The sequence below is a fragment of the Mercenaria mercenaria genome, chromosome 10, assembly GCF_021730395.1.
Source record: "Mercenaria mercenaria strain notata chromosome 10, MADL_Memer_1, whole genome shotgun sequence".
NCBI lineage: Eukaryota > Metazoa > Mollusca > Bivalvia > Venerida > Veneridae > Mercenaria > Mercenaria mercenaria.
This window is the reverse complement of record NC_069370.1, coordinates 38,891,034-39,179,391: the sequence shown is the minus strand read 5'-3', so window position 1 is coordinate 39,179,391 and position 288,358 is coordinate 38,891,034. Positions and strand designations below refer to the sequence as shown.

Sequence of the window (288,358 nt, the reverse complement as noted above, 5' to 3'; positions counted from 1 at the left end):
TGTATACACATTTATTAAGCCTTCCAAAGATTCTGGTTTCCGCGATACGGCTTAAGACGGTCGTGGCGGCTAGTTTCGAGCTTAAACCAACATATCGCTTATTCTGGTATAGCCACACCAAATCACCTTCACAGTAAGCATTTTGATTTGCTCTATGGTCATATATTCGTTTTTGAGTGTCACTGGATATCTTTACTCTTTTTCTCGCTATTTCATGTATTTCTGTTATGATTTCATCAAGCTTTAAACTGCCAGAGACCACCCGCTTGTATGGAAATGCTGTTTTGCACTTGCCTTTTTTCCGACATCCCTACCTGCCAAAATTCTGACTAACAGTCTAGTACACTAAACCATGCAGCACATGAAAGGGCATCAAGGGTGTCGTCTATTCTTGGTAACGGTTAACTATCTTTAATAGTGCAAGCATTTATTTTATGGAAATCGCAACAAAATGATATGGTACCGTTGGGTTTAGTAACCATAACTACTGGGCTACTCCATTGGATATTTGACGGTTCAATTATGTCTTTGTCAAGCATATCTTGAATTTCCTTTTCTGTGGCCTCTCTTTTCGCGATAGGGACACGATAGGGTGCTTGTTTTATAGGTTTTGCCTGTCCCGTATCTATTGTATGTTCAACTAAATGTGTTCTACCAATGTCATCCGGTGTGGATGGGAACGACTTTTGATGTTTAGAGAGTAACTCCTGCACATTGACTTTCTGTTCAGAAGTAAGATTTACTGTTGCCCGTTCAAACACTTTTCTTAAATGTTCAGGAATTTCGTCAACGGATTTGATTTCGTTGACAGCTGCACAAACTGTCTTTATACATGGTCGTTCAACACTTTCATATGTTGCTACTAAAGTATTTTTGTAAACCTTGATTGGTTCATCTGTCAAGTTCATCACTCTTATCGGTATAGTCCCTGAATTTAGTTCAACAAGAGACTTAGCAACCATAACACCTTCTCTTTGACAAAACATTTCTGACCCTTCTATTATACCCATGGTATCTTTAACAAAGTCTACGGTTTTTCCTGGAAGAATACATTCACTTTCAGGTGGAATTATAACCTCATTAGTCACGGCAACTCGACAACAAGAAGCATTAATTTGACTGCCCTTTAAAACACTTAATTCTTTCACCCTTGATAGTCAGATACTGTTTACTTACTATGAGGTCACATTTATGAGCCTGAAGAAAATCAACTCCAATAATACCATCATTTTAATGTCAGCAATAAGAACTTCGTGTCTTACTGTATGGTTACCTAAGGTTATGTTTGTTGTAAGTTTACCATGAATAGGGGCACTCTTACCAGGAGCAGTGACGAGAGACATTGTTGTTGACTGGACAGCTGTCTTTTCAGACGCTGACCAAGAATCTACCAAGCCCTTTTTTTATAATGGTTACTGTAGATCCTGTGTCGACTAACATTGACACAGGTCTACCGTTTAATTCTGCTACAACAAAACCCCAATTTTCTGTAGTCAAAGTGATTGTTGTTGGTTTATCTATATGAACTCTTGACTTAGCATTTACTGTCTGGTTCCGGTCCTCAAACCCGACCTGTTCCCGTTTCCCTGATGTTTGCTCTTATCATTCGGAGTAGCAGAATCATTTTCACTTGTTGCTTGTCCACCTGCATTATTCCTCGTTTGGTTGCTATTGTTATATGAGCGAGCATTAAGATAATTGTTTCCGTGGTTACCGTAACGCATGTTTCGCCAACCTCTGTTGTAGCCATTTGGTCTATTTTCATATCTTTTACCCGTTGGTGTTCTCGATTCTTGAGATCTTTTCATGTTTTGCATGTCCTGTAGTAATGTGGCTAGTTGACTGGACAATTCGTTAAGCCTTTTCTCTGTTCCAGACTCCTCTGGACCCATACTACGAACAGGTCTGCAAAGACTCCTATCTACATCTAATCTTACGGCAATTCTCTCGGCCTCAGCAAAAGACTTTGGTCCTACTTCTCGTAGTCTCAAACGAACATCAGCATCTGGTAAGGCATCAATAAAATAGTCCATAGCTAACAAGTCTATAACTTCTGTTGTGGCACTAGGATATGTTTTTTCGAGTCAACTTACGAATTGCCTGAGCCAATTCAGGTATTGTTTCTTACCTAAAACTCTGCCTTGAAGTTTCGATCGAAAGATTTCTGCACGGTTTACAGATCCATATCGATTTTGCAAGGCATTCACAATTGACAGATAGTCCTTCCTTTGCCTTTGTTCTAATTAACAGAGAAGAGCGCGTGTCCCCCCCAACCATGCTACTTGCCAAAAACAATGACTTTGTTTCATAGTCCCATCCATTTAATTCTGCAACTAGATTAAACTGAGTCAGATACTTACCTAAATCTTCAATCCCATCATAGGTTTGAGGTTTTATCTGCATCTTCTTATTTGGTGGGGTCATTGGTGTGCTGTTATCAGCAAATCTAACATGATCTAATCTTTGGAATGAGTTTGGTACTCTATCATTACGTGATACATCTAAACGCAGCGCGTGACCGTCTCCGGCCGCGGAATGTATACCACGTTTATCACGGTGCCCCCTTCCAAGACGTTGACGGGGACTGGGGTCGTCGGACCCTTCTGTATTTACATATTTTGAGAAATGTCTCTTTCTTCATTTAATCGTGCCTGTATTCCATGCAACTTTTCATCAAAGTCGGACAAGGTATTTCTTACTTCGTTTCGGACAGCCTCAATACCATTTCTTAATTCTGATCTTAAATCACTCATATATTTCTCAAAGCGATTAGCTAATTGTACCCTGTCTCCTGCATCATCACCCGATACTATGTTTTCAGTAGGGTCACGCGTTTGAAATCCATTAGCACCTGTTTCACTTTCATTATCGCTACTATCATGTTCATCATCGTAAGACCGCGTATAAGCATATTCTTTAATGTTAAATGTTACTGTATCAGAATCTTCCATTTTCGATAATTTTAGCCATCAGTTCCAGACTAAAAGATCCCACTTCCGACTTATTTCTGTCAAATTGTAGCATTAAAGTTGTAAACTCAATAGATCTTTTAGTATCCCACCGCTGCCACAAATGTTGTAACGTGGCGCTTTGCCACCGTCACAATGGATCCGTCTGGGTCTGGCTTTTGACTAAATTGTACTCTTAATGATATGGAAGGGAACTCATAATCATTTAACATTTAACAATTTTATTAATCTGTAAAATTGTAACCAAACATTCTATGTAAGTTTCAGATGTATAACGTCTTATAATAAGAATGTATGTAAAGTCGGTTTATAGCATCAGCTATTTATGTAGATATGCTTGGTAAGTCTATGTTGATAGTTAAATAATGATATTTTATTGAGATAATGTTAGTAAAGTTCTTGTACTGCTACAGTTTCAATTTAAATAATAATTCTGATGTTCAGATGTCATGGTAAAATTATTTGTAAAGTCTTATGAGTCTCTCACATTTTAAAATACCACACAATCTGTCCAGTTCATGAAATTGTCATGAAATTGTCTATTACTATCTATAACACGTTTACGGTTGACTCAGATATTATTGAGTAAAACTTCAATAAAGTCTTCAACGGTAGTTAAAGTTTCAGGTACTCAAGTGTGTTTACACCAATGATGCTTTCTGTTGCTGTAAGTTCGTTTCGCAAGTTATCAGGTTGTTCGGTTGTTTATTGTTGGTAACGTCTTTGGCTCAAATTAAGCTTTATCAGCATCCAATGTGCTGACGAGAGTTCCAGTGGATTATAGACATCAATGAAAAGAGTCTAATATACAGTTTTGCAACACTGACGTCGTTACTGTCACTGTAAATTTAAATGGTACTACGCTTTGAGAAAGTTGGGTAGTCCCTGACGGTAATAACTGACTGTTCAATAGCACTGGAGATACTGAAGTATCGACTGTATGGTAGAAATGGCACAGTTATTTGAAAGTTGGTGTAATGTCACTGGCGGTATTGAAGTACTGGCTATATGGTAATAAACATCAGCCCGTTATGTTATGCTGACGGGTTTGAAGAACTGACAATATGATAAAATAGCACAGCTCTTTGGAAGTTGGTGTAATCACTGACGAAGGTGTAGTAATGATGATACAGTAGAATAACATAAACCCTTTATGTTATACTGATGGTGTTGTAGAACTAACTAAAGGTAAGATGGCACAGCTCCTTGGAAGTTGGTGTAATCACTGACGGTGTTGTAGTAATGATGATACAGTAGAATAACATAAACCCTTTATGTTATACTGACGGTGTTGTAGAACTGACTAAAGGTAAGATGGCACAGCTCCTTGGAAGTTGGTGTAATGACTGACGGTGTTGTAGTAACGATGAAACATTAGAATAACAAAAACCCTTTATGTTATACTGACGGTGTTGTAGAACTGACTAAAGGTAAGATGGCACAGCTCCTTGGAAGTTGGTGTAATCACTTACGGTGTTGTAGTAACGATGATACAGTAGAATAACATAAACCCTTTATGTTATACTGACGGTATTGTAGAACTGACTAAAGGTAAGATGGCACAGCTCCTTGGAAGTTGGTATAACCACTGACGGTGTTGTAGTAACGATGATACAGTAGAACAACATAAACCCTTTATGTTATACTGACGGTGTTGTAGAACTGACTAAAGGTAAGATGGCAGAGCTCCTTGGAAGTTGGTGTAATCACTGACGGTGTTGTAGTAACGATGATACAGTAGAATAACATAAACCCTTTATGTTATACTGACGGTGTTGTAGAACTGACTAAAGGTAAGATGGCACAGCTCCTTGGAAGTTGGTTTAATCACTGACGGTATTGTGGTAACGATGATACAGTAGAATAACATAAACCCTTTATGTTATACTGACGGTGTTGTAGAACTGACTAAAGGTAAGATGACACAGCTCTTTGGAAGTTGGTGTAATCACTGACGGCGTTGTATCGATGATACATTAGAATAACATAAACCCTTTATGTTATACTGACGGTGTTGTAGAACTGACTAAAGGTAAGATGGCACAGCTCCTTGGAAGTTGGTGTAATCACTGACGGTGTTGTAGTAACGATGATACAGTAGAATAACATAAACCCTTTATGTTATACTGACGGGGTTGTAGAACTGACTAAAGGTAAGATGGCACAGCTCTTTGGAAGTTGGTGTAATCACTGACGGTGTTGTAGATTGGCACACCAGATGGTTAATAATAAGCACGGACGGTTTCACGGACTGGCATAACTTCCTAACACTGAAGGTATTTAAAGATAATTATAATTTTATTTACGGATATTAGCACCCACGGTTCCTAGATACACAAGCCATTATTTCTTACATAAACGGTTGTTATGCATACACTGTAGAATGCCACAACTGATTTTAATTCATTGATGGAATATACTTAAAGATTTTTATAGCACTAACGGTTTTGTAGAATGGCACAACTCTTTAACACTGACGGTATTTTAGAATGACACAAATATATACTATAAAGCCTGTCGAACTTGAAGCACTGACGGTCTAGTACAAAAACACAAAGACTATTATGATGGATTGGTACCCTGACGTAGCCTGGGAATCCAGTCTGACAATTTCTAACTTTTTTAATACCTGCAAATTGACAATATCAGAAACTCGATGAATGCCAATTAACACTAATTAGCTCAAATTAAGTGATCTTTAATGCATAGGTATTAGGTATGATTTCTTCTGACAAAGCACAAATATTATCAACGGCTTCCCAGGCTAACCCTGACGGTGCTATAGGATATCACAACTCTTTTTAAATTAGTGTAATCACTTGTAATAAAGCACTGACGGCACTGGTTCTGTAGAATGACACATGCCAGAACTTATGATATTACTGACGGTACTGTAGAAGCATAAATACAGCACACTGGAATATATTATTAACACTGACGGTAAGGTAGCACTGACGGTATTTAACAATGACTGCTAATGAGTAAAACACAAACATTTGTTATTTAACACTGACTGGTTTTGTACACTGACGGTTCCGTAGAATGACAAGTGAGAACTTTTTATACTACTGACGGTACTGTAGAAGCACGAACGCAGCACATTTATTCTGACGGTTTTGTACACTGACGGTAAGGTAGCACTGGTGGTATTTAACAATGACGGCTAATGAGTAAAAAACAAACACTTGTTATTTAACACTGACGGTTTTGTACACTGACAGTTCCGTAGAATGACACATGTAAAAACTTGAAATATTACTGACGATACTGTAGATGCTTGGACACAGCACACTGGAAAATAACACTGACGATAACGAAGCACTGACGGTACTTTAGAATGACACAGCCCTTTGAAAAGTACTGTATGCACTGACGGTATTTAGCACTGACGGCAGAATAGAACAACACTTAGACACTGGTACTGTAGAATATCACACTGGCGGTTTTATTGATGAACGCAACCACCTGTTGACATAACTGACGGTAATTCACTTGACGGTTTTATAGCACTGACGGTTCTTTAGAAATTGCACAACCTTTTCACATTGACGGTAACAGCTTACGGTAGTGTAGGCCCACCGGCAGAAAGGAAACAAACTGTAGGACCTTACGGTTTCGTACCATCCACGGTTACGGTGCTATTGGAATTCATCAGGAGACGGAGGGAGTTGGATGACGGTAGACGGTGGCGGTGGCCTTAAATGACGGTATATCCGAAAGACGGTGATTTTAGACGGAGACGGTTGTTGTTGGTACCTGTATGGAGGTGTCCATCGTCCTGACGGTAGTGAACCACTCGAAAATCCAACTCAAAATGACCTGGGCCTTCTTTCTGTCTTTTATACTAGCTGTCACAGACCGATTACGTCATAACAAGTGCGCTCATAGAATAGAGAGTATTTAGGTTTAGAGATTATCCAAAATGGCGGCCTTAACTTCTTCCGTTATAGTTTTAAATTTGTTTAAGCTTATTTTGAAAATTATATGTTGTGTAAATCCAGTTTTGAGCATCAAATGATTATTTCACAACAGAAATAAGGGTAAGATGATAATGATATACCCGTAAGATAAATTTTATGTCTGAAATTACTGGGAATAAGTCACGCCTTCGCATGAAAAAGGTGGGTGGGGAATGAATCCAATACTCTTTCATCTGTATTTCAGCATGGCGTCAACCGATTTTGAAAAACAAGGTATCGTTGGACTCGTCTCCTTGCGTGCTAAAACCGCATGTATATATTCTGTTCCTGATTTTTATGCCATAGATTTTTAGAAAAAGAAATAGGTTAAATACAACTTAACAGCGGTCAATTTCTGCACACCAAAAAAAATATTGTGAGATATCACGGTTGTGAGACTGGAGGTGGGAGGGGGAGAGAGAAGGAGGAGGTGGAGGGAGAGAGGAGGGAGGCGGAGGAGGGAGAGAGGAGGAGGAGGAGGGAGGTGGAGGGAGAGAGGAGGGTACTACTGTGCTGTTACACGCAAACATCGGACATTAGAATCCATATCGACGATATATATATATAATTGTCATAGTCTTGAGTATAACTTGAAAGTTTGCTTGACATCAAGGTCAAATACTTTTTGAGATGCGTTAGGTCGTGAATTATGCATGTTTTTAATTATGCATGTTTTTGTCTAAGTCAAAAGACATAACTATGGTCTTGCTGAGTGAAATCCTTATAAACCCTAAATATTCACAACTTCACAATTTGATATATGATATTCCAATAAAGTTTTATGACTCTAGGTGCAATATTTTTGAGATATTTGCGATACAAACTTCTAGGCCCTTTAAGCATATTTTGACGTTAAGTCAAGGCACATAACTCTAAACCCAGGTGCACAATTTCACACAATGATCAACAATCCTTTAATGTTCCATGACTCTATATCAAATACTTTTTTGAGATACGTGCGACACACACGTTTAAATCGTTCATAGACATTTTGACTGAGTCAAGGGTCATAACTCTGGTTTTACAGAGGTAAATCCAAAACAAAACCCAAGGTACTTCACATGCTGAATAATAATCCTATGATGTTTTAAGACTCTAGAACAAATGTTTTTATGCAGGATATAACTTCGGATGGACAGACACCCGGACGAAGGGCCTTCTGGACACAGTCGAATACCCCCTTGGTGGGGGTGGGGGCGTGTTGGTTAGACGCGGGGTTGAGTTGGGGATTGGTAGAGAGCTACAAAAACTAAAATCAGCATTGAAATGTGTTCCTATTGTAATAATAAAGATTATTTTCTGGACTTTTTTTTTGCTGAATTTTATGCATGTGATAATGTTCAAAAGTCATAAATAAATAACCAATTCAATTGGCTTATGCGATAGCAAATGAAACAGAATGCATAAAGCACAGAAAGAAACGAAACTAATTCTACAATAATTCACTCAGGTCATCTTATTTATATGTTTATAGAATGTTTATAGAATGTTTAATGTTTTAACCAATATCACTTCTTCAAGGTTGCATTCGTGACTTGGTACTAATTGTGGATGAGTCGACAATTGTCAAAAGGTACGACAGCGCAGTAAACAACTTTCTTCGTGACGTTGTTGCCATTTTGCCTGTTAACAATGCAGAAGTGCATGTGTCTCTCGGCTTTTTTTACAACTGATTCTAGACCGATATTTGACCTTGATGACCTCCATTCCAAGTCTTCGGTACTGCAAGCATTAGGTAGTCAGTCAATACAGGGTGGCAACGGAGACATCGATGAAGGCTTAAAATATGTAGTAAACCACGCCTTGATACTCGCCGCCGGTGATCGCCCATCGGCAAAAAATGTTGTGATTATTATCACTGATGATGGAACAAGAAACAAAGCACTGCTGACGTCTTTAGAGCACGGGGTACATGCGAAGGCTGACGTAATATCCATTGTTATTGGACACGTGCATTTCACTAGTCTAGCATCTGACAGACATTACTCATTCCATATGGCGTCAGCGAGCGGTCTTTCGAGGATTTCAAAACAAGTCTCTGATTTGATTTGTAGCTAAGAAAACGAAACAAACAATAAAGATCGTAAATCCGAAAAAAAAGAAATAGGTGTGTGCTTTGTTTTGATAGCTTACATGCAAAGTTGTTTGTGTTTCCTTGTAAAGTCAAAATAAATCGCTATGTTCGTTAAACGTAAAGCTGATATATACTTAACATCTTTCACATTCGTTTACCGATGTATGAAATGTCTGTTACATGTATTAGAGACGACTGTTCAATAAAGAAAATTTCAAAATTACTCATAGGTCTATGTTGTATTAAATATGTTAAACTATAGACAGAAATTCGTGACAAGGAAAATGCATTACTATGAAAAACGTGACTTTATGAAAATAGTACGTAAGATATACTTCGCTATTTACATGTTCAATGGTAGTCATTTATTTGAGGCCGAATAACACTATATTGTCAAAAATAAGTTAAAAAGTAAAGACGAATCAACTGTATGAATTAAATTTTTACCTACTCGGTGACGGCCAACTCGTCTTGAAATCCATGACACTTTGCTAACAAATCCGCTACCATGTCTCGTCCGAAACCTTTTTCTTGTCGCAATACCTTATTCCTGAATCTATTTTCTATTTCTAGTTACAAGAACCTTGACCGTGATCCAAGTGACCAGAAACATTATATAAGTACTAAGGGCTATAATTCTTATGTTCCCCAAGCAAATTCGCTGAAACTTGCGGGGCCATAATTACCAATAACAGTTCACATTATTACCATATTTAAACAATGTCTGAGACATGACAAGATTTATGTCCTTTTCTTCTTATATATATTTATTACGAACATTGTATTTTAGTATTTTACTCCATTTTCTGCCCGTCCGGCGTCCTAGTGTTTAATGCTTCGAACGGTGTTTACTTGTAGATTTGATTACAAAACATAACAATTTAATTGGCCTTGACAGTTACCCTTATCAAACAAACACATATAAGTTATATACATGTAACTCTAGAAAGTGTTCTCTTTCGTTCTATTCGCGTGAGAACAGATGACACACAAATCTGGCTACCGTTTGAACAAAATTAAGACATCGAACGATTCCATGGCAAACAACAATTTTATTACTTTGTTTCCCCTATGTATCGGCAACATTTTCATTGATTATTTGATCTGAGTGTATATATACACAGATACTACCTTTTTCATATTTTCATTGTTATTTTAATACTTTCGTTGAAATAGATAATGCACTTAATGTTTTTCTGCAAATACTGTTCATTCGAGTATATTCCCGGACATCACATCCCTTCCTTATTATTATTTTTATTATTATATTCCGAAGAACATGCATGATTTCTCACGGTGCTGGAGTCGAATTCATGTTTATTGGTCTAATGACAAACAAAGAAATGTGGCGCTATTGCATAAATGCAAAATATTCCATGAATGAAAACGACGGAACGCAAAGTAAATGTTTGAAAGTTCAGAAATAAGACGACTTCCCATGACCGAGATAGCAATGTCTGCCACACTATATAAAGTGCGAAATAGATAAGCTCACTAATTATTACAAAAGTCTCAAGATATCAAAAGGTTCATGCCTCCAAAATGTCAAATGTTTCGAAACTAAGACAAAACTTTCATTTGTTAATAAGAGTCATGAAAAGAATGCGATTCGATGAGCCAGTATGTTTGTTTATGTTTGTAGAAGTTGGCTCCAACAAACTGCGACTGAAAAAATAAGGTTTTTGATCTTTGTCATCACAAAGATGAACTTTGATATTGTATTATATATCTGGAGAAATCAGAAATGTGTCTCTTTAACCTTCAGTCTTCTGGCGTGATTCTGCCTTTGCGACCAGAGGAGACCAAGATCGTCCATGCAGGCTGATCATGGTCTACACTGTTCGCTTTTCTAATAATAAATGGTACTGCCCAAACTGAATGATGGGACAATCCATTTTAGAAATTTAGCAGGCTAAAGGTTAAGAAATTATCTCTAGTCACGGCTGACCTGAATAGAAACCATTATCAGTTAACCTAAAAATTGGGGACAACTGGCTATCGCAAACAACAGACCGGGCTAATTCATAACAGACTGGAGCCATGTTGTTTGTCCTAAGCATAAGTGAGTATGCATTTTATGAATGTACTTTCATAGCTAAGTAACAATAAACAGTCTATATATGTATCTTTTTGTTTTAATTTAAGTCAAAAATTATGAATGACAGGAAATCGTTTTTTGTTTTTGTTTTGTTTTTTCATTTTGAAAATGACGAATCCCAGCTTTTAACTTTTATAAATAAGGAAATCCCTTATGAAGTGATGATCAATGGTTTGAATTCAGTATCATTCTAACTGAAATGAAATAACTGTTATACACACAGTAGTTAACCATTTATAAAGCCACCAGAAGCAGTTTCTCTTTGGAAAGTAATTTAAGAATAAACTCGTCTTAATAGAGAGGAAATATCTGCGATTATAGGGAGGTTTGTGTAATTCAGATATTTTGCTAGACTTTACTGTACAAGAAGCATGAGGATACTAATAGCATAATTATAACATAAATGTTTCACCCAAATACTTCCCAAATGAACAAAATTCAAAATTTGGAATTTGTTTTTTAGTTGTATTCCTGTCTGTTAGCACGGTGGCAGCGCAGGATTGTCATGACATTGATCCAGCAGCGTGTCAGATGATGGCAAACCAAAGACCGGATCTTTGCTCTGACGAAACAATCGCTAAAACTGCTTGTCCACAATTCTGTAAAAAATGTCGTAAGTTTTCTCGAAGATTCAAAATGATATTTGATACACCTTTTTCTAAATAAGCGTTGTACGGGTTTTACAATTTTGTTTCACTTTTCCGTTTCTTTTTTCTTTTTGGCATTGAGATGTATTTAGAAAAGAAAAAAAAAACAAAACAAAAAAACGCTGCATGAGTTTTTCTCATTTTTCTTCACTTTCTCTCGACGTTTATGCTTTTCAACAAAAGCTTCAACGAAGTAATAAAAGCATTCGATAAATTTCGCTAATAAACAGCTGAAAGCTTTCAGAGCTTTTTGTTCAAACTATGTTCTTAAAATATATTTTTAATAATCTCAGAATGACAAATTTGAAAGAAATCAACCTGTTTTTTTTTCTCCAGCGGTTACTTGCTACCACTGCAATGCGACTGTGAAAGATTATCATCTATGTAACACGACGACGGCCTGCCCAGAAGGACAGGTAGGCCTATATCAACAAAGATCTAGTTTATATAATTCATTCAAGAGCTGACTTAAAGTGGTATCACGTTTTGAATTTCCAGTGAATGACAAAAAGACCCACAAAGTATATTCAGTTCTTTCCAAAAATCGTTATGTTATGATTCAACTTCAGTGAGCTCAACAAAGCAATTTCAAGCACAAATATTGATGTGGAAAGTAAGTTACAAACTACAATGTCCTACCAAGATACTAACTTGCGTTAATGTTATAATAAGGTTAATGAACAGAACTGCAACCAGATCTTTAATGGAACTGGCCTCTCTTTCTCATTCTGAATTTCAGATTTCCTTTTAAGCCTCTAATCATTGTTCTTAGTCCCCGCCATGCTCTTCTAAAACTTTTATCAGTGCGATAAATGCTAAACAAACCCTTTATGAGCACTCATAGATTTCTTAAAACATGAAGTAGGATTATTTTTGTCTGTCAAGTGAAATTTTTGTTTGAAATTTTGAATCAATCTTTAAAAACAGTGTTCTGGCTAAGAACGTAATCTGATTGTTAGGCAGAATATTCGACCAACGTTGTTGTTATCCGAGGTATTTTTTAAAACGTTTTATTCCGAAATTTTAATTTATACCTCAAGTAAAAACATTTCTAAATGAACGAACGTTCCAGACAGCCAACGTCTTAACCTTGCTAAACAACGCATGTTTTTGACGTCAACGTTTTGTTGTCTGAGTGTGTTTCATACAACGTTAAAAAAATGGTTTTACGACATGTCTTGCCAAGAAATTAAATGCTGTTTTTTTGTTTAAAGAAGAATGAAGCTACAACCACTGATATCAAATTTAGTTGAATTTTGACTTCGTGTTTTCTCGGAGTGTCACAATATTTTGAATCATTGTTTTCCAGATGTGCATGAGAAAAGAATTGAAATCTGCAATAGACGGACACCATGAATATGAAATGACGTGTGCAGAAAAACAGGTATTGAACTTAATTACACTAAATATATCTACTGCTTATTATAGTATATAAACAAAACATCGGGCAAGCGAAGGTGTTGTATTCAGTTTTAACGACTATCTAAAAGTGTTACCAAAACTAACAGTCCATACAGCCAGTATGTATGAACCATGACTTATACCTCAAAGAAATACAAAGGATAAAAATGCTCCTTTACAGACTGAAATGAAAATATATTTCATGATTCTGTTATGTTCAGTTTTGCGTTTTATTTAAGGCGTGTGACGATCCCTGGAGTGGTTTAAGTGCTTTTGGAAAACGTGACATGGTATCACGTGATGTGTCAGTAACCTGTTGTTCGGATGACCTCTGTAATTACCCCGAACCTCCAACAACACCTGGAACAACAACAACACGATCAACATTTACAGGTACCGAGCTTTTTCAGATAAAGGCAATATCTCCACAAAACTGCTGACTGCTGCCTTTAAGACTTTCTTGGCAATGAAATTGATTTAGTAAGGTCAAAGAAGTACTAGAAAAAATGGGTCAGATTCACTGGATACAGGTTACGGCATAACAAAATACACAGACGCATTGGGTTGACTCCCATAAACAAAAACGTTTGGCTCAACACGAAATCTTAAGGCATACTTTGCAATCATTTGCAAACAGTCACATCACGTAAACATTAAACAGTTTCACCAAGATCCGCCAATGTTTATGTATATCACACTTGACATTCAGATTGACTCCCTTTTGCATAATCACCGATTGTTTTTCCTTATCAGACAATCAGAACGGAACGTTGCAACTAATTAACTGTTTGCTGAAACCTAATTTAAATAACATGTTCCAAATATTCTGGAAACTATTGCTGTATTTTGAGAGAGCGTGTTAGCATTGAAAATTACGATGGTATTCCAACGTAGTTTGAACGTGGCCATATCCTAAATGACTTCTAAATGATGTTCACCTGTGCCCATGGTATGACTATAGGCTGAAAAAAGCAAGGTATTGCTTGTTGGTCTATTGGAATTAGTGTCTAAGGTATATAATAAGTATATAGCCTTGTGTGACTCCGTTGAGAAAATTTCAACAACTGGTTCTGTTTTACTGTGGCATTTACTATACATTAAGCGTAGAACATCAGTGACAATTCATTATGCAATCCGTATTCTTTAAAAAGGCAAATGAATGTGTAACGATGAATAAAAAATTACTTACAAATCAACAACTAAGAGGTTCTATTCACAGAAAAGGAATATCTTTCTTTTTTAAAAAAATATCTGTTAAATCTATTATCTAACTACTTCTTAAAGGTTGCATCCGTGACTTGGTGTTGATTGTTGATGAGTCGACAAGTGTCAAAAGGTACCACAGCGAAATAAACAGGTTTCTTCATGACGTTGTTGCCCCTTTGCCCGTTAACGATGCAGAAGTACATGTGTCTCTCGGATTGTTTGCAACGGCTTCTAGAACGATATTTGATCTTGATGACCTCCATTCCAAGTCAGCGGTACTGCACGCATTAGGTAGCCAGACACTACATGGAGGCACTGGAGACGTCGACGAAGGTTTAAAGTATGCAGTAAACCACGCCTTGACACCCGCCGCCGGCGATCGCCCATCTGCAAAAAATGTTGTGATTATAATCACTGATGATGGAACAAAAAACAGAGCACTGCTGACGTCCTTAGAGCATGCGGTACATTCGAAGGCTGATGTCATTTCCATTGAAATTGGAAGCGTGCTTTTTGCTCATCTAGCATCGGATACACACAATGCATTTCATCTTTTATTACCGACTAGCCTTTCGCAGATTGCAAAAAAAGTCTCTGATTTGGTATGTAGCTAGGAAAATAAATGGAAACAAGCATGCATCGTCTTTGATAATTTACAGATATTCTTGTCAATGTGTTTGTGTTTCCTAGTAATAGTAAAAAAGTTTGCGTCATTTAAACCTAGGACTGATATATACAGGTGCATTTCATTTGTTATTTACCACTGCATAAATTTCAAAATCCTATGTCATCCTCTGCCCCCGGATACATTTAGGTGAGAATATCAAGCAACCGCTATAGATCTACAACGATAATGTACTTATCTTTGAACAGCTTGCATCTAATGACAGAAGTTTACTCGGGTAGATTCAAAGAAGATGGCCATGCATCCTTTGCTAGTTAATTTTAACCGCAAGTGCAATAGGGATTGTAATGCCATATCTACAACATCTTGTAAGCAGTCAGAGACATATGCCAGTATTGGATGATTTCAAAATGTCTAAAATACAAAATATTTTAATTTTAAATAAACTTATCATGCACCATAAATAAATGTTTTAGTCGAATCCGTCCTCATACTTATAGTACATTATGTGGTTTACAAAACAATGCAAAATATGACGATAAAGGTTGAAGTGTTTTGTCCGTGAAATGCACATAAATGTTTACAAGATTCTAATTGATATTGTCATGGGAGATATGTTGGTTGATCCAATTAAGCTATATTTTAACCTCTAGCCTGATGACAGCAAGTGATTTTGCGACCAGTGCAGACCAAGTCAGTTAGTTTTCAGTGAACACCCCTTCGAATAATAAATGATATTGTCCAAATTGAATGATGGGCCAGTTCAGTTTAGAAATTTAGCAGGTTAACCTAACTTTGTCGCTAAACCTTTACGCTTTACATCACTGAATACTTCCGTATTATTATTATGATTTTATACAATTAGGCAGAATCTGGTATAAAAGCTAGCAAAGTTGTACATCCCATAACCTCTAATTAACAGACTGAATTAAACCGAGTATCTTGTTATTTTACTTGATTGCATTCTATACTTTCAAAGGATCTTCCTCTAGATTTATTTGTTAGCAAAAAAGCCGACACATTTAAATAGTATGCCTAATAGAAATGTTTTAACTGCTCACATTCTGCACTTTATTCCAGTTAAGAAATAATAAGTTCCCAATCGTGGTTTATCGTAGAATAACCTGTGTTTTGAGTTCTTATGCGTAAAAATATATTAAGAAGGCCGTAGGCCTGCGCGATATATTGTTTCGCAGAACGAAAAACTATTCTACGATAAAACACACTTGGGAACTTGTTATTTCGATTTTAACACGACATAATAGTATCAACAGTGTTAGAAAAAATGGTAACTACTTTTTACGACCTTGCTACTCACCTGGATCGGATGACGTTACTGCACTCGCATGGGTTACTAGTATTGCAGAATAACCGAGATATATTTTACTCAGCATGTATGGAGGTTATTTGCTGATCGTGTTAGAATTATTTGTATATTACAGATAAATCGCTATATAAATACTGACTGTACACGGCACTTGCAGACATACAGGTGGAAAATGCAATGGTCTTTTGTAGATATGAAGAAACACATATTATTACCGATTTGAAAAAAAAAATGTAAACCCTTACCCTGCTTTTCTGTAATGAACTTGTCCGTCTTTCGATTTGGACTATTAAAAAAGGGGTGCTTACCAAAAAGATACTGACTATCTGACGAACAGTGCACGGATGTGTAGGCTGATCATGATCTACACTAGTCCCAAAGGCAGAACTCATCGTGTCCAGCATGAAAAAGGTTTAGAATTAAAAGAAGAAGCCTAAAAATACTTAACCGATGCGATTTATGAATTGACTAACGACATAGGAATATCAAAGGGTGTTGCTGAAGATTTAAAAGCGATAGGTCTGCTGAGAGAAAGCATATGTTCAGTTCGATATGTGGTCTGGGGGCATCGTCCCAAAGATTTCCTTTTCGAAAATGGACATTTAATGTTGTAATCTAGCGCATTCTGGAGGGTAATTCTATTAACAGGACAGAAATCGTTATCACCCATCAACAGTTTCTTTTACATATTTTCAGCTTGATGTTAGCTGTTGAATGGCAAAAACTTTTAGCCTGTGTTTGTATGAAATTTCAGAATGTAACTGGCAAACTAATTGGTCGAACTCCATATCAAGATGAACGAGTTTTCAAAGGTAGATCTAATTTTCCTTCGTGCCGAGCTAATGTGATAGGTATTGACGTCTTTGTGTCCACTTTACTTTGTGTTTATTTGCCAAACGAACAACTTACTGCTTCAATGTTATCAAAAGGAAATCTGAGCATTTATGATCATTATTCTGCGGCTTCTGAATTTGAATAAGGTGGTCTTGCAGCAGTTCTGGGTGCATAAGCTTGAAGAAAAGGGACACAAAAGTTGGGGAAGTATAAAAGGGGTGATCCGATAAATTTTAAAATCCTACAGGTAGAATGTTGCATTAAGGCCATTTTAGATATTATTTATTGTGTAAAACTGATTTTTATCAGAGAGTACACCCAATCTGCACAATTTCTTGAATTTGTATTGTCACAAGATAAAATTACATCACGCACAGGAGAGTTGGATCCCGTCAATTAAAAATAAGTTAGTAAAAACAACAATTAACTTAAACATCATTCCAATCAGGATCAAGAAGCATGACGCATGATGGCACACGTGATAGTTATTCATAATTTAGACAGATTTACCCTCCAAGTAAAACGCGGCGCTTAATTCATAAGAAAATAAGGAAGACTACTTGTGATTTGTGAGCACAACAATCTCAGTTTGGGAGATTTTTGAAAATAAACTCACAAGCATGTCAACCACGGGAGTTTTAGTGGGTCTAATAGTTGTCAGAACATCAACCAACTTCAACAATTATCTGTTATATATACTATATTTCAGACCAATTTTTTTCTCTCGACTATTTACTTGAAAAAAAAAACAGAAGAAAATACTTCAGTAACATATTATTCTACAAAGTCAAAGCATTGTAAATAGAGACACTTCGTCTTTTCAAAATAGAAAGGTTTCTTTTGAATTTTCTTTCGAAATCTATTTTAATACGATTGATTGTATGGTTAAATTAGTGCGTGTCGGCGTTAGATTTAAGCCCTCCCCCACCTCTTCCTTCCCTTCTCTCCGTTTCTTTACGAACGTAAGCCGAAATGCTCTTTTTCGACTGAATTGTACCCAAGAATAGTGAGTGGCCTTTTCTCGGATAAAATTGACATATCATTACTGGGGCCCTTAAACATTACACAATACTTGCGAGCCAATTTGGAAGACATATTCCTGCGAACCACAGTAAATCCGGGTTATTTTCAAAATATTCCAGCGAATAACAAGATAATACGACGTGTGCACTAAAGTTAGGATAGTATGTAAAAGCATGCGATGTTATTTTATACGGCCAAATTACGTTTAACATAGAGCGGTTTTTTCATAACAATTGCTGTTTCTATTGATGATGGACTTACCGCCTCGACAGCCTTGTAGTAGAGTGTCCGCTTCGAGTGTGGGAGGTCGTGGGTTTGATCCCCGGCCCCGTCATGCCAAAGATCTGAAAAATGGTACCAGTAGCTCCCTTGCTTGGCGCTCAGCATTGAAAGGGAAACTGGCTTCTTCTCTCATACCCTCGTGACGATGGATTCCATCAGGAATGAGGTGTCGAGTGTGATTAATAAAAGTTATAAAACTTTCTTCAAAATCGACCTAAAATAAAATTATGTATAAACTAATTGCTATTTCTTAAAATCTTTTTTACAGCATTATTCAATTGTTACTCATTCCATTTAGGTGGTATAAACTATTAACTATTTGGAATCTAATATTAGCAATAAAACAGAACAGAAATTCGCCCTAGTTGTAAATGAAGTTCCATCGATAGTTTTTTATGTATGAAGTAATTATCTTGCATATGCGAGCTGAAATTAGATACAATGTCTGGTTTGGGCGACCTAAGTAACCGTGTGGTTAAGGTTACCAACACCTATTACTTGCTCTCATCGCTTTGGATTCGTGTGTTGCAATGGATTTCTTGTATTGAAACCACTCAGTTGGTTTCCCAGAAGGTTGATGGTTCTAATTAGCTGCCGCCCTATAATGCTCGGTCGGTAGATTCGGGAGGGGGTACCTGGTATATCTACTCAATCAAAATCGAGATGGTCGCCATGTAACACTATCGAGTTTGTGTGACTGTAAACCCAACAAAGCATGTATAAATAGAGCATCTGGTTTGCCTACATTAACACGTTTTGTCGCAAAATATATAAGGGAAAATGTTTTTGTACCTCGGGCTTACGACTATGACTTCTTAAATGTCGGATCCACTCAGAATGACTTTATACAGTATCAGCTGATTAGTTTCTCTGGCCTAGAATATATGTATAGCCATTCCTTATTTCGTTTTTTTTTCTGGAAATACTTTTAGAGACATACTTATGTATACTTTTCTGCGTGCTATGCTATTACAATATTACACAGAAAAAAAAGCCGAGGCCGACTTTAAAACGGGGGAACATAATATGTGATGTTTCTTCCCAATTATATGTGTAGGTAGTAAGTTGGAATAAGTAAGTTACTAAAAACATACAATCACGCTGAAGTTTTATTCTAAAACAAACAGAGAAAGAGTTCAAGACTGAGCACTCTAAAATGCTGTATAACAAAATTAATAAACGCAACTTTAATTGCTAATTGCTAACTCTGCATCGTTCATATCTAATACAATATCAACATACTTCTAGCTAGTACAGTAAGTACCAGACCAAAATGCATCTGTTTTTACCGCGATTAGTTTCGTTTAGTTTAACAAAGCATGAAACTTATCATAAGATAATGTACCTATAAAAAGTAAATATTGTTGATAATACATGGTTTAAATAAGAATATCACAGAATTATTATGCTGACTTCCGGGTAATTCAAAGGTAGACCTTCCATTACCTATTGCATATCAATTATTTTCTACCTTCACACCTATTGTGATAAACAGACTTATTATATGTTTTATAATATTATACAAGCAGTTTGAATGGCTCATTCCCTTCGTGCCTGAAAGTTTTGTTCTGAATTCTTCTGTAATTTTTCCCAGAGGACTAAAATGCAGACTGTCCATTTTGTAACGGTTACAAGACCTGGCATAATTTGTCCGTTCTGTGTGTATTCTGACTTCGAAATAGTTTAATCATATTTTATTGCCTTCTTCTCATGGCAATACAAATTTACAAGACATACATATAAAAGGTGAACTAAATTTAAGAATTTCATTAATGTATGGGTATACAGATTATATATAAAAGTAAAAGGGTTTGGCCACAAATTTTTAACAACTTTAGCGGGTTGGCCCTTCCCAGTTGTCATACTGCGAGTAACAAAATGAACATTATTTTCTTTGTATTTTCGTCGCATTTGAATACATGAAAATAAGGAATATTTGATTTAATAACGAAGTTCAAAAATGAATAAGAGGAAAAAATAATAAAAAAGAGAAAATTACTTAAGACGTAGACTTTCTCTGTAGAATATACGACCTGTGCATTTTCTTTTCAATATAAAGTTGATTTTTTTTTTATAAAATCTTTTTAACAAGAATCTTTGGAAGCAACAACCGCAACGAAACAAACTTTCTCGGAAGTTTACGTAAAATTTACGGACAATAACGATCATATCTGTTGAATTATCGATTTTTCTCCAGCGGTCCCGCTTAGTACAGAAAGTTTGATATGATAGCTGATACGGTAGGAATAATGAAAGGCATTGAAATGTTCAACATCCCTTACACCCTCTAGCACCGTCTTAAACGGAGTTCTATTAAAGTAAAATTGAAATGACCTCCATGATCCCGAAAGGACCAGAAAGTATAACAACAACATCTGTAATCCATATCAAAAGCATGGTATGATAAAATAAATTATAAGATCAAAAGAACGAAATATCCGTTCAAGGACGGTGTCATGAACAGCAAGAGTTCATTTTAAATATAGCTGCAATCGCTGTTGTCAAGTGCCTTGAGCATTTATTGGAAGAAAGTGCTTTTCTTTGGATGATAATATCCAAACGTTTGACATATTTTGGCGTTTAAAGTGCATGCATCCAAAATGGCTAATACACTTCTTTCAGGTGTGTATGAGGAAAGAGCTGAAATCTGTAATTGACGGACATCACGAATATGAAATGACATATAGAAAAACAGGTAAACTGAAAACAATTTATGTATTAATTGTTGCTGGAAAGCCATTAATCGAGCATACATACAACTCACCCGTTGAAAGGTCAATTGGGGTGGGGGTCCTGGTAACTTTTAAAAGAATCATTTTATCAGAAAATGTTCTTATCTCTATGTCGTCTTCTGTATCATTTTCAACGATTATCTTAAAGTACAAACAATCCCAATATGTTGTTGAGATCGTAGGTTTACGCCACCTGGTTGGAATAACTTCTACTTACATTGCCTCGTAACTGGGTTAAAGTAATGTTATCCGTTATGATAAATCGGCTATTTCCGCGCAATCACGTATCCTTAGACTGTAACAAAAATAGTTTTCAACATAATTACCATGAAACCTTAACTACAACAACGACACAATCAACGGTTACAGGTATCATGCCACTTGTTAAACTGAAAACATGTTCTCCATGAATATGATTGATCATCTACACAGAACAAATTGGCGAGCGACGTATTCTGAATGCAGCCTAATAAATAATGATACTACGTTTGATAAACATTTGTCTACATTTTCATATAAATTTTAATTATTTTTCTGTTTAATATTTAACTACGATATGTCAGATTTTATGTGTATCTTTTTAACATAAATTGCCTAAAATTATTATGCAGATTAAAAGTCAAAAGGTCAAATAATCATAAAACTCAAATATCGGATAGATAAAAGTATATATTTAGCATATGGTTTCGGGACAATTTTCAGATTTCAGAAGTATGAATACAAAAACAAGTCCCAAAGTTCATTCTCGATGAACAGTACTCGTGAATACTTCTCATTGAACAGTACAGGGAGCAGTACTCATGGTAATGTGAACACTACTCAGTCAGTAGTACTCAGAATACCGTGATTACTACTCAGTCAGCAGTACTCACGGTAATGTGAATACTACTCAGTGAGCAGTACTCACAGTGCCGGGAACACTACTAACGATGCCGTGAAAACTTCTCAGTGAACAGTACTCACGGTACCGTGAGTACTACTCACGGTAATATGAACACTATTCACTGAGCAGTACTCACAGTGCCGTGAACATTATTGAATGAGCAAACTCACAGTGCCGTTAACATTATTCAATGAGCAATACTCACAGTGCCGTGAACACTACTAGATTATCAATGTTCTGTAAAAAGTTCTCAGAGCTGTGATCACTCCACACTGATCATTTGCAATGATCACTGAGAAATTGTAACCCCAGCACACTTAGAGCCCTTCACACTGAATATTTCTCACCACACTAAAAAGGGACACCGTTGTAAAAGAATGTGACCGGGCGACCACATACGCGCATCACAGGATCAATGCCCCTTTCTCTAACGAAAAAGGGGCGACAATTTTGTCAACCTACCATGTCCCTTTTTGGATTAGGTAATCAGTCAACTATTAAACAAGGGGTTTGAAGAAATAGTTTATATATGGCATCTTTTTTACGTTTAAGCAGGGTCATAGTGTCAATTTGTTTTCAGTTTTGACATTTAAAACCGACTATAATTATATAATTTTTTGGTAAATATGACGATGTTGTAAAACTAATTTTTTAGACTTTTAATTATTTCAGTGACATTGTCGAAACGTTTTTGAAACGTTATATAATGTTCTATCAAGGTGCATGTATTTCAAGTTATGCAAAAATATACTTTATTTTTGTATGCAAATCTTTGCTGGAGGCAATATGCGCACAATAATTGACCTGTCTATGGATAATACGACATTATCCGTGTCCGTGATAACAAATATAAATAAATGTATTAATATACAGAATTTAAAACAATTACCGTAAATGAACCAAATATGTAGCTATTCTGATGTTCTGACCTCATAATGGATAAAAATCCATATCCTTTGGGGGAACACAAAACATAGAATAGAACTAGAAACTGACAACAAAATTTGTTTTTCATACCTGCATAACTTGGGGAAGAAAATTAGACACATGTAGCAATATCTATCAAGTTCTTCAAGTGCTTTTCAGTTTACCTGCTTCTAATGTGCATAATTATAAAGTCACATTTGTATGAGTACCTTTTACAACAGTTTTACTGTAAAACATCAATAGTTGTCATTCTTTATATCAGATAATCCTTTTGTGCCATCCTTTGAATTCTTTCGAAAGGATTTATAAGTTCTAATTTTTAAAACTACAAATAAGTGATAATGAATGGGTAAATCTTGTATTTTTAGCAGGAGTTTGACCTTTTGATATATTTTTTTACCTTTAAATGTTTTACAATTCATGAAAGGTGTGTTGCAACAATTCTAGAAACAATGCATGCCAGCAGTTTATTTCATCAAAAGTGAATGAAGAAAACCTTATTTTTTTCCAAAAAGCACCTTTTTCATTTTATGGCGGCCATCTTGAACGCCATCTTGGATTTCTCAGCTCGCCACCATTTATGCCAGCAGTTTCATAATCTACAAACTTGTAGGAACATTTTGGTATAAAACATGCCTTGTTAAAAATTAGGTCCGGGTAACCCGTAGAAATAGTGGACTTTCTTGACCAAAATCATCCCTAGCTTCTCGGTACAAATCTAATAACCTGTAAATAATTGCCTATAAGTTTTCTTGACTCAAGCTTAAATACTTTTTATGCATGTTTTTGTCTAAGCCAAAATCACAACTATGGTCTTGCTGAGTGAAATCCCTATATACCCCTAATATTCACAACTTCACAAGCTGAATGATATTCCGATAAGGTTTCATTATTCTAAGTCATTTTTGTTGAGATATTTGTGACACAAACTTCTAGGCCCTTTAAGCATATTTTGACTAAGTCAAGGCCCATAACTCTTAACCCAGGTGCACAATTTCACATGATGAACAACAGTCCTATAATGTTTAAGATACGTGCCACATAATGTTTAAGATACGTGCCACACAAACGTTTTAATCGTTCATGGACATTTTGACTAAGTCCGGTATTACAGAGATAAATCCAAAACAAAACCCAAGGTTCACAACTTCACATGCTGAATAATAATCCTATTACTAGTATGATGTTTTAAGACTCTAGAACAAATGCTTTTATGCAGGATATATTTTAGGATGGACAGACACCCGGAAGAAGAGTCTTCTGGACACAGTGGAATACCCTCTTGATGGGGTAGGGTGTGGGGATGTAGGGGGGGGGGGGGGGGGGTTAGAAGCGGGGTTGAGGTGGGAATTGGTAGAGAGCTACAAAAACTAAAATCAGCATTGAAATGTGTTCATATTGTAATAATAAGGATTATTTTCTGGTTTGTTTTTGCTGACTTTTATGCATGTGATAATGTTCAAAATCTTTAATTGCTTTATAACCTATTCAATTGGCTTATGCGATAGCAAATGTAACATAATGCATAAAGCACAGAAAGAACAAAAACTAATCCTGTAATAATTCACTAAGGTCATCTTATTTATTCATATGTTTATAGAATGTTTATGAAATGTGTAATATATTAACCAATATTACTTCTTAAAGGTTGCATTCGTGACTTGGTACTGATTGTGGATGAGTCGACAAGTGTCAAAATGTACGACAGCGCAGTAAACAACTTTCTTCATGACGTTGTTGCCCCTTTGCCTGTTAACGATGCAGAAGTGCATGTGTCTCTCGGCTTTTTTACGACTGATTCTAGACCGATATTTGACCTTGATGACCTCCATTCCAAGTCTGCGGTACTGCACGCATTAGGTAGTCAGTCAATACAGGGAGGCAACGGAGACATCGATGAAGGCTTAAAATATGTAGTAAACCACGCCTTGACACCCACCGCCGGCGATCGTACATCGGCAAAAAATGTTGTGATTATTATCACTGATGATGGAACAAGAAACAAAGCACTGCTGACGTCTTTAGAGCACGAGGTACATGCGAAGGCTGACGTATATCCATTGTTATTGGACACGTGCATTTCACTAGTCTAGCATCTGACAGACATTACTCATTCCATATGGCGTCAGCGAGCGGCCTTTCGAGGATTTCAAAACAAGTCTCTGATTTGACTTGTAGCTTAGAAAAAGAAACAAACAATAAAGCTCGTAAATCCGAAAAAAAAAAGAAATAGGTGTGTGCTTTGTTTTGATAGTTTACATGCAAAATTGTTTGTGTTTCCTTGTAAAGTCAAAATAAATTGCTATGTTCGTTAAACGTAGAGCTGATATATACTTAACATTTTTCACATTCGTTTACCGATGTATGAAATGTCTGTTACATGTATTAGAGACGACTGTTCAATAAAGAAAATGTCAAATTACTCATAGGTCTATGTTGTATTAAATATGTTAAACTATAGACAGAAATTCGTGACAAGGAAAATGCATTACTATGAAAAATGTGACTTTATGAAAATAGTACGTAAGATGTACTTCGCTATTTGCATAACCTGTTCAATGGTAGTCACTTATTTGAGGCCGAAAAACACTATATTGTCAAAAATAAGTTAAAAAGTAAAAAGACGAATCAACTCTGTGAATTAAAATCTTATTTACTCGGTGACGGCCAACTCGTCCTGAAATCCATGACACTTTGCTAAAAAATCCGCTACCATGTCTCGTCCGAAACCTTATCGCAATACCTTATTCCTGAATCTATTTTCTATTTCTAGTAACAACAACATTGACCGTGACCCAAGTGACCAGAAACATTATATAAGTACTAAGGGCCATAATTTTTATGTTCCCCAAGCAAATTTGCTGAAACTTACGGGGCCATATTTCCCAATAACAGTTCACATTATTATCATATTTAAACAATGTCTGAGATATGACAAGATTTATGATCTTTTCTACTTATATATATATATTTATAACGAACATTTTATTTTAGTATTTTACTCCATTTTCTGTCCGTCCGGCGTCCTAGTGTTATTGTTTCGAAAGGTGTTTTCTTATAGATTTGATTACAAAATATGACAATTTAATTGGCCTTTACAGTTACCCTTATCAAATAAACACATATAAGTTATATAACTCTAGACAGTTTTCTCTTTCGTTCGCGTGAGAACAGATGTCACACAAATCTGGCTACCGTTTGAACAAAATTAAGACATCGAACGATTCCACGAAAAACAACAATTTTATTACTTTGTTTCCCCTATGTATTGGCAACATTTTCATTGATTATTTAATCTGTGTATATATACACAGATATTACCTTTTTTCATATTTTCATTGTTATTTTAATACTTTCGTTGAAATAGATAATGCACTTAACTTTTTTCTGCAAATACTGTTCATTCGAGTATATTCCCGGACATCACATCCCTTCCTTATTATTATTTTTATTATTATACTCCGAAGAACATACATGACTTCTCACGGTGTTGGAGTCGAAATCATGTTTATTGGTCTAATGACAAACAGAGAAATGTGGCGCTGTCGCATAAATGCAAAATATTCCATGAATGAAAACGACGGAACGCAAAGTAAATATTTGAAAGTTCAGAAATAAGACGACTTCCCATGACCGAGATAGCAATGTCTGCCATTTTTATATAAAGTGCGAAATAGATAAGCTCACTAATTATGACAAAAGTCTCAAGATATCAAAAGGACCATGCCTCCAAAATGTCAAATGTTTCGAAACTAAGACAAAACTTCCATTTGTTAGTAAGTGTCATGAAAAGAATGCGATTCGATGAGCCAGTATGTTTGTTTATGTTTGTAGAAGTACTCGAATAATGCAAATTATTCAAATCTTTCTACTGCGTCAGTCACACACTGTACAGTTGGCTCCAACAAAGTGCGACTGAAAAATTAAGGTTTTTGATTTTTGTCATCACAAAGATGAACTTTGATATTGTATTATATATCTGGAGAAATCAGAAATATGCCTCTTTAATCTTATAAGGCTTCTGGAGGCAAGTGATTCTGCCTTTGCGACCAGAGCAGACCAAGATCGTCCATGCAGGCTGGTCATGGTCTACACTGTTCGCTTTTCGAATGATAAATGGTACTGCCCAAGCTGAATGATGGGACAGTCCATTTTAAAAATTTAGCAGGCTAAACGTTAAGAAATTATCTCTAGTCACGGCTGACCTGAACAGAAACCATTATCAGCTAACCTAAAAATTGGGGACAACAGGCTATCGCAAACAACAGACCGGGCTAATTCATAACAGAGTAGAGCCATGTTGTTTGTCCTAAGCATAAGTGAGAATGCATTTTATGAAAATACTTTCATAGCTAAGTAACAATAAACAGTCTATATATGTATATTAATTCTCTTTTTTAAATTTAAGTAAAAAATTATGAATGACAGGAAATCGTTTTTGTTTCTTTGGGGTCTTTTTTTTTTTTTTTTTTTTTTTTTTTTTTTTTGTTTTGTTTTTTGAAAATGACGAATCCCAGTTTTTAACTTTTATAAATAAGGATATACCTTATGATGTGCTGAGCAATGGTTTGAATTCAGTATGTTCGAGATCTAACTGAAATGAAATAACTGTTATACACACAATAGTAAACCATTTATAAAGCCACCAGAATCAGTTTTCTTTGGAAAGTTAGAGAGAAAAATATTTACGATTATAGCGAGGTTTGTGTAATTCAGATATTTTGCTAGACTTTACTGTACAAGAAATTTGAGGATACTAATATCATAACTATAATACAAATGTTTCACCCAAATACTTCCCAAATGAACAAAATTCAAAATTTGGAATTTGTTTTACAGTTGTATTCCTGTCTGTTAGCTCGGTGGCAGCGCAGGATTGTCATGACATTGATCCAGCAGCGTGTCAGATGATGGCAAAGCAAAGACCAGACCTTTGCTCTGACGAAACAATCGCTAAAACTGCTTGTCCACAATTCTGTAAAAATGTCGTAAGTTTTCTCGAAGATTCAAAATGATATTTGATACGCCTTTTTCTAAATAAGAGTTGTACGGGTTTTACACTTTTGTTTCACTTTTCTGCTTTTTTAGCATTTAAATGATGAACAGGTGGTATAATTCAATTTGGATTACACATCCATTGTTACATCATTGTTCATTCTAAAATGCCCATCAAACTTATACATGCATTGGTTTCGAGTAAAGTAATCTGGCAATTTTAATACTTTTCGTACAGATGGGAAGAACTTCTTTTACCCAGTCCATAAATCCTTGAAGGCATTTACCTTGAGATCAAAAATGGGTAAGTCTGTTTGTGCATTCTTTATGGACACATATAGTAAGGACAATGGAACTACATACATGTTTTCGAGTTTATTTAGGGTTGAAGCCTTTGACATCCGCACATTCACCTATTCCATATGTTGTGTAGAGCAAGACGCATAAAATATTTTATGCTTGTCCTGCAGTTTACTCTCACAAATTTTAAGAAATAACACACATGGAACTTAATTAGGGCAAAGTAATCATAAAGAGCGTACGAACTCTCAATCTGAGAAAGATGCATTAAAGGATTATTTTTTATTTTTCAAGTCGAGTTTAAATACAAGAATATTATGCTACTGTTTATAGATTTTTTCTAATTTGTTTAATGCGTATCATCAGATCTATTTGTCAAAAAGAATCTGAAGATGATAATGCATTTATTGTTAAAACTGTCAGCGTCAAAAGTATGTCTTTCCTTACCTGCCAAAGTTAAATGTTAAAGAAAAAAAGAATAACTGAACTGCAAAATTAGTCACTGAATGTACAAGTGATAGGGCCATCAGTGGATGATGGATTTCCTGGCATCTGGCGGGCCTAGGATAAAAACTTAGCGAACACTTTAGTTCTATACACTAGAAATGCCAGCTTTTTTGTATCCGCCTTTGTCCCTTCTCTTAATGCTTGTACAATGTAGCGCGTACCGGTAAACATAAAAATATATTGGAGTCAGGTGTTGAGTGGTTGCCATGTATTTTTTGGTCAGTTTGTCATTAAACCTTCAGTATTAAAGGATCTTTGTTTTTTATGTATTTCCAAGTTTTTATTTATATGTTTTGACAGTGGTTGTTGATTCTTGTGACATTGTTTTTATTTTTTTTCTTCAAATCGCTCCTCGCCCGCTCCAAAAATAGGTGAAATCCAAAGAAAAATAGTTTTATTTTTATTTCGCTCACCCGCTCATAATTTTTTTTTGGAATTATCCGAAGACCAAGAAATTAATTTGGTGTGCCCTGAGATATATTTAGAAAAAAAAACCGCTGCATGAGTTTTTCTCATTTTCTTGACTTTTATAGTAAACGAACGTTTATGCTTTTCAACAAAAACCTCAACCAAGTAATAAAAGCACTCGCTAATAAACAGCTGAAAGCTTTCAGAGCTTTTTGTTCAAACTATGTTCTTAAAGTGTATTTTTAATAATCTCAGAATAACTATTTTGAAAGAAATCAACCTGTTTTTTCCCCAGCGGTTACTTGCTACCACTGCAATGCGACTGTGAAAGATTATCATCTATGTAACACGACGATGGCATGCCCAGAAGGACAGGTAGGCCTATATCAACAAAGATCTAGTTTATATAATTCATTCAAGAGCTGACTTAAAGTGGTATCACGTTTTGAATTTCCAGTGAATGACAAAAAAAAACCCACAAAGAATATTCAGTTCTTTCCAAAAATCGTTATGTTATGATTCAACTTCAGTGAGCTCAACAAAGCAATTTCAAGCACAAATATTGATGTGGAAAGTAAGTTACAAACTACAATGTCCTACCAAGATACTAACTTGCGTTAATGTTATAATAAGGTTAATGAACAGAACTGCAACCAGATCTTTTATGGAACTGGCCTCTCTTTCTCATTCTGAAATTCAGATTTCATTTTAAGCCTCTAATCATTGTTCTTAGTCCCCGCCATGCTCTTCAAAAACTTTTATCAGTGGGATAAATGCTAAACAAACCCTTTATGAGCACTCATAGATTTCTTAAAACATGAAGTAGGATTTTTGTCTGTCAAGTAAAAATTTTGTTTGAAATTTTGAATCAATCTTTAAAAACATTATTCTGGCTAAGAACGTAATCTGATTGTTAGGCAGAATATTCGACCAACGTTGTTGTTATCCGAGGTATTTTTTAAAACGTTTTATTCCGAAAGTTTAATTTATACCTCAAGTAAAAACATTTCTAAATGAACGAACGTTCCAGACAGCCAACGTCTTAACGTTGCTAAACAACGCATGTTTTTGACGTCAACGTTTTGTTGTCTGAGTGTGTTTCATACAACGTTGAAAAAAATTGGTTTTAAGACATGTCTTGCCAAGAAAACAAATGCTGTTTTTTTTGAAAAGAAGAATGAAGCTACAACCACTGATATCAAATTTAGTTGAATTTTGACTTCGTGTTTTCTCGGAGTGTCACAATATTTTGAATCATTGTTTTCCAGATGTGCATGAGGAAAGAATTGAAATCTGCAATAGACGGACACCACGAATATGAAATGACGTTTGCAGAAAAACAGGTATTAAACTTAATTACTCTAAATATATCTACTGCTTATTATAGTAAAACAACAAAACATCGGGCAAGCGGAGGTGTTGTATTCAGTTTTAACGACTATCTAAAAATGTTACCAAAACTAACAGTCCACACAGTTAGTGTGTATGAACCATGACTTATACCTCAAAGAAATACAAAGGATAAAAATGCTCCTTATATTAAGTATATAGCCTTGTGTGACTCCGTTGAGAAAATTTCAACAACTGGTTCTCGCTTACTATACATTAAGGGTAGAACATCAGTGACAATTCATTATGCAATCCGTATTCTTTAAAAAGACAAATTAATATGTAACGACGAATAAAAAATTACTTACAAATCAACAACTACGAGATTCTATTCACAGAAAAGGAATATCTTTCTCAATATCTTTTTTTTAAACATCTGTTAAATCTGTTATCTAACTACTTCTTAAAGGTTGCATCCGTGACTTGGTACTGATTGTTGATGAGTCGACAAGGGTCAAAAGCTACCAGAGCGACATAAACAAATTTCTTCACGACGTTGTTGCCCCTTTGCCTGTTAACGATGCAGAAGTACATGTGTCTCTCGTATTTTTTGCAACGACTTCTAGAACGATATTTGATCTTGATGACCTCCATTCCAAGTCTGCGGTACTGCACGCATTAGGTAGTCAGACACTACATGGAGGCACTGGAGACGTCGACGAAGGTTTAAAGTATGCAGTAAACCACGCCTTGACACCCGCCGCCGGCGAGCGCCCATCGGCAAAAAATGTGATTATAATCACTGATGATGGAACACAAAACAGACATCTTCTGACGTCTTTAGAGCATAAGGTACATTCGAAGGCTGACGTCATTTCCGTTGAAATTGGACACGTGCATTTCGCTCATCTAGCATCGGACACACAAAATGCATTCCATCTTTTATTACCGACTAGCCTTTCGCAGATTGCAAAGAAAGTCTCTGATTTGATTTGTAGTTAAGAAAAATAAACGACGACAAACATGCATTGTTTTGACATTTTAAAAGTATTCTTTTATTTACAATTATCGAGACACTGTGTGCGTCCTTTAAATTTAGGACTGATATATACAGGTGCATGTCATTTGTTATCTACCACTGCATTAATTTTCAAAATCCTTTGTAATCCTCCGGATACATTTAGGAGAGAATATCTATAAAATGACTGCTCCGGAATAAAAGCAAATGAAGAAAATCTAGCGTATCTATGGGCCTAACAAGACAAAAAAAATTCAAATAAATTTCTGGCATGACAGAATAATTTCTCTCAACTTCTCATCAAAATTTCGTAAGATTATAAATTTATTTAATGTATCAAGCAACTGCTATAGATCTACAACCATAACGAACTTCTCTTTGAACAGCTTGCGGTTAATGCGAGAAGATGACCATGCATGTTTTGCTAGTTAATTTTAACCGCAAGTGCAGTAAGGACTGTACATAATGCCAACTCTACAACATCTTGAAAGTAGTCAGAGACATATGAGCCGTGCCATGAGAAAACCAACATAGTGGCTTTGCGACCAGCATGGATCCAGACCAGCCTGCGCATCCGCGCAGTCTGGTCAGGATCCATGCTGTTCGCTTTCAAAGTCTATTGTAATTAGAGAAACTGTTAGCGAACAGCATGGATCCTGACCAGACTGCGCGGATGCAAACCCACTATGTTGGTTTTCTCATGGCGCGGCTCATATATCAGTATAGGTTTGAAATATAATTATCATGCACCATAAATATATGCTTTTGTCGAACCGGTCCTCATACATATAGTAAATTATGAGGTTTAGAAAATAATGAAAAATAGGACGGTAAAGTTTGAAGTGTTTTGTCCGTGAAATGCACGTAAATGTTTAAAAATTCTAATTGATTTTGTCATGGGAGATACGTTGTTTGATCCAACTAAGCTATATTTTAAAGGGCATATCTGCTGTTTGTTGACAGATGATGAAATAAATTTGTAAATTATTAAAAAAAAATAGTTTGATACAATTGAATAAATAAATCCCAATTCTGACATTTATTAGCCTAAATTTGTCGCTAAACCTTTATGCTCTTCGTCATTGAACACTTTCTTACTTGTACTTTTATTACGATTTTATACAATTATGCAGAAGCTGGTCTACAGGCTGGCAAGGTTGCACATCACATTACCTCTATTAAAAGACTGAATTAAACCGAGCCTGATATTATTTTGTTTGGTTACATTCTATACTTTCAAAGGATCTTTCTCTAGATTTATTTTGTCAGCAAAATAGCCAAAACATTTAATTGTATAAGGAAAAACAAATAGAATGTTTTATACTTTTAGTTGTAGCAGTTAACTGCTGTAACTGCTGCAACTGCTAACTGCCAACTTCCTACCGGTGTTTAGCAGGTTTCTAGTGTTTGATAACATTCCGCTACTTATTCCAAGACAATTATTTGTATACCGATACATCGTTCTATTAGGCCTGTAAACGGCACTTGGAAAATTCAGTCTTTTGTAAATATGACGCAACACATTATCATCGATTTGAAAAAGTTTGTTAAGATTCAAACGAAGAAGCCTGAAAATACGCATCCGGAGCGATTTATGAATTGACTAATGAAATTGGAATGTCAAGGGTGTTGCTGAAGATGTAGGCCTGCTAAGGGGAAAGCATAGGTTCAATTCGGTAGTTGGTCTGGGGGCATCGTCCGCAAGATTTCCTTTTCGAAAGGTACAATCTAGCGCATTCTGGAGAGTAATTCTATTAACAGGACAGAAATCCGGTTACCACTCGCCTACAGTTTCTTTTACGTATTTCAGCTTGATGTTAGCTATTGAATGGCTCAAACATTTAGCATGTGTTTGTACGAAATTTCGGCATTTATTATTGGTCAAACTCCATATCACGATGGTCTAGATCTACTGATCTACTGTTCCTTCGTGCGAAGCTAATGTGACAGGTATTAACATCTATGTATTCAGTTTACTTTTTGTTTATTTGCGAAGCGAACAACTAACTGTTTCAAGGTTATCAAAAAGGAAATTTTAGCATTTATTATCATTATTCTGCAGCCTCTGAATCAGAATAAGGTGGTCCTGCACAACAATATCACCAGTTTGAGAACAAAACCGCAAGCATGACAACTACGGGAGTTTATGTGGGTTTCATTGTTAACAGATTTTTTTTTTAAATATATATCAACCAGCATTAACAATTATCTGTTATATACATCATTTCCGTCACAGTGTTTTTTTTTCTCTCGACTACTTACTTGAAAAAAGAAGAACATACTTCTCTTACATATTATTCTAAAGACGTCAAAGGACTGCGATAAAAACACTTCGTTTTTTTTTTAGAACAATAGATACCTTCTGAATTCTTCATCAAATTCTATTTTTATATGGTCGATTCTATTTTTAAATTATAGCCCGTGTCGGCGGTAAATTTAAGCCCCCATTCCCTGAACAAAAGCCGAAATGCTCTTCTTCGAATAAAAAACACCCAGGAACAGGTTTGTTTTTTGGGTGTTTTTTTTTTCAGATAAAATTGATATAATATCATTATTGCTTAACTTACACATTACACAATACTTGCAAGCAGATTTGGAAGACATGTTTCTTCGAAGGTCTGATGTCATTTTCAAAAGCAGTTTCATATAACGTATGCACTACTTATAGTCTGTGCTTTATTATACGGCCTAAATACGTTTACATAGCGCATTTTGTTTCTTAACAATAGCTGTTTCTTAAAATCTTTTTACAGCATTATTCAATTGTTATTCATTCCATTTAGGTGGTATAGGCTATTAGTATTAACTCCCCTACCCCAACACTCCTTATGATTTTATAGCAATTTAAGCGTTTTTTTAGTTTTGTTTTTTTCATTTTTGCTGGAAAAGTGTAGGATCGGGCCGCAGTGCATACAGGTCTCTACGGCCAAATCTGATTATGGACTTTACGCTGAGAATTTGGATTCTAATATTAGCAATAAAAACATAACACAAATTCACATCAAAAATCGGCATCGATCACATTCGTCTCAAAAACTGTTAAATATGTGCTTGATTTCTGTTACATATGCGATCTCATTTGTAACACCTGTTACAAATGCGATCTGATACGAAACTATATGACTTCTTAAATACCAGATACACTCAGAATGACTTTATATAGTATCAACTGATTAATTTCTCTGACCTAGAATATAGGTATCGCCATTCCTTATTTCGTTTTTCCTGAAAGACTTTCAGGGACATTTATTTATTTATTTGGGTTTTACGGCGCACCAACACAGTATAGGTTATATGGCGCCAAACATGACTACAAATTTTGGTTTCATATCTCATTTACATAGAAATGAAAACATGAGGTATGGAATCAAAATTTGCATACCTGCTGGAATCACAGAGTTACAGCAAAACCAAGTGTTAAGACCCTATTAGTCGCCTCTTACGATCATGCAAGGGTAAGGCAGTGGTTCCAATTCTTTTCATACACAGATCGTCCCAGAACCACATGGGGTGGGGGTGCATGTTTTTGCATACTTTTCTACGTGTTATGTAATAGAACTATCATGTTTTTGAAAACGAGGCTGACTTTTAGATGAGGGAACATAATGTGTAATGTTTCTTCCAAAATATATGTGTATGTAGTAAGCTGGAATAAGTAAGTAACTAAAACCCATTCAATTAGGCTGAAGTTTTATTCTAAAACAAACAGAGAAAGAGTTCAAGCTTGAGCGCTCTAAAATGCTGTATAACAAAATTAATAAACACGCCTTTAATTGCTAACTGCTAACTATGCACCATTCATATTTAATAAACCCAACAAAAACAAAAACAAAGTCATATTCAATACAATATCAACATACTTCCAGCTAGAACAATAGGTAACAGACCAAAATTCACCAGTGCTCATCGTGATTAGATTCGTTTAGTTTCACAAAGCATGTAATATCATAAGTTAGTGTATTATAAAAATTTAATATTGTTGATATATACATAGTATAAATAAGTATATCACAGAATTATGACGCTGACTACTGGACAATACAGAATCAATTATTTAGCGCCTATCTTTTCCACCTATTGTAAAAAAACAGATCACATCATATCATACAATACTGGGTTCTCTTAAAATTTTGACTCTTTGTGTTGTTTCAAAATCAAAATATATATCATTCCCGTTGTGAAAATGAATGAAGAATTTACTGGAATATAAATCGTTTTGATTATGACAAGAAAGACATCTAGCTTTTTATAGCGAGGACTAAATTATTAATAGCAACAACTGACACAATCTAATGGAAGCATTCTACTTATATAGAGCTAAGATAAGATTCAATCAGTCAAATGGCAGAAAGATCATTCAACTTCATTTTGAAACATCATGTTATAAAGATCAAACTTATCTAATGCTACTTTGGGTATAAAGACTATTTCTCTTCCCGTGTAGAATTGAATTTGTTTTTATAAGGTGAACACCAGATGAAATATTTTCATAAAATATGAGTTGCTGGTATAAACGAGTGAAAAATTTTCTTTTTATTTCATTTTTTTTTCAATGTTTAAACCAAATTATGTATATTTGATATTTTCCACCATATAAAAACTAAAGCTTGTATTAATCATTAATGATAAAAAAACATATTTATTTTGATCTAATATATCAATGATTCAAAGAAAATACGTAATAAACGTAAATATTTCTACGATGACACGCTCATAGTATTTGAAAAGCAACGTCTGTGAAATGAGAAAAGAACACAAATCACAAATATATTTAATCCTAGCTGGTATTTTACGAACATTATGTAAAGATCGACTGATCCTGCTATCTAAGATTCACTGCGTGATTAACAAATTTGGATTTTTTTCTTCATGCAGTTGATACTACGTTGGTACTCCCTGATCCGCTTTCGTTTTACTTTCTATCAAACTTACTTTCAAATCTAAGAACTTTCGAAATTTCATAAAAATGACGGATCTGGAGACATGGCCCTTCCAGATTCAAAGGGCACGTTTTGAAAAAAGAGGAATGATATTTTGAAACTGAAGATGATTCAATAACAAAAGATGTTTTCAATAAAAAAGAGAAGCTGGTGTATATGGATTTGTCTTCTCCCTTTTGACAGAGACGTTGATGATAACCAATATTTACCAAATGCATGTGCTCATTCCAAATAAGCAGCTTTTAGTTTAATTATTATGCATTTATATTTTTGTTGCTGCAGTAAGAAGTGATAAACTTTTTTCAATTATATACAAATATCTAAGCGATACTTGAACGTTTAGCGTACGAATTTTATTTTTGTGAAATTACATGAATTACTTATTGCCTTTACCGCCTGCGCCGTATAAAGAATTATGGTCGTCTGAGTTTATATCAATTCTAAATTATGGATGCTCTGTCCGACAGGAGGTAGCGGGCTGTCACGGTCAGAAACAGCTGAATGGGGCCTTGAGTCCTGTCGTCCATTGAGAGAACTTGCGCTCTGATTTCTAGGCCTGTGCATATTCTTCACTACATGCGATATGTTGGAGCTGTTGTATGTAGGTGGTGGATGAACCATCCCACTAGAAGAATACTGGGTTGACTGTCTGGAAACACTGATGGGGTCGGGAGAGTTCATCCTTAGAGAGAAGCCAGACATACTGGACGGTTGACGCTTCTCACTAGCAAAAGTAGTCATGACTGGTGCCTGACCAATGTTGAACTTGAGCGGGGCACCAGAATCTTCCCGGAATAGCTGGTCTTCAACTGGCTTGTCACCATTATACAGGGTACCAGTACGCCAGTCTGAAAGCAGATTTACACATTGATAACTTAAACAGTTTGAAAAATGAAAATAGAATAAACCAATCAGGTTGTTACCATCCGTAATCGCAATCCTTGCTCAATTATTACACGAGTACTGTACACAGTGTTTGCATACCATTTACTGACAATGCTATGCAGTACTAAACCCACAAATACTAAACCCACAAACTGAGCTGCTTTGATATGTTCTCTTCCGTCCTATTTCAGCCCTTCTCTAATGGCTTTATTTTGTGCAAAGTTTGTGAGTATTCGCAAGTATATTTGATTAGGTTGTTTTTTTAGGTACAACTTGTCTTTCGTCACCACAAAGTGTAAAAGTGACCCACCTGCTTACACTCTCATGTAACTCTAGATTAAAGTGGGGAATAGAAGACTTGTTTGGGGCATAATTAACCGGTTTAAACGAAATGGTGTTCTTGCCGCTGACTGTGCCAAGGTGGTATCAAACTATGTTGCTTCTGTTTGTAATGTCCACTTTGTCTATGTATTTATTTTTTTTATTTTTTAACCTATCCATTAACAAAGATTGCTGAAGATGTTTTTTTTTTCAAATGCTTATATTTCTTAAAATCTGGCTATTCCTACGGAATATATTTCTTTTCGAAAATATTTGCATAAATGTTTGTTTCATCAGACACACTACAATAAAGTAGTCACAAAATGACCTAAAATTCGTGAGGTAAGAACTGTCGTCTGATACGAAACACTTGCACACTCCTGTTTAAGTCTGGGTTTTTTAAAAGCATTTCATTACATATAATTTTTTCCCCGATTATCATATGTCTTAGAATATGGCTATTCCTATGGAATATGTTTCTTTTCGAAAATCAATTACGTCACTTTGTTTAACCAGTATGCCATGTGTATATTTGGAGAAAGCAAATATAAGTACTCGGCATAGTCCTCCAGTCTGTTGATGTACTAGTATGTATTTTGTTTTAAAAAAAGATCTTATATTTGGTCTACATAAGAAAAATGTTTTCGGTGTAAAACTAGGGAATAATTCTAAGGGTTTTCTAGCGAAAAATAACCGTTTAATTGTGCGAAAATTGATACAAATGTGGTTTTAGTTACAGTAGTAAAATAATATGACATAGCATCCGTATATTTATAACCTCAATATTTTTATATGTTTTGACATTGTTTGTAATTAATAAGACAACTTCAATGAAGCCTTTAACGTACTTCCACATTATGTCTTTAAAGACACATAATTATATCATTATTTGTTCTTTACACAACATAATTAAACAGATACACTTGACAGAACGGATCAAAAGGAAAACGGAGATATGGGGAAAATTCCTAATACCATATTGATTGCACTATCTCGGGCCTGCTAATGATTATATAATGACAGGGCATGGGATTCTTACATCTATTTTAAAAGCATTGGAATGGACGCTTGACTACTGTGATATTATCTTTTCATTCACCAAAACACCAACAAGCACCATAATTACTTTAGACTACCAAAAAGTTTAAATTAAAAAGATGTGCTTTGTCAAACTGCACGAGCGGCAAGCTTAGTCCTGAAAGATATGGCATATATTACAAATCGGGGTAAAGAAAAAATTTCGATATTGGTATACATATTTTGTAAAGGTATATAGAACAAACACTCGGGAACTTGATTACATCGAAAGATTCTTGGCAACGAGTGAACGATTTCCTCAACAAAAAATAAATACCTAAGCTTTACCTTGTCACTCATACAAACAACGAACTCATCAATAAACAAAATTTGCTAAAACATACGTGTGCATTTATTCAAGAAACAGCTTAATATTTCAAGTTATCTGTTTGCCGAACGTTACCGTTTTATTATACACTGAACGACTTTAGACACGAAACACTTGCACAGCTCTAAGTAACTAAGGCATTTCATTACACATAATTCCTTCTTTACAAAACAATATACGGAGAAATGCCTATTTGCATAACTGTTTGTTATATTGACCCAATATCCGCTCATCTGAGTTATGATTAAGCCATGTGAATGTTTTTCAAGAAAATTACTTTCAGTGTATTCTTCACCTATACCAGTGTTTATAACCAAAAACGTTCAGGAGTAAATCAAAGAGCTCTCCTTAAGAATTTGTCATTATCAGGCTCGAAAGTGAACTTTAAATTTTAAATGATTTGAAATATTTACCAAAAAACATATTTTTTTTTTATGTTTAACTTCAGGAAATTTATTCAAATGAACCATTTAAAACGAGGTACAACTGAATTGTTTTGCAATTTATGTTTATTCCGGCCACAGGCCGGTTTTTATTTCACATTTACTTCCTTTAAATATCTAGGGTGAAGGTCATTTAACAGCTGATTAAAACTGTACATTTTGATTGGTGGATGAAAAGTTCTACATGTTATCAAATTAAATAGATAATGGTGTGCAGGTGCTCTGAGCTGTATTGTTAGACAATATAATCAGTTGCAAGGTTCCTGTAAAAATACAACTAGCTTGCGTCATAAACAGTCCTGAATCCCCTCGGTAGTGAAACAATTCTGCCACCCTGATATGGAGTAATCTCCCGTAAATGATTTACAGTAAACTCGTCCCCATTTTGGTCAATTCGTATCTCTTGACGACTTCAAATTAATCCTTTCGTCCCCTTCCCCCACCTTCCGGCCACTCCTTTTTAGTCTTAATATTAGATTAATATAATTATGGTGTAAAATTTGTGTTCTGTAAAATATGTTCTACATAAAAAAACATGAAACTTTCTCTTTAAAACTACATTTTGTTTTGCTTCATAAATATCCGATCGTAAGTAAAAGTTCATCTTGTGCATGCACGTTTCGTAGCTTAAAGTGTGCATTGACTAATGCGACCGTGTATCCTTTTAAAAATACTTTTTTTTTCTTAACGTTGTTTCAGATATTCGCAATAATTATTGGCTGAGCGTGAAAAAAGTGTTGCATTTTTCAAGTGTGTGTTTTTCCGTTAGTGTTTAGCAAATGATATAACATTATTACAGCATTTCCTGTAATGTTTCTACTCAAAAAGTCTTCTTAAGTTATTAAACAGGGTGGCATTACTTATTCATTTTGTCACTGCAGAAAGTACAAAACGTATCAAATATGCTTAGGGTTTATTCCTGTTTCCTTTATAATGTTATTATATATGTATGTTCATAAAATATAGTTTGAACCAATGGGAAATAGCACTGACCTTTGAAAAACTTACAAGTAATAGAAATAGGGTTATCATTCACTGAAGATTTATTTTTTATAAAACCACACATTGATCATCGATTATTGTGATGTTAAGGGTCAGTATCAGGCCTTGGTCAATGTGAGCTTTACCTGCGACACACTGACCATAAAAGTATTTATTTTTGACCAAAGAACTATGATTCTATGCAGTCTTAACCCTTACCCTGCTAAATTTCTTTCAATTTGGACGTACAGTGCCATTAATTGTTAAAAGGGTGCCTACCAAAAAGATACTGACTGAATGGCGAACAGTACAGATCATGATCAGTCTGCACGAATGTGCAGGCTGATTATGATCTACACTTGTTGCAAAGGCAGAATCAATCGTGTTCAGCATGATAATGGTTAAACATTCTTTAGTAACTGATCGAAAACCATTTTCAAAATTACGAACCAATAGTACTGACCAAAGTCTACCCTATGGACTTTGGTGATTTCATACATTTGTAGGAGTTTGTAATGACTTTTGAGTTTTAAGGTTAATGTTCCTTGACATATGATGTACTTACACTTACATTATAGTTCATCTATTAAACTTGGGCAATCATTTTATGGCTAAAAATCAGTAAGTTACCCATTCATTTCCAAATCGCGTATACATATACTCGTATCGACCTAAATGCTGCCACATCTTTAAATAAGTTAAAAGGTTTAAAGTCACTTTCGTTCAATTCGATTAAGACTAGCATTTGTACTACGTGATTTCTTCTTACTTTTACGGTATTATGTTACGTAATTCGTTGATTGCTGGTTAAATTGCATAGAATCACTAATGTAACGGTTGCTCCGTCAAGCTCTCAAAGCACTATCTTAAAATGGTTTCGTAATCAATCATCGGTCTAATTGTTAACTACTCTTACATGTTAAAGTTTTATTTCATTTTGTGTGGATGGGTGGCGTGTGGGTGGGGCGATACTGCTTGTAGGATTTTACTCCGGATTTAAGTAGTAGAATATTTGTTACCTCTGTTTTGTATTAATGGTTATCTGAAGTTTCTGTATATAAAATATGAAAACATGCTTTAAAATTTTCCTATTACTTTTTTATGTTATTATTTTAAGATCAATTTTAAGACTGATGAAGCGAATATATATAACATGTATTCTTAAACCGAAAACAAAACCTTCTGTTTTAAATTACCTTGGACCATAATGTCAGTCGAGATTTTATTGTTTGTAAAAACACCTGAAATGTGACATTAAAATATACAATATGGACTTACCGCAAGTAAAGAAAAGGTAAAAATGTTTAATTCAAGCTTTATTTGAATGTAATTTCGCATACAGTTATATATTCAAAGTCTGTTTATGTATTGATAAATAGATGACATCAACCTATTTTCGATTTGTAAAAACTTGATTAAATTTTTCTTTGCAAAACCATTCGTGAACCGATATACTTTCCATGTATATCCTACTAAGGACAACACTACAAACAAATGATATGTCTGAAGAAAATAAGATAGTGATAATATCTTTGGTATAGACGAGAACTACTTTGAAAATGATGATATATACTAAGATTTATTTGTGCTATGTTTACAATGATACAAAACATTGACATGAAAAATATTGATACTACTGAATATCATCTCGCCTTCTACATTTATTTTGCTTTTTTAATCACGGACAGACCGGATATATTTCCTATAGGAAGAACAATACCTCTGTATGGGAGGTTATGCAAAAACAATGTTGAACTCTTGTTTAGAAGTTAAAACATCGTAAACAAAGGATTTAACATATAAGTTACCCAGCAGTGTGTTTGTGAAAATTGGAGAAAAAAAGGATATGACGTGAAAGAAAAATGACGTGGGTTCCGAATAATACAACCGGTGCGAATGATGAACATATTTAAGAAGGTTTTTCATTTCTGAGAATCATTCTACATTTAGCACTGGACTGATTCCAACAGGAAAAACAAAAAGAATAAAAATTCTGTAATAATATCTGCAATTTAAAACATTTTTTCTGCATATAATGTACACAATGAATAAAATAAAAGTAATCAGAGCAGAACCTGTGCACACATTTTTCTCTTTAAACTACTCAGTAAAAGTTGATAGTTTCTCAAATAACAGAAATATAACCTCACTTAAATGAGACCAAAGGCAGAGAATGTTAACTGATAATTTAGTGTGCAATCTATAATGTACGCTTCGTTGCATTTAATCGGCACCAACCAAGACATTATAGCAAGGTACCTGGTAATGGATTCATGGTTATAACAGATAGAAAGATTTTCAGGTTTTAGACATAAGTAAATATTTGTTGTTAGACTCTATATTTACACTCATCAATACACAAAAAAGCATTGCAATTTTAACCGCACACACTAGCAATCTGTGAAAGACACATCGGAAGGAAAGATAGTTGTGAAAAAGGTTCGTTTTCTAACCGTTTTAATTCTCTTTGCACGTAAAATAAAATACACTTATTTCATTTCTCAATTTAGAATAATCTTCTGCATTTATTAATATAAATTCCAAGGGTAGTCATTGTACTTATTCTTTTTTGGTTATCTTATTTTGGGGGATTTAGCAAACAAAAAGCTTCATTTCTACTCGTTCATAAAGTACGATTACTTCAACTCTTGTTATGCCTTGTAAATTTATAAACTTTGATTATATGAAGCCTCTCCTACTGGCGGCATGTTGTTTTCTATTTCTGTTACGGGAGTGCATGCTCTGTGCAACATTGGGGACGCTGATCCGGTCGGACTCGACTGCCTTGGTTCCATACGGTCCATAAATCTTGCTACGTGTAGATGATGTCCTGTTGGTCGTGGTGATTGCTCAGCATTTGGTGCCATCCCATTGTTATAGGTCATTAAGAGCTCTGATACACTGATGTTGCTGGTTTGTGATCTGGAGGTCAGTGCGTTGTCAGCGTCAGGTGATCTAGGAGATTGTACACCATAGAAGTATTCGTTCTGCGGTAACTGGGAAATCTTTACTTTTGTAGCTACGGGCGGGGCTTGGAAATCTGCATAGCCACCTTTCATACTTGTGAAAGACTCGTCTCTGAATAAGTAATCTTCCAGTTTTCCATCCGTGAAACCAATATAGTTTGTTCCATGGACTGTAAATGGGAATAAAACTTTTATGAGAAAATGTAAATAAAAACATTCATGTATGGTGTTCTTTATTTAACGATAACCTTTGTCAAGTTTGTCAAGTATTTCAGTAAAACTTTCGTAGCAGATCAATATTGAAAAATAGTAAAACAGGATTACGTTAACAAATAAATTTTAATTACGTGATGAATGTATGAAAATATGAAATAGCAAGGTACTCACCAATGTGAAACTTGTTAGCAAACAAAACATCACGCAACAAATTGGCGGGAAATAAAACACGTGCACGGTATAAAGTGACTAACATGCAACATATATGAGGGTGACTGAACACACAAAAATCCATTCCAAACATTATTATTAATAAAATGACACCTAACTCACAAAGAAACAAACTTCAAAATCAATCCCAGTTTCATATTAAATCTGAAAGGAACTCTTTTTTTTAAATCAATGGATGATCGTTTTAACACATATCTTTATCACCAAATTCATGGATTTGTTTCTTTAACTTCGTTCTCTCGACGGGACCGGCAAAATTTGTTCGAATTTTCTGTAGTTCGAGCCACCGATCAAGGTACATTATAAAAGGTTTATGCCAGGATCTGACAATGAGTTTGAACAAAGGGTGGAATTCTTATTATCAGAGTTCGAGCGAACGAAGTTAAATAAGAACATTTAGGTATATCCGAGACCCTAGATTGTTATAAGTCAGCAAAAATGACGATTTCTAGTAATCAATTATTAGCAGATGTCATATTCAAGGTAAATTGTTAAACTGTGAAATGCACATCAAAACAATGCCACACAATATATAAAATCCTAGTATTTACCTAATGCAGATTTGTTATAACCAAGAGGTTTTACAAATACCGGAACTGTAATAATGAATTTTAACATTTATAACAGAAAAAGCAGCTGCTATTAAACATATATTACATATAGTTTTTATAACACAATACAAAGACTTCAGATAAGCTGATGTGCACGTAAAAGTATATATCAATAAAGTTACCAAACTTTGCCGAAGAAAAAAAATCACCTTGTCCTCATATAATTTCTTTACAAAATAATATCTAAATCGTGCGATCAAGTAAAGATTACTGATAACGTAGCAGGTTAAAGCTTATTGAAATGGATATAAAACTACATACCATGCGTCTGTGTCTTAGGCTTGACTGTACATTTCCAAATAACGACAACAACAACAGCAATTGTAACCAGGAGACACAAAAGAACAATAATTACAATCAGGTAAACAGCTAGGCCTTCGTCTTCATCTTCCTCCGACTGAAAATAAAAAAGAAACACCAAACACTTAAAATTTAAAACTTCACATAATTCTGTCTATGGGTTTTGGAATCTAATTTGATATATACATTTTTTCATCACATAAAACCGCAGAAACACTGGTGTATGTTTAAATATTTAGTATCGGCAAAAAATTTGTGAAATGTAATCACCCTCCCATTTTTTTCAAATTTAATCAAAGCTGGTTTTTTGGTCCAGTTTTAACGTATATTTTTATATTACTAATGTTCTTTGACACATATATACAACCGGGAAATATATTAATATGTTAGTTGAAACCTAATCTTTTCAAGTTTTGTTTTTATTATATTGAAAAGTATGCAGCTCTTACCAGATCACCACAGGTCACTCCATAATATGTCTGGTTATTGATGGTCAAGTAGGGTGACAGTGTAAGACTATAGCCGTTATAGGAATATGATGTCTGGTTGTAGATACTGTCACAGAGACTGTACGCTGTGGAATTCACGTCGGTATATGTTCCAGATATTACAAATGTCACAACAATACTACCTGGAATCAGAACGAGAAATTCGTTCAGTTAGTATGTACTTCACTCGTGTATAAATTTCGTTTAAAACGTATCTTATGACAAATGTACGAAAACATTAAATCTTTACATGAACCTTATACAAAACAATTAACGTTTTCTGGAGCATGAAAATCACTACTTGTCGATGACAAAAATTGATGCCTTTAAAGTTGTTAATATCTAATCTATCAACATTCAACATATGTCAGAAGTTATGTTAGGAATATGTTACTTACAACGTATCAAAAATAAATACAAACGTATCATCTGTAATTTACAGAAAGCAATTTTCATATGGTTTGAATACCGTATATAAAAATAACATTCCGATAAATAGTACCTTCACGGATAGAGCCAACTGTTAGCTGTACATCTGGCCACAAATTAGCGTACTCTGTAAGTACCATTTGCTCAAACTCATTCTGTTTGTCTCCTGTTGGCAGCACTTTGTTGAAATCTACATCAAACTTCACCTGTTTCAATATACCCATAGAATGCTATGTGTTGTAACTTATTCATGACCGAAATTGCTCGCACATAAAACCAAAATACTTTATCATTTAAATTAAAATCTGCAGCTCCAAAGCTAATATCTGTATTTCGTTGGTGTAAATAAAATCATAGAAGTTCTTTTAGAAACGTAATACGGATCCAAGAGAGCGATATTAAAAACATAATGATAGGCACCTGCCAGTCTGTAGAATATACGATGTGTGCAGGGAAACGTTCGAAAAGTCAATCTGTCGATACGTACCTGAACTTCATATTCTTCTTCAATAGTCATGCCAACATGTGATGGATGTTTGATGCCCATTTTTTCGTTCAAGGTAAGCTTGAAGTCTGGAGGATTCGATACTACATTAAATTGTAAGTAGTACATTCCAATGCCTGTCAGAGTAAGGTCTGGGAACATGGCCTGTCCGGTGGCAGTGTCAAAGGAAGAAGTGAGAACGCCGTCGAGAGAAGCATACGGTGAACTTCCAAGCAGGCTTACCTCTGCTGTCCAGGTGTGATCCTGAAAGAATGTGAAGTATGCATCTAATTTCTGCGTTTATCCCATATGCTTATTTCTCTTTAATTGTAAATTGAAGGCATGTGTCTTATATACGATAAAAATGATCGCAGCTTTCTTTGAAATCATTTTATTGTTAAGTTAAACATTGAAAACACTGATTGTTAAACAGATATAATGGTACATACAAAATACATATTGTTTTTAACCATTTTACATTCCAATGCATTTAATTAGTCAATATCTGCAAATCAGTGTGCTAGTTAATTCACAGTCAACTGTTAGCTGTGCATCAACAAAAATGAAGAATTGCGATACTTACTCTCCAGGCAATGTCGCTAATAATCTCTTCTGTGTTTGAATCCTGAAGATCTAGTGTGACTGAAAACCTTGCATCGCGCACAATATCGCCACTTGTTTTATCATATACATGAATCTTCAGTGGCCGCCCGTCAACGTCGAACGGATCTGAAGCCAATGTGAAGTTTTCAGCTTCGGCTGGGTATGAAACATTAAAATCTAGTATATAGCCAGTTCCCATGTGGGATATTTCTAGATCCGTGAAAATAAACCAACCATCTGAACAATTCACTGTCAGAGTTCCATTTAAAATAGCGTTAGGATGTCCAGTTCCGGCTCGTAGGCTTACAGTCAGCTGCCATGGGAATTCTGCTGTTCCTAGGTCAGTCACTACATTACTCTGAAATCAAACAATGTGTTACATTCGCAAGATCATTATTTTTTTTTTCGAGAAAACATTTAAATATCATTGTCATATTATCAAATTTTTGATAAGTAACTTTGAAGATGACGGAATTCTATTTTGGACCACACATGCTTTATGAGATAAGCATAAAACGCAACCAAGAAAACTAATAGAAGACTCGATTTAATTGAGTCTGGTAATGAAATAAGCAACACCTCTCACACTCACTAGAACCTCTAAAATTGACTTCTATTCTAAAGACAGATTGAATTAACTAAACAAGCTAAGAACACTGAGTCAAAGACATGCAAGATACAAAAAAGCTGTTTTTAAATCGACATCACAACCAATCACAAGTTTTCCTATCTAAATGGTGTGTCATATGATGTGTTGTGGTTTCACATAGACTTAGTACCATGGATAGACTATTTAATAAAGCTATGCTAGAATAAAAGATCACTCGGTAGTCTTTAATAAAATTTTAATGTAGCTAAAGGACACATTATTTCCAAAATTTAATATCCTTAGGACTACGGGCACATTTTTATATAATCTCGCCAGGCATACGTATATGTTTTTTTACAACACAGAAAGTGACGTCAAACGACCTTCAGCTCTTTCCGGAAGTAAAGAAAATGAAACTAAATTGGCTAAACTTGAAAACGAAAGTGCATTTGCATTGGTCTATAAGCAGGGGTCACGCGCAGGAGTCACTCCGTCTAAATGTATGCGCGTGGATTTTTTGCTAATTGAGAGTCAATTTTCAGCATTTTCTAACGATCTGAAAATACATGGGCTTTATAGCACGACATGTCAGTCTTTCATCTACAAAAAATATTTGAAATCGGAATAAACACAAATCCGACAGGGGTCCGTAACGGAGAAAGGGTATATGGAATTTTTAAGAATCTTGTCAAATCGTTCAAAAGGTCTTTTTTTGATATTGTCTAAAAGTGTCAGCCTATGCCTTGGATATATTTGAGAGCTGCAGATCTAGACATTTCATTCAAAATGAATTTCGTGTACTAAATGTTGACTCTACGAAAGCGTGAACGTATCATCAGACGCTAATACGTTTTATTACATTACAGGCGCGGAAAGAATATATACTGATTCTTTTTTATTTGTATTTCTTACCGAGATATCAGCAGCACGTATTTTTGGCTGTTTCTTTAATTGTACTCCTTCATACTCTGGTACCGGTTCCTTGGCGAAGTAAAGGTGATCAGGTGTTGGTGTGTTGTAGACAATAGAGGCAACATCTGGATCTGATGACGGTACCTCAACTGTCTCACATCCTCCAGTTACATTTAACGTTTCACTGACATTACCTACTTGACACTCATTAACGATGTTAGCTGCGATCTCAGTTAAAGCAGAATAGTCAATAGAGTCTGGTGCTGTATCGTTGATACCTTTAAGTAAGTTATTATACCCATAAATAACGATTTTGAATATACTAAGCAGTATTAATAGAATAAAACACTATGCTATACTATTTCAAGAAAACTCTGTTTGCATATCAAATACACATGCAATAATAAGAAAATCAGATACACGTTTAGACTTCAGAAACTAGGTAAAACTTAATACTTTAACAGATTTAAAAAGAATTAATACTGATATCAATTCTAATATGCAAATGGAAATGATCACTGAATTCTGTAAAAGCATATATTTTCGCTGGGTCAAAATTTAGCAAATCTGTAATATTGGGTACGTTCGCAAGGTTTTATATTCGCATGTTTTGCTTTTTATTAAGTCTGTTTCGGTAACATATATCGTAAATAGATAATTAATGAAAATAAATCCGTAAATGAAAATCTATTTTGAATAACAAATCATTCTAAAATAAATATTTCAGGTCAGACAGACAAGTGCTTTATCAGTATTATAATCTATTTTGAATAACAAATTATTCTAAAATAAATATTTCAGGTCAGACAGACAAGTGCTTTATCAGTATTATTAGCCCAAAGTTAATTTAATAAAACAGAGTTTCCCATGTTCTTATGTGGTTCGTTATAATCGTATTAACCTTTAGCCTGCTGACGGCAAGTGATTTTGCCTTTGCGACCAATGCAGACCAAGGTATGCACTGTTCGCTATTAAGTCAGTAAATTTTCAGTGAACAACCCTTCGAATAATAGATGGTATTGCCCAAATAGAAAGATGGACCAGTCCATTATACAGATTTAGCGGGCTAAGGGTTAAAGTTATACTATCCTATAGAAGTTACGAAAAACAGAGAACAGATCCCATTTTTGTAAATATGGCCGTCTCCATTAGATATGTCGAGGAAAGATTTATAATGAAGAGATTTTCTCTTGATTTGAATTATAAATACAAATGGGTAATATTTACGCGAGAATTGATATTCACAAGGTGAGGAACATCGCAAATATTGAGAAAATTAAACCCTTGCGAACATTTCTGCTTTTACATTTAAACTTACTTGTCATTGGCTCATCTCCAATTTCAACTTCAACGGTTATTCCATCCCCTGATCTCTTTCGGCGTCCACTGCTGGAGGCACTAACAACATTCACGACACGCACTTTGGTTAATGGAATATTCAGGAAATTAGCCAAATTTTCTACAATACCGTCTCCGAAGAATTGGTCAACAGTAAGAGCTGGGATTCCAAAGGTGACAATGACAGATTCAAGTGTTTTAACATCAATTCTTTGTGATCCTTGGATGATCAGTGTAAGCTCACCGCTGTCCTTGTCAAAGAAGTTAGTGCCTGTGCCATTAGCTATCTGTGGCTCAAACTCATTTCCTAAATTTAATTCGAGTAAAAAGAAATCATCAGTCAGAAGGCTTGCGTTTTTGTTCATGCAATTTAAAAACTACAAATCATTAGTACGAAGGAAAATATTGCCTTAAGGAAATGCTTTTTTATTTTGACTTTCAACGCGTTTTTTGTTACAAGCATTACAATACATTCAGTTACTGGTAGTAATTTTTGCTTACCGTTCGGAGCTGTAGTGATGTATCTGCCATTGCTGTCAATTTTTGCGTTTGTCGCCAACACAAAATCATCATCAACATAAACATCAAGTCTGTTAGATCTCGAATACCAAAGTGTAAGCTTGATTCCCTCATCAGGATTAGCGTTCAGCAATCGGTATCGGATATGTTTTGGCGTGACACTTGATAAATGCACTAGATACTCCTTATCTGAGTGAGACATAAAGGATATTTTTATCATTATGGTGTTATGAAATAGGTATAACCGTATTGTTTTAGATAACCCAATAGTACATAGCTTCTATTCATTGTTCTTATGTGCCCTTTATTGCAATACATTTTCTACATCAATTCAAGTCAACCATATAAATACTAAATCGAAGCATGAAAAGAAGCTGGAATGATAACTGGCTCTGAAAATGTCCAAAACAGTGTAAATCAAACATTAAACATTTTGCTATCAAAAATACGTTAAATAAAATCTCTGCCTATCCTTTATAGAATTTTAGAGATGTTAGCCGAAACAACAATTCATTTTCATGGCACCGTCTTATACTCTGGCTTCAGTAGTTAACATATGGGTATGTGTGTGTGCAGGCCGAAGGAATGCACGTTTACTTTTAAATACAGCGATATATCGCATAACCACACAGTCATTTATGTTAACAGTTCCATTTTCTCCTTTTTACAAATAATGTAAATTGATACAATCTTGCATGCTTTTGAAATAATAGAATTTTGAAACAACAAAACATAAATGGACTACGGCTTTTTGAACAGCACATGTCCCAACGTCACGTCACAACGCATGTTGTGTAACGTCCGTTAAAACACAAGCGATGTATGTAAACTACCGAAGCCAATAATATGATGCTCTATGACGTCATAGCAATGTGATTTCAATGGGAATTGTAAAAACAAAGGTCACGTAGGTTTACCTTTGCGAATGCAAATGTAATATAAATATAACGAGAACGATAAGTATTTGTGCCTATTGAATTTATATGCTAATGTAAGAATGCACGTCTACTCCTACTTCTATATATTATATTGCATATAACACAAGTACCTGTAGCAACAAGGGCAAAGAATGTCGAAACCCTCAATCTGCAGGTATATCCGCTGCACCAGCCTTGATCCTGCGGTCCATTGATCAAATCAATATAACCGTCTCCAAGAAGAGCTACAGGTGACAGACGTCTTGTTTCTGTATCTTCGTCCATGCTCTCAATTATAAGCAATTCATAGTTTAGATCATCGTTACACTCATACGCCTGCCAGCTAGAATGGTACGAGCAGTTCCTATTTCGGATAATACCTAAAGAATTCGAAATTAAAGCATATATGATACAAATATCTGCTTCACATGCAAAAGAAAAAAAAGAAAAACCAATGAATTTGAACGTTATGGTTGTCGTTTGTGTTTCGTAGAGGCCAATATCTAATTAGAAGTTAACAGTCTAGATCATTAGGCTAATGGTGTGAGTTTGAGTAGCATATCGGCAGAACAATATAAATGGTTTAGTCACATTACTTACAACGTACTTTCATTACTTTTTTGTTATGTTTAACCTCGCACTGACACAAGATTTTCATTGCTTTCTTTATTGGTACTTGACGGTGATACTATTGACACTACCTGATTTTAGTACTTTAAGTTTCAACTTTACAATTTGCAATTACAAAAGTTGAGAAATAAAAAAATGAAAATGAAAAGGCATTACCACAATTTTAAAAATATTGTTCGTATTCTTGGGTTGAAATACTTACCAACAAAGTCATCTGGAAACGTACAAGCTTTCAGAGAATAATAGAGAAATAACTCCGGACATTATTACAGGTACTAGCCAGGTACCTTGGTAGAACGGCTGACCTTTTGTAAACTAGACAGTACATTTTCTCACACGCGATCCAAGCGCATCTCAACCCCGTAGTGGCAATAGAGTAGTGATTCGAAGGAAGTCAGAGGCCTTTACGACTACTTACTTTGACTATGTGTTAATAATGTAGTTATATACCTTTATTAGGAGCAATTGAATCAACAGGTATCCTATTGCCATTTGCATCTGTTAGTAACGTTTCGGGTATCCTGTGATCTCCTAATCCTCGTCTGGGATCGCCGTCCCATTCATACTCTGATTGCGGGATAACGGAACCAACGTGTCCTAGGAAAGTGCCGTCCAAGTCTTTGAAAAGCGCCTTCTTAAGTCCGTCACAGTCCATGTCCACACAGTCTGCTGAATTTATTTTTCTGTAAATAATATAGCATATATTGCTAAGTCCATCAGTTGATTTCACTTTTAATAATTTTCGTAATCGTTTACTATAATGTTACAAGTATTTACACTTCTTCTTTGCGTTATTTTGTATAATATACATTAATGAAAAGAAATTGTGATTAAGTTGTCTGTTGATATCAAATCATGTATTCGTAATGACATGGTTGTAAAAGCGGCTCGTTAACGTTATATTTGATGCTAAATTGAACATTCACGGCGTTGGTAGAAAATGTTTTTCGTAAACAGGGTTTCAGATTGAGCAAAATCGTCAAAGACATTTTTGAAGTTCAAAATGTTGGTTTTAACAATATTTAAATTATCACTAAATTGCATATATACCCTTGAAATTACTCAGTGCAAATGTAGAGGTAAATATGATCATCATAAATAGAAGCGGGTTACTGGCTTTCCTTCTTTATTTATTATACCCATGTTTGTCCCATATTCTTTGCACAGGTCCGTTTAATAGTTTGCCAGTAGGGAGTCACCCAAGACCATTTAGGTGAAGAATATTCTATTTTTAGCTCTTGTAGTTGTTGTGTAACCATGTGAAACCGTTCGAACAACTTTGGACGAGGACAACAAAGGAACATCAAGCCAAAGTTTCATCAATTCCAACGAATGATTGCTGAGATGTCGTTACAAGAACATGACGGACAGCATTATGTGTCTTATACTGTGGTGGGCTTATGAGCGTACTTAATTTTTCGACCAATTATAAGATATTCTAAGATTATTATAGTATTGTATGTATTCATTTCATTTCATTTCATTTTCTAGAAACACTTAACACTACTTACCCTACATTTGGTCTGTGATAGACAATCTTGTTGCTCTCATCTACTTCAATTAAAGTTGATCCCTTTGATATAACGGGATGCATCAAGTCATCATTTGCAACATTTGTGGATACAGCAAAATTTGACTTACACGAGGTACTCCTGTATTTTGCAAATGTGATATTGTTCAAGATCATTAATCCTCCTAAGGCTGGATAAGACATAATGCCTTTCCATGGGTGGGAAGGAAGACCGTTATCGGCTGTGTAGAAACCTGGGAATATCAAACCAACCTTTCCACCAGATGGCGGGAAACTGGGCCGAGCGTTGGTCGACAGTTGGTAATTGGGATCTTGATAGTTAGCAACATCATTGCTGCAGTCAAAGCTACTTGTCTCACCAACAAATGTTGTACTACGCACTTGCATAGTTTTATTTGCATACAGATGTGATAGAGAAGGCGGTTTAATAATAATAGGGAAAAGCCCATTTGTGTTCTCAATAAGTAGATTATTCTCTACAAGGAGGTTCAGTTCGTTCTGATAATAAATGCCATAGTCGTGAGTTTTCCAAACTGTGTGTCCTGCCATTTTAGCACAATCAGTTTGTTTTAAAACGTCATGATATGTAATAACAACGCCCCCAAGTACATTAGCATATGCTTTGTTGTTTTTGTATTTATCAGAAGTGTCATCACAGTCTTGTGGTGGGACATGGAAAGCAATTCTTTCTGCTCCTGTAACAAGATTGTCCTGGAGTGTTAGATCTGTTGCAGAGATAGCTTCAATTCCAGATTCCGATTCGTAATCATAAACTTCAAACCTATCCTGGTATGTTACAGTGCTCACCACCAGAGCCAACAGATTGTTTATCAGATGAGTGTCTTCTGAACTGGTTCTTAGGCCTGTAGCAAAAATGTACAATAATTCGTGAATCGTGTATTTCTAACTACTTATAAAAGAGTTATTGCCAAAATGTGAGTTACTAGAAAATATTATTCAAATAAAGTTGTAAAGTTCTCAGGCCAACAGTGGTTTGGTCATAAACTGATAAAAGCAATAAACAACTAGAGCTGCTTTTGAGAAAACGCATGTCTCCCACAACTGCCTAATCATCTAGATTGGCATTTCTTCTCCATTATGTATCTGAGTCAACCATGCACCAAAACCTGAATCACTGGCATCTGTGTTTTCAGTAATTCAATGGCCACAATTCCGAAGTGCCTATGCAAATATGGCTAGTTATCGAACTTGGCCGAGAAATTATTGGCAAACATATTTTGCTCAAGTTTGGTGAAGATTGGATGAGAACTGTTTGACTTAGACCGCGCTGACAGAAACACAGACAGGAGTAAATCAATATGTCTCCCACCACATTGTCATATATACAAGCATATTACCAGTATGTGATTCGCTTTAGTTTTTAATATGCAATATAAACTACTTTTAGCTTTATTCGTGTTTTCTGGATTCCCAAACAAAAGTTTGAAATCCATTAAAAAATGGGACAGATAATAATTTGTATTACGTTACTGTATTGAAATGCTTATATTTATCATATTTACCGTGGCCAATCGCTCCGAATATTACGTTGTCTGTAATGTTAAGACTTGCAATACCAAATGCTCCAATCGCTGTGCTGAAACCATTATGGAAAGAGCATTTGCTCACGAAAGACGGTTTTACATGACTCACACTCCCAGTTGCTAAATAGGCAAGGGAATATCTTGGATCATACTCATCTGTAAACCCTTCTTGACCAGTATGATAGAACTCCACATTTGACAATCTGGCATAACCTGTTATAAAATGTCATGATATCAATCTCTTTCATTTGATTTCATTCATCTCAAATAGAACTGAACTTTATTTATTCTTACACGAACTGTATCAGTTTAAGACGTAAATTACTTCATAATTGATACTTCCATATTATGTTTAATTGCAACCAATATATGAAACCAAAATAGTAAGAACTGACATAGTCACTAATAAATGTGTAATATATGTAGATCAGGATAATCATTTTTACGGATAAGTTGAGGTATTAGACGTATTTATTAATGTGTAAAAAGATTTGAAGGATCATGACATGACAGTCACTAATCTTCTCGATTTATTTCTACTACATTTATTTGCTACTTGTTGTTTGCTAATTGCATATTTGCTGTTGCGTTTTGCGATTTATTGTTCTTAACTTACCGCTTTGATATTTTCTGTGTAAAATCGGCATAGGTTCTCAGCAGGTTTTTGAGAATGGTAGAGCTATAAAGGTAGAAAGGAAAAATAAACCATAATCGTGGACATCACTTGCCTAACAATTAAGGAGATGCTAATAATTGTATACCTGTGTACGCTTGTCCTTCTGATGTGACTAATCCAACAAGAACACGTGCACCAAATGACTCCTTATACAGATCATCATAGTCTTGTCCAACTATCTTGATATTTCGTGACAACATACCAACAGCAGCGCCAACCTTTATTTCTTGTCCATTCGACAATGTCTCACGGTGAGCTAAATATTAGGTAAAAAACGGAAGATTAATAAAAAATATTGCTGAAGGGTTCTACCAATATTTTATCATAAAAAAAAGCAACAAATAAATCTCATCAATATTCATGATATTACTGCAGCAGTAAATCCTCTTTGCCGACAGTTTGTCCACTGAAATCAAAGGGTATATTTTAACAAGAACATATTCGACAATATGCATAAAAAGTATGACCCAAACAATTGCCTGAATACCACGCCGTATTACATTTGTTTGGTAAACCTTCTGTTTTGACTCAATTTGGACAAAAGATAGACTAAAAAATACACAGAATTATTTCAGCAACTTGACGCCTGAAGAGCAACACAATCTCTGCAGATAAAACATTTTAGATTTAAGATATGTTTATTCCAGATGGAACAGTTTGACTATCAGTTGACGTAATTGTGCAAAAGTCTTCCCTGCTATTAAAATTGTATATTTTACTTTATGATTTCGTGTATGATGAACACAGTGCCGTCTGCCTTAAAGTTATTCTGGAGTTAATATATTACCTTAGCCGCTGTGTTATTGTTGAAATTTTGTTTTTAAAGCCTTTAGTATTTAATGCAAAAGAAATGTACTAGATGTAGTAAGTTTAAAACAGAAATTATGAAATACATATTTTTATTTCCTTTACCTGTATGTAAATACTTCAGCGTTGAGTTCAATGTCAATGTGACATTGTCAGATGCTACCGCTTCAATTTTAAAAGATTCAGTTTGCCATGGATCAAACCCAGTAGGACCAACAACAATTTCATCGCCTTGAGACCATTGGACCTGGTCTGTAAGAACAATTTTATTTGATCCTGCCGTGGCCGTTGTTGCAAGCTCGGTCCAAGTTCTTCCAACATCCTTTCCAAACAGGTCCAAACCTCCAAATACCCCTGTTGATTTAACAATACCTGTATTACTGCATAAACAATACTTCCTTTCAAATTTTAGATTTAAATAGTCCTAAAACATTTAAAAGGTAAATATTATAAACAGAACCCACAACTAAACATGAACACTTCGATATATACACAAGCTGTCAAAAATGTGAAATTATCAATATATTCTAGATTTCAATACATTCATTATCTCTTATTCTCCATATTTTCTAATAAGATTGCAAATATATGTGCTTCTCATAAATCAGACCTATAGCTTTGGATCCAAGTATTGGCCCATCTCCTGGATAATAGTATGGAGATGAATGGTTTCCTCTCAAGGTAATTGTTGCCAAACCATCAAATGCATCATCAGGCCATCCGATAATTAGCCGCCCTCCTTTTATAATGATGAAATCAGCTTCTATTTCATACACAGCTCCTGGAGTGTCAAAAAATTCCAAGACTCCTTCAAGGAATAGAGTTCCAAGCTTGCTGAACGGTGTTGTTTTGTTTACGACAACCCATGATCCTGTGAATAGCAGAGTGTCAAGTCAATGTAAAAGGTACTGGTATCAAAGGCTAATGGGGCAGAGGTACAGTTTACATTTTTCATGAACAGTACAACAGTGGAAACCACATAGTTTCAGAACAATAAAGATTGAAATGATTGTAGAGACCACACATGTTCAATACCAATTATGATTGTAGAGGTAACACATGATCTATATCAGTAACGATTGCTGAGACCTCTCATTAACAATAGTACGATTTTAGACACTATGTCATATAGCCGTCGTTTATATGACTGAAAAATTGTTGAAAAAGACGTTAAACCCAAACACACACACACACACACACATGTCATATAGACCTGAAAGATTATAACTTTCGCTCACGCAGGTATCTATGATTATTATGAACGTTTTGCTGAGAGATCCATGACATGAATGTCTATCAACATACTAAGTATATCATATCATATCAACAAGATTTTATATGCCTTCAGCGTGGTATCAACATTAAATCTGAGTGCAGTTTTATTTCGTAGTTGTATGACATTTTCAGTGAAAATGTCTGTTCTGAAACAAAATTATTCAATAAACAAATTTAATTAAGGAGAGAATAATTGATAAGTTTCGAGATATTGAGAAAGCTGAATACATTACCAAAAGCAATTCTGACATCGTCATAATCCTGTGGTAACCCATATGATCCGCCTGTGTTAGAGACAAAGCTGTCATTGTTAGAGTTGTTCCAAAGTGTCGTATCATCCCAAATGTCAAAGTCGAGGGGTCTTTCTGTAGCAGGAGGAACTGTGTCTGGGTCCGGCGGGGGAATGCAGTTTTCATAATAACATTTGTATGCTGTGAAACTCACTGGTCGATCAACAGAGTGTGCCGTCATCCCTGGACTTGAGCGTCTTGAACGTTTATTTCCATGAACTATATATTAAATAAAATGAATCAATTCAGTGTTACCTGTTTATAGTTTTTCTCATTGGAAGATATTTTCCTAACACAACTTCATAAATGATGCTTTAGTAAATTTGGGGTGTGTATATTTCAAAGAATCAGAATAAATTTGAATATTACACCTTAGCGCGTATTTTTTACATCCCGTTGCCTGAATAGAACGTTGCTCTTTCTACCATTTTCAACAGTTTTAGAAAATTAATCTCAAAATTCAATATTAGCGTATTTTTCTCATTTCTGGATGAAAACGATGAAAAATATTATTTGTGTCTGTTATTTTGTAGGTTCTGACCAAATATTAGTTTAGAAACTTTAATTTATACGCAAGTTCACTTTTTTTACTTTGTTTGGAACAAATTTGTAAAACAATGCAAAAAAACAATCTAAGCTTACTATTCTACCAGAAGATATAATGACAAAGATGCATTTTCAACGAGCAATTCTCCATTTAAACTATATAGACATAGATTGTTTCTCTACAAATGCACTTGGTGTACGTTTTTGTCCATTTATTTTGCTGTTGATGTGCTCTAAATCCTGGATATAAAGCTATTTAACTATTACCGATATATTCAAGTAGGGGACATATAGCAAATCATTACATAACATCTTCTCTAATGACGTCACAATCCTTGTTCGCTTGCTGATGAGTCATAGACCTCGTCAAGAAAAAACAAAATAATATAAAAAGTCTCATTTTTATTTTGTAAAATGAAACTAGATTACTATAAGAACCAGACATCGATTAAAGTTACCGGAACAGATCTATAATTGGTGTTGACTATATATTTATTTTGTTCTGTGTCCAGTCTATCATTCCCATCATTTGAACATTGATACTAACCTATAAACTTCACTTTGCTGTTGGTATTGTCCCATTCCCAGTCTCCGTTTTCAGCTGTTGATGGATCTATACCACCGACGGTTGCATTGATATATGTTTCTCCACCATCAAACGAAAATCTATCTGGCAAGGTTTCAACTACCATTTCCATAAATACATATTCACTTGCCTGCAATGATAAATTATTTCCAATTATATACAATTTTCAAATAAAGATAAAGAATTCTTAACGTCAGTGAACTTGGATGCGTTGCAAGACAATATTTGATACATTTTGTCATAAAATCTGACTAATCAAAATGAAGGACATCAAAGCAAAATAACACATACACAATAGTAACATAAACACCCAGACACCTGGATTATCAACGAAATTTAATCAAGAACTCCTGATATGTGTATTCGTTCGACTCTCAATTAAGGTTGTTCTAAATTTCATGCCAGTTTTATTGACTTAACAAAGGTATTTGATGCGCCATTCTGTCATGTAAAGAAATCTGACTCAGTTAAATACAAACAGTGTAATCCTTGATTTTTTATTTTAATATGTACACTTAAATTTTTACGAAATGCTAGCATGACAATTCATCCCGTACAAATATATTTCTCGAGTTCAAACGTATTCATATCATATATGGATAATATACCGCGTATGTTCAACAAAAAAAGACCAATAATAATATGCTTAAGCTGTCTATCATAAGTTAGTTATCTGTTATCAACATCAGAAAAGGAACGTCCAATTTTCCTTTACAAAGTAACAAATGACTGTGAAAAAATGAATAACTGTTAATCATTACACTGGTTTAATAGTATTTCATAATCATGCTTTCTGAAATATATATTGTTGGGGTTTATTTATCATTCGATGTGCTTTGCATCATTCTGGCATAAACTGCTCTATAATAATGATGTCTTTTTTATGTAAAAAGCCGTAACGACTTATATCGTTGTGTTATCCCTACATTTTATTAAAATCATTATATTTATTCACATACCATATTAAATGACTTTTACTTCAAATAGACAAATATTTCTTCTTATTAATCTACACGATGCAAGTAAAACAGATTCAATGCAGCTGAAAGTATAAAATTCAAGCACATAATACAACAAAGTTACCTCAAAATGTTCAAATCGTCCAGAGAAGCTGATATTATTAATCTGCGCGGCACCTTCAAATTCAAATGTATATGTTGACCCATCAAGCAACGCTAACGCCCATCCAAGTCCGTGACTGATTCGTTTCTCAGCAAATGGACAACTACTTGTACCATACTGGTTTGTGATCATGAAATTTCTGCCCTCTAGAGACTGTGGTGAAGCTTTGTTAAAGGAAAATCTGTGCCATTTGTGATACGGCGGTGGACACATGCTGGCGGCTATACCAAGACTGTAGTCTGGAGCAGATTCACAGTCAGTTGGCAGTGTTCCTGTTGTTGGTAAGATAGCCCAGTTGGCGGCTTTACCTGTAGCGCTTCCGTCTTTGTCCACAATTATACCCTCCCATTCCCATGCGTATACAGCTTTATTTGGAGAATTGACAAACTTTAGTCCCTCTGCGTGATACGTATAACCACCACACAGATCTCCGCATGTTCCATCAATCCTAGTAAAACGGAAGGCTGCACATTCTGAGTCCGCAAAATCAACAAATCTGATATTTACCGCTCTAAATCCTGCCCCGTATGGGAAGATGATACCTCCCTTCGTACAACCTTGTTCTGAACCAGGAATAACTGTAGTTGTACCAACAATTAAGCTATCTGCTATCATAGGGGCATCGTCAGTGTATAAAGGTGCATCAATAACCAATTTCCCCTCGTAACCAGCGAGTTTATTCTGAACAAGAACAAAATTTTTAAACTGTAAAGCACCACTGTTTACAGCCTCAGCACCTTTATCATTGTTCCAAGCATACAACCCATCAAACACAGCCGGTTCGACTTCTGTGCCGCCGCATGCATCCTTTTTGGGAAAGTAGTCTGGGAAAATCCATAATCCAAACCAACCAAAACTGTGAGCAGAATTATTCGAGAAGACTCCAAGTGGCATTGCAATAGGACAGACAGTTTCTGTATATGACGGTCCCTCGGGATGATCATGCATTCTGTACCAATAACCAAAGTGAGTTCCGCCAGCTGCTGCATTATGCTGTATGGTGTTATTCGGATTTGTTACCCAATACGAAGCTGGGGTTACATCATCATTCAAAAGACTAGAACTTTCTCGTACGAAAACAGCTAAATTGTATTGTATCGTATTTCCAGTCTCAATACCGTCTTCTAAAAAGAAAGCACCACCCATGATGTTGTAAATGACAGTCTTTTCAACTAACGTGTTATGGGTACCGTGGATATTAACAGCTCTGTTGAAAGTATGGTGAATGCCACATCCTCTCACATAACTAGTAGACATATCTCCATTCAAATGGAAATGTATTGGGTATCTGCCCAGTCTAAATGCTTGTCCAGCAAATGTGACCTCGGTGTAGGAAATACGAGCTTGTGCCTCATGGGTATCATAAACAGGTGCATGGACCAAAATCATAGCTCCAAACTGGCTACTTCCTATTTCATCCCCAAACCTGCCAAGAAAGCATGTCTGAGTCGCAAACTCCCCTGAAAAATACATGGAGCAATAATTGAAATAATGTTAATTAATTTTACATATTACATGTACTTAATTACTCAACATTCTAACAGACATAAAGGAGCGCATTACCGAACTGGATCAAGATGCTAATATTTCAATATGAATAAAATGGTTTGGAGTATTTTCTTAAAGGATTCTATTCTTTGTAACAAAGTTTGCATTTTATTCTAGCTTACTACAGCAAAAACTGTATTTTATAAAGTAAAACAAAACATATATACCAGTATCAAAGCCTGCTTCGCACGCCTCAATCTTGTCCTCCCATTGTGCATCACTGTTACCCCTAACTACAACATTATGTGTAAGCAGTCCAATTTCAGCCCTGAATTCAACATTTGTACCATCAAATGTTTCCTGTGTTCCCCAATGAGTAGCTTCGAGGGCGGAGTCAAGTGTCAGTGTGCGCTTATCAGATGATATACTGGAAATTGTCTTCTTCTCATTTTCACTCTGAGAGTGTTTATGACCAGTACAAGCAATGGTTATCTCATCACCAACATTCCATTCGACAGGGTCCTGCAACTCAAGTGTACTGGATCCAGCTGATGCAGTAGATGACAATCTTGTCCATGTTAAAGGCACCTCGATACCTATTAATGCATATATAAATAAATGTTATACGTTAGCAATGTATGTAACATATTATGGAAACTTAGAATTTACCTACTTTTCTTCTATCCGTTCAAACCAGCGTTTAAAATATCTTACTTAACCTATTACAAAAATCGGACAGCTTAGAATAATAAAACCATATGAACCTAAAGGTCGTTTTACTGGTATTCATGTGTAAGGCCTGAGCTTGATGATTGTTTACAACCAGATTTCTACAAACAGTTCAATAATTTCATGTTTTTAATTAAATGTAACTCACTGAGTTAGTGTATGCAATGGGAAATTAGGAATGTTTGAATGCGAATCAATATGTTATAAAACTTTTTAACCTTTAGCTTGCTGGTGGCAAGTGATTCTGCCTTTGCGACCAGTGCAGACTAAGATCTTGGTCTGCATTGTTCAAGATCTTAGTCTGCACTGTTCGCTAATCAGTCAGTAATTTTGCAGTGAACGCCCCTTCGAATGATAAATCGTACTGCCCAAACTGAATGACAGACCAGTCCATTTTAGAAATTCAGCAGGGTAATGGATAATAAAAGTAACTTGCCATGAAGATCAAGAGTTCCATTTCTGACTGCCAATACTTTCGTGCCATATATTGGCATTTCCTTATCTCTGTGGTGGCCATGCAAGGTGATGATACCCTTGTGTTGGAAGGGTTGTGATTCTGTGCCCACTTGCAGAAGACCCCCGTCAGTTACCATGATTATTTTAGCCTGAAGCTCAACGTCCTTCTCGTCAAATATCAATTTACCTCCTGAAATATATTGTATTAACTCAAAGATCAGATAAAACTTTCCGTCAGTTTAAGAGTATGATGTTGAATTGTTATGAAACAAAAGCAAAATCCATCACGGATACGAAACAAAATATTAGTGTTAACGCTTTTGATAAAAGAGGCCTCCGTGTGTTAAGGTCGCTTACTTCGAATTATTTGCTGCCTACCACTGTTGTTTCTATGTTGAATGCTATCTAGTTGGATTACGGTTCTGTGTAGGTGTCCGCCTGTGGCAACAATAATGGCCGGATGGGCAACTGGGTTATTCCTTCGCCATCAAAAGTTGAAAAATCTTATAAGACCATAATATCGTTGTGATATTAATCCCAACAAAACACAAAAATATCAATACGTTCAATAAAAAGAAATCTCCTATAAGAATAAAAGCAAGATATCCTAAAATAAAAATCAGGTCGAAAAAAGCGAAAACTGTAAATTTGAAATTTCAGTCTAAATGCACGTTGAGTATTACATTTACTTAACTTACCTTGTATAAGAAGAAAACTGAGTATTGCAGTGTCAGTGTCGAGCAACAGTGTCATACCAGATGGGATGATGATGAATTCGCCTTCCTGAGGTAGTGATACACCACCCCATGTGTATAAGGAGGACCAAACATCTATATAGCTGAAATCTGCATCACCAGCAGATACCTAGATGTAAACAAGAAAATCAATATAAAAATTAAGTCATACAAAATAATAAAGTCCTCATAAATTTCATTGAATGTTATCAGGTTTCAATTCCGCTTAGGACAAATGTCAAAATATAAAGTATAGTTAGGCCTAAAAATAACATTACAAGAAACCACCAAAGCAAACGTATGTCAAGTAGCAAATAACTGTACCAGCATAAAGGTCATTCATAGATTTACATCATATTCATATCTAAGACATTTCACACACCTCATTAGCAATACCATTTCCTGAGACTTGTACTTCTACTTTGGTATCCACAGATCCCAAATGTGGTCCCGTCACACACACGACTTCTGTTTCTGTTGCTGTTGATACAACACATTCAACATCGTCTATCATCACATTTACATCGCCGACAACAGACCTGTTTAATATAGAATTATCTCTTACTGTGGTTTGGTATGGACATGTATAATTCGTTTTTTCTAACATATAATTTTATTCGCCCTCGATTATAAAAAAACATTCGATGACTTCAAAGCATTTCTTAATAAATTTTATATCACACTCTCAAGAATCCGAACCCGTGAAATCCGGCTTGACAATATTGTAATCGACTCTTTCACCATCTTTATTTCTACATGTTACATCTGATCAGATCTTTCAACTGACTTGGGGTGTAAAACCCTTCATGTGCGGAAGACTTCCGGCTGGCATAGAGAAGATGGGAGGCTCTATCCAGGTGCTCGCCAGTGATGAAATCATGCCTGATGGGGCACCTGGGGTTTTCCTCCACCATCAAAAGCTGAACAAGTCACCATTAGACATTAACTGTGCCGGTGTGACTCTAAGTTCAACCAAAACAAAGATCAGACCTTGCTACCATTCAGCAACGAGAATGTTGTATATCTGGCATTTCGGCATGAAACTAACTTACTATTAATAAATATGCAAGATCAAAGATCTGTCTTTCATCAAACTGATTTGGATTTATCTCTGTCTATTTTCGACGGCGTAATGTCTGTAACATGTATATTACACGTGTTGCAAAGAGATTTCCCTAGCATACGGCCAAGCAAATCTTCTCTGTTCGTACATTAGAAATGAATATATAATTCAATAAAATTATAATGAACACGATATTGTTTGAGCGCCAGATATGTACATACAAGCGGATGATCATAATGCTCAATTTTTGAGTACTGTATCTATATTTAGTTTTGTTTGGGTAATTAAATCAGACTTACCCAAATCCTGACCCCGTAATTGTAAGTGTTGTGCCACCACCTGTTCCACCTCGTGTTGGAGTAACATCAGAGACTGTTGGAGTGAGTGCAGCATCATACGTGTAGGAACCGGCCAACGTTTTTGTGAGACCATTAAGAGTTATAGCAACATCACATGTCTGGGCTGTGAAAATTAGGATCGTAATTTTAAATATCCATGAAAAATCTGATACCATCATGCAAAATCTTGCTAATATTTAAAAAGAAGAAGATTATATTTAGATAGTCAGATAATGCTTTTTAATGTAAATCGTAATAATAACTAGAAAATGCTTTTGTAAAAAAGCGCATGTCTCCCCCAATGCAAAGTCCTATAGGCAAGAAGTCAATAGGGGTCAGGAGCGAAAGTCAAAGAGACACTGATGGTTGACTGCAATAGGGATCATCTACTTGGCATGTCCAGTCATCCCGCTAAATTTCAACACTCTTGGCCTAGTGGTTCTCAAGTCACTGTTCAAGCTCCTGTGACCTTGACCTTTGATCAAGTGACCTCAAAATAAATAGGGGTCATCTACTCTGCATGTCCAATCATCCTATTAAGTTTCAACATTATATGTCAAGTGGTTCTCAAGTTATTTTCAAAAAATGATTTTACATGAACAGGCTCCTGTGACCTTGACCTTTAATAGACTGACCCCAAAATCAATAGGGGTCATCTACTCTGCGTGTTCAATAATCCTATGAAGTTTCAACATTCTGGGTCAAGTGGTTCTCTAGTTATGGATCAGAACTGGTTATCAATGTTCAGGCCTCTGTGACCTTGACCTTTAACGGAGTGACCCCAAAAACGATAGGGGTCATTTACTCTGCATGAACAATCATCCTATGAAGTTTCAACATTCTGGGTCGAGAGGTTCTCAAGTTATTGATCGGAAATGGTTTTCCATGTTCAGGCCCCTGTGGCCTTGACCTTTAACAGAGTGACCCTAAAATCGTTAGGGATCATCTACTCTGCATGACCAATCATCCTATGAAGTTTCATCATTCTGGGTCAAGTGGTTCTCAAGTTATTGATTGGAAATGGTTTTCAATGTTCAGGCCCCTGTGACCTTGACCTTTCACAGAGTGACCCTAAAATCGTCAGGGGTCATCTACTCTGCATGACCAATCATCCTATTAAGTTTCAACATTCTGGGTCAAGTGGTTCTCAAGTTACTGACCGGAAATGGTTTTCAATGTTCAGGCCCCTGTGACCTTGACCTTAAATGGAGTGACCCTAAAATCGTTAGGGGTCATCTACTCTGCATGACCAATCATCCTATTAAGTTTCAACATTTTGGGTCACGTGGTTCTCTAGTTATTGATCGGAAATGGTTTTCAATGTTCAGGCCCCTGTGACCTTGACCTTTCACAGAGTGACCCTAAAATCGTTAGGGGTCATCATCTCTGCATGACCAATCATTCTATTAAGTTTCAACATTCTGGGTCAAGTGGTTCTCAAGTTACTGACCGGAAATGGTTTTCAATGTTCAGGCCCCTGTGACCTTGACCTTTAATGGAGTGACCCTAAAATCGTTAGGGGTCTTCTACTCTGCATGACCAATCATCCTATTAAGTTTCAACATTTTGGATCACGTGGTTCTCTAGTTATTGATCGGAAATGGTTTTCAATGTTCAGGCCCCTGTGACCTTGACCTTTGACGAAGTGACCCTAAAATCAATAGGGGTCATCTACTCTTCATGGCCAATCATCCTATGAAGTTTCAACATTCTGGGTCAAGTGGTTCTCTAGTTATTGATCGGAAATGGTTTTCAATGTTCAGGCCCCTGTGACCTTGACCTTTGACTGAGTAACCCCAAAAACAATAGGGGTCGTCTACTCCAGCAGCCCTACAACCCTATGAAATTTGAAGGTTCTAGGTCAAATGGTTATCCAGTTATTGCTCGGAAATGAAGTGTGACGTACGGACGGACGGACGGACGGAAGGACGGACGGACGGACAGGGCAAAAACAATATGTCTCCTGGGGGAGACATAATTATATGTTATTAGATCGAGTATTAAAGTTATTGTGAGCAGCCCTTCCAAGTTACAAACTTTTCCGAACAAGTCATCAATTTATATACAGTATTCAGTGTTTAATATGCCTTAACTATTATAAGCTGTGCATTACATGATCAGTTAGTAAGAAATACATTTACAAATCCCTTTTTTTATATTAGCAAATCAAATTTTAGATTATACAACTTCGTAATAAGTCATTGTTTGTGCCTTTACAAATCTGATTGATAAACTTCAGAACACAAAATGAAAAAAAATATGGAAATGAAAAAAATGCAATAGCCGTGAATTTGACAAACAATAGTTTTATATGACATTATGGTAGAAACAAATATAACATATAACTGACCTGTATTTGCAGGAGTTTTGCATGTGTACTCAGATGATGTAGTTTGTACCTGCGCACAGGTGAGACCGCAAACTGTTACGGTAGCTGAATCATCGAACCCTGCTCCTGATAACACAACTGTCTGGCCACCAGCTGTACCTCCTAATTTGATATAAATTTATTTTAATGTCAAAAACGGATTTTATAAATGTAACTGGTTAATTTGCTCATTACCTAAAACATTAAACAGTCAGATTAATGTACTATTTAACACATATATTTTGATTTTTTCATCATGTATCAATGTTTTGTTTATATTTTTAGAGAATTTTAAGAAACAGAGTAACGAAGTTTTCTCACCTACAGTTGGAGAAATACTATTGAGTGACAGCTGGTATTCAAACTGCTGGTCAGTGTTTGAGCGACCTAGTCCTTCAACATAGACGGAGACTGGAACAGACCCTGTAGAGTGACTTCCCAAGGTGCACTGAATTTGTGTGCTAGAACTTGAAGTGACAGTGCAATCAGCATCGTTCAAAGTGACAGATACAGCGCCACCACCAAAGCTTGAACCGGAGATGGTTAAAGTGTCGCCTGAAAATCCTGATGAAGGACTGACTGAGGTGATTGTTGGAGTTGAACCAGTACTGAAACTATACGAGGAAGGAGTGTAAGAGACTCCATTTGATGTTATAGATACAGATACCGAAGCAGCTGCATGTGGTCGAGTCTCACAGATGACCTCTGACAGAGTGGTTGAGATGATATCACACGAAGTACCATCGATTGTTACTGCTGTATCATTCTCTACAAAACCGTTGCCTTGAATTGTAATTACTGTTTCACCATTGACACTTCCTGATGAAGGTGTTACTGTTGTGATGGTTGGAGTTCCGTACATCTTCAAACTGCCAGATGCCTTTCCATAATCTTTTACACGTACGATAACATCATTATCACCAGCTGGTATGTTATCAATACTAGCTGTCAGTGATGTATCAGCAGCGGATGTGACTGTTGCCAATGCCCCACCAATCGTCACCTCTAGCTCTGAATTCGTTGTTCCAAATGATGTTCCAGTAATAGTTACTGTGGTTGTACCTGACATGCTGTCCGGGTCAATTGTTGTAACCGAAGGTGTCCATAATGTAGCATAGGAAAACCTGCATGTCCTAGTTGATGTCTCGCATTCTGCAGTTAACGGGTTTCCGTTTACATATGCATGGACCTCAATATCCCTCTCTCCTTGTGAAGAAGCTGGGCTCTCGCAAATGATCTCAGTGTAAGAGTTGTCAATAATCTCGCATGTGGAGGTACCGATATACACCATGGGAGAATCACCGAAACCAAACCCTGTTATTGTAACACGTGCACCTCCTGCGAGCGAACCAGAAGTTGGCGTTATCGTTTCGATATTTGGTATCAGCCCGAAGCCTTTATCTTCATCTGATGTAATTTCAACGAGTGCATTACCACGATTACCAACTCTTACAGCCACAGGGTACAATACACCGAGATCTGGCTCTTCAGATTTAGCAAAGTTGCAGGTGACCATTGTATCGCTTGAGGATGTAACATCACAGCTATAAGCACCGAAACTGATCTCATTCTGACAGTCAGTATTTGAAAACCCTTCACCAGATAACGTAACTGTCGTTTGAACTGTTCCATTATTGACATCTATAGAGCTGACAGTTGGGGTACTACATGTCCAGAATGCGAAGTTGAATTTACTTGAATCGCCCCCTGTTGGTTGACTATCCGAACACGTGTCGATTCCTGTGGTGACTGACTTACAGCCAGATGAATCGCTTGGATCAGCGGCTCCTGGATTGATATATTTTAAAGAAAAAGCATTTAATATTTTACCAACGACTTGTATTACATGTTAGAAAATCTAAGTAATAAAATTTATAAAAATGATCCATGTATTTTAATTTGTAATCAGTCTTAGAATACTTGTTCAATTCAATTCAATATATTTATTGCATTAAACATGTTACACATATTTATAGCAACACAATACATTAAATACAATAGAAGACATGGATTTCTTAAACAATATACACTTTTTGCAAAAGAGCATAGATGTTTGTGGATATTGGAAAAAGGTTCTTAGTTTATAGGGCAATTTGATTCTTGTTCTTTTATATAATAATCTAAAGCCACGATATTATCAATGGTTACAATTATTATAAACAATTGGAATGTTGGAACAATATCCATTATTCAAAGTTTTCAATAGAATGGCCAAATCATTATTGCAGTATATAATTCTATGGTCTTAAAAACTTTATATATGCTAGCATTTGCAAAATAAGTGCCTAATATGTGTACCTCCAACGTTATGTAAAGCCTCAATGCCACCGACTTTTACACTAATCTCCTCCAGTCTTGATTGTGCAGCGGTTACTTCTACAGTTCCAGAGTAGTGTTTAATGCTCCACGGATCCACGTATCCACTCCACACATAGAATATTCCAGTTTCTGTGAACTGCTTAGTATACTGACCTAAAAAAAGAAAGCGGATTTAGATTAGCTTGGTAAGGAGACTATTCTGAGAGGCGGTGAAGGCTCAGCGACCATTAGACACTATGGCCTCCATCCTCTCACACTGACTTATGTGGGAAACAAGTCAGCACTAAATCATACCGATACGGATTCTATGATAATTGACTGCTGTTAATAAATGAAATTATGTTGACAAATCATAAAAGTTTTTTAGAGATATATTGCATCCTCATGATCAAACTATTTCACTGTTTATTCCGGAAGCTTATTGAAAATGAACAGCGACTATTTCCTGCGACAGTTCCACCCATTTTATCAAACATATACTTCAGCACAGCTCTTCTTAATGTACCATAATATGACACTGCGCAGGAAACAACTGACAATTTCAAAGAAAGGAATAGAACATAAGCATCGCTACAATAAAATGATATTATAAGAAGTATTTTCAATAGAATACTAGTATTATATTAAGACTATGTATCCCTATGTTCTTATCTAATAACATTTTCTTGAACTAGTTTGCATTTGGAATATATCTGGAAACGTATAAAGTTTGTAAAAGTGCTCTTTTCCTTCTCATACATGCCTGTACTGATTTTGCAAAACCAATATACCATTTTTGCTAGGAGTTCCACTACTAAATCCTCCAATTTTAGCTTTGGTTGCGCTTGGACTTTCAACCTCGATGATGGCATGAGTGACATCATTTACAAAGTCTGGGGTCTCCCATGACCACGATATAGAATCTCCTGCATTTATCTTGATGTATGATTCGTCGTATGCGTAGAACACACCAAACTCTGTAACAAGACGAATAACAATCTTTGTCTGTATTTGTTTGTCGTTTTTCAACAGTATTTCAGTTATGTACCGGCGGGCAGTTAGCCTAACCAATGTTCCTGGATTCTGTACTAGTACAACCCTGTTCTCCTGAAGTAACTGCCAACTTCCCCACATGAATCAGAGGTGGAGGACGAATGATTTCAGACACAATGTCTTTCATCATATTGTCATGGAGAACATAGGTCTCACCCGAGGATCGAACTCTAGACCCCGGGATCTGTAGATCTTCGCTCTTCCTATTGAGCTAAGCGGGTCGGCTTTTGTCTGTATAGGTCAAAAGGAAAGTCTTCTATTTTAACACAAAATATTACATTCCTTTTGTAAATGTTTTGTCTTTGATACAACTTTTTACAAACAATTCATTGTCAAAAATGTGTTTATACAAATACAATATGATAACATTTATAAACGTACCAAAAGGTAAATGGTCCAAATTTTAAGCAAACAATGCATGTCCTAGAATCATGACAATGTTCACATGAAAACTGAAAAAATCAAGAAGATATAAAAAGAGGACACTCACCTAAAACAGAAACTGATAACGTACTAGAGATAACTGCATTTCTTTCAAAATATCTCAATAATTCAATAAGATCTTATTTTGATATGAGACAAAATTTATCATTATAATACTACCTTGAGATGTGCCCTTGTTTGTAACTGAATGTGTCGTAGCTGCATTCGTAATATCACACACAATCTGAGTATCAGTTACTGTATCAATTTCGCATTCAACATCTCCAACATTGACATCTACCAGGGTAGCATTAGTGCCAAACCCTGTTCCAGTTACAGTCAGTTTGGTCCCGCCCAATATGGAACCAGTTAGTGGGAAAACATTTGTTATACCGAGATCAACATCAACGCTTGGTATATCACCATTCCTACAAACATTAATTCAAATATTCATAAAACTTAAAACATATTGCATTAAGCATTTAGACAGGCTATATGTATCACATAAATGAACTTTAGTACCAGGTTTTAACATTTCTTTTCAAGGCAAATTGAAGACAAAGTTACAAACAGAAAGATAAGACCGAAGTCATCCAAAGGGACACACAATCTGTTTATGTCACTATAAATTTTCTCTATGTCAACAAAGGTAATTGGACAACTAACCCGTCAGTTGCAAGACCATTGCTTGTCTCCACCTTGAGTTCATGTGTGCCAGCAGGGACACCAGATACATCAACTTCAATTTGGGAATCTGTCCATGAAGCTATAGTCCCTGCCACTGAACCAACATGTACCCTGCCAGAAGTTGAGGTAAAGGACGAACCGGAAATGGTCAATCTACCCCCTGCGTATAAAAGATACAAACGATGGTAAACATTTGCAGAAAATCGCCTTTTAGTTTAAACTCATTTGGATAGTTCGCAGCTAATTTAAATAGGTCTGATTAGAATCAGTTATCACTCTTAAGTCATTTTCTGAAAAACAAAACAGTACTGATGACAAATGAGAAGGTATGCAGTTCACTTTTTTGGGTACACCACTGTGTACACATGTATTTTAATATCCACAACCTTACACGGTTACACTAGATTCTTGTTAGGACGCTGATTTGAATGTATCTGTATCCCTATATTACTTTTAGGACGCTTCCTGGAATACAGCTGTACCTCTATATCTTTCTCTTTGTTCGTAAATATTCAGGCACATGAACCCATTTACCTTAGTGTTGCAATATGTTATTCAAATCTTTGATCTTCTAGATAAGCCAACGACAGAAAGAACACAATCTTTCAGTTATTTCAAGCACAATGAAACAACTGTTTAAAGTGGAAACACATGCGTGAAATAAATGAACATTATATTAGTATTACAGTTTTCTCTAAAGCTGATGAAACGTTCAAGTCAAAGTAGCATGAAAAGGCTTACCAAGCACTCCAAGTGTGGTTGGTGTCACGCTGCTTATAGTTGCTGTCAGTGAGGAATCATATGTATATCCTGAGTAGGTCAACGTGGTCGAACCTTGCTCGATCTCAACGTCATGTGTCCCATCTGATTTCTGGAAAAGAAGTATTAAATCATGTTTCCAGTACAATTCACATTAGATTTTACCTTTCCTTAGTGACATAAGTGATTATTAATGCGCTTAGAAAATGCTCTTCTTGGACATAACATGTCTTTCATCAGTTATAAGCATATTACAAAACGACATCACATAAAATGTTACAAATGTGTTGTAAATGTAAAATGAAATTATTCAACAACAAGAAATGTATAACAACTTAATAATAAGGTTTTTTTAGGAGGCGATGGGTGGAGGAGGAGTTGACGTCACATCGACATAATTATTGGTAATATGGCGACTTTCCAGCTTTTGATGGTGGAAGAAGGCCCAATGTGCTCCTCTGTGCATTATTTCACAATGGGCGGGCACCTGGTTAGAACCACCGACCTTCCGTAAGCCAGCTTCATGACTTCCTCACATGAAGAATGATACACCCAAAGCAAGGTTGGAACCCACATCGGTGAGGAGCAGGTGATTTGAAATTAGCGACATTTACCGCCCTTCCACGAAGGCCTCTTAAATACTATGAAAATAAAATAGAAATAAAGGTAGACATTGGACGAAATATTGCGTAAACTCTCTTAACCCTTATCCCGCTGAATTTCTATTATGAACTGGTCCATCTTCCAATTTGAGCAGTACCATTTATCATTTGAAGGGGTGTTTACTAAAAATTTACTGACTGAATAGCGAACAGTGCAGACCATGATCAGACTGCACGGATGTGCAGGCTGATCTTGGTCTGCACTGGTCGCAAAGGCAGAATCACTTGCCGCCAGCAGACTAAGGGTTAAGGAAACACTTTACAAGTGCATGTGCTAAACATAATACCATACAACTATGTAAATAGATAATTGGAAATCCATACCATGGCAGGAACAACACATTCAATCTGGTCTGGCTGAACACTTCTAACATCACAAGACGCTGAATTGATAGTTACTGACGCCCCATCCTTAAAACCGTAACCAGAGATTGTCAAGGTTACTCCACCTATCAAATTAGAATATAGCAATTCACAAAATTAAATTAGAAGTCAAACAAACGTTTACTCTGTCAAGAATGGCTTGGTTGACTACTACATAATAATAACATCAAAATGTATGACATAACATAAATCATTCAGTGTAAATGCCAGTATAACAAGAGCATTAGTATAAATATTCACCTAATAACAGAATAAAACAGTTGATATATTTGAAATATATCTAGTTTTCAATAGTGTTATAACAGAAATATATGAGCCACAATATAGTGCATTTGCGACCAGCATGGATACAGACCAGCATGCGCATCCGCGCATTCTGGTCAGGATCCATACTGTTCGCTTTCAAACCTTATTGCAATTAGAGAAACCGTTAGTGAACAGTATGGATCCCGACCAGACTGCGCGGATGCGCAGGCTGGTCTGGATCCATGCTGGTCGCAAATGCACTATGTTGGTTTTTCCATGGTACGGCTCATATCATGTATATTAAAACACACGTACCTCCGAGACTACCTGATGTTGGCGAAATACTATCAATATTAGCTGTGTACTCAAACATCACATCTCCGCTAGAGTGTTTGGCAAAACCTTTACCATCTACATTCACCATGACTTTATGTTGACCGACTGGACCATTTCCAACATCACACGTGATGCTAGTAGCTGTAGAAGCTGTAACTGAACAAGCCACATCTCCAATGGAAACTGCATTCTTAGTTATATCTGTACTGAAGCCAGTACCACTGATACTGATGGAAGTGCTGAGAGCAGAGGTTCCTGGAAACATAGGAATAAACATACTGAGAATTTAAAAGTGCGACAAAAATGAAAGTGATATTAACAGTAACTTGATCTGCAATGTTGTTACAAATGTATTTAGCCAGGCCTGGATCCCGGGATTATGATCCTGCCTGGTAAAAGTATTTGACGCTTGGAAAATTCGTGACGCCATCACTACGTCATTTTTGATTATATGTTATGTTCGTATCCGATGGGAGTGGAATACAGGTGTTTAAATTCGTTAGTGAAATACATGCTGTATTTCAGACAGGAAATGCGTATACACTCCTATACTAGTATTGCACTTTGTAAAATGTTAAGCTATAACAAAACTATTATAAACAAAATTGTTTAAAATCCCTTCAAATTCAATCATAAAGCGTTACTGTGACAGTATAAAGTACTTTATGGAAATATTATTCTGATTTTACAAGCTTTTTCATTATTTATGGAAGACTCAATAACGATACTACTAGACAACGAAATTGAACTAACATGGCTCGTCTTTTGAAATCAAATAAAAACGATACGATAGTAATACAAAATATTTGTAATGCACATTTTTTTCGTTAACTTAACACTACGATTCAACTTAATTGCGTAAGTTCAGATATTGCATAAGTTCTATTATTATGATATGTCGATTGTAAAAATGATGTAGGAATGCTTACCTGTAGATGGCGACACGGATGTGACAGTCGGGGTAACAGATGATTTCCACTGGAAGGAACAATCTCCAGAACAAGCCGTTGGTACATCATTGATGTACAGTCGCACCTGCGGCGTGCCGTGTACAGTTGTAGCCATATCACCCGTGAGCGGTGTGTAAAACAATCCACCATCTACAGATGTTGAGATACTGGCTGCAGGATTTATACCATCTAGCTGCGCATTTTTCACCTTAAAGGTTAGAAATTGAAAGTTTATTGCTACATTTAAGAGTAATAGTTGTTGGCTATAGTTTGTAAAGGAATCTACCATCTTTCCTAGAACATATTGCTTTAGCTTCACGTCAGTCATCATATATTGAGGGCTTAGAGCGAAACTGGTCTACCTGTATAGAGAAATAGAAGCAGACAGACCAGTGTCGCTGTATGCCCTCGAAATGACGAATACATTTAGCTTCAGCGCACAGTAAGAAATCAGGATATCCCTATCTATTCTTGAATAGTTGTAAATTCTTCATTTACGTCTAAATTACACTATATTGACAACCAATCTACACGAAACTGTTAGCCTTAACGCACACACGCCTGCATCTTTAAACAACTCTCAATAATTACACATTATATTAAAAATGCTGTAACACACGACTTACTTTCATTTCTCCTTGGTCTCCAGGAAGTGTCAGGAATGTTACCGACAAATCAAAGTTTGCACAGTCCCCTTCTTTTGTCACTGACAACGATCCTATTCCATTTAGTGACGCAAGTTCCTTGCTGAAGTCCTTTTCCTCAAGTGATATATTCAGTCCTAAAAAAAAAGTTTTGTTTATTTACATTTTGGTTTGAAGTCAAATAAACAAGAGTTTCAATGTTAAAATGATCGTTTTATCATATGAAAAAAATGTAAAAGTCAAAATAATACAAGCCATTGTAATTGCTCAACATGTGTTAGCCCATGCGTAAACGTAATTTCTATCATCCGTAAACAAACTTTTGTTCATTAATTAATCTTAAAAGATAAAACTAAAAACAAGAAATAGATCTTTTTGATATATCAGTACTGTTACCATTTTCGTCAATTAAATTAAGAGTGTACAAGATAAAAAAAAAAGACAAGCAAACCATATAAAAGAATTTTTTTGTTGTTGTATTTCTACGGTGCCCCTAAAGTGACATGTTACACACTTTTTTCCACTTAGGTAATGTGAGACTTTTTTTTATTTCGTTTAAACGAAATAAAAAAAGTCTCACATTACCTAAGTGGAAAAAAAAGTGCGTAACATGTCACTTTAGGGGCACCGTATATTCAGTGCCAGATTTATTCATTCAGCAATATTAGAGACAATAATTGAGGTAAACGATAATCTTTAAAAATTGTAACGTGCAAGTAGACTCCCTGGAAGAACTGAGCACAAGCAAAGAGCGACAGTCACATATTGCAAAGTATGCCAATCACAGGCAGAAACTGTAGTAGAAAGTAGCAGATTGGTTGCTTAAAAAACCATCAACAAGTACATGTTTAGGTAATGGACCCCGGCAATGACAATCGGCGATTTCCGTGCCATTATGTTTCTTCCGAGTGCGATTTCGGCATCCTTCGGTCATAACAGAAATTATTTTTCATAACAACCGGAGAATAACGAAATTCGCTTCCGGGGAACACGTAAACGAGCGGAAATTACCGGTTGTTCTTCGGGTCCACTACCTTAAACCATACGTTAACACTCTACATGCACAGAGTAGGATAAATAGCGTACCGGTTTTAGTTTTGCCGTTAAACATTACGTCTAACATTCCAGTAACTGGTGGAGAAGCTTCAGACGTCCTTGTAACGCTTATAGCCCCATTACCGTTGTACAGTGTTGAGGTCACCGACGAACTTGGATACGATAACTTTCCACTTGTCACCTGAGTTCGAACAAAGTTTGATATTTAACAATAAAATAAAGAAGACAACCAAATTTCGAAGAAAAATCATTGAAAACGAAATAAATGGGCATAAATATACATTGTCAAAGCTTTAATTGTTCACAGGAAGAAAGCTATTAACATCTAGTAAATAACGCACATTGTTTATTTATGCTTACATTCATATAATTAATATTTGTAAACAAACGCAGACTGTTTAATCTTAATTACAAACAATGAGAAATATTGTTTCAATTCTAACACTTTAGAAAGGATTAGTTCCGACATCAATCAAGTATTTATTGCCAGTTTTTATGGATTTCTTTTCCAGCGTGCCCCTTTGACGTTTGACGCTATGACGTCATAATCGTGACGTACAAACAAACAGTGAGTTGTTGTAAAATAACAAATATTTTTTCAGTCTTTTCAGAAAAAATTCGGGCCCTGTTAGAATATTTGATATATCAATAGTGTACAATGTACATAAAAAAGCAAGCGTTTGTATCTATAATTATACCAACCCTTCCGTTTGCTAATTCGAACAAAGGAAACTCATTTCCACATTCGAATGGTTTCAGCGTGACTGTGTACTCTGTGCTGGACGCGCTGCTCACAGTGACGTCATTAATAATGGCGTTGTTGGGACGTGCAGGGCGTCGTCGTCGTACGTTTATCTCTATAGTTATAGAAAACATGGGAGATTATCAAAGTCGTTTTATTTTAACGCATGTAATGTACCATAACAGTAATTTGTGCATTTAAAAGACTTTAATATGCAGAAGAACATACTTTTGAAGACAATAATGTTCTTATTTAATGTGCTTTCAACGATGAGCATAATTTCTAATGACCATACATAACAGAAATGCATTTTATGTATAATGTTCACATATGCATGAATTAATTAAATCATCATTATCTTTACATACCAGGATCTTCAGTGGTTATTTTCTGACCAATTACAACAGAGTCAACATAGCCGGACTGGTCCTCATTCAGACTAAAAACCCTAACTTCTTCCAGTCTATGCTCGGTATCAGTTGGCTGTAAGGCTTTTGCCTCGTCGTACACGTTAACACACGTATAATACCATGTCTCTGATCTGGAATATACACAAAATAGTGACATAAATGATGGCAGTCAGCCGTTTACGTAGCTTATATTGGTTTACTTGCATCCTCGTATTTCACGAATTTGCTTAATTATGCTGTCTTGTAACTTCATGAGAAGATGAAAATATTTTTATAGTATTTGTTGCGATATAAGGTCTAGGGCTATCTTAAGAAGTCGTACACGCAACCTAATCGAATGTTTTGATCTTATTACATGTTTTTCAGTGTATTGTCGAAATATTAGAGGGAAATATATCTGGTATTTTCATAGTGAAAAATATCAAATATATTTTTCACTGGTAAGAAACTTTAAAATTGGTAAATTTAGCCGAAACATGTAATTAAAAGGTTTTTTTTTTGTTTTACATATAAGTTCAAAATATCTTGCACTCATGAACACCATATCATGTCCAGAAATGAGACCGTGTTTTGAAGAGTATTGTCCCTTGATTATTAAGCCAGATCGGTTAAATTTGGTTGTTTCCCTTTATACCATCTTAACGCGAGTATCGACTTTTGTTAATCTCTCTTATCTTGATAATCTTGACCTTACACTGGTTTTGTTAATTAGGGGTATTGCGACAACATTGCGAAACTTTTTATACAAGCGGAGTTTATACCTTGCCCGAGGCAATTTGCAGTGTATTCCTCAAATTGGTGATTTTAAATGATAATCGGGTTTTTGTTTCAAAATTGAGAGCCGGGAAGGATATTCCCATTTTAGATATATATTTAAACTTTTGATTATATCTTTTAAGGGCAAAATATATGTGAATCATAAATTAAAAGTTAATTAATTAAAAAATAATTTTTGAAATTTAAATATTTTTATTCAAACATGTAATTTAAAATAACAGTTTTAACGTCACTCGTGAAAATATTGCAGCTGGAATTCACTCGTGAAAGATATTTAAATCTTACATCTAAACAACTAGCTACCCTCTATAAATCAATAACTTGTATGAGTGGAAATGTTGTTTCTACAATATAAAATGTATAACTTACTCCGTGTCTGAATCTGTTTTGAAGTTATGGGTGAACCAGTGCCACCTTTCCTCAGTTTCAAAATTTGTTGATGATTTGTACGAGAATTTCATTCCTATGTAATTCCGCAAGAACCCCTTGTAAGCAAAACACATCTGAAGAAAGAAACATAGACTGGATAACAAGACCCAATAGAATTTAGATTTTTTTTTGTTTAAGGCAAACAGGCTATCGGACAATCGAAGTTTGTACTTTCCAATAATCAACAAGTAGAATTCCTTAAACCTTGGCAATGAAAACAAGTTTGAATAAGCACGAAATTTATAATAACTATACAAAAACTAATAAAAACAAAGATATCAAATTGAGTGAACTTAAAGACATATAAGAAATATTTAGTTTTTAGATGCAAAAAATATGCAAATTTCGTGAACTTAAAAACATACAAAATATATAGTTTTTAGATGCAAAATAATATGCACTTGACATATGAATAAAATATTATAGATTTTATATGCAAAATAAGTTACCACGCCATAAGATGACAACATTATTCCAAAATCTTTTTCTTTCTTCTTGTAAATACGAAATGGGTCTTTTAAAGAATATCTTCCACAGAATGGCTCCGTATCTTTCACAATTGTGCCGGTAAACTCTGAAGAATATTCTTCAAAACTCTGGTAATACTTCGCCGTCCTTGGTGAAAACACATCCGGGCACTTCGCTTCGAACATAACCTCAATAGCAGCCTCAAGCTATAATTGTAACAAAAATGAAAGAAAATTAGGAGAATTACATTAAATAATAGAATTCTAATTCTGTTTAGATGGAGTATTTCCTAGAATATCACATAGGAATAACATTTAGTTTTCAATAAACTGTTAACATCATCGTATAATGATGATTATAAAATATTTTTACTATTACCTCCGTTTTTAGAATCATTTTCATTTTTACCAAGATATTCAACAAAACATATAACCCTATCTCTGCAATTCATTTTAGCCTTCATTAGCATACATATGATATTAGTAGTAGAACTAATAGCAGCAGTGTATTATAATGCCGCCCCTTTTGAAAGCGCCTGTCATTTTAACTTACGCGAAACAGTTGCCTTGTATACATCTACTCCCGATTCCTGCCGACCAGGCAGAAAGGCAATAACATTCTTTAACTAACTGGCGCCTGTACAGATCATTGTGTGGTTTGAACCTTTGACCTCCGGCCCCAAAAGCGGATACATGCAGTAACTACTAGGTGTATGGTACATATACGTTGGATATAGTAGTTGCAGCACAATTAGGCATGCCTAAAATTCCATTATTTGCTATGCATCAATAAAAAACTATTCCCAAACATAGATAGACATACTTTAGAAGCATCCAAGCTCGCCACAGAAAATGGGTCCGACACAACATCTGCCAAAGACAAAGCTACGGTGTCAAGGTCAGGAGTTCCATCAGTGTCGGACGACACTTTAAAAGCCACAGATGAACTGTTTACCACTTTCACAACACTTATATCTGGGAAGTCACCTGAAAATAAAATAGTTCATTTTCACATCTACTTCAAATATATATCAGATGACAACAGATACTATGTGAAATATGCAAAGGACGGGGGTGATAGTAAAATATATATATCAAAAATATCATTTTTCGATAAAGAAACACATTGGATAAAAACATATAGGTTTTTTTCTGTTAAGGACTTTTAGTCTTTGCCTTTAATGACTGAAACCACAGAACTTAAGTAAACTGCTTAGAAACTACTGATTCAAGACAGGTATTCCCAAAATTATTTAGGCATTTCTTGTTAGCATGGAGATGTTCATAAATACCGGTATACCACGACTGTCATATAATAAGATCAAAAATATTACCTAAGATTTTTCTTTTTTTATCTCTCGAATAATTTGTCAGTAACTTTATTCTTAATAACAATTCTTTTTTTCATAAATGGTTCCATTGTAAGTCATGGTTTCTGGTTAATTTCCACACCTCTTTTACAAAATGAGTAACACTTTTCAAAAAACGAACGAAAGTCATACACTCGCAAATCGAAAATTAAACCGTCGCCAATATATAAACCGTCGCCAATCAAAAATTAAACCGTCGCCAATATTATCATTCTACAGTGTAACAGATGATGAACTACCTCGTTTTGAGTCAAAAGAGATCTGGAAAGTTGGAGTTGCAGCAGCTTGCCTGGTGACCGACACTGACTCTTCACTTCCAAATACAGGAAGGCTGTTAATGGCGTCCTTAATTGCTGTATCAGCCATGTTCGTGGTGAGAGGCTCTGTTAAAAAGATAAAACATCCTACATGATACGTCGTGTATATATGTATTCAAAGCTAAACACAATATTGTTCTGGTTAAAACGTTTATGGACACAAAAAAGGTATAAGCGACAGATACTGTGTTTCAAATATTTTATTCCTATATTGCAAAGTTTGAAGATATTTAAAGTAATATTTTTTTCCCGTAGCAAATTTTTAGGATCTTTTTTTTTCAGAGCTATCTGTGGCTGCATAATACACGTTTGTGCATTTGTAACAGTTTAACAACAGAGCTAAATGGACATTGGGAAATTTCAAGTTTAATTTCAGACTTAAAAATTGACGAATATGCGTCCAGTGTTCCTTAATTTGCTGCAGCTTGCCTGGTGACTGACACCGACTCTTCACTTCCAAATACAGGATGGCTGTTAATGACGTCCTTAATTGCTGTATCAGCCATGTTCGTGGTGAGAGGCTCTGTTAAACGCGCTTCAAGCTTAGTAGTGTGAAATCATTGATCGTAGGTACAAAGATCACACAACCAAACCATCAACATGCGTTCTAATAAGTTTTAGACAAATTTGGTTTTGAGTTTTGTCATTTTTAGTGCTAAACTTGGGTATAGCATTGCGTAATTGCAGAACTATGAATAATTTCACCTGTAAACACTCCAAATAAACCAAATCTGAACTCTCCTGGTGTGTCCACTTTTACAGTCTGGACCTCGCCGACGGCTGTCTGACTTGAAAACTTTTTAAATTCTATTTTCTACAACAGAAACATATATTCTAAATGAACGGTGTTACAAATTCTTCAAAATATTTAAAACAAACATAAGGCATATATAGGGTTAGATATGTATCACATTATGAAAACAAAATTGAACATTTTTACATACGGACGATTTTTACATTTACTTCATACATTCTTTCTGATAAGAACGGACAAACACGTATATTCTATGCACTTTCGTGCGTTACGCATGAATAAATGGACAACTTAAAAACAAAAGAAAACAACAACTTACTTGTTTATCATATTTCACTGTTGAAGAAATGGAAATAACTTGCACTTCTTGCTTGGCGTTACCAGTATAAGCACTAGTAAATTCTGTGTTGAAATATTTCGCCTTCAAGTCAACAAAGGAGTCTCCATAATTTTCATAGTGAACAACTTCAAGCAAGTACCTATGATATTATAATAATGTGATCAGAGAATTAATTGGTCGCTTACTTCAAGCGGACAAAATAACTCTGATAAGAATGGTTCACTTTTATCTAATGAATAAACAAGACCCCACATATTTTCAAGTGAGAAACTTTCAATAATTAGTTCCCTTCTGTTAAACATGCAATTAAATCTGTAAGAAATTCCCCCGGAAACCAATCAAGATAGTAGACTAAGCGTACTCGGTTTGATCGAGCCTGTTCAAGAGAGGTAATGGAAAGTGCAACACCCCTCACGCCCCGCTAGCACCGGCTTGAGCGGACTTCTGTTGCACATATATTATGTCCATACAAGCTTCGAAATGAAAAGCATGTTCAGTGAGTTATTTTTAACCAGAAAGTGTCCTTACAATAACTATTTCCTACAAGAAAGTCCAATTAAGCCTCAAAATTTACAAACTAAAGAATATATCATTAACTGGACGGTGACCCTATATCATATATTTCCCTTCTTATGAACAAAGGAGTCCTTGTGCTAGCTTCACGGTGAACAACCTCTAGTAAACTCTAGATAGCCAGCTAACACTAGTTTGTAAATGTCTTCCAATAATGGCAATGAATATGTTTTAGATATATGAAAAGAAGCAATACTATTTTATAACTGTAGCCTAATTCCTGCCAATAAAAACTTTAGGGGGTGTCAAATTGAAATAAATGATAGAGAAAAATGTAAGGTCACAGAACCATAACAAACCACAGTACGGTCAGATTGATATTGTTCGTATACATACCTGTTATTACTGTCTAAGTTTATTCTATCAGATGTCTCCCAATCTCGTTCTGATGTAACAGCTTCTGCCTGCAACCAAATAGTTAGCAAGATCAGTTACGAAATTAAAGTACCAATTCAAAAACCTATTTTAAACTATTTAACAGTGTATGTGAAAATTACCTGGTTGCTATAATTCTTACATATATTTAGCCTAATTTTGTAGCAAACTTACAAGAACTGCTACTTCGACAATTTACAGTTAGTAAATATTTTCGAAAAACATGGCTAAACGCGTGTGTCCGTTACGATAAGATGTTTGTTTCAAAACAACGAAAAAGGCCGAGGCTTTCGAGTACCATGGACTATTTTTTACCTTGCTTTCTGCGCAGTAAGCCATTGGCACGCTGAGAACCAGTTAACTTATCGCATTTAGCCAAATGGGACTCTTTCTAAACGAAAGTTGTTTGCTGTCAATGGTATTACGCTGTATATATTCTATACTGTTTCGACATGGATTACAGTAAAAAGTCAATGGTAGCTGAATCTAAATTTAAATCTTTAAAGAAAAACGAGTGTTGAAGAAACTTATCTAAAGACGTTTGTTGCAAAAAATATCTCATATCAAAGCCAAGATTCCTGCACCAGATGGGTATAATTGCTTTGTTTTCAATAATTTGACCCAGGAGTTTATTTACTTTGTGACTGTTTCCTTGTCTTTGGAGTGAATACGGCTACTGTTTAAAATTAGGTCATGGTCATAGAGCCTTTGATCTCGGTTATGTTAAACAGTAGCATAATAAATTCCGTGTTACTATGTATTCGTTTATGCTATTTCGTCAATTTCCAGCTTAGCTGTTTATGTAGCAAACATGAGCTATCTGAGAATACACTTTCAAACGGACGTCGGGGACTGCCATTGCGGAACCACTTCCTTATAAACAAATAAAGAAAAGTTATGATCAAATGCTCAGAGGTAACTTACACCATCAATGAACAATCTCGCTCCATCGTCAGCAAGCAAATGGAACTCATACTCCCCTGTGTGTGGAGGTGTAAAATATGTCGTCATTTTACTTGCGTAATTATCCATTGTATCACTGACGTCATTGAAATATGTCTCATCCAAGATTTCATGATTATATCCCGAAGACGAGCTGGTCAGTGACAAAATGCTATCTAAGCTGCTCATGTCTTTACTGGTTGAAGTCCAGTACTCATAGTTGACACCTCGGTTGCCAGGGAAACTGGAACCACCAGAGCTAGGGTCAGCAGCAACCTCGCAGCTCACATACTGATCAACTACCACCTCTTTTATCTGACATTCAGTATCTGAAACATCAAAATACAACCTGAAAGATTGTTCATTTAATCATTCAAGTTTCATTAATATTATTTTATTAATCTTTGACATCCACAAGAAAATACCCTGTGCAGTTCATTCCATCTTCTTCACATAACTCAATTGTTGATCCTCTTATTTTGTCTTCTACAGTTTTGCAATTTCTATGTCCACATGTGGGCCCATGTTCAAAAACCGTTACTTCTAAGAAATAGAAATGGTAGAAAAATCACAAGGTACAAGCAGGTGAAAAAATATCCATGCTGGAATTCTCTCCGAAGATGAAATGGTTCCATTTTTCAAAAATAAAATAGTGCCGTTCAATGAGTGACAAAAATCAAAATTGAGATACCAAATATTCAGGAAGAATATTCTTTTATCTTTCAAATCTGAAAATTTGATGAAATTATCTTTACTATTTCAAGAGTTACAATGCGTTTAAGTAAGGCACCGAAGGCAATTCAGTTTAAAATGATTTTACTGAAAAATAACTTAACATTATATCTATACACCTCTATATTTTCATGATGGGTGGGTTCTTTGGAATTTTCGTGTCCATGACAACACGAATAACATTTATTTGTAAATATGGTAGAAGTTGATTTGCCTTAGATAACTGTATTACAATATACTTAGTTTCTGTATAAATGTATTTTAATCTACTTATTTGCAAGAATTATGTCATGTCACTAATACTGGTTTTCTCATGGAACGGCCCAAATTTAATGTATTATAATCAATTAAGAAATGTTTTACTCTCAGAACAGGAGACCTCTGTGCCCGAGTGGTTGCAATCGCTTACTTCGATTGCTTGCCCCTTTTATAGCTTTGGGTTCGAAACCTCGCTAAGTTTGTAGAATTCTTTCAAGTAAGGTAGCAATCCAGCTGGCTTACGGGAAAGGTCGGAGGTACTACCCATTCATGATGTAATAAAGTTCGCAGAGGAAATTCGAGTGTTCTTCCGCCATAAAAAAGGAAAGTCGACGTCGCCATATGACTGGTAAATAAGTCGGTGTGACGGAAATTAAACCCAGCAAACAGAACAATTAAACTACTAGATTACCTCCGATGTATATTCTTGGTTGCGTATAAGGTTCTCTATTGTCAAAGTAATTGCCATAAACTGTCAACACAAGACCTCCTTCCAAACTTCCTTCAGCATGGCTGATACTGCTTATGTCTGAAAAACAGATGCTCAATACATTTCTTGTCCTTCGTGTCTGTATGTTAAATGCGTGTTATTTTACAGGTACTACAATATCAGACTAGTAGATATATAAAGTAGATGATATATCGTAAATGGTATATCCTCGTAAGAGTTTCAAATGTCCTGTTCATTTTGAAGGAACTTGTTGTATCTAATTTCACACCAAGTATATAACGTTCTTTAAGTGTTTTAAAAATGCACGGTGTTCCGTAAGGGCAGTCGTCCTTCGTCCCTTCGCCGTGTAGATTGGTAAGAACGATAGTGCGATCATGGATACGATGCGAAGGCACGACGATACAGTGCGATGGCGCGATAATATCATATGAAAACGCCAAAACATAATACGAAAACACGATATCAATATCGCACTTGCGCATCATGTTTTAGCGTTATCACACCGTATTTCCGCAAAATCACCCCTAGACCTTAGGTCAAAGGTAAGAAAGAGCGATAATACGATTTGGAAACGAAAAAAAAACGATGCGAATGTGCGATATCAACTTCGTGTTGTATATTCGTGTCTTCGCATTGTATTGTCACACTGTCGCCCTTACATGTCTATAAAACTGTCAGATGGGCGAAACGTCGATGGCCCAGACGGAACAACGTAGTAGAAATTTAAATCTTCAAGTTACTCCAACATATCACAATTATCAGAAAAATATTTTCTCTCTTCAGCAAACCTCTACATGCATGAGACTAATATCGGTTACAGTTAATATACGATATCGTTTACCTGTGTAAGTCTGAAACATGTGGATCTTGTCATTGTACGAAACACGGTACAGTTCCGGGTCAGGATTAGACCTGTAAAAAGCGAAATGAATCTTTATTATTATCCAGATATTTTTGCGACAATAAAAGTTTCAATAATTTTGAATATCCGATCTGCTAAATCATTTCTTTCTTACTGTAAGGGTTTATGAATACAGACATTGTTTTGAATTTGAAAGAAAAGAAAGCACCAATAATGACTTAAAACAGTTAGCGCGATGTGATGTGTTTTTCTTTTCTGTCAGACAGTTGTTAATATTTAAATTCTCTCTATGCGTTCCATTTGAATTCAAGACGTTCATTTAAAAGAAGGACGCTAAAGTTACAATAACGCCGCTAAGTGATAACGTGCCGCTGTTTCAACGACGTCAATGTTGTTCTGCCCGGTGTACGGAATGATCGGGAAATAAACTGAAATCTCCAAAAAATTAAATTCATGTCTTAAAATATCTCTATTCTTTCAAATAACGATTCTTCGTCGCCTAAATTTTTTCATAAATAATCTGGCTTAAAGTAATAAAAAGTGACAAAAATTGATTTACTCAATAATTTGAGGGGAAAAAAAATGAAAATATAGAAACAAATAAACTAACCTTCCGTAGGGCGATTCAACAATGAAACTGGCATTAAAGAATCCTTGAAAAAAAGAAAACGTTTGTTAAATGTTTCATTAAAATAGTTCTCATCATACTGCAGCATTAATCAACAAGCTCTAATGTTCTTAAGCATTTAGCTTATATCTCAACGCTTAAGCATTTAGCTTATATCTCAACGCTTAAGCATTTTGCTCATATCTCAACGCTTAAGAGCATTTAGCTTATATCTCAACGCTTAAGCATTTTGCTTATATCTCAACGACTGTCATAATTTAACAGTAGCTATCAGCTAACGGTGGTTCAGAGGCAAAACTGTTGGCCTGTCAAGCCAGAGGACCAGAGTTCGATTCCCAGTCAGGGTACTGCAATTTTCTTAAATGTTGTTCATATTACTTCCCACTTATACAGTACCGGTTTAATGTTTAGGGTCAGGTATTTTCTATCGGTGCTTTTCACCGTTTTCATTAAACAACTCGACTGTATACTCAAGAATAGCTAAGAAACGTTGGCCGAACAAATCTGTATCTAGAATGTCTATTCTCTTTGTACTTGGAGCATTCTGTCGTCACGTCTCTACAGTCATTTCACTCTGTATCTGTGCTGGTATTTGAGTGACTGTTTGTGTGTAAAGCACTTGCTACATATATTTAGTAACTATATAATACATAGAAAACTTACAAAATGTCACATACTTTTACAACAGGCAATATTTGCCCAATTATACTCCTTAATGCTAAGAAAAATTTATATTTTGATTATGTTAAGTTCATTAACTGTAAGAGGTTTTGAATTTGCACGAAGTTCACGAGATCACAGAAACTTACCAACAGATGTCCCCTTTGTTTTACATTTGAGAGTTCCATGATCTGATTCATCGTCATCGAGTGCAAGACCATAGCTGCAAATGAACAATTCTATAGTGTAATTGAGAATCTAATGGAATCCAATTTTGGGTGAGATCTTCACGCACAATTTGAACACTATCTAGCTTTAAATTCGAATGGAAAAAGAGAATTACAAAATATACACAGTAATGTATGTAAAATGTATCTAAACTACTCACAATTCGTCGTTTTCCTTCAGCCCACAGTCTTGAGGCCCAGCATATACTCTGAAATAAGAGATAAAATGCTCCACAGTCAAGATGATATAAACCAAAATTAAGACATTATTGTCTGTTTAACAATATAGCGGAAACATCTCCAGCACTTTAAATTATTTGCTTCCTTTTTTGCAGTGCTAGCTATAAAGTCATGTCAGTTGAGTAATGTCAACTTAAATTTCACAAAGAAAGTATACTACAAATAAGGGTGGGGGGGGGGGGAAATATATTTTTCGATGTAAGTTGCATCGGATATGAAAATGTAATGTATTTCGACGAATATAGGAGACGTAGGTTCTTCTAAAAAATCGTTGCACAAAAAGTGAAATAACACAACACGTCTGAAAATAATGATACATATTGCTGCTGACTTTAATCAGACTTTACTTGTTAAGGTAATGGACCCGTAATGACGATCGGCAATTTCCGTGCAATTACGTATCTTCCGAATGCCAGTTCGGCATCCTTCGGCCATAACAGAAAATTATTTTTCATAAAAAAAACCCGGAAATTCTCGAAATCGCATACGGATAATATGTAAAGGAACGGAAATTGCCGATGGTTATTACGGGTCCACTGCCTTAAGAGGAATTAAATGCACATAAAAACACTTTTGATAAAAAAATATTTAAACAGTACTCGATAAGTTACTTTAAACTCTGTACAAGCTGTCTTCTTCCTTAATAACAGTTTTTAATTCTATTAGTATAAAAATTATAACGTTTGCCATATTTATAGCGTGAATAATACATGATGCTATGCTTCTTCAATTTCATACACAGCCATATGATTCAACTTAAAATTGGGATAGTCTATGAACCTGTAAACCGCTATGATTTTTTTTAAAAAATAGTTTTTGCACGCCTTATCCGAATTATAAGCTAAAGACTGTAAATCAAAGATTCTTCATTATATGTAATAATAGGATTTAATTATCTTTAATACTTACGATAAGTCATTGAATATCTATAGATTTAGCACTTATTTCTCATACAAGGTAATGTACATACACCACTAAAAATGTAATATTGTTAACTTACTGCATTTACTTTGAATAATGCTCTTCTACTGGAGGAAATAAAGATATTATTATTATTATTTTTATTTTACTTTTTACATGGACAGCGTTTGAAGAAAGCAAATAAAGCATGTTTTGTTCTATGCTAGCTAAAACTTCCATCTTTTGATTTTTTCTCTCTCAATATTTTGGTGTTAATTGGAACGTCACATAATTAGTGGGTCTAAGTCCATGTACCTAGTAACGTAGAAAAATGTATATCACAATGGTAGTGTGGTGAGATCCGTCAAAAAGACAATATTTATGTTATCTTCGCTGGTTGAAGGTGTGGATGGAAATATCTGGCTCGAGGGTAACTGTTAAGGCGGTAACGAGGCTCTGCCGAGTTACCGCAAAACAGTTACCCGAGAGCCAGTTATTTCCATCCGCACCTTCAACTAGTGAAAGATTCTTTTTCTTGCATACCATATTCATTAATTAATAGAAGAAATGAAGTAAAACAATGCTTTTCTTTTGAGCACTGTTTTATTATAGTAGCGTATTAATTTACGCATTCATTCATAAATTGCAGCACGTCATCGGGATGTAAGACTAGATTTTCTAGCACCGGCAAAAACACGGGAAAATCCTGTCTGGCATGCAAGAAATTGTATTTCTATATAGCACATGTGAGGTCCTTTCTCGCGTTGACGACTGTGAATAAACTTGGATACATTCGTATCATCTGTGCCAAACCAAGAAAGCACATACCTGTTTAGTAGCCGTTCGTGCGTCACCCGTGGTTTATGACAAGTGACCGTAAAACAAGATTTCGGACATAAGTAGATTTTGGGTTTTAAATCAATTTATAATAACAGTAAGCATAATACTTTAAAAATAACGGTTAATCCTAAAATGGAAAAAAAATTGATCAGATCATTTATTGATAAATACCTTAGCAGTTTTACTGTTTTTCCGTTCTTTGCTGCGGGTAGATTACTGCCATATCTATCAGTAATCAAGTTTCCAAACATAGTTATAAATGATCCTAAAATAAACAATATTGTAAATATATAAATAATAATTTATTAAATATATACATGTATATATATATATATATATGAAACACAGTATCTCGAATTCCAATTCGTTTTACTTCGAGAAAACCACAATTCGATTTAAAATGATATTTTGTGAACGTGTTTTTGGGACAGGACTTGAAAATGTCTTCGAGATATCCGGAGTTTTGAGAAAGCGGGTTCGAGATATCAAGTTTCAACTGTATAAGGACATTGTAAAACAGTTTTTGAAGGCATTACATTACAAAATATTTCATAACTGTAATACTTTTTAAAATATATAGTACGCCATTATGTAGCACAGACGTAGATCGAAATGAACATGTATTAAAATATGATTAAATATGTTGGAGGACCAGAATAACGTCAAATAGTATTTGGTCCATTATTTGCCATGATTTTAAAAACGATACAAAAATGGATAAACATGACTTGTTTTGTTTGAATAAAAACGTCACTGATGCAAAGATCGGCTGGACACAGGTTACACTGAAAAATAACCTTTAACGGTTTTCTTAATATACATATATTATGATATGAAAAAAATGAGAGTACTTTCCTGCCCTTATTTGTATGCACTATAATAATACTCACCAGGTTTTCCAGATTGTGGAGTTAACGCTTCTATTGTTGGCGTGTATCCAGAGTCTGGCTAAAAGAAAAAAACACGGAATTTAGGTATTGCTTTTCACTTATATTTTCATATTTTTATTGTCAGTATTACACAACCTAATGGTCATTTAATGTATCTGTGAGTTATATTTTAGATACCTTGAATGTACATTCGGAGCTAGTAGGATCACCATTACACAGGGAGCCATCTTCAACAACCTCTCCGTCAACTTTCACCTTTACATAGTGGTCTTCTTCTGGCATACCTCTGAAAAAATGTGCAATAAAATAAATAATCGGTACAATGAAATAAAGGCTATAAAATAAAAAGCCATTTTGAGAGGTACGCCTCCATATCTATGACATTATTTTTGAAATTTAGAAAGCGCTCGTTTTTAGGCGACTATACATGAAAAGTGATAGGCCTACTAGCAAAATATTCTTAAGTTTTTTTTTGCAGTATCATTTATCAAAGGATACATGCAAATTATAAAATAGGTAGACATGTTTCTATACTCTGTTAGTAACACAACATTCATTATTAAATATAAAATTGTGTTTTGTATCATATTTGAATATAAATTTGAATTGTTATTTTTGAATATGTTTTAAAGATATTGTTATTGTTTTTAAATCGGACGGTGATGTACTCATGAAAGCAAACTCTTTTGATCTTGTTTAAAGTAAAAACTTATGAACAGTTGATTCGTACCGTGGGGTATAGCACATGACCTGAGATTCAGTACATCCGTCCTTGTGTACAGTACACGAGAACTCCGAGCCGGACTCACCCACCAAATACACTTTGTTACCGACATTTGGATCATCGTTTTGGCTGAACTGATCTGCTGAGAACCCTGGAAGAAAAGAATGTTGTTTCAAGTTTAAGGTAGTTCTGCACGTTTGGATCGAAAAATGTTCTACAATGTAGAATTTGATTAAACTCTAATTTTTCAAAAATTCAGAATATACATAGAAAATTCAGCAAATAAAAAAGACAGGGTCGTGTGCTTGATTTTTTGCTAGACTGATTTGAAAATGTGGACCTCGCGCAATATTTCACAATGGGAGTCTATGGGAAAATCATATCTTTCATAACATTTTATCGGATAGAATTTTTTCTACAATGTAGATTTTGATGAAACTTCTCACAGTTGTATGTAATTACATGGCCTATAATTTGGTGTAATAAAATGTATAGGTCCGTGTGCTTATTTTTGAGATATTTGACCATGATTAAAAAGAACCGGACATTTCACGTTAATTTTAAGACATTATTTTGAATTTTTTTAACATCCCATATGTTTTAATATCATATTTTGACTTTAGAAATATAGAAACAGTGCCCTTGTAATAAATTTACTCACAGGTTTCGATTAATTCATAAAGTGATTTTCATTTCCGTACGCCGAATCCTGGCTTTATTCTACGTTTTCCGGATAAATGACGTTACGCCATCACTTCCGGTTTTTCAAACGTGCAGAACTACCTTAACAATCGTAGACAACAAAATGTTTGCTAAATTTCTACCGTTATCTGACGATGAACATCATGTTTATGTTTTTGCTACATTCAAATGGCTCAATTAAATTTCTACAGATAGTCCAAACTCTACAGTAAAATAAGTATTCAATTTAAAGTCTCTTACAAATGAGAAAAGTGAATAACAGCAGTATACGCGACAAGAATTTTTGAATGACGCAGTAAATAGTAGAGTTCTCATTTATTTTGCCTGTATATGTAGGATAAAGTAAAAAAGCAGTTCTTTACCGCCGCCCTTAATTGTCAGCCTAGTCTCACCAGCCAAACTCCCATATTTTGGTTCTATATCACTCACATGTGCTCCTGAAAATAAAAGTCAAAAGGCTATATTTAGATTGTTATCAGCAAGTTTGGTTATTCTGTTTCATTATAATACAGCTATGCTGTATACATTGATGTATATTGTATGTAAAACCTATTTGTACGAACAAAGGTTTCCAAAGTAACCGCAAGCGTTTACATTCCATGTTGTATACCACATTTATAGATTCCAAAATCATTATTTTTTTGTTCTGACATGGCTCGATTTAATTACCAGCTAGGTTATGTATATTCTGCGATAAGCAATGGTTGACGCGAGGACCGGTTAGCTTTATGACGTCAAAGAATCACATGGCGACTCGGATAAAATCACCAGCATCTTTATGTAATCTCTGTTGAAATTTAGAAATAATTCACCAGTATATATTTATCTATTCTCTTGAACTTCAAAAATAAATTAAGATACACCTTGGATAGTTTATTCGAAACTGTTTGTAATATACACTTCAAAAAAATAATCAAAACATGGCTGTCAAGCGTCTATAATTTGATGTTTTTCTATTTATAAAATATTCCCTCGGCTATGTTTTCCAGCTTACTTCATTCATATCAAAAATAAAGTATAAATGTATAACTGAAAATTTGTTGATATCTAATTATTAGTTTTCAAAAAAAATGTAAATTGTCAGAGAACAGAACTGAACGATTTCCTTAGGAAGACTCTAGACAGTCGAACATCGCTTATTAAATTTCATGATGATCTCGTGTTGATAATTTGTTGTAACATTTTTCATATTAGTTATGGGAATGAGCATAGTTTGTACAGTTGAATCACCATGGAAAACAACATGCCGACACATAAGTGCATTTGCGATCATGTGAGATTGATGGCTTAGCAACCAGGTCTGGATATCCAGTGCTGGTTCTCGCAAATGCACTATTTATATGTTGGATTTCTCATAGTGCGGCTCAATTATTATAAGAATACGGTTTAGAATATTATCTTATAATATCATGTTAGTAACAAATGGTAGACCCTTTCGATGATAATTATCAATGTTTAAAACATCTGCAGATTTTATTTTTGATCTCTTGGGATAGTATCTAACAACTTTTTGATATAAAAATAAACAGTCTTTAATTGGTGCAGGGCACAATCAGAACAAAATAGATTTTTCATTTCATGGTCTTATTTGTGAACATGCAGTTGTACTCTGTTTTGTCAACACAACACTACTTGTCCAGGGACAGATACAATTATTATTTTTATTGATGAAATTCGAATAGAAAGATATAATTGTGACATACATGTATACGAAAACATCTTTCTGGCTAGAGAACCATAGAATATGACTTGGTATTCACATGCATAAGACTTATTTGACTTTGCCTGATATTCACAGGCAGAAAGTCTTATTGCCTGTGAATATTAGGTCATATTCTATGGCTCACTAGTCAATAATTGTATAATATCAAGCTGATCTTTGTTGGAAGTCAATAATTTCAAGTAGTCGAGTAATTCAAATTCATACTTAAACGTTACTATATATGATTGTGAATGGTTTTCGTTATTTATCTACAAGTACCAGGGTTGAAATATACATATTAACAAAATCCCTCAGTGGCGTCAACTCCGTAACATTCAAGTACAATAAATGAATAAAATTTGATAATTACTTTATGTCAACATTAAAATTTAGAAACGTGCTTCTAACATGCTGAAGATAATAAGATAAGTAAACTGTATGAATATTAGTTAAAACAGAAATATATTTTGCTATAAGAATGATAACTGTATTTTGAAGCGGTACCAAATATTGACTGATCTTTATGTGGAGCTCAAAGGAAAATGCTGATTGTATGGATTGGAAAGTCTTATCGCTTTTAACTTAAATATATATATAAACATTTATTTTCCGTGAAACTAAACTTTAAATGCCTTCTGCAAATAGTATGGATTACGGACAAACAATGTATTTTGATTAAATAATACTGGCTGACCTTATGTCAAAATGGAAAGTATCGGGTAAAATGGTTTAAAGCTGTGAGAAACAACCAAATGGCCAGTCGGTTACAATTAACTGATATGCTCTTAAATATAAGTTTAAACATATTACACTGGGTTATTTAAAAGTGCATTAGAGGAAAAAATTTGAACAGTAAAAAGGTTTCAAGTGACTTATAGTATACATGCCACTGCCTAAATACTTGCTAGAGCGTCATATCAAAAAGCTTGCATGGCACTCAGTTTTTAACCCTTACCCTGCTAATTTTCTAAAATAGACTAGTCCATCATTCAATAAGGGCAGAAACACTTTCTATTCAAGTTCACTGAAAAAATACTGACTGAATAGCGAACAGTGCAGACCATGATCAGCCTGCGCATCCGTGCAGGCTGATCTTGGTCTGCACTGGCCGCAAAGGCAGAATCACTTGCCACCAGCAGGCTAAAGGTTGAAGTACCAAAAGGTTGATTAATTAAGCTCAGGTAAGCAAGTACCTGTTACTGGGCACTTGTTTGGTTGCGAAAGAGCTTCTTGTACCTTGTTGTTTTCTTTTTTATCTTATGCTACGTTAGATAAAAAAAAAAGGTTAGAATTGTTGGACACATCAAAAACAACCAGAGCCACACTATGATGGAAAGTAGAAGACAGGTTGCTTCAATTACCAAGTAACAAGTATAATTTTAAACAAATTAGATAAATAAACAAGAGGGCCATGATGGCCCTATATCGCTCACCTGTTATTATTGCACTTGAGGACTAGAAGGTCCTCAGAAAAAATATCTAAGTCCAAAGGACAGGAACAACAAATGGAAGAAATTTAACCAAAAAGAAAAAAAAATCTTACAAGGTATAGATATGTTAAAATACACCTAAAAATTGGAGGTACCATCCATGTTTTACCACAGAAAACTGGTCTCGTGTTTTCCCTACGGCCAATAATAAAAAAGTTACTAAAAATAAGCTATCTATAGTAACGTAAAAGGGAAGTAATTAAAAAAAAATATTGGCAGTGGACAAAAGAAGGATCTGCCAAATAAATCTGTTGACATAAATGAAATTTCAGATCAGTATCTTCATTAGTTATGGAGATATAACAATTTTAATTTGAAATAAAGGGAGGTAATTTGACATAAAATCAGTCCATAGTTATCTACCCTGATTGTCTCAGTCCAACTAATAACAATAATGAAATTTCAAATAAGTCCTGTAAGTACTTACTGATATAAATCCATTTTGATTACAATCAGGGGAGGTAATCAGATATAAAATAACTCTGGAACCTATGATTGGATCTGATTTGTCATGGAATCCAAGATTTCTTGTTGTTGAAGGTATTTTGGAAGTTTGTATCAAATAAAACCATAAATGAAGTCTCTATATGGCTGCAAAAGCCAAAATAGCCAATTTTGGACCTTCAAGGGGCCATAACTCTGGAACCCATGATGGAATCTGGCCAGTTGAAGAAAGGAAGCAAAATCTTGTGGTGATACAAGTTGTGTGCAAGTTTGGTTAAAATCAAATCATAAATGAAGCTACTATTGTGCAGACAAGGTCAAAATAGCTAATTCTGGCCCTTTCAGGGGCCATAACTCTGGAACCCATAAAGGAATCTCGCCAGTTCAAGAAAGGAACCGAGATCTTATGGTGATACAAGTTGTGTGCAAGTTTGGTTAAAATAAAATCATAAATGAAGCTGCTATTGTGCAGACAAGGTCAAAATAGCTAATTTTGGCCCTTTCAGGGGCCATAACTCTGGAACCCATAATGGAATCTCGCCAGTTCAAGAAAGGAACTAAGATCTTATGGTGATACAAGTTGTGTGCCAGTTTGGTAAAAATCAAATCATAAATAAAGCTGCTATTGTGCAGACAAGGTCAAAATAGCTAATTTTGGCCCTTTCAGGGGCCATAACTCTGGAACCCATAATGGGATCTGGCCAGTTCAAGAAAGGAACCGTGATCTTATGGTGATACAAGTTGTGTGCAAGTTTGGTTAAAATAAAATCATAAATGAAACCACTATCGTGCAGACAAGAAATTGTTGACGGACGCACGGACGCACGGACGGACACACGACGGACGACGGACGAAGGGTGATCACAAAAGCTCACCTTGTCACTATGTGACAGGTGAGCTAAAAATGGAGATGGGATAAAAAGGAGATGGGGAAGGAAAAGGATAAGTAAAAGGGAGGGATGGGGCTGTAGGTATTAGGAGAAAAGAATCTCGGAGTCAAAAACTTCAGGATTTATAGCACAATCAAATAGATGAGGTTAAGCATCAAACATGCAATGCACGTGCTTTATGATTTTCTATTGTATCCTCTTTTGTAAATTGATAACAGATTTTACAAATATTTGGTGAAAATAAGCATTATATTTGATTTTCTGTCATTTATACAACTCGGTTAAATAAGACTTCTGTAAGACCAACTTTAAGAAGTGTTCAGCAGTTTATGTTATTTCCTTTAAAAGTTCCGACAATCTGTTGTAAAATTTAGTGAAAACCCGGCACATATAAGATCTCCTGTGACAGGGACAATTTTTTCGCCATTTCCTTCAAAAGCTGACATACACACTTAACATAAGCGAGGATAGCGAACGCTTATTTGCTTGATATACTAATTTTAAAAATTGGACTGAAAAAAAAGAGAAAAATGTGCTGTTAGTGTCATTCTTTTGTTGTTCTTAATAAAATGTTCTTCATTGATATTTTGTATATGTAACAAACTGATAATTCTTTGTTTTTTTGTTTTTTTTTGTAGTTCTTTTAACTCCTGGTTTTCACACATTTCTAAGAAGTAATACCATTTTATATCAAAGATGATATTAGTTAAATGCATATAAATGTACATAAACATATAAATAAAATAAGTTACATAAAGACATATTAGTATGTAAATACAACTTATCAAAGAAAGAAATGAAGAAATTGGGAACAGAAAGGAGAACGGATATTAAAGAAATCTGAAAATTTATGAGGATTCAAAGTCATACAAAAAGGACTTGCTACTGGTATCTACGGTTTCTCGTTAGGGCCATCGCCGCATAATGTGAGTTCGAAACCGCAAAAGTACCATACTCCGATGTTGAAAAGTCGAAATAATGAAACTACGATGGTGAAAAGTTGAAACCACGAAAACAAAAACACGTACAAAAATGTTGAATAGTCGATGCAAGAATACTACGATGGTGAAAGACGAAAATATTTCGTAGTTTTTCATCATTGTCCTTTTGACTTTTCACCATTTTAGTTTCGAATTTTCGCCATCGCAGTTTCGACATCGTACTTTAGACTTTTCACCATGGTATTATCGCCGTCCTGTCGCCCCTACGCACATGTCTGTTTACCGTTATACGGGGTATAATAGAAATAAAACCTTCCGGTACCCTATGATCCTTTGACAACAACATCATAACTTCTCTGTACGTGTTACATTCGTGGAAGTATGTTCTAGAGTATTCGTTGTTTTGAATCATTTTCGCATGCACGAGAGGAACGCGATACTACGATGGTGAAAAATCGATAGTAAGATGGCGAAAATACGAAAAGTCGAAACTACCATGTTGAAAAGTCAAAAGAATGAAATCACGATGCTGAAAAGTCGAAACAACGACATCACGATAGTACGATGATGAAATTTCAAAATAATTTCAACTTTGCACCATCATTGTTTTTTTGGCTTTTCAACATAATAGTTTCGTGTTTTCATCATAGTTGTTACGACTTTTCACCGTCATAGTGTCGTCATTTCGTCTTTTCAACATCGTAGTATCGTTCCATTTAGTTAAAAATATAATGCGATCTCCCTAGCGGTAAATCGTAGGTACCTGCATTTTAACCGACTGATTTTGTACATACTGGACAGATAAAATGGAAGAAACTCTCATATTTACTTGTAAAAAACGTACAATTAATAAGAAAAGTTGCTTTATGATTTTATGAAAAAATCGATGCGTCCTCACGTGTGCGCGGGAATCACGATATAATTTGGTATTCTTGCATAAAAACTACTTTTTTCACTGGATCCGCCCATGTATTAACGGGAAAAAAATCGTGTGCAAACAAGGCAATTCACGTGCTGTTAATACATGATTTTTATTTTTGAAATGCTTTGTCAGGGATTTATATGTATTTCTGCGCAGATTCACATCTGGTATCTGCGTCTTGATTCTTCCATAATATTCTCTTCTTGTAGCATAAAAGATGCAATCTAATCCATAGTATGTTATGCTGTATTAGTTACCAAAACCAAACGCACTAACCCCAAAAATGTACGTACTCGCTCCACCCCTTGTTTACATCCCTTTTATAGGTCGGAGTCGATTCATTTTTTGTTGATATTAACCGTGAATGTATAAGAACTGCGTGTAACTTGCGCAATTGTTTGTTTTTAGGAATCATTTTAATGATTTTTTAAGTATCATTCGGAATGTTTTTATCAAATTTTGCGAAGAATTCGGATGAAACATTTGACAGCTTGTCACTACGTTCGTACTCATCCGTACTCTAAATGTGTTCGTACTCAAAATAATTCGAATGTAAAGTTATTACTTTTGAAATTGTGTTCCTATTTACCAAATTTTTAAGTGATATGTAAAAATATGAATAATTTTATGTTTGTAATAATGACAGATTAAAAAATGGTTAAAAACCTTCATTACATGCTTTTGGAAGTGTTGTTGATATCTGGGCCCTGGTTATGAATATTTAAAACATGTTTACCGTTTCCAAGAACAACAGAATGGTAATTAAAAATGTACCGGAATCGTATAGTCATCACATATGAAAACAATGCATTTAGTCGTCGTGTAATGTTATTTATAATTTATGCAAGAATAGCGACAATACACGTTTGTTTTGTGTATTAACGTCTGCAGAAGCCCTTGGGATATGTTTGTGATCTCGATCTTCGGTCTCGGTCACAAACAATCCCGCGGGCTTCTGCAGATGTTAATACACAAAAAAAACGTGTATTATCCCTACATTAGTAAACTCTGTGTTTTATGTAGCACGCTCAGAAACCTAGGGACAACAGTGGCGGTAATTTTCTAAATGAAATCCAGATTATATGACCAGTTCACTTTACAACATCAAATGCTAGTCTGTAAACTGTTCAAAAACAACTATTATTACCAATTAAATTTATGTTATACTTTCATTTAGTTTTGCATTAATTATTGTACTGCGTGACTTACGCGGAATTTAACTTTCCTACATATGTTATACACATTACGTACCATGATCAACAATTAGGTAAAATTTGTCATCTTATCGGTAAAATTATCCCCCTTGAAATCACCTAGCAGTGCGATATCGATTTTTATCTGGTTGATATTTTCCAATAGAAACAAAGAAGGAAAAAAAGTTTGAACAAATATTGTTTTAATTAGAATGAACACACCATATTTATTATCCTATTGAAGTGTTCGTCATTCTTTTCTCTTTACAAAGATATAAAAATTATTTATCTAAAATGAAGAATTAATGCTTCCCTTGGCGATTAAAAAACATCACTATCAGTCTCTGTTTACGGCATATAGTTACTGAATAAAATAAGCAAAAACCTGTGATACGTATCTTATTCTTTTCCCTGTAGCCACTTTATTCATATTTTGAGAATATTTATTATCCTATTGAAGTATTCTACAGACAATAAACTTTTTATATATGTTTTTATTTTGAAATTATTTTAATGTCTTCTTGCTTCCCTAGACGTTTAAATGTTGGTGATTTTTGTATTATTTCTTTATTTGCCGTGTCCGTGGTATTTCCGGATGCGTGCGGAAACGCACGAACTCGCCCGAAGTTTAGCTGCCGATGATACAGAAAATATGATTGTTACAACATAGTATTAAGTGATAATAACAGTGCGGGAATAATTTCAGTTATATTAAGGCGAACCATAGTTTTTGGGAATTACAAGCTTTCCGCAAAATAAATGTTACAGAGAAAGATGCTGACGTATCATGTTAATAAATAAAAAAAAATAAGACATGATGCACGTTGCAACTATATATATTTCTTTCTAAACCACTGTCTCGTATTTTAAAGATTCGTTTAATTATACTTATACCCCTTAGTTTAAGTTTTAACCATAATTATGTTATAAAGAATTTATATAATGCAACATTTGAGTAAATTGTTTTCGGAGCCTCCGAAACAGCCAACCAATTAACAGTTTTTTTGTACGTTTATTGCTTATCAACACCTTTTTATAAGGGGATTAGGGACGATCAGGTCTTTTTATTACACAGATAATAATCTTTTCGGTGACTGCGTAAGAGCATTTTGAAAATTGTAACATGTTTAATGAACGATACTTAAATACACAATTAATATATTTTTTCATTTTCAAGTACAAATGTTGATAGATACATAAGATAATGGGACAGTGATTGAGTATTTACTTGTATTTGTTCGTCAATACAGGTTAATTGTTCGACATTAAAGTATAGCTATATAGAACACGTGTTAAAGTTCGCCTAAGAGTGAAAATATTATACTATAGAAGTTTTGTGACAACATTGTGAAAAATTGTCGTTTATTGATTTATTAGTTTATTCAAAGAAGTATAAAATACATTTTAAATTTTTTATAGCTCTTTGGTTTATTGTCTCTCCTGAAAATTATTATGTACTTTCTCTGCTCCATATTATATAATGCCTTCACTTGCTGTAGGCATTGTATTTATGCAATAAATCGAAATTGAATTGAACTGAATATAACCACACATAATCTCAAGAAAGTATAGCACGCGCTAAAAGATAGGAAAAATCTGTAATGAATAACCTTTACACTGCATTAGTGTCACTTTATCCTAAATCTTTTCTAAAAGACTTTTTTCTATGGTGTGCTTGTTTTATTCTTAGGTTTTCCACTTTTTATTTTAAAAATCTGACATTTATTAAATCAGTCAGTCAGTCAGTCAGTCAGTCAGTCCCTTTTGAGAAACCTTGAGAAGTCATAATTCGCACATACTTTATTACACAATGACTGGCTCGGGGGCAAATAGATCACACTTCCAATTAACTGGCTCTGGTGTCATAAAAAGATACCTTTTACATTGTCAAGTATGTTTGCTAGTTTGTTTTTCTGTTCATTTTTCATCAGTGTGTGACAATATGTTTTTCAAATGTTCTTTACATAGCAAAATTAATTTTGACAAGTTAAATACGATTAATAACAATAATAATAAAAAACGCATTTCACATCTATTTATAATAACTGAAAAATGAAATTGTCAAGTTTGTAAGCACTTTTAAAAAGTATTTTTTTCCTGCTTTCTATTTTTTAAGATAATACATAGTAGTTTCATGTACATGTATGTTATGCTCGCCTTATATACATGATTTTGTGTATTTATATTTGTTTTTATGTCTCAGTTTCTTTAATGTAAAATATAAAGAAGTGAAAATATAGTGTTTATCATATTTTCATATACTATACCAAATAAGTATAAAATACTTTTTTATTGCTCTTTGACTATGCAAAATAAAAGAATAAATAACGTAGTGTCTGCTTTTTTCCGTTCCGTATTTTACATTATTGAAAAAAACAAACAGAATTAAACCAAGCTGATGACTATATTTGCTGTTGTTGTTTTACCGGTACTGAAAATTGGTGTAAAATATATCATCCTTCCCACTACGTTTTTACAGGAGATCTCTAATCTATAATCCTTGTTATTTTTATGATCGGCACCTTCCGTGAAACGATAAGCGGAGATAGCCGAACCATAACAATCTGCAACACTCGCTAAAAAAAATCTGATAGTGATCGATATTTAACTAGACGGTCGAAGGGAGACAACAAGGTATAGCGTTGATCTCAATAAACAAGGAAAGATAATAGAATCGATTTTTGCCCAATTCTTCAGTATGAAAAAAAAAATAAAATAATGATAATACAAATACTACTGTGTACGCACATGCAAATTGTCTAAGTACTATATATACTGATATCATCGTTTTTATACTTAAAGGTGGTTTAATCAGATTTTGACCACCTAACGGATTCGTTTGAAACTTTACACTTATTTCTGTTCACTTTAGCAGAAAGTTAGTTTTTCATTGACGGTGTTTTTGATTTTCCCACCCTGGTCGCCGCACATTTTACCATAAGTATAAATTTGATAAAATACTGTGCTTAAGGAATGATAAAAATACAAAACCCGTTATTTTGAATTAACAACTACATATTAAACTGAAGTTCATAAGAAATGTCAGTTTGAAAAATATAATTACCACCCTTGCGCAACTATAAGGAATATATTAGATAAGTTTTTGAAATAGCCTTTTGGTTCAGAGCGATGAAATATCCCGGTATCCATCAAATGCATTTGTAAAACCAGAAATTATATTGAAATAAAAAAGATACTTAGCTTTTCAAGTGATTTCATGTTAAATGGGGATGAAATGGGGTCGGGGGACAATTATGAAATTTTATAAAAACTGATAAAACAGATTTTAAGAGGGATCGAAAGCTATGTTATGGGTCTTTTTGTTCGTTAAACAAATGTCTTCACAAAATATTGAAAAGTGAAAAATGTCATAAACTATTCCTTTATTGTGACTGACCACCTTAAAGAGTGCATTTAAATTACGTATCATTAAGCAATGGAATGTTTATATCGATGACATAACCCGTAAGCTTAAGACCACTTTCAATTATAAATATATACAGGTTTGTGTAAGCTTTAAGAAGATTTCAAACTACTAGACAATATATTGCAGCGTGGAAAACATACGAGATATTAATGCGCTTTACAATATTTCATTGTTTCTTTTTTGTTGTTGTTTAGATGTCAAATATTCTACAAAAATTTGAAGATAATTATATCACTATCAAAATTAATATGGAATGTCAATTGCAAAATACAGCGAATTTATATATAAGCAGTTTAATTTTTGTGTTGCGTTCATAGTAACACATGACAATTTTGCAAATTCCTTAAATATTTTTACTTATTTTACATTTTACTTTATTTTACTTATCTTAAGCGGGAATCAGACCTTTTTGAATGTAAAAATTACTGACGGGGGAAAAGAGATACTGGTAAAAATATTTACGAAAAAAAAAGTTCAATCTGTGGAGCAATAGATACGGATGACCTCATATTTCTGATGCTGCAATAAATATTTGTCAGTAAAAGTTTTAATCAAAATTAAGTAAATACAACAACTCGCACTACCGAATAGCTACACACAGTACATTAAGTTGTTCCTTAAAAATAAACAATTACATTTCATAGCATTAAAAACAATTCATGTAAATTAACCAGTTAAACGTCTTACCTTCACTAACAGTATTTGTCAAAGCATAGATCAAGACGAAAAGTTTCGAAAGATCCGTCAATTTTTCTCTTGCCCGTACTTTCATTGCCGTTTAGTCACTCAATGACGCTCTGTCGCACTTCGCCTGATATTTTATATAATTTCAAACAATTGTCCAGTATTCGTTCCAATTCAAAACGTTCCGTAACAGGTGACCGAACTTTTTTTTTAAATTAAAATCAATGTTACCAGAAGTTTATATGGTGCCTTTTTCAAATATTTTCACAGTTTAATAACAGGATTATAATATATGACGCACGCCGTACTTATAATAACAATGTTATAGATTTTTAATGTTAAAGTTTAATGCAAATGCGCTTTATTTTATTAACCGTGATCTAATAAAACATATCATTTAAACAAGAGATAGACAGTTGAAATATCTTAACAACTTAAAACTAATTAAATGAATTAATTAGAATACTGGTGTTGTGTTGAAAGTCAATTATTGAACGGGCGGAGCAAGGGTCCCGGTAAAAAAATACTGCCACAACCAAGCATGTGGCATTTCTTGAAGGTATTTTAGACCCACATCTCGCATTACGTCTGAAAACATGAGCAATTACTACATAAAGATTATGCTAATATAAATATAACATATTTATATGCCTTAACAGTACTATGCATTTGGTTTGAAATAGTACATACTGTATATATGTATAGATCTGTATAGCCACTACAAACAACAATCGACTGTTTCTGTATGACGTTTAACTATGAGTGTAGCTGTACGCACATAATTTTTTATATATGAGCCGCGCCATGGGAAAACCAACATAGTGGCTTTGCGACCAGCATGGATCCAGACCAGCCTGCGCACCCGCGCAGTCTGGTCAGGATCCATGCTGTTCGCTAACAGTTTCTCCAATTCCAATAGGCTTTAAAAGCGAACAGCATGGAGCCTGACCAGACTGCGCGGAAGCGCAGGCTGGTCTGGATCCATGCTGGTCGCAAACCCACTATGTTGGTTTTGTCATGGCACGGCTCATATATATTTAGTAAATACCTAAAGATAAAATATTTAAGTGAACGGTGGCTATTTGATAAAATGTTTTGACGCCTTCAATTTCCAGCAAACTTTAGTTTAGATAGTGTCGAACTTCCCTTGTTACTTTAAGATAGATTTTAACGATGGAGGTATGTACTGAAATGCGATTTAACAAGTGCTAAATCTTCAAGTTCGTAAACTTTGTCTGACTGTATGAACGTATATTCCCTAATAAGTCCTTGGTGGTTCATGGAGATGACTACTTTTGCATGGAAAAATTGCAGCCACTATCTTACCATTGCATAAATGCAAGAGGCGACTAATAGTTGTGTGAACACTTGGTTTTGCTTTATTTCTGTGATTCCATCAGGTACAAACATTTGATTCCATACCTTGTATTTTCATCTGAATGTAAATAAGATATAATTTGTACTATTTTGGCGCGCCGTTAAACCCAAATCATCAAAAAATCAACCGCTCCCTCGTAAGTTGATAAATGTACTGGTAATTCCAACTCAGTGAGTAAGTATACAAATCTTAACTCAATAATGTTCTTGCTTCGCGTAGAAAAAGAGAAAATTCAATATAAACATGCTATTGCCAACTATTTAACATGAAGGGCATGAGCACATTTAAACAGAACAGAACAGAACAGAACAGAACAAAACAAAACAGATATTTTATTTGACTTGTACCATAGGCACAACATCATAAAACATATTTACAAATACAATACATATAATAAAGTCACGATCATAATATAATAATATTCCTCTAGACACTTGAGAGGATGGGCTGTTATATATGTGTAACAGATGTTCTCAAAGACATGGCGTGTTTAACATACTTTGCTAAGTTTGATAAAATTGCTTTCTTGTCAGTTCTTAATAGTTCAGTAAATTTAAACATGCTTTGTCTAATATAGCAATTTAAGAATTTATAGGAAAAAGAGTGTTTTAACACTATTTATGCTCGAAGGGCGGTTATACGTCGGGCGTAATAATTTCACGAGGGCGCAGCACGAAGTATTACCGCCCGAGTGTAGAAATACTAGTAGTGTTAAAACACGATTTTGCTGTAAATTATTTCAATTAATCTAAAACAGTAGATAAAATATAGTAGCGCTATTTCTTGGTCGCAACAAAAACTTTGACGTCATCGCACGTTAACGTAACGTCATTCTAGCGTAAACGTGTTTTAACAGAGACAAGCATATTAATATATAATTTTCTCAAATGCTTTCTCATCCATCAGATGTTCGTCAAAATCCCGAGACGAACCATGGTAGACCTCTGGCATGCGAGAATGTGTAAATGTTGCTTTTACAGTAATTACGAATTTTACTTAGTTTATAGGTATTTCATTTAATCATTGCAGATCTGGCCAACCCCTGTCACGTTATTGACGGAAAAAATAAAAGGGGTCGTAGTTGTATAGAGGACTTAAAAACAAAAAACAAAAAAAAAAAAAAATTTGTTTCGTGTTTTCGCCTTACATATTATACACATATTGGATGTCATGCTGGTCAATAGTCAAAGATATTGCCTGTGGGCAGAAGAAAAGCTAATCCATACAACGTTCACTACATTACATGACATTATTTTTATTCGTAAAGTTTTTACTTTTACCAGCAAGCAAAATTTTAATGTTGAACTAAAGAACAATATCACGAACTATTGACCGTAGACTGATATGAGGGTCGAGTAATTTTACTAAATATACAATGAGTAAAAGATACAGACGTTATCAATGATCTTGCAGTCTAAAACTGAACTTTGACACAAAAAGAATTACAATACAACTGAATGAAAAAAGACACAAAACAACCAGCTATAAAATTAAAATGTACCATTCCTAATGTGTACAAGTTTAGAAGAAATTCTATGAATGTTTTTGCTGGGTTAAGAATCACACAGACACAATTATAGGTCATATTGCGATATTTTCTAGCTTTTGGTCCAAGGCTCCAACCACGGCGTTGTTTCAGACATGAGTGGGAACCTTGGTAGATAAATTAGCCGCGCCATGAGAAAACCAACATAGTGGCTTTGCGACCAGCATGGATCCAGACCAGCCTGCGCATCCACGCAGTCTGGCCAGGATCCATGCTGTTCGCTTTCAAAGCCTAATGCAATTAGAGAAACTGTTAGCGAACATCATGGATCCTGACCAGACTGCGCGGATGCGCAGGCTGGTCTGGATCCATGCTGGTCGCAAAGCCACTATGCTGGTTTTCTCATGGCACGGCTCAAATCAACCTTACGTAAGCCTGAATTATAGCTTCTTCACAATGAAAATTTTACTCCCTAGGCAAGGGTTCGAACCCACATCTGTGAAGGGCTACTGATTCCATGCCATTGACCTTAACCATTCGGTAAAGGAGGCCATTGTATGTTGCACGAGGTATATGGTTCCCAGTTTAATAATCCAGAACAGAAATAACAAAAAACTCAAGTCTTGGAGCTTGAAAAGTACATCTGTACTAGCTGAACCATGTAAACTTTTATGTAATATTTTATTTGGTATACAATGGTTAATCCGGTCATTGAATTTGAATCTTGGAATCACTTAGACGAAATAAGGCTTAAATTGTAAGCCATAAGGATTTGACATATGAGCCGCGCCATGAGAAACCCAACATAGTGGGTTTGCGACCAGCATAGATCCAGACCAGCTTGCGCATATGCGCAGTCTGGTCAGGATCCATGCTGTTCGCTAACAGTTCCTCTAATTCCAATAGGCTTTGAAAGCGAACAGCATGGAGCCTGACCAGACTGCGCGGATGCGCAGGCTGGTCTGGATCCATGCTGGTTGCAAAGCCACTATGTTGGTTTTCTCATGGCACGGCTCATATATTGCATTAAGCTTGTTATTTCAGATATACTAACATTTGTTTTGTATTTTTAGTGCAATGTACTTATAGTTTCACCTAAGGTCATTGCACATATCGCTACAAAATATTATCAGCCTATACAGCTTAGAGGTTATAACACACTAAATAGTTGTTGTTCTTTATTCTATATAAAACTGACCTATTTCCAAAGACCGCAGCACACATCAGGACCCATTTTAAATTTCTGTAACTTACATTTTCTTGAAGAATATTGTCAGTGTTAATTAAAAATCAAAAGAAAAGTGGGGGTCATGTTTGATGCAAGAAAAATAATTTCAGTCAAACACACAAACTGCAAAATCAGCTAAAACATGAGACCCCAAATTATACTGGTGGTGTATGATCTAAGTTTCCATGAAAAAATTTGTCATGTTGTTATTTCATTATGAAAATGCTACCTACATGTCAAGCATAGATCTGTCATGTGATTTTAGCCAAAAAATTGCAAAGAAAATAAGGAAAATAGCTCTACAGAGCAAAAAAACTTAGGACTATTTGTGTCCGCCATTATGCGACTACCATATTTTTTCGCGCCATTTTTCTATTTAGTGTCTGTATGCCTTAGAGTTATGCAAATTTTGTACGATTTACTTCCCCTTAATAATGATTCTACGCATGCGCGCGTCTGTTCTTTTCAAACCCGGGTCCGTATTATAACGTTTGCAAATCGTTCTTTTTTCAATTCTATATTTAGGCAATATGTCATCGTTTTTATCTTTGCAAGCATGTCTTGCTACAAAAGCATTTTAGTAAATGGCACAGTAAGAACATTTTCTGCTTTTTCTTTACTTTGAACCGGCCTCATAGTATTGCTAATGAACTGTACATTCAATAGCCTGCGTTACCTTATGTAAAAATACCTCTGCATTATATATAAACTTCAAAATGATAACTGAATACTGATTATCATGTAACTTTTACCAAATTTATTATATTATAATTTTGAAAATGATATTGTAATTTACATTTAACTTACTTAAATACATATATAATAATTTACATTGATTACAGTTTACATAGTTTCCATCACAGTGTATTTCTGCACATTAAGTCAAAAGAGTATTTCAGATTAATGAAACTTTACTTTCGCTTAATATTTTCAATTTCTGAAGTTCAGATTGTAAACCTCCTTTAATTTTGAACTCTTTTTCTAAAGCCAAATTTTGCTTCAGATATAAATCAATGTTCCTCACATCGATATTTTAACATCACATTTATCTTCTTTTTATGCAAAAGAAATGGTAATTCCTTTGGCTTTTCATTTGGAAACATACCATGCTTTTTTATCATATCGTTTTAATAAACATGTAGAAATGCAAATAAACAATGCCTCTACGTTGTTTGTTGTCTGATTTACCACATTTCCTCTTTAAGATATTTACCCCCTTTAGGCTAACGTCCTCGAGGTTCTATTCCTAAGAATCTGCGAACTGAACCATGGTAATACTCAGACAGTTAACAATGCGGAGGCGTTCATTATTTAACAATTGCTTTAGGAACGATGGGAATATAATAATACCCCAATTATGTCCTATGGTTGCGCTGAAATGATACCAGTTTCTAAAACTACGATTACCTCCCCTTTGTTTATCTTGAGCAACAAAGGTAAAAATCTTCAACAATATTGGTTAAGATTGTCGAAATATACAAACAGTTATCAACAGAAATTTCTAGCGACATCTAAAGAAAAACAAAAGTTTAGAAGAATGCTACATGTTTACCTTCAGGAGAGTTAATTACTAAGATATAATATACGATTATTTAATATTTCTGAAATATGTTATGGAATTATCTCTTAAAACAAATCTCAAACAGAATAGTAAATTGAAGTATAAAATAAAACATTGATATTGAAATATAAAATAAAACATTGATTAAACTCAACTGATCATCTAAAGTGTTATTTCATTTTACCTTTTTTATCTTAATAATTGTTTTCAGTGCTTCGGGACCCAACCAAACATGAATTTTACGTGAAAACGTAAGCATTAGTTTTTAAACACATATCACATGTACGATTAAAAATACGCAATAAACGAGAAATAACATTCTTAAGTAGCATTTAATTTATGTCAACAACCGCAACCGATCTGCAGTGCCAGGTGAAACAGTACATTTAATTTATCAATATATTTGTGACTTTCTATTTATGTTCTACTACATACATAAGTTCTTAAATATACAAATTTTCAAAGTAGAACGACCATTGTTGTTCTTATATTTATTTTACTTGAATGAAAATAACGATACTGTTTTATCAACCCCATTAAAATATTTGATCAAACTGTTTCACTTTTTGCTGGCCTGACTGTGACCTTGTTTTGTCCAACAAACAAAAGAAAGTCGGTGACCATTTGAACATGGATTCAAATTAAAAAACAGTCTGTATTATGGATAACCGCACTTTTAAAGTGCCGGCTAAGGACTGCATAACCTTTCCACTTTCAAATAAAAAAGTAAATTTGTACAAGAATATTAAAAGTGAATTTCTAAAATGGCAAAAGTGACCAATTAAAATCCAAAAGACGGAAGACAGTTGTACAGTCGGACAGAAACAGACTATTTTATTGTTGTGCAAAGCTATCTCATTTTTTCCATTTAATAAATTACTTTACTTAGTAGCCGTTTCGGGTTTGTCTCTTTACGTTGACTCTAAGTCATTATACCACCAGGTTAGCCTAGTGGAAGCACATTCACTTCGAGTGCGGGAGGTCATGGGTTTAAAGCCCCGACCGCGTTATACCGAAGACGTGAAAAATGGTACCAGTGGCTCCCTTGCTTGCCGCTCAGCATTGAAAGGGAAACTGACTAATCTTCTCGGGAATGTGTTCGAGTTAGATTAATATAAGTTGTAGAACTTGCCAAGGCTTTGCAATCGACCTAAAATAAATTAATATAAACTAAACGAAAGTCATTAAGTTTCACGTTTGATAGTCTTCCTACCTATTTCAATTTATATTAACAAAATGACTCTGTTTTGGCGGCATCGTTGACCTTGTTTTGTGATTATACATGTATTGGCGGCGGCTGCCCGGTACCATTTAGTCTTTATTGAATAATTACACTGGGATAAGAGTCTCGTGTAAGTGTGCTTGACACAAGACACACTAAAGAACCAAGGAAGCTTCTGGAATTAGAGAGTCTTATCACCAACTAAAAGAAATACCAAAATGCACAATTTCTAGACGTGATCAATAATGCCGTCAAAAACAGCAGTATTTTCGTTACTATATATAGTATTAAGACTAAATAACGGACAAGTTTGTGCCGGCAAAATTAAATGCGATTAAGTTCATCTATTAATTCGGTTATCAGAAACCAGAGAATGTACAGTGTGATGACGCTATGATTCTTTTGTGCGACTAATACCTTACGTCTACAGAACCTTAGGATTTATTATTAGGATTTATTTAAAGTGGATTGTTACTAATCTTGTAACCCTTGTCATGGTCACTGGCTTTAACTCGGGTAACTTACGTCAGAAAAAAACCCCTGTACTCTTTATCAAATGCTGATGTATATACTTTTAGGCCTACTCCCAACTGAAGTTTGAAAAGTGCACTATGGCGAAAATAGGATGTGGAGTGAAATATTGTTACAGCACAAGACATATCGATAATAAATATGCTGTCCGAGAAACAGCCATTTCACAAGCCGTTTTCTTTTGGTACGAAACTGGACAGGTATGAAAATAACTGTGGACAAATGCAAAGCGCCACGCGACACATTGTATATAGGCCGTAGTTTTAGCTGACAAGAAGAAAATCAAGGACAACAGCCGCATAAAAAGTATACAACATTAATAAAGAAGTAAATACGAACATTAAAAAAATGCGCAAAACCAACGCGCGTACTATTGACACTGCATTGATTTATGTTAACACAAACGGTAAGGCCGCACATAGCTTTGTACTCGCGAGCGCATATGAATGATTTTAATATATTTACATTCACCCTATTCTTTTCCATTGAAAATTGTGATTTTCATTTTGTATAAACAATCCCGTTAGACGAGGTCCGCGTATAGTCAGGGAGAACGTTCCTTAGATGACGTCGCAGTTGTTCTGTCTGGTGAACAGAATGACCGGGTAGCTGATTTTAATATTAAATGCAACAAAATGTGTGCATTTTATAATATAACATTGTTTACAAATGGAAAGGAAATATAATGTAAAAATAAGAAATGACTGGGTTTTTTTTCCGAGTTCATGCGGAATAATCGACAGAATAGGATAGGCAAATCTATGAATTACGCTAAGAACTCCTAAAATATTTAATTTTCTGAAAAGGGCAAAGAAGTTTTACATGAAAGACCATTTCAAAACGCTGAAATGCTTTCCACTTTTGAAAAAAAAAATGTCAGTTTGAAATTTAAGAAAAGGGCTGATCACAGAGGCGTTTATGACGTCATTTACACACAGCTGATTTCTTTATTCAGCAAATTACCTTTGAAATAGATCAACTTTCAATGTTTCTTAAGATGTAAAACATGGTTGGAAAAGGTACAGAAATTATTTTACAGAAATAAGTAAATACAATTCAAACATGTATCAAGAAATTTAATTAATCCGCCATTTTATTTCACGTTGCAATGGAAACAAAATGTCCGCCATTTTGATCAAATACTATACAGTATTGAAATGTTAATAGCTATCTTATTTTTGGCAGGTTTGAAAATCCTTTCAATTCTTAAATAATTTCAGAAATATGAGCAGACGGAATTAATATACGAAGATTGTCTTCCCCTTTAAACGTTTTTAACTTACGACTGATTTGAGAAGTACGTAGTTATTTTTATATTATATGATATAACGGTATGGGTTCGAAACGACATCTTACATTACTTATATTTCTCAATAATACAATTGAAAATGGAAGAACAACTTCAAACTGGTTTTTAATTTATTTGCAACTAGTTTCGGCTTTCAATGCCTTCATCAGGGGTATAATGTTTACAATTATATTTCTCAAGTAATTGTTTGCCAGTGTGTAGTGAGGCTACCGTTATTACAAATTACGTAAATACCTTGGTAAAGTTTCTCATCGTAATTGGAGAGGTCTATCAAGGCCTCTCCATAGTGTTGATTTTCAAACTAGGCGGATTTAGACTAATCTACTAATTACGGCGTTAGATTTCACTTTCTAGCGCAAATTACGGAGGGGCAGTCTAAAATGGCCCAATGCGCTTGCGCACATGTAAGTTTTGAAATCCTCTGAGGCGAAAATAATTGTTCATTTAAAATAAAGAAATATAGTGTAATACTAGTGTTACAAATGTTGGAAACGGTTCAGTTGTTAACAAAACATATATAGATATATATTTACTATTCCTTATTCACAGTATTCAAAGATAAATTATGCATATTAATTGAATCACGTTAAAATGTATTTCGTTCCATAAAATGAAATAGCTTAACTGGTGGGTTCGTTTGCCCCGTTCGGAAGATCTGCCAGAATTAGAAGAGTTCTTCCGAGCTTCTGTGTCTTCCGCCCAATAGTGGCAGCTTTGAGCAGGGCCAACTTTAGTGCACAATTATTGCAGTGTAGCTTTTGAACATTTTAAATGAAATTCAATAACTAGGAAATGCTTTGGCCAACAGGTCTCGGATTGGCGGAGGTTGATCATAACCTGAGGATGACTTATTGATTTTGAGGTCATTAGGTCATGTTCACAGTGACTATGACCCCTAAAAGGTCACAGTAACCTGCAACAGGGAAACTGTTTTTTGTCTTTCACAACTTATTATATAACCAGAGATAACAATTGTTATCTTTGTCTCTGATATAACTTTAAAGGTTGTAACACTGGACCTCTCCAGGTTTCTTCTTTAAAAGACTTAACTTAGATTAATCATCCGAACATTTTAAAGACATCTGAAAACCCAATTTCGGAAGTTTTCGGACTGTTTAAGACTTTTGGAGATTTTGGGCTGCAATTTCAATCTTTTATATCTTAATACTAGTTGATGAGCTGATTTGACATACTTTTTAGAATCTTTATTCGACTGAATGCGCTTTTCTCTCGCTTCTGTCTAGCTCTTGTGGAATTAATTGCGTCGATGACTCTTCTGTAAAGCCTTGAATTAATCCGGACGTTAACCTCTTTCCATTATAAATAACGTTAAAGAAAAGCATGGTTTCCTCATTTTTTTAATAAAATAATCAGAAGGTAACAATTGATACCCTGATTGATTTCAATAATGCAAAAATATATATGTTCACATACTTAATTATTTAGTAGTATTACTTATCTTGTGTATTTTAAGTCATCGAAACAGTCCATCCCATTTGAGTCCGAGTTAATCTGATTTATGAAATGTGCATTTTTACCTATAATCCAAGAATCGACCTTGGGTATTGTGGGGGAAAATTAGTTATTTTAACAACAATGGAAAAGGTACCTTTTCACGGTAACCTCATGGTAACCATTTTACGATGTCTTAGTGAGATTTGTCATGAAGTTTTCTGCCAATGATCAAACAAGTCATTCAAGATCATAGGAAACTGAGTGAAAAATTGTTAATGATGAGAATAGTGAAAAGTTAGACATCATAACCTCTATAGTTCGAAATTATCCGATTATTCTACAGTCAAATCTGGTGTGGAAAACTAGAGTCACTGTTAGCTTAAAGGCAACTATTGCCTCTTCTAAACTTTAATGATCCCTATATCCTTCTGAACGTCGAAATGGTCCTGTTGGATCAATACTAGGTCCTAGCAAATGAAAGGAATTCACTTGTAAATCTAGAAGTCCACTCGTTGAAATCAAGAAATTGGTTATAATGATTTAACTTTGATCTTCTTAAGAGGTCAATTATCAATAAATGACTATCAGTTAAATCAAAAGAAAAACTGTTAAAGACTATAATGGATGAATTTTTCTGGTAAACTATTCAAAATGTGTCAGAAATCCAGGCTGGGATTTGAAAATGGTATTGGTTCTAACTAACAAGGCCAAGACAAAGATCATGATTTGCCTCAAAGTTGCATTTAAATATGAAATTCCATGACAAATTGTCGAATGTTTGCCTCGATAATCAAGAAACTTTTGACTTCATGTTGGGGTGAACTAATATTCACAATCATAGGAAATAACGTAAAAGTCACACCTTTATGTAAAATTTAGAGAGTCAATAAGTCTTTTTTCTCGGATATCTCAGACCAGATTATATCTTTTAAATTTTGGTTAAAAAAAGATCAATGATAATTTACTAGGTAAAAGAAGAACACAAGACTTCATCGCATGAAAGCGTTTTGATAATTATTTAAATTCTAAACTCTTCAATTAATAGGCGAAAACTAGGTCACTAGGGTATAAATGAAAACATATTGCACTTAGGGCCATTATGACCCTATCTTAAGTAAAACTTGGTTAATATAAATATATTGATAATTTGGCTTCAGAATGAAATGTGCATTCATGATCAATAACTAGTCATTCTGTCAAATCAAACTGGTAATCTTGTTACTGTTGAGGCCACTAGATATGAACTTCATGAAATTGGTTGTATCCCCGTAATTGACATGGTTTTGTTTCCTAAGTTTTTCATCCTCAACCTTACATGAAAAGCTTAACACTCTTATGTCAAGGTATAATCTGATGTTCCGAACTTGTCATCAATGGTTACTTGATGACAAAGTATTAACTGGGTAGTGGGTCAAAACTGGTCAGTAAGACAATTAACAAACTAATAAAAAACAAATAAAGGACAAATGGCTGTTATGTAATTACTGTCTGCAATTTAAAATCTGATAAGAAAATTGGATCCTTGCGTAAAGGTTGAACGGGTTTGGACACATCACGTTCCTAAATACTTCAATTGAACTTTATCCTCTTAACAATTTGTCTGCTATTATGAAATGGGTATAAAGAGATTTGTTAGACTCTATCTTGAAATGGCATTGAGGTAAAAATTGGCGTGCGCCACTTCCTCATGCACTATCTTAAGAGAAATTAGCTCGCGTTAGCTGGTAACAAGTAAAACATATGACTATTAATAAACAATGAGTAAACTTTAATTTGAAACAGTACTGAGTAAGAAGGTGTGCGAAAGCTGCAAGAACAATACTTCAAAAATATATAATTTATCTGAGATTTTTATAATTCCTCATTTTTCTCAAAAATTTAATAGATTTGAAGAATACAAAAGCAGAACTTACTTCGAAGCAAAAAACATACCCTGCATTTCAGTCAATAATGGAATTTACAAACTGCAACAAAGATTAAATGTTCACTGTCCATTGGATGAAATGTACAACGTTCAGCACTTTTGAAACATAAACATACTACTAGACTATAAACTACTATTTCTAAATAAGAGTAACAAATATATTAATGTTAAACTCAATAAGTTAAAATAAAACGTAGGATGGAAGTAAATATTTAGAGTTTAAAACAATCCTTATATTTTCTCAAAAAATATGTAATATAATTTGTAAAAATACAAAAGGCAGACATTCACTTCAAAGCAAAAAAAAAAACACTCAGTTTCACCAATATGGTATAATTTACAAAACTGCAACAAAGATTAAAGTTTCAATCTGACAAATGTGCTTTAATTGTACAACGTTCAGCATCCTTTTGAAACATAACCTATACGTGTCTGTCAACATAAACTATTATCAACAATGTGGAATTGGATATATCGGATATATTTTAACTCTGATTTTAAGTCTCATTAAGTTTCTGTGAATAAAAACGATAGGATTGTGTATCAAATACCTTTCAAAGTTTCTTACTTCAACTGAAGCAAGATTATTTGAAAACCGCCAACGTTAAGCAAGTTAGTGCGTGCATTCTTATGGTCAGAAGGTTTAATAGTTGGAGTACAAGAGCATATGATATAATAAATGGCGTATATGTGCATGTTAACGACACATCTTTTTCATTAACATTCTATTACATTAGGTGCAGTTCGTTTTCAAAAATTATTATTATTATTATTATTATTATACCAGATTTATAAAAATACAGTACGAGTCAGTCTATGCGAATATCTGTTCGAGGTAATGGTTTTATCAATTCCGTTTTTAATACACCTATTAGTCAAAAAGATACTAGGTTTTGGTTGTTAATATTCTAATCTTATTATAAGATTATTATAACAGCATATTAAAAGGAACGTATGAAAAACCGAAAGTGATCGTAACGTAGGAAAAACAGGCCAGGATCAAAAATACGCAAACGCAAGTCAAACCACGAATAAATATAACATTTATGTTAACTGATGAAACAGGTTAATAAATATTTTAGCCAAATAGTAAAAAAAGTCAGTTCACAAACGTGGGACATTTCAGCAAATGTGGCAAATCACATTTAACCTTTAACCTGCTAAACTTCTATAATGGTCTGGTCCGTCATTCAATTTGGGCAGTACCATTTATTATTTGAAGGGGTGTTTACTGACGGCTGATCTTAGTCTGCACTGGTCGCAAAGGCAGAATTACTTGCCGCCAGCAGGCTGAAGGTGAAAGAATACTGCGATTTATTCAATTAACATAAACTATTACATGGAGTTAGATAACTACATGTATTAACAAAACATGTTTTATTTCTTATGAAATTTTGTAATTACTCCCGTTTGATATAAAAGCATTAAAAAGTGGACAATTTCTATTGATTAAATATAATTTCGAAGTTTCATTTACATTCGACGGATGATGGGATATTTCAACTGTATGTAGCTTCCGAGTTCATTTACTTCCAAAATATTCTGGCTGCGCAACCACTGAGATAAGTAAATGGTTTACAATGAATTTCGTATTGTCATTGTAAATCTTTGACAAAAGTAATAGTAAATACTGTCACTGCGCAACCACTGAGATAAGTAATATTTCTAATGAATTTCGTATATCATTGTAAATCTTTGACAAATGTCATAGTAAATTTTGTCACTAATACATTAGTTCTTATATTCGTATCATTTATTATCCTGGTTGCGCCACCAAGATAGGTAAAGGCATTTCTATTGAATTCCGTTTACCACAAATGTAATACATTAGTTCTTCTTTCGTATCATTTCTCAAGCAAAGTACGTTTATTAAAGTTATTCACACACTAAACTTTAAAACTCCAGTGAAAATCTACCCCATATCATGTACCCAGTGAAAATGAATATAAATCATTAAATGATCATTTGTTAAACTTTTGAACAAATCCATTGTTTGATCAAATTCGTATTAACCACCTTTAAAAATCTAAATTGGAGAATATTTTCTATACGCGAAAATGTCACCAAAATCGTGATGTTCCCATAGAATCTCATCAGTATGAAAATTTGAGGTTCAGTCTAGCAAATATAAGATTTAATCTGTTTAGTGGAAAAATGATCTAAGTAAATCTTTATTTCGAAAGAACTTCGTGTATTAATCAGACTTTAGATTATAGAAAAAAATCAGAAGTTAACACAAGACATTCACGCCTAAAAGTGATACCGTTTTTTCCTATTTATGCTAAAACATATCTAGTAAATAATGTAAGATATATTGAACTAAACATATCACACAATTGAAAAATGTGCATAAAATTATCTAATCGACAGCTGATCGACACGTCAATCGTTTACAAAACAAAAATCAAGACACAGGTGCGTGTTAGGCGGGTTATAATGATACTAAAACTACACAATTAGCTCATTTTCAAATTCTACATTTTTATATATTTTAGGCTGTAAGCACAATGACAATTAAGAAAAAGTATATTAAAGGTGCAAGTTAATAACTATACTACATATAATGTAAATGTAATTTCTGATCAAACAATTTGAGTTCCATTTTGAGACACAATGCATACTATGATGATGTTCTTCTTCATATAGATTTCTATAAGAATCGGTCTATTGATGGATGTTTCCATTGCATCAAATGAAGTCACTGCTGTGAAGGCTCTGCCCGACAGGTGGTAGTGGACTCTCTCGGTCGGACACTGCACTATGAGACCTTGACTGTGAGCTCGAACTCTTGTTTCTTGGAAACCGATTGCGCTCATCCGGAAGTGAGAAGTAGGAATCGTTGTATGTCGGAGGAGGATTGACTATCCCATACGAAGGATACTGAGTGGACACCCTAGACATGTTGACAGGCTCAGGAGAGTTGACCCTTAGTGAAAAGCCGGACATACGAGACGAAGATCGAGACCCCGTATCATGAGTGCCGGACATGCGAGACGACGAAGATCGGGGACCCATATCAAGAGCAGTGACCAAAGGTGCTTGACTCATACTTGACTCCGAGTCTGCACGGAACAGGAAGTCTTCAACTGATTTTTTTCCGTTATAGAAGTTACCAGAAGGCAAGGCTGAAAACAAAATGGAATCATCAGTCAAGCAATTGTCATAAAACATGACATTTTCTATCGCATAAAGTTTTAATTATAATTTAACATAATCGAGTATATCGTCATGTCTTCATACAAATTGTATTGAAACAACGCAACAAGTGTGCCAGAATGTCACAATATACGCCCGTCACAGCGAATTAGCAAATAGCAGCTGTATTTGCAAATGGAATTTTAATTGTGTGGTTGTGTAGTAATTATTGTAATTCATTTGTTTTTCTTAGTCCACAAAAAGACTCCTTACCAGGTAGAGATACCTTAAAATACACCTAAAATTTGAAAGTAAAATCTATGTTTTACCACAGAAAAGTGGTCTTGGTTATCATAAAAAAAGTTACAATACAAGTTATTTATAGTAAAAACTAAGGGAAGTTAATCTTAAAAAAAAAAATTGGATGTAACATGCATGTTGTACTACAGAAATGTGGGCTCGATTTTTCCTACGACAAGTAATGAAAAAGTTACAATATAAGCTATTTATAGTAACAACAAAGGGAAGTAATTCTAAAGAAGGGACCTGCGCATGACACTCCGTCTTATGGTGGTGTACAATTGTGCCAAATTACATCAAAATCCCTCCATATATAATGAAGAAATGCTCCGAAAAGTCATTCTTATATCTGACCTTTGGCCTCTAAGTGTGACCTTTACCTTAGACCTAGAGACCTGGTTCTTGCGCACGACACTCCATCTCGTGGCGGTGAACATTTGTGCCAAGTTATATCAAAATCCCTCCATGCATGAAGAAGAAATGCTCCGGACAAAGTTTTCATTCTTGTATCCTTTGACCTCTAAGTGTGACCTTGACCTTAGACCTTAGACCTAGTTCTTGCGCTTGACACTCCAGGGGCGTTCCCATAATACGTCCCGTTTTTCAAACAGGCGTATAAAAATAGAAAACAAAACGATCAAGAGCTGTCTAATGGCATCACATTCGGCTATTTGAAGCTCTTCACTAATACTTGCTTACATATAAAAGCTGAAATAAATTTTTTTAGTTGAAAAGGGACACAATATGTAAGCAAGAATTATGAAACTTGCCACGTGAGGTCATCCCACGATGCCAAAGACGTGTGGAGAATCTGAAAAAAATTGGTAAAGTAATGCCGGAAAAAAGTGCATAACCAAGAGGGCCACTGACCCTAAAGCGCTCATCTGTGCACAAGGATTCAAGTGTGTTTGTATAATATAATGGTACAAGTACAGAGTTGGGTTTCTTTTTTTCTAGCTTAAATTATATACATGTCACACACATTTTTGAATCTAGGGCAATAATTTGAACAATTACAGTAGATAGTAAAAACTCTGATATCACATTCCAAATATCAAGGCTCTAGTTATAATGGATTCAGAGAAGAAGATTTTCAAAGCTTCTTATATATAAGCCTATAGTAAGTACATGTCACACACAGGGGCGTGGCCATTTTTGACCGTAGGGCAATAATTAGAATAATTATGGTAGAGAGTCAAACCCTTATATCCATGCCAAATATCAAAGCTCTATATATTGGGACTTCGAAGGAGAAGATTCTTATAGTCTTTTAAAGAAATTGTTGATGAAAAGTGACCACTCCCTCTAACGGCCATGTTTTTTGACTAATCAGAATACATTGTAATTTGAACAATGTTTGTAGACAATTTGTGTGAAATTATTTTAAAATTGGGCGGTTTCATACAAAAAGATTTTTCTAAGTTTCTACTATATAAACACAGGGAAAAGTGACCACGCCCCCTGGCAGCCAATACTCTTGGTAGAGGGTCACATAGAGATCATTTGTGTAAAATTATTTAACAATAGGGCCAGCAGTTTCACACCAGATTTTTAAAATTTCCACTATATACATACAGATCTAGGGAAAAGCGACCACGCCCCCTGGCGGCTATGTTTTTGACGAATCGGTATAATTTGAACAATCTTGGTAGAGGGTGACATAGGACCATTTGTGTGAAATTATTTCAAAATCAGACCAGCATGTCGTTTGAAGATAGTTCTATTTTTAGCTCTAATGGCCAGCGGAACCGTTTGAACAACTTTAGGTTGAGCTAAAAGCTATCACAACATTTCTAAAAAGGGACATAATTTTGACAAAGTTAGAGTCATGTAACTTGCCAGGTAAGATTATCGATTATCTCTTGATTCCAATGACATATATGCGAAGTTTTAAAGTATTAGACCTAGTAAGTAGTTTTTCGGGAAACCTGCTTACATGGAAAACCAACCTGAAATTATCCGTACAAAAGGGACAAAATTTTGACAAAATTAAAGATAGAGTTATGTACCTTGTCCTGTGAGGTCATCTCATTATATCAAATATATATGTGAAGTTTTTTAGCATTAGGTCTATTAGTTGAAACCTGCTTACATGCAAAACTTTTGTGATTCGAACTCCGACGAAATAATACGCTATACATGGTATATGAAAAATTTCAAAAGGTCGAGCTAAAGGAACGGTGAATTCTGTCTAGTCCGTGTTTTAGGGAAATTACAAGTTTCCTCCGCACTGATTTTGATTCCTTTATCAACTCGCTCAAAATGGGACATGTAATAAAAAACGACAACATTTACTTCTACATTCAAACTTTATTACGAATTAGACCAAAAGAAAACAAAACATGAATGAGGTAACTACTATTTTACCCGTTTTTTGTTGCAAAAGTATATTTCTCTTTCACATTTCTTTTAAGATTATTATACAGGTTTTCATGAAACGCAAGTCTACGCCGAAACGTCACAAGACAAACACTTCCTTGTAAAGAACATTCGTCTGGAACCAAATATCAAACAAGCAGTCCTTCGTTGGTTGGTAGGATAGATAAATTCTTTAAAGATGCTGCGTTTTCAACACACATATACTTTTATGACATAAACAATGAATATATACATGATACATATTTAATCGTAAATATATTTCATTACATCAAAATATACATGAAAGAAAAATATTTTGTTTTACATTAACTTAGGTCATGATTTTCGTACTGCATATTTCCTGTAAATTATGTATACCGGTACCCATATTTATATATCTAAATACCTTTAAAAATGTGTACCACAATTTCGTCTCCAGGAACGGCTCACAAATACAAAGACAAAAAAAAACGTTAGTAGTAACATAAACTATCTCAGAAACGATATCAAAGAGTACATAAGTCTATAGTGGCCCTAAGTTGCTCACCTGACCTTGAATATATATGAAACACTCAATCTTGAATGGTAGTATCGGTGTTTAATATAAACAATACTAATAGCTCACTCTGAACAAAGACCAGCTAACAATGTTTATGTGAAGTTACAGTAAGATATAAGCACAGTAACAAAGATATGACAGAAAAACAAAGGTTGCCGAAAAACTTTACCTTAAAAATAACCTATGTATAACACCTTGGTGACCTTGACATTATGTATAATTGACCCAGTCCCTGCACATACTTTGTTTGTATGCTGGACAATGTTTATGTGAAGTTATAATAAGATATAAGCAATAGTAACAAAGATATGACAGAAAAACAAAGGTTGCCGAAAAACTTTAACCTTAAAAATAACCTAAGTATAACACCTTGGTGACCTTGACCTTGGGCATAATGGGCCCAGCCCCTGCACATATTATGTTTGCATGCTGAACAATGTTAATGTGAAGTTACAGTAAGATATAAGCAATAGTAACAAAGAAAAACAAAGGTTGCCGAAAAACTTTAACCAAGAATGGGCACGCCGACGCCGACACCGGGGCGAGTAGAATAGCACCGCTATTCTCCGAACAGTGGAACTAAAATGATGTTACAGACCAAGTTTAATGAGACAAAGTCATTTAAAAGTATCCACTGCCAATCTTTCACAAAATTATTTTATATTAAGATAATTACTTCGAATCTATAAATTCCTCCTTGAAGGTATTTAACTTTATTACATATATTTTAATTGTACATGTAGAGCTACATTATCAAATGTCATGCAGTAACAGTCGATTGTTGAAAATTTCTAATTTCTTTTGTAGTAGAGCAAGTACACATTTATACTGTGTTTAACTATATGTATTAAGATTTGGCGTATACTATTTTAAACCAAATGCATGGTGATGCTTATATACACAACTAGTTAACTCCATGTTTACTTCTTAAACTGGCCAATCTGAATAAAATCTGGAGAAATCTTACACTGATGCTAAAGACTGAATTTGATGAAGATCAACTAAGCAATTCATTTCATAGTATTTCTACTTTTAGCTATAGTGGTCTCTACAAGAAGGCAATCGTTACCATTTTGATCAATTTTGGAAAAGAAATTATCATGATGCTTCAGACCAAGTTTGAGGACAATCCATTCAGAAGTTCATAAGAAGAAGTCGTTTAAATATACATGTATTTCTATTTTTGCTCTAGTGGCCCCTAAAAGTAGCAAAGTGCCCCGAATTACCATATGATGCAACAGACCAAGTTTAACGAAGATCCCTCAGGTAGATCATGAGTAGTCGTTTAAAGTTTTCTTTTTCCTTGGAAATAACCTTACAACGTTGCTACAAAACAAACTGATGAAGAACTTTCAAGCAGTTCATAAGAAGTTCTTTAAAGTTTGCCTTTTCTATTTTAGCTCTAGCTGCCCCCTAAAACGGACAGGTGCCCCAATATGGAAGAATTTGGGAGAGGACCTTATAATGATGCTACAGACCAAGTTTGATGAAATAGATCATGCGAAGGAGTCTTTTATTCTTTTTTTATTTTTTTACTTTATTTTACTCTTGCAGTCCCTTAAAGGGGCCAAGTGCCCGTAATTGTAAATATTTGCAGAGGATCATATAATTATGCTACACACAATGTTTGATGAAGCTAAATCATGCGGTTCATGAGAAGTCGTTTACACGGTTTTAAAGGTCTAAAACTTTAAAAGTCTCTAAAAGGTCCCAAACTGAACCAATTGGGAAAAATTGATAAAAATCTAACCCAGGATGCTACCAACCAAGTTAAGTGTAATTCTGAACAGCAGTTTCAGACGAGACGAGAAGGACAATAGACCATCTCCCTATACTTACAGCTCATCCTGAACAGAGTGCAGGTGAGGTTACAATAAGCATAAAATGGATATAACGTTCCAAATGAAGTAAAACTGACATGCAGAAATTCAGAAATAACAGCTGATTCCAATGTTTAAGAAATATCAACAGGAAGACAAGGCCTGCCGAAAATACATTTATGACTTGAAGATATCAAGTTTCTGCTTAATAAACTTTTAATTGTTACTGTTTCGCGGAAAGAATTTCTAATGCCAACTTAGTTGAATTTGATTAAAATAACGTTTTCTTCAGCAATTCAGCCTCCCCAACCGGCGGCATTTGATTTTCTATTTCAGTAACAGGAGTGCGTGCCCTGTGAAGCATCGGAGAAGCATTGCCAGCTGGGCTTGGCAGTCTGGGTTCGAGTTTGTCCATTCGCTGTACTGTATGAAGGTCATTTCCTGTTGACCACGCCTGCTGAGCAGTATTTCGATTCGAGTTGATTTCTGTACCGAGAAGCTCGGATACATGGATGTTATGGCTTTGTGGTGAAGAAGTCAGCAGTGTGTGTTCTGACGTAGGAGGTCTAGAAAATGGAATGCCAGGGTTGTCGGACAAATGAGAAGCCTTTAGTGACGTTGTAAAGGGTGGAGCATGACGATCTGTGTAGCCTCTGTTCAGACTGGTGAAAGACTCCTCTCTAAATAAATAATCTTCCATCTGTTTATTACTGAAGCCAACGTAGTGATTGCCACCTCGAGCTGTCACTGTAAATTAAAAGAAACGCAATTTGTGTGAAACTGATAATACGTACTATGTAAGTATCTAAGGAATCGTTAAATTATAAATCTACGTCTGTACATTTCAGGAATATTATCATTTAGTTCTCAAGAACTATCAATATGTCTAATTTAAGCAGCTTTTCTCCTAAAAATTTGTTAGATGAAAATTGAAAAAACCCAAGAAATTGTAACAGAGTTACAAGTACCAGCGTCGCCCGCCTAGGGACATTTTTCACAAAACATACTGCATGCCATTACAATATCTTCTAGGTAATAGAGCAACATACTAACAATGTACATATAAATCATAACTATAAATAATATAATTCATGAAGACATTCTTAAGTTTGAAAATTTCTGGTGAATGCTTACACAGGCTAATATCTGTATTTTGATTTTATCTTTAAATTGGTAAGGACAAATAAATAAAAATATAATGAAATATCTTATAATATATTAAAGGGAGGTATTTAATAGACAAATGAAATGCATGACATAGTATTAAAAAAACTTGTTTTTGAATTACACTCAAGAAAAAGTTAATTCTCCTGTTGGTCAATGACTCAATGCAGAGCTGCACTACATATCAACATAATGTGTTGCAGCCATAGTAATGCTACTTTAGCTGTATAAACCATTAAGTTATAACTAAACTTTTGCCCATGTTTGCATTCTACAAGTCTACATTTATTAAAAGCTTTTTATATCTATCAATACCAATCTTCTTACTTAAAATATCATTTCATTTTTAAATTAGTGGGAAAACTGATGTAAAAACAAATATATTGTACTTTATCATATAAAAGGGAGGTAATATCATGTACAAACAAGAGCTGTCACAAATGGTGAAAAATGCCCCCCCGCAGCGCTTTGACCTTTGACCTGGTGACCTTGACCTGGTGACCCTAAAGTCAATAGGGGCCGTGTACTCAATAAGTACTATTAGCATGTGAAGTTTGAAGGTCCTGGGTGCAGTGGTTCGCGAGTAAAGTGCCTTCGTACAAAAAGTTAACGTTGTGACGAACGGACGGACAGTTGAAAACTAATATGCCTCCCTTCGGGGGCATAAAAAAAAAGAAAGTTAACTTGGATGCCTGTGAACTTGACCTATGTACTTGACACAATGTCTTGAAACGGTGAATGTATATGCCAAGTAATTTGAATATAATCCAATGTATATAAAGTTACAGAATCAGATAACTTTTGTCTCCAAAAATCTCCAATGGTTTACACTGACCTCGGAGCTAGGGGTCTGGGTCTTGCACAAGATACATCAACGCATTATGGGGAACATTTCTGCCAAGTAATTTTAAAATCCCTTGATGAATGGCAGTTATAGACTGGACAAACAATGGGCAATGTTGACCTTTGACTTCTAAGTGTGACCTTAACCTTGGAGCTAGGGTCTGGGAAATGCGCATGACATGTCATTTCATTATAGGAAACATTTGTGCCAAGTAATTTTAAAATCCGGTAATGAATGGCAGTTATGGACCGGACATGAATCGTACCCTGTTAATCTTTAACCTCTAAATATGACCCTGGCCTTGGAACTAGGGGTCTGGGTCTTGTGCATGACACATCGTCTCATTATGGGGAACATTTGTGCAAAGTAATTTATAAATCCCTTGATATATGGCAGACTTATGGACTGGACAAGAAATGATGTTGACCTTTGACTTTAAAGTGTGACCTTGACTTTGGAGCTAGGGGTCTGGTTCTTGCGCATGACACGTCGTCTCATTATGGGAAACATTTGTGCTGACTAATTTTAAAATCCGGTGATGAATGACAGAGTTATGGACCTGACACAAAACAGACCTTGTTAACCTTTAACCTCTAAGTGTGACCTTGACCTTGGAGCTAGGGGTCTGGGTCTTGCGCATGAGACATTGTTCTAATATGGGGAACATTCGTGCCGGCTAATTTGAAAATCCCTTGATGAATGACAGAGTTATTGACTGGTCACTAATCAGACCCTGTTAACCTTAAACGTCTAAGTGTGACCTTGACCTTGGACCTCGGGGTCTGTGTCTTGCGCATGACACATCATTATGGGGAACATTTGTTCAAAGTAATTTTAAAATCCTTTGAAGAATGGCAGAGTTATGGACTGGACAAGAAATGGACCATGTTGACCTTTGACTTCTAAGTGCGACCTTGACCTTGGAGCAAGGGATCTAAGTCTTGCGCATGACACATCGTCTCATTATGGGAAACATTTGTGCAAACTAATTTTAAAATTCAGTGATGAATGGCAAAGTTATGGACCGGACACAAAACAGACCCTGTTGACCTTTAACCTCTAAGTGCGACCTTGACCTTGGAGCTAGGGGTCTGGGTCTTGCGCATGACACACTGTCCCCTTAAGGAGAAATTTGTGCCAAGTAGTTTGAAAATACCTTGATGAATGGCAGAGTTATGGACTGGACACGAATCAGACCCTGTTAACCTTTAACCTCTAAGTGCGACCTTGACCGTGGACCTCGGGGTCTGGGTCCTGCGTATGACACATCATTATGGGGAACATTAGTGCCTAGTACTTTTAATATCCTTTGAAGAATGGCAGAGTTATAGACTGGACAAGAAATGGACCATGTTGACCTTTGACTTCTAAGTGTGACCTTGACCTTGGAGCTAGGGCTCTGGGTCTTGCGCATTACATGTCGTATCATTATTGAAAACATTTGTGCCAAGTAATTTCAAAATCCGGCGATGAATGGCAGAGTTATGGACGTGACACACAACAGACCTTGTTAACCTTTAACCAGTGTGACCTTGACCTTGGAGCTAGGACACATCGTCTCCTTATGGGAACATTTGTGCCAAGTAGTTTGAAAATCCCTTCATGAATGACAGAGTAATGGACCGGACACGAATCAGACCCTGTTAACCTTTGACCTCTAGGTGTGACCTTGACCTTGGAGAAAGAGGTCTACAAGTCGTCTCATTATGGGAAACATTTATGCCAAGTTATTTCAAAATCCCTTCATGGATGGCAGAATTATGGACCGGACACGAAGTATGACGGACGGAAGGACGCATCCTATTTCTATGTCCCCCTTTTTTTTCTTTGAAAAAGGCTGGGGACAAAAATGCTCACAAAACTATTGAATAAAATTATATCGTATATGTTAAAATGTACTCACCAGTGTGTTAGTTAACATCACATAAATGCCACGTGTAGCGTATTTTAGCAATAAACAAGCGAAGCAGCATGCAACATATTGCCTTTAGAATTGTAAACAGATTGGTTGTTACCATTAATAAGGCCAAATCGGAACGTCAGTGTGGTGAACGAGACCGTTCATACAGTAATATTTACTTTCCAAATGGATAAAAGATTGGAAACTGTATTGTGATGTTTACATCCAACCAATATTGTATGTCAAAGCATAGTGAACTGACTTGTGAATATATTGCATTTATTTAAACAGTTAAACATATCATTTATTCAACGCAATAATATTGATAATCGTAGTACAACATATTTTTAAGAAAGTACTAAAGTATTTATATTGATCCAACACTTTATTTTAGCTAAACTTCAAAACTGTGACTTAGATGCTATTTTAATGTTAGTTAATGGTAATGTACAGAAAAGTGCATCAAAAACTATGCAATTAATTATTACGTAAGTTAAAAAAGCACTGTTTCTTATGATTTAATTCATACAAAAACAAGGTTAACTATAAGCTGATAATAAATTTTTAAAACTATGTAATATTTTCAGTGTATTGACGAACATTCAATTTTTAGTCTGTTATATGTTAAATATAAACGAAATAACAGAACATGCATCTGTTTATTTAACAACACAAAATAGCAGAAGTATGTAAATATACAAACCTGCAGATGTCTTGTTGAAGTGGAGAGGTTTGACAAACACTGGAATTGCAAATTCATATAAATGGATTACAAACTTGGTGGAATAACTTCTCTTATCAAGACAGTATATATTGTATCTATACAGTATTTCGCGGGCTGAAAGTATTAACCATTCAATACCCGTTGCGACAATTTTCGTTTCAACCCTCAATATGTAAGCTGTGTCAACAGAAATGACAAATGGCCGAGTATTGTAGTGGCAATACAGGTGGAGAACGTTGTCAGTGTTCGATCCTTGTAGTTGTTGGCAACATTGTTAGGACTAAAAATTTTCCAAGGTATTTAGGAGCTAAGAAACAAAAAAAAATACTTAAATTACAGTGATCTAGCTTGTCGTACAAGTGAAGATCATGGACGCGACACATTGTCTCCACATGGTGAACATTTGTGTGCAGTACTGAGATATTCCATCAATGCACATAAAAGGTACATGGAGGGGAGACAATTTTACTGACCTTCAATAGTGACACTGCCCTTTCACAGACAACTTTAGGTCATGTGCGTGACACACAGTCTAATAATGTGTAACATTTCTGTTAAGTAATAAAAACATCCTTCCATGCAATTAAAAGTTATGAGCAGAAACGTTTACTTGACCTTAAACAGTGACCTTGACCAGATGATACATTAATTAATTGTCTCATCATGTTTGTGTGTAGCACTAAGATAATCCATAATTGCATATAAAACTTATAGAGCGGAAACATTTTTCACTTGATATTCAACAGAGACCTTGACCTACAAGCATAAGTCATGTACTGCATAATTTAAATATTGCTCTTAGCTTGAATATGTTTTGTGCAATTGTCAGACGGATGGAGGGCAAACCTATGGTCCCCTCCTTGGTATCACTGGTAGGTGAATAATAAGTTAACCACATAGCACATAATTATTTGAACTAACATTCAATAAATCTCTTACAAGCAAAATAATACAAAAAATGCTAACACTTAACATATTCTAAATATATTTAATGCAAACAAAGCTTTTTACTTTGTTTTGTTGGGTTTAACAGCCCACCAAAAAAGTTACAGGTAATATGGTGACGTTTCAGCTTTTGATTTTAGAGGAAGACCTCATTTGTCCCTCATTGCATTCATTCATTAAAAGTGGGTACCCAAGTAAAAACACTGACTGCGTTAGCCAGCTGAATGGCTCCTCACGTAGGAATTTCACATATCAAGTGAGGCTCAAACCTCAGGGGCAAATGGTTTGAAGGAAGTGGAGATTATACAAATGTAACTGTATGCGATATACTTACCCTGTGCAGGTCTTTTAGTTTTATTAACCGAGTATCTCCAGAATGCAAATGCAAAAATCACTGCGACTACCAGAATACAAATAAGTACAATAACTGCTATTAGATAATCAGCCATGCCTTTATTTGTCTCCTCATCCTCTGACTGGAAAAGAGAAAATGATACATAGACGCTTAAAAAATAAAATGTAACGTAGATTTCCCAGAAGCACAGTGCAGGACAAACATAGTCATAGAGAATGCACCGCAAAGAAAGGTCGGAAACAAAAAGAAACTGTAGTAGAAAGATATATATGGATTGCTTCAAAATCCAACAAGTGCACTTAAATATATACAAGATGCAATAAAATGGGTGAGTGGTATAGAAAGGGATTGAGTGTTAGGCAAAGTGGAAAAAGAATATTCAACAGAAAAGGCACATTTTAAGGTTCAAACACACACACATACTGGTATTTACTGAAACTGAGGTTTTATTCAAACATCATTTCACTGTTTGTTTATTTTTGTTCTAATCTGCTTATGTATAGAAATAACTGGTGCTCTAATTAAGTATAACAAATCAGTTTATTCCTGGAATCATCTCGCTCTGGCATGATCTGACCGGGAAACTACTTAGTTATTTCTGGAATCAGATGTTTCATTTTAATGACGCAAAATAATATGTAAAATCAATAGTGATCATGCATGTACAAAAAAGTCAGACAAGACCTCCTTAAATTTCTGCTGGAAAAACAAACAAATATAGTTTTAAAGTACAAACATATTTGCTCAGAAAAATATATCTTACTAACCACTGTAATTACACAACATTTTTTATTATATTAAGAGAGGTTATACTGTGTCATCAATCAAAAAGATATTACATACCACAGGTACCCTATGGTTGTACATTTCGATTAAAATGCTTCTTTAAAATATTCAGAATTTATATTGATAGATGAAATTAAAAAAGACAAGGTGGACCTCACAGCATCTTTTCAACCAACTGTAGTATGGATGGGTTAATCCAGTCGTTATGTTTCTCTGTAATTAAACAACTAAATATAGTAGGCAGTAATGTTGATTCGACTTACTAGTTCGCCGCAAGTGACTCCATAATAAGCCTGGCCGTTGATGGTCATGTAGGGAGCAAGTGTGAGACTATAACCATCGAAGGAATAAGATGTCTCGTTGTAGATACTGTCACACAGACTGTATGCTGTGGAATTTACAGAACTGTATGTCCCAGATATGACAAACGTCACAACAATACTTCCTGCAATAAAAGATCATGAATTAAGAGTCACTTCTTGTGACCGCCGGCTAATATGTTTCTATGGCGGCTTGAGGAATTGAAGTAAATCATCTAAATTTACAACAATAGGTTTTCAACCAAGTAGCATTTAAAACAAATATGACAAATTATAATTCAACGTTACTTTAACAAGCTATATACAAGTAAAAGTGCAATAAATTTTAATTATAAGAGCTACTAACATGAGCTGTTTTGTGTTTTCGTGAATAAAATAATTGAAAACAAAATACTAGACAAGACATTTTGCTACTTATTTCCCATGTTCCTTCCCTAAAACAATTTATCAGTAGATATAGATTTAAATTAAACCAATTCCTTGCCAAATACATAAACTTTACTAAATAAAGTAAACGTGTGTTTCAGCCAGCTGCATTCACAACTTTATGTCTAATCTAGAACAAAGAAAGAGGAAACTCCATAGGTCGCCAAATGAAAATGTTGCAAGCTTGGTTACACTGAGCCTGTTAATGGACGGATGTGGAAATGCAAGCTACCATCCACGCATTCTTTAAGACATTCCGTTAAAAGAACTTCCATACCTTTAGTGGCATTATTCTCCTTTGCTTCAACATTTATTTGCGATTTTATCATAATTATACAATGCTGTTCACACACGTACAGACATGTGTATTTTATCTTTACATAGGAGACTCTAGGGTAAGTGCACATATTTTGAAATATAACTTTGAAGCAAAATGTAATAGTTTTTTGTATAACAATTACCATCCTGCACGGATCCACCGCTAAGAGAAACGTCATGCCATCTGTTTGAAATGTCTGCTAAAACCATCTGCTCAAATTCGTTTTGTTTGTCCTCCGTGTTCAGAAGTGTGTTGAAATCTGCATCGAACTTTATCTATTTAAATAATATAAAAAAATCAACAATACTGTCTTTTAGTAAAAGCCTATTGAAATCTGCATCGAAATTTACCTGTTCAAATTATATCCGAAAATCAAATTATTGTCCTCTATGATCAAAAAGCTTTTGAAACCTGCATCGAACTTTACCTGTTTAAATTATACGTGAAAATCACTCACTTAGAACCAATTAAAAATCATAATTTCAATACATGTATTGCATTTTTCATTTTTAAACCTTTGTCGATGTCATGCACACTTCAAGAACTTATCGTACATTCATTTGATAAAATAATAATGTCAATTATACATATACTCAAAGACTTCATTTTTATGACTGAAAAAATGTTGAAAAAGACGTTAAACCCACACACACTCATGTTTACACATTTCAGTACGGTTTATAATGTTGAAAATAAAATCTAAGTCATGTCAAAACACATCAACAGAAGAAGGTACTGTAAAACCAAAGGAAAAATGGAATTCACAATCAAATGCATTAGAAAATCATGTCAGATAATATTGCGCAACACAGGTGTGCCTCTGATTGCTGCTACACCATTGGAAAAAGTGTTAAAACACATGAAACTTATTTTATTGTCAATATTGCTTTGAATTTCCAGTTTAATGCCGAAGTACTCAAGTGCATTAAAGCATTACCTTTACAAAATGCATGGGATATTCAAAACAAAAAAAAAAGACTTGATCAGTATAATTAATACTTTAACAGCAATGTCTATATACATTATCTTTTTTTTTCAGTCAATATTAAATCCTAATTACAAGCCACTGGGTGGTTGGTGTTTAACATGCAATTAATTAATAAAGGGCCGAAAATTGTTACTGCTGACTTTCAAAACATGTATTTATCACGAGAGTTATTTTCATTCAATTATCAGTCTACCAGTAGGCCTCTCATTTAAGAATTGCTTCAAGTTGGTTTGTACCTGCACTTCATATTGTTCCTCAACAATCATGTCAACGTGTGATGGAAGTTTTATATTAAGTTTGTGATTCAAGGTCAGGTTGAAATCCGGAGGATCTGATACTACTCGGAACTGGACGTAGTATATTCCAAAACCTGTAATGTTCAGGTCTGGGAACATGGCACGTCCTGTAGAAGTGTCAAATGAAGAAGCAAGATGTCCCTCAAGATCTGCATACGGAGAACTACCAAGAAGACTGGCCTCTGCTGTCCATGTATGACCCTGTCAAATATAATAGTACCGGTATATGTACGTAGTGTTCAAATATACACTTTACATATTCAGTCAAACCTGTGTTAAAGACCACCTCTGAACAGACACCACCTGTCTCTACAGACCACGTTTGTTTCCCATTTTATCATCTACAGTAAATAAAGACCACCCCTAAATAACGACCACCTTTTGGCTCTCCCAAGGGTGGTCTTTATAGAAAGGTTTGACTTTTCTATGTTTTATTTTGTTTCTCAAAGCGCTCAATTGATTGATCCTATAACATATCACGCACAGCTTCTTAATGGTGTTTAAGTGTACGAGTTCAATTTAATGTAGAATAATGTAACAACTAGAGAGTACTATACAATGTAGGTGTTGCTTTACGCGACATGGCATAAAGGAGATGTATCGGACTGATGGCTAATATGCCAATATTATTATACCAGATTTATATAGCACATATAAATTTATTTCACAATCGTTTTATTGGTTTTTTTCCGCCTTTACTGAAATCTAGAATAAAACAAAGCCTTATTGTATGTTCATATGTAATGCGCGTCAAAGTTGTCTGAGGAGACTGACGTCATTTCTGCCCCCCCCCCCCCCCAAAAAAAAAAAAAAAATATTTACGCATTATTCCATATGCTACAAAGTATAACAACTAATTTGCCTAGAATTTAAATGATCAGCAGCTTGAAGCCAATATAAGAGGCCACTGAGCTGGTGCATCAGATATCTATATTTGCCACATTTTACGAAAGAAAACATGGTAAATTAACATACATTTCGCTACCTTCATATATTCACGTAATTAAACAAGGCTGACGCAAGAAACTTCGGTCCTAGAATACCTCAATTTATAAGAACTGTTAGGAAGAAAAATGTCAACGTCATTAGCCAATTTTGACATTCCATCGTATAACATGCACATTCAAGCTGTACATTTTTTTTATCTTTGTTTTCAGTAAAACAGTAGAGTGAAAAATATGCAACTGGAACTGTCACAGGAGTGACTAATTATGCCCCTAAAATACGGCCTTGTTACAGAAGTAAGCTAGTGTCAAAGTCGAACCTCAAAATCAATAGGGTTCATCTTCTGGTCATGATCAACCTCCTTATTAAGTTTCGTGATCATAGGGCCAAGCGTCCTCAAGTTATCGTCCGGAAATTGTTTAACTGTTCCGGGTCACTGTGACATTTACCTTTTGCCTCAAAATCAATAGGGGTCATCTGCTGGACATGAACAAACTCCTCATCAACTTTTATGACCCTAGGCCCAAGTGATTTCGTAATCATCTGGATTGTGATCTTGCCCCTTGACCTCAAAGTCAAACTTGACATGTATTTTATGATGTTTCACATGTGTACCAAAATTTACGATCCTAGACCCAAGCATTCTCAAGTTATCATCTGGACACGTTTAAATTTTTGGGTAATTGTGACTTTGACCTTTGACCTCAGTCAAATCTGACCTGTATTTTATGATGTTACACCCGTGTACAAAATATTATTTAAATCTGTCAAGCGTTTCATGAGTCGTTATCCCGAAACCATAAAAAGGACTGACCGACAAGCTCACTCCTAAATACCGCCTATACTTCATTTGTGGGTGTGTGTGTCGGGGGAGGGGGGAGTGGTGCGGGTATAATAAAAACCTGGGTTGCCTTCAAGCGATATCGACAAACTAGACCAACACTGTCCCATGGCTAAAGCCAATGAGCCATTATATCTCTTCAAGTATGAGGCACACCAGCCCTGTGATAATAACATCTAGTTCCAGGGGCATAGTTTCTTGTGTTAGCCTCATTTTACAGTGCTAGAGAGGAATTTTTCCTCAGATATCTAAATTTACTACTCCTTCTTTTGTAAATTATTAGCTGGTAAATATTTACCATACAGTCAACGGCAGCTAAAAAATTGGACGTTTTGCATATCCGGAGGTGTGCCTGATACCGCCGGAAATGTGCCATATATTGATATCTGGTATAAAGATATTCTTCCAATATCGCTAGTATACTCTGTGTTTAGGTCGAAAAGCCATAAACCTGACAATGCTTTGGTCGACTATCCTGATAATGTGTATGAAGTTTTACTTGAACTCACGCACATTAACACTTCATAGTGATCATGTGTTTGAAATTTCCATGGCTTTACAATTGTTGGAGTAGTTGGCGCAACACTTAACATACTGAAAATGTGGAAAAGGTTATTGAGAAATTAGACCTCTGTGTTCTGCAAATTCAACAGAATGTCATGCAGACCTACACTTCATTGTGGCCGTGTGGTGAGTTCAACAGAAATTTCTCGATGGAGTAACCGAATGACCGAACGTAAGAGGGTTCCTGTATACACTCCTTAATTTCATTTTCATTAGAATACTTAGTATGTTACGTGACTATTGTCCAAGTAAGAGACAATGTGTTGAGAACGTGTTTTATATATACATACTCTCCATGCAATGTCAGTAATGATATCTTCTGTGGTCAAGTCTCGGAGATCCAAGGTGACTGAAAAGCGTGTAGAAAGAACTATATCTCCATTTGTTTGATCAAACACATGTATCTTTACAGATCGTCCAGGAACGTCGAATGTGTTCGAAGCAATATGAAATGTATTTGCTTGGGTTGGGTAAGAGATATTAAAATCAATTATATAGCCTGTGCCCATATGAGATATTGCCAAATCAGTGAAATTAAACCATCCATTGGAACACGTCACCAATAAAGTGCCATTTAGGACTGCATCAGGATGTCCTGTTCCAGCACGCAGACTTGCAGTAAGTTGCCAGGGGAACTCGTCAGTTCCAAGTTCAGTCACCCAATTGTTCTGAAAAAGACACAGTGAATCAGTAAAGCAAGTATGGAATTTCAAAACTGCATGACAAAATATATTGTCAATAATTCACAGGACAATTGCTTATTTGTAAATGACAGCGTTCGGTTTAGTACCTCAACAGGGGGGAAGGGGTCTCCTTTGTATATCAGGTATACCTCTAATACACATCAACAAGCAAATTCAGTAAATAAATATCATCCCCTGCCGCATAGAAAAACATCTTTAAATACTTCGATAAAACATTTAATAATTGACTATTCTAGTTTGTGTTATTTAAGGATTTTAAAACATTTCAAGGGTATTGCTCTTAAATAATATTAGTGATGATATCCTGACAGAAACTGCTTGTTCAAAACTGCCATAAAGCAATTCATATTTGTATTAAATTTCACCAAGATACATCAACGGATTACTTTCTTATGTAAGAATCTATGACTCAAAAAACAATTACGTCAATTGCTCTGCAGCTACTGAAAATATCCTGACAAAGATTCGCATGCACCATCGCCCTAAAGCTCCGCATTTATAGGGTCAATTAGGGGATAATATTAAATGTAAGTAAAATTCATGTGCATGAAATAATTATGTGGGGATTGTGACTGTAGCTAAAATACTTTTTAGACAAAAACATTTTCAATTTTAGACGGACAGACATAATGACAAACGAATACTACCAAATCAATCTATAGCCTTTGCCACTGGAAGGGAATAGTAAACCAGGTATAAAAGTATTGTCAAATATCTAAAACAGGAGGGCCATGATGGCCCTATATCGCTCACCAGAGTTGTTCTGGCCTACTGACCTAGTTTTTGACCCCACATGACCCAGTTTCAAACTTGACCTAGAGATCATCAAGAGTAACATTCTGACCAAGTTTCATAAAGATTGGGACACAAATGTAGCCTCTAGTGTGTTCACAAGGCAAATGTTAACGGACGACACACGACGGACGACGCACGCCGGACAACGACCGGTCACAATAGCTTACCTTGAGCACTTGTGGTCTGGTGAGCTAAAAAAGTAGAGTTGCTTTTGAGAAAATTCTCCTACAACTGCCAAATCATCTGAATAATAGTATATGAATCAACAATGCACCAAGAACGCAAGTGTTAATCACCTGACATGATTAGGTCTTGAGGCATATTAAGGACCACTATACTACTAATGATTAATTGTAAAGGGGTCCTTTTCATGTGCCCTAAGACCTGAGCATGCTTTCGGTTATTCAAGGGCTATAATTTCGATGTGCCAGGGCCGATTCGGCTAGTTTAAAAAAAATATTTTTAGAAACTGTGACCCTGATGTTAACGGCATCAAAATTATATTCTTTATCATAAATTGTATTAGAACCTGACAGGGATTTGAACTGCAACCAGTTAGTTTCAAAGTACATGATGCAACTTTGACCAAATTGCTCGACCCACGCCATGGTGGCATTTTCTAAGTATGCAGATTAAGTTAATTCTCAAGCATAAATTGCATTCTTTAAACTTTCACGAATAAGTGCTGAGGTTGGTATCAAATAAACAAATATTACCATAATATCTGCCACTCGTAATTTTGGCTGCGTTTGCAATAGAATTCCTTCATACATTGATACCGGTTCCTCAAAGATGAAAAGGTGATCAGGTGTAGGAGCACTGTACTCAACAGAAGCAATTTCTGAATCCAACGAAGGTAGACTGACAGACTCACAAAAACCGGTCACGTTGAAAGATTCACTGATGTTTCCTACTTGACACTCATTCACAATATTTGCAGCAATTTCAGTCAGTGAAGTGTAATCAATAGAGTCGGGCGCTGTAGCATTTATATCTGTTTCAAACATGAAAAGTTATTAAACTGACTTCGAAAAATAATAAGATAACTTTATAAACATAATTCTGGAGACTTTTCAAAGAATGTAACTTTGTCAATTGAGAGATTTGTGCCAGTCGGATTCTCGAGTTTCGAAGCTGGTATTGACGTTCAATCTCTATTTTATAGTATTGTTGTCATTAACAACCACAAGATGAACAGATATGATACAAGTCTGTCCAAGTTACATTTTGATTTGTCTTTAGTATAAGTCATATTAGCTTAAACAAAAATATGAAAAGTACGTAAGTCAATTTCCTTTATCTTAGTGTTACATAACAGAATATCATTTTATTTTTGTTTGGTGAAGGGTCATCTACGCCACAATTTAAGTTATACGGCGACTTTTCCAGCTTTTGATACTTTATGAAGACCCCAGCTCCCCCTCTGAACGTTTTTTTTTCAGGTATGAGCGGGCACCTGGGTAGAACCACCGACTTTCTGTAAACCAGCTGAATGGCTTCCTCATATGAAAAATTCTACATACTACTTAAAGGACAATTTCTAACTAACATTGGTGAGGGGCAATCTGATCTCGGTAATCTGAATCCCCCGGCCACAGAGGCCCCTAAGAAGATCCTTCAGAAGCATAGAAGGCAACCAAGTAAAATAACAGAAGACTCAGTTTAACTGAATCTGGTCATGTTAGGTAATGACTGTGAGATACTAGCACCGCCTTAAGGAAATTTCTAATACTGTAACATTGAATGGTCTATATGACCCAAAGTACAAGGAAACATAACAACATTGTTTTCAAGATAATAAGTTTGATGAAATGTTCTTGTGAAGTCTCAAATGCATTTCCACATGAAAAAATGTAGTTACAAAAGTGGTGATAAATAAATATCCATGAAAAAACTTGGTCATTGTACTGCATGGGCACTTTAATTTAAATAACACGAAGTGAAAGCCTTTTGTTGTAGGTTCATTTTACGTACTGCCTTATTGTTAAGTAAAATCAGAATATTATCAGACAAATAACAAAAATGACAGAAGGAACGTCACAAGAACGGATTGAAAGAAAGTATTACAGATACATGATCAGACACACAAATAACATTCATGAATTCCCTTTCCGCTTAGAGACAGAAAACAAGCATGAATGGAAATTCAGTGAATATACCTGACGTTGGCTCATCAGCTATTTCAAGTTCTACTACAATTCCTGTCTCTGATGATCTCTTCCTACGTCTTGAAGTTGAGGAGGCATAAACTGCGTTCACAACTTTCACTTTATCTAATGGAATATTCAGGAAAGTGGCCAGGTTTTCTACAATATTGTCTCCAAAGAACTCGTCCAAAGTCAGGTCAGGTAGTCCAAAAGTGACAATGACAGATGCTTGTGTTCTAACATCAATTCTTTGTAGTCCTTGGATGATTAATGTAAGCAACCCACTGTCTTTGTCAAAATAGTTGGTGCCAGTGCCATTTCCTATCTGAGGCTGAAACTCGTCCCCTAGAGCAAATAGTAGTAAGTAAGCAATAATTCTATGAAACTTTGTGTTACATATTATCTTTATCCGCTAGTCAATTTTGAACTTGTAAATTGCTCATTCAGTGAATACAACTTACCAATAGCATTTTGCAAGAAATACTGATATTGCCAATTTTTAGAAATAGTATGCAAACCAAAATCTTTTATCTTACAACTATTTATAGTATATATGGTAATATCTCCCAATTTTGGAGCATTTTATATTCGTAACAACAACTCCACCCAATGGGGCATAATACGCCTGTCCACAAGAAGAGTTAGAACAAGGATGTAAAAATGGATATTAAAACAATAACTACTTTAGATGTTTAGGGGGTGAGGGGTGGGGAGAGGGCGTTCTGCAAAAACGAAGAGTAATATTAAGAAACAATATCAAAAAACTGAAATGAAAGTAAAAAAAAATAGTAAAAAATACATGGGCAGAGAATAGGGGTATAATAGGGGAATGACTGGGTACGTAGGGAAGGAGGGGATGAAGGATATGACTAAGGGATGCTACGACCATACAATATGCAATTTATCTGAAAGTAAAAAGAAAATATCACTAAAGCCAATAGATGCTCCCCGAAGTATGATATTTGCATTTTTAAAGCATAAAAGCGAAATTTACCATCGGGGCATATACCTCGTCTTAGTAAAGAAGCTTCCAAAGAAGTTTCTTCTAACTCCTGCAAGAAGTGGTTAAGAATAGTCATGTACAAGATATGCACATTTCTTTGGAATGAAGCTTCCTTTGAAGTTTCTCTTAATATCCGCCAAGAGTTGCTGAGTAATACTCATGACAAGGATGGCGCTATAGCTGTGAATATAGTGAAGCTTCTTCTTAAGTTTTGTTAAATTTCCAGGCAATCATCCTATCAAGTTTGAAGCCATTAGGCCAATGGTGTCCTAAATGTTTGAGTGGAAACCATTTTCAGTCTCAAGGTCATTTTGACCTTCGATCTTTTGACCCCCAAAACAATAGCGTTCATCTGACCCAAGGCAATCACCCTAAGCATTTTGAAGAATGTATATCACAGTGTTCTTTAAATATTAAGCTGAAAATCTTTTCAGTATGTAAGTTTCTGCATCCTTGACCTTTGACCTGCTGATCCCAATCATTTGGTGTCATCTAATGACTATATTCATGAAGTCTGACCATTGGAAGACTATACATTCCCTAGTTATTGAAAAAAAATGATCTGTCGGTCAAGAGAAAAACTGAGCAAAACAATACACCTCCTCTTCTTCAAAGAGGGGCATAAAATACTGGGACAGAATAGCTGGGAATGTACAGAAGAGGGGAAGCAGAATGAGTGCATGTAGGGGAGGTAGTGGGTGTTGAATGACTGAGGGATGCATAGATTCCATATCAATCAAAAGGGCAGAGGGAGGAGTATGTTGTGGGTGGTAGAGAGCTTAAGATGTATAGGGACTAAGATATAATATCAAGAAACTGAACTCAATGTTTAAAAAATTGTGATGTAGTGTATCCTTGTAACATTGATCTGTGACCCATTACCCTTAAAACAAGGAATATACCTCAAACGGTTCTCAGTCATTGTGTAAAAGCTCTGAAGTCAAAGCTACTAAACGTTAAGCCTTACAGTCAGGAAATCATTTTCAGTCTCCTATGACATTGCCTTTTGACCTACTGTTCCTTAAAATATTTTGTTTGTTTGTTTGTTTTGGGTTTAACGCCGTTTTTCAACAGTATTTCAGTCATGTAACGGCGGGCAGTTAACCTAACCAGTGTTCCTGGGTTCTGTACCAGTACACACCTGTTCTCCGCAAGTAACTGCCAACTTCCCCACATGAGTTATCAGAGGTGGAGGACTCCTTAAAATATAGAGATCCTCCTAAAAGGTTCTATGTCATCAGGTAATCTTTGAATGTTGTAGCTAATACACTACGTGACTGAAAACATTACCAGAAATTAAAACAGGTCCTTTTGACCTTGACATAAAGAGTCACAAACCCAAAAATGAATACAGATCTTTCTCTGGTAATACATAAGTCACTGTGTGAAGTTTAAAAACCATATCTGTTATGCTTTACGACATAGAGTCTAGAAACCATTTGCAGTTTCCATGACACTGTGACCATGACCTTTGACAACTGACCAAGAAAGCAATAGGGATTTTCATCAAGTAATGCTTGATAATTCTGCCAGGTTTGAAAGTATGGCTATTATGCTTTACGACTTACAGCCTGTGAATCGTTTTTAGCTTCCTGGTTTCTACAAATTTGACCTTTGACTTATTGCCCAAGAAAAGTTAGTGAGTGATGCTAAATTATCATTTAAAGTTTGAAAGCTGTAGCTAATATTTTTGTCTTACTGAAGAGCCCAAAAATGAAAAACAATTCTAAAATTAAGTCATATGTTTGTGACATTGACCACTGAGCCACTGACCCAAAATTCAGAAAAGGGTCTTTAGTCATTATGTAAAGTTTTAAAGCCATAGCTAGTAACAACTATATACTTTAAGACTTACAGTTTCGAAACAATTTTTCATCTATCAGTTACTGTGCCCTTGAACCTACTGATTCCAAAAACAATAAAGATCATCCTAATATAATGCTAAGTCAGCATGTGAAGTTTAAAAACGTTTACTATTATATTTAAAAAGTTTATGACTTGGAGCCCACAGACGAAAACGTATCAGAAATTAGTCGGGTCTACGTGACGTTTACCTTTGAACCAACAGGAATCCTCCTCTAGTGGTAAACAGTCAATATGTATAGGCTGAAAGCTGTAGCTAGTATACTTAAAGTCAAGAGTCTAGAAACCTTTTCAGTCTCAAGGTCACTGTGACCTGGACCTTTGACGTATCTAACCCTAGGGCAATAGTTATCATCAGCAAGCAGTGCTTAGTAGTCGAGTAAAATTTGAAAGCTACAGCAATTATATTTTTTGACTTGATAAGTCTGGAAATGGGAAACGTTAAAGAACGGACAACGCTATTCCATGAAACATCACGTTTTTTTAAAAAAAAAAACCTGACTCACAGAAACGATAAGTGACTTGAATTAAATAAAATAATTTCTAATTTTATCATTTTTAAGCACAGGTGTAACAAACAGTATAATATCCAATGATTTTATCAAAGTGTACCTGTCCCCATTAAAAATACATGTCTTCCGTTGTCATCAATTCTAACATTTGTTGGTTTAACATATACGCCGTCTACATAAACATCTAGCCTACTTCGACCAGCATACCAAACACTCAACTTAATGCTTTTATCAGATTCAACATTCAACAACCTGTATCGCATATCTTCTGGTGTTTTACTTGTGAAATGCATCAAATACTCTTTATCTGAAAAGAAAATGAAATTAAAATTATTTAGTAAAGCAATGGACTCATGATGGTGTCATGCAATTTCCATGCAATTATGTATTTTCCGAATTCCACTTTGGTATTCTTCGTTCGATTCGTTTATGAAGCCAACACAAACGCATGGTTTTCCATACCAGCCTAGAATTTCGGAAATCGCATATTGAGAAAGGAAGCAAATGAATAGTCAAGCTTAAAAAATCTAACAGAACTGTTTCTTGCTTAAAGGCACTGACCTCAGATTTAGCTAAAAATAATCTTTCTTTCACATATTATGAACATTTGAATATGCGTTTTTGTTTCTAAAATATTTTAAAAATTGCAAATCAAGACAAAAAGATGACCACGTCGGGAATCGAACCCCGGAGCGCCGCGGCAATAAAGACATTTTCCCGGCGTCGTAACCAAAAGCGCTACAGCGGAATTAGTGAATTATGACATCAAAATATAGATATTTATAATCGAAACAGTTTACCTGGAGTAAAGCGTTACAAACGCTTTTCGATTTTTATCGTAAAAAGTAAAAACAGCAAATGTTTCCGTAACATATAGTTTGTCAGTAATTAAGTTTTAAAGCCTTCTTAAGAAATATAGCATTTATTTCCAGATATTTAAAAAAAATAAAAATAATAAAAAAAAATATTTATTGTCGAACGATCTGGAGGCCAGTCCCTTTAAATTTAACGAAATTCTATTCTGTACTTACAATGTTAGAAAACTGTTAAGTCCAAACAGAAGAAATAAATCAATAATCATACAAGAGTGAGTTGTGTTTTGAATTTCATCTTATTGATACTCTAAGTAATTTAAAAGAACCTTGAATTCCATTCTGCAGTAGCATATGAATTTTGCAAAAGGGTGCAATTACTTATGGGCCAACTGCATTTTGTTTTCAGTAAACAAAGCTATATATTAAACTCACAAAAATGAATTATGCTTTTTTTTTAGGTTTTCGTTTATAAGAGGGAGAGATGCTTTTATTAGCTAGGTTAGGGGAGTTTGCAGTGATTACAGTAGAACGTACTTAATTGATTATATTGACAATATGAGAAAAAATAACTTTTTAATGTTTTGGAAATTAGAAAGCTGTTTCACATTTATTCGTTGTGCTCAAGTTCATTCCATAGGGATACATTTTCGTAAGTGCAAGGTAAACCCCTTGAAAATAGTAGCAAGACATAAAGACAGGGATTTCGAGATAGACGAATGGACAGACAAAAGGACAAGGTGGCAAATATATGCCCCCTGAATATTTTGGGGAGCATGTTAAGCAGCATTCTCATCCATCACAGGTTCAACAATATCCCGAGGCGAACTAGGGGACCATGCTAAATCTCTGGTAAGCAAGAATAATAAAGGAGCAATATCGTTAGTATTTAGTAGTAGAGATAATGCTGGATTGTTCATAAAAATGTTAAAAGTCAATCATGTACTACTAAAACTAGTGTTGGGAGAATTGGTTACATTTTCCAACCGATTAATTGGCATAAACGCGTAAGACGCAACTGATGCAATTAATCTGACATATCTGGATAATCGGTTACTCTGGTCATGAATATATAAACTAAACTTAAGTTTTGCTTAAAACGAAGTGCATGTTTACAGCATTGTATTTGATGAACATTGTATTTGATGAAATGGGGGCCTCCGTGGCCGAGTGGTTAAGGTCGCTGACTTCAAATCACTTGCCCCTCATCGATGTTGGTTCGAGCCTCACTCGCGGCGTTGAATTCTTCATGTGAGGAAGCCATCCAGCTGGCTTACGGAAGGTCGATGGTTCTACCCAGGTGCCCGCTCAGGATGAAATAATGCACGGAGGGGCACCTGGGGTCTTCCTCCACCATTCAAAGCTGGAAAGTCGCCATATGACCTATAATTGTGTCGGTGCGACGTTAAACCCAACAAAAAAATTGATGAAATATTAAAGAAATAAACCATAAAGCAATTAAAAGGAATACAACACTTCAAAACTGTAGTATGAGCTATGTGCATTTCAGATTATTGAATGTATAAATATATATCTTTTTATTTGTGCTAATATCCGGCTAACAATAACTCTGATATTTTTAAAACAATAAACTCATTCATCATGATTTTAAATGCATACAAAATAGACATTTGTAAACGTACACGTACGAAAAGTTCCGCCCAGAAAAATCTGAGAAAACCACCTAAGTTGTAAGGCAGATAATCCGTTTATCTTAATTCAGGTTGATAAAACATTAATTCCACCTATAAGCAGGAATACGCGGCAACGTATGCAAATTTTCTAAGGCGGAAACAAGTTAAAAAAATCCGCCTAGCCAATATTTAACAGGAAAAAAAATACGCCTGAAATCTTCATCTAGAGAATTCATCAGGGTGGGGGGATATGCCTTAAGTTAAGAAGTTCTTAACAGGAAAAAGTCTGTCTTAGAGAACCCAGTGGTTATTGAAAGAATTTAAAAAGTACAAAGTACAATGCTACATGTATATCAAAACTTCAGTGTCTTTACACTTTATAGCTTTAAATTAACTGTAATTTTGAATTTTATTATTATAATTATTTAAGAAAATCACATACTTATGACAAAATAATAAGCATGGAAAGCAAGTACTGATCAAAATATTTACATGTACAAGAATTAACAGTCATGAAAACTGATGACAAAATGTGTCTGCATCTGACCAGAATTATATGAATCATATTAATGGAAAAAATAGCACATTTTACTTCTGATTTACATGTCTTGTGTATTTAATTTATGTAAAGGCACTTACCAGGCTATTCACATAAATCTGCTGTGCTCCACATGGTCCCGAATTTCAATCTATACATGTCTGCCAAAACTCATGCTATTTTATTCAGAAATTCTGAAATTCACTAAGACTGCCTAACTTTTCCGCCTAAGCCCTTAGGCGGAATACTGGTAAACTTAGCAGTTTTCCATGTCCGTCTTATTTTATCAGGAAAATCTTTGTTAGCGGTTTCCTCCTTATTTTAGGCGGTATCTAATTTTGATTTTTGTACAGGGTAAAAAGGAATTTTCAGTGTTGCCCATTCAGTTCAATCTATCTTGCACATGCAACAGAAATATAAAGGAATTACAATACACACATTTTAGCTGTTGATAAAACAGATTTCTCCACTACAAACAAATGTGCCTATGCAGTAATTTAAAACATGTATTGCATTACAAACCTGTAGCAACAAGGGCAAAAAATGTTGAAACCCTCAATCTGCAAGTATATCCGCTGCACCAGCCGTGATCCTGTGGTCCATTGATCAAATCAATATAACCGTCTCCAAGAAGAGCTACTGGTGACAGACGTCGTGTTTCTGTGTCGGCATCCATGCTTTCAATTATAAGCATCTCGTAGTTAAGACCAGCTTTACAGCCATATGCCTGCCAGCCAGTGTGGTATGTACAGTTCTCATTTCCGATAATACCTAATTAATAAGAACAAGAGCCATGTCAGACATGGCTAATCCCCCCACCGGGCATATCATAATTGAAGGATGTGGTCCGCATCAGGTTGTTTTAAGATGTGGAAGAAAGAATAACGTCGTAGTGAGGTGGTTTCTGGGTAAATTTTTTATTTTTCATAAGGAGATAGCTATGATGTTTTTCTATAGGCTACTGTAAAAAGAAGGATGGGAAGCTAACAGGGGAACAAGAGTGCCAGAATTCACAATATTAAGTCCCGTCAAAGCAAATTTCTTTACTCTAGCAGCTGTAATTTGCAAATGGAATGTTAAATTTGTGGTTGTTTAGTAATCATTGATAAGTCTTTTGTTTTTATTAAAGTCACAAAAAACTCCTTACTAGGTAGGTAACTTTAATATAATAAAATTAATAAAATACACCTAAAACTGGAGAGTAACATCTATGCTGTACCAACAGAAAAGTGGTCTTATTATTCCCTAGGGTCAATTATAAAAATGTTCAATATAATGTTATTTAATAACAACTAAGGGAAAGTTAATCTTAAAAAAAAAAAAAAAAAAAAAACAAATTGCAAGTCCAACAAAATCTTTATCAGGAAAGACTGGTCAAAATACACCTCAAAAATTGGATTTAGCATGTTTGTTGTACTACAGAAAAAGTGTCTCGATTTTTCCCTACGACTAGTAATGAAAAAGTTACAATAAAAGCTATTTAAGATAACAACAAGGGAAGTAATTCTAAAGAAGGGAATCTGCGCATGACACTTAGTTCTGAGGGTGTATAATTGTCCAAGTTACATCTAAATCCTCTATGCATGAAGAAGAATGCTTCGAACAAAGTCATTCTGGTATCTGGGCTTTGGCCTCTAAGTGTGACCTTGACCTTAGGCCTAGTGACCTGACTTGCGCATGACACTCCGTCTCGTGGTGGTGAACATTTGGGTGCCAAGTTATATCATAACTCCCTCAATGCATGAAGAAGAATGCTCCGACAGGTTTTTATTCTTGATCCTTGACCCAAGTGTGACCTTGACCTTAGCCTAGGGACCTGGTTCTTGCGTATGACAACTCGCTCGTGGTGGTAACATTTTCCAAGATATATCAAAATCCCTCCATGCTTGATAAGAAGATATGCTGCCGGACAAATTTTTTTAAGAAAATTGATAAAGGGGAATAACTCAAAAATAGGCAAGGTAGAGTTATTGTTCTTGCACACTGCACTTCCTCCCAATGTGTTCTATCAGTGTATGAAGTTTGAAGAAAATCCTCCAGTACTTTTGGGGTTATGCTCCGACAAAATGTTTTAAGAAAAATATGATAAGGGGAATAACTCAAAAAATAGGCAAGGTAGAGTTATTGTTCTTGCACACTGCACTTCCTCCCAATGTGTTCTATCAGTGTATGAAGTTTGAAGAAAATCCCTCCAGTACTTTTGGAGTTATGCTCCGGACAAAATTTTTTAAGAAAATAAGATAAAGGGGAATAACTCAAAAAATAGGCAAGGTAGAGTTATTGTTCTTGCACACTGCACTTCCTCCCAATGTGTTCTATCAGTGTATGAAGTTTGAAGAAAATCCCTCAAGTACTTTTGGAGTTATGGTCCGGACAAAGATCGTTGCGGACGCACGGACGGACGGACGGACGGACGGACAGACGGACGCACGGACGGAGAGCATTTCTAATATCCCCTTCACCTTTGGTGGGGGGATAAATAAAAAAGATAATCAGTACATTTCAAAAGCATAGTCCTACTTGCAATGATTTTGTTAAGATCCACATCAATGCAATGGCTGTGTGTAAATGTTTTTTATTACTATTTCTTTATGAACATACATCTTAGAAGAGCACATAATTATAACGCTTTCCGTTGTAGCTTTTTTCTATTTGTTGGCAGGTTCAATGTTTATGTTTTCTTTTTCTAAATTCAACAAGAGCACCGCAATGCGGAGCAATATATGCCCGAAGGTATGACCTTTGACCCCTAAGTGTGACCTTAACCTTGAAGCGAGCCATGTCGTCTTGATGTGGTGAACATTTGTGCCAAGTTCCCTTAAAATCCATCAAGCAGTTCAAGAGTTACAGAGCGGACACGAAACATAGTCATATGACTTTGACCCCTAAGTGTGACCTTGACCTTGAAGCGAGCCATCCAAAACATGCGCTATGCACGTCGTCTTGATGTGGTGAACATTTGTGCCAAGTTTCTTTAAAATCCTTCAAGCAGTTCAAGAGTTACAGAGCGGAGACGAAACAGTCATATGACCTTTGACTCCTATGTGTGACCTTGACCTTGAAGCGAGCCATCAAGAACATGCGCTCTGCACGTCGTCTCGATGTGGTGAACATTTGCGACAAGTTTCTTCGAAATCCTTGAAGGGGTTCAAGAGTTACAGAGCGGACACGAAATTGCTAACGGACGGACGGACAACGGGGGTATAACATTCGGACGTATAATAATCAAGCACATGATCAGTGATAAGATACAACTATAAGCTTAAATTGAATTCCACATTTAGTGATCACTGTTAAAATTCCAAAATAGAAACCAAGGGAAAAATAATAAAATAACAAATAAAAAAGAGGCCCAAATGGGCCTAAGTCGCTCATCTGAAGAGTACCCTAACCATCTGACCCTTAAAGGGGCCAAACACCCCGAACTGAACAAATTAATGAGAGGACATTATATTGATGCCACTGACCAGGTCTGATGGAGATCCACCGAGTGGTTCACGATAAGTAGTCATTAAAATGTGTTTTTACTTTTAGTCCTAGCAACCCCTAAAAGGGACCAACTGCCCCCATTTGAACAAATTTGAGAGAGGACCTTATAATGATCCTACAAACCAAGTCTGATGAAAATTCATTTAGCCATTCATTAGAAGAAGTTGTTTAAATGTATTTCTAGTTTTAGCTCTAGCAGCCCCTAAATTTAGGGGTCAGATGTTCCCAATTGAAAAAATTTGGCAGAGGGCCTTATAATAATACTACAAATCAAGTTTGATTAGGATCCATCAAGTAGTTCATGAGAAGAAGTCTTTCGAAGGCATTCACATATTTGTTCTAGTGGCCCTAAAAGGGGGACCAACTGCCCCCATTTGTATAAATTTGGGAGAGGACATTATAATGATGCTACAGACCAAGTTTGATGAAGATCTATCAAGCTGTTCATTAGCATTTAAGTCTTTTAAAGTAATTTCCTTTTTTAGTTCTAGTGGACCCTAAAACGGGCCAAGTGCCCCAATTTGAACAAAATTGGGAGAGGACCTTATAATAATGTTACAAACCAACTTTGATGAAGTCGTTTAAAGGTATTTCTAATTTTTGCTCAAGCGGCCCCTAAAACGGGCCAAGAGACCCCATTTGAATAAAGTTGGGAAAGGACCTTATACTGGTGCTACAGATAAAATTTTATGAAGATCCATTAAGTGGTTAATGAGAAGAAGTCTTTTAAAGGCATTTATATCTTTAGTTCTAGTGGCCCCTCAAACGGGCCAAGTGTCCCCATTTGATCTGGAGGGGACTTTATATTGATGTTTTAGATCAAATTTGACGAAGATCTTATAATGATGCTTATGATCAAATTTGATGAAGATCCAGTAAGTGTTCATGAGAAGAAGCCTTTTAAAGGCATTTGTATCTTTAGTTCTAGTGGCCCCTCAAACGGGCCAAGTGTCCCCATTTGATCTGGAGGGGACCTTATAATGATGCTTTAGATCAAATTTGATGACGATCTTATAATGATGCTTTAGATCAAATTTGATGAAGATCCAGTAAGTGTTCATGAGAAGAAGCCTTTTAAAGGCATTTCTATTTTCGGCTCTAGTGGCCCTTAAAAGGGGCCAAGTGCCCCCATTTGTTCAAATGTGGGAGAGGACCTTATAATGATGCTACAGACCAAGTCTGATGAAAATCCTTCAAGCGATTCATGAGAATAAGTCATTAAAAGGTTTTTCTAATTTTGGCTCTAGTGGCCCCTAAAAGGGGCCAGGTGCCCCCATTTGAACAAACTTGGGAGAGGACTATATAATGATGCTACAGACCAAGTTTTATGAACATCCTTCAAGCAGTTGATGAGATGAAGTTGTTTAAAGGTATTTCTAATTTTGGCTCTAGCGGCCTCTTAAAGGGCCCCAAGTGCCCCCATTCGAACAAATTTGGGAGAGGACCTTATAATGATGCTACAGATCAAGTTTGATGAAAATCTTTTAAGCGGTTCATGAGAAGAAGTCGTTTAAAGGTATTTCTCATTTTGGCTCTAGCGGCCCCTGTGCCCCCATTTGAACAAATTTAAGACATGACCTTATAATGATGCTACAAACCAGGTTTGATGAAGATCCATCAAGTGGTTCATGAGAAGAAGTTTTTTTAAAGGTTTTTCTATTTTTAGCTCTGGCAGCCCCTAAAAGGGGCCAATGTGAATCATTTGAACAAGCTTGATAGAGGGCCATGCCAGGATGCTACTGACCAAGTTTGGTGTAATTCTGATCAGTAGTTTTAGAGGAGAAGATGTAAATGTGGACAACGGACAACCTATACTAATAGCTCACCCTGAACCTTCTGTTCAGGTGAGCTAAAATACACAAGGACACAACAATATGCATTTTTTCTTAAATATTTCTGCATAAAGTTAATGTCTGAGTGTTGAATCTATTTTCTAAAGAGAAATCAATCATGACCAACATTTAAAACTCTTATATAATTCCAAGTTCCTTACATTGTGCCATTTACCTGACTGCGAACTAGTTCAACACGGTTTCCTTGGCTAAGGCATAAAACAATATCACTTATATTTCAAGTAACGAGTAATATTTTGGCCGTTGACTACAAGCCATTTAATTACTTCAAACTTATACCTTTATGTGGAGCTATTGTATCAACAGGTATTCTATCGCCATTTTTATCTGTCAGCATTGTTTTAGGTATTCTGTAATCTCCAAGTCCACGTCTTGGATCTCCATCCCATTCATAGGCAGAATTTGGGATTACGGAACCAACAAATCCAAGGAAAGTACCATCCAGGTCTTTGAAAAGTGCCTTCTTTTGCCCATCACAGTCCATGTCTACACAGTCTGCTGAATTTATCTTTCTGTAAAGATCATTACTTATATAGCTAGGTGCTTTGTTAATTTTTTAATAGTATACAGACAACTACAATTCTTACCTACAATTAAAAACGGTTAGATGATGTCTTTTCTTTACGTTATCTTTTCTATCATAAACCGTAAACACATGTCTGATTCTGATCACGATTTGCAAGAAACTTAAACATCTCGTCATTTGCCCTTATTCTTACTCACAAGCCCTTAATGCATGTTATATTTTCACTGGATGTATCTTTAACATCTGAATTTTCTAACCTATTTTCCAAACCATTTTTATCAAGCAAATTCAATGAACTATTATCCCATATGAAATTGATATCTGGTTCCAATCAGTTAAAAAACAAAAGCCACTGCTGATTTGGTCAAAGAAATAAGAATATTAATTATATTGTTACTGTCGCTTACGCATTAGCCTGTATGTTTAAAGCCAATCTCTGACAACTGCGACAGGTAGTAAACCTTTTGGCTCAGTGATTAGAGCATTAGACTAGCACCCAAGCAACCCGGGTTCCAATCCTACCACTGACAATTGGGATTTTCCGTCATAAAATGCTAGGCTCTTTGATTTGTTACGCCTTACCCATTGTAAGATGGAGCTCGTCCGGGATACGAAATCTCGTTCCGAAAATGGCATTATCTATGCCAAAAGGTCTTACACATCATCACACCTGATGACTTCTTTGAAGAGGTAACCGTTACCGTCGCTTATACATAGCCTGTATCTTTAAAGCCAATTTCTGACAACTGTGTCAGGAAGTCGACTCTTTGGTTCAGTGGTTAGAGCACTGGACCAGCACCCGAGCGATCCGGGTTCGAATCCAGGCTGTTGGGATTTTTCGTCATAAAATGCTATAATTTGTTATGCCTTACCCATCAGACGATGGGGGCTTGTCCAGGTTACGGACTTTATCTCGTGCCGAAAATGGCACTTTCTATGCCAAAATGGCTTACATTTAATCATCATAAATGATGACTTTGATGACTTCTTTGAAGAGGTGAAGTGTTGCAGTCGCTTAATCATAGCCTGTACGTTTAAAAGCCAATCTCTGACAATTGCGTCAGGGAGTCGACTCTTTGGTTCAGTGGTTAGAGCATTATACTAGCACCCGAGCGACCCAGGTTCAAATCCCGCCACAGGCAATTGGTATTTTTCGTTATAAAAATGCTATGCATTTTGATTTGTTATGGCTAACAGTTGTAGGATGGGGGGAAAGTGCCATTGTTTGCAGGACGTAAATTCTGTATCTCGGACGAGCCCCCATCTAAGGATGGTTTAGGCATAACAAATCAAACAGCATAGCATTTTATGACGAAAAATCTCAACTGCCTGCGGCGGGATTTGAACCTAAGATTTCTTATTTGGAAATTAAAGAAAACCAACGTTACATGAAGCTAAAAAAACCTTTAAAGCCTTTTGGTTCAGATTGTTGAAATATCCTGAAATTCATCAAATGGAAATGAAGAATATGGAATTTTATCGAAATAAAAAGAAGTACTTAATGTTTTCATATATCTTCACATTAAGGTAGTGTTCTGCAGATTAGAAACAGATTCATTAATGTAGAATTTTATTAAATCATAGTTTTTCAAAACCTTTTATCATCCGAAGGAACAAACATAGGCTCATGTGTTTTGTGTTTCGTTATACCAATTTGGAAATATTGGACCTCAAGTCAAAGTCCACTATGGGCTTCTAAGAGAAGCTTACACTTTTGATGGCATTTTTGCACACAATGCAGATTTTAATGAAACTTTTCACAGAATCTGATGTAGATATACTTACATTCAATCATTAAGCGAAATAAAACGTATAAATCAGTGACTGAATTTTTCAGAATTTACAAAATATCAACTGGAGTCCTTATTTTTACACTCCTGCTTATTTTATGTAGTTATTCTGCATTATTTTACATCAGAATCTATTTCAAAATTAAACTTTAAAAAAAGTGAGGCAGTGGCAGTCTGACTGTTTAACGCTTAATTCAATGATTTGGTTGATTCCAGGGCTAGAATTACTTTTTCACTCCCATATTTTTTGCGAGTGGTAGCAATTTCATCTCCTAAATTCTTAACATTACATGCAGTTTCATTTTTTAAAGAGATATTTATATAGGAAACCAATAACTACAAAGAAGGACATCAGCATTGTATGACACATGCCCCCCTGAAAATACACGACAGAATGATAAACAAAGTCTACAATTAGACCTAACTCTAGCTTTCCAGATCAATATCAATTAATATAAAATCCCTCGACTCTACAGGATGCATTCCATCATCATTAGCCCCATTAGTGGAGACAGCGTAATTTGCCTTGCGGGAGCTGCCTTTGTACTTTGCAAATGTGCTTTTTGTCAATTTCAGTAGTGGTGGGATAAGACATAATGCCTGTCCATGGGCGGGTAGGATGACAGTTACCTCTTGTGATAAAATTTGGGAATATCAAGCCAGACATTCCCCCAGATGATACCATACTGGGCCGAGCATTCGAAGAACTTCACTTTCTAGAAACTCTTAAACACTACTTACCCTACATTTGGTCTGTGATAGACAATCTTGTTGCTCTCGTCTACTTCAATTAAAGTTGATTCCTTTGATACAACGGGATGCATTAAATCATCATTGGCACTATTTGTGGATACAGCAAAATTTGACTTGCACGAGGTGCTCCTGTATTTTGCAAATGTGATATTCTTCAAGATCATTAGTCCTCCTAAGGCTGGATAAGACATAATGCCTTTCCATGGGTGGGACGGAAGACCGTTTCCTGCCGAGTAGAAACCTGGGAAAATCAAACCAACCTTTCCTCCAGATGGCGGGAAACTGGGTCGAGCATTGCTCGAAAGTTGGTAATTGTGATCTTTATAGTTAGCAACGTCATTGCTGCAGTCGAAGCTACTTGTCTCGCCAACAAATGTTGTACTACGCACTTGCATAGTTTTATTTACATACAGATGTGATAGTGAAGGCGGTCTAATAATGATAGGGAAAAGCCCATTTGTGTTCTCAATGAGTAGATTATCCTCTACAAGAAGGTTCAGCTCGTGCTGATAATAAATTCCATAGTCGTGAGTTTTCCAAACTGTGTGTCCTGCCATTTTAGCACAATCTGTTTGCTTTAAAACATCATGATATGTAATAACAACGCCCCCAAGTACATTAGCATATGCTTTGTTGTTCTTGTATTTATCAGAAGTGTCATCACAGTCTTGTGGTGGAACATGGAAAGCAATTCTTTCTGCTCCTGTAACAAGATTGTCCTGAAGTGTAAGATCTGTTGCAGAGATAGCTTCAATTCCAGATTCCGATTCGTAATCATAAACTTCAAACCTATCCTGGTATGTTACAGTGCTCACTACCAAAGCCAATAAATTGTTTATCAGGCGAGTGTCTTCTGAGCTGGTTCTTAGGCCTGTAACAAAAATGTGTAACAGGTTTGTAATGCATGTATTGCTTACTGTTAATAAAATAATTAATGCCTTTAGAACTCAAAAGACGTGCGTTACATGCAAACATTATTCAAATAAATCTGTCCAGTTTTGATTGTAAACTGATAAAAGCAATAAACAATTTATATGTCATATGTTATTATTATGTGTGTGATTCACTTCAGCTTTTAATATGCAATATAAGCTACTTTTAGCCTTATTCGTGCTTTCTGAACTGCTACTCCAATAAAAGTTAGGGACAGATAATATGATGTTACTGTAATTAAATGCTTATATTTACCATGGCCAATCGCTCCAAATATTACATTGTCTGTAATATTTAGGCTTGCAATACCAAATGCTCCGATCGCTGTGCTGAAACCATTATGGAAAGAGCATTTGCTCACGAAAGATGGTTTTACATGACTCACACTTCCAGTTGCTAAATAGGCAAGGGAATATCTTGGATCATATTCATCTGTAAACCCCTCTTGGCCAGTATGATAGAACTCCACATTTGACAATCTGGCATAACCTATAACAAAATGTTATGTTATCAGTCTCTATCAGTTGATTTCATTATTCTCAATTAGAGATTAACTCAAACTGATTCTTACACAAATCGTATCACTCTAAGACGTAAGTTGTTTCGCAATCGTTATAAACGTCTTCAACGTTGCCTTTTGAGCCTCCACGGCCGAGTGGTTAAGGTCGCTGACTTCAAATCACTTGCCCCTTACCGGTGTGGGTTCGAGCCTCTCTCGTGGCGTTGAAGTTTTTCATGAGCGGAAGCCATCCAATTGGCTTACGGAATGCAGCTGGTTCTACCCAGATGCCAGCCCATGATGAAATAAGACTGTTATGTTTTGTGATTTATTGTCTAGAGGTAAATTCATACGTTCTTAACCTACCACGTTGATATTTTTGGCGTGTACTCGAGGCTTTCATCATTTTAAGGTAGCACTACTTTCCCACTGATAAGATTAAAGCACAATATTGTTTCGATGAGCTATACACAGAAAGAAATTTTTCGCTAATTGCTACCAATGGCATTGCTTCTTAACAGGTTTTTGAGAATGGTAGAGCTTTGAAACATAAAAAGGAAAATAAACTGTAATCGTAAAAACCATTGTGCAAAACAATCGGCGATAATAATTATATACCTGTGTACGCTTGTCCTTGCGAGGTGACTAATCCAACAAGAACACGGACACCAAATGACTCCTTATAGAGATCATCGTAGTCTTGTCCAACTATCTTGATATTTCGTGACAACATACCAACAGCAGCGCCAACCTTAATCTCCTGTCCGTTTGGCAATGTCTCATGGTGAGCTAAATATTAGGTAAAAACGAGTTTATCATCCAAATATCAAATGATTCATTCCCATCAATATTCCTGCAGTAAATCCTCTTTGCTGACAATCTGTTTATTGAAACCAAAGAGTATATTCTAACAAGAACATATTGGAGAATATGCATAAAAACATGATCCATACCATCGCTTGAATACCACGCCGTATTACAAATTCTATATAAAACTTTTGGTTTTATTTGAAATAAAGATAAAATAAACATTTTTTACAGAATTATTTCAGTAAATTGACATTTCAAGAGCAACACAATCTGTGCAACAAAATATTTAGATTTAAGATGTGTTTACTCTAGCGGGTTTGCATTGCATATAAAACCCCAATGGAACAGTTTGATCATTAGTCAAACAATTCATGTATCTGTATTCACAATACATGTAACAGGATGTAGCTCTTTATAAAACAGATTAATTAAACCTGGTAAGCATCGATAGATGCCAAACTCTTCCTTGTAATTGTCATTGTTTTATTTCCTTTATGATGTGTGTTAGATGAACACACTGTCTAAATGCGATTTTGGAATATAATTTTTAAAGCCTTATTAATAAAATTAATAATCAAATTTTGTATAAATGTAGTTAGTAAAAAGCAGAAATACATATTTTCATTTCCTTTACCTGTATGTAAATACTTCAGCGTTGAGTTCAATGTCAATGTGACATTGTCAGTTGCTACTGCTTGAATTTTAAAGGATTCAGTTTGCCATGGATCAAACCCAGTAGGACCAATAACAATTTCGTCGCCTTGAGACCATTGGACCTGGTCTGCAAGAACAACTGTATTTGATCCTGCCGTGGCCGTTATTGCAAGCTCGGTCCAAGTCCTTCCAACATCCTTTCCAAACAGGTCCAAACCTCCAAATACCCCTGTTGATTAAACACTGTATTACTGCATAAACACTACTACCTTTCAACATTTAAATTTAAATAAGGTAAATGTTATAAACTAAACTCACAACTTAACAATTGGACACTTCAGTAAATACATAAGCTGCCAAAAAATGTGAAATTATCAAGATATGTTAGATTTTAATTCACTGATTAGCTCTTTTGCTTCATGTTTCTATTAAGATTGCAAACATAAACAGACCTATAGCTTTGGATCCAAGTATTGGTCCATCTCCAGTATAATAGTATGGAGATGAATGGTTCCCTCTCAAGGTAATTGTTGCCAAACCATCAAATGCATCATCTGGCCATCCGATAATTAGCCGTCCTCCCTTAATTATAATGAAATCAGCTTCTATTTCATACACAGCTCCTAGCGTGTCAAAAAACTCCAAGACTCCTTCAAGGAGTAGAGTTCCAAGCTTGCTGAACGGTGTTGTTTTGTTTACGACAACCCATGATCCTGTGAATATTAGAGTGTCAAGTCAATCTAAGGTACTGGTATCAAAGGCTGATAAGGTAGAGGCCACAATTTACATTATTCATGTATATCACAACAGTGGAAACCACATATTTTGAGATCAATAAAGATTGAAATGTTCAGTATCAGTCATGGTTGTTGAGACCACACATGTTCAGTACCAATTATAATTGTAAATACAACACATGATCAATATCAGTAACGATGGCTGAGACCTCACATATACGATAGTACGATTTTATAGACACTGTGCTTTGCAATATAGGCCAGAAGAGATTGTAACTTTCACTCACGCAGGTATCTATGATCATTATGAACATTTGGCTGAGGGATCCATGACATGAATGTCAATCAACATACATTTCACTCATTTCTATACATGTATAAGGTTACGGCTCAACTTTTGACAGTACTTTTGTAAACCAAGCATTGAATATGTATTGGTGGATAAAATTCTAGTACTGAAGCCTTATTTTTCATAGTAAATATAAAAAGGCAGTTTTACAGCAACAGAAATTTTTGGAAAATTTTATGACAGAGGACACCAAAATATGTTTAAAATGCAACTGAACGAAACAGATTCCCATCACACTTTGACCTTTAACGGAATAACAAATATGAAATTAAGTTCTGAAAAATCACCGACCTCATATTCATCTTGATGACGTTTTTAGTTGTCATTCACGTAGCAGTATCTAGATAGTATTTGAAAACATGTTGAAAATATAAAACTGATTCGAATATATGCATTATTTTGATCAGTGAATAAAACAACTTCAGATAAAGATTTTATGTGACATCAGCATGGTATCAACATCAAATCTGAGTGCAGTTTTATTTCGTATTTGTATGACATTTTCAGTGAAAATCTCTGTTCTGAAACAAAATTATTCAATATACAAATTATGTTAAGGATAGAATAAAAGGTAACTTTTTAGATACTGAGGAAGCTGAATACATTACCAAAAGTAATTCTGACATCGTCATAATCCTGCGGTAATCCATATGATCCTCCTGTGTTCGAGACAAAGCTGTCATTGTTAGAGTTGTTCCAAAGTGTTGTATCATCCCAAATGTCAAAGTCCAGAGGTCTTTCTGTAGCTGGAGGCACTGTGTCTGGGTCCGGCGGTGGAATGCAGTTTTCATAATAACATTTGTATGCTGTGAAACTCACTGCTCGATCGACAGAGTATGTCGACATCCCTGGACTTGAACGCCTCGAACGTTTATTTCCATGAACTATTTATAAAATAAATTTATGCAATTCAATGTGATATGTTTATAGTTTTTCATAGCAAGGTTTGTTTCATAACACAACTTCATAAATGGCGCAGTAGTAAATTTAAACTGTATATATGTGTACAGTTCAAAGAATCAGAATAAACTGGAATATTACAGCTGACCGTGATCTTTTACCATTCCGCCGCCTGAGTGGAACGTTGCTCTTCCTATCAAATTCAACAGTTAGAGAAAATCGATCTCAAAGTTAGCTTATTAGCTTATTTCTCTCATTCCTGGGTGAAAACGACACGAAAATGTTATTTTGTAGATTCTGACGAAGTATGAGTTTTAAAAACCTTTTATTTTTATTTTTAATACGTTTTTTTTCTTTATTTAGAGAAAGGGAAATTGGTACAATACAAATTTTTTAAAAGTGTACTATTCTACCGGAAAATATAATGGCAAAGCTGCATCTTTTTTCCAAAGAGAAATTACAGCAACTCGCCATTCAAACTATATGGACATACAAAAGCATACCAATTATAATTACATGATGTTAGTTTAGGTCAGAATTTATATGACATTTATATTACTTTTGAAGTGCTCTTAATCCAGCAGATTAACCGATATATTCAAGTAGGGGACATAGAGAAAATCATTACGTAACATCTTCTCGAATGACGTCATAATTTATATGTGCTTGCTTGAGTCATAGACCTCGTCAAGACAAACAAAATTATATAAAAATCTCATTTATTTTAAATATGACAAAATATTACTATAAGAATCAGACACCGATTAAAGTTATCGGAACACATCTATAATTTGTGTTGACCATACATTTATTTTGTTCTGTGTCCAGTCTATCATTCCCATCATTTGGACATGTAGATACTAACCTATAAACTTCACTTTGCTGTTGGTATTGTCCCATTCCCAATCTCCATTTTCAGCTGTTGATGGATCTATACCACCGACGGTTGCATTGATATATGTTTCTCCACCATCAAACGAAAATCTATCTGGTAGGACTTCAACTACCATTTCCATAAATACATATTCACTTGCCTGCAATGATAAATTATTTTCAATTATATACAATTGTCAAAGATAGAGTTATTAACGTCAGTGAACTTGGATAAATTGCAATACATACTTTGCTACATTTTTACATAAAATCTGATTGACTCATTACATCAACGTAAAATAACACAAAGTCACATACATAGTAGATACAGAAACACTCGGACACTTGCAATATCAACGAAGCTTAATGTAGATTTGAAATTTAATGAAGGACCGCTAATTTGTTTATTCGTACGACTTTCAATTAAGGTTATATAGAGGATATTACACGAGTGTCTTTTCATATTGAATTTATTAAACGAGTTAAATAAAATAATAAAATGCGAGGCTCTGCAGAGTTTAATAAATTCAATGTGGAAAATCACAAATGTAATATTCTTTTTATCACATGTTAGCTTTTCCTGTCGAAACATAAAAAAAATTATACTTTCTTTAATTATTATAAACATGTCAATTTGACCAACGTCTCCTATATTGTAAACGACGTCGACGTCAAAGCTTTATTACACTAGTGTATTATCATATTTATGTAATGGCTTTATTACACTGCCGCAACGTCAAACATGCGATAATCTAAATTAAATGCCAGTTTTATTGACTTAACAAAGGCATTTGATTCGCTACTCTGTTGTGTAAAGTAAACTGACTCAGTTTTACACAAACAGTTTAATCCTAGAATTTTTTTATTTTAATATGTACACTTAAAATGTTTACGAAATGCTATCATGACAATTCACTCCGTACATTAGTTTAAGACAAATAAATTTCTCGAGTTCAAACGTATTCATATCATATATGGATGATATACCGGGTATATTCAACGGAAAAAAAGACCAATGTTGTTATCGAAATAATACGCTTAAGCCGTCTATCATATGCTATGCTAGTTATCTGTTATCAACATCAGAAAAGGAACACCCAATTTCCCTTAACAAAGTATCAAATAACTGTGAAAAAATTGAATAACTGTTAAACATTACATTGGTTTAATAATATTTTATAACCATGCCTTTTGAAATCTATATTCAATTTGCTGGTGTTTATTTATCATTCGATGTGCTTTGCATCATTCTAGCATAAAACTGCTGTTCTATGATGAAATAATGATATTCGTTTTATGTATAGCGTTTTATGCTAAAACAGCGTTAACGAACGTTTGTTTAATTTTATGTCGTTGTGTTATTCCTACATTTTATTTAATTTTTTTATTTTTATTCAAATACCATGTTAAATTACTTTTACTTCAAATACACATATTTTCTTTTGAATATCATTCTACACGATGCAAGTAAAACAGCTTCAATGCAGCTGAAATTAGCAAAATTCAAGCAAATAATACAAGTTACCTCAAAATGTTCAAATTGTCCAGAGAAGCTGATATTATTAATCTGCCCGGCACCTTCAAACTCAAATGTATATGTGGACCCATCAAGCAATGCTAACGCCCATCCAAGTCCATGACTGATTCGTTTCTCAGCAAATGGACAACTACTTGTACCATACTGGTTTGTGATCATGAAATTTCTCCCTTCTAAAGACTGCGGTGAAGCTTTGTTAAAGGAAAATCTGTGCCATTTGTGATACGGTGGTGGACACATACTGGCAGCTATACCATGGCTGTATTCTGGAGCGGATTCACAGTCAGTTGGTAATGTTCCTGTTGTTGGCAAGATAGCCCAGTTGGCGGCTTTACCTGTAGCGCTTCCATCTTTGTCCACAATTATACCCTCCCATTCCCATGCGTATACAGCTTTATTTGGAGAATTTACAAATTTCAGTCCCTCTGCGTGATACGTATAACCTCCACACAGATCTCCGCATGTTCCATCAATCCTAGTAAAACGGAAGGTTGCACAGCTTGAGTCCGCAAAATTAACAAATCTGATATTTACCGCTCTAAATCCTGCCCCGTATGGAAAGATGATACCTCCCTTCGTACAACCTTGATCTGAATCGGGTATAACTGTAGTTGTACCAACAATTAAGCTATCTGCTATCATAGGGGCATCGTCAGTGTATAGAGGTACCTCCATGACCAATTTCCCTTCGTAACCAGCAAGTTTATTCTGAACAAGCACAAAATTTTTAAACTGTAAAGCACCACTGTTTACAGCCTCAGCACCTTTATCATTGTTCCAAGCATACAACCCATCAAACACAGCCGGTTCGACTTCTGTGCCGCCGCATGCATCCTTTTTAGGAAAGTAGTCTGGAAAAATCCATAATCCAAACCAACCAAAGCTGTGAGCTGAATTATTCAAAAAGACTCCAAGTGGCACTGCAATAGGACAGACAGTTTCTGTAAAGGACGGTCCGTCGGGATGACCATGCATTCTGTACCAATAACCAAAGTGAGATCCACCAGCTGCTGCATTATGCTGTATTGTGTTATTCGGATTTGTTACCCAATACGAAGCTGGAGTTACATCATCATTCAAAAGACTAGAACTTGCCCTTACAAACACAGCTAAATTGTATTGCATCGTATTTCCAGTCTCAATACCATCTTCTAAAAAGAAAGCACCACCCATGATGTTGTAAATGACAGTCTTTTCAACTAACGTGTTATGGGTACCGTGGATATTAACAGCTCTGTTGAAAGTATGGTGGATGCCACATCCTCTAACATAACTAGTAGACATGTCTCCATTCAAATGGAAATGTACTGGGTATCTGCCCAGTCTAAATGCTTGTCCAGCAAATGTGATCTCGGTGTAGGAAATACGAGCTTGTGCCTCATGGGTATCATAAACAGGTGCATGAACCAAAATCATAGCTCCAAACTGGCTACTTCCTATTTCATCCCCAAACCTACCTAGAAAGCATGTCTGAGTTGCAAACTCCCCTGAAAAACAAAAGTAAATACAGCTAGACCTTAGATTATTTCTGTAAAATCGTTATAGTCAGTTTGCCTGCCCTTGACCGTTTAACGTTAAACATATGTACAACACACTGAATCATGAATGGTAACAACTGATGACAAAAGGCCTGTCTGTCTTTTGGACCTTACAATGATGTTACATCCCAAGTTAAATAAAAATCCACTGAGTAGGTCATAAAAAGAAGTCTTTTAAGGCTTTTACTATTTTTAGCTCTAACGACCCCCTAAAACGGGCCAAGAACCCCCATTTAAACAAACTTGGGAGTTGACCTTGTAAATGCCAAGTCTGCTGAAGATTTATCAAGTGGTTCAAGAAAAAGAAGTCGTTTAAAAGATATTTCCATTTTTAGCTCTAAAGGTCCCAATGGGGCCCAATGCCCCAATTTGAAAAAATGTGGGAGAAGACCTTATAAGAATGCTAAAGACAAAGTTTGACGAAGATCTTTGACGCTATTCACGAGAAGAATGTTTTTTAAAGGCATTCCTATTTCAAGCCCTATGGACCCCTGAAAGGAGCAAATCACTCCCACTTTTCAGAGAGGACCTTACTATGATATTACAGGACAAGTTTGATGAAGATCCAATAGGGAGAAGATGATAATGATGCTACAGATCTTATCTGAAGATCCATCAAGTAATTTCTGAGAAGTTGTATAAATAATTTCTAACCCTAGTTCTAGTGGCCCCTAAATGGTCTGAGTGCACCTGTTCAAACAAAATGAGAGATGACCTTGTAATAATGCTACAGACCAAGTTTAATAAAGATCCATCTAGCAGTTCATAAGAAGAAGTCATTTAAAAAATTTCCTACTTTTAACTCTAGTGGCTCCTAAAAGTTGCCCCCTTGCCTCCTTCTGAACAACATTGGGAGTGGACCTTATCATGATGCTACAGCATAAGTTTGATGAAGATTCATCAAGTGATTCATGTGAAGAAACTGTTCAAAGGTATTTCTTTTTCAGCTTCGGCAGCCCCTAAAAGGGACAGAGTGCTACCTTTTGTATAAATTTAGAAAGGACTTTAAAATGATGTTACAGACCAAGTTTGATGAAGATTCATCAAGTGGTTCATGAAGTGTTTCATGAAGATGAAGGTGTTTTTATTTTACACTCCAACAGCTCCTACGCCATCTGAACAAATTTTGGTAAAGACTTTACAATGATGTTACAGACCAAGTTTTATCAAGCAGTCCATAAGAAGTCATTGAAATGTTCTTCTATTTTAGCTCTTAAGGGCCAAGTGTCCCCATTTGAACAAGTTTGGTAGAGGACCTTATAACAATGCTATATACCAAGTTTGATTAAGACCAATCAAGTGGTTTAGGAGAAGCTGTTTAAAGTGGTTTTTTCTATCTTTAGCTCTAACAGCCCATCAAAGGGGTCCAGCAGAGCCATTAGAAGCAAGAGGGCCACCTTGGTAAAGGGTCACACAATGACCATTTATCTGAAATTATCTTATCAAGAGCTCGTAGAACACGAAATGCTCCCCCCACCCCCCTTGATGCATTCAGTAATTGCACATTGAACAGAAATTATTTGGTCACTGTATACAAAAGTTCTACTGTTCTGGGTCAATGTGACCTTGACCTTTGACCTATTGACTTCAAAATCAATAGTGGTCATATGCTGGTCATGATCAACCTCATTACTAAGTTTCGTGATCCTAGGCCTAAGCAATCTAAAGTTATCGTCTGGGAACCATTTAACTGTTCTGGGTCACTGTAACCTTGACCTTTGACCTACTGACCTCAAAATCAAAAGGCGTTATCTGCTGGTCATGACCAACCTCCCTTACAAGTTTCGTGATCCTAGGACCAAGCATTCTCAAGTTATCGTCCGAAAACGGTTTAACTGTTCCGGGTCACCATGACCTTGACCTTTGACCTGACCTCGAAATCAATAGGAGTCATCTAATGGTGATGAGCAACCTCCCTGTCAACTTTCATGATCCTAGGCCCAAGCATTTTCGAGTTATTGTCCGGAAACAGTTTAACTGTTCCTTGACCTTTGACCTACTAATCTCAAAATCAATATGCGTCATCTGCTGGTTATGACCAACCTCCCTTTCAACTTTCATGATCCTAGGCCCAAGCGTTCTTGAGTTATCATCCGGAAACAGATTGGTCTACATACCGACCGACATGTGCAAAACAATATACCCCTCCTTCTTCGTAGGGGGGCATAAAAATAGGACAAGCAGTCTCATACAAGAATAATTTTGGGATTTTACTATATACATATAAAGAAAAAATGACCACACCCTCTAGTGACCATGTTTTATCACAAACTGGAATCATTTGAAAAGTCTTGGTAGAGGGTCACCCGATGATCATTTGTGTGAAATTATTTCAAAATTGGACAAGAGGTTGGAAATGTTGTTTGAAGATTTTTTCCATTTTTAGATCAGATGGTCCCTATGTGCAACCAAGCGGAACTGTTTGAAGAACTTTGGAACATCCAAGCCAAGTTTCATCAACTTCCACCACATGGTTTCAGAGGAGATGTTGTGGATGGATGGACAGATGATGGACGGACAAAGGACCTATGGTGAGCGATCACGGTAGCTAAACCCCAACACTTTGTACTCAGGTCGGCTAAAAAAATTGAAAGCGGACCTTGCAAGGATGCTAGAGACTAAAGTAAGTGTAATTCTAAACAATGTCAAGTAGTTTCAGGGAAGAAGCTGTTTATGTAAATTGTGGGCGAAGGACAATAGACGTATAATGCAGGAAAATCCACCTATAATAATAGCTCAATCTAAACTTCCAGTGCAGGTGAGCTAAACATCATACTAGTGATTCAAGAGGAGATGGCATTTCAAGATTTTTAGCTATTGGCCATTTTATTGAAAAAAAAAACAAGAGCTATCACTAAAGGTGATGAATGTACCCCCCCCGCATGCACTGACACAGTACATTAAGTCCCATAACTGTGCAGAACTTTTTTTCTGAAAGAACCTAACATGCAGGTTACTACTGATCACTTGTGTTAAGTTTCAATAAATTGTGTGCATGGGTTCAGGAGATTAGGCGCGCACAAGACTGCATATGCAGACTCTATATAATAGCATAGTAACAAAAATCAAAGTCCCGTAACTCTGCAAAAAAAAAATTCTGAAAGGACCTAACATGCACCATGCACAACAAGTGTTGTTACTGATCACTTGTGTGAAGTTTAATTAAATTGTGTGCATGGGTTCAGGAGATTAGGCGTGCACAAGATTGCATATGCAGACTCCATGTATATAGTAACAAAAATCAAGGTCCCGTAACTCTGTAATTTTTTTCTGAAAGAACCTAACGTGCCCCATGCACAACTACTGTTGTTACTGGTCACTTGTGTGAAGTTTCATTAAATTGTGTCAAGGGGTTGAGGAGAGATGGTGTGCACAAGATTGCATCTATGTATATAGTATAGTAACAAAAAACAAAGTCCCGTAACTCTGCAATTTTTTCTGAAAACAAACCTAACATGCCCCATGCACAATCACCCTTCCCACTACGTTTATACAGGAGATCTCTAATCTATAATCTTTGTTTTTTATGATCGGCATCTCCCGTGATACGATAAGCGGAGATAGCCGAACCATAACGATCTGCAACACTCGCTAAAAAATATCCCATAGTGATCGATATTTAGCTAGACGGTCGAAGGGAGATAACAAGATATAGCGTTGATCTCAATAATCAAGGAAAGATAATAGAATCGACTGTTGCCCAATTCTTCAGTATGTACTGTTGTTACTGATCACTTGTGTGAAGTTTCATTAAATTGTGTCAAGAGGATGAGGAGAGATGGTGCACACAAGATTGTGCCTACAGACAGACAGACACATGGACAGACAGACAACCTGAAACCAATATACCCACCCCACTTACAACTTCATTGTTCGGGGGGTACAATAATCTGAGTTCTTAGTTTCGCATCATAAAAATTGCTTAATTAATAACAACGATGAGTTTAGGCATAATTTTTGTTACAGAATGCCATATAGATTCTCTAAGGTCAGTAATATTTCTGGTTATTCTTGATAATGTAACTGATGGTAGCAAATGATGCAATGATACCTATACAAGGTATTTAAGATCTAAATGTTTGTATTGGCATATTGGAAGATGTGATTACACCATGTTTCACAAAGGTTTTCACTTAGCTCAGCCTCGGGTAGTGATCAAATTTTAAATTAAATTAAGTTGCTTTTTTGTTAATAAAAGGTAAATGTAAACTTGACTTTCATCTTTGCAAGACAGCTCAGTCGCATACGCATTCTACTTCAGAAAAAATCTGATTAATATTTTTTCCAATATTCTGGTTGTTCGGAAAAGAAATTACAAAAACAATGTTTCCTGTATTCTAAGATCATATTTAACCAGATACGTTATGTTAAAGGAGTTGCTCCTATATGATATATTTATTGTCAATAATAAGACAAAATATACTACCAACTTCCCACATTTAAATTATAATTTCAAACACTGCTTTTTATCACTGAAAGGTTGTTAGAAACAGATTTGCTGAGAAAAAATTAAATGACATGATAGTGGTATTTACAGCGCAAGGAGACACTTTTCTGTCCACTATGGCATTGAAAATACATTTATTTATTGTATATGTTGACCCTATCAAAGAGTTGTAATTCACAGGGTTGGAGGGTTTATGAAAAAGTATGTCTATCATAAGGCCTACAACTTTACAGTATATAGTAAGAAATGAAATCTTAGTGAAATATTATAAAAATATTGCAAAATTACTTCATGGGCACTGCCATTTGACTTCAAATGGCCTTACTAGATGCGTGTCAACAAAATTACTCAACAGTGTTAAAATCGTACTGAAGACTTTTCTTGAAATGCTATTTTAACCTAATGCTGAACTTAGATATAACACAGTCTTAACATTCTGTATGAAACACAACCCAGAATTACAATTATAGACTGTAGCTTTGAGAAGTAAAAGCAAATACAAATATATACCAGTGTCAAATCCTTCCTCGCAAGCCTCAATTTTATCATCCCACTGTGCATCTCTGTCACCTCTGACAACAACATTATGTGTGAGCAGCCCAACTTCAGCCCTGAATTCTAGAACAGTACCATCAACTGTTTCCTGCGTCCCCCAATGCTTATGATCAAGGGCGGAATCAAGTGTCAGTGTTCGATTATCAGATGATTTATTTGAGATGGTTTTCTTTTCATTTTCACTCTGAGAGTGTTTATGACCAGTAGAAGCAATGACTATTTCATCACCAACATTCCATTCAACTGGGTCTTTCAACACAATTGAGCTGGATCCAGCTGTTGCAGTAGATGCTAACGTTGTCCATGTTAAAGGCATTTCAATACCTGTAAGTGTATGCATATACATTTTAGAACTATATGTTAACACTTTAATAAACTTCATGCAATTTTCAATTATGCATACAGTAGAGCACTTCTCTGTGCAAGCCAACGTTTACAAAAAATAATGATATCCGGAGCTTAGATTTAAGAGACGTTGGGTATATCCAAACCAATGGCCCTAAACCTCATTGTACTGTTATTCCTACATTAGCTGAAAAATTTCACTATTGCTTTAAAGAAAACTTAAAGTATTTGAAAATATTCATGTGTATATGAGTTTCTATATATATGTTGAATAAAACCTCTTGGAAGCACTGAATGCAACAAAGCGAAAGAATAGACACAGTTTGATCTCAAGTCTGTTCATGAGATGTAATAAAATGAGCAGTATCCCTTACACCCCTTAGCTCCAGCTTAAGCAGAATTCTATTACACAGATATCGAAAGGACTCCATGATCCCAAAGGACCAGAAAACATAACAACACCGAATCCAAGTTTGGTAGAGACCTTTTATGTTTGCCACAGGGCACTTAGACTGCTAACTGAAGTCAATAAAGTCTGTAAAAAGATCCTTTAGAAGCACAGAATGCAACCTAGAAATATAATTGCAGACTCTTTCAGAATTGTATGACACATGCCCCTTGAAATTCCTTGGTACAATAAAAATTCACAGGACACAGATGCCCCCACTTCCTGCCATTGTGTACATGGTTTCATGACTCTTGGTGAACTATTTTTAAGATAAATGCACACAAACTTTAAAGCACTTAATGTGTATTTTTCGTTCAAGGAATATAACTCTGGTCTAGCTGAGTGAAATCCCAAACAAAACACCAGTTGCACATCTTATAAATTTACATGTTATAAAACAATCCTCTAATGTTTTATGACTCTAGGTCAAGCACATTTTGAAATAAGAGTGACAAAAACTTTTATGCCATTAATTCATATTTTTGACATTTGAAGTCAAGAGCCATAATTCTGGTCTTGCAGAGTGAAATCCAAAAAAAACCATTCAGGTGCACAAATTCACATGCTGAAAAATATTCCAATATGGTTTCATAACTCTTAGACTAGCCAAAATGTTTTTTAAGATACAGTTGAGACACCATATCTCAAACTCGCCTATATCTCAAAGACATATTCAAGTCTCGTCCCGAAAACATGTGGGCCAAATATTCTTTTAAGTCAAATTTCCGTTATCTTGAGGTAAAATGCTCCATCCCTTGGAATTTGTGATACCGAGTTTCAACTGTATATGCAACACAAACTTTTAAGCATTTATGTGTGTTTTGCAATAAGTCAAGGACTTTAAATCTGGTCTGGCTGAGTGAAATCCCAAAAAGAACACCAGATGCATAAACTTCATATTCTATTTAACAATCCTCTAATGTTTTATGACTCTTAAGTCAATTTTTTTTTAAGATACATGCGAACCTTGCATACCCTTTTTGCATATTTGACTTAATCAAGGCCCATTACTCTGGTCTTACTAATAGAAACCCCAAATAAAACCCCAGGTGCACAACTTTACATGCTGAACAAGTGAATGAAGTATTGCCATGCAATACAAAGTCCTACTGGAAGGCAACTAATTTTCTCTTCTGTAGTATAACATACTGATCTTATATTTGTCAATGACGTTTGTTTGTTTGTATGCAAGTTTATTTCAGTCGCCACCACTGTAACACATATGGGTAATTCCTCCAGAAGACTTTTAGTAATCTTAGTGGGAGCTAGGATAGTGCATTTAGTGCTCCAATTCCAGAAGCTTCCCTGGTTCTTTAGATTGCCAAATGAAAAGCACCCATACAGGGGACTCTTATCCCAATGTTAGTAATTTTTAGTTGGAGAAGCGGGGGCTCGAACTCATGACCCCTGGTTTCATAGTCAATCAGTGTTAGCACTGGACCACTGCCTCCGCTCTTGTCAATGACACATAAACAATATTATATTATAAATACAACATGCTATAACACAACGTTTTGATTAAAATTTGCATATATATAAAAATCTACAATTGTTGATTGCTTATAAAATCTATAAATATAAAAAAAGTATCTTATTTCAATTCTGATAACATTTCATTGTGAAATTGGTGGGAAAATGAGAGAAAAATGTAAGAAATTGTTATATCAAAGGGAAGTAATTCTGCAGATTTCTTGGGTCCGTATGACACATTAGCTTATATTAAAATATTTTACAGACTGGACAGGAAATGATTTATGTTGACTTTTGACCTTCAATAGTGACTTGATCTTTGAGCTAGGGGTCCCAGGGTATTGTGCATGACATATTGTTTATTATGGGGAAATTTGTGTTAAGCAATATTAAAATCGCTCATGGATGTTGGAGTTATGGACTTTACAGGAAGAAAAACCTATTGACCTTCGACCTCCGAGTAAGGGATAAAGGTTTTATGCAAGACAAGTTGTCTCATTATGGGAATCAACTGAATCATATAATATTTAAATCCCTAAATAGATGATAGAATTATGGACTGGAGAGAAAAAGCCCTGTTGACCTTTGACCTCCAAGTGCGACCTTGACCTTTAAGAAAGGTCTTGGTGCTTAGCATGACATGTTGTCTTGTTACTTGGTACATTTATGCAAAGTAAAATTAAAATCCCTTTATGGATTGAGAAGTTATAGACTGGATAGGAAAAACGTCCTGTTAACTTTTGACCTCCAAGTGTGACCTTGACATTAGAAATAGTGGTCTTGGTTTTGCGCAAGAGGTATTTTTGCATCCAGAGAAATATTTGTGTCAACTAATAATTAGATCCTGTTTTGGATGACAAAGTTATGGACGGGACAGGAAAAAAAACCTACTGACTTTGATCTCTAAATGTGTGATCTTGACCTTTGGGTTAAAGTTCTGCATTTTGTGCACAACATGTTGTCTGATTATTGGAAACATTTATGCAAAGTAACACTGTAATCCCTTGATTGATGACAGAGTTCAGGACTGGACATGAAACAGACCTTGTTTATGCCATGTTACTGCATTTGCCTGCAAAGTGTGCCCTTCACCTTTAAGCTAGGTGTCTGAAAGTTAAGCATGACAAATTGCCTTATGATGGTGTTCATTTGTGCCAAGTAATATTAATAAAATCCCTTCATGGATTGTCAAGTTACAGACTGAATAAGACAAAAGCCCTGTTGACATGTCCTTGACCTTTCAGCTAAGGGTCTGGGTTTTGCACATGACATGTCATGTTATTATGGGGAACATTAGTGCCAAATAATATCAAAACCCCTTGATAAATGACAGAGTTATGGACCGGACACGAAACTGCTGATGGAATGACAGACAGAAGGAAAAGCGCAATCCTATAGTCCTCAAACTGGTTTTCAACCAGTAAAGGACTCATAATATTCCTATTATGTTTCATGACCCTAGGTTAAATACGTTTTAAAGTACATGGGAAATAAATTTTATTGCTCTTTTATGTATATTTTTACTATGTCAAGGGCCATAACTCTGGTCTGGCTGTGCGAGATCCAAAATAAAACAGCAGGTGAACAACTTCACATTCTGCATAATGATCCTGTGAGGTTTAATGTCGAATCTGGGTCAAGTACATATTGAGATATATGCACGACACCATTTCGGAGTTCCACTTGATTGGATGGAAACAGTAGGATGATTTGAATATACAAGGTACAAAGGTAGTTCTGATATGGCCAAAGTCTAAAAAAGGAGCATAACTTAATAACAATTAATTTGGCATAAACTGTAGGAATTAAGAACACAAGGGACAGATGTTATTGTAACATGGCTAAGTCCAAAAAGGGGCATAAAAACCTGGCTGTATGCTCCCGTTCACTTCATTTTGATTTGTTTGTTTTGGATTTAATGCCGTTTTTCAACAGCATTTCAGTTATGTAACGGCGGGCAGTCAACCTAACCAGTGTTCCTTGATTTTGTAACAGTGCAAACCTGTTCTCCGCAAGTAACTGCCTACTTCCCCACATGTACCAGTCTGAGGTGGAGGATGAATGATTTCAGACACAATGTCTTTTATCAAATTGTCATGGAGAACATACGGCCCTCCGGAGGATTGAACTCAAGACCCCTCGATCTGTAGATTGGCGCTCTCCCTATTGAGCTAAGCGAGCAGGTCTCAGTCTCACTTCGTTTTGATGACATATACCAAGTTTCTTTGATCTGCATGGAAACTGTATCAGGCGGTGCATACACAGGACACAAATGTAGATGTAATATAGCTAAGTCTGAAAACAGGGCATTACTCAAACAAGAGCTGTCCGTAAGACAGCCAATGCTTGACTATTCAAATTGTTATTTCAGAAGCGCGAATATTAACCTAACTGTTAAAATATCTTTAGAGTTTCAATCTAGTATGTGCATTAGTTTTGGAGATAGTAACTTGCATGCAAAACTTTAACTTTAAACTTAACCACGATTTTCCAAGTCTAAAGGGGGCATAATTTGGCCAAAATGCATGTCAGAGTTATTGGCCTTAATGCTATCAACTAGTTTTATAACCCCAAAGACACATATTAAGTTTCAATTCAATATCTACATTAGTTCTGGAGAAAGAAATTTGCATGCAAAACATCCAAAAAGGGGGCATAATTTGGCCAAAATGCATGTCAGAGTTAAGGGACTTGATGCTATCACCTAGTTCTATTACCCTGAAGACACATGTGAAGTTTCAATTCAATATCTACATTAATTTTGGAGATAGGAATTTGCTTGCAATAAATTTCAAAACTATATGCCTTTAAATAATAGCTATATATAGTTGCATGCAAAACTTTAACCAGGATTTTCTAAGTCCAAAAGGTGGCATTATTTGGCCAAAATGCATGTCAGAGTTATGGGACTTGATGCTATCACCTGGTTTTATAACCCTGAAGACACAGGTGAAGTTTCAATTCAATATCTACGTTAGTTTTGGAGATAGGAACTTGATCTTGTGAGGTTGGATATTGACCTTTAAATGCAAAACTTTAACCAAGATTTTCTAAGTCCAAAAAGGGGCATAAATGTCAGAGTTATGGAACTTGACCCAGTGAGGTTGATAAATGACCTAGAAAAGAAAAAAATAAGATTCAAATCTAAATGCCATTATGATAGCTATTATGTACATGCATTCAAAAATTTAACTATGGTGTGACACCGATGCAGACGCCAGGGTGAGTAGAATAGCTAGACTATTCTTTGAATAGTCGAGTGAATAGTCGAGCTAAAACTAATAACCAAACATTGTAAGTCCCAAAACATTCAAATGTCTTCATGTTGATTATGTATTAAAAGTTTCATTTGAACTGGATGAAACTGTAGGAGTTGAGTACACAAGAAAGGGCGACATATGGAAAGATGGACAGTTCAAACAATATGTTCTTCGTGGGTCTTTGACACACTGGTGGCATAAAAAGTAAGATCAACTTGCCATGAAGATCAAGAGTTCCATTTCTGACTGCCAATACTTTCGTGCCATAGATTGGCAATTCTTTATCAACTGTGGTACCATACAAGGTGATTATAGCCTTGTGCCTGAACGGTTCAGATTCTGTACCGACCTGCAGAACACCCCTATCAGTAATCATGATGACTTTAGCTTTCAGCTCAACATCTGTCTCGTCAAAAATCAATTTTCCACCTTAAATAAAGATACAGAACTCTAAAATTAAATAAACATTTGACCATCACAGTGCAGTGTTGTTTTTAATAAAATTACATAATAAAGTATATATATATATATATATATATATATATATATATATATATATATATTATCACAAATTGGGGCCATCTATACAATCACTCCTGGTCAAAATATGTATCACTTTCTTTCATATATATATATATATACACACGTATCAAGCCTACAGAAGAATGTGTGACTATTTAAATGCAGTTTAGAATTTAACTTATTATCCTGTGAAATGATTTTGCTCTTATTAAAATTTCATTGTAATAATTTTGAGCGGCCCAATTTTGGCCGGTCATATGTATTCCTTTTGAAAACAATTGTCTATCTGATTAAGATCTAATGCTTTTTTGTGGCATATTTATTCTTCAATTTTATTTTGATAATAAAATCTGTAAAAAGATCCTTTGGAAGCATAGAATGCAACCAAGCAGAATAATAGCTGACTCGGTTTGACATAGTCTGTTCATTAGAGTTAATGAAACGTGCAACATTTCTCACGCCCCCTAGCACCAGCTTAAGCTGAACATCTACAGAATGGACTCCATGATCCCAAAGGACCAGTAAATATAACTGATCAAGAGCTCGTCGAACACGAAATGCCCCCCTTGATGCATTCAGTAATTGCACAAGGAACAGAAATTATATGCTCACTGAAATAAAAGTTCTACCATTCTGGTTTAATCTGACCTTGACCTTAAACCTAACAAGAGATTACAGAGTGAGCTTGGTGCCATCCACTGAGCCATTTTTGAATGTTCCAAAATTCAAGACTAGCTCAAGGTCAAAATCAATGTCAAATTTCATTTCGGTACAAAACAATGTGTATGTGGTCCAAATTTGAAAGCTGTGGCTTAAGAAATGTGAAAGCAGGTCACTAGATCAATTTCAAGGTCAAAGTTCATTTCGGTAGACAGAACTATGCATGTGCTTCAAATCTGAAGGCTGTAGCTTGAGAAATGTGGAAGTAGGTAATAGGTAAAAATCAATGTCAAATTTCAATTCAGAACACAAAAATATGCATGCGGTCCAAATTTGAAGCCTGCAGCTTCAGAAATGTGAAAGTAGGTCACTATGTCAACCTCAAGATCAAAGTTCATTTCGGTACACAAAACTATGCCTGTGGTTCAAATTTGAAAGCTGTAGCTTGAGAAATGTGAAAGTAGGTCACTAGGTCAAAATCAAGGTCAAATTTTATTTCGGAACACAAAACTATGCAAGTGGTCCAAATTTGAAGCCTGTACCTTGAGAAATGTGAAAGTAGGTCACTAGGTCAATCTCAAGATCAAAGTTCATTTTAGTACACAAAACTATGCTTGTGGTTCAAATTTGAAGGCTGTAGCTTGAGAAATGTGAAATTAGGTCACTAGGTCAAAATCAAGGTCAAATTTATTTTGGAACAAAACACTATGCATGTGGTCCAAATTTGAAGCCTGTACCTTCAAAAATGTGAAAGTAGGTCACTAGGTCAATAACAAGGTCAAAGTTTTTTTCGGTACACAAACCTATGCATGTGGTCCAAATCTGAAGGCTGTAGCTATAGAAATGTGAAAGTAGGTCACTAGGTCAAGATCAAGGTCAACTCATGTCAAGGTTCATCTTGCCACTCAAAGCTATACATGTGGTCCAAATTTGAATTATGTAAGTTATGGACATGAAGGTTCTAAGTTTTTCCCTATATAAGTCTTTATGAACCATATGACCCCTGGGGTGGGGCCATATTTGACCCTAGAGGGATAATTTGAACAAACTTGGTAGAGAACCACTAAATGATGCTACATTACAAAATATCAAAGCCATAGTCTTTGTGGTTTGAACAAGAAGATTTTCAAAGTTTTTCCCTATATAAGTCTATGTAAATCATGTGACCCCCAGGGCGAAGCCATATTTGGCCCTAGGGGAATAATTTGAACAATCTTAGTAGAGCACTAGATGATGTCATATACAAAATATCAAAGCCATAGGCCCTGTGGTTTTGGACAAGAGGTTTTTCAAAGTTTTTTCCTATATAAGTCTATATAAACCATGTGACCCCCGGGGCCAGGCCATATTTGACCCCAGGGAAATAATCTGAATAATCTTGGTAGAGGACTTCTAGATTTTGCTACATACCAAATATCAAAGCCCTAGGCACTATGGTTTTGGACAATAAATCAGAAACCGTTTTAACTGTTCCTGGCCAATGTGACCTTGACCTTTGATCTAATGACCTCAAAATCAATAGGGGTCATTTGCTGGTCATGGCCAACCTAACTATCAATTTTCCTGACATTAGGCCAAAGCGTTCTCGATTTATTGCCCGGAAACCATTTTACTGTTCCTGGTCACTGTGACCTTGACCTTTGACATACTGACCTCAAAATCAATAGGGGTCATCTGCTGGTCATGGTCAACTTCCCTATCAATTTTCGTGACCCTAGGCCTAAACGTTCTTGAGTTATCATCTGGAAACCGTTTCACTGTTCAGGGTCACTGTGACCTTGACCTTTAACATACTGACCTCAAAATCAATAGGGGTCATCTGCTGGTCATGACCAACCTCCCCATCAACTTTCATGATCCTAGACCGAAGTGTTCTTGAGTTATCATCCAGAAACCGTTTTACTATTCAGGGTCACTATGACCTTGACCTTTGACATACAGACCTCAAAATCAATAGGGGTCATCTGCTGGTGATGACCAACCTCCCTATCAACTTTCATGATCCTAGGCCCAAGCGTTCTTGAGTTATCATCCGGAAACGGATTGGTCTACATTCCGACCGACCGACATCTGCAAAACAATATACCCCTCCTTCTTTGAAGGCGGGTATAATTAAAGTACAGGGAGACTTTTTACAGCCACCACACAGCTTTCATTAGCACCTGTATGCTATATCAAGTGAACATTATCCACTGACTGTTTTTAATCAACTGAGTAATGATCTGAGCAGCCTTCATTGCTTTTATGCCTCTTTCTCGTAATTCTGAGCCTTCTCATTGAACACAGCCTTTGGAAAATTAGCATTTGCAGGTATTTTCTGTTTCTAAATTTTATGCATGTTGTGGCAAACCATATGACAGTCAAAAAGGAATAAAAAGAAAATAGTATTATTCACATTAAAATAGAAATATACACATCAGAAAATTTTGGCACAAAATTGGCTTATCAAAAGTCACTTGGGTAATATATAACCCTTTTATAGAAAACAGTAACCACTTATTGTAAAACTTTTTTGTCTGCAAACACAATTATATATCTGTTCTTAATTAAAAAAAAGAAAAAAACTTTAAAAAAAGCCTTAGTGTTTGAGAGCTAGTACAAATGATCACAAGTCTCAGTTCTACAAGAAAGCATCTGGCTGTTTCAGGTCAACATGTGAAAGCCAGGATTATTCATTGACAACAATCCTTCATGGAGATTTTTTAAGTTTAAATGTTGGAGTATCAAACTATAGCAAAAACTATTTTGAAACTTAAATCTATTACTGATAAGAGCTGAAATACCAGTTAAAGGGCTTGGAATAAGGAGAAAAGGGCATACTTCTTTCATACAGTATTGGCCATAGTACACCAGTTTAAACTCCCCAGTAGTGGTTTTGACACTGCCAGATTAAAGGTGTGCCACCTCATGATTGTTTGTGTTTCTTTGTAATATCATAGTCTTATATCATTCAATTCATCTTCTATATGCGAACAGTATATATTATGTAAGCTGACAGTGTGAACATGCATACAATTGAACAGTGTGCTGTATACGTGGCTTTGTTCTCTGAATGTTGCTTTTCCTGTTGGACCTTATTTTCAATGATATTTTAACCATTACTCTGCTAAATTCTATTATGAACTTGTCCACCTTTCAATTTTGACTATACCATTAACTGTTAAAAGGGGTGCTTACCAAAAAGATACAGACTGAATAGCGAACAGTGCAGATCCTGATCAGACTGCACGGATGTGCAGGCAGATCATGATCTGCACTGGGCAAAAAGGCTAAATCAATCATGTCCAGCATGATAAAGCTTAAATGTGAACTTTTTTATAAACTGACCTAAAAAGGCTATCTAAAAGAGTAAGAACTTAACAATGCTAATATGTTTGATTAAGAGGTCACATTTTATTTGGCTTACAATTGACAATCTTCAAAGGAGATTCAGAAGCAAAAATGTAAAAGCTTAACGAGAACTATAACAGAAATTTCTGAACAATTCTTACTTAGTCTTGTACACTTGAAATACTTAAGGCCTGTAATTTCGATATTCAGAAAAATCAAACTAAGCCTTTATTGTGAAAACTGTTAAAACATTACCTTGTTTTGAGCAAATTGGTAATGATATGTCTGTCTACTTGTGAGTACCTTATTACAACTGTTTACTAACCTTGTTTGAGAAACCTCTTTCTGGATGTATTACAATGGTTTTGCTTTTGATGTTCTGATCAACTAGATCATTGTGTTTCTGTCTACATTTGTTTAGAGTAATACATCTGTATTACTTACCATGTTTGAGTAATATGATGGTTCTTAATGTATTACAATGGTTTTGCTTTTGCTGTTTAGAGTAATATTTACGTTCGCCCTATTCTTTTCCATTGAAAATTATGACGTTCACTTTGTACAAACAGCAAAAGGAAAGGCGCCAAAGTTAGGACAATGCAGCTTTGTGGTAACGGGCTGCTGTTTTGACGACGTCAGTGAATAGACAGGTAGAACATTCCTTAAATGATGTCGCAGTTGTTTCGTCTGGTGAACAGAATGGCCAGGAAGTTGATTTTAAAGTTGAATGCAACGAAATTTGTGCAATCTATAACATAATCATGTTAACAAATGGAAAGGAAATATAATGCAGATATGAAAAATGAATTATTTTCTGAGTGAAAAAAAAAATTCATTTCTTAAATGCATTTGCTTCACTTAATTTGTTTGAGAATCATGGTCCTACATGTATTTAGAGTATTACAGATTCTAATTCACTTTTCTTGTTTTGAACAACATATAGTATTGGTATTTCTGTGTGCTTGTACAAATGGTATAAATGTAAGAACTAATTTATTGACTTTGTCTTTAGCAATGTGGTTAATACCCCAGTCACACATATGGTGCAGATAGCTACGTCTAGCCAAGGACAGAAACGTAGCAATCCGTATCGAGTCTTACCTGAGCCGTACGGATTACTACTTTAAGGTACGGCTCAGGTACGGATCGAATGGATTACAACGTTTCTATCCGTGGCTAGACGTAGCTATCCGCGCCGTATGTGTGACTGGGGTATAAGATATTTCTGTCTACATGCTTACCCAGCATTACAATTGTTTTTCTAAACTTAATAAGAGCAATCTTGTAATGATGTTTCTAATAAAAAGAAAGTACAATATTATAACTGCTTTATTTACTTTGTTTGAAGCAACTTGTGGAGTTTCTGTCATTAGAAGATGGAATATAACAACCATTCAAATTACTTTGTCTGAGATGTGTGGGTCTACATATACAAATCTTATTTAAACAGCTTTACTTTTCTTGCACACAGTGTCATGTATGTTGAGTAGTTGAGTATTTCTGATTGCTTACTAAGCCTTTTGTGAACAATGTATTATGTTCTTACCTGTCTACAAGAATTGCTTTACTGATCTTACTTTTAGCAGTTTGGTCATGATGGCTGTGTCTATATACAACTAGAATGGCAGTAGAGTTTTATAAGTACTTTATTTTCCTCATTTTGAGCAACACTATCTCTGTCTTTTTGTCTACCTTTAAACTGCGTACTTTGTTTGCTAAATTCAAAATGCTAGGAGCAACTTGTTCATTGTATTGTCTGTTTACAATTGACATACCGTACATGTATTAACTTTGCAGGGGGTGGCAGTGAGGGTTAAAACAGTTAATGAGGTACCAAACCTCACTCTTATTCCCCAACATTATTCAAAGTTACAGGACAGAAGAATCCTTATACATGCCTTTACAGTATCACAACTTATGTACAGATCTTGTTTCAGGAACACAGTTATGCTGTTTCTGTCAATGTGACTGTGGAGTGCTAAAGCTGGTTAATTTTCATTTTCTGAGAGACTGACTGACATGCTGTTTTTTGTGTACATGCAAAGAAAGACTATTAGAATCAGTTAACTTACCCTGTATCAGCAAGAAACTGAGAACTGGTGTGTCAGTATCCAGCAACAGTGTCATACCACGTGGAATGATGATAAAATCACCTTCTTCAGGGACCGGTCCACCACCCCATGTGTATGGGGATGACCAAACATCTATGTAGCTAAAATCTGCATCACCAGTAGTTTCCTTTAAAGAATAAAAGAACTGATTGGAGAAATGATAGAAAAACAAGAGCTGTCTCCATAGGATGACATATGCCCCCGATGGCACTTTGAATGAGTAGTTATGGCCGATGTTAGAGTTTAGGACCTTTGACCTACGGAGCTGGGTCTTGCGCGCGACATGTCGTCTTACTGTGCCACACATTCATGCGTAGTTATTTTAAAATCCATGCATGAATGACAAAGATATGGACCGGACACGCCCATCAATGCACTATCATGAAAAATGACCTTTAACGTCTAAGTGTGACCTTGACCTTTGAGCTACAGACCTGGGTCTTGCGCACGACACGTCGTCTTACTGTGGTACACATTCATGCCAAGTTATTTGAAAATCCATCCATGGTTGACAAAGATATGGACTGGACACGCCCATCAATGCACTATCCTTTAATGTCTAAGTGTGACCTTGACATTTGAGCTACGGATCTGGGTCTTGCGCGCGACACGTCGTCTTACTGTGGTACACATTCATGCCAAGTTATTTGAAAATCCATCCATCGATGACAAAGATATGGACCGGACACGCCCATAAATGCACTATCCTTTAATGTCTAAGTGTGACCTTGACCTTTGAGCTACAGACCTGGGTCTTGCGCGCGACACGTTGTTTTACTGTGGTACACATTCATGCCAAGTTATTTGAAAATCCATCCATCGATGACAAAGATATGGACCGGACACGCCCATCAATGCACTATCCTTTAATGTCTAAGTGTGACCTTGACCTTTGAGCTACGAACCTGGGTCTTGCACGCGACACGTCGTCTTACTGTGGTACACATTCATGCCAAGTTATTTGAAAATCCATCCATCGATGACAAAGATATGGACCGGACACGAAAATTGCGGACAGACTGACAGACTGACAGACCGACAGACTGACAGACCGACAGACTGACAGACGGTTCAAAAACTATATGCCTCCCTTCGGGGGCATAAAAATTAGTTATAACAAGTGTCCGAGTATTGCTGTGGCAATACAGAAGTCCCCCACCGGTATAAAACTTTGTTAGTGTTCATCCCTTGTGGTTGTTGGCAACAGTGTTAAGACTTAAAATACTTCAAGGTATTTGAGAGCTAAGAAACAAAAACCATTTCTACTTAAATTTCAATAGTGACCTTGAACTACAAGCATAGATCATGTACATGACACATTATCTCATCATCGGGAACATTTATGTTCAGTACAAAGATAATTCATCAATGCACATAAAAGTTATGGAGCGGAATTTTTTTTACTTGACCTTCAATAGTAACCTTGACCTTTGACCGACAACCATGGGTCATGTGCGCAACACATAGTCTAAACATGGGGAACATTTCTGTCTAGTAATACAAGAGGGTCATGATGACCCTGGATCGCTCATCTGAGTAATATGAGCAACATAGACAAGTGTAAGAGATCAGGTAAGAAAGTCAAATATAAGAAAGCATTGAAATCTTTTCCCAGTTGTGTGAACGTGTTTCAAACTGATGCTAAAATATTAAGAAAGTAGGTCAGTAGGTCACATTCATGGACAATGAAAGTCAGTTTTAAGATCGGTGTGAAAAACTGTATATGTCATCCAAATTTCAAGGCTGTATCTTAAAAAACAAGAAAGTAGGTCAGTAGGTCAATATCAAAGTCGGATGACCCCTAATTACTTGGGGTCATCAGGTAATTATAATTAAACAGTCTAGGAAATACGATCAGATAATTTTTGAAGTATTTTTTCCTATATAACTCATATAAAAACTAAGTGACCCCGGGGCGGGGCTTTAAATGGACCCTGGGTCATGATTTGAACAATCTTAGTAAAGGACCACTAGACAATGCCACATGTAAAATATCTAAGCTCTGTGCCTCTTGGTTTCAGAGAAGAACATTTTTCATGTTTTACCTACAGAACTCTATGTAAATTCAAGGGACCATGGGGCGGGGCCAATACTGACCCTAGGATCATAACTTGAACAATCTTAGAAAAAGTCCACTAGACAATGCCACATACCAAATATCTAAGCTCTAGGTCTTCAGGTTTCAGAGAAGAAGATTTTTGAAATTTAAAATATAGTCATATAGGGAAAATAAGCCCCGCCCCCTGGTGGCCATGTTTTTTAACGAAATAGAATGGCTTAAGCAATTTTGGTTGAAAGTCACCTAGACATCATTTCTACAAATTATTTCTGAAATCCGGCTAACAGTTTCTGAGAAGAAGATTTTTAGCGATTTTCCTTTCGGTTGCCATGGCAACCACAGTTCTAAATGGATTTTAATTCTTTGAGCAATTTTGAGAGGGGGCCACCCATGCAAGGATCATTTCTGTGAAGTTTGGTGTAAATCTGCCAAGTGGTTTTAAAGAAGAAGACTTTTGAAATTTACAATATAGCCATATAGGGAAAATAAGCCCAGCCGCTTGATGGCCATGTTTTTTTACCGAAATAGACTGGCTTAAGCAATTTTGGTAGAGGGTCACCTAGAGATCATTTCTACAAAATATTTTTGAAATCCGACTAACAGTTTCATAGAAGAAGATTTTTAAAGATTTTCCTTTCTGTTGACATGGCAACCACAGTTCTGCATGGATTTCAATTCTTTGGGCAATTTTGAAAGGGGGCCACCCAAGGATCATTCCTGTGAAGTTTGGTGTAATTCTGCCCAGTGGTTTTCAAGAAGAAGATTTTTTTAGAAATTGTTGACGGACGACGCACGACTGACTACGCACGACGGACATCAAGCGGTCACAATAGCTCACCTTGTCACTTTGTGTTCCACCGGTAGGGGACTAAAAATATCCCCGTCACAAAACAATTTCATCAATAACAAATGGTTTTTTCAACAGGAACAGAATGAAAAGGCACTGATATCATAATAGACTAGCTCCTAGACTATATCTTTTTACTTTTTTATGATTGAATGTAGTGAACTGAGTTAGTCTATATCCTGTGTTCAATATCATAGTCTAATGATTTTAACATCATTCATGTGAAAATCTCTAAAATAGACTGACTTTTGTCTCTATGAAATGGAATTAGACAAACAAGAGGGCCATGATGGCCCTATATTGCTCACCTGTTTTCATTGCACTTGAGGACAAGAAGGTCCTCAGAAAAAATATCTAAGTCCAAAGGACAGGAACAACAAAGGGAAGAAATTTAACCAAAAAGAAAACAAAAATTCTTACAAGGTACAGATATGTCAAAATACACCTAAAAATTGGAGGTACCATCCATGTTGTACCACAGAAAAGTGGTCTCGGTTTTTCCCTACGGCCAATAATAAAAAAGTTACTAAAAATAAGCTATTTATAGTAACGTAAAAGGGAAGTAATTAAAAAATTTTACTGTAAGTGAACAAAAGAAGGATCTGCCAAATAAAAACAAGAGCACTGCAATGCAACGCAAATGCAGAGCAATATACACACAAAACAAAGTCATATGACCTTTGACCTCTAAGTGCGACCTTGACCTTGAAGTGAGCCATCCGAAACATGCGCTCTGCACGTCGGTTCGATGAAGTGAACATTTGTGTCAGGTTTCTTTGAAATCCTTCAAGGGGTTCAAGAGTTAAAGAGCGGAAAGAAAATTGCTAACCAACAGACACACAGACAGACAGACAGATGGACACCGAGGCGATAACATAATACGTCCCTTCGGGCGTATAAAAAGGAATCAAGATCTTATGGTGATACAAGTTGTGTGCAAGTTTGGTTAAAATCAAATCATAACTGAAGCTGCTATTGTGCAGACAAGGTCAAAATAGCTAATTTTGGCCCTTTCAGGGGCCATAACTCTGGAACCCATTAAGGGATCTGGCCGGTTCAAGAAAGGAACCAAGATCTTATGGTGACACAAGTTTTGTACAAGTTTGATTTAATTCAAATCATAAATGAAGCTGCTATTGTGCAGACAATGTCAAAATAGCTAATTTTGGCCCTTTAAGGGGCCATAACTCTAGAACCCATTATGGGATCTGGCCTGTTCAAGAAAGGAACCGAGATCTTATGGTGACACAAGTTTTGTGCAAGTTTGATTAAATTCAAATCAAAAATGAAGCTACTATTGTGCAGACAAGCTCAAAATAGCTAATTCTGACCCTTTCACGGGCCATAACTCTCGAACCCATAAAGGAATCTGGCCAGTTCAAGAAAGGAACCAAGATCTTATGGTGATACAAGTTGTGTGCAAGTTTGGTAAAAATCAAATCATAATAAAGCTGCTATTGTGCAGACAAGGTCAAAATAGTTAATTTTGGCTTTTAAGGGGCCATAACTCTGGAACCCATAATTGGATCTGGCCAGTTCAAGAAAGGAACCGAGATCTTATGGTGATACAAGTTGTGTGCAAGTTTGGTTAAAATAAAATCATAAATGAAACCACTATTGTGCAGACAAGAAATTGTTGACAGACGCATGCACGGACTGACGACGGACGAAGGGTGATCACAAAAGCTCCCCTTGTCACTATGTGACAGGTGAGCTAAAAAGGGGAAAATGTAGAAATATATTATTATCAGTCTAGTGGCTTGTCTAATATCATTATAAACTACATTTTTTTGTATTGAAACAAAAGTACAGCTTTCAATACAGTAGCAAATATACAGAATGTTTCAGAAGTCATCAAATTATTTCAACCGTGCCATACATACAAATTGCTTAAGCTACACAAACCTCCTTTGCAATCCCATTTCCGGAGATTTGCACTTCTACTTTTGCATCTACAGATCCTAAATGTGGTCCTGTCACACAAACTATCTCTGTGTCTGTTACTGTTGAAACATCACATTCAACATCGTCTATCATCACATTTACATCATTGACAACAGACCTGACATAAAGCAAATAACAAATTTAAAGGAAAATTTTCATAGACTGATTGTATATATTTTGCCGTGATGCTTAACAGTACTTTAAAAATTTGCCTGTATGGCCCTTTCACGTCCTTCGATGCAACAAATCACTCATTCACTGATACTTTTCTGCAGAAATTTTCTTTGAAATCAGCTGCGCTACTAAATATCGGTTATTCCTACATAAAGCATTACTACATCTCATACTCAAAAAATGTACAATTGAAATTAAAGATAACAAAGAATAACAAGCACCCTTGCGCATATACGCCCTAGTTGACTTTGACCAAGTGTGACCAAAGGGTTATATCAGAGATGGGAGCAAATTTAAAGAACTTGACTGTTAGCCCAAAGGCCCAGGAACAACAAAGGCGAGAAATTCCAAAAAAAAATCACAGAAAAAATTCTTACCAGGTACAAGATAGTTAAACACCTAATTGGAGGTACCCCTTGTTTACACAGCAAAAGTGGCTGGTTTTCCTCGGCATATATAAAGTTACAAATACTATTTATAGTACATAAAAGGGAAGAATTCAAAAAAAATTTATTTATGAAAAAAGGATCTGCAATAAACAAATGCAACGCAAATTGCAGAGCATTACACACAAAACAAAGTCATATGACCTTTGACCTCTAAGTGTGTCCTTGACCTTGAAGCAAGCCATAAGAAACATACGCTCTGCATGTCGTCTTGATGTGGTGAACATTTGTGCAAAGTTTCTTTGAAATCCTTCAAGCAGTTCAAGAGTTACAGAGCAGACACGAAAAAAAGTCATATGACCTTTGACCCCTAAGTGTGACCTTGACCTTGAAGTGAGCCATCCAGAACATGCGCTTTGCACATCGTCTCGATGTGGTGCTGAACAACTGTGTCAAGTTTCTTCGAAATCCTTCAAGGGGTTCAAGAGTTACAGAGCGGACACGAAATTGCTAACGGACGGACAGACAGATGGACACCGGTGGTATAACATAATACGTCCCTTCGGGCATAGAAAAAGAAATTTTCTATTCAGATAAAAAACCCTACCACTATTTTTTATGAGTAAATACAGAAAATATAAAACAAATATTGTTCCTATTATTTCTTTTGTATAACCTGATTTGTCAATACTTGTATTCATTTAAGCAATGTATTCACTCAGTCATATTCAGTAATTTTATAATCAAAATTTCTCAAGCTCATGCAAAATTAAACACTTGGGTTGGAAATAAAACAGATTGTACAAGCGTATTCATCTTTTTACTACAAAAAGAAGCCTGAATGGGTTTAAGGTGCTCACCTGAGGAGGACAATGACCTTTCGATCTTGCTTCTGACCAAGTTTGGTGAACATAAATTAAGCAGTCCATTAAAATATTTTCAAGGTTTTTCAATTTTTTGCTGCAACAGCCCAATACTACACAATCATTTTAATAAACTTGAGAGGTCCAACTGTGGGTGCTACGGATCAAGTTTGGTGAAGATCCATCATGCGGTTCATGAGAAGTTGTTTTAAGATATTTCTATTTCATAACTCTGGGGCCCTTACTTGCAGTCAAGTGGAAACAATTAGATAAAACTGAAAAGTATCCAGCTAAAAATGCTGCAGACCTACTTTAATGAAGACCTAAAGTTGCTCATGAGAAAAAGTCATTAAAAGGCTTTTCTATTTTTAACACTGGCAGCCCCTAAAAGGTGCCAAGCGGACCCATTTGATCAAATTTGAGACAAGTCCATGTAAGATTGCTGCAGGCCAAAGTTTGGTGACCATCCATCAGGCAGTTCATAAAAATAAGTTCTTTAATGGTTGTTTTATTGTTGGCTCTTGCAGCAGTCCCTGAAAGGGGCCAAGCTAAAAAGATATCTACAAATTTGAGATATAAGGGTGTTACAGACCAAAATAAGTGCAGATCCATCAAGTTAGTTCTTGCAAAATATTTGTTAAAAGGTTTATCTATTTTTAGCTCTGATGGCTCCTAATCAGGGACAAGCTGAAACATTTGAATAAACTGGAGACAGTTCCATGTTGCGGATGCTACAGGCCAAGTTTTGTGACAATCCATCAAGATATAAGGGTGTTAAAGACCAAAATAAATGCAGATCCATCAAGTTAGTTCTTGCAAAATATTTGTTTAAAGGTTTATCTATTTTTAGCTCTGATGGCTCCTAATCAGGGACAAGCTGAAACATTTGAATAAACTGTAGACAGTTCCATGTTGCGGATGCTACAGGCCAAGTTTTGTGACAATCCATCATAATATAAGGGTGTTACAGACCAAAATAAGTGCAGATCCATCAAGTTAGTTCTTGCAAAATATTTGTTTAAAGGTTTATCTATTTTTAGCTCTGATGGCTCCTAATCAGGGACAAGCTGAAACATTTGAACAAACTGGAGACAGTTCCATGTTGCGGATGCTACAGGCCAAGTTTTGTGACAATCCATCAAGCAGTCCATAAGGGGAAGTTATCTAAAGCATTTTTTTTTACATTTTCAGCACTGGCAGCCCCTGAAAGCGACCAAGCTGACCTATTTGAACGAAACTAAGCTAGATCCAAGTAAAGATGTTACAGAACGTTTGTGAGAAGCTGTTTAAATGTTTATCTTTTTTAGCTATGGCAACCCCTAAAACTGACAGAGGTCCATACAAGGATGCTAAAGAAAAAGTTTGGTGAAGATCTATCGAGTGCTTCACAAAAAGAAGTTGTTTAAATGTTTCTTTGTATATTTAGCTCTGAAATAACCTGAAAATGACCAAACAGAACCATTTTAATAATTTTGAAGAAAGACCATGCAAGGATGCTTAGTAACAGACCAATGCAAGTGAATATTTATCAACTGGTTCATGAAAAGGCATAGTTTAAACATTTTTCTATTTTTAGCTCTGGTGGCTCCTCAAAGGGGTCAAACAACCATTTGAACAGTTTTGAAACAGGACCATACAAGGTTGTTATAAACCTTGAGTTTGATGAGCATCTTAACAAGTGTTTCATGAGAATAGGTTGTTTAAAGTTGTTTTTTTTTAGTTTAAGCTCTAGCGAAGTAGTCTGAACAAATATTAGTGACGACCATACAATTAAGGATTCTACAGGCCAAATTCTGTGATGGTCCATCTAGTGCTTCACAAGAAGATTTTTTAAAGATTTTACTAGTTTTAGCTCTAGGAACAAGCAGAAACATTTGGACTAATGTGCGAGAACCATACAAGGACACCACAGATAAACTTTGATGAACATCTTATCAAACTTTTACTTTAAGCTGTAGTGGAAGCTCAAGCCGAATTTTTGAACAATAAGAAGTTAACAAAAGGATGCTTCCGGCCAAGTTTGGAGATGATCCATCCAGTGATTCATTCATGAAGAAATCATACAAAGCCTTTTTTGCTATTTTTAGCTCCGGTGCCCCCCTAAAAGGGATCAAAGGAAACAATCTGAATAAAACTGAGAGAAGACCATACAATAATGCTACAGACCAAGTATGGTGAAAGTCCATCAAGTGGATCATGAGAAAAAGTTGCTTAAAGCTTTTTCAATGCTTAGCTCTCAGACAGCCCCTTCAAAAGGGCCAAGCACTACCATCTGGACAAACCTACAGGACAACCATATAAGGAGGATACAGACTAAGTTTAGTGAAGATCGATCCAGTAGTCTATGAGGAGAAGTTATTTTTATTTTCATGCTATAGTGGCCACAAAATGGGGCCAAGCAAAACCATTGAAGAAACTTGAAGGAAAGCTATACCAGGATGCTACAGACTAAGTCTGGTGTAAATCTGACAAGTAGTTTAAGAAGAGAGTATGTTACAGTACAATTGTAGACACAGGACAAAGGAGGATTGATGCCAGACCGACAGACTCAAAAACCATCCTCATTCTGATGTCTTGTTTTATATGATGAGGTTTTCTTTAACCCTTATCATGCTGGACACGAATTATTCTGCCTTTGCGACCAGTGTAGATCATGATCAGTCTGCACATCCATGCAGTCTGATCATGATCTGCACTGTTCGCCATTCTGTCAGTCTCTTTTTTGGTAAGCACCCCTTTTAACGGTTAATGGTACTGTCCAAACTGATAGATGGACAAGTTCATTACAGAAATTTAGCAGGGTAAGGGGTAAATTTTGCCTGTCAGTTTCATTCTAAAACCAGAATTTTATGACATACCAAACATTTGACATAAATTATGCAATGCATGTAGAACAATTTATCACTTCCCTTTTATAAATAGTCCCAGAGACTAACCAATATTTTTGAAGCTGAAGACAAAACTTCTACCAATTCACTGAGTTTTAAAAATGCTTGTGAAACTGAAAATGAATGTAACACACTTAAATTTCGAGACATTCGATTCGAAAATTTGTTTCAAGTTTGATTTTAGCAAAGTGGCAATATTCTTGCCTTTGGCCGTTAACAATATAATGTGAAAAAAAATGGTAAATACATAATTATGTAATATAAACAGTCAAAATAATGAGCATATATTTTTCTATTCAAATTTCAAAATAGGAAACAGTAATTGTTAATTGTAATAATGCGTTCTTTAAAAGTTACCAAATGTGAATGATTGATGGATATGATTATTACACACAGGATATCAGTTTGTTTCAGTATAAGATTGAAATATCTTTCACATGTGAACACCAGATCCAATATTTTCACAAGTGGCATAGTCAAGAGTGAAAATTTAAGATATGGTGTTCATGAGTGAAAGATATTTTGATCTTACATGTAAAACAAACATATTTTCTTTTAATATCATTTTTTGATTAAATTTACCCATTTTATAGTTTATTAACAGTGAAAAATATATTTGATATTTTTCGCTGTGAAAATACCAGACACATTTCACTCTTTTTCGATTATTTACTGAAAAACATGTAACAAGATTTCATCTTTTTGATAAAGTATCATTTAACTGAGCAGACTTACCCAAATCCTGACCCTGATATTGTGATAGAAGTGCCACCGCCAGTCCCTCCTCGAGATGGGCTCACTCCTGAACATGTAGGAGTAAGTGCAGCATTGTAAGAATAGGAATTTTCTAGAGATTTGACAATACCACTTAATGACACACTGACATCACATGTCTGGGCTGAAATATTAATAGCAGTATTCAAAGACAGATTTGTTTCCTCCTAATTTTCCTCTGTTTTCTTTGTCTGTGGACCAAAAGCGACACCACAAAGCACTTATACTGAAGCACATCATTACTTTAGGATTGTAATTTTAAACTGATTGGTAACTATGCTACACAAACTGTATATTATCTATCATTTGCGTCAAGTCGCTATTACAAATTTATACAAATTTGTTTTTAGGAAGTATTTTACACAAGTACCTTCTTTAACAATATCTAAAAGCAATACTCATTTAATGTTGCCAGTCGATTAAAATGCTAAAAAACAATGTAAATAGGCACCGCTAAAGTTTATACTGTAATATTAAGCAAACGCAATACTATTATGCAATAAGTTATGTAGCCTGTTGTTCTGTATCAATTAATCAACAGCACTAATCTGAAAAAAAGGTTGTGACCAATATGCAACAGGTAAAAGTAATAAAAAAGCAAAAGTATTATTGTATAACATTTTATAAACAGTAACAAAAAAGACATTTGAAATGACCATTACGGTTGCCCTTGATACATCAATAATTGCGCAGTGTGTCTCAACAAGAATGTTGTTGTGTTCTGATGTCAACATCATGAAACAATGTCATTTAGGCCAGTGAAATGTTGCTGAATCGTTTTCGAAGCGATTCTCAAATGATGACATTGTGGACGAAAAAAGCATTAGATTTAGAACTGACACTTGCAAGTTTGTGGAAAATATGAACAAAGCCAACTTGAGCCTAAGTCACTCACATGAGGAGGACCCTGACAATCTGACCTCCCTTCTGACCACGTTTGGTGAAAGTTATTTAAAGGTTTTTCCTATATTTTGCCATGAGGGCCTAAAATACATAGCCATAGGAAACAAACTTCATGATAGGAAGTTGTTCATGATAAGTTGTTTAATGTTTTAATTTTTTTAGCTCTAGCAGCCCCTAAAAGGGGCAGAGTGCCCCCTTTTGAACAAACCTATGACCTTATAATGATGCTACAGATGACAAGTTTGGTGAACATCCAGCCAGAGGCTCATCAGTATAAGTCATTCAGAAGTTTGTTTTTTTATATTTTTTGTCAACAGCTGCCACATAAAGGGACCAAATAATCCCATCTGGAAAAAAATTTAACACCCCCCCACCCCCCATTTGAACAAAATGGGCAGAGGACCTTATCATGATGCCACAGACAAAGGGCCAAGCACTGTGCCTCTTCAGAACTTGAGAGAGAACTAAGTAAGGATACTACGGACAAAGTCCGGTGAAGATCCATCAAGTGGTTCATGACAATATGTGGTTCTCATGTGTTTTCTACCTTACCTCCGGATCCCCTACAAGAGGCTAAGTGGATTTGAGAAAAGACCTTACATGGATGTTATAGACCAAATTTGATGAAGATCTATCAGTGCTTCATGAATAGAAGTTGTTTGAAGTTTTTTCTATTCTTACTTCTGGCGGGCACCTAAAGGTATCAAGTGAAACCAAAAAAATTGAGACAGGTCTATGAAAGGATATTTTTGACAAAGTTTAATGAAGAATCATCTTGTGGTCCATGGGAAGAAGTGATCTAAAGTAAACAAGAGGACTATGATGGCCTTGTATCGCTTAACTAAATCAAATGGGTACAGGCTAATCTTACAGTCCAACTGATGATTTTAACATATAATATATGAAAAGTAAACATTCGTGATTTTAGGGCTCAAGGTATTAGATAATAAGATTTTTGAAGTTTTTATTTTAACAGGTAACCATAGGGCAAAGGCAATTTTGATCCAAAGGGCAAGACTCAAACAGACTTGGTAAAAAACCATTTCCCAAAGCTGCATGCCAAATATATAAGCTCAAAGGCTTGATGTTTTAGACAAGAAGATTTTGTGAATTTTTCTTATATCAACTGGTGACTCCCAGGTGAGGCCAATTTCGATCCCAAGGGCATGATTTGAAAAAGCTTAGTACATGACCACTATATAAGACAGCATGCCAAATATCTAAGCTCAGGGAATTATGATTTTAGACAAAAAAAATTTAAAGTTGCTATTGTATACATATAGGGAAAAGTGACCAAGCCCTCTAGCGGCCATGTTTTCTGACAAATCAGAACAACTTGAACAATCTTGGTAGTGGGACATCAAAGAAATATATGCATGTAATTGTTTGAAAATCTGACCAGCAGTTTCTGAAATGTAGGTTTTTCAAACTTCCCACTACATACATACATACATACATACAGAGAAAAGTGATCAGGCTCCCTGTCTGCCAATGTTTTTTTAGACAAATCAGAAAAAATTGAACACCCTTAGTAGAGGATCAAACAAGGAACAAACAATTATGTATAGGTCGCACCGGTCCTTCCTGACCAGAATCTCGATAAAAAAGGTGCGTCTTATATTCTTACAATGACAGTACTTTTAGTTGGCTTATTTCATCATCTTTTTTTTATGCAGTTAATCATTGTTCACATGTGTATATTTAAAACAAATGTTCTAATCGCAAATATTTATTACAAAGGATGCATTTTCCTTGTTAATATATAAATATATATATCATTAGTGTTTGAAAATGCAAAAGTGATCACATGCAATAAAATCATATTGCTTCTAGGAGTTACTGATATACACTAGTTACACTATATAAATACAGAAAAAAATTGCCAAAAAATCAAATGTATTAATTGCTTATTGAATAACACTGTCTGCAGAACTTCCTAGACCACTGTGGAAAATTGTTCATGGAAGTCCACAGACGTCCATGGAAAAACTCTGGAAAATTGACTGGGGAAATCCATGGCCATTTTTCCACAGTTTTCTGCATTATTCCCTACCTTACTTCAGAAAGTCTGTCTGACCCAGAATATTCCATGGAAATTCATGGACATTCCATGGAATTCTCTCAGCTAGCTGCACATGCAAATTTCAGAATTTATGTATTCCAGATAAATGTTGTTACAGAATAACTTCCAGTCTATTAAACTTGTAAAACTACCTTAAGGACATGAGGTTTTAGACATGTGAACTCTGGGGCAGAGCCAATCTTGACTCCAGCGTCTTGACTTGTACAACTCTGGTACAGGACCACTCATTTTAGGAACTGTAAAGCTTGATTGAAATTAGCCCAGTGGTTTAGGAGAGGTTGTTTGAAGCAACTGCAGATGACAGACATACAACAATCCTAAAAGCTGACAATGACCATGTGCTTATGTGAACAAAAAAAGCTATGATTAGTAAAAGAATAACTGCATTGACTTAGCTTATAAAGTACAGTTTTATCACTGACCAGTATTTGGTGGTGTTCTACACATATACTGTGATGAATTTGTGTCTTTCAAAGTGCAATTCTGACCACAAATAGTCACAACAGCCAGGCTATTGAAGCCCGTCCCAGAAAGCACTACTGTCTGTCCACCGCCTGTACTACCTGTATAAACAAAACCAATTGCAAAATATGACTACATATACATTCATTATTCACATATTACTTAATATTATATCCTTCTATTTTACATGGTCTATTTCATTTATGAGAGAGCGTTTTTCATAAAAAGTAAATTGATGTTTCAGATATATGTATGTTTACTATTTCTCAATATTTATATATCACTCTTAAAAAATGACAATGACAATGACAATGACAACCATTTCAAAATAATATAGGGGTACATTAATAAGTAAACACATCTTAGTTCCCTAGGTTGTGCTTGATTTCAAAAATGGTGTAAAACATGTTGCAATGTTTTTAGACAGAACAGCAAATTTTAAAGATCTGTAAAAATAATTATCTACATACTCAATTAACCTTTAGCCTGCTAGTGGGAAGTGATTCTGCCATTGCAACCAGTGCAGAGCAAGATCAGCCTGCCATCCATGCAGGCTGATCATGGTCTGCACTGTTCACTATTCAGTCAGTAAATTTGCAGTAACACCCCTGCAGATAATAAGTGATCCACGGCCCATGATATGTCTGCAGTCAATTTTAGAAATTTAGCAGGTAGGTAAAAGATTTGTTAAAATTAATCTCTGTACCAATTAATTGCTAATTGAGTATTTTAGTAAAACATTTGAACATCTCGTAATATTTACATAATTGTTATAAAAGGCTATCTAACTCTATCGAATAACATTCATATTGTACTATAATTTATCAACTATTTAAACACATGGTAATATTTCAGAAATTAAAAAAGCCCCTCAAAGCAAACTTCCCTGTGGAAAAATCCATAACGTCCTAATTTCAAGTATTCATCTCAGTAAAATCATTCTGTAGGATTGAGGATAACAGCAGGTTTTTTTTCCTTCATAATAAGGGCCTTAATAGCAACTTGGCTCGAAAAATTTCTTTTAATTCATCAGTTTTCCCCCAAAAACATTTGACTTCTTTACATCAGGTTTTTTATTCCCCTTTAACCAAATACTGAGCTATTTTTTTCCCCAAATCACAGGCCTGGGCCCCTTCCCCTCCTGGTAAAAAAAAACCTGCAGCCTATGCCTTCTTAAGTCCATTTCACCTTAGGAAATGAAGAAAATGTTGCTGTTTTTATAATAATGTGAAATTAATAAGTTGAACATATTCTAATGAAGCATTAACTTACCCTCATTTGGAGAAATGCTACTCAGTGTAAGCTGGTACTCAAATTTTTTATCAACATTTGAACGGCCTTTCCCGGCAACATGAACGGACACTGGAACTGAACCTGTGGGATGGCTTCCCAAGGTGCACAGGATCTGACTGCTTGTCGAGACACTGACATCACAGTTGGCATCATCCAAACTTACAGTTACTTCCCCACCATTCAAGTTTGAGCCAGAGATTGTTAATGTGTTCCCTGCAATTCCTGACAGAGGATTAAGGGAGCTAATAGTGGGTGTTGAATCTGTACTGAAACTATATGAAGATGGGGTATAAGTGACTCCATTAGACTTTACACCGAGCGACACTGACCCAGCTGCATGTTGTTTTGTCTCACAGATCACCTCTGACAGAGAAGTCGAGTTGATCACGCACTCTGAACCATCCAAAGTGACATTTGTGTCATTTTTTACAAAACCATTGCCTTGAATTGTAATCAACGTTTTGCCATAAATACTTCCAGAAGTTGGTACTAGCGAGTTAATGACTGGAGTTCCGTATACCTTCAAATTACCAGAAGCCTTTCCAAGATCACTCACTCGTACAACAACATTGTTATCTCCAGCAGGTATATTGGCAATATTAGCCTTCAATAAAGTATTACTAGCGGATGTGACTGTTGCATTAACACCACCAATCATCACTTTTAGCTCTGAAGTACTTGTTCCTAATGATGTACCAGTAATGGTTATAACTGTGGGGTTTGACACAGAGTCTGGTTGTACTGCTGTTACGGAGGGTGTCCATAACTGGGCATAAGTGTATCTGCATGTCTTTGTTGATGTCTCACATTTTGCCATTATTGGATTTCCACTGACATAAGCCTTAACTTCAATATCACGTTCTCCCGCATCTGAAGGTGGACTCTCACAAACAATCACAGTGTATGAGCTATTGATGATATTGCATGTGATACCACCAATATTAACCTGAGGAGAATCACCAAAACCAAACCCTGTTATTCTAACATGTGCACCACCTGCCATCGAACCAGCTGTTGGTGTTACTGTTTCTATATTTGGTATCACTCTTAAGGTTTTATTAACTGCTGGCATAATTTCGACAAGGGCATTACCACGATTATGCACTTTTAGAGACAACAGGTGCAACACCCCTAGGTCCGGTTCTCCAGACTTTTCAAGATGACAGGTAACAGAAGAATCATTCAAAGAGGTAACATTACACTTGTAACCACCAAAGCTGACTTCATTCTGGCATTTAGAACCTGACAGACCTTTCCCAGATACAGTTATGCTCGTTTTAACTGTTCCGTTATTGACATCTATTGAGCTGACAGTTGGGGTGCTGCAAGTCCAGAATGCAAAATTGAATCTACCAGATTTACCACCTGTTGGCCAACTATCGGAGCATGATGAAATTTTTGTTGTTACAGCCTGGCACTGAGACGTATCACTTGGATCATTTGCTCCTGAAAATATGTATATAAACTCATTTTCAGCCATTTATCATTTTACATTACTTATGTAAATTACAGCAATTACAATTTTCTTCTTAAGTTCAAAGAACATTTTGCTAAATGTTTCAAGTACTGCCTCAGAATAAAAGCTTTCCTCCTCATTACACTATAGTTAAACTCTTAGACTTCTGTTAGAACGATTGTAAAAAAAAACCAATTTAAATCTATAACCATCTTTCTGCTTTAAACAACAAGAAAAATATCCTTCCATTCCTCTTTATGTTGAAGAAAAAACATTTTTAGAACCAGTATATCTAATAAACAAGAGGGCCATGAAGGCCCTGTATCACTCACCTGACCTATTGACCTAAAGATCATCAAGATTAACATTCTGACCAAGTTTCATTAAGATATGGTCATAAATGTGGCCTCTAAAGTGTAAACTAGCTTTTTCTTTTGATTTGACCTGGTGACCTAGGTTTTGACCCGACGTGACCCAGATACAAATTGGACCTTGAGACCGTCCAGATTACCATTCTGACCAAGTTTCATAAAGATACAGTCATAAATGTGGCCTCTACACTGTTAACAAGCTTTTCCTTTGATTTGACCTGGTAACCTAATTTTTCAACCCACATGACCCAGATCTGAACATGACCTATAGATCATCAAGATTAACATTCTGACCAAGTTTCATTAAGTTATGGTCATAAATGTGGCCTCTACAGTGTAAACTTGCTTTTCCTTTGATTTGACCTGGTGACCTAGTTTTTCATCCTACATAACTCAGATTCAAACTGGATCTTGAGATCATCAAGATTACCATTCTGACCAAGTTTCATGAAGATACAGTTTTAAATGTGGCCTCTACAGTGTTAACAAGCTTTTCCTCTCATTTGACCCAGTGACCCAGATTTTGACCCGACATGACCCAGGTTTGAACCTACAAATCATCAATATTAACATTCTGACTAAGTTTCATCAACATATAGTCATAAATGTGGCCTCAAGAGTGTTAACAAGCTTTTCCTTTGATTTGACCTAGTGACCTAGTTTTTGAAACCACCTAACCCAGACTTGAACTTAATCTATAGAGCCTCAAGATTAATATTCTGACCAAGTTTCATTAAGATATGGTCATAAATGAGGCCTCTACAGTGTAAACAAGCTTTTCCTCTGATTTGACCTGGTGACCTAGTTTTTGACCCTACATGACCCGCATTCAAACTGGACCTTGAGATCATCAAGATTAACATTCTTACCAAGTTTCATGAAGATACTTCATAAATGTGGCTTCTATAGTGTTAACAAGCTTTTCCTTCAATTTGACCTGGTGACCTAGTTTTTGACCCAAGATGACTCAATGTCAAACTCTTCCAAGATTTTATTGAAGGTTACATGCTGACCAAGTTTCATTAAGACTGGGCCAAAATTGTGACCTCTAGAGTGTTAACAAGCTTTTCCTTTGATTTGACCTGGTGACCTAGTTTTTGACCCCAGATGACCCAATATCAAACTTGTCCAAGATTTTATTGAGGGTTACATTCTGACTAAGTTTCATTAAGACTGGCTCAAAATTGTGACCTCTAGAGTGTTAACAGTCAAATTATTGACGCCGACGACGACGACAGACACATGGCGATCACAAAAGCTCACCTTTGAGCACTTCGTGCTCAGGTGAGCTAAAAACAAGAACTGTTTGTAGACATTTATGCCCCCCCCCAATTATGGGTTGTTCCATTTTCATAATTCATAAGCCCAATCATGCTATAAGCTTGAAGATACTGGGTCAAGTGATTTTCAAGTTACTGACTGGAATCTGTTTTCAAGGTTCCAATCCCTAATACCTAGACCTCTTACTTACTGACACAAAAAACAAGAGGGCCATGAAGGCCCTGTATCGCTCACCTGACCTATTGACCTAAAGATCATCAAGATTAACATTCTGACCATGTTTCATTAAGATATGGTCATAAATGTGGCCTCTCAAGTGTTAACTAGCTTTTCCTTTGATTTGACCCCGTGACTTAGTTTTTGACCAGACATGACCCAGATTCGAACTTGACCTAAAGATCATCAAGTTTAACATTCTGACTAATTTCATGAAGATACAGTCATAAATGTGGCCTCTAGAGTGTTAACAAGCTTTTCCTTTGATTTGACCTAGTGACCTAGTTTTTGACCCCACCTGACCCAGATTTGAAACTGACCTATAGATCATTAAGATTAATATTCTGACCAAGTTTCATCAAGATATGGTAATAAATGTGGCCTCTAAAGTGTTAACTAGCTTTTCCTTTGATTTGACCCGGTGACCTAGTTTTTGACCTGACATGACCCAGATTCAAATCTGACTTAAAGATTATCAAATTTAACATTCTGACCAAGTTTCATGAAGATATAGTCATAAATGTGGCCTCTAGAGTGTTAACAAGCTTTTCCTTTGATTTGACCTAGTGACCTAGTTTTTGACCCCACATGACCTAGATTTGAACTTGACCTATAGATCATCAAGATTAACATTTTGACCAAGTTTCATTAAGATATGGTCATAAATGTGGCCTCTACAGTGTAAATTAGCTTTTCCTTTGATTTGACCTAGTGACCTAGCTTTTGACCCTACATGACCAGATTCAAACTGGACCTTGAGATCATCAAGTTTAACATTCTGACCAAGTTTCATGAAGATATAGTCATAAATGTGGCCTCTAGAGTGTTAACAAGCTTTTCCTTCGGTTTGATCTGGTGACCTAGTTTTTGACCCCAGATGACCCAATTTCAAACTCGTCCAAGACTTTATTGAGGATAACAATCTGATTAAGTTTCATTAAGATTGGGCCAAAAATGTGACCTCTAGAGTGTTAACAAGCTTTTCCTTTGGTTTGACCTGGTGACCTAATTTTTGACCCAGATGACCCACTATCAAACTCGTCCAAGACTTTATTGAGGATAACAATCTGACTAAGTTTCATTAAGATTGGGCCAAAATTGTGACCTCTAGAGTGTTAACAAGCTTTCCCTTTGATTTGACCTGGTGACCTAGTTTTTGACCCCAGATGACCCAATATCAATCTCATCCAAGATTTTATTAAGGGTAACATTCTGACCAAGTTTCATTAAGACTGGGTCAAAAATGTGACCTCTAGAGTGTTAACAGTCAAACTGTTGACGACAGACGGACGACTGACGACGGACGGACGACGGACAAAGGGCAATCACAAAAGCTCACCTTTGAGCACTTTGTGCTCAGGTGAGCTAACAATATGGGTCTACTACTTCATTAAGTCCAATCATACTTTCTAGTTTGAAGGTTCTTTGTGAAGTGATTCTCAAGTTACCATGCAGAAAAAAGTCTTGACCTTTTACCCTTTGACCGCAAAAGCAACAGGGAACATCTACTGCATAAGTCCATTCATACTATCAAGTTTGAAGGCTCTGGCTTAAATGGCTCTCAAGTTATTAAGGTTCAGGGCCCCTGTGACCTTGACCTTTGAATTACTGACCCAACAAATGATAGGGGTATTCAACTTTATATGCTCAATTATACTACCAAAGTTAAAGGTTTTGGGTCAGTTCAGGCCTCTGCAACCTTGACCTTTGACCTATTGACCCTAAAAATGATGGGGGTTATCTACCTTGTAAGGGCAATCATGCTACTAAGTTTGAAGGGTCTGGATCAAGTGGTTTTCAAGTCATTGGGTGGAAAGCTTTCAAGGTTCAGGCCTCTCTGACCTTGACCTGTCACCAACTGACCCCAAAAAACTATACAGGTCATCTACTTTATCACTGCAATCATGCTTTTAATGTTGAAGATTCTGGGTAGAACAGTTTTCAAGTTGATGGGTAGAAACAGTTTTCAGGCTCCAGGCCCCAGTGACCTGGACCTATTGAACCCCAAAACTATAGGCGGTATCTACTTTGTAAGCTCAATCAAGCAACCAGGTTTGAAGGTTCTGGGTAAAGTGGTTCTCAAGTTATTGTACCTACAGACAGACCAATGGGCCGGCAGGTACAACGCAATATACACCAGTTTCTTAGAAGAGGGGGCATAATAACTGTTACAAAGACGAATAAAATAATTATTCTAACACGACCCAATTCATTTTCCTATTAAACAAAGAAGGCTGAAAACTGTGTGTAACTATACAAAAATTCATTTTTCTGATGTCACAATTATTACGTCATAGCGTCAAACAGCATAGCGGAGCGCTAGAAAATAATTCACAGAAAACAAGCATATATTTAATGAATGTCATCAAGGATGTACTTTAAAATCCTTGGTAACGTGTTAGAATCGAAATAATATATCTCATTTAGTGATTTTGCTGTTGAATAAAATCATTGTTTATCGTTCAGATGCGTACTATCATATCATTCAGGCTGCCCCCTAGTGATATAATTCCTTTGCATCTGAAACAGATCACTAAATGAGATATATTATTTCTTAAATATTCATGGTACCACAACACAGAAGTATTAACAAACTTACCCCCAACATTATGTAAAGCCTCAATGCCGGCAACCTTTACTCTGATTTCTTCGATTCGTGACATGGCATTATCTACCAGTATAGTCCCGCTGTAGCTTTTTATATTCCAAGTATCAACGAAACCGCTCCACACATGATAATCTCCCTTCATAGTAAACTGCTTAGAAAAGTAACCTGTAAACAGTAATATTCAAATAACCAAAGTGTTGTGATGATTTTTTAATTATTGTTAATATCACAATTTTTTTTTAAATGTATTTGCAAGTTATGAACTGAGAATGTAAATGTGATTTAGGTTTCTATGTAGAATAATCAGTTTAAAAAATCCTAAAATTTTAAAATGAGATCATAAATTTTAACTGACCTATCAAAGGGCTATACTTTAAAGTACCTGCCAATTTCCATTTGGGTGAAACAAAGCATTTTGCAATGAACATATACAGTCATGATAATTATCGATAATCATTCCTTATTTACCTAATGGAAATTGTTAAATTTCTCAACTGGTTTGTTGTTTCACTAGTGAAATTTAAAGTAGCCTGAACAGGACACAGTAAGGAATCAAATTCAGTTTTTTGACCACACATGCCCTAGGGAATGCCACAAACTACAATAGAGCAGCACCATGAGAAAACCAACATAGTGGCTTTGCAACCACCATGGATCCAGACCAGCCTGTGCATCCATGCAGTCTGGTCAGGATCCATGCTGTTCACTAACGATTTCTCTAATTGCTACAGGCCTTGAAAGCAAACAGCATGGATCCTGACCAGACTGCTCGGATGCGCAGGCTGGTCTGGATCCATGCTGGTCGCAAAGCCACTATGTTGATTTTCTCATGGCATGGCTCAAGAAAAGTTTCATTTAATATCATATGGATTTTATACTTTGGTTTTAATTTAGTCTGACATTTTTTGAGTCGGAGTAAAACATCACCATTACCCATTACCAGCAATGTTTCGGACATGCTAAAATTATGAATAGAACAATTTATTGTTTCAATCAATATAATTGTTTCTATAAGAATGGCGTCAACCACTCAAAACAAATTTACGCAATTTTAAGCAACAATTATCCAATTCTTATTCAGCCAGTAATCTACTGAAGCTGTTTTGATGGAAAACGGTTCTGCACCAAAAAGATTTCAACATCAGGTAACAAAACAAAGAAACATGATCAAAAACTTTTTGATCTTATCACACATTGCATATGAACGACTGTACTTGGATACTTTTTTATTTGGCTGTTAATCGAATGTTTCCCTGAAATTAAAATTTTTAAATACATACCATTCGCGGTAGGAGTACCACTACTAAACCCTCCAGGTTTAGCTGTTTTAGAGCTTGCCTGTTCAACCTCAATAATAGCATGAGCAACAGATTTTACAAAGGCTGGGGTTTCCCATGACCAATGTACATAGTCTCCGGCATTTATTTTGATGGTTGGTTTGTCAAAGGCATAATATTTTCCAAAGGCTGAAATAAAAAGACCTCATTTTAGTTTTGATTTTGCATTCCATTAATGTTACAAATATGTTGTAAGTCACATTTCTTGCCGAGAAACTTTTAATGTGAATGGGGTAATAATGCATCAGACACAAATCTACCAATAACTTTATAAAATGTTATAATACTTGATAGTCTCAAAGTACTAGTAGTTTACTATATATATGTCAGTAAAAATATAAAGAATAAACATTTCAGAGCTGGCCCGGATAAATGCAAATAAAAGCCACAGCATAGTGCAGTCTGTCACATGATGCTAATTGTCAAACTTCTATTTAAGTATCTACTTTTATTTTGACGAACATGTCGAAAACAAACCATGGGTAAATGTGTAAAGGAAATAGTTAGGTTTTTTTCCTATGCTTTCCTACCATTTATCATTGATAGAGCCTCCATAAACTACACAAAAGCTGCAGGTCAGTACTGCAGTATGCACACAACTACGGACCCTATCAGACTGCTATGCTGTCTTTTTGGCAACATTAAATACAATTTACATAATCCTGGGCACAATTTGTTAGTTGGGACTTAATTCTGTGGTTGGGCTGAACCATGAAATCCACAAAAATTAATTGAGCTGCGCCATGAGAAAACCAGCATAGTGGCTTTGCAACCAGCATGGATCCAGACCAGCCTGCACATCTGCGCAGTCTGGTCAGGATCCATACTGTTCCCTATTAGTTTCTCTAATTCCATTAGGCTTTGAAAGCGAACAGCATGGATCCTGACCAGACTGCGCGGAAAACTATGTTAGTTTTCTTAGGCACGGAAATAACTATTTCACAGTATGGCAAGTAGTTTAAACACAGAAAAATATGACAAATCATGGGACATAACCCTGTTGAAAATCACTGACTCAGAACATGCTGATATTTTGCATAAAGTAAGCTTGGAAGTGATAACTCCTGTTAGGTTTGATAGAAATCTGCCCAATGGTGTAAGAGGAGCTGAACTTAAGATGTATGTTCATAGGACACAGGTGCCCCCATTCCTGTCACTGTACATGGTTTTAGGACTCAAGGTTTAATATCTTTTAAGATGTTTGCAGCACTAACTTTTAAGAACTTTGTGTATTTTGCACTTAGTGAAGGACCATAACTCTTGTCTTAGTGTGAAAAAAATAAGAAATTACTCAGGTGCACAATTTCACATGCTGGATAATATTCCTATACAGGGCTCATGCTGTCAGTTGCCATTATTGCCATCTGCGATTAATTTACTTAAATGCCGAATATTTTTTCATTTTGGCCACAGGAATTGGTGATTATTTATTTAATAACTACATAAACAATCATGCTAAATGAGACAGTAACCCACAATCAGCTAGTGTAGAAAATTGATAATGTGGACTGTTTATTACCTTATGTATTCCAAACATGTGTCAACCATGCCAGTGACATTGCCTAAGGCGGTTAAGGATGCAGAAGACAATTTAAACCGACTATAACCAGAGTCAATCTTACTAATCTAGCTATCAATCAGATTGAACTGACAGGCTACTTTTTGGGAACATTTTGAAATGCAAATGCAAATTTTCTTCAACTCTATATTTGGAAGACAACAATTAAACCAATATGTAAGACTGACTTTCCTGATGAAAACCTAAATTGCCGTCTATAGTTACCACTAATCTAATTATCTGTAAAAACATATTATTAACTGATGTAACTTTTGACAATTTCAAAATAATTTTAATCAGAATCTAAGTTAGATCTATACACCCTGGCAATTATAATAAAAATCCTGTGAGGTTTGATCACTCTGGGTCATAAATATGGACAGACATATGGAATGATGGAAAAACGCATTCCTGTAGTCCCAGAAACTGGTTTCCAACCAGTAGAGGACTAAAAATGTGATATTTTTGAGCAATGAATATAGCACATTTAGTCATTTGCCAACTTGAAACATAATGCCTGGACTGTTCCACTCAAACAAAATTCATTTTCATTATATTTACCTGGATCTGTTCCTTTGTTTGTCACATTGTGTGTTTTTGCTGCAAATTTTATCTCACACACAATCTGTGAATCAATTACTGTATCAACTTTGCATTCCACGTCTCCAACACTGACAGCTATTATCGTTCCATTTGTCCCAAATCCTGATCCAGTAATAGTCAGTTTGGTCCCACCCAATATGGAACCACTTCGTGGGAAAACATTTGTTAGGATCAGATTTCTATAAACGTCAGGTCTTTTCCAAGAGCTGAAGTGGAATACCATGCTGTTTTATATACCTTACTATAAAAAGTAACAAATTTACTTAAAGTTAAACAAATAATATTTAACTTGCTCAAGGGATATTGGTAATTGTATGGTGAACATGTTTCTGGAATATCCCTAGTCGAACTTTAGGATGCTCTGACATAAAATCATATAGAAATGTATAAATACTGGATATTAAATGAGTGTCTTTTCATATTGAATTTATTAAACAAGTTGAATAAAACAAGAGGGCCATGAAGGCCCTGTATGGCTCACCTGACCTATTGACCTAAAGATCATCAAGATAGTTTCATTAAGATATGGTCATAAATGTGGCCTCTAAACTCTTAACTAACTTTTCCTTTGATTTGACCTGGTGACCTAGTTTTTGACCCCACATGACCCAGATTTGAACTTGACCTAAAGATCATCAAGGTTAACATTCTGACTAAGTTTCATGAAGATACAGTCATAAATGTGGCCTCTAGAGTGTTAACAAGCTTTTCCTTTGATTTAACCTGAAGACCTAGTTTTTGACCCCAGGTGACCCAATATTGAACTCATCCAAGATTTTATTGAGGGTAACATTCTGACCAAGATTCATTAAGATTGGGCCAAATTTGTGACCTCTAGAGTGTTAACAAGCTTTTCCTTTGATTTGACCTGGTGACCTAGTTTTTGACCCCAGATGACCCAATATCAAACTCGTCCAAGATTTTATTAAGGGTAACAATCTGACCGAGTTTCATTAAGATTAGGCTAAAAGTGTGGCCTCTAGAGTGTTAACAGTCAAATTGTTGACGACGACGGACGACTGATGACGACGGACACAGGGCGATCACAAAAGCTCACCTTGAGCACTTCGTGCTCAGGTGAGCTAATAAAATGTTGGGCTCGGCCGAGTCTTTTATCAATTTTTTTTCAAAGAGTTTAATAGATTCAATGTAGAAAATCACAAATGTAGTATTCTTTTTATCACATGTTATCTTTTTCTGCCCTAACATAAAAAACTCTACTTTCTTTAACTATTATAAACAAGTAAATTTGACAAATGTCTGCTATATTGTGAACGACATTGATGTCAAGCTTACGCTAGTGTATTATCATTTTTATGTAATGGCTTTATTATCCTGCGATATCAAAAGTGATACAAAAAATGGCTACTAAATGTCTGCTGTGTGCATCTGTCCAATGGCATACTTCGTTCAGCAATGGCCATCAGGCCATTATTGCACTAGATGTGCCATTATGGCCAGAAGGCACACTGCAGATGTATATTAACCTCTTACTATCATATACAAAATAGTAACTGAAGCTGTCAATACATGGTTTCATTTTTATTTTTCTCCCTTTAACCTTTAGCCTGCTGGTGGCAAGTGATACTGACTTTGCAACCAGTGCAGACCAAGATCAGCCTGATGCATGTCTGTGCAAGTGGATGTGCAGGATGATAATGGTGTGCACTGTTTACTATTTAGTCAGTAAATTTTCAGTGAACACCCCTTTGAATAATAAATGGTATTGCCCAAATTGAATGATGGACCATCCTATTTTAAAAACTTAGCAGTATAAGGTTTAAACAGAAACAGATAACATTGAAACTGAACAAGAGGACCCTGAAGGCACTGTATCGTTCACCTAAACTACTTCTTACCACAGATAACCTAGTATTTAATTTGGCCTAGATTTCATCATGACAAGCATTTTGACAATGTTATATGTAAATCAGGTAGATCATTAACCAAGTTTTTCAATGCTTTGACATAGTTTTTGAATTTGACCAAGATTTCATATCGACAAAAATTCTGACCAAAGATATCAGATGATCAAGTTGTATAAGTTGCCTCTAAAGTGTTAACAATGTTACTCTGTGATCTGACCAAGTGACCAAGTTACAAACTACAATTTGACCAAGTGCAGATCAGGTAGAAAATGTGACCTTTGGAATGTTGACCATGTCTTTTTATGGTTTGGTTTGACCTAATGAAATTGTTTTAGACCTAGCTAATCCATTTCTGACTTAACATAGATTTCATAGAGATAAATATTCTGACAAAGTTTTATAGTGTTACCAAGCTTTTTCTAAGATTGACCCAGTTTAATAAGTAGGGTAACTCAGTTTTGAGCCTGATTTAGAATTTAAAGAAATAAACATTCTGAAAAAGGTTTATGATTATTAAGTAGATAATCAAAGGTGTTAAGAAGGTTTTGTCATTATTTGACCTAGTTTCTGAAGTTGTGTAACCTAATTTTGAACTTATTCTGGATTTAAAGAGATATAGTGATCTTGTTTATGACCTCAAATTATCCAATCCTGAACTTGACAAGTTTCAAGAAGATTTAAACAGAAAATATGATCTAGTATAGGGTTTCTATTATTAGTCCAAATGTCTTAGTTTTTGACCTCTGGCCACTCAGTGTTTAACTGCATCTACATTTATAGAAACTAACAATCTGAGAATGTGTTAAGAAGATAAAACAGAAAATGTGACCTCAAGAATGTTAAGAAGGTATTTCTATGATTTAACAATGTCCTAGTTTTTGACCTTTGGCCATCCAGTGTTACATCTCATCTACATTTATAGAAATAAACAATCTGAGAATGTTTAAGAAGATCAAACAGAAAATGTGGCCTCAAAAGTGTTAATAAGGTATTTATACGATTTAACAATGTCCTAGTTTTTGACCTTTGGCCATCCAGTGTTACATCTCATCTACATTTATAGAAACTAATGATCTGAGAATGTTTCAAGATCAAACAGAAAATGTGGCATAAAAGTGTTAACAAGGTTTTTCTACGATTTAACCTAGTGACCATGTTTTTGACCTCAAATTATCCAGTTCTGAACTCCACAAAATTTCAAGAAGATCAAATAGAAAATGTGACCTCTAGAGTTTTAACAAGGTTTTTCTATGTTTTGACCAAGTGACCTAGTTTTGGATCTCAGGTAATCCAGTTTTTAACTAGACCTAGATTTCAGAAATTTAGACAAACATTCTGACAGTTTCAAAAAGATCAAACAGAAAATGTGACCTCTTAGGGTGTTAACAAGATCTTTCTATGATTTAACCTAGCGACCTAGTTTTTGAGCTCTGGTAACCCAGTGTCAAATTTCACCAAGATTTTAAAGAAACAACCATTCTGAGTAAGTTTTAAGAAGAGAAACAATGTCGCTTAATAAGTGTTTACAAGGTTTTCCTATGATTTGTTCTTAACCTCAGGTAATCTAAATTCAAAACTGATCTAGATATTTCATAGAGACAAATATACTGACAAAGTTTCATAGAGGCGAGGTAGAAAATTTGGCCTCTTGAGTGTTAACAAGGTTTTCCTATTAACTGACCCAGTGACCTTGTTTTTTGCAACAACTAGCCCAGTAACAATCTCATCCAGAATTTTATAGTGAGTAACACTGAGTAATATTCTGACCAAGTTTCAATAAGATTGGGCTAAAAAAAAATATCTTTATGGTGTTTACTGTCAAACTGTAGACGATGCACAACAACTGACACAGGCACAGGCTGTATGCTCAGGTGAGCTAAAAACCAGGTATTCAAAGCATCTTTGAGCAAAACCATGTACAAATATCTAAATAACGAGACTCAGGTGATTGTTATTTAATTTTTTTACTGCATCAATAAAAATATCATACAAAAGAATTTAATACTTCTTTTAACTTCTGACAAACCTGTTAGTTGCATAACCATGCTGTGCCATCACAAACAAAGTGTTTGTACCAGCTGGGACGCTGGTTGCATTAACTATAATTTTGGTATCTGTCCAGGAGACTACAGTTGCTGCCACAGGCCCGACATGCACACTTCCTTTAGTTCCAGTAAATGACGTTCCAGAGATTGTTAATGTAGTTCCTGAATACAGATCAGTTAGCAATAGTTTACTATGTTTAACCTTTAGATGGCATGTGAATCTTTGCAACCAGAGCAGACCAAGATCAGCCTCTACGGATCATGGTCTGCACTGTTTGCTATTCAGTCAGTAAATTTTCAGTGAACACACCTTCGAATAATAAATGGTACTGCCAAAATTGATGAAAGACCAGTCCATTTTAGAAATTTAGCAGGCCGAAGGTTTCACAGGCACAGTTGCTTTTAAAACAGAACTGATGCTACCACTTCTAAAGTAGAATTTGCAACATACTGAAAAATCAAAATAGTTGTTATCGTCGATACTATGTTTAGGCAGAAACAAGCGCTGTCACTATTAGTGACAAATGCCCTGGAAGAGTGCCAAAGAATGCTACAGTTGTCTGCGCAAAATAAGCCAGAATAGTTTAGGTATGAATCATTCTGTGACCTTGACCTTGACCTGAGAAACCTTTGTCATAAGTAGACACACCTTCTCAATATAGTTAACATTTGTGTCAAATTAATTCCAGATCCCTTGATAAATGACAGAGTTATGGACCTGACAAGAAAAAGACAATGTTAACCTTTCGACTGACCTTGACCTTGGAGTTAGGGTCAGGGTCTTGCACATGACATGTCATCTCATTACAGGGAACATTTATACCAAGAAATTTTAAAATCCTTTCATCGATGGCAGAGTTATGGATCGGACAAGAAATAAAGCATGTTAACCTTTAAACTCAAAGTGTAAGCTAGGAGTCTTGGTCTTGCGCATGACATATCGTCTCATTATGGGGAAGATATATACAAAGTAATTTCAAAATCCCTTGATGAATGGCAGAGTTGTGAACTGGACCTGTTAACCTTTGACTTCTAAGTGTAACCTTGACCTTGGAGCTACGGGTCTGGGTCTTGTGCATGACACATCGTCTCATTATGGTTAATATGTATGCTAAGTTATTTCATAATTCTTTTATGGTAGCAGACTTACAACGCAGACAAGAATTTGGACGCACACACGAACATACACACACAAGCACGCACAGACGGACAGTGCGATTTTAATATGCCCACCTTCGGAGATCAAACTGTTTACAGGTGAACAAAAAATATTTAAAACATTTACACTGATGCTCAATCTGTATATAGCCTATGCATGTACTTGTAGGATTAGATGAAACTACCATTGCAATATGTAACTGTTAGTGAAAAGATATTAAATCATTATTTCCAAGGAGACAGGATTTAAATCCACAATGACAATATCAGCTACAGGCAATAACAAATCTGACTCTTCTCAAATCTCTTCTAGCCTAACAATATCAAGAAAAGTAAACAAAGTGAATATACCACTCAAGTGAATTGTCTTTTTCAAGGGACAGGACGTTTTATCAAATCAAGTTGGTGATTAATCCTTTCTACAATTTAATAGAAGAAATGAATTTATTTATTTTTTCACTATTTAGTATATTTCATGATTTTATGGCTGCCAATTAGTGGTGTATTTAAAATAAACTAGTCTGTGATAAGTGTATGAGGAGTGGTATAAAATAAAATATTTCCACTTTCATATAGCAAGACTGTGCACACTAGCATCCAGAAACTTGTCGACCCAATAAAAAGCAACATCAAACCACTTCTAAACGAAATATATGCAAGTGTATAATTACATGACCCTTATATAAATTACAGGTCAATACTTTGTGTTATTGACCAGTACATAGTTCAAAACCGCTTTGATGGGCAAAACAAAAACTGCGAGCAAAAAAGCTGATGTAATGGAATGAAACATTTAATCAACCATGATAACTTACCAAGTACTCCAATTGTTGATGGTGTAATGCTGCTAATTACTGCTGTCTTGGAGATTGAATACTGGTAACTTTGGTAGGTTAGCGTAACTGATCCCTGGGTTACCACAACATCATGTGTTCCTTCAGATGTCTGAAGATATATCATGAAGAACTATAAGAAGTCTGAATAGAGCATTATTATGTCTGAGCGTTACTTAAGATACTAATAGTAGACAATGCTGATGAATATATATTAGTACACACTGTATTCATAATCATACTTAAGTTTTACTTTCAGTAAAGCAGACACTGCAATAATGTATAAATTGGGATGAATTTAAATTCAGCCGAGTTATATTTTTCATTCTTTTTTATACCCCAGTCACACATACGGCGCGGATAGCTACGTCTGGCCACGGATAGAAACGTAGTAATCCGTATCGATGCGTACCTGAGCCATACCATAAAGAAGTAACCTGTATCAATCCGTACGGCTCAGGTACGGATCGATACGAATAACTACGTTTTTATCCGTAGCTAGACGTAGCTACCTGCGCCGTATGTGTGACTGTGATATTAAATTTTGTTGTACAAAGTTCGTATCTCAATAGGTTAAAATATTATACATTATGCCTGAAAATCAAGCAAAAAAAGTAAAAATTAATGCAGTAATACTAAAATTACTTCTTTTTCTGGTGTTGAAAAGAGCATCTGCTAAAAATATAAACTAAGAAATTATTTGACAGTATTGTAAGTACAGTCAAAGAATTTGACAAATTGCATACTGCAAAATGTAGGTATATTAAATAATTTCATTATGTTCTTAAAGGTTGTGACATATGTGCCTATTTGCCTGTAGATTATGACAAGCATTTGATTTACCAGGTCTTGCCAAGCATGTCAACATTTTAGGATCACATGGTTTTACCATCATTATGTGATTTGTTTGGAGGCAGGGATGATTGTTTGAAAATATTCCTGCATGGAGGTTGATGTTTAAGTTGATTTCAATCAAGTAATTGAGGTATGTCATAAATACAGATGCATACATAAAAGTTTGTTTTGAAACAATAAAATGATTAAACATTTAGAAGCAAATATAAGAGAACAAAAAATGACTGATTATAAGAAGTCTGCGGTTTACGCAGGTCAAAATCCGGAACCTCTGGTCTACCGAACGCTGGATACTGTACTGATACCTCAATCACAATAGTTGCAGACTAGGTATTCCCGTGAGGTCGTAAATGAATACATCAAGCCGATAGATAAGTTACCGTGTTTCGTTCCCAGGTTTTAGTACCACCATTACATCCAGGCATTCCAAATTTCAAGAAAAAACACACAGGGAAAACCAAATTCTATTTTTAAACTGCTGTACTTCGGTACCGTGAACAATTCAATGTTTATTAATTTATTTTAAAAATGACTTGCTTGTAATTTTTGGTGGTCCATCGGACCACACAGATACGAGAAGTTAGTGGTCCTCCCAGAAAAGCACTGGTCTCGGACCAGCGGACCAGCGTGTGTCGAGCCCTGCTTGACCTTTGAGATAGGAACCTGCGGATTGCGCACGACACTCCGTCTCACTGAGGTTAACATTCATGCCAAATATAAACGAGATTGCTCTATGCATGTCAAAGTTATGGTCCGGACAAACAATTCCGGACACACGCACACACACACTGACACACGCACAGAACAGCCATTTGGACAACTATGTCTTCGCTTCTGCAAGCGGGCTCAGCAAAAATTACGTCCGAAAAAGATTAGAAATTATGCCTAGAACAGTATTTACTTTCAAGAACACAGACGTATAAACATCAACCCTATATTCCCCTTTTCCACTTCACAGCAGGGAATAACAAAAATAGTTCTTGTGTCTTTGTGTTGACTGGGCGAAAACACAAAAATACATTGCATTCTACGAAAAAAATCAATGTTTAGAGATCGCATACAATACAAATATTTCTGTTGAGTTTCGTGTTGGTGGGTATGAATACTGTAAAATCGTTTAATTTCGTGAGCATGAAATTTCAAGGTTTTGGTCAAAATAGCAGGGCGAAAACACAAAAATACGATACATTCTACGAAAAAAATCGATGTTTACAGGGTTTTTTTTCCGGCCGTTTTTATAGCCGTTATTCGGCTTTATTCCCAATGCCAAAAAGTCTGTATTTTTCCCAAAAGAATGCAAAAATTCCCAATCTACATTCTGAAAAAACAAGAGCTGTCTCCATAGGATGACACATGCCCCCGATGGCACTTTAAATGAATAGTTATGGCCGATGTTCGAGTTTAGGACCTTTGACCTACGGTGCTGGGTCTTGCGCGCGACACGTCGTCTTACTGTGTCACACATTTATGCGTAGTTATTTTAAAATCCATGCATGAATGACAAAGATATGGACGGGACACGCCCATCAATGCACTAACATGAAAAAAGACCTTTAACATCTAAGTGTGACCTTGACCTTTGAGCTTCGGACCTGGGTCTTGCGCATGACACGTCGTCTTACTGTGGTACACATTCATGCCAAGTTATTTGAAAATCCATCCATCGATGACAAAGATATGGACCGAACACGCCCATCAATGCACTATCCCTTAATGTCTAAGTGTGACCTTGACCTTTGAGATACGGACCTGGGTCTTGCGCGCGACACGTCGTCTTACTGTGGTACACATTCATGCCAAGTTATTTGAAAATCCATCCATCGATGACAAAGATATGGACCGGACACGCCCATCAATGCACTATCCCTTAATGTCTAAGTGTGACCTTGACCTTTGAGGTACGGACCTGGGTCTTGCGCGCGACACGTCGTCTTACTGTGGTACACATTCCTGCCAAGTTATTTGAAAATCCATCCATCGATGACAAAGATATGGACCGGACACGCCCATCAATGCAATAACCTTTAATGTCTAAGTGTGACCTTGACCTTTGAGCTACGGACCTGGGTCTTGCGCGCGACACGTCGTCTTACTGTGGTACACATTCATGCCAAGTTATTTGAAAATCCATCCATCGATGACAAAGATATGGACCGGACACGAAAAATGCGGACAGACCGACAGACCGACAGACAGACGGTTCAAAAACTATATGCCTCCCTTCGGGGGCATAAAAATTCATCAAAATTGCACAAACATTGACCAAATTATGGACAATATTATAATGGCAGTATGTTAAAGTGGTTGTACAATGTGAAACAAGTGTATGAGAAAGTACTTAAACACATCCTTACTATATCCTATGGGACAAAATATTTCCCAATTTGGAACATTTACGCGTCAAAATTCCCAATACTGGGGGTATAGGCTATGTTTCCAAATCAGAAAGAAAAAACCCTGGTTTAGAGATCACGGCCAAGACAAATTTTTCTGTTGAGTTTCGTGTTGGTGAGTATGAATACTGTAAAATCATGTAATTTTCGTGGGTATAAAATTTCATGGTTTTGGTCAAAATAGCAATTTCTTGGGGATATGAATTCTTGGATTTCAACTTTTGAACGTAAAATGAATGGGAATTTTACATGTTCATTGGGATTAAATTTCATGGATTGATTCAACCACGAAATCCATGAAAATTAGTCCCACACATACATCAATAATTTCACAGTATGTAATTTTGGAGCCCTTTATTTGTCATGCTGTTGTGACATCGCCCTGCAGATACTTTCATCGCAAATTATCATTGTGTCAAATTATTAAGTTCACTTCAGTGGTGTCAAAAATACTTTTAAAATACCTTTAAAATGTCAGGAAGGACAAATGAAAGGATAATCAGAAAGAAAGACAGACAAACAGGACAAAGTGATTCCAATATATTACCTGCAAAAAATACCCTGTTTTGTTGCAGGGTTATAAAAACAAGAGGGTCATGATGACCCTTTTTCTCTCACCTCTTCAACTTGGCCTTGGAATCATCAAGATAAACATTTTGACCACGTTTCACGAAGATAGGGTCATAAATGTGGCCTCTACAGTGTTAACAATTAAGCTTTACCTTTGATTGAGTGGTGACCTAGTTTTTGACCCCACATGAACCAGTTTCAAACTTGACCTAGGAATCATCAAGATAAGCATTCTTACCAAACTTCATAAGGAAGGTCATAAATTTGGCCTCTACAGTGTTAAATAGCTTTTCCTTTGATTTGAGTGGTGACCTAGCTTTTTGATCCCACATGACCCAGCTTCAAAAATTGCCTAGGAATACTCAAGATAAACATTCTTACCAAGTTTCATGAAGAAAGAGTCATAAATGTGGCCTCTAGAGTGTGAAGCTTTTCCTTTGATCTGACCAGGTGACCTTGTTTTTGACCCCATATGACCCAGTTTTAAAGCTGGCATAGGAATCACCAAGATAAACATTCTGACCAAGTTTCATGAAGATATGGTCATAAATGTGGCTCAAGAGTGTTAAGAAACTTTTCCTCTCGATTTGAGTGGGTGACCAAGTTTTTGACCCCACATGACCCACTTTCAAATCTGACCTAGGAATCATCAACATAAACATTCTGACCAATTTTCATGATTATAATTATGGTCATAAGTGTGGCCTCAAGAGTGTTATAAAGCTTTTCCCTTTGATTTGACCTGGTGACCTAGTTGACCCCACATGACCCAGTCTCAAACTTGGCTTATAGATCATCAAGAGTAACATTCTGTGCAAGTTTGTATCAAATCAAAGCATAAATGAAACCTCTATATGGCTGAAATGGCCAAAATAGAAAATGTTGCCCCATTCAGGGGCATAAACTCTAGAACCCATCATGGAATCTAACAGGTTTTGAAAGAAACCAAGATCTTATTGTGACTTAAGTTGTGTGTAAGTGTGTTAAAATCAAATGTAAAATGTCATTTCTATTGTGTTCACAAGGTTAAAATTAACAAATTTTGCCTCTTTCAAGGGTCATCCAGGGCCCGTAACTCCAACTTCTATTTTTTTTTAAAGATATTTTGCAAGTTTGTATAAATCAAACCATAGATAAAGTCTTTTCATGGCTGCAGAAGCCAAACTAGCAAATTTTGGCCCTTTAAGGAGCCATTAATCTGGAAACCATGATGGGATCTGGCCAGTTTTCGAAAGGAACTGAGATATTATGCCAATACAAGTTGTGTGCAAGTTTGAATAAAACTTACTGCATTATGTGGTCTCTATCCTGTTTACAAGCCAAAATAGCATATTTTGGCCCTATAAGAGGCCATTATAAAATTTAAAGTCTGGAACCCATGATGGGATATGGCCAGTTTTTGAAAGGAACCGAGATATTATGCCAATATAAGTTGTGTGCACCTTTGATTAAAATTAATTGCAAAATGTGCTCTCTATCCTGTTCACAAGAAAATGTGAACAGACAGATGATGGACGAATGGATGACAGACAAAGGACGATCACAAAAGCTCACATTGTCACTAATGACTAATGACTTATATAACTCCAGAGTATGGTCTCACCTTTGGAGGAACAATGCATACAATCTCACTTGGCTCAATACTGAGCACGGTACAGTCTGCTGAACTGATTGTTACAGTAGATCCACTCTTGAAACCATAGCCAGAAATTGTAAGGTTAACACCTCCTAGTAAAGCAAAAAAGATAATTACTATGCTTGAACAAAATGTATATGAGCTGCGCCATGAGAAAACCAACATAGTGGGCTTGCGACCAGCATGGATCCAGACCAGCCTGCGCATCCACGCAGTCTGGTCAGAATCCATGCTGTTCACTTTTAAAGCCTACTGCAATTAGAGAAACCGTTAGAGGACAGCATGGATCCTGACCAGACTGCGCGGATGTGCAGGCTGGTCTGGATCCATGCTGGTCGCAAAGCCACTATGTTGGTTTTCCCATGGCACGACTCATATATAGATAAAATGTTTTAATCATATTCTGTCAATGATTTGAATACTTAAGAGCCAACGCAGTGGTCTAGTGGTAGCACTGACTACAAAACCAGGTGTTGTTAGTTCAAGTCCCTGGCTCCTCCAATTAAAGATTTCTAACAATGGGATATTAAGAGTCCCATGTATGGGTGCTTCACACCTGGCATGCTTAAGAATCCGGGAAACTTCTGGAACTCGAACATCTTCTACATCTTTCACTATCATCCCATTATTAACAGCTTTCTGGAGAAGACCATACGGGTTACCAATAGCAACTATAAATAGGTTTACAAACAACTGAAATTATTGCTCAAGTGTTGTGACTGCAATATAGCTAATCATAATTGCATTTAGCTTATTCATACATGCATATGAATCTTAAGTATTTAGTCAATAATAGCTGACAATTAGTGAAACAAGAGCTGTCAGTGGACAGCGCACTCGACTATTCTCAGTGCTTGATAGTATAATATATAAGCTATGAGTAAAACTTTAACATTACAATAAGCATATTCTAAGTCGAAAAGGGGCAACAATTCAGTCAAAATGCTTGACAGAGTTGCCTCCTCCTTTTTACAGACTGGGGTCATGATGGTAAACAAGTATGCAAAATATCAAAGCAATATCTCAATGGACTTTGAAAATATTTGGGGTGGTATGCAAACTTTAACATTACAATAAGCATATTCTAAGTCGAAAAGGGGCCATAATTCAGTCAAAATATTTGATAGAGTTGTCTCCTCCTACTAGGAGGTTAACATTCATGCCAAATATAAAGGAGATTGCTCAAAGCATGTCAAAGTTATGGTCCTGACAAACAAATCTGGACAGACCCGCTGTCTGACAGACATGCATACACCAAACATCCACTTGGACAACAGTTACTATGTTTTCGCTTCCGCAAGCGGACTCGACAAAAAACATTGTTATGGAAAAGGTGGCTCAAACATTCTGAGTGTACGTGAAAATATCCACCACATATGCAGAATAATCAATATCAGTTTGATAAAACCAATTGTTCACACACTAAACGCAGAATTATTCAGTCTTACAAGGAATTTTGATTTGAAGATACAGTTAGACACACATACCTCCAAGACTACCTGATGTAGGGGAAATACCAGTGATTTCGGCTGTATACGCAAACATCACATCTCCATTGGGGTGTCTGGCAAAACCTTTACCATCAACATTTACCATAATTTTATGACTTCCAACCGGACCATTACCAACATCACATGTAATAGTAGTGGCTGTAGAAGCAGTAACTGCGCAGATTACATTTCCAATTGTAACTGTATTCTTAGTTATGTCTGTATTGTTAAAGCCAGTCCCAGTAATGACAATAGATGTGCTGAGAGCAGAGGTTCCTGCAAAAAAGAAGTACTTTAACCTTTAGCATGTTTAAATTTTAAAATGGACTGGTCCATCAATCAATTTGGGTCATACCATTTATTTTTCAAAGGATCCTTAAATGAAAATTAACTGACTGACCAGCGAACAGTGCAGACAATGATCAGCCTGCACAGATATGCGGGCTGATCTTGGTCTGAACTGGTCACAACGGCAAAATCACTTGCCGTAAGCAGGCTAAAGGTTAAACAATTTCTGAAATGTAGAATTTCACTTGGCATTGATCTTTCAAAAGAAGCAGTCGCATCAAAATCAAATAATATAAATGGAGGTGTTATGTATATGTTTTTTTCCCCGGAGGTAAAACATTGTTTACTGACCTTGTTTTAAGACATCATTCTGTATTTACTATAACATTTTACTTTAATCCAGAATATTCTATTGTGTTCTGTATTAATCATTGATAAATTTTAGTAGTATATTTCAGTTATTTTTAGAAAAAGATAGTCCTTGATTTTTCCAGAATGTTCTTTTTATTCTTAGTGTTACATGAAAATTCTGGAATCTTCCATGATACAATATATAGTCAGATGTTTTAGATTTAAACAGAACCTAAGAAGCTAGACTGTAGATACTGATGAAACTTTCCTGTATTTCTTAATAACAAATTATTACCAGTTTGGATTTTTAATTTCTTGAAGGATTAAGGACCTGGTTCTTGCGCATGACACTCCATCTAATACTGGTGAACTATTGTGCCAAGTTACATCAAAATCCCTCCATGCATGAAGAAGTTATGCTCCAGACAAAGTCATTCTTGAATTTGACCATTGACCTCTGTGACCTTGACCTTAAGACACCTAGGGACCTGGTTTTTGCGCATAACACTCCATCTCATGATGGTGAACAATTGTGCCAAGTTTCATTAAAATCCCTCCATGCATGAAGAAGATATGCTCTGGACAAATTCTGTGGATGCCACCCACCCACCCGCAAAAAATACTTCAAACGGGTGTATAAAAAGGGTTAATAGCTGGAAAGTCAGCAGACTCAGCACTATACCTTATTATTGCTGGAGTGTTTTAAATGCTATTTTACCTATTTTTGAATATAAAATCTGTGTTACGACTTGTGATATTATGGGGGTGTTAATATAACTTATTTAACAAAAAGCTCAAAAAATTATTGTCTGGAATACCTGTTGCTGGTGTCACAGCGGTGACATTTGGTGTCTTTGAAGTAAGCCATTGGAAGGAACAGTTAGTTTCACAACTTGTGAGGATGTCATTGATGTACAGGCGCACCTGCGTAGTACTCTCTACAGTCTTTACTATACCACCTGGTATCGGGTCATAAAACAGACCACCATCTACAGCTGTTAGAATACTGGCTGCTGGCTGACTACCACTTAAACTGCTTTTAGTAATCTGTAGGAAATACCGAATATGTTACAATTAATATAAATGAGCCTTACCATGAGAAAACCAACATAGTGGCTTTGTAATCAGCATGGATCCAGACCAGCCTGCGCATCCCCACAGTCTGGTCAGGATCAATGCTGTTCCCTAACGGTTTCTCTAATTGCAATAGGCTTTGAAAGTGAACAGTTTAGATCCTGACCAGACTGCGCAGATGCGCAGGCTGGTCTGGATCCATGCTGGTCTCAAACGCACCATGTTGGTTTTCTCATGGCATGGCTCATATATTGATATAAAACTACATAATACATGTTTCACATTCACAATTAAAAATTTGATACCAGAAGAAATAAACTCGGTCTGGACGTATTATTTTACCATCATACATTTCAAGGGGATGTCAAAACGTTCAAAGAAGAAAATGATGAACCAGTGGAAAAGTAACATATGCTTTTACACAATATCATTCTGTTATATGCAATGATATGTGTATCATAGTGTCTACTTGTTGCATTGTCATTTTGAGCACAATGCCTAGCTTTGCAGGGATGCCTCATGCCATAAATACTTGACAGGATACTCCATCCAGTCAAATTATACTGACAATAAATAGACAGACCAGTCCTAGAAATAAACTTTTAAGCTTGATCAAATTAACCTCTCACCGATAACTAGAGTGTATATAGTACCAAAGTTATGTCCAGAAAACGAAGTTTGTTAAAAAATTTAAGTATGAAAGGGGCATAATTTGGTCAAAAATACAAATCAGAGTTATGTGGATTGTTACCACACATGCAGATGATGATGATGATGATAAAGATACATTTTAAGTTTCAAGTCTTTATCTTATATTGCATTAAAGTTTTATCCAGAAAGCAAAGATTACAAAAAACTTCAAGTACAAAAGGGACATAACTCTGTCAAAAATACAATTAGAGTTATGGGGTTTGTAACCATACACGCAGATGATGATTATAAAGAAATACATTTAATTTCAAGTCATTACCTTTTGAAGTACCAAAGATATGTCTATAAACGAAGCTTTTGAAAAAATTTAACATGAAAATAATTCCAAGTATAACAACTTTGTGACCTTGACCTTGGGTATAATGGGCCCAGCCCCTGCACATACCTTGTTTGTATGCTGGACAAAGTTTATGTGAACTTACAGTAAGATATAAGCAAAAGTATCAAAGATATGACAGAAAAGCAAAGGTTGCCGAAAAACTTTAACCTTAAAAATAACCTAAGTATAACACCTTGGTGGCCTTGACCTTGGGTATAATGGGTCCAGCCCCTGTACATACTTTCTTTGTATGCTGGACAATGTTTATGTAAAGTTATAGTAAGATAAGCAATAGTAACAAAGATACAACAGAAAAACTAAAGTTGACAAAAAACTTTTACCTTAAAAATAAACTAAGTATAACACCTTGGTGACCTTGGGTATAATGGGCCCAGCCCCTACCCATACTTTGTTTGTATACTGGACAATGTTTATGTGAAGTTACAGTAAGATATAAGCAATAGTAACAAAGATATGACAGAAAAACAAAGGTTGCCGAAAAACTTTAACCTTAAAAATAACCTAAGTATAACACCTTGAAGACCTTGACCTTGGGTATAATGGGCTCAGACCCTATACATACCTTGTTTGTATACTGGACAATGTTTATGTGAAGTTACAGTAAGATATAAGCAATAGTAACAAAGACATGACAGAAAAACAAAGGTCATGCTGACGCCAACACCAACGCCGGGGCTAGTAGAATAGCCCCCCTATTCTCCAAAAAGTGGAGCTAAAAAGGATTACGAATCAAATATTAAGTCATGCTTGGTTGTGAACTTAAAACTGAAAAGAAAGTATTAACAAGAGCTGACACTATTAGTGAAAATTAAATGCCCCTGAAGCGTGCCCAAGAATGCTACAGTTACCTGTGCAAAATATGCCAGAATAATCTAGGTATGAATCATTTGGTGACCAGACAAAAACAAAAAAAAAATGTTCTCAAAAGGTAACCTTGCTTGAAGCCAATTCATTATTGGGAACATTTGTGCAAAGTAATTTTAAAATCCCATGATAAATAGTAGTTATTGACCGTACAAGAAACAGACCATGTTAACTTTTGACTCCTAAGTGTGACCTTGACCTTTGAGCTAGGGGTCAGGGTTTTGGGCATGACACATCATCTCAATATAGGTAACATTTATGCATTAAGTAATTTTAAAATCCCTTCATCGATGGCAGAGCTATGGACTGGACAAGAAACAGACCATGTTAACCTTTAACATCTAAGTGTGACCTTCACCTTAGAGCTAGAAGTCTTGATCTTGTGCATGACAAGTCAACTTATTATGGTAAATATTTATGCCAATTAATTTCAAAATCCCTTCATGGATGGCACAGTTATGGACCAAACACAAAATAGACCCTGTTAACCTTTGATTTCTAAGTGTGACCTTGACCTTGGAGCTAAGGGTCTGGCTCTTCAACCTTTGATTTCTAAGTGTGACCTTGACCTTGGAGCTAAGGGTCAGGATCTTCAAGTCTTATGCATGACATGTTGTCCCATTACGGTGAATATTTATGCTATGTTATTTAAAAATCCCTTAACGGATGGCAGAGTTGCAGCCCGGACAAGACTTTACACACATGCCTGGACGTCCGGACAGTGAGATTTTAATATGCCCACCTCAGGGGGCATAAAAAGGTATATACAGTCAAAACTAGTTCACTAAAACTCAATGGGTCAAGATTGAGAAATTAATACTTTTGCATTGATTAAAGGACTGAGGCGATAATTTTTCAGACGAGACGCTTATAAATACTTAAAGATTAAATTACCTTTTCTGGTTCGATTTTTCCTTGTTTAATGATTTTGTTTTACATGCCAAAACTTTCGAAAACAACTTTTTATCACATATTGAATCAAACTATCACCATCAGATTGGAGATGATCTAACTAAGAAAATGAGTGCTCAAACTTATGTTTCTTTTAGAAATAAGAAAGTTCTCTCCATTTTTCGAATGTTACTACTGCAGATTTCAGCCTTGATGCGCATAAACATATAGTAGGGGTCAGCGAAATGTACGCCTCAACTAAATCTATTAAAAAAGTCTTATTTCACAGCAGTCGCCACAATTTCTTAGTACTCCTTAAATTTGTCTTTATTATTTGGTTAGTTATTACTTTTTAATGTTAAATGAATCATTTAAATCATTATGGTGATTTTTCAGTAAATGTTTGACCTTTGTTTATTGTCGGTATAATTAAATTAATATGCAATTCCTGAAAGGGTGATATGAATATGTTCACCCATCGAAATATGAATATAGACCTCGACTGGCGCCTCAGTCGATATTCATATATCTTGCGGTGAACATTTTTCATATCACCCTCTCAGGAATGTCATATTTATAAACAAGAGGGCCATAATGGCCCTATATCGCTCACCTGAGTACCATTGCTCTTAATGATAAGATCATGTTTTGACATAGATCACATAGGCATACACTTTAAATATCATCAGGATACATATTTTCTTGTAACAGTCCCTTTTGACCTATGGGTCACATACTAGTCATAGCCAATCACCATACCAAGTTTGAGGGTCCTTGACTCAAATACTGCATTCTTGTACTAGCATGATCATTCCTTACCCTGGAAGACTTAAATAACATTTAAAACTAATCTCATTAGATGCTGCTGAGGTATATTCATTAACATAAAATAAAGGGAGGTAATTTGTCATAAATTCAGTCAAAAGTTATCTACCCTGATTGTCCGAGTCCATCTGATGGCATAAATGATATTTCAAATCAGTATCTTCATTGGTTACTGAGATACACCCATTTTAGTTTGAGACAAAGGGAGGTAATTTGAAATAAAATCAGCCCATAGTTGTCTACCCTGTTTGTCTCAGTCTAACTAATGACAATAATGAAATTTCAAATGAGTCCTAAAAAAACTTACTGAGATAAATCCATTTTTAATAAAATCAAGGCAGGTAATCATGCATCAGAAACCCATGATGGGATTTGGCCAGTTTTCGAAAGGAACTGAGATATTATGCCAATATAAGTCGTGTGCAAGTCTGGTAAAAGTTGATTGCAAAATGTTGTCTCTATCGTGTTCACAAGCCAAAAATAGCAAATTCTGGCCCCTTAAGGGGCCATAACTCCGGAACCCATGATGGGATCTGGCCAGTTTTCGAAAAGAACTGGTATATTATGCTTATACAAGTTGAGAGTGCAAGTTTGATCAAAATCAAATACAAAATGTGGTCTCTATCGTGTTCACAAGGAAACTGTGGACGGACGGACGGATGGACGAAAGGTGATCACAAAAGCTCACCCTGTCACTAAAATTATAATATCAGCTGGAGATTTTATATCCGATTTGCTAATCATATTTATTTGATTTATAGCAGTTCTTATCTTTTATTCTAATACTGTAAAATCTGGTAAATAAGCGTATACGCTTATAATAATTTTAGTGACACTTTTATGCGCCTATTTTTGATATGCGCTTATACTTAAGCCAAAACTATGCGTTTATATTTGATATGCGCTTATAGACAAGCTGTGTGCGCCTATTTTTGATATATTAAGACTAATGACAGTGCTTACCTTGGTTGAGAAAACGAAAGTAAAACATGGTCATGGACGTGCGCAGTGAACTACTTCCTTTTATTGCATACATTATCAAGACATAATGAAAGCATAATGAATACATAATTTGCAAATAATGTTCAATCTCTCGGACCATTCAATAATTGTTCAACACTAAGATTGTAACATTTTATCCATATTCTTTTCACAGTTTTACAAAAGAATGACAAACTGTTGTGACAACGCAAACAACTTATCTGTTATTCAAACTTTTACCCTCATTTACCGAAAACATTTTCTATTCAAAAAGCATGATTATCGTAAACAATTATCGTTTCATCAGACAACAGACGTTAAAATCTTTTAACACCTATCGGCTATTCAACAGGTAAGAACACTTGTCGTCTGTATTTATGATAAACAATTATCACAGTATAATACCGTTTATTACGTCTTTGTGCTGCATCTGTTGTTTGTTTACCAGTTATCTGATATGCGCCTACTTTCGTGACAAAAATATGGTAAGGGCATGACATGCGCTTATTATCCCATACGGAATAACGGTAAGGCCGTATGTGCTTACTTTTGATATGCGCTTATATTCGAATATGCGCTTATTTACCAGATTCTACAGTATGCTTTTCTCTGTTAAAACACTCTTACACTAGAATGACGTCACATTAACGTGCGGTGACTTCAATGTTTTTGTTGCAACGGAGAAAGAGCACTACTATAATTTATCTACTTTTTTAGATTTAGGGCATATTAGAATCAAAATAATTTATACCAAAACCATATTTTAACACTATTTATGCACTTGGGCAGTAATACTTCATACAAATAATTTCAAAAGGGCTGTGCCCACGTGAAATTATTACGCCCGACGTATAACAGCCCATCATGCATAAATAAGTCTTAAAACACTCTTTTGCTATGAATTATTTCTTTAATCAATAAATCAATTTCTTTCTTACTCCTCATGAATTGAAAATTCACCTTTCAAACAAACATTTCATAATGACCTTATTCTCAAAGGAAAACAAGGGTATGATCTTACCTTTATTTCTTCTTGGTTTCCAGGATGATCAAGAATTGTTATAGATAGGTTAAAGTTTGCGCAGTCACCTTCTTTTGTAACCAACACTGATCCAATTCCATACAGTGACTGTAGTTCTTTAGCGAAGTCTGAAGCCTCCAGAGAGATGTTAAGTTCTACAAAGGAGAATGTATTCTCTACATCTTGAAATAGTGTGTTGCAAATGTGTAAGTAAAAGACATATAAATTGAAAACAAACAGCACTCCTTTCTGGCTAAATAATACAAAGACTTTCCCAGAAATTTTCAAAGACATTTTTCAAAATTCAAGGGACAAATCAGCATATAACAATAAAATTGTCTATTCTATGGGAGTATGCTGTAGCAATTTAAAAATGCAATAAGGAGAGCGGTTGTCTAGTGGATAAGGTGTCGGCCACTCGATCCAGGGGTCGTGGGTTTGAGCCCCACTGGGGTCATGACCATGACTTCTCATATGACACCAGTACTGGTTTTTTCGGGAAGCGGACTCAAGAGTGGTTACAATAAGCTGAAAGCTTTCATCACAACTGAGCTCAACATGTAACTCAAATTTATAATGGTATATATGGTATTTATGTTGATATTACGCATGATAATAAAATTACGTAAACTTCTGCAGCATGTGTTTTTGTAAACATTATTTTCATTCTGGAATAATTTTGCATTAAGTACTGCACACACATAAATTATATAATGCTAATACATATTTATTAGTTTCGATTCTTCTATGAAATTATACAGCGAAAGTACATACTAGTTTTTGTTTCTCCCTTGAACTGTAAATCCAGTTCACCAGTTGTTGGTGGTGAGGCTGTTGACACTGATTTTGCAATGAATTTACCATTTCCATTGTGTAATGTTAAAGTGACAGGGGAGGATGGTTGTGACAATGCCCCACTTTGTACCTGTATTCAGAGAAAAATATGCAATGATTATAGAACAGTGATGAAAATACTATATTTGAGTCATTTGTCTTCCATTAATACAGATATAAATACACACAATAAAGAGATAAAACATTATAAATATTGTAGCCACAAACAATAAAAAAAATAAATAAATCATTTCTCCTGCATGAATATTGTAGTGACAATACAATAAGATAATATCTAATGTCAGAGCCTTTAACCTTTCATGAATATGGCAGTTACAATACAATAACCAAATATAAAAGCTAAAGCTCAAATTAACTTTGGTATAACATATATGGTGGCATTTTCTTTCTGGTCTAGTACCAGTGGTTTAACTTAAATGTTATGTCAACAACTATTTCAAATGACTATTCACACAATTGATGGTCATGCTTAAATTTGCTATCATCAGAATTTCAACCTCAAACTCAGCTGACACTGTAAAATATTTTGTAAAAATGGGACCAGTGGTTGGCTAAAAGCAATGAACAAAGCAAAGATTAACAAACCTATAGTATCCAAGTTGATATAAAAATCAGCTGCTGTTATTTCTTGAAAGACATTATCATATGTAAAAACAAGTCAAGAAGTTACTTTTGAATAAAAAAATAATGACTAAGAAATTAAACTTTATTCAGAATGTATTTATTTAATAAAATATTCTCAAAAGACATCATACCATTCCATTTCCTATCCCAAACAATGGAAATCCTGTTCCACAGTCAAAGGGTTTTAGAATGATTTTGTATTTTTTGCCTGAAATCAGGTTGACTTTTGCTTCTCTGATCACTGCTCCATTGGGTAAAGCTGGACGGCGCCTCTGCTTACTAGGATCTGCAGAAAATTTAAAATTAAAACTAGACATGTGTCCATTCCTGTCATTGTACATGGTTTCATGACTCTAGGTGAAATTATACTTTAAGATAAGACATGCAACAGAAACTCTTAAGCATATTCCATGTGTATTTCTAACTTTGTCAAGGACCATAACCCTGGTCTAGCTGTGTGAAATCCCAAACAGTACAGCTGGGCCCAGTTGTTTGAAACTTTAACAGGCGATTAAGCTAACGGTTGATTAACTTTTAGGGTTACTTTTCGACATTTTAGAAGACTAAGAAAAACAAATGTATGTGATAAAAATTATGAACTTTGAAATTTTTTTACAATAAAATCAAAATATAATACTAGTTTCTCCCATCAAGATCAGTGTTTTGAATCATAATTTAACCAGCGGTTAGTTTAACAGCCGGTTAAAGCTTCGAACAACTGGGTCCGGGTGCACAACTTAACATGCTGAATGACAATTTTGTGAGGTTTGATGACGCCTGGTAAATCATGACACAAATTCGGATGGACAACGGCAATATTAAGTTAGTGCACCTGTAAAACTTCTGGTGGGGGGTGCACAAAAACAAACTTACACCATACTGTGAAATCATTAATATTCGTGGGGGACTAATTTTCGTGGATTTCGTGATTGAGTCAATCCACGAAATTTAATCCCAACGAATAAGTAAATTTCCCATTCATTTTATATTCCAAAGTTGAAATCCACAAATTCACCATTTTGACCAAAACCACGAAATTTCATGCCCACGAAATCAAATGATTTTACAGTAAATTCAGTTTATTCTTGAAGTGAAGAAAAAGACTGTACACATGCTTAACTTGAAAACAAAAGTCGCATAATTTACACTGGTCTATAGTCAGGGTTCACGTGCAGAGTTATATCAAAGACATTAAGTTGTAGTCAGCTGCAAAGGCCAAAATAGAAAATTCTGCCCCTATCAGGGGCAGTAACTCTAGAACCAATGATGGAATCGAGCCAGTTTTCAAAAGGAACTGAGATCTTTTTGTGACTTAAGTTGTGTGTAAGTGTGGTTAAAATCAAATATAAAATGTCTCTTCTATCATGTTCACAAGGTAAAAATGACCAAACTTGGATCAGACAGATTTATCACGGAAACAAACATTTATTGTTGTTGAAGATATTTTGAAAGTTTGTATCAAATCAAACCATAATTGTAGTCTCTTATATAATATGGCTGCAAAAGCCAAAATAGCAAATTTTGGCCCTTTAAGGGGCCAGAAGTCTGCAACCCATGATTGGATCTGGCCAGTTTTTGAAAGGATCTGAGATATTATGCCAGTACAAATTGTGTGCAAGTTTTATTAAAGTTGATTGCAAAATGTTGTCTAGCATGTTCACAAGCCAAAAATGGCAAATTTTTGCCCATTAAGGAGCTATAACTCTGCAACACATGATGGGATCTGGCCAGTTTTCAAAATGAACCGAAATATTATGCCAATACAAGTTGTAAACAAATTTGATTCAAGTGGTCTCTATCATGTTCACAAGCCAAAATAGCAAATTTTGGCCTTTCAAGGGCCATAACTCTACATCCCATGATGGGATCTGGCCAGTTTTAAGGAACCAAGATATTATGCCTATACAAGTTGTGTGCAAGTGATATTAAAGCTGACTGCAAAATGTGGTCTCTTTCATGTTCACAAGCCAAAAATGGCAAATTTGGCCCTTTAAGGGGCCATAACTCATAACTCTGGAACCCATGATAGGATCTGGCCAATTTTCGAAATGAACCTATATATTATGCCCATACAAGTTGTGTGCAAGTTTGATTAAAATCAAATACGAAAGTTTGAAGTACTTCATCCTGTATCTACATACCTGGGTCCTCTGTGGTAGGTTTCTGACTAATGACGACAGCATCAACATAGCCTGATTGGTCTGCACTTAGACTGAATACTCTAACTTCTTCTAATCTTTGTTGAATAACGCTTGGATATATGGCTTTCAACTTGTCGTATACATCTATACATGTATAGTACCATGTCACTGATCTGCAATCATACAAGGCTTCTATCAAACAAGAGCCCAAATATTCAATGTTCTTGTCATTAAAGAAAATTTAAAAAGAATGAATACAAAAGTAAACATGAGGGCCAACATGGCCTTAGGTTGCTCACCTGAGAAGCATACCTCATCAGTGTAAACATGTTTGACCTAGTGATTTCATGGAAACAAATATTCTGACCAATTTTCATTAAAATTGGAGCAAAAATCTTCGAGTGCAAACAAGTATATCTTTGATTTGACCTGCTGACCTAGTATTTTATCCCAGATGACCCATATTCCAACTTGGCCTAGATTTCGTTAAGGCTAACATTCTGACCAAATTTCATGAAGATCAATTGAAAAATACAGCCTCTACTGCATACACAAGGTTTTCCTTTGATCTGACCTAGTGACCTAGTTTTTAACCCCAGATGATCCATTTTCAGAATTGACCTAGATTTCATCAAGGTCATCATTCTGACAAAATTTCATGAAGATCAGCTAAAAAATATAGCCCCTACTGCATACACAAGGTTTTCCCTTGATCTGACCTAGTGACCTAGTTTTTGACCCCAGGTGACCCATATTCGACCTTGACCTAGATTTCATCAAGGTCAAGATATCGTTCTGACCAAATTTCAATAATATTCATTGTAAAATGCAGCCCCTACTGCGTACACAAGTTTTTCTTTAATTTGACTGGGTGACCTAGTTTTTGACACCAGATGACCCACATTCAAACTTGACCTAGATTTCATCCAGACAAACATTCTGATCAATTTCATGAAGATTCAGTGTAAAATGCAGTCTCTATTGCATACACAAAACTTTTTCTTTGATATGACCTAGTGAACTAGTTTTTGATCCAAGATGATCCATATTCAAAGTTGTCCTAGACTTCATCAAGGCAATCATTCTGACCAAAATTCATGAAGATCAATTCAAAAATACAGCTTTTATCGCATTCACAAGGTTTTTTATTTGATTTGACCTAGTGACCTAGTTTTTGACTCCAGATAAATCAATTTCAAACTTGGCCTAGATTTCATCAAGGTAATAATTCTGATAAAATTTCTTGAAGATCAGTTGAAAAATACAGCCTCTATTGCATACACAAGGTTTTTCTTTGATTTGACCTAGTGACCTAGTTTTTGACCCTAGATGACCCATTTTCAATCTTGGTCTAGATTTCATCTAAGTCATCATTCTGACCGAAATTCATGAAGATCAATTGAAAAATACAGCTTCTTCTGCATACAGAAGCTTTTTCTTTGATTTGACCTAGTGACCTAGTTTTTGACCCCAGTTGACCAATTTTCAAATTTGGTCTAAACAGACAACAGACGGAGGCCAGACATCGAGCAGTCACAAAAACTCACCTGATCATTGCTCAGGTGAGCTATAAAGGGACATAATTTTTCACAAAATTGCAACCTGTACAATGCATGTCAGGTCATCACAATGGAAAAGTGTGTGAAGCTTCAATCTGTTCTCATTAGTGGGTACTGAGATACAATTGCTAAGTGGAAAAGGGGAATAATATTGTAAAAATATAATAAGGAGTTATGGAACCCATGCCATGCATGTCTGATCATCACAGTAAACAATGAAGTGTGTAAAGGGTCAATCCTTTCCAATAACTCAGGGGTACTACGATATTAGCTTACATAAAGTTGATAAAGGGGTATGATTTCATAAAAATTCAGTGTTATGGAACATATGGAGGTAGTAAACAGTTTTCAGCAGCTGTTAGTGTCGAATACGCCATGCAGGGTCAAATTTACAAATATAAGGCAACTGACAGAGTGAAGTGCATATTTGTACTTTAAAATAATATTAATTGCTAGAATTGAAGTTTCAGTGGCAAGAATTGAGTTTCAGTTATTGACAGAAAATTAGCTGAGTAGCCTTGACCTTGAGTATGTAACCATGTAGCAGTTGGTGCTATCATTTGCAGGAAATTTTCTGCAGTGATTTGAAAATTGAGCTTTTTTTTGGTCATCAGATTTCGCGACTGGAAGAGCACAAAACTCAGGTCTTGTAAACAGAAAACTATATATTAGACATGTATTGATGGTTTGTAACAACAAACATACAGTCATGTTAATACTGCAATTTCTTTATTTCAGGTGTGTCATTACAGACTTTTGTGTGAGGACTTTAGAAAGTTGAGTATAGACCGAGAAGCTCTGAAAATTGTTATTCCTCCTATGCACTTAAGCAGATTGATCTTAAGCTAATGTTATTGGAGTTAAAAAGAAGAAAGCAACAAAAAATCCTTCCTATGTACCTTGAAATTTCAAAATATCTAAAAAATCTAATGCTTATACTTATCGAGCTATCAACGTGTACAGAAAGCCACCAGACATAAAACTGGTATTTTTGTCAATAAGCAAAACCAACTCTTAGCATTACGTTTAAAATTTTAACCAAAGAGGATGTCACTAGTTTTTCACAGTTGAGTGTTGAAAGAGGTCATTTCATGTTATTATAATCATGTTTCCCACCACACCAACATTTCTCATCCGATCTTCACCAACATTGAACAAAATGTGTTTGACCGTAAGTCTTCAGCCAAGTTCGATAACTAGTATAATCAACATTTTTACTCTTGTCTGCGTTCTAAGTTAAACATTTCTCATCTTATCTTCACTTAACTTCCCTTACAGAAGCAAGCCTCTGTGGCGTACATGCTGCGTATTTGCTGTGTATATGCCGCGAACACAGTAGTACGCCAGAGGAGTACATTTTACATACACCGCATGCCGCGTACATGCCGTGTACTATTTCGACGAGTACACAGCATGTACGCAGGAGGTCACTAGTACACTTGAAGTACGCAGCACAGACTCTGAAAATTTAAGGAGTACACTGCATGTACGCAGGAGGGACTTGTACAAGAAAATAGTACACTGCATGTACACCGCAGATACTTCGAAATTTATAACACTTATATTTAGTTGCATTAAAGTTGTTTCCCCTTGATACAGTTACGCCATTTTCTTCAGATGTTTACCAAATTACATGCTACAAAAATTGATTTATTTCATTGAAAAGTGGATGAAGAAAAGCATACTAATTTATTTGATAACATCAATCTACATTATTTTGGTAAGGGTAAATACTTATTGATGCATGTCACTTATCTTTTTTCTGTTTTTTTCTGTCCAAATGATCAGCATTTGCATAAGAAAGTTGGTGGGGTAAGGAATTTACATTATCACAGCAGTTTCGCTACAAGAGTACACAGCATGTATGCAGCAGGAGTACACAGCATGTACGCCGCAGGACTCGGGCCAGGAGTACACAGAATGTACGCCGCAGGAGTACACAGCATGTACGCCGCAGGGGTAGTACACCGCAGGCTCATTTGCATGTGAAAAGTGTATGTGCCGCGTACATGCTGCGTACTATTTCCCGCATACTTAATTCCTCCAGCGTACATCCTGTGTACTATGTAGTCCACAGCATGTACGCAGCAAGTAGTACACGGCAGAGCTCATTTGCATGTCAAAAGTGTACTACAAACGTACTATCGGTGTATGTGCGGTGTATATCCTGCGTACTATTTAAAGCCCTTGATTTCAGTACACATCATGTACGCATCATATACGCTGTATGTACACAGCAAGAGTACGCAGCAGGCCTTTTTCTTCTGTAAGGGTTGGACAAATTGTGTTTGACTATAATAAGTCCTCAGCCAAGTTTGATAACTAGCCAAATCAACATGGATATTTTGGAATTATGGCTCTTGAATTACCGAAAATCGCCCTTTTTACTCTTGTCCGCACTCTTAAGTCGAACAGCTAGTTCTCATCTGATCTTCAGTAAAGTTGAACAAAATGTTTTTTACCATAACTCCTCTGCCAAGTTCATTAACTATATATAGCCAAATCGCCCGAGGCACTTCAGAAATATGGCCCTTGAATTTCCCAAAATCAGCATTTTTAATTTGTAGTGAGTAAACTGTACATAAAGAGCAACTTACTATTTAGATAATTAGGCAGTTGTGGGAGATATGCACTTTTCTCAAAAGCAGCTCTAGTTTAATTCATATGACTTTAGGTGTGTAGTTTTAATGTCAAATGTTGATTGTCTTTGTTTGGCTGTTTTTCTTTTTGTTCTCAGAGTTTATTAAAGAAAAACTACTTTAGCAATGAGCATGCTGCCATTAATGTTGTCAGGGGTGATTTTTTTTTTACTTTAAAGTTCTATGTATATTCAAAATCAAATACTGATAAAACTAGAATGAGTCTGTAGGACACAGGGTGTGCCCCCCACTGGTACATTTGTCACAAATAAGGGGAAATAATTCAAATGTTTGCAGTCTTAATGGGGTATAGCCTCAAAAAAAAATTTATGAAAAGGATTCATTATTCTATACCATATACTTTTTGAGCTATGAGCATCACAAACAAAAAATCCACTATTATGGCTATTTCAAGGGCCATAACTCTGTAATAAAATGCTAATGGTTTGAAACCAGCGTATTTTCGAGTAAATACGTATGTCACATTTCTTTCCTTCTAGTAAAAACACTGACGTCAGTAATTACTTCTGACATAACTCTTTTGTTACAATTACTTAATGAATGAAAATAATCCGACGCAAACAGACAATTACCCTCTAAAAGTTTTGTCTGATCTAACAAAAATATACACCTATGATTAAATCGCCCAACGGGTATGAATAACTTACACAATACGGGATAAACACCACATTTGTGCTATACATTTAAAGTTTTAATTTGTTCAGGTTTTTAAAAATCAGCACTGTTTTAAGCGGTTTCTATTCCAAAGTCTGTGTACAGGTAGGTAGCTTTTGTTGTCTTGTATGGTGTCCTAACATCATTGATACTATTTCTGATAGAACAAGAGCTGTCTCCATAGGACTACACATGCCCCCGATGGCACTTTGAATGAATAGTTATGGCCGATGTTAGAGTTTAGGACCTTTGACCTACGGACCTGGGTGTTGCGCTCGACACGTCGTCTTACTGTGCCACACATTCATCCGTAGTTATTTTAAAATTCATGCAAGAATGACAAAGATATGGACCGGACACGCCCATCAATGCACAATCATGAAATATGACCTTTAACGTCTTAGTGTGACCTTGACCTTTGAGCTACAGACCTGGGTCTTGCGCGCGACACGTCGTCTTACTGTGGTACACATTCATGCCCAATAATTTTAAAATCCATGCATGAATGACAAACATATGGACCGGACACGCCCATCAATGCACTATCATGAAATATGACATTTAACGTCTAAGTGTGACCTTGACCTTTGAGCTACAGACCTGGGTCTTGCACGCGACACGTCGTCTTACTGTGCCACACATTCATGCGTAGTTACTTGAAAATCCATCCATGGATGACAAAGATATGGACCGGACAGGCCCATCAATGCACTATCATGAAAAATGACCTTTAACGTCTAAGTGTGACCTTGACCTTTGAGCTACGGACCTGGGTCTTGCGTGCGACACGTTGTCTTACTGTGGTACACATTCATGCCAAGTTATTTGAAAATCCATCCATGGATGACAAAGATGACAAAGATATGGACCGGACACGAAAACTGCGGACAGACCGACAAACTGACAGACCGGCAGACAGACAGACGGTTCAAAAACTATATGCCTCTCTTCGGGGGCATAAAAATGTGGACGGCTTAGTTTTGAGTGCAGCTAATTTATGAGCCCTTTTTGCCTGTAGTGAATTGGTGGCCTATTTTTGAGACCGGCTTATTTTCGGGATTTCAGGGTATGCTAGTTTTCTCGTGGCGCAGCTCATTTATCTTTATATATTCTTTACGTCATTCCAAAATTCTTAGAACCGATCAATACAGTAAAATTCATTACATGACAAAATTCAAAACTGCATTGTTTCAAATTTTGACTCAAGTCCAGTGAACAAGTACTGTATAGGAACCAGCCATTTAAATATAAAGAAGTCATCTTTTGAATAATTTTTATAACATTTTACTTACTCAGTGCTGGAGTCAGTTTTGAAGCTGTAGGGAAAGTAACGAGTCTCTGAAACTGTTGGAGAACCAATCGATGCCTTATATGAGAAGGTCAGTCGGATATGATTCTGTAGAAATCCTTTGTATGCAAAGCATAACTGCAAAATGATAAATAAATGGAAACTTAAAATATTCTAATTTTCAAAAATGGACTGCAGATTATTTCCTCTATGTAAATAAAACATGCTGCAAGTCTGTTTCAAGAAACAATCATTGCATCCTGAAAGTGAGTGTGTGCTTGTCAGCCCTGAAAAACTTCTCTTTGGCAAATGACAATCCACATGTAATCATCCTGAACTAAGTGACATATATCATGATTCACATGTGATTCTTTAGTGTAGTATTAAGCTTCTTCAAAGCTGAGACTAGAGTGGAGGGTGGCAACTGGGGCTAAACTGCCAACTTTGTCAATTTTTCTTCTAGAAAATGTTTGAATAAATGAAGAACTGTTTCTAAAACATGTATGCCCCCATAGTATCCTGTCACATTTTCAACAGCAACATTATTATCATGACCTTTGACCTTATTAAACCCCCTCCCACAACAATATAAGAGTCATATTCTCACCACAAGCAATCATCCTGTAAGCTTGACTACTGAGTTACTGAGCTGAAACTCTTAAGTGTTATGGTCAATGTGACCTTGACCTCTGATCTACTGACCCTTTAAATAACAGGGTTCATCTACTGTCTACAACAAATCAAACAATGAAGTGTGATGGTTGTAGTCCAAAGCATTCTCAGTTTTGGAGCTAACACAATTTTCAGTAAAATGACCTTGACCTTTGACCTATTTACTTAAAAGTAATAGGGGGTTATCTACTGACCTTTCTAACACAGGCAATCAAAAAATGAAGTGTACCGTAAAATTATTTAATTTTGTGGGTTTGGTCAAAACGGCCATTTCTAGGGGATTTGAATTCATGGATTTCAAATTTTGAACATAAAATTAATGGGAATTTTACTTATTCATTGTGATTAAATTTCGTGGTTTGACTCAACCACGAATTTCACAAAAATTAGTTTCCCACGGACATTTATGATTTCACAGTTACTGTAAACCAAAGACTCCTTTAGTTATTGAGCTGTAGCCATTTTCAGTCTGACTAAAGCTTACTGGACTGTGACCTTTGATCTACTGATGCCAAAACAATAGGGGTCATCTACTAACTATCAACAAATGAAGTCTGATGACGGTAGGCCAAAGGGTTCTTCAATATTAATCCGAAACCAATTTTCAGCACAAGGTCACCTTAACCTCTGAGCAACCAGACAACCTGCATATCAAGTCTTAGTTTTCTGCACTGAAGCTTTCTTTAGTTACCAATCACAAACCTAGGGGATGGATGGACAGACTGTCAAATTATTTTATGCCACTTCCAAGGGACCAAAAAGTGTGTGGTCAGGGTAAAGCATGTCCCCTACCCCATTCTTCAGGGGTAATCCCATTGTACTCCCTTGCCACTACATATGATCTTGGTCTACACTGTTGGCTATTCAGTCAGTAAGTTTTCAGTGAACATCCCTTCGAATAATGTATGGTACTGCCCTGTTTACATGACGGACCAGTCCATTTTAGAAATTTAGTAAGCTAAAGGTTAACTAGTCGAAAAAACTTGGAGTAAACCTTTGTCAGGTTTATGATTATGATAGATTAACTTAACTATTACTGTAAAGTAGTCATGTGTACTTGATGCCTACTTAAAAAGTTAAAACTGAAATGTTTAGATTGAGTGAAACTAACATCAGTCAACTATTCATAGTTTTTATAACATTTACTGTAGATTTCAACTGCTTCCGTAATTATCACGTTACTTTGAAAATTGCTAAAGGCATAGAGAGTCTATAAAAACCAATAAACGTCAGTTTTAAAATATATAACTGTTTCAGAAATGTGACATTATTCATCTGCTATGTGCAAAATAAATGTGGAAACTTTAAAGTTGTTTTCCCCTAAAGCCATTAAAGCAACCAATGAAGCAGTTAACAAGTGGGAGGATGGGTTTAATTAAAAATGTACATCTCAAATGTACATTTGAGCCGTGCCATGAGAAAACCAACATAGTTGGTGTGCGAACAGCATGGATCCAGACCAGCCTGCGCATCCGCGCAGTCTGGTCAGGCTCCATGCTGTTCGCTTTTAAAGCCTATTGGAATTGGAGAAACTGTTAGCGAACAGCATGGATCCTGACCAGACTGCGCGGATGCGCAGGCTGGTCTGGATCCTTGCTGGTCGCATACCCACTATGTTGGTTTTCTCATGGCACAGCTCATTTAATGTGGATAAAACATGATTTTAATGCTAAGATGTTTTGTCCATATTTCATAATTTAAACTCATTAAAAAGGTAATAATTTCATCAAAAATAATTTTCAAAAGAACAGTTATTATTGGCAATGACATGCACAACTTCACTTTTGATTGGTCTTCTCTCAGAAGTTCCTTTCTTGTTAATGCTAAACAAGAGGGCCAAGATGGCCCTAAGTTGCTCACCTGAGTAACAAGCAATAACAGTGTAAACATGTTTTACCTAGTGATTTCATGGAGACAAATATTCTGACCAATTTTCATTAAGATTGAACCTAAAAACGTAACCTCTGGTGTGTAAACAAGCTTATTCTTTGATTTGACCTGGTGACCTTACTTTTAACCCTACATGACCCAGATAAAAAATCATCTAATATTTCATGTACAAAAACATTCTGACCAAGTTTCATGCACAAAAGATGAACAAGAGTGTTAACAAGCTTTTCCTTTGATTTGACCAAGTGACCTAGTTTTTGACCCAATGTGACCCAATTTTGAACTTAGCCTAGGAATCATCAGGATAAACATTCTGACCAAGTTTCATGAAGACAGGATCATAAATGTGGCCTCAAGATTGTTAACAAGTTTTTCCTTTGATTTGACTGGGTGACCTAGATTTTGACCCGATATAATCCAGTTTAGAATATGGCCTAGAAATCATCAAGATAAACATTCTGACCATGTTTCATGAATGTGGCCTCTAGGTTGTTAACTAACTTTTTCTTTGATTTGACCTGATGACCTACCCAAAATGTGCCAATTTCAATCCAGACCTAGAAATCATCAAAATAATCATTCTGTGCAAGTATATATCAAATCAAACCATAAAATGAAACCTCTATATGGCTGAAAGGGCCAAACTAGAAAATTTTTACCCTTTCAGGGACAGTAGCTCCAGAACCCTTGAAGGAATCTCCGGTTTTTGAAGGAATTAAGATCTAATTGGTAGATGGATAGCTCAGTGGTTTGCACACTGGCCTTCCAATCCTGAGGTCGGGGGTTCGTTCCCCGGCAGCTACTCGGGAATTTTCAGAAACGATTTTCAGTGTTTCCAACCCAACTAGAGATGTACTGGTCAGGAACCCAGGCAATCCTTGCGTGTATCAGTGCTATACACTGGGCATGTTAAAGAACCAGGCTGTCTATTTGCAACCAGCTAGGCTAAGTTAGCCGGACAAGCCTGTATCTGATTTCTGATCTCTCTGTTTTGGGGGCTTTGTCTCACTCTGTCCCTCTGGTCAGATCGCTCTGTGTCTGTACTAGTAGAGGATGAATTATGCGCCCTGTGTGGCTGCATTTGAACTATGTAAAGCACCTTTGAATGTGAAATTGATCATGAAAAGGGCGCTATATAAATCTGGTATAATAATAATAATAATTGTGACTTAAGTTGTGTGTAAGTGTGGTTAAAATCAAATATAAATAGTCACTACAAGGTAAAATCAAGGTGTATCAAATCAAACCATACTGAGCGATCGCAAAACCCACCTGAACATTGCTTAGATCTTGTGGTGATACAAGTTGTGTGCAAGTTTGGTTAAAATAAAGTCATAAATGAAACCACTATTGTGCAGATAAGAAATTGTGGACGGACGACAGACGATGGATGAAGGGTGATCACAAAAGCTCACCCTGTCACTATTTGATAGGTGAGCTAAAAGTGTTAGAACTGTCATAATGGTGTTGTATTTTAAAGATAAACTTCAGGTACACAGGCCACTACGTTACACTCTGTTGCCCTATGGTTGGTGCCTTTAAAACAGTTAAGGATGTACGAGCGTTTTTTTAGGATATCCGCCATTTTGAAAAATGTTTCTTCAAATATTGCTTTCCAACAAAAGTTTTGCCGAAAATTAATGCTAAAGTATTAAAATATGGCTAACAAGAGCTGTCTCCAAAGGATGACACATCCTCCCGATGGCACTTTGAATGAATAGTTATGGCCGATGTTAGAGTTTAGGACCTTTGACCTCCCTTACAGAAGAAAAAGGCCTGCTGCGTACTCTTGCTGTGTACATACAGCGTATATGATGCGTACATGATGTGTACTGAAATCAAGGGCTTTAAATAGTACGCAGGATATACACCGCACATACACCGATAGTACGTTTGTAGTACACTTTTGACATGCAAATGAGCTCTGCCGCGTACTACTTGCTGCGTACATGCTGTGGACTACATAGTACACAGGATGTACGCTGGAGGAATTAAGTATGCGGGAAATAGTACGCTGCATGTACGCGGCACATACACTTTTCACATGCAAATGAGCCTGCGGTGTACTACCCCTGCGGCGTACATGCTGTGTACTCCTGCGGCGTACATGCTGGGTACTCCTGCGGCGTACATTCTGTGTACTCCTGGCCCGAGTCCTGCGGCGTACATGCTGTGTACTCCTGCTGCATACATGCTGTGTACTCTTGTGGCGAAACTGCTGTGATAATGTAAATTCCTTACCCCACCAACTTTCTTAAGCAAATGCTGATCATTTGGACAGAAAAAAACAGAAAAAAGATAAGTGACATGCATCAATAAGTATTTACCCTTACCAAAATAATGTAGATTGATGTTATCAAATAAATTAGTATGCTTTTCTTCATCCACTTTTCAATGAAATAAATCAGTTTTTGTAGCATGTAATTTGGTAAACATCTGAAGAAAATGGCGTAACTGCATCAAGGGGAAACAACTTTAATGCAACTAAATATAAGTGTTATAAATTTCGAAGTATCTGCAGTGTACATGCAGTGTACTATTTTCTTGTACAAGTCCCTCCTGCGTACATGCAGTGTACTCCTTAAATTTTCAGAGTCTGTGCTGCGTACTTGAAGTGTACTAGTGACCTCCTGCGTACATGCTGTGTACTCGTCGAGATAGTACGCGACATGTACGCGGCATGCGGTGTATGTAAAATGTACTCCTCTGGCATACTACTGTGTTCGCGGCATATACACAGCAAATACGCAGCATGTACGCCACAGAGGCTTGCTTCTGTAAGGGCTAAGGACCTGGGTCTTGCGCGTGACACGTCGTCTTACTGTGCCACACATTCATGCGTAGTTATTTTAAAATTCATGCATGAATGACAAAGATATGAACATGACACGCCCATCAATGCACTATCATGAAATATGACCTTTAACGTCTAAGTGTGACCTTGACCTTCGAGCTACGGACCTGAATCTTGCGCGCAACATGTCGTCTTACTGTGGTACACATTCATGCCCAATAATTTTAAAATCCATGCATGAATGACAAACATATGGACCGGACACGCCCATCAATGCACTATCATAAAAAATGACCTTTAACATCTAAGTGTGACCTTGACCTTTGAGCTACGGACCTGGGTCTTGCACGCAACATGTCGTCTTACTGTGGTACACATTCATGCCAAGTTATTTGAAAATCCATCCATGGATGACAAAGATATGGACCGGACACGCCCATCAATGCACTATCATGAAAAATGACCTTTAACGTCTAAGTGTGACCTTGACCTTTTAGCTACGGACCTGGGTCTTGCGCGCGACATGTCGTCTTACTGTGGTACACATTCATGCCAAGTTATTTGAAAATCCATCCATGGATGACAAAGATATGGACCGGACACAAAAATTGTGGACAGACAGACGGTTCAAAAACTATATGCCTCCCTTCGGGGGCATAACAAAGCACCATTTAAGCAAACTGATTCTGCTTTTTGCGAAAAAAAAATTTTCACCCTTATTTTTGGCTGACATTTGCCTAAAATTGACGTAAGTTTTACAACAGGGTAGGGGTAGGTAATTTCAAATATCTATGAAAGTAGATCAGGTTTGGTGTTGATATTTTCCTTACTGATACATATAATAATAAGCTATAACTGAAATAAAAATTTTCAAGATATCACTTTATTTTATCTAGAAAATTTAAATTAAATAAAAAAGAACATAAAATACCAAAATTCACTAGTTTTTGACAGGTTTTTCTTAATAAATCTCTCAGATGCTAGTGACCCCTACTTTTTTTCTTTCCATTTTAAAGCATTTTTGTGTGTCATTAAAGCTGCAAAATATTTTTAAAATCTTACCCTCAGAATTTTTTTTGTAGACCTAAATACATTTTTCTATTGAAAATAAAGTGGGTGGGGTAATTATGTCAACATGTAACAAGAGTGCCAGAATGTCACAATATACGCCAGTCACAGCAAATTTTTTTACACTAGCACCTGTATTTGCAAATGGAATTTTAATTTTCTAGTTGTTTACAATGTTTTTTTTAGAAATTATTGTATTTCTTTTATTTTTCTAAGTCCACAAAAAAAAATCCTTAACAGGTAGAGATACCTTAAAATACACCCAAAATTTGAAAGTAACATCAATGTTGTACCACAGAAAAGTGGTCTTGGTTTTTCCCTAGGGTCAATTATAAAAAAGTTACAATGTAAGTTATTTATAGTAATTACAAGTCCATACAAAAATCCTTACCAGGTAGAGATAGCTAAAAATACACCTCAGAATTGGATGTGACATGCATGTTGTACTACAGAAAAGTGGTCTCGATTTTTCCCTACGACTTGTAATGAAAAAGTTACAATATAAGCTATTTATAGTAACAGCAAAGGGAAGTAATTCAAAAGAAGGGACCAGTGCATGACACTCCATCTCATGATGGTGTACAAGTGTGCCAAGTTACATCAAAATCCCTCCATGCATGAAGAAGAAATGCTCCGGACAATGTCATTCTTGTATCTGACCTTTGGCCTCTAAGTGTGACCTTGACCTTAGACCTAGGGACCTGGTTTTTGCGCATGACACTACGTCTCGTGCTTGTGAACATTTGTGCCAAGTTGTATCAAAATCCCTCAATGCATGAAGAAGAAATGCTCCAGACAAAGTTTTCATTCTTGTATCCTTGACCTCTAAGTGTGACCTTGACCTAACCCCTAGGGACCTGGTTCTTAAGCATGACACTCCGTCTCATGATGGTGAACAATTGTGCCAAGCTACATCAAAGTCCTTTCATGCATGAAGAAGATATGCTCCGGACAAAGTTTTCATTCTTGTATCCTTTGACCTCTAAGTGTGACCTTGACCTTAGACCTAGGGACCTGGTTCTTGCGCATGACACTCCCTCTCATTATGGTGAACAACTGTGCCAAGCTACATCAAAATCCTTCCATGCATGAAGAAGATATGCTCCGGACAAAGTTTTCATTCTTGTATCCTTTGACCTCTAAGTGTGACCTTGACCTTAGACCTAGGGACCTGGTTCTTGCGCATGACACTCCCTCTCATTATGGTGAACAACTGTGCCAAGCTACATCAAAATCCTTCCATGCATGAAGAAGATATGCTCCGGACAAAGTCATTCTTGAATTTTTTATTCTTGTATCCTTTGACCTCTAAGTGTGACCTTGACCTTAGACCTAGGGACCTGGTTTTTGCGCATGACACTCCGTCTCATGATAATGAACAACTGTGCCAAGTTTCATCAAAATCCCTCCATGCATGAAGAAGATATGCTCCGGACAAAGTCATTCTTGAATTTGACCTTTAACCTCTAAGTGTGACCTTGACCTTAGACCTAGGGACCTGGTTCTTGCGCATGACACTCTGTCTCATGATGGTGAACAACTGTGCCAAGTTTCATCAAAATCCCTCCATGCATGTAGAAGAAATGCTCCGGACAAGGTCTGTTGACGCCGCCCGCCCGCCCGCCAGGGGCGTTCCCATAATACGTCCCGTTTTTCAAACGGGCATATAAAAATGAAAGAGATTTGTTAGTGACATTTATGCTTATATAATACTGACATCACCTTGTATTTATATTAATCTGTAAGACATGAAATCCCTGTAACATTAAATGGGATATTATATGTTTTGTAAAGTACCACCATTATTTCAATTTTTACAAAATTTCAGAAATGCTTAAATAGTGGGTGTAGAAACGCACTATAAAATTAAAACGAGTTTGGTGACCTATGCTTTTTCTTCTCTTGTTTGTCTTGTAGACTAATGTTCTTCAGGCTCACAAAGTATGAAAAAATTCTTAACGTTAGAAAAAATTTGATCGTACATCCTTAAGTCCATTCCATTCAAAGATTTTTCTAATGAACTGACTGCAAGATTATACTCCTATATACCACTAATAAAACAAGAGAGCCATGATGGCCCTATATGGCTCACCAGAGTTTATCTGGACTACAGACCTAGCTTTTGACCCCAAATGACCCAGTTTTGAACTTAACCTAAAGATCATCAAGACAAACATTCTTACCAAGTTTCATATAGTGTTCACAAACTTTTCCTTTGATTTGACCATGTGACCTAGTTTTTGACCCCAAATGACCCAGATCAAAACTGGACCTAGGGTTCATCAAGACAAACATTCTGACCAAGTTTCAAAAAGACAACTGTGGCCTCCAGAGTGTTCACAAGCTTTTCCTTTGATCTGGCCTATTGACCTAGTTTTTGACCCCATATGACTCAGTTTCGAATTTGACCTAGAAATCATCAAGACAAACATTCTGACCAAGTTTCATAAATATTGGGTCACAACTGTGGCCTTGAGTGTTCACACGCTTTTCCTTTGATCTGGCCTACTGACCTAGTTTTTGACCCCACATGACCAAGATTTGAATCTAACCTAGAAATCATCAAGACAAACATTCTGACAAAATTTCATAAATATTGAGTCAAAATTGTGGCCTCCAGAGTGTTCACAAGCTTTTCCTTTGATCTGGCCTACTGATCTAGCTTTTGACCCAACATGACCCAGATCCAAACAAGGCCTTAAGATCATCAAGACTAATATTCTGACAAAGTTTCATCAAGATTGAGCCACAACAGTGGCCTCTAGACTGTTAACAAGCTTTTCCTTTGATTTGACTGGGTGACCTAGTTTTTGACCCAACATGACCCAGATTCAAACCTGACCTATAGATAATCAAGAAAAACATTCTGACTGATTCTAATGAGTTACAAGCTTCATAAAGATAGAGTCACAAATGTGGCCATCAGAGTGTTTACATGCTTTTCCTTTGATCCGGCCTACTGACCTAGTTTTTGACCCCACATGACCCAGTTTCAAACTTGACTCGGAGATCATCAAGACAAACATTCTGACAAAGATTTCTAAAAATTTGGCCTCTGGAGTGTTCACAAGCTGTTCCTTTGATGTATTCTACTGACCTAGTTTTTGATCCAACATGACCCAGTTTCAAACCTGACCTAGAGATCATCAAGACAAACATTCTGACCAAGTTTCATAAAGATTGTGTCACAAATGTGGCCTCTGGAGTGTTCACAAGCTTTTCCTTTGATCTGGCCTACTGTCCTAGTTTTTGACCCCACATGACCCATTTTAAAACCTGACCTAGAAATCTTCAAGACAAACATTCTGACCAAGTTTCATAAAGATTTGGTCAAACATGTTGCCTCTAGAGTGTTCACAAGCTTTTCCTTTGATCTGCCCTACTGACCTAGTTTTTGACCCCACATGACCCATTTTAAAATTGACCTAGAAATCATCAAGACAAACATTCTGACAAAGATTTCTAAAAATTGGGCTACAAATTAATGTTGCCTCTGGAGTGTTCACAAGCTGTTCCTTTGATCTGGCCTACTGACCTAGTTTTTGACCCAACATGACCCAGTTTCAAACTTGATCTAGAAATCATCAAGATTAACATTCTGACCAAGTTTCATAAAGATTGGGTCACAAATATGGCCTCTGGAGTATTCACAAGGTTTTCCTTTGATCTGGCCTACCGTCCTAGTTTTTCATCCCACATGACCCATTTTAAAACTTGACCTAGAAAACATCAAGACAAACATTCTGACAAAGTTTCATAAAGATTTTAGCAAACATGTTGCCTCTAGAGTGTTCACAAGCTTTTCCTTTGATCTGCCCTACTGACCTAGTTTTTGACCCCACATGACCCATTTTAAAACTTGACCTAGAAATCATCAAGACAAACATTCTGACCATGTTTCATAAAGGTCGGGTCACAAATGTGACCTCTAGATTGTTCACAAGCTTTTCCTTTGATATGGCTTACTGACCTAGTTTTTGACCCACATGACCCAGTTCAAACTTGAACTAGAAATCATCAAGACAAACATCCTGACCAAGTTTCATTAAGACTGGGTCACAAATGCGGCCTCTAGAGTGTTCACAACCTTTTCCTTTGATCTGGCCTACTGACCTAGTTTTTAACCCCACATGACCCAGTGTCAATCTTGACCTAGAAATCATCAAGACAAACATTCTGACCAAGTTTCATAAAGATTGGGCAACAAATGTGGCCTTTAGAGTGTTCAAAAGGCAAATGTTGATACACGACGGACACCGGACAATGACCGGTCACAATAGCTCACCTTGAGCACTTCGTGCTCTGGTGAGCTAAAAACATAATTGCAGAAGGTAAACAATATGAAAAAAAAAAATGTATATATATATATATTTACTATTCCATATTGTGCCAGTGATATTCCATCCTCGTCATCGCCTTTCTTAAAGATACGACGGGGGTCCTTTAAAGAATATCGTCCGCAAAATGCTTCTGTATCTGTAACCCTATTCCCAATATACTGTACAGAATCTGCTTCAAAGCTTTGGATGTACTTAGCTGTACTTGGTAGAAAAGCTTGTGGGCACTTTGCCTCAAACAAACTGCTTGTGGCTCTTTCAAGCTGAAATGAAGCATATTTGATTCTAAGAACCTGATTGACAGAGAAAATGGCTGTCATTACAGTTGGCACAATGTCATCAAAATGATCCAAACATTAGCTTTCAAAGATCCAAAGTGACATGAATTACAGTGTGAATAAAAAAGAATTATCATTGAAGATTACATCTCTTGCAAAAAATAAAAACACACATACATACAGAACAGGAATACAGGATTTACAACCACACTAAGGTCTGCAGTGTTTACAAATTATGTAAAATGATCAATTCTGTTATGAAGTATAATTATGATCATATAAAAATACCTAAGGTAACATTTAACTAGAGAATTGTGTCCATAGGTCACAGATGCCCCAAAATACTGAACCATCCTTCATGGTCATATTCAGATAAGGTTGTGCATGATCTGAGAAACTTTTAATTCATTCCTTCACAAGTGTATGAGGAGTTGAATACACCAATGCTCTATGTTGATTTTCTCATGGTGTGGCTCATATACGCTTATTCAATAACTTGAGAAAAACTATTGCATTAGGTATGAAGGACTAAGGGTAAATAGTTTTGACTACTGCCCAACATATCATTCATTATGTGATTTATCACATGACGTAAGGTACAAGCTCAAGTTATATTTTCACTCTCAAGCTCTGGTTTTTATGGTGGCATACATGTATTTCTGCCAACCACATATCCACTTATTTATCTCGAAATTTTTCATAAAGATGTTACTTATTCAGTTATTATCTGGCAACTGACAAAACTGCTTGTTATCCACTTAAGTATCTTAAGGAGGTAGGTTACCTTGATATTTGTAAGTGCGCATGTCCAACCGGAAGCTAACGTGACGATTTACGACGACGTTTACAACAAACTAAATGTGTTTGTATATCCATTCTTCTGGAAATAAAACTTGAACCTGCCTCCGATCTTATGTTTAATGGTTTAATAATGCAGAAATAATGAATGAATTGCTGCAGAAACGCTTCAAAACATTGTTGCCTTAAAATGACGTCATTGACGTCATGACGTTACGTGTCAGTTACCGTGCAAAATTAATAACTTTTATTTTGAAAGTACGTTATTCTGTGCTTTTTCTTTATTTGAACTATTTTTAAACAGCCATTGTTTGCTGAAATACTTTTTATTAGTCTTTTGCTCTGAAAAATGATCAATATTTTGCTTCTTTTATGTAATTATATTGAAATGTTATGCGGAATGTAAGAAAATGGATGATGGTAACTGATGTGATTGGGAATATAGTTGGCTGAAAGGTAACTTATTACGGTCATTTATAAATAAAAATTGGGCAGTTTGATTTGTTATACCTATTGCCCAGTTTCCGTTGATAATTTGTTACTTAAATACTAAAACTAAGCTCTAAAATTGTTCAAATTTCAGTATAAAATTGTGGTGTCTTGAATTAAATTGATGTTACCATGGAAACGAAGCCCGTGACCTATATGTCTAATTGTAAAATTCAAAAGCGTTGACACTGATCTATTTAAGGAACACAGCTTCGACTTTTTATTTTCATTTCAACAATATCCATGAGAATAATAGCAGCATGCAGAACGATTTTTCAATAAAAATGTCAGACGACGGGCACTTCTGTAAGTATTTGAAGCTGTGAAATCTGTTAAATTAACTGCAATTCATACGACAATATTACTAACGTTAGAAATAAGATGTTTTAAAGCTACATTAAGAAGAAAGATATTTTTATATAATATTTTTTTACAAGAAATTACGATAAAAAGCAACATATAAGCTATTTTAAACATCTCTGTTGCCATGGTTACTCTAAACTTTAAGAAAAACATAGTACTATGTAAAGTTCTTGGTATTTTGCTAATCATATTACCCAAATATTCCATGTTGGTCAATAACAGATTGGCACTGAAGCCGTCGAAAAACCCGTTTTCATACATAATTGTTGAAAAATGAGAGAAAATGCGTTACCATGGAAACACGAGCCCTGCGACATATACATTTTAAGCTTTTATTAGAAAGCTAATGCGCATACTAGTAAAACTATTAATTATGCAGACTTCTACGGGTAACAATGAAACCAAAATACACTGAAAAGTGTTAAATATCCGTATTTTCCTTCTTCTTTCTATATAAAATACCTTAAGAGGGTCATGTACTTCATACCTGGATAAAAATTGTACTTGAAGGGACAGAGATAAACGGAACTGAGATTGTAGCAGTTAAAACATTAAATTACACGAAATACAAAAAGTCACTGCGGTTCAACTAATTTGAATTTACCCTGGTTACAAGGTAACCTACCTCCTTAACAGGACAACACTGCTTGTTAGTGCCCACTACTGCCATCCACATATTCACTTACATTAACTAGGTATCTTGATTTTTGTCAGTAAGTCAGTTATGATTGGCAATATCCCATAATTGTTCCCTATCATTGATTATCATTATGGAATAAATAAAAATACATAAAGGGGCATAACAATTATGCAAATTTATTATTCCGAACCCTATCTACATGCACAAACCCAGCTGCACATATTCTGGAGTATCTGTAAAAACTACGGACAAATGCAAAACTTCTAGGTAGGTACTTTCCATGGAATAGTATGGAAAAGTCACCTGTTATATAACATGTCCAGAGTGATTGCAAATATTTTCCATGGATTTGACCTAGTCACCTACTTTTTGACCCAAGATGACGCATATTCAAACTCGACCTGGATTTCATAAAGGCAATCATTCTGACTTAATTTCAGGAAGATCAATTAAACAAGAGGGCCATGATGGCCCTATATTGCTCACCTAAGTACCATTACTCTAAATGATAAGATCAAGTTTTGACATAGATCACATAGGCATACACTTTAAATATCATCAGGATAAATATTTTCTTGTAACAGTCGCTTTTGACCTATGGGTCACATACTAGTCAGGGCCAATCTCCATACCAAGTATGAGGGTCCTAGGCTCAAATGCTGCATTTTTGTACTAGCATGACTATTCCTTACCCTGGAAGACTTAAATAACATTTAAAACCAATCTCATTAGATGCTGCTGAGGTATATTCATTTACATAAAATAAAGGGAGGTAATTTGTCATAAAGTTAGTCAAAAGTTATCTACCCTGATTGTTCAAGTCCATCTGATGGCATAAATGACATTTCAAATCAGTATCTTCATTGGTTACTGAGATACACCAATTTTAATTTGAAACAAAGGGAGGTAATTTGACATAAAATCAGTGTATAGTTATCTACCCTGATTGCCTCAGTCCAACTAATGACAATAAAGAATTTTCAAATGAGTCCTATAAATACTTACTGAGATAAATCCATTTTTATTAAAATCAGGGGAGGTCATCATGTATTGGTATATGCATGTAGAAGATACAGAGTACAAGCCTTTACAACAATATATTAGAAAAGTAAGTAAAAGTAGAAATTTCTTACCATCGAAGACATAAATAACGTTTCAAACCAATCTCATTAGAAGCTGCTCATTTACATACAAAATAAATGGAGATAATTTGTCATAAATTCAGTCAACATGTATCTTCACTGATTGTCCAAGTCCATCTGATGGCATAAATGAAATTTCAGATCAGTATTTTCATTAGTTACGGAGATATACCTATTTTAATTTGAAATAAAGGGAGGTAATTTGACATAAAATCAGTCCATAGTTATCTACCCTGATTGTCTGAATCCAACTAATGACAATATTGAAATTTCAAATGAGTCCTATAAGTACTTACTGATATAAATCCATTTTGATTAAAATCAGGGAGGTAATCAGATATAAAATAACTCCAGAACCTATGATTGGATCTGACAGATTCATCATGGAATCCAAGATATATTGTTGTTGAAGATATTTTGCAAGTTTGTATCAAATCAAACCATAAATAATGACTCTATATGGCTGCAAAAGCCAAAATAGCAAATTTTGGAACTTTAAGGGGCCATAACTCTGGAACCCATGATGGGATCTGGCCAGTTTTCGAAAGGAACTGAAATATTATGCCAATACAAGTTGTGTGCAAGTTTTATTAAAGTTGATTGCAAAGCCTTTAAGGGGCCATACTTCTACGGACGAAGGGTGATCACAAAAGCTCAACCTCTATTGCATACACAAAGTTTTTCTTTGATTTGACCTAATGACCTACTTTTTGATCCTAAACGACCCATATTCAAATTTGACCTAGATTTCATCAAGGTAATCATTCTGACCAAATTTCATGAAGATCAATTGAAAAATACAGCCTCTATCGCATACAAAAGGTTTTTAATTGATTTGGGTTAGTGACCTAGTTTTTGATCTCAGATGACCCATATTCAAACTTAACCCAAATTTCATCAAGGCAATCATTCGACTAAATTTCATGAAGATCAATTTAAAAATACAGCTTTTACCGTATACACAACGTTTTCCTTTGATTTGACCTAGTGACCTACCTTTTGACCCTAGATAACCCATATATAAAAACTCGACCTAAATTTCATCAAGGCAATTATTCTGACCAAATTTCATGAAGATAAATTTTAAAACTAGGATGTGTCTGTAGGACACAGGGTGTGCCCCCCACTGGTACATTTGTCACAAATAAGGGGCAATAATTCAAATGTTTGCAGTCTTAATGGGGTATAGCCTCAACAAACATTTTATGAATAGGATTCATTATTCTAGGCCCTATACTTTTTGAGCTATGAGCATCACAAACAAAAAATCCACTATTTTGGCTATTTCAAGGGCCATAACTCTGTAATAAGAGCAAAGATTCTCAAGAAGAATGCCAAGTGTGCAAGGTCACATCACGTTAAAGACTCCAGCAAGGTTTCCTGAATTTACATCTAATACTTTTTGAGCTAGGCACATAATTAGGTAAAAAAGTGCAATTTTACTATTTCAGGGGCCATAACTCTAAAAATAGGGGGCAGACCCAAATGAAAAATAGAAGGTGCGCAAGTTCATATCATGATTAAGACTCATGCAAGGTTTCATGAATCTATATCAAATACTTTTTGAGCTAGGCATGTCACAAGGTGAAAATGTGCATTTTTGACTATTTCAGGGGTCATAACACTGAAAATAGGGGGCAGACCAAAATATAAAATAGGAGGTGGGCAAGTTCATATCATGATTAAGACTCATGCAAGGTTTCATGAAGCTATATCAAATACTTTTTGAGCTAGGCATGTCACAAGGTGAAAATGTGCAATTTTGACTATTTCAGGGGCCATAACCCTGAAAATAGGGCGAAGCCAGATAAAAAATAGGAGGTGTGCAAGTTCATATCATGATTAAGACTCATGCAAGGTTTCATGAATCTATATCAAATACTTTTTGAGCTAGGCATGTCACAAGGTGAAAACGTGCATTTTTGACTATTTCAGGGGCCATAACTCTAAAAATAGGGGGCGGAGCCAGATGAAAAATAGGAGGTGTGCAAGTTCATATCATGATTAAGACTCATGCAAGGTTTCATGAATCTATATCAAATACTTTTTGAGCTAGGCATGGCACAAGGTAAAAATGTGCATCTTTTACTATTTCAGGGGCCATAACTCTAAAAATAGGGGGCGGACCCAAACGAAAAATAGGATGTGCGCAAGTTCATATCATGATAAAGACTCATGCAAGGTTTCATCAATTTTTATCAAATACTTTTCGAGCTAGGTGCGTCACGAACTTTGGAAGGACGCACGCACGGACAAGACCAGATCTATATGCCCCAACCACTCATGGGGGAGGGGGATTGGGGGTGGGGGAGGCACAAAAAAGCCTCAATTGCATACACTAGGTTTTTCTTTAATTTGACCTAGTGACCTACTTTTTGACCTGAGATAACACCTATTCAAACTCTACCTAGATTTTATCAAGGCAATCATTCTGACCAAATTTCATGAAGACCAATTGAAAAATACAGTCTTTTTCATATATACAAAGTTTTTCTTTGATTTGACCTAGTGACCTAGTTTTTGACCCTAGATGACCCATATTCAAACCTGCCCTAGATTTCATCAAGGCAATCATTCTGACCAAATTTCATGAAGATCAATTGAAAAATACAGCCTCTATCGCATACACAAGCTTAATGTTGATAGACCACAGACAGATGACAGACAGATGGACGCCGGACATTGAGCGGATACAATAACTCACCTGAGCATTGTTCAGGTGAGCTTAAAACAAGAAAGTAATTCAGTAGGTCAAGGTCACAGTCAGGTGACCCCTAATCACTTGGGGTTATCAGGTAATTATAATAAATCCCTATAGTGATGACAAAGTTATGGACCGAACACAAAACAGACCATGTTCATCTTTGATCTCTAAGTGCGACCTTGACTTTGGAGCTAGGTGTCTGTGTCTTGCGCAAGACATGTTGTCTCATTATGGTGAACGTTTATGCCAAGTTATTTCAAAATCCCTTTATGGATGAAAGAGTTACAGCCCAGACATGAATTTACCAGACACACACAGACGCATGGACAGACGACAGTGATATTTTAATAAGTCCATCTTATATAAAACGAATAGGCCTTGCAGTTTCAGACAAGATTTTTAAAGTTTTTGCTCTTTTGGTTGCCATGGCAACCAGAGTTCTGCATGGAATTAAATTCTTTGAACAATTTTGAAAGGGGACCACCCAAGGATCATTCCTGTGAAGTTTGATGTAATTCTGTCCAGTGGTTTTCAAGAAGATATTTTTAGAAAAAATTGATGGACGCACGACGCACTATGGGCAATGAGCGGTCAAAAAAGCTTATAATGAGCTTTTGGCTCAGGTGAGCTAAAAACAAACTGAAGCATAACAAATGTAAAACTATGCTGGTTAAATGCTTATTAAATGTTTTCTTCACTTGTAATCAGTACTGCGGATTTACAGAGGCACATTAGCAGTTTGAAAGAGTCTGTACAAAGTTATGGATTTGTCAAAGCCATTTTGCACTTACTTTGGAAGCATCAAGATTCGAAACAGAAAATGGGTCAGAGAAAACTCCGGCAAATAATAGAGCCGCCATATCAAGGTCTGGTATTCCAGCTGTGTTTTGTGTAACTCTGTATGTCACTGGTGGATTATTTTCGACTTTAACTACCTGAAAGTCTGGGTAGTCGCCTGCAAATAAATCAATCAAGAACAAAGGGAACAAATTACAAAGTATATAAGCACTCTTAAACAGTCTAAGACAGTTAACATGATTCTTTTTATGGTGTGTGGCCAAAATGTTGATGATAAATTTTGATTAGTGACTTATAATTTCAAATACAAGGGCCATGATGGCCCTATATTGATCATCTAGGTACATGATTTTTTGGCAAAGGACCTCCACACAATGCAATGTGCCAAATATCTACGCTTTAGCCTTAGAGGTTTTAGACAAGACAAATGACCCCATGGGTCACAGGGCCAATATTATCCAAAGTGTAAGATTTGAAAAATCTTGGTGGAGGACCAACGCACTTGTAGTTCTGGGTAGTGAGAGCGCCAATCTACAGATCGTGAGAAAGGGTAGTGAGTTCTATGTATGTTCTTCATGACAATTTGATAAAAGACATTGTGCCTGACATCATTCGTCCACCACCTCTGATTTATGTGGGGAAGTTGGCAGTTACATGTAGGGCTGTCATTGATTGGGTCTTAGGCATATCGACGATACCGATATATCAGAAGACAAATATCGATGATACATCGATATATCGATTATTAAGTTAGATTAACAACCTATTTGTTCATATGCATACTTTATACCTTCCTGTAAATGCTATTTTTAGTTTTATTGCCTACTTTTCATATTACTGTTTGATTGTGTTGTATTTGTATTTATGAAAATAAAAGAAACAAATAAAAATTAATAAAATCTTTCATTTTTATTTTGCCTTCACTTCTCTTTTGCATTTATCTAAATTTACAACTTTGTAAGCTTAATTGTTTTTGAGGGTCTGAGTGTTTATCTGGATAGTTTTTTCTCTCTGTAAAATATCGATTTTTGAAAATGGGAATCGATAATCGATCGACAAAAAAATATCGTTGATACATCGATATCGTTTCTATCGATGACAGCCCTAGTTACATGCGAAGAACAGGTTTGTACTGGTACAGGATCCAGGAACACTGGTTACGTTAACTACCTGTGATTACATAACTGAAATACTGTTGAACAAGCAGCTAACGCCTGACAGCATTTCTGCCGGGATATCTGAATAACATGATAATGAGTTAAGTTCTAATAAAGGCATATACAATAAATAACCTTCAAATTAAAAAACACTACTGAAGTAAAAAGGGAAAAAAGAAATGGACAGGTAGAAAATGAAATTAAAGAAATAAATCGGTGTACAAAATGAAAGTAAGAAAAACACCATTTTCAATGTTTATATCCCTGTGACCTTGACCTTTGACCCTGAAATCAATATTGGTCGGGTACACATCAAGACCAAATACGCATGAAGTTTCAAGGTCCTAGATGAAATACTTGTCCAGATATTGAGCAGAAACCATTTTCAATGTTCAAGTCCCTGTTACCTTTACATCTGACCAAGTGACCCTGAAATCACTAGGGATCATGTACACATAAAGACCAACATAGTATGAAGTTTCAAGGTCCTAGATGAAATACTTGTCCAGATATTGAGCTGAAACCATTTTCAATGTTCATGTCCTTTTGACCTTGACCTTTGACTCAGTGGCCCCGAAATCAATAGGGGTCATGTACACATCAAGACCAACATACATATGAAGTTTCAAGGTCCTAGGTGAAATAATTGTCCAGATATTGAGCAGAAACCATTTTCAATGTTCAAGTCCCTCTGACATAGACCTTTGACCCAATGACCCAAATACTTGTCCAGATATTGAGTGGAAACCATTTTCAATGTTCAGTTTCCTGCGACCTTGACCTTTGACTCAGTGACCCTGAAATCAATCGGTTTCATGTACATGTCAAGACCAACAAACCTATGAAGTTTCAAGGTCCTAGGTGAAATACTTGTCCAAATATTGAGCAGAAACCATTTTCAATGTTCAGGTCCCTGTGACCTTGACCTCTGACCCAGTGACATCAAAATCATTAGGGTTCATGTACACATCAAGACCAACATACCTATGAAGTTTCAAGGTCCTAAGAGAAATTCTTGTCCAGATATTGAATGAACAAAAAGGTTATATAATGAGACTCATAATTTCCATCCATATGTGCAAGATGTGTCTACCTTTATTTTAGACAAGAGGGTCATGATGACCCTGGATCGCTCACCTGAGTAATATGAGCTACATGTTTCAAATGTCAAACTGATGATTTTTAGAAATTTTTTGGAAGATTTTCCGATGTACAATTAAGTTACCGCTGGGACTGGGTCAATTTTACCCCGGGGGTATGATTTGAACAAAGTTTGTAGAAGTCTACTAGGCAATATTACATATCAAATATCTAAGATCTAGGCCTTCTGGTTTATTTTTAGCAAATTTATGAAGATTTCTCTATATACAATCAAGTAACCCCTGGGGCTGGGTCAATTTGACCCTGATGGGTCAAGATTTGAACAAATTTTGTAGAGGTCCACTAGGCAATGCTACTTGTCAAATATCTAAGCTCTAGGCCTTCTGGTTTATTTTTAGAAAATTTTGAAGATTTTTCTATGTACAATCAAGTAACCCCATGGGGCGGGGTCAATTTGACCCCGAGGGTCATGATTTGAACAAATTTTGTGGAAGTCTACTAGGCAATGCTACATGTCAAATATCTAAGATCTAGGCCTTCTGGTTTATTTTTAGAAATTTTTTGAAGATTTTCCTATGTAAAATCAAGTGACCCCTAAGACGGGGTCAAAGTCATGATTTGAACAAATTTTGTAGAGGTCTACTAGGCAATGCTACATGTTAAATATCTAAGCTCTAGGCCTTCTGGTTTATTTTTAGAAAAATTTTGAAGATTCTCCCTGGGGCGGGGCCAATTTTGACCCCTGGGGGCAAGATTTGAACAAATTTTGTAGAGGTCCACTAGGCAATGCTACATGTCAAATATCTAAGCTCTAGGCCTTTTGGTTTATTTTTTTTTTTAAATTTGAAGATTTTCCCATAAAAATCTATGTAAAATCAAGTGAACCCTGGGGCGGGGTCAATTTTGACCCCGTGGTCATGATTTGAACAAATTTAGTAGAGGTCCACTAGGCAATGCTACATGTCAAATATCTTAGCTCTAGGGCTTCTGGTTTTTGAGAAGAAGATTTTTTAAGAGTTTCCATTGTAAAATCATATGACCCCTCGGGCAATTTTGAACAAACTTGGTAGAGGTCTACTAGGCAATGCTTCACACCAAATATCTAAGCTCTAGATTTTTAAAGCTTTTCCTTTTGGTTGCCATGGCTTTTGGTTGCCATGGCAACCAGAGTTCTGCATGGAATTCAATTCTTTGAAAAAATTTTGTAGAGCTTCACCCAAGGAACATTCCTGTAAAGTTTGGATGAAATTGGCCTAGCGGTTTATGAGGAGATGTCGTTTAAAGTAAAAGTTTACAGACGACGGAACTCTAGAACCCATGATGGAATCTAGGAGGATTTCAAAAGGAACCCAGATCTTATTGTGACTTAAGTTGTGTGTAAGTGTGGTTAAAATCAAATGTAAAATGTCACTTCTATCGTGTTCCCAAGGTAAAAATTACAAAAATTTTGGCTCTTTTATGGGTCAATCAGGGGCTGTAACTCTGGAACCTATGACTGGATCTGAAAGATTCATCATGGAATCCAAAATTTATCGTTGTTGAAGATATTTTACAAGTTTGTATCAATTTAAACCATAAATGAAGTCTCTATATGGCTGCAAAAGCCAAAATAGCAAATTTTGGCCCTTTAAGGGACCATAACTCTGGAACCCATGACGGGATCTAGCCAGTCTTAGAAAGGAAACGAGATATTATGCCAATACAAGTTGTGTGCACGTTTGATTAAAGATGAATGCATAATGTTGTCTCTATCATGTTCACAAGCCAAAAACAGCAAATTTTGGCCCTTTAAGGGACCGTAACTCTGATACCCATGATGGGATCTGGCTAGTTTTTGAAAGGAACTGAGATATATTCCAATACAAGTTGTGTGCAAGTTTAATCAAAGTTGATTCCAACATGTGGTGTCTATCATATTCACAAGCCAAAAATGGCAAATCATAGCCCTTTAAGGGGCCATACTCTGGAACCCATGATGGGATCTGGCTATAGTTTTTGAAAGGAACCGAGATATTATGCCCATACAAGTCAGGGTTTTTTTCGGCCGTTTTTATAGCTGTTATTGGGCTATATTCCCAATGCCAAAAAGTATGTATTTTTCCCAAAATTATTACAAAAATTCCCAATCTACATTCTGAAAAAAAAATCATCAAAACTGCACAAACATTGTCTAAATTATGGACAATTTTGTAATGGCAGTATCTTAAAGAGGTTGTACAATGTGAAACAAGTACACGTATGAGAAAGTACTTAAACACATCCTTAATATATCCTATGGGACTAAATATTTCCCAATTTGGAACATTTACGCGTCAAAATTCCCAATATTGGGGGTATAGGCTATGTTCCCAAAACAGAAAAAATAAACCCTGCAAGTTGTGTGCTCAAATACAAAATGTGGTCTCTATCGTGTTTACAAGGAAACTGTGAACGGACGACGATGGACGGACGACGGACGATCACAAAAGCTCACCCTACGTGACAGGTGAAGTTTTGAAAGGATGAAAAGTCCTGATAAAGTAATGGTTCATTTAACTTTTATATATGAATTTGAGACAATATGTTTTTCTCAGATCTATTTAACAAAAATTATCAATTACCTCGTTTTGAGTCAAATACTATCTGGTATGTTGGGGTTGCAACTTGCATTCTAATGACATTGACAGACTCCCCACTTCCAAATATAGGCATGGCATTAATCGCAGCCTTAATAGCATCTGCATTCATGTTTGTAGTTAGAGGCCCTGATATAAAATGATAACATTGATATATATATACATATAACAATTTTGGCTAAAAACACAAGAACAAAATCAAATGGAATCATGTATCTTAAAAAAAATGACTCCCATTTTTATACAGAGGCCTGAGAGGGGGGTCATTTTTGGAGAATTCATGGTTCTATTCTATTTTCCGACTGAATATCAAGCTCCTGTGCTAAAACTTGTTACAAATGGCCGAATAAGCGTTAAGCGACCTATACTGAACCCCTATTTAACCTCTTAACACAATTTCATACTTCCTCGATCGCGGAAATTAGTGACAAATTGTTTTATTGTACTAAGTTAAATAAGAGGTCATGCGAAGTGTAAATATAAATCTAAGGCATATATTTATGCCATCTGTAAAGAATATTTTGAATGGGACTCTGTAATATCGAAAGTTTTAGCTATCTTAATACCTGGCTGTGGTTATCGACTGCAACCAGCAAAATACTCATAAATGCAAAAAATGACAGCAAGATTAAAATGTACCCGCAGTTAGACTAAACTATCAGAACTTGGTACAAGTTGTAACACCAGTTTATTCTAGAGTCGTGAAATAAGCTTAAAAAGAAGACAATGGATTGCAATTATTTTTCTCTCAAAAGAACTATAGAGACTAAGGTAACAGAAAGCTTTTATTTCAGTTAAGTTCCATTGGTCCAAGAAGTTTATGACCGATGTTATAAAAGGGGGGAGCGGTCCGACCAAAGCGGTTGGTTCAAAATGCATCACAACTCTAGGCCCCGTTTCCATTTTGAGGTTACCCCATTGGTAAATCTCATCCGAGCATCCGAGTCTTTTAATTACAGGCTTGGACTGGTACATGTCCCTATATATTTACCAGTAGGCCTACTGCTCACCCGTGCTTATGAGCTTCAAAACAAACAAAAAACATGATATCAGCGCTCTTTTAAAAGAATATTTTATCGTACTAAGCTAACGATAATTTGCTGATATTAATATATATATATGCGGAATTTGTGCTGTCAGTAAGTGGCGTAAAATTTGCACACACTGCTTGAGCAGATATTTCATTTTTAAACTTGTATACTTGTACAGGATAAAAAGATTTTACCAGGAAAACAATTTCCTGACGTACAAACCTTTTCAACGCGAAGGTCTTCTTCAGCTGCTATAAAATCTAAATCCTAAGTATTGTAGAATGTTATTGATCAGAATCAACATTGTTGTGCATTTGTAAGCAATTTATGTGGATTCAAATTGAATCAGAGCCTGTTACTACTCCGGTATGTCAATCAACATACAATAGATATATTATGCAAGACACAATGATTCTATTTGAAGAGTAGCTCTAGATGAGTCTTCAAAATACTTTAAATCATTGTGGTAAATGCTCGATCTGAGAAGGTTCCTGAATATCCAGGCAATAAGGTAAGGTAAGGTATAAGGTAAGCCGGTTTCTGCATTGTAAAATATACTTACAATATATGCAATTACGTCCAAGTTAATTTTGTAGGAAATGAATAATCAGTCAACGCGGCAGTCAACAGTCTTAATGAATATAATTCTTACAGACTTTGAGAGATAATCCATTCATTTTACTTCATTTTCTGAAAATATTAGTTTTACGAAAACTTCTGTCGTGCTGCAAGTTAAAAATATTAAAGTACAACGACAAACTTTGGTTTAGGAACCACATAAACCAACTTTATTCTTTTCCTTGCTCTGCATAATTTCAATACCCCTGATGTGATATGAATTTAAAATTGAATACATAAGAACATACACTAGAAGCACCAAAATTCTCGGTTCAATGAAGTTATAAAAGTTACAACATTCTAATTTAGAAAAGAGAATTACCTGTATACGCTCCGTACATTCCAAATCGAAACTGTCCGGTTGTGTTCACTTCTATAGTTTGATTCTCACCGACTTCTGCCTGGCTTGAAAACGCCTCAAACTCTATTTCCTACATTGACACATTTTGAAACGTTATTTAGTATGTTTTGAAAGATGATGCGCCTCTGGATTGAGAGAATAAAACAGGCGAAGTCCTGCCGACTGCTATGTCAACACAAAAAGATGTTCAGTCATTATGAATTGGATCTTTGTTTTACATACAATAAATAATATAAAAATCCTATAAAAAAGATCCATTGGAAGCATCGAACGCAAGAAAAACAATAGCAGGCTCTGTTTGACCGAGTCTGTTCGCAACGAAATGTACAAGATTTCCATCAGCTCCTACATCCCTACCACCCCAACATACATTCACATTCGGCACCAGTTTCTGTGGAGTTCTGTTACACTTGAAGTAAAAATAAATGGTCTTCATGATCATTAAGGACCAGAAAATAGCAATACTAAATCCAAGTGCGGGTAGACTTTCTACAGCCGCCAAACAGTATACTTTAACTTAAGACTGATGTTGAGGTAGTTAATAAATTATATAAGCGGATCCTTTGGAAGCATAAGATGCGATCTAGCAATCAACTAGCGATGTTGCTCATTGCAGACCTGGAGCGGTCTTCTGCGCATGTCGGGGTATGATTATCAATCGGAGAGCACGACAAAATACGCAAATGTCCGTACGCATTTAGCGTAATTTGTATATTATACTGTCTACAGGTTAGGTTTAGGATTACCCTGGTCTAATCAAGATGTGCATTGTTCGCCATCCAGTCAGTATCTGTTTTGGTAAGCACCATTTAACAGTTAATGGTGCTGTCCAAATTGAAAGACAGAAATTTAGCGGGAAAGGGGTAATGAGGAAAAAAAAAGAACTAGTACCTGCTCCTCAAACTTCACTTGTGAGGTTATACTGATTATTTGTTTCTCTTGTTCAGCCTGATTTGTCCAAGCGCTAGTAAACGTTGTGTTGAAATATTTCACTTTCAAGTGAATGACCGACGTCAGGGTTGATTCAAAGTGGAGAACTTCGAGCAGGTAGCTGTAAAATTTTAGTTAGGTTAAAGGCCCACTACACATTTATGCCGCAGTAATTCTTACCCGACTCAATAATATGTCTGAATGAAGAGAAATTGAGCATTCATCACTTGTATAACGTCTAGATACATATCTGGAAGCTCAGAACGCAATCAAGCAATATGACAGTAGTCTCGGTTTAGTGTTCAATAATGTGAGACATTTTGAAACATCCCTCACTACCTCTTGCACAGGCTAAAGCAAAACTCAGTAATATATCACACTAAGATTTGAATGTACAAATGTACTCAATGATCCAAAAGGACCAGAAAATACAACAACACTGGACATAATTTTTACATTTTTTTAGAAGTAACGTTAACAAATCTGATTGGTCGCTGCATGTTGTCTTATAGTACTAAAAATAGATTTCATTAGGACGTATGATTCTGCTATGTTGACTAAATTTCAAAAACGTGCGGAAAAGTTTTCGCATACTGAAGAATTGGGCAAAAATCGATTCTATTATCTTTCCTTGTTTATTGAGATCAACGCTATACCTTTTTGTCTCCTTTCGACCGTCTAGCTAAATATCGATCACTATCGGATATTTTTTAGATCGTTATGGTTCGGCTATCTCCGCTTATCGTATCACGGGAGGTGCCGATCATAAAAAAAACAAGGATTATAGATTAGAGATCTCCTGTAAAAACGTAGTGGGAAGGGTGAATTATTTTACACCAATTTTAAGTACCAATAAAACAACAACAGCAAATATAGTCATCATCTTGGTTTAATTCTGTTTTTCAATAATGTAAAATACGGAACGGAAAAAAGAAGACACTACGTTATTTATTCTTTTATTTTGCAAAGTCAAAGAGCTATAAAAAAGTGTTTTATACTTCTTTGGCATAGTATATGAAAATATGATCAACACTATATTATTTTCTTTATATTTTACATTAAAGAAACTGAGACATAAAAACAAATATAAATACACAAAATCATGTATATTAGGCGAGCATAACATACATGTACATGAAACTACTATTATCTTAAAAAATAGAAAGCAGGAAAAAAAAATTTTAAAAGTACTTACAAACTTGACAATTTCATTTTCAGTTATTATAAATGGATGTGAAATGCGTTTTTTATTATTATTATTAATCATATTTAACTTTTTAAAATTAATTTTGCTATGTAATGAACATTTGAAAAACATATTGTCACACATTGATGAAAGATGAACAGAAAAACAAACTAGCAAACATACTTGACAATGTAAAAGGTATCTTTTTATGACACCAGAGCCTGTTAATTGGAAGTATGGCCTATTTGCCCCCTAGCCAGTCATTGTGCAATAAAGTATGTGCGAATTATGACTTCTCAATGTTTCTCAAAAGGGACTGACTGACTGATTTAATAAATGTCAGATTTTTAAAATAAAAAGTGGAAAACCTAAGAATAAAACAAGCACACCATAGAAAAAAAGTCTTTTAGAAAAGATTTAGGATAAAGTGACACTAATGTAGTGTAAAGGTTATTCATAATAACTATCACGAATATTTTTACTATATGAACAGGGGATTACAGATTTTTCATCTCTTTTAGCGCGTGCTATACCTTCTTGAGATTAGCTGTGCGTACATTCAGTTCAATTCAATTTCGATTTATTGCATAAATACAATGCCTACAGCAAGTGAAAGCATTATATAATATGGAGCAGAGAAAGTACATAATAATTTTCAGGAGAGACAATAAACCAAAGAGCTATAAAAAATTAAAAATGTATTTTATACTTCTTTGAATAAACTAATAAATTAATAAACGACAATTTTTCACAATGTTTCATGATATAATTGTGCATATTGCGTGTTTTGTGTGGACTAAACTGTGTTAAGTTTAATTATTCAAGCTACAAAACGGGATCTATGGAGATTTAAGTAAGTGTTTGAACACAGTTTCTTTTTAATTATTGAATATTGTATATTTCTTTTAATAAATGTTGTTACTGTTTTAAGTTTGTTTCTAGTTTCTCGTTTTAGTTAGGACATATTCAGACCAATTTAGCATCTTCTCAACAGTTCACATAAAAAATATACAAATGTATAAGTAAGAATAATAGCATTTACAATCATGAAGTATTAATGACATGTTTTACATACCTTTGATTACTATTCAAGTTTCTTAAACTTGACATTCCCCATGTCCTCTCCGAAGTTGTAGCTACCACCTAGAATAGAAGTCAAACCTCATTTAAGATAATATAAAATCTACATGTATCAATTAGCTGCTAAAATGAGTCCACACAATTCGGAATTTGAAATCAAATGTTCAAAAAACGTTGTACGTATACTTACATTATCAATGAGCAATTTACCACCGTCATCAGCAAATAAAAAGAACTGGTACTGCCCGTCACGAGGCGGTGTGAAGTACGCTAACGTCCAGCTAACGTAATTGTCCATCGTATCGTTGACGTCGAAGAAATAGGTTTCATCTAATACAGCACTGTTATATCCTGGTGAAGAACTGGTTAGTGCTCGGATACTATCTATGCTGCTCATATCTTTGTTTGTGTTTTTCCAGTATTTAAATACGACACCACGGTTGCCAGGGAAACTGGAACCAGTACTCCCAGGATCCGGAGCTACCTTGCAGGTTATACATCCATTTACTACAACTTCTTGTATAACGCATTCAGTGTCTAAAACAATTCAATGAATAGACAACAATTATCGAATGTATATGTATAACAGTGATAACAACAAACAACTAGTACATGTGGTTATTGCTAAGGTGTACAGAATATAAATCAAGGCGCTTGGACTATTTTCTCATAATTTACAATATAAAAACAGTTTAGTTTCTAAAAAGACGTCTTTCTAAGAACGTAAACACTTAAATTGTATGATTAAGAATTTTGCCCCATGTGGTTCTGCGACAATCTGTGTATGTAAAAAGAGTTGAAACTACAGCCTTGTCCTTGCATGATAGCAATTAAGAAGCCTGAACACTTGGTTTTGATGCAGGATTCCATACCTCACATGTTTTCATTTTTAATTAGTGTTTACAAATGAGATGTGAAACCAAATATTTTCGTCCTGTTTGGTGCCATATAACCTGTACTGTTTTGCGCCGTAAAACCCGAATGGAAATTCAAAAAGAATTTCATGTTGTCATATGTGGGATAAAAAGCGTCAAAACTATCTTAATTTGGGGTTTAAGCCCCCCCCCCCCCCCCCCCCCCCACCTCACACATCCCGATCAGAAAAAAAACGGACAAATGATGCGTGGAGACATATTATAACGAATAATTAATTGTGCCATTACCGAATGTGGGCATAACATCATGCCAATATAGTATGTGAGCATAGAATTACCTCCAACATCCCACATAGCATCATGCCAATAAAGTATGTGAGCATAGAATTACCTCCAACATAAGCTCTAGGAGCTGCGTATCGTGTCGTGTTGTCGTAGTTGTGGCCACAAATGGTGAGTACGAGGCCACCTTCTTTACTTCCAGATGAGTGACTGATGTTTGTTATGTCTGTAAAATACAGTGGGTCTTTTCATTGTTGAGCAAATGCCAGGACATGATATAATTTCAGTAGTCAATAATCTGGTTTTTTAGTATATCTTATTATACTTAATACGCTTTTATTTTCTAAAATGTTACAAACCATTAAAAAAAATTAAGATTGGCGAATGTAATGATTTTGAGCAGTTTAAGTACTAGTAGGTCCAATCAATATCTATGTTATATTATACATAATCCGCTTAAGTATGGCGCGTGAGGGGTGTACATCCCTTTACCTCTCATGACAAAAACAACAATCAAACCGAGTCTGCTTAAGTTGCATTCTGAGCTTCGAAAGTTTTACTGGAACTTTTTTTAAGATTGTTGGTGCCTTTCATGTTTTATAGAAAGTTAAAGTTTAAAATACCTCTGAACAAGATTCCATTTTCACCAGCAATAAGGACATAATTACACCATTCTATATGAAGCATTTCAAATGCGATTCTTGTCATGGTTAAAGGAACAGTCAGTTCTTTTTTGCATTCGAAAACAAGTAATATGAGAGAGGGTCAGCTACTTATGCAAATCTGCCTAATTCAATTCTGGCTACCTCTACCTGCATTAGAACAGAAAGTTTTGCACTTGTCTAAAAAAAAACAAAAACAAAAAAAAAATCTATATGACTTATATCTAGACTAAACTAGATGATATTCTCCGAGATATGTTGTTTGAAAACAATGTGGATTCTGGCCGAATGATAGACACTGTTGCATCATATTACTATCTCGAATTTCAAGGGACCAAGTATTTTACACCGCGTTAAGCGAAATTCGACTTAGAACTGTGCATGTCTTTTCCATGCCTATGTTTCCTTGGCCTCATGCATATAAAGGTACTCATAAACAATAATCATATGTATTTTAAATACATTTTGATTGATTTTTGAGAGTGCAAACCAGTTTTTAAAATGCTTTTTTGAGTAAAAGCATAGTGCAATACATAATTATGCCCCTAGGCGTAAAATTGTTTCCGGTATCTTGACCTACCCTAAATTTTTGGCCCGACTCTTAAATGTTTTTATGTCTTGGAGGGAGATTTTTTTTCTTCAAAAGTTGCAAAACTACACTTTCTATGCTCTAAACATTGTAAGTGATGATAGAAATCAACTTACTGATTTGTATTCAATTTTTGACCCAAAAATAATTTCCTAAAAGTCTCACTTAATAAAAAAAAATAATGATGAAAAAACATCGGACCTACATTCACTAATGTTTTTGAGCATGTTACCGGAAACAAAGAATTTTAAGGCCCTGTATAGTCAAACATGTTCAAAGAATATGACTGATATGGTACCCGAAGTTGCGGTAGGTCTAGTTAGACTTGATCATGATGAAATACATACATGAAGAAAGCATTTTAGATAAGACTTGAACATTTCTTCGAGATAACCCAATTTTGACATAAACGAGTTCGAGAGACCAAGTTTCAACTATTATATATATATATATATATATATATATATATATATATATATATATATATATATATATATATATAGTTTACATCGATCGTTTACAACTGGTAGTCTTTAAAGTCGTTCCAGACTAGGTTACTAAGTATTTAATTTTCTTAAATTCGAAAATATACAAATGTATGCCTGGCCGCAACGTAAAAATACTTATTAATTATCTGAAAAATGACACTTTTAGCTTTACCTTTTACAAATACATTAGCAAACAGAGAATCTCTGTTTAACCTTTAGCCTGCTGGCGGCAAGTGATTCTGCCTTTGCGACCAGTGCAGACCAAGATCAGGCTGATCATGGTCTGCACTGTTCGCTATTCAGTCAGTAAATTTTCAGTGAACACCCCTTCGAATAATAAATGGTATTGTCCAAACTGAATGATGGACCAGTCCATTTAAGAAATTTAGCAGGCTAAGGGTTAAGAAAATGATCACATATCACTATACTAACCTGTGTAACTCGTAAACATGCATATCTTGTTATTTTCCGAGACTCGTTGAACTTCTGACAAGGATCTGTAACATAATTCAGCTACAACCAGTTAAAATGGCCTTTGTATTATTAATATACTCAGTTAAAATACAAAACAAGATATCGAAACTTTATTAGTATAAGAATTATTTATTTGTAAACAAATTTCATGATTAGAGCCTAACTTTGCTAATTGATAACAATCTATCACACACAAAAAAACTGATCACAACTCATGACAGCGAACTGAACTAAATAGCATAACATATAAATATTTTCTGTATAATACAGGCTGTCATAGTCGTACAGTTAACTATTTTCTGTACAATGCAGGCTGTCCGAGTACGGTACAGATATTTTCTGTGCAATGCAAGCTGTCCGAGTTGTACAGATTACTATTTTCTGTACAATGCAGGCTGTCCGAGCCGTACAGATAACTATTTTCTGTATAATCAGGCTGTCCGAGTTGTACAGATTCATGTGTTCAGAAAACAGACTTGAAACATAAATAAAAACCTGATATGGAATAGTTATATCACTACAGATATTTGTCCTTCTACAATAAACTGAAAACTGATATGTCGCTATTGTTTCTTTTACATGTACAAAACTATGTCATAGATGTACTTTTGGAATTTCTATGTTGTTATTTTGACATTAAGTTTTCAGGGATTCGCTATAGATTTTGCAATTCTAGAAATATGTTGCTATGATTACTTGATTAGTAGTCGATGATATATTCGCTCGCTAATTGAGAAAAGCCGATAAAGGTGTTGAATTTTGAAGTTCCATAAGCCTTTAAATATTATGTTAAAATACATCTGAGCAGCGCCATGGGAAAACCAACATAGCAGCTTTGCGACCAGCATGGTTCCAGACCAGCCTGCGCATTCGCGCAGTCTGGTCAGGATCCATGCTGTTCGCTAACGGTTTCTCTAATTGCAATAGGCTTCGAAAGCGAACAGCATGGATCCTGACCAGACTGCGCGGATGCTGGTGCATATTTACTCATTAAGTCTTCAGTAGACTTTATATATATTTACAACTGTCAGCCATTTTTTTTCAAATGATATAAGCACACTCTACCTTCCATACGGTGCTTGAATAATGAAACTTGCATTGAAGCATCCTGAAATAGCAAAAAGATAGACTGAAAAACTCATTTCATTAATTCTGAACAATCTGCTGAAATAAACGTAAAAGGTTTATATTTTGTATACAATAAATATTTTATAAATTTACATACATATATTTCATCAAGTAATAGGTTTGTCTTGCATTTTATTGAACCTTTAAGTAAACACAGCTTAAATAGCTAACATACCAACAGACGTTCCCTGAGTTTTACACTTGAGAGTTCCGTGATTCGAGTCACTGCTGTCAAGTTTGAAACCATAACTGAAAAAAAAATGTTTTAAAGTTTATGCAACTAATTGCAACAATTGCCAATAGCTTTTCACTGGAGGAGAAATTGGGCAATGGGTCTCACTTTCCAAGCTATCCGTGTTTTCCCGATGTTTTGACAATCAAAGAAAAAGTATATATATGTTCCCCCAATATCCGTTGTACCTGAATATATTATTTTATCAAAACTATGTACAATTTTATATGTATAATTTTCTTTAATTTTAGTTATATAGATATAGATATTGGAGCCAAACGTTGGTTGGGGTAACACATATGTTGCCCCCGTCCATTAAAAGTATAGCGACCCAGGCTCCTGCTCCGACACCTGTGGCAGTGGCACCGTACAAGATACGTTCATTTTCGTATTAATTGCGTGCTACTATTACTTCTAGGTTCCACTAGAAAACTTTGTTTTCTTAGATATCACAATACTATATACAGACTACATATGTATGGGACGTGTTTATAATCACATTTAGCAACACGAATGAAGCACGTGCAGTAAAAATAACGTTTTACTTACAATGCATCCGCGTTCTTAACCTCACATAGTTGTGGGCCAACATACACCCTGAAACATAAACAATTTAGACATTATATTCAAGTGGTCTAAAGATTAAATTACGTTAATTATACGTTGTCTTTAAAGGTGCACGAAGAAAAGGGCCATGCTAAACTGCTCACCTAAATAACCTTAGACTTTAATTACTTCAGTTTTATATCTTGCTTTAGTCTTGCTTTTTGAATGACTATATTCCTTCTGACGCAGCTCCATAATGACTAAAAGTTTTCAAAATCGTCAACAATGAAGAAGTTATGAACGGTTTAAAATTTGATCAAATGACAAGTCATTGTAGCTCAATGCGAATGTAAAATAAAATGCTGATTCGAATTATATAAGGTACACATGTAGATTTAAATTGTTTTGGAAAACAATTCTCCTATTTTTCATATAATGAAAGAACCTGTTACAGTTACACATTGGATCTACATCTAAAGCTGTTGCATTTATGAGTAGCAACTAAATAAATAAGTCAGCGGTGCGCAAATGAAGTCATTACTCTAACTGGTGCCCTCTCTGTACATTAGAAGCTGCCGTATATCTTAAACAGTCTTACGATTTTGAAAATCGTTCTTTGCAATACCAATCGTTATTTAGGCTATATGCAAGCTTTCATACAGCTCTTTCCAATTAAATATGAGCCGGGCCATGAGAAAACCAACATAGTGGGTTTGCGACCAGCATGGATCCAGACCAGCCTGCGCATCCGTGCAGTCTGGTCAGGATCCATGTTGTTCGCTTTTAAAGCCTATTGTAATTAGAGAAACCGTTAGCGAACAGCATGGATCCTGACCAGACTGCGCGGATGCGCAGGCTGGTCTGGATCCAGGCTGGTTGCAAACCCACTATGTTGGTTTTCTCATGGCATGGCTCATATCATGTCCTTTTATATAAATGCCCTAATTTCCATTTTTTGTGAGTTTGTGAAAGCACACATTCGAGTAAGGTAGCTCAAGAGACCGGTCTCCTCATTTGTTAAATGTATGTAAATTTTGATGAAAACAGCAATTATTCTAATGTTGATAAAGGAGAGAAAAAAACAGCTGTAAGTGCGGATTACAAATGGATATCTGCGTCTTGTATCAAGCAATATTGTGCAAGTTTCATAAATGGCGATTAAGAATATGGTCTTTAATGTTTAAACAATTAGAAATATGAAAATTTTATGATGTCTCCAATGTGTAAACAATGAGTAATATAATAGTTTTAAGTCACTTCATGGCAGAACAACCAAATTAAGCATAATATGACATATGTTTTTAATGCAACAAACCTGGTTAGTCTTTCCGTTTTGTTATTTGTGGCCGCTTGTAGATTGCTACCATATATGTCAGTGTACAAGACACCCGTTATTGTCACCATTGTTCCATCTGTAAAAGCGAAATTAGTATTTGAGCCGCGCCACGGAAAAACCAACATAGTGGCTTTGCGACCAGCATGGATCCAGACCAGCCTGCGCATCCGCGCAGTCTGGTCAGGATCCATGCTGTTCGCTTTCAAAGCCTATTGGAATTAGAGAAACTGTTAGCGAACAGCATGGGTCCTGACCAGACTGCGCGGATGCGCAGGCTGGTCTGGATCCATGCTGGTCGCAAAGCCACTATGTTGGTTTTCCCGTGGCGCGGCTCATTTATCTAATTGAACAAATGAATGTTGCGATACAAGTAAATGGAAAAATGATTAAAAAGTGCAGACAGGCGACTTTAATATTCCTTTTTGTACCCATACACTGACGCAGTTCCATGAATGTCATTTTTCATGCTGGTAGGGTGTTTGTGATCTGTGTACTTACTACGAGGTCTATGCATCTTAAAATGACAAGGCATCAATGTTACCTTTAAGATCGCACCATGCTTTATCGAATTATTTACAAACCAGATACGAAAAGTCACTCATAATATTATGGTTTAGAGCTTTTAGTGGGGCATCCATCTAGAAGCCTTATGCCGATATCAAACACACGGTCTAAGGGGAGTGGTGGTCTAGTGGTTAAGGTTTCAGCCGCTCAACCCGGGGATCGTGGGTTCGAGAACATGTCTCCTCATAAGACAGCAGTACTGGTTTATCCAGGAAACGACTCGAGGGTGTTTCAAATAAGCTTGAAGCTTTCATCTCAATCTAGCTACAATTAGTATCAACTAAATTAACATTTTCTATAAAACATAATTTATCTTCTAGATAAGGGGTTCAGGTCAGACACATTAATGATCGACGTACGAAGCGTAAATGTTTTTCAACTACTGACAGAAAACTATCATCGTTATTACACAATAAAGTGTAAGAACTCTTTGGCTATGAGATAAAACAGAAACATTATAAGAGCCGCGCCATGAGAAAACCAACATAGTGGCTTTGCGACCAGCATGGACCCAGACCAGCCTGCGCATCCGCGCAGTCTGGTCAGGATCCATGTTGTTCGCTTTCAAAGCCTATAGCAATTAGAGAAACCGTTAGCGAACAGCATGGATCATGACCAGACTGCGCGAATGCGCAGGCTGGTCTGGATCCATATGCTGGTCGCAAAGCCACTATGTTGGTTTTCTCGTGGCGCGGTTCATTAATGATAAAATTATTGTTAATATTCGAACTTGCCATGGATGTTGTTAAAGCGGAAGCTTTAATAGCTAGATTTAAAATCAAAGCTTTTGTAAGAATTATTTGATGTCTTTGATTCCCTGCTAAACATTAAAGCATGTACTTTGGAGGAAAAAAGACTATGCAAAAGTTAGTCTGTTACACTGATCTGTCTTATCGAATACAGTTAATATGTAGTATTTAACGTGTGGAAGAGTCTATGCAAAAGTGTAAGAAATATGTAGTTTATACACATAGGTCTCCCCAACATATAACCTCATACAGTACTTACTTAGCTTTCCAGATTGTGGAGTAAGTTTTTCTATCGTAGGCGTAAAGTCAGGATGTGGCTAAAAAGTAACAAACAATATTAAAACAATACTGCACACTTATAGTCCATGTGATGCAAAAAGGAGAAATAACCAGTCTCCATTTTTTCCCTAAAAGTTGATGCGATAAGAAGAGTAGGTTAAATACAAGCCCAACAATCTTCAAGAAGCCAGAGATGCGGGAAAGGAGAACAACCTTTACAAAGATTGACTGTTTGAGATGCCATTCGTATTAATTAGTTCCTCAGATTCAAGTAGGGAAGCTGTCCGTTATTTAGAAAGCGAGCAGTTAAAACACGCGGTATCAAAACATAACGACACTGAGAAAAGTTTTCTTAAAAGTAAAATCTGATTTAAAAAAAAAATAAAGCAAAGTACCTACATGTAAGGCGAAAAACAGAATACCTTATATGTGCACTTAGCAGATGTAGGATTACCACCACAAAGTGTTTTATCCTCGACTGTTTTACCATCAACTACTACTTTTACATAATGCTTCTCCACTTTCATACCTCTAAAAGCAAAGAGAAAAGGCATGCTAGAAAATATAATTGTAGGTATAGGAACGACTGTTTGCTAGCTGCGAACGTCCCAAAGCAAAAGTCTGAAAAAATAAGTCATAACTACAATATGGTTATAGATCATTCAATCTGGGGATATAGGGCGTGGGCGACAGCATGCATTTCCACTACCGTCCACGAACAGGGCCAATTAAACAGAGTCTGCAACGTGCAGGTTCATATTTTTTGTCGTGTTGGGTGACCTTTGGCATTTCTACATTCATTTTTCTATTTTACGGAAAAAAATTCCTAAAATTGATACAGTTTATGTTCTCAGTATGTCACAACGGCAATTGTGGTGGTTGTTTTAGAAGCCAGATGATTTGAAGACACCCTTGATCTATTCATATTGTGTTCTTCGCTCTTTGACAGAGTGGTATATGCCGTAGTAAACAGTGGTACGACATACTTACTCCTACGTAGGTCATGACAGGCGCTACGTACGACTTACTTACTCCTACGTATGTCATTACAGGTGGCACATACGACCTACTTACTCCTACGTAAGTCATAACAGGTGGCACATACGACCTACTTACTCCTACGTAGGTGATAACAGGTGGCACATACGACTTACTTACTCCTACATAGGTTATGTCAGGTGCTAGGTACGACTTACTTACTCCTACAGAGGTCATGACAGGTGCTAGGTACGACTTACTTACTCCTACATAGGTTATGTCAGGTGCTAGGTACGACTTACTTACTCCTACATAGGTCATAACAGGCGCTACGTACAACTAGCTTACTCCTACATTTTTTTTTAAACAGGCGCTATGTACGACTTACTTACTCATACGTAGATTATAACTGGTGCCGCGTACGAATTACTTACTTCTAAACAGGTGATAACAGGTGCTACATGCAGCTTTCCTACTCCTACGTAGTACATAATCATAACGACTTACTTACTCGTACTGGAATTTACAAAGGAAATGACTTATTTAGTCCAACGTAGGTCAAAACAGGTGTTACTCATGACTTACTTACTCCTACATAGATCATGACAGGTGGCACATACGATTTACTTACTGCTACTCCTACATAGGTCATGACAGGTGCTACATACGACTGACTTACTCCCACGTAGGTCATGACAGGTGGCAAATACGACTTACTTAGTCCTACATAGGTCATGACAGGTGCTTACGACTTACTTACTTTTACATAGATCATGACAGGTGCTACTTACGACTTACTTACTCCTACGTAGATCATGACAGGTGCTACGTACAACAAACTTACTCCTACGTAGGTCATAACAGGTGGCACATACGACTTACTAGTACTTACTCCTACATAGATCATGACAGGTGCTAGGTACGACTTACTTACTCCTACATAGGTCATAACATGTGCTACGTACTACAACCAACTTACTCCTACTTTGTTTATAACAATTTGAATATCATTATCACGGTTGTATAGTGCCACTGGGCTGCCAAATCGTCAAATTATTTTGACAGGTTGACCGTTAAACTTTAAGAACTAATACGAATTAATGACATGATAAATTAGCGTGAGGTATACCGTGGTGTGTAGCACACAAGTTGTGTTTCAGTACATCCGTCGGGAAACACAGGACACTGGTATTCTCGGTCGGATTCGCTCACAAAATAAACTTTGTTTCCGACATTCGGGTCATCATTCTGACTGAACTGGTCCGCCGAGAAATCTGTAACACAACTTGATACATTTGAAAAGAGATTTTTCGGTTACGTTATGCATGGGCTACAAAAGCTAAATACATGACCGGGCATGTCTTATATACATTAGATTTAATCATTATTTACAACATTTAACTAGTTAATTGTAATACTTGAACTATGGCTTTTGTCCGGAAGTCTGGCCGACTGTTATGCGACGTTTCCAAAGCGTTGCGCACTGGTGAGATTGAATCCCTGACAAACGAAGCAGAAAGCTTAAGAGTCGCTCTGTAACATGATTATGTAACTTAATATGATGTATATGCATTTCAGCCCTTTCTAATATCACAGCGAAGAAAATATTCAGTAAATCTAATTCTAAAGTCATCTGATGCAATATACATAATGTAGATCTACATAAATGATATGATATAGTACCGTTATTTTCGTTTACAATATATACTTACATGACTCGGTTTGATTTCCAGTTAAACAAAGAAGGAAATCAAGCTTTGTATATTCTGCGATAACTAACGGTTGACGCGCGGACCGGTAAAAGAGCATTATGACGTTAATTTTGACGTCAAATTGCCGCATGACGTCCGATACATTACTCCTCGGGTAAATGAAGTTCAGCATAATATTTATTGAATTATGTCAATGAGCATGTCAGAATGAAAGCAATCAATGCCTTCTTGTGATTTATCGTCTAATCGTTCAGATGCTCCAGTATTTAACCACTCGCGCTAACGCCCTCGTGGTTCAATTCCTACGCATCTGAACTCTGAACCGTGGTAAATCAGACGATAAACCACTCGAAGGCCTTGATTATTTGTTAAATAAATTCTATCAAATCAACGTTTAAGTATAATAATAAATTACATCTCAAATCAACATAGCAATATAATGGATTAAGTTACAGTACAATGGAGTTTCAACAATGAATTCATGTTAACTTTTATTTATATGAACTAATTGCAACTTGCCGCCATAGATCGTCAATGTAGTCTCCCCATTCAGACTGCCATAGTTTGGTGTTATGCTTGTCACATTGCCAACACCTGAAATTAAAAAATGAGAGTGTATTCACCTGTCTATTGAACAGAGACCTCTTATTATTTATAAAAAAAAAACAAAATTTGTAAAAAGATTCTTTGGAAGCAAAGAGTGCAACCAAAAAAGAATAATAGCAGACTCGGTTTGATTGAGTCTGTTCATGAGAGGTAATGAAATGTGGAACACTACACTAAGCCTACACTAGGGCTTCACTACATCGGTATCTATCTTAGCCCGGTGTTAGAGAATGAACATTCCTAACACGAGCATGCTCAAGAAGAAATGAACCTATAAGAATGTAAGCACGCCCATCTCATTCCTAACATCCATTTCCCTTACTAAATGGAGAACGCTCATTTCGGTCTCAAAATCCTACCTATAGTGGACGTTTTTCCTCAGAAAGTAGAGATCACCCATTTTAATCTTGGCATCACACCGTGGTTAACTAGATCATTTCAAACATTAGAAGTAAATAGCATTTGTTTTCCTGATTTCTTATCTTTGATGTGTGGTTAATAAAAGATGTTACCATTTGGCTATTGGATTTACAAAGATAAGACATAATGTTTTTTACATGGTCTGTTTTTTTGTTCTGTGTAATAAGTATAATTATACTGCTTTACGAAATGAAATTTAAGTTTGTTACAAAGAAGTTGTAACAATATATTACATGGTTATTGCATGATGATGAGGTAAATATTATACTGTTACTCACTCTTGAGCTATTGGATTTCACATCATATCCAATGGCTCAAGAGTCAGTAACTAATTTATTACAATGGTCCAGGTTTATGAATAAGTAACAAATACTTGTTGCAACATATTTAATGTTTGAAAGTAACAATAAATAACTTCCATTCTATTTTTAGAAAGTCATGTTTAATGGTGAAACCCCACTGCCCATTAAACATGAGAAAAATTTTGAAAGATGGTGAGCGGTTTCGGCCAAAGACATTTAGGTTATTTGTAGCACATATTATAACAAAGTTTAATTATGACCTGACCAAGGTCAATAGTCCGACGTGAATATAATCGTCAGGTATATATACCTTAATATTTACAAATATTATCACACAGTATTTTATTCTGTGACTATGATTTAAGAAGTAAGTGTGGTTAGTATCTATTGAAAATTAAAACTGCTGTATTGTTCAAAAAGAAAAAAAAAGGTGTACAGTTATCCCACATACACTAACTGATAATCAAGAAATGTTCTTAGAAGTTCTGGTACTTCAGTATGAGCGTGCGTTGGTTTTGAAAAAATAACTTAAGGTGCTTTTTCTCAATTGTCAATGATGATGATGATTTTAGTGTACATGAATGGATTTGTTTAAATCGTTTACGTTTGTTATATCTTGACTTTGTTTTGTATTTGGCATAAACTTTTGTTTTGTAAAGCATCACTGTAAAGTACAACAAAAACATGCAGATGAATTAAAATATGAAGTGGTGAACAAAAATCTGAATATAAACTTAATCTTACAAATTTCGTATACTACATTTCATTTTTTTGTGCTATTCATGCATATCAGACACAATTTTTTAATAAATATATCAAAAATAGTTATCCCAGTTTGGGACAAGCCATTAAAGAACTTGATCAAAGGTCTTTAATTACTTAAAAGTGCATGTGCCTAAATGGTAAAAAAATCGTTATATATTACCAGTTACACCCAACTGCATCGTCATGTTGAAATAAAGTATTCGGTAAACAAGCTAAATGTGATACTTTAATACTGTATATCACTTTAATTTATTCTTAAATTTTCATTATATTTGAGCCGCGCCATGCGAAAACCAACATAGTGGCTTTTCGACCAGCATGGATCCAGACCAGCCTGCGCAGTCTGGTCAGGATCCATGCTGTTCGCTTTCAAAGCCTATTGTAATTAGAGAAACCGTTATAGCGAACAGCATGGATAGACTGCGGTCTTGATCCATGCTGATCGCAAAGCCACTATGTTGGTTTTCTCATGATGCGGCTCAATTATACACACGTCATTCTCTTTTATTGTGGGATGGCAACTGTCCATCAAGACCGATGATCGCTATTGTATGCAAGATCTTTTAAAATTCTAAATGACCTTTGCGGCCAAGCGATTCTTTTACATGGATGTTTTTATGGAAGCTTTTATCCTATGTTAATTAACATTCAGTCGCAATTTTATTATTTAAGCTGTCATTAAAACAAAGAAGTTTTATAATGAATATATATTGATTTAATATTAGATGAACTATTTTGTTTTCAAAATTATCAGGCGATTTAAATTCACACACTGAGTATGACCCGGTTAAAATACAGGACCTTCGCGGCGTTTAAAAATACGATCAACAGTTAGTATTGGGACATGAATGCACCTAGATATTGTTATTAATTCATTCTCTGTATAAATGAATGCTACCTGAAGCCTAATAGCTTTTGCTTAACCTATATTTTCTTAATCTTTCTTATCAAACTCGCTATGTTAAAATAAAGAAAAGCAAGTTTTTGACTTTTTGCGTGCTTTCAAAAATAGGCCCCAATCCTATGCCAATGGTGGAATGGCATCGCAGTACTGCAAGAGATTACAATTTTGTATGATTTTGTAGCAAATTAAGCCCACACCGTAGCCTAGAGGTCAATGCTACAGTTTGTATTTATGGTTCTTTAAGTTGGCGTTTTGCCATGAATTTACAAGGACATTTCTGATTTTCTGTGGTGTACATTGCAAACAATTGCTTATATCAGAAATTTACTTAATTTACACTACTATGTGACTTTGGAACAAGGTTAAGTGACATTGGTTGCGCACAAAAATAGTCCGATTTTAGCTCCCCAAAAGTATCCCTCTCTGTTCCTTTATTATTTTATTTCATGCTCATTGTTTTTGTCTACTTTGTTTAATATATAAAAAGGATAAAAAATGTTCAGGTCAGGGAATGCAGACGTCTTTGAATCATAACCCCTTAGAAGCATTTGTATGTTATATCCATACTAATGCTTCTAAGGGGTTTTGATTCAAAGACGTCTGCGTTCCCTGACTTGAACGTTTTTTTATCCTTTTTTTAATCTATCCTAGTAAAACTTTGGTCTAAATTTACCAAATCAATCCAAGACGTTTAGTAATGATTTTCCACAGTGTGCGCTATTAAATGGTAAATTGTAACTGCAATTCGCCTTGTTTGTGTGTGTTGTGTGTGTTGACTTTAAGGGAAAGGTCAATTGTGTCAAATTAATACTGTATACGGTATGTTGTAATGTTATTGTCATGCGACTGAAATCATTTATTTTTTATCTTTCTACTGATAATTCTGTTGTATTCGCTTTATAGATTTATTTTGTTTATTTTGAGTGAATATGTAATTTGCCTTATCTCATCGAGAAGTGAGAAATTTCAAATATTTTCACGACGCGTAAGCGCATTTTAAGCAGTGAAATTTGAACTTTCTCACTTTGAGTAATATATTCATATTCACGAAAACGACAAAATTTTTTTTTATTACTATGCTTATTATGCATTTGTAATCTCTTTCAATCTTTGCGCATGAAACACACGGCCGATAAACGAATATGGACGTCAGACATGTGCAATTAAGACGCGAGGACTAAGTTCATTTAATTTTACTTCTTGCTGCAAACGCTACGAAATTATTATTAGTTACATAATTGAATTAAAATACACTATAGTAAGACAAAGTATGGCTACATTTTATTCCTTTTAGAAATAATCTAAATATCATATATTGTACAATAGATCGATGAAACAGTGATTATGCATGACTGATATGATAATCTCACTGAATAAAACCAATTAGTCAGCTACATAGCATCAAAATGAATAATTATTATCATCGTACAAGAGATTTAAATAATAGTTTACTGCAGTTCCCAGCAAACACTATTCGTAACGTGAAAAGTCCAAGCAAAAGCCCGGATCTAAATTTTACTTACTTTTGTTAATTACCTCGCCGTATCACCAACTTAGCCTTGGTAAAGGGTACATAATTCATTGTTTATAGTCGGATATATCAGTGGTCACTGGGGTCATATATTAAAGTGGCATCCGGATGGTTGTGGCCAAAAGGTTGAAGTCAACCACTGACACATAGTTATATTTTAATGGCTGTACAATATACGTTATTTCTAGTACTATTCGAAACATGAAATTATTAGTCATTTAGAGAAAAGATAAAATCTATTGACTCCTCATACAGGTTGCCGATCAATAGTCTATTGAATGATATATAGTTCAATACAGGCCTAAAGCGCTCTAATGAAAATACTCGAAATCATCTTTGAAAATTATTTCTTTCAATATATGTCATGTAATAAAACACTTATTGCATAGCTTGTCGGTCAATATGCGTATACCTGTTCGCTAACGGTTTCTGTAATTGCAATAGGCTTCAAAAGCGAGAAGCATGAATCATCGGACCAGACTGCGCGGATGCACAGGCTGGTCTGGATCCATGCTGGTCGCAAATGTACTTTGTTTGTTTTCTCATGGCACGGTTCAATTTACATTTTAATGTTTCTTGAAGAAATGGTAAAATCACGTTTATCATTAGCTGGGGGTAACATTTATATTAAATAAGCATCATTTCAATGCTAAAATTGTTGCATTTATCATTTACTTTGCATTATACGAAAACATAATGCAATATTATTTTGCATAAGTATAAGCAATACCCCTAGCCAGATGGTGGTCATTTTAAATGTCATGATGGCAAAAAGGTTAAACGTCTTCTTTCAAACATATTTCAGTTCATTACCTTTTCTTTACGCATCAATAATAAATGTATAAATTGCTTCAAAGTGTTTAATAAGACGTAAAATATTATGATTATATTAAAAAATATCGGCCATTTAAATGTAATTTTAAGGTATTCAGTAGTCATTATCTCGATAATAATTTGCGTCATTTTTTACACCAGTGCAATTTAAATGTGACAAAATCTTGAACTCAACTAACAATCACGACTTCATAATTACACAGGATAAAACACGTTTTGCTAACTGATAGAATAGCTCGATTTTATCACGACACACACAGATTGATGATAAGATTTTGATATTGATTTGAAAATAAAAAAGTAAAAAACTATAATTATCCATCATTGTTATTACTTATTTAATAATTGTATAAAAATATTCAGTTTATAAAATTTCTAAAGGGTGTACTTAAACGAAAAATCATGATTTTATTTTGTTTAGTAAATCTATTTTCTTAACGTGAAAAATTCATGATAATAACCTACGTTTACAGAAGTCAAGACAAAATGCCGTCTGATGTGATTAAAGCCAATTAAAAAAAAAAAAAAAAACGAATTAAATATAATTATTATATCGTGATATGGCTTATTTGATATCACTTCATTACAAATATGTAAAAGTTCATTTTATGACAATTTTATGAAATGTCCAAAGGGCGTATTGATACGTCAAAAAAAATTTGGTTTTCTATATTCTTTTCTTACTATGAATTGAGTTTATAATTATAATAATTGTGATTAGGCTTCTCAAAAATATCTGCATTGTACTGAGATCTGGACCATTGATTTAAACGAACGGCCCTTTTTGACATTTTTAGAAAATATATTCATCGGTTGCAAGAGCTGTTTTTTTTACAAGTAATTACAGAATATGTACCAAGGAAGTGAACTCTGATTAAGTGCATTTTATAAAAAAAAATACAACAGTGGTTTTTGGCCGCTGTTGGTGCACAGGATAAGTTTGATAATAAAAATCATGTGTAATAATCATTTCCACAGAGTCTCTTGTTAGAACGTATTATATAATAGTTAAAAAAGGTTTTGGCTGACCGTAGACGTTCACATTTAATCAGTTATAAATGGAACACTGGCCGGGTATTACATTAAACACGTACCTAAATTTGGAGCTTTGCGTCGTAAACACGCCTGTGATACGTGCGTATTATGCATTGGTAAATTTTGTCTGTTGCATGCAATTATATTCATCTGTGCATGCTTTCATTAATTTAGCAGACAGTAACTTCCAGCAGAGAGAACTGAACATATTTTATTGTGTCAGTATTTCTCACTGTGAAACATTTACAATTTAAAATAATCCCTGCAAACATTTGTTACTTTGAAAAAGTATTTTTCATGACTTGACCATTTTTTTTTAGAACATGTGCACCAATGTTCTTGAATCTTATATGCAAAATAAAAAAAGAAACAAAAGAACATAAAAAACAGTATTTTGTCAGGTTTTTAGGTAGAGTTACCATTGGATTTAGCATTTTCCCCGCAAAATAGTTCATATCAAAATAAACGGATTTGATTATTTGATGTGCCTCTTTTTTCAATCCATAGAAAATGATAAAAGATATCTTTATTATTATTATTGTTGTTATTATTATTATTTACGCACTGCAAACAGTTTACTCAGTCTGTTTTAGATGTCGGACAGTCTGTTTGAATGACTTTGCATAAGCGTAACCATGTCCGCTTTAATAATCGGTTATTACGTATGTTAGACAGAAAAATTGCATGTCATTAGAAATTATGTACAAAAAGTCTGAACTTTAACTTTCTTTTCTGTATACAAAGAGCATGAAATTTAGGTTCCAGTACAGGTTACCGGGTATTGATATATTATGATTATGTATTCTAATCTACACAATTGTAATAATCGTATGACTGCGTTTACTTGAGTGCAATTGCTTTTATGGGGCGTTTTCGCTGCGAAATGATACCAATAAAGTGTTTATAATTATCTCAGTCTTTGATGTTATGACAATTCCGCTGCAAATATTTTTCTTTGAGCCAAGATGTGGCACAAAACATTTTTGTATCTCCCTGTTAAATATGGTCTTAGACAAATAAGACCTGCATTTAACGAGAACATTGAATTTTTCTATATCTATATACTTTACCACCGATGACATAGAAGCTTTTGTGGTAATAAGAATATTTAATTCATCTTGCGCAGTCTGGTCTGGACCCATGCTGGTCGCAAAGCCATTATATTGGTTTTCTCATAGTACGGCTCAAATGTAAAACAGTTTGTTTTTTTCTCAAACATTGAGTTCAGTGTGACATTATAATATAATAAATGTAAAAATATACAGAAAACCACTTATTGGGGCGTTAATTATTCGAACCAGATTTCAATGTCATTCCAGTTAATGAAAGGTTTAAAAGTGCAGACCTCCGTTATTTTAATTCCAAAATTAATTACGCTGGATAATTGTTCAATTAACGTAGACGATTCTTTCCATTGAGAAAAATAAGTTTTAATTGCAAATAAGAGATATAATTGCATATTCAAAATTTAATTATTGCACAATTTAATATATACAAAGACAATTAGACATGCTCATTGTCTAACGGAATTCAAAACTCAATTTCCACAATTAGACCCCGCCCTTTGAAATAAAAGCGACGTAAACAGACCAACGATCAAAAGCAATGGGATAGATAAAAAGCAAAATTGTTTCTTTTTAAAATTATATTTTTTGTAACTGTTCCCATTTTCGCATGTTTTAATTACTTTGTTATTATTTATTCATTTCATTTATGTCTCATTCATTTACAAATATATAAAATTACATACAGACTAAAACAATTGTAAATGACCGTTCTAAATAGAACTATAAGAGACAATATACACACTCACATTTAAAAACATACCATATTACTAACAAATTCATATTAAGGATTAGAATATAAAATCATGTGTACTATATTCAGTATCATTTATGAATAAAATACGTCTGGTTTGACACTACATAAAAGTGACCAAGTGACTACATGAATACATCTACGGATGTTGAGCGAGTACATATTAACAATGCTTTGTGAAAATACTAACGTACACTTTGATGCTTGGGATGTATCATTAAATTTCACTTGATTTGTTTGCCAACATAATTGTTTAGCACTTGACGAAGTTTTATAGTATATTCGTATGAAATAAACTCTTTCATACTAATATACTCGTAAATTTGTTCTCCGCAAGTCAAAGACAACTTCCCCACATTAATAATTTTGAGTTACGGAAATTTTATGGGGTCTTCTCTAGCGTAAGAAGGAGTCTTCATAGCAACGAGGTTAATGTCGCTGTAAGTTTGAAACCTCGCTCTGTTTTAAAAATTCTTTCATGTGTTGTAACCAATCAGTTGGTCTACGGAAGGCAGCTATAGTTCTACACAGGTGCCCACCCGTTATGAAATAATACTTGGGGCAAACCTGGTGTTTTTCCTCTATCATCAAAAACCGGATAAACGTCTTAAGACATAATTTTGTCATTTTGACATTACAGCCAACAAAAAGTCTACAATAGGCGTTTACCCAACCTTGTCGCAAAGCTCATAGCTTCAGTATGGTGGGAGAGTGACTTCTTGCATATCTCCGCGTGAAAATATAGGTGCAGAAAGCCACACCGACAGAACCGAAGATATTCAGTGAGTCGGCTAAATGGCTTCCCAACATTTAAAAGTACTAGACCTAATGCTTTAATCAGTTTCTGATAGCTGTAAGGAATTAAGCGATCAAATCAACTCCGTCGATGAAAGAAAAACAATAGCAAAAAGTTGACCAGTTACCTTTAGAAGCGCTTCCTGTTAATGGCAAAGGTATCTGGATTTGTAATGACAATCGGCGAAATTTCCAATCTGGAGAGGATGTAACATCTTGTCCCAAGTCAGGCGCATAGTGTCATAGCTATTTGCCTCTAAGCCGATACTGCTATCGGGCAGCACCATTATATGTAATCGCCAAGTAGTTAATTACGTCAGTTTAAAAATGAAATATGCTCTACATTTGTAAAAAGTTTAGCTCCAATAATTAATGATGTCTTAATAAATGATATCCAATGGCCACCTTTCACTAATAGATATTTACTCCAAATGTATAAAATCCGCTTCAAATATATCCAACTTTATTAAAATATAAATATTTAGTTTGCAAATAGAGCTATTTCATAATTAAATGTCATGTAGTAACAATCAGTCAGTTTTTCAGTGGTACTACACATTATACTGAGTTAAACTATATATGTACATTTTAAACCTGATGCATAGCACTGTTAATACACATAAAGGTGTTAATTTTATGTTTACATAAACTATAGGAAGTAATTAATTGTTCATGATTTTAAATATGAATTTGGATCTAATATACCTTTAACCTATTTGCAAGTGTTATTTTATTCTGTTATTATACTACATAAAGTAAAAACTCAATGCAAAAATTCCTCCATTGACAAAAAATGTATTTATTATAAATACTTTCGTATTTACTTTTCAACCACAACGACTTCGTTTCTTAAGTCTTATGCAGAACGTTGTTCAAATGATTTCGCTAGAATACGTTTCTTTCCACTAAAAGCCGGATGCATATTTTTACCAAAACCCTGTACCAATGATTCTAGCATACAAGACTGAGAAGACAACACTGATTAACTGCTCAAAATGAGTCGCATAAAAGTTTAGATGTATATATAGTTAGCATTTTGACTCGACTAGAACTTCAGACTCAAGTTGAAATTGTTTATAATCGCAATGACCTTTTTAATAGGAACAGAACAGAACAGAACAGAACAGAACATAGTTTATTCAACTTGTACACATATACAGGTACCTCGTTGTACAAAACATTCATACAATATTCATAATGTACATGGTCATTTCAAAATATATGTTATATTGATAAGTCTTTACAAACAATATTTTTCTATTACACATACGATCTTTCATTATATCAGTATTTGTTTAAATAGATAATATCTCTTGTTGTCACAAGCATAGTGGAAAGAAAAATAATTAATTTGCAAACTAAAAATAAAATAGTTAGGATTCGGAGAATGAACTGTAAGGTCAAAAAATTTAATAGAGTGTATTTTCTCGTTTTAAGAGCTATTTTACTGACTCATGTAATTATAATGACCTTTTTAATAGGGAATCGATCTTACAGACTTCCGCCGCGAAGCGACGGAATCCGGGATCAATCCCTCTACGGTAGCATACAATGTACCGAATGAGATATAAACTATCGAATAAAAAATGTGTACTTCCGGCACGTGCAGAGAGCGTCAGACTTCGGATATTTTGGAAGAATGGCTTTTCCCTTGTGCATAATAAGTATCCACATATATTGTCCGAATCGCAACGTCTTGCACATTAGTACACATAAGGGCAGTTTTGTTTTTATTCCAAAATGTACCTTTAAATTGACAGAGAATCGATCCTGCGCGAAGCGACGAAAATCGGGATCGATCCCTCTGCGGTAACATGCGATATACCAAATGAGATGTTTACTTTCGGCACGTGCCGTCATCAAACAGTTCTTTTCAAACTGAAGTCGGATCGATTCCCGATTGAGGCAGTGCCTTATTTCATATTAAAATATTTTATAGGAAATTTTGGTATAAAAGTAGACATACAAAAGTCTTTTCAGATCAAGCTAATTGATTTAAATATTTCACTCTTTCTTCATACTGACATAGACATTTTCTCAGAAGTCCTTTTATCTTTAAAGAAAAGAGATCTAGAGATTTTTTTTCAGAACCTGGTATTAAAGAGGATATTACGAGATACTGGCGCCAGACTACAAATAAAGAATTTACGCCTAACACCTATTTTTGGTGCTATCTAAATTAACTCATATAAAAGTTAATTTCATTAAACGTCATGTAAGCACTCAAAATAAATAAAAGTCCAAAATTCACAATAGACAATGCTGATAAACTTAAAATGAATTGAGTCGCGTAAAAACCAAACTCTTAATTGCGACTTTCAGTTTGATAAATCTGGTATAACATTTTTTCGCTTTTTCGTCATATGTTGCTTTTCTGGCTGTAATGGTTTAACCCTTATCCTGCTAAATTTCTATTATGAACTTGTCCATCTTCCAATTTTGACAGTACCATTGACTATTAAAAGGGATGCTTACTAAAGTAAAAAGATACTGACTGAATGGCAAACAGTGCAGACCATGATCAGATTGCAAGGATGTACAGGCTGATCTTGGTCTACACTGGTCGCAAAGGCAGAATCACTTGACGCCAGCAGGCTATGGTTTAAAGAGCTTCCACACACTTTTGCAGCTCGAGCGGGCACTGATAGAACGACCCATCTGCATGCCTTCTTTAACTGACAAATTTTAAACGAAATGCATTAATCATTTTAACGAAACGGAATTGACACATTTTACTGCAAGGGAATATACACGTTTAACGCTGATTTTTAAATTTTGTTACTTTATTGTTACAACACTGTTTAATTTTATAATTACATATTTTCAAAACTGCGAAGAAGCACCAATGCTTACTTTTGGAAGAATAAAGATTAAAAAAAATCCTGTTCTGTTTTCCAAAATTTTATACTTAAATAGAAGGGTTTTTTTATTTGTTTTGCGAACATGGACATTTTCATCCATTTTCTTATAATAAGGGAAAGCAAAAATAATTTTCAAGGTAAAGTTCATTTCTATTCAAAATAGTTATACAATTAAAAAGTATTTTTTATAACGTTGCATGTCGTCCGAATTGAACAAAAGAAAAAATATACGAATAACGAACGATTTAAATTCAATGCAGTTGTATAAAAAAAAAGAAGAAAAAAAAAACAACCAAAGAAGTCGCACTTAAGAATGATCTAAATATCAAAACTTGTTTAAACTGAGTTACCAATTTATCATCTGTGTATAATTTTTTTTCAAAATAGAATAAATAAATAAATAAATAAATGAATAGGATGTCTTTTACCTTCACAAACATTTGTAAACATCAAGATCCAGACAAAACTTCTCAAACATTCTGTCAGTTTTTTCCTTGCCCGTTCCTTCATTGCTGCATATTCTTACAGTATAGGGCTTTGCCGCTCGTTTCGCGTTATTTTATAGCACTGATGTCGTTTTTTTTTCTTTTTAACCAATCAATTCAATTTGATTCTATAATCTATGTCACCAGCTATTTTTATATTTAAATGTTGCAATTTTTTGACATTGGCTGAAATAAACAAGTAGGTATATTCAAATATCGCATATTGTTTCTATTGTCATTATTAAAGCCTTACAAATTTAAATATCTATATGATCTGTTTAATATATCAGGTCGTTAAATTGGATCACAGCGTTTCAATCAATACAGATAAGACAAGATTTTTTTTGTTTATTCTTATAACAATTATAGTCGATTCTCATTGTATAGTAAATGCATGTTTTCGTGTCTTTTATCGTTATCGGCTTGACTGTGTATTTAAAAGCACTCCAGACTCATTTACTCTCAGCTGGAGATTGTTCTCGGGTAGAAATTATAGAGACATAATAAAACTTATTTTTGTTCACACTTCTACTTCTAAAAATTGATTTCCAATAATTTTAAAATGAAATACAACCTCTTTTTGACCTCTTTTCTTTTTTTTACAGAATTGATCATGAATCTGAGCTTTGCTAATTTTAGTAACAAATCAGGAAATGAATAATGAATAGTGAAAACTTCGAATATAATAGAATGTTGTTTTACGAAATACGTTTCCTCGTTACGACATTATATTCCGATTTTACAAAATAATATACCGTAATTTTACGAAATAAGCTGTACTTCAATATATTACGTTATTTCTTTTTTTATCTTGAAAACACATAACAATGTTATGTACATGAAAAATATTGATTCGTAAATGTACCGGGGTCACTTTAGTGGCTCCCTAAGATGGAAGCGCCAGTATCCAGGAACCTCAGTATACAGAACTATAGAAAATCACAAAGCTGGGGGTCTTGATAGACAAGTTTCAGTTTCAGTTTATTTAATACTCTCAGCACAAAACCCATTGTGACATGAGGATACACAAAAACATTTATACACATTTACATCAATTTGCCAGGCTGTGTGTACAAACAAACAAACAAAAATAAGGTAATTTGAGATGCATAAAAAACACATCTCTGATTAGTGTAAAATTGACATAGACTATGTGCGAACGTGATCCCAATAGCTAAACATTAGCTACAGGCCAAGATTTGTGTAAATTTAACGACAACTACGCACGAAAGCGATCACAATAGCTCATTCTAATGTTATATTTATATAAGCTAGATCGAGCTATACATAAACCTTTAGATTCCGCATACTTATAGTTAATACAGAGTATACATAGAAACAATGTTAGACTTCATTAGAAAAAAGTTACAAGTTTTGATTGCCAGGTGATGTTTTAAAGTGATTCAAAACAACAGAGATAAATTTACATATATTCGACAATTTACCCTCATCTTTTTCGTTCATGAAGATAATAAAGTTTATACAATTTATAGCCCTACTATGGATAAACGGAATAAGTATTCGTGAAAAAAGTACATTTAAACAGGTAATGAAATTTGTCACCAATATCATTAGAATGACATAAATTACATTTCCGCTGTTCTCTCAATTAACCACCCCATCTTAATCGTTCAATTGGTAAACAGTTATTACACATACGAAAATTAATGAAATTTTGAACATGTAAGGGAGATAGAGTATCAAGATATTCTTCATATTTATGTACGGTTTTGTAAATCTTGTAGTTGTAACATTTAGCAGATTCGTTTATATCACTATGCCATAGCTGTAAGTACTGGGATTGTAGAGATTGCTCTACCTTATACAATAACAGTTCCCGAGAGCCATTGAAATATTGATTGAGCCATATATAGCTTAAGCCTAGCCTTGGTTCCAGTCTGTCGATTTTTCATGTGTTTCTGTTCTGCAAATCGACACTATCAGAAACTAAACGAGCCAGTAACAGCAACATGCCCATGTATATGAAATAGCGCGTATGTTATGTATGACAAAGCAAAAAAATATCAACGCCTGAATCCCAGGCTAGCTTAAGCCGCATTCATCAAGAATCGCTTTAAAACCTTTTAACCAACCATAGTTATCATTATTTCTAAGATACTCTCTGTATGTGATCTTATATATTGAGGATGATAATTTGTTTTCATATGACACAATGTTATACCAAAAACCAATAATTCTCTTCTTAATCGCTATAGATATAGGATATCTTCCTAAATCGCCGTACATCATCACATGGGGTGTACTACGTTTAACATGTAGAATATGTTTCAAGAAGTCAGTATGTAACTTTTCTAAAACAGAAAGATCACCATAACCCCATTCTTCGCACCCATAATTCAATATTGGTAATACAGTATTATCAAACAACTTTAACTTGCAATCTAAATTGCTTATCTTCCTATACAAACTAAATAAACCTTTTCTCGCCTGTTCAACTATATGTTTTTTAGCTTTAGAAAATTGTCTATTTTTTAGAAAAAACAATGCCTAAATATTTAAAGATATCTACCACTTCCAGGGGGGTGATCATCAATACATATGGTCCTATTTCTGCCAAATTTGTCTCCACAAACAACAATTTTATTTAAAACCACAAGAAATCGTTTTACCCAAATGGGGACTATTATCGATGGAATGACTTGGCAGCATAAAATACATCTGTTGGTCAGGCTACATAACATGCTGAAGGCCTAAAAAACTTAACTTCTTAAATCATTATTCTAAGAGATTTGTACCAGGTAATCATAGACCTACCTCAATTTTACCAA

At 35.5% G+C, this 288,358-nt stretch overlaps 3 protein-coding genes across 4 annotated transcripts; 1 reads left to right on the top strand and 2 right to left on the bottom strand.

Annotated features, from left to right (window-relative positions):
• The first annotated feature begins 10,935 nt into the window (after positions 1–10,935).
• On the top strand, positions 10,936–14,991 carry LOC123560799 (uncharacterized). The gene is made up of 6 exons (XM_045352957.2): positions 10,936–11,064; positions 11,564–11,713; positions 12,084–12,163; positions 13,057–13,131; positions 13,388–13,541; positions 14,433–14,991. The coding sequence occupies exons 1-6, from the start codon at positions 11,043–11,045 to the stop codon at positions 14,966–14,968; spliced, it is 1,017 nt and encodes a 338-aa protein (XP_045208892.2). The 5' UTR covers positions 10,936–11,042; the 3' UTR covers positions 14,969–14,991.
• Positions 14,992–35,238: 20,247 nt separating this feature from the next.
• Positions 35,239–98,292, bottom strand: LOC123560801 (fibrocystin-L-like). The gene is made up of 57 exons (XM_053516888.1): positions 98,193–98,292; positions 92,806–92,850; positions 91,718–91,862; positions 91,165–91,273; positions 90,988–91,045; positions 90,269–90,362; positions 88,279–88,326; positions 88,040–88,113; positions 87,213–87,255; positions 86,582–86,652; positions 85,702–85,818; positions 84,282–84,628; positions 83,319–83,386; positions 82,389–82,548; positions 82,021–82,129; positions 81,238–81,381; positions 80,452–80,615; positions 79,611–79,835; positions 79,102–79,235; positions 77,914–78,086; positions 77,506–77,660; positions 76,834–76,984; positions 75,730–75,884; positions 75,083–75,311; positions 74,133–74,408; positions 73,512–73,636; positions 72,508–72,637; positions 71,746–71,926; positions 71,260–71,507; positions 70,395–70,580; positions 69,604–69,777; positions 67,627–69,093; positions 64,899–65,061; positions 63,919–64,075; positions 63,501–63,666; positions 62,779–62,992; positions 62,291–62,297; positions 61,845–62,205; positions 60,091–61,589; positions 58,969–59,137; positions 57,819–58,094; positions 56,921–57,181; positions 56,416–56,664; positions 55,589–55,759; positions 54,807–55,040; positions 53,264–54,146; positions 52,203–52,435; positions 51,254–51,502; positions 50,188–50,394; positions 49,667–49,993; positions 48,349–48,626; positions 46,828–47,205; positions 46,248–46,508; positions 45,834–45,966; positions 45,293–45,474; positions 44,805–44,940; positions 35,239–37,332 (listed from the first exon to the last, which is right to left on the bottom strand). Exons 1-57 carry the CDS (start codon positions 98,290–98,292, stop codon positions 36,914–36,916), a joined length of 13,518 nt encoding a protein of 4,505 aa, XP_053372863.1. The 3' UTR covers positions 35,239–36,913.
• Positions 98,293–117,133: 18,841 nt separating this feature from the next.
• On the bottom strand, positions 117,134–285,703 carry LOC123561853 (fibrocystin-L-like). Of its 2 annotated transcripts, none has more exons than XM_045354508.2 (58): positions 285,513–285,696; positions 273,733–273,807; positions 272,631–272,775; positions 270,946–271,054; positions 270,504–270,561; positions 268,911–269,007; positions 267,599–267,646; positions 266,993–267,066; positions 266,755–266,797; positions 265,648–265,712; positions 263,586–263,702; positions 262,510–262,856; positions 262,315–262,382; positions 260,015–260,174; positions 259,085–259,193; positions 257,099–257,242; positions 252,234–252,397; positions 245,067–245,291; positions 234,272–234,405; positions 228,107–228,279; positions 226,097–226,251; positions 225,261–225,411; positions 224,487–224,641; positions 218,598–218,826; positions 217,138–217,416; positions 215,618–215,742; positions 210,179–210,308; positions 208,187–208,367; positions 204,251–204,498; positions 202,075–202,260; positions 200,786–200,959; positions 194,842–196,308; positions 193,530–193,670; positions 190,083–190,245; positions 184,998–185,154; positions 180,148–180,313; positions 173,783–173,992; positions 167,996–168,364; positions 161,489–162,987; positions 159,956–160,124; positions 158,799–159,074; positions 157,557–157,817; positions 157,085–157,333; positions 156,259–156,429; positions 155,397–155,630; positions 154,197–155,079; positions 151,419–151,651; positions 146,320–146,568; positions 142,914–143,120; positions 139,448–139,780; positions 138,005–138,282; positions 136,080–136,457; positions 133,380–133,640; positions 132,298–132,430; positions 131,354–131,535; positions 130,284–130,425; positions 128,984–129,022; positions 117,134–119,325 (listed from the first exon to the last, which is right to left on the bottom strand). In XM_045354508.2, exons 1-58 carry the CDS (start codon positions 285,592–285,594, stop codon positions 118,889–118,891), a joined length of 13,737 nt encoding a protein of 4,578 aa, XP_045210443.2. In that variant the 5' UTR covers positions 285,595–285,696; the 3' UTR covers positions 117,134–118,888. The 2 variants fall into 2 exon arrangements, with proteins under 2 accessions (XP_045210443.2, XP_045210442.2); XM_045354507.2 differs by lacking the exon at positions 117,134–119,325 and adding an exon at positions 121,926–125,119 and having other exon boundaries at positions 285,513–285,703.
• Positions 285,704–288,358: the final 2,655 nt, after the last annotated feature.

Coding starts and splice junctions, on each gene's coding strand:
- LOC123560799 (XM_045352957.2), top strand. CDS start 11,043: ATGTTGTTTGTCCTAAGCATAA. Junction 11,065..11,563: donor GTTGTTTGTCCTAAGCATAA/GTGAGTATGCAT, acceptor TTTGTTTTTTAG/TTGTATTCCTGTCTGTTAGC. Junction 12,164..13,056: donor CGGCCTGCCCAGAAGGACAG/GTAGGCCTATAT, acceptor ATTGTTTTCCAG/ATGTGCATGAGAAAAGAATT.
- LOC123560801 (XM_053516888.1), bottom strand. CDS start 98,292: ATGATTCAAAACAACGAATACTCTAGAACATACTTCCACGAATGTAAC. Junction 81,382..82,020: donor TTTATTTGGAGTGTTTACAG/GTGAAATTATTC, acceptor TCTTTTTAACAG/AGCCTCTCACCACGAACATG. Junction 57,182..57,818: donor CGATGTCAGAATTGCTTTTG/GTAATGTATTCA, acceptor TGCTATTCACAG/GATCATGGGTTGTCGTAAAC.
- LOC123561853 (XM_045354507.2), bottom strand. CDS start 285,594: ATGAAGGAACGGGCAAGGAAAAAACTGACAGAATGTTTGAGAAGTTTT. Junction 266,798..266,992: donor AACTCAGGGAACGTCTGTTG/GTATGTTAGCTA, acceptor TTGCTATTTCAG/GATGCTTCAATGCAAGTTTC. Junction 259,194..260,014: donor AAGTGAAGTTTGAGGAGCAG/GTACTAGTTCTT, acceptor GTGTCAATGTAG/GAAATAGAGTTTGAGGCGTT.